At 42.2% G+C, this 262,621-nt stretch overlaps 13 protein-coding genes and 1 long non-coding RNA gene across 26 annotated transcripts; 7 read left to right on the forward strand and 7 right to left on the reverse strand.

Annotated features, from left to right (window-relative positions):
- Nucleotides 1–4,239: 4,239 nt before the first annotated feature.
- LOC112257683 (MICOS complex subunit MIC27) lies at nt 4,240–13,441 on the reverse strand. 2 transcript variants are annotated; one of them, XM_024431451.2, is made up of 10 exons: nt 12,903–13,441; nt 12,037–12,141; nt 11,794–11,913; nt 10,032–10,086; nt 9,847–9,945; nt 7,784–7,875; nt 7,187–7,267; nt 5,693–6,148; nt 5,460–5,573; nt 4,240–5,104 (listed from the first exon to the last, which is right to left on the reverse strand). In XM_024431451.2, exons 2-8 carry the CDS (start codon nt 12,109–12,111, stop codon nt 5,828–5,830), a joined length of 843 nt encoding a protein of 280 aa, XP_024287219.1. In that variant the 5' UTR covers nt 12,112–12,141; nt 12,903–13,441; the 3' UTR covers nt 4,240–5,104; nt 5,460–5,573; nt 5,693–5,827. The 2 variants fall into 2 exon arrangements, with proteins under 2 accessions (XP_024287219.1, XP_024287218.1); XM_024431450.2 differs by having other exon boundaries at nt 7,172–7,267.
- A 1,063-nt stretch (nt 13,442–14,504) lies between these two features.
- Nucleotides 14,505–80,724, reverse strand: LOC112257684 (connector enhancer of kinase suppressor of ras 2). 2 transcript variants are annotated; one of them, XM_024431453.2, is made up of 24 exons: nt 80,363–80,724; nt 76,685–76,848; nt 73,742–73,944; nt 65,180–65,267; nt 64,882–64,923; nt 62,395–62,514; nt 62,123–62,182; nt 59,778–59,846; nt 53,153–53,299; nt 42,554–42,687; nt 40,619–40,833; nt 39,405–39,491; nt 38,313–38,560; nt 37,865–37,899; nt 33,292–33,340; nt 33,128–33,176; nt 32,762–32,934; nt 30,644–30,717; nt 30,031–30,102; nt 21,295–21,365; nt 20,983–21,083; nt 19,053–19,593; nt 18,466–18,677; nt 14,505–16,913 (listed from the first exon to the last, which is right to left on the reverse strand). In XM_024431453.2, exons 1-24 carry the CDS (start codon nt 80,427–80,429, stop codon nt 16,692–16,694), a joined length of 3,243 nt encoding a protein of 1,080 aa, XP_024287221.1. In that variant the 5' UTR covers nt 80,430–80,724; the 3' UTR covers nt 14,505–16,691. The 2 variants fall into 2 exon arrangements, with proteins under 2 accessions (XP_024287221.1, XP_024287222.1); XM_024431454.2 differs by lacking the exon at nt 39,405–39,491 and having other exon boundaries at nt 80,363–80,723.
- Nucleotides 80,725–82,264: 1,540 nt separating this feature from the next.
- LOC112259340 (TLR adapter interacting with SLC15A4 on the lysosome) lies at nt 82,265–84,437 on the reverse strand. The gene is made up of 3 exons (XM_024434051.2): nt 84,112–84,437; nt 83,732–83,863; nt 82,265–83,576 (listed from the first exon to the last, which is right to left on the reverse strand). The coding sequence occupies exons 2-3, from the start codon at nt 83,853–83,855 to the stop codon at nt 82,885–82,887; spliced, it is 816 nt and encodes a 271-aa protein (XP_024289819.2). The 5' UTR covers nt 83,856–83,863; nt 84,112–84,437; the 3' UTR covers nt 82,265–82,884.
- Nucleotides 84,438–85,701: 1,264 nt separating this feature from the next.
- On the reverse strand, nt 85,702–96,042 carry LOC112257686 (SH3 domain-binding glutamic acid-rich-like protein). 3 transcript variants are annotated; one of them, XM_024431458.2, is made up of 4 exons: nt 95,886–96,042; nt 87,839–88,024; nt 87,454–87,581; nt 85,702–86,138 (listed from the first exon to the last, which is right to left on the reverse strand). In XM_024431458.2, exons 2-4 carry the CDS (start codon nt 87,998–88,000, stop codon nt 85,967–85,969), a joined length of 462 nt encoding a protein of 153 aa, XP_024287226.1. In that variant the 5' UTR covers nt 88,001–88,024; nt 95,886–96,042; the 3' UTR covers nt 85,702–85,966. The 3 variants fall into 3 exon arrangements, with proteins under 3 accessions (XP_024287226.1, XP_024287225.1, XP_024287227.1); XM_024431457.2 differs by lacking the exon at nt 95,886–96,042 and adding an exon at nt 89,418–89,630; XM_024431459.2 differs by lacking the exon at nt 95,886–96,042 and adding an exon at nt 89,418–89,583 and having other exon boundaries at nt 87,501–87,581.
- Nucleotides 90,185–93,387, forward strand: hmgn7 (high mobility group nucleosomal binding domain 7). The gene is made up of 6 exons (XM_024431460.2): nt 90,185–90,356; nt 91,210–91,236; nt 91,543–91,572; nt 92,128–92,175; nt 92,356–92,472; nt 92,669–93,387. The coding sequence occupies exons 1-6, from the start codon at nt 90,342–90,344 to the stop codon at nt 92,696–92,698; spliced, it is 267 nt and encodes an 88-aa protein (XP_024287228.1). The 5' UTR covers nt 90,185–90,341; the 3' UTR covers nt 92,699–93,387.
- On the forward strand, nt 95,557–116,841 carry LOC112257685 (bromodomain and WD repeat-containing protein 3). 3 transcript variants are annotated; one of them, XM_024431455.2, is made up of 40 exons: nt 95,557–95,719; nt 95,875–95,933; nt 96,023–96,052; nt 96,240–96,299; nt 102,133–102,283; nt 102,453–102,551; nt 102,679–102,839; nt 102,954–103,175; nt 103,468–103,568; nt 103,699–103,769; nt 103,954–104,054; nt 104,179–104,219; nt 104,306–104,410; nt 104,511–104,661; nt 104,802–104,936; nt 105,061–105,189; nt 105,293–105,518; nt 105,617–105,763; nt 105,942–106,122; nt 106,285–106,378; nt 106,503–106,667; nt 106,759–106,832; nt 106,955–107,153; nt 107,395–107,511; nt 107,883–107,990; nt 109,685–109,809; nt 109,895–109,977; nt 110,243–110,354; nt 110,547–110,608; nt 110,868–111,023; nt 111,158–111,278; nt 111,463–111,588; nt 111,706–111,778; nt 111,892–111,945; nt 112,092–112,235; nt 112,596–112,748; nt 112,931–113,103; nt 113,224–113,312; nt 113,410–113,562; nt 113,852–116,841. In XM_024431455.2, the coding sequence occupies exons 1-40, from the start codon at nt 95,686–95,688 to the stop codon at nt 114,577–114,579; spliced, it is 5,313 nt and encodes a 1,770-aa protein (XP_024287223.1). In that variant the 5' UTR covers nt 95,557–95,685; the 3' UTR covers nt 114,580–116,841. The 3 variants fall into 3 exon arrangements, with proteins under 3 accessions (XP_024287223.1, XP_024287224.1, XP_042182660.1); XM_024431456.2 differs by having other exon boundaries at nt 113,410–113,547; XM_042326726.1 differs by lacking the exon at nt 113,410–113,562.
- Nucleotides 116,842–120,378: 3,537 nt separating this feature from the next.
- LOC112259341 lies at nt 120,379–125,122 on the reverse strand. Its single transcript, XM_024434052.2, has 2 exons — nt 124,865–125,122; nt 120,379–123,323 (listed from the first exon to the last, which is right to left on the reverse strand). The coding sequence occupies exons 1-2, from the start codon at nt 125,094–125,096 to the stop codon at nt 121,024–121,026; spliced, it is 2,532 nt and encodes an 843-aa protein (XP_024289820.2). The 5' UTR covers nt 125,097–125,122; the 3' UTR covers nt 120,379–121,023.
- A 4,438-nt stretch (nt 125,123–129,560) lies between these two features.
- Nucleotides 129,561–134,249, forward strand: LOC112257689 (charged multivesicular body protein 1b). Its single transcript, XM_024431461.1, has 8 exons — nt 129,561–129,721; nt 130,217–130,314; nt 130,421–130,567; nt 130,846–130,914; nt 132,723–132,830; nt 133,022–133,065; nt 133,172–133,244; nt 133,518–134,249. Exons 1-8 carry the CDS (start codon nt 129,706–129,708, stop codon nt 133,560–133,562), a joined length of 600 nt encoding a protein of 199 aa, XP_024287229.1. The 5' UTR covers nt 129,561–129,705; the 3' UTR covers nt 133,563–134,249.
- Nucleotides 134,250–134,653: 404 nt separating this feature from the next.
- On the forward strand, nt 134,654–138,948 carry rraga (Ras-related GTP binding A). Of its 3 annotated transcripts, none has more exons than XM_024431463.2 (10): nt 134,654–134,803; nt 135,558–135,674; nt 135,834–135,933; nt 136,083–136,149; nt 136,248–136,470; nt 136,740–136,835; nt 136,911–137,033; nt 137,116–137,207; nt 137,314–137,429; nt 137,983–138,948. In XM_024431463.2, exons 2-10 carry the CDS (start codon nt 135,648–135,650, stop codon nt 138,084–138,086), a joined length of 948 nt encoding a protein of 315 aa, XP_024287231.1. In that variant the 5' UTR covers nt 134,654–134,803; nt 135,558–135,647; the 3' UTR covers nt 138,087–138,948. The 3 variants fall into 3 exon arrangements, with proteins under 3 accessions (XP_024287231.1, XP_024287230.1, XP_024287232.1); XM_024431462.2 differs by having other exon boundaries at nt 134,656–134,963; XM_024431464.2 differs by having other exon boundaries at nt 134,656–134,829.
- A 3,170-nt stretch (nt 138,949–142,118) lies between these two features.
- On the reverse strand, nt 142,119–151,571 carry LOC112257691 (nuclear pore glycoprotein p62). Of its 3 annotated transcripts, none has more exons than XM_024431468.2 (13): nt 151,415–151,571; nt 150,137–150,433; nt 149,375–149,784; nt 149,166–149,249; nt 148,880–148,993; nt 148,632–148,751; nt 148,362–148,479; nt 146,179–146,323; nt 145,981–146,030; nt 145,715–145,849; nt 145,496–145,607; nt 142,573–142,639; nt 142,119–142,459 (listed from the first exon to the last, which is right to left on the reverse strand). In XM_024431468.2, exons 2-13 carry the CDS (start codon nt 150,427–150,429, stop codon nt 142,368–142,370), a joined length of 1,740 nt encoding a protein of 579 aa, XP_024287236.1. In that variant the 5' UTR covers nt 150,430–150,433; nt 151,415–151,571; the 3' UTR covers nt 142,119–142,367. The 3 variants fall into 3 exon arrangements, with proteins under 3 accessions (XP_024287236.1, XP_024287234.1, XP_024287235.1); XM_024431466.2 differs by having other exon boundaries at nt 148,362–148,491; XM_024431467.2 differs by lacking the exon at nt 151,415–151,571 and adding an exon at nt 151,316–151,392 and having other exon boundaries at nt 148,362–148,491.
- Nucleotides 151,572–154,397: 2,826 nt separating this feature from the next.
- On the reverse strand, nt 154,398–182,710 carry LOC112257692 (plastin-3-like). Of its 2 annotated transcripts, XM_024431470.2 has the most exons (17): nt 182,522–182,710; nt 177,120–177,225; nt 176,717–176,862; nt 172,978–172,983; nt 170,577–170,706; nt 165,380–165,512; nt 165,130–165,211; nt 164,778–164,943; nt 164,403–164,545; nt 162,544–162,639; nt 162,234–162,429; nt 162,044–162,122; nt 161,768–161,885; nt 161,450–161,583; nt 160,690–160,813; nt 158,747–158,871; nt 154,398–155,402 (listed from the first exon to the last, which is right to left on the reverse strand). In XM_024431470.2, exons 2-17 carry the CDS (start codon nt 177,181–177,183, stop codon nt 155,270–155,272), a joined length of 1,875 nt encoding a protein of 624 aa, XP_024287238.1. In that variant the 5' UTR covers nt 177,184–177,225; nt 182,522–182,710; the 3' UTR covers nt 154,398–155,269. The 2 variants fall into 2 exon arrangements, with proteins under 2 accessions (XP_024287238.1, XP_024287237.1); XM_024431469.2 differs by lacking the exon at nt 172,978–172,983 and having other exon boundaries at nt 176,711–176,862; nt 182,522–182,709.
- A 15,530-nt stretch (nt 182,711–198,240) lies between these two features.
- LOC112259091 (transcriptional regulator ATRX-like) lies at nt 198,241–238,382 on the forward strand. Its single transcript, XM_042327844.1, is given in 36 exon segments — nt 198,241–198,474; nt 198,998–199,107; nt 199,206–199,261; nt 199,373–199,416; nt 199,538–199,668; nt 199,804–199,920; nt 200,007–200,116; nt 200,273–200,340; nt 200,459–202,296; nt 202,436–202,502; nt 207,367–207,518; nt 208,164–208,202; nt 208,338–208,444; nt 220,055–220,237; nt 220,391–220,535; nt 220,649–220,772; nt 221,978–222,098; nt 222,207–222,384; nt 222,495–222,632; nt 224,501–224,676; nt 224,829–224,946; nt 225,045–225,175; nt 225,290–225,326; nt 225,486–225,626; nt 225,789–225,945; nt 226,660–226,763; nt 226,874–226,982; nt 227,197–227,374; nt 229,725–229,760; nt 229,762–229,932; nt 230,026–230,071; nt 230,074–230,162; nt 233,224–233,352; nt 233,452–233,756; nt 234,725–234,821; nt 237,164–238,382. Coding segments are annotated over 34 exon segments (5,487 nt in total). The 5' UTR covers nt 198,241–198,454; the 3' UTR covers nt 233,569–233,756; nt 234,725–234,821; nt 237,164–238,382.
- Nucleotides 237,187–238,215, forward strand: LOC112259092 (cysteinyl leukotriene receptor 2). The gene has a single exon (XM_024433854.1). It carries the CDS (start codon nt 237,187–237,189, stop codon nt 238,213–238,215), a length of 1,029 nt encoding a protein of 342 aa, XP_024289622.1.
- A 2,852-nt stretch (nt 238,383–241,234) lies between the features above and the next one.
- LOC112259342 lies at nt 241,235–246,426 on the forward strand. 2 transcript variants are annotated; one of them, XR_002954826.2, is made up of 5 exons: nt 241,235–241,417; nt 241,851–242,334; nt 245,045–245,123; nt 245,236–245,307; nt 245,456–246,426. It is a non-coding gene; the product is annotated as an uncharacterized LOC112259342 (long non-coding RNA). The 2 variants fall into 2 exon arrangements; XR_002954825.2 differs by having other exon boundaries at nt 241,239–241,417; nt 241,851–242,021.
- The last annotated feature ends 16,195 nt before the right edge of the window (nt 246,427–262,621 follow it).

Raw genomic sequence — 262,621 nt, forward strand, 5'->3', positions numbered from 1 at the left:
GCAAAATGCAAATGACAGAAATCGTAATATTAAACATTCAAGAAAATACAAGTGTCATACATCATTTAAAAGCTTAACTTCTTGTTAATCCAGCCGCGTCGACAGATTTCAAGAAAGGCTTTACGGCGAAAGCACACCATGTGATTATCTGAAGCATTATCCCCGCACACAAAAGCATTACATACATTTTCCAACCAAGCAGAGGCGTCACGAAAGTCAGAAATAGCGATAAAATAAATAATTTACCTTTGAAGATCTTCATCTGGTTGCAATCACAAGGGTCCCAGCTACATAACAAATGGTCCTTCTTTATATTCCGAACAAAGTCAGTTTCATTGGCGCGCTAGACTCTGTAATTCACTGGTTTCCCTCATTCAAAATGCATACAAATGAATCCCGTAAGTTACCAATAACCTTCTTCCAAACATATCAAACAACGTTCCTAATCAATCCTCAGGTACCCTAATATGTAAATAAACGATCAAATTTAAGAAGGAGAATACCGGAGACCATTACCGGAGATAAATAACAAAGTACGCGCACTCACCGGAACGTGCTACAAACACTACAGCCAAAATGGCAGCCACTTAGAGAAACTACAAATTCTAGCTCATTTTTCAAAAAACGAGCCTGAAACTCTTTCTAAAGACTGTTGACATCTATTGGAAGCCCTAGGAACTGCAATCTGGGAGGTCTTCCTTTTATATTCCCATTGACAGCCATAGTAATCAAGGGTGAGCTGATTTTTTTTTCTGGATGGATTGTCCTCGGGTGTCGCCTGCCGTATCAGTTCTGTTATACTCACAGACATTATTTTAACAGTTCTGGAAACTATAGAGTGTTTTCTATCTAATTATCTGCATATCCTAGCTTCTGGGCCTGAGTTACAGGCAGTTTACTTTGGGCACCTCATTCATCCAAACCTCCGAACACTGCCCCCTAGCCCGAAGAAGTTAATGGGGTTGAACCACCTCTGACCTGACTTTCTGGTGAGGCCTGATCACACTCACTAGAAAGTCTAGAGTCATTGGGTGAGATTTAAATGTAATATGTAAATACTGATAATTAGGAAGAATTTTATCATTTATCAATAGTCCTATATATGTGATTCGGACCACAAGTGGTGTTTTTTTACACATCAATCACATTGTGAGTCATGTGTCAAAAGGGAAGAAGTGTATGTTGTTGTTGTTTTGTTTGTTTTGTGTGTATTGTTGCTGTTGTTTTGGTCTTGCTTCCATACAAATCTCACCAGGTTAGGTCTACTGGATGGTCGGGATTTCTCCCTAAGGATTAGCCCTCTAACTCCCTGACCCTGTTACTCTGGGGTGAGATCGGCAAGATGATAGGGGAGTATAAGCCAATTTGCAAAAATGGTTTCAACTGTGTGTTGTTATTCTCTTTGACATTTGTCTTAGACATTTGTATTAAGAATATTGGTAGAATTAATCATTTTTCATACAGTGAATAGTTTGTCTTGATTTCCTGAATTAGAAACAGAAACTGTTGTTCTGGTCAAACTTCTCTTATGTTGCTGGTGTACTGGTCGGAAAATGAACAAGACATAATGGACAGTAAAGGATGGTGGCGGCTCAGGTGAGAGATTCGTCTGCTTGGGAAAATCAGATTATTTCCCAGATATTGAAATCAGGACATTATCAAGTGCAATTCACTTTGAACGAACTGAAACACTATTTGAAGAAGAAAATGAAGAAACACCAGAAGAGTGAGTGCCGGGAGGGAGGGGGGGGTGGTCAACCGTGCACATAATTAATTTAGGCTTGTACAAAATTGTTTATTTGGAGTATCAGGCTGATTGTGGAGGTCTGCACACTCCAAAATGTATATTAATTTAGACAAAAAATTATTGAGATGCCGATCTGTCATTAACATGCCACAAGCGACAAAAGCTCCAGCTGAATGTCATTGCCAGAATCCATACATTAAATTGTGTAATGAAGCATATGTGTAACTGTATGAAGCAAAGGTCTTAAGTTAAAACATTCTACTGCAATGGTTTTATAGGTTTGAACCATGGAAACAATCTGAGTCTACAGATCTCGTGTGTATTTTAGATTGTACGACCCGGAGTGAAAGGTTTGAAAGGATGAAGTGTCTGGTTTAATGTGTTGATTTCCAGTGGTGGAAAAAGTTCTCAATTGTCATACTTGAGTAAAAGTAAAGATCCCATTATAGAAAATGACTGAAGTAAAAGTCACCCAGTAAAATCTACTTGAGTAAAAGTCTAAAAGTATGTGGTTTTAAATATACTTAATAATATATTCTTATATTATTATTAGTATAAGAAAGTAAATGTAATTGCTAATATATATTTAAGTATCAAAAATAAAAAGTATAAATCACTTCAAATTCCTTATATTAAGCAAACTAGACGGCAACTCCAACACTCAGACATAATTTACAAATGAAGCGTTGGTGTTTGGTGAGCCCACCGGATCAGTCTGTAGGGATGTACTCTTGATAAGTGTGTGAATTGGATTTTGGAGTTCTAGTCAAGATTCTAGCAGCCGTGTTTAGCACTAACTGAAGTTTATTTAGTGCTTTATCCATAAAGCTGTCCCAACAGCAGAGCTTTCTTTTCAGCACCATGGAGTGAATCCACCGCTAAACATGGCTAACAGCGGAGCCTTGTCTGGCAGCGAAACAGTTCATTCAGCCTCATTTACTGCCTTTGAAAAAAACCTAGCTGATATGGCTGACTTGCTTAAACAAATGTGGTTTCTAATGACAATTGAGATGTACAAACTATGGCATAAGGGAACGACGAGCAGATAAGAGTTCATCCGTAATTTCGATTAAGACATTAATGAGCGAACAATGATAACGTAGTCGATATAACTATTTGAAATGTACAATGACAGAATTCAGAACATTGGCCGTTCTTACAGTATTCTCCCTGTACACAAAGTCAGAACCGTAGGATAAATAAAAGGGAGCATATAAGCAGACAATGAAAGCTCTTACAATATTCGATGATTACAGTTCTCTATATATTTTTGTGTACATATTCGTATTCATTCCTTTACACTTGTGTGTATAAGGTAGTTGTGACATTGTTAGTTTATATTACTTGTTAGATTATACTGCATGGTCGGAACTAGAAGCACAAGCATTTTGCTACACTCGCATTAACATCTGCTAACCATGTGTATGTGACAAATAGATTTGATTTGATTCTAAAACAAGTTATAGGCTACATGTGCACCACCATGTCAGAACAGTAGGTTAAGTTATGGGGAAAGGGACCAAATTATTAAGGTGATGCACATGGGCTACTAACAGCTTACTACACAACATACACTTAGTATTACTTTCTTAGCTATGGCATACATAGCTCCATAGCATATTACATAATTTATGCAGCAGCATACAAGACATTTTTGGACTCACCTTGTGCTGTGCTCACTTAAACAGGAAAGCGGCGCGGCGGTCCTTCTTGAGGGCAAATTTTGTCAAACTTTGCAATCAAAGTCTAGCATTCTCTGGATTGATGGTGCTTTCAAGACAACTGGGAACTCTGAGGGAAAAAAACAAGGTTGAATCATGACATCAGTGATCTTCAAGTCGCAGCTCTAGAAAGAGGCCAGAGTTCCTGACTTAGAATTCCAGGTGAGATGACCTTTCCAGTCAGAGCTCAATTTTTTTCCAGAGTTCCCAGTTGTCTTGAACTCACTGAAGTCTGAGATTTCCCAGTTCCCAGTTTTGGATGCGGCAGAAGTCATGCTGGATTGACAGCATGGCCAATGTATTCAACCTTCTCTGGCCTATGATGTGTTGCAAGTGAATGTTAATCCTTTTAAGCTTGGAAAAGAGAGCCTTAAACCCAGACTTGGACCACACACACCCTCTCCACTGAATAGCAGGCTAGGGATTGCTTAGCAGAATTTACAGTTAGCCACTCATTCCCTCCAAACCACTCATTATTGGTTTAATATAAGCTTATCATTATCTGGGAACTCCTCTCTGAATTTGAAATAATCAAGTGTCCCTCATTCCAGTAAGTCCTTTTTGTAAACAACGTACTTCCTTCCCCTAAACATGGACTTGGTTCATACATATTCTGGTTTTGCCCGAAAGGCAGATATTAACACTATCGCCCTCTAGTGTTTGAAATCAAATACTCATATCATTCACAATTACTTTGCATGACTATCACAATACTTTATTTACCATTTGCACTTTTTCTCTGCTCCGATTAAAATTACAAAAAAAGGAGAATGAAGGAAAATGCCTTTATTCCCTATTTGGCAATTCTATTGCACCAAAGAACACACATCTGAAACATGATTATCATTATGAAGATCAGGGCTGGGGTGGTTTCAAATTGAAGGCAGTCGATTCGTGAAGTGATTTTCATTTATAAAAAAAGAAAAGAGGGAGTGATAAAACATGTAAAATATGTCCTCTTGGCTGTACTGTAAAATAGCCTAATATATATATTAAAAAAAGTTTCAATATGTTGACAGTTCTATTAAAATACAAAATATGTTTGAAACATTTCCTTTTGAAAATACTAACTGACATCAAGTACAAGGACATTATTCCAATGATCCAAACACTCATATCAAACTGGCCAGTTCATAATGTAACATGACTTCCAGGTTCCTCTGTGGGCTTATTTGTGAGTGTAACTTGTGCAAGAGCTGCACAAATACATAAACATTGGGGTTTTACAAAAAGGTTCAACTCAGTAGTTCTATAAAGTCTTACAAATGCTATAAAAACATGGATATGTGTTAAAACGGCTCACTCGTTTACGAAATGCCACATGGAAAATATTTGCATAGACTGACCGGACTAATAACAGGCATTCACCACGTGAATGTGGCTGACAAAAAAAGTGACAGCATAGCCGTGACCCAAGTAAAAATATATATATATATATATTTAGTGTAATGGTCCAGTCTGGTTAGTAACATAATTTGTGGACTCCACAAATTGAGGCTGTTCTGAAGGCAAAGGGTGTTCTTAATGTTTTGTACACCCCGTGTAAGTGCTGGGAAGTAAACCTTGTGTTGTGGTGGATGCAGATGATGGCCTGCACCCTGCTCTCTGTGGGTGTCTTTGTAAACTGCAAGCTCCTCTGCAAAGAAACACAAATGACACTAGAGTTCAAATACTATATGGGTGCGTCCTGATTCTCCATCCTTCTCCGTGTAATGAATTCAAATCGGATTGGTGAAAATTTTGTCCGGAGGCGAGAGTTTCCACCATTGGTAAATCCATGACAGGAAGTGTGCAAGTACACACTTGGGGAGAAGGGTGGAGAATCAGGACACACAGCCTGTGACTAACTGTTCCCAATCATTAAGGTAAAGAGAGAAATAGGCACCTGAAAAACTATAGTTGCTTTAACAAATCACATTATTTTCCCCATTTCTGTAGTTTTCCCTTATCCTTCCCGTCCCTCCCACGTCTTTCCACACACCCCCCTCCACCTTCTCCTTTTCATCCTGTCGTTCTTCATCCACGCATGTTGTACAGGTCTTCATCCTCAGGGCTGACCTGGCCCAGGTCAACTAGCTTGGGGTCGGGTGCAAATTTGGGTTTCCCTGGAAATACCCAAAATATGTGTTTATTTCTTTATAGTCGACGTCAATATCTGATATTAAAAGAAGATGAAGCCAACTGCCTAGACTAAAATATCTTCACATTGATTTGTGTGACTCACCAGCAGTTACTATTACAATCCTAGATGGCTCCTCTGCTGGAGCTGGAGGAGCAGCCTCCTCAACAGGTGTAGATGCCGTCTCTTCAAGCTGTAGGTGGGGCAGCAACCTCAACAGGGGCAGGTGGAGAAATCTCTTCAGCAGGAGGTGCAGGGGCAGGCCCCTTCGACAGGGGCCGTCTCAACGGAAGGCACAAGGGCCGTCTCAACAGACTCTTGCAACACCACTACCTCAGCTGCAGCAGGCTCAGTGTCAATATAACCCTCTGCAGGGGCCACCTCTGTGGTGGGCTGAGGGGCAGGTTCAGCCTCGGATGGAACACCCTCCTCTATGGGGACTGGAGCAGAGCCAGGTTCGTCAACAGCAGGCATGACTGGTTCAGATGATCCAGCTTCAGGGAGGGGCTTTGCCTCAGGTATTTCTGTCTCAGGGATAGGAGTTGGTGGGGCTTGCTGCTTCTAAACAGGAAAACATTGGTCAAGTTGTGTTTAATCCATAAAAATATGCTTTTCAAACTAAACTTTCCAACTCCCGAGAGAGCTTTAAAACGGCTTGTTAGATTTATTAATCATTGACCTAGCTACACTGAACAAAAATACTGTATAAAGGCAACATGTAAAGTGTTGTTCCCATGTTTCATGAGCTGAAGTAAAAGAGCCCAGAAATGTTCCATATGCACAAAAATCTTATTTCTTTCTAATTTTGTGCACAATTTTTTTTTACATCTCTGTTAGTGAGCATTTATCCTTTGCCAAAATAATCCATCCACATGACAGGAGTGGCATATCAAGAAGCTGATTAAACAGCACGATCATTACACAGGTGCACCTTGTGCTGGGGACAATGAAAGGCCACTAAAATGTGAAGTTTTGTCACACAATACAATACCACAGATGTCTCAAGTTGAGGGAGTGTACAATTAGCATGCTGACTCAAGGAATGTCCACCAGAGCTGTTCCCATATAACTGAATGTTCATTTCTCTACCACAAGTTGCATATATTTTAAAGAATTTGTTAGTACGTCCAAACGGCCTCACAACCGCAGACCACGTGTATGGCGTATTGTGGGCGAGCAGTTTGTTGATGTCAACGTTGTGAACAGAGTGCCATGGTGGCTGTGGGGTTATGGTATGGACAGGCATAAACTACAGACAACGAACACAACTGCATTTTATCGATGGCAATTTGAATACCAAGATGAGACCCTGAGGCCCAGTTTTGGTAAGGTATCTTTGACCAACAGATGCATATCTGTATTCCCAGTCATGTGAAATCCATAGATTAGGTCTAATTTATTTATTTAAATTGACAATTTCCTCATAACTCAGTAAAATCTTTTAAATTGCATGTTGCATTTATATTTTTGTTCAGTATAGAATACTGCTAAATGCATTTTTTTCCACAGCGAAATCAATTTGAGAACATAGAGTAGATGCTATTTCTCATCTATAATGTCAATAGTCTGTAACTCAAGACTGACAGTTGGGAGTGTTACTTCTTTGGGCTTTGATTTAAAGGTTGATGCCACATATGAGGTGGTGTACTGGTTGGCTGCATACATCTTCTGCCCAGTCATCTGCAGAAGAAAAGCCACACATTGTTACAGATGTAGGATCTTAATTTGATCACTCTTTTGTTGCCGAGAATGTGCAGGTAATGGAAACTTGTACTGTATTTTAGTTTTACAAAATTTCCACTTTGAAATATCAGACTTCAGTTGCCCTAACGAAAAAGGTATCAACCCCTATAAAAATGTCCACTAATTATAAGCAACATAATAACTCACATATCCTGTGCTGCTGAATTATTTTCCTGCTGTAGAAAACTGGCTCAAATTAAAGATCTTACATCTGAATATCCCTATTGCATATCACAATAAATCCAGTTTCTGCTTTTAATTTTTAGCTCATATGCACATGGATGTTACAAAACAAATTGACATACAAGAAAACTAGATATTGTGCCATAATACAAAATGTGTTTTAACAGTCCAAAGTATTGGATCTCATGACATTTACTAGTGTGTAAAAAGGCCTCAGTGACAGTCGAAAGGAAGCTGTGGAATTGTTTTCTTTTCCCCTTTAATATGTACCTTTACAACAGTCACTGTCTGAGTGGAGTAGCACACAGCCATCCCAACAGTGACCATACCCAGAGGAACCCCCAACATCATCAGATGTGGCCCTGCAGGGAAAAAAAAAAAAAAAAGTCAGCTACTCTACATAGTGGAACATGATACCAAAGAGACATTTGGCAACCTGCTTATTCAACCATTCTACTGCAAAGTGTACATTTTGGATTATCTACAGTGCCTATAGTTAGTCTACACCCCCTTGAACTTTGTGCACATTTTGTAGCATTACAATGTGGGATTAAAATAGATTTCATTGTCATGATCTACACAAAATACTCTGTCAAAGTGGAATAAAAATGTGACAATTTTTTAAAAGATTAATGAAAAATAAAACAATAATATACCTTGATTAGATAAGTATTCACACCCCACTGAGTCAATACATGTTATAAACACCCTTGGTAGCGATTACAGCTGTGTGACTTCTTGGGTACGTTTCATAAGAGCTTTGCACACCTGTATTGTGTGCATTTAAAAAAATATATATTTCACCTTTATTTAACAGGTAGGCTAGTTGAGAACAAGTTCTCATTTGCAACTGCGACCTGGCCAAGATAAAGCATAGCAACTCGACACATACAACACAGAGTTACACATGGAATAAAACAAAATAGTCAATAATACAGTAGAACAAAAGAAAACAAGAAGTCTATATACAAGTGAGTGCAAATGAGGTAAGATAAGGGAGTTAAGGCAATAAATAGGCCATGGTGTCAAAGTAATTACAATATAGCAATTAAACACTATATGGTAGATGTGCAGAAGATGAATGTGCAAGTAGAGATACTGGGGTGCAAAGGAACAAGATAAATAAATACAGTATGGTATTTGCCCATTATTTTTTTCAAAATTCTTCAAGCTCTGTCAAGGTGTTGGGGATCATGACAGCAATTTTTAAGTCTTGCCATAGATTCAAGCAGATTTATGTCAAAACTGTAAATTGGCCACTCAGGAACATTCACTGTCTTCTTGGTATGCAACTCCAGTGTAGATGCTGCTTTGTGTTTTAGGTTATTGCCCTGTTGAAAGTTGAATTCCTCTCCCAGTCTCTGGTGTAAAGCAGACTGAAGTAGGTTTTCCTCCAGGATTTTGCCTGTGCTTAACTCCATCCTGTTTCTTTTTATCCTAAGAAAATTCCCCAGTCTTTGCCAAAGTCAAACATACCCATACCCATATTCTGCAGCAACCACCATGCTTGAAAATAAGGAGGCAGTTCATCAGTGTTTTGTTGGATTTACCCCAAACATACAGCTTTGCACCTAGGCCAAAACGTTTATTCCTTTGCCATATTTTTCTGCAGTCTTACTTTAGTGACTTGTTGCAGACATACGCACATTTCAAAATAATTGTATTCTGTATATTGTTCTTTTTTCACTGTCATTATTGTGGAGTCATTGCAATGTTGTTGATCCATCCTCAGTTCTCCAATCACAGCCATTGAACTCTGTAGCGGTTTTTAAAAAAATCACTAATGGCCTCATGGTGACATCCCTAAGCAGTTTCCTCCCTGTCCTGCAGCTTAGTTCATAAATTCTACTGCATCTTTAAGGTGTCTGGGTAGTTTAATGAATCATACACAGCATAAGTATTAACTTCACCAAGCTTAAAAGTGATATTCAATGTCTGATTTGTTATTGCTACCCATCACTGCCATTATTTGAGGTCTTCGCAAAGCTCCCTGGTCTTTGTTCACTGAACAAACAAACGCAAGGAGGACCAACACTTTACAAGTTGCGTTTATGTTTGTTCAGTGAACAAAGACCAGGGAGCTTTGCGAAGACCTCAAAGAATGGCAGTGGTCTTCTTGAGCTGAAATAAATAATCCCATACATTTTTCATATGCACAAAAAGCTTATTTCTCTCAAATTTTGTGCACAAATGTGTTTACATCACCTATTTCAATCCTACTTCGTAGCTCAACAAAATTTGCAAAAAGTTCAAGGGGATGTAGACTTTGTATATGCACTATATAATAAACTGCTGGTCAATAATCTGGGGAGTATTCAGTAACTCATTATTACCTTTCCTTGCCAGGATCAGACCAGCTAACCCAGAGACTGTGATCACACTGACCCTCGGGAAGAAACCAGGAGGAGGGTCACTCAGGAACTCATATGTATCTAGGTAAAATAGACATGAAAAACAAAGTTGATTGAGATACTAGAACAGACCTACTGATATGTCAACAGAACACCCCACTCCTCACCGAGTCCAGCAGTATAGACTGTTACAGCTCCAACCTTGACAGAGCTATTAGCATTCTGGAAAAACAATGGTCAGAAATTAGTACAAAATAAAACCAACAGAGCTGAGATATTACAGAATCACAAAAGCTGCCATTTTCAGAAAGTCCCTCACCGTCTATTGATCTCATGGCATCTAACACAAAATGTGAGTTCTCATTAAAAGTAGACAATTACTATAACTGAACTAAAGAGCCACTCAAAAACTTCCAGCATGTCATTCTTAAAAACCCATACTGATGAATATTCAAATTAGCCAATACAAGCTCGAGACCCTGGGTCTCGACCCCGCCCTGTGCAACTGGGTACTGGACTTCCTGACGGGCCGCCCCCAGGTGGTGAGGGTAGGCAACAACATCTCCTCCCCGCTGATCCTCAACACTGGGGCCCCACAAGGGTGCGTTCTGAGCCCTCTCCTGTACTCCCTGTTCACCCACGACTGCGTGGCCACGCACGCCTCCAACTCAATCATCAAGTTTGCGGACGACACAACAGTGGTAGGCTTGATTACCAACAACGACGAGACGGCCTACAGGGAGGAGGTGAGGGCCCTCGGAGTGTGGTGTCAGGAAAATAACCTCACACTCAACGTCAACAAAACTAAGGAGATGATTGTGGACTTCAGGAAACAGCAGAGGGAACACCCCCCTATCCACATCGATGGAACAGTAGTGGAGAGGGTAGCAAGTTTTAAGTTCCTCGGCATACACATCACAGACAAACTGAATTGGTCCACTCACACAGACAGCATCGTGAAGAAGGCGCAGCAGCGCCTCTTCAACCTCAGGAGGCTGAAGAAATTCAGCTTGTCACCAAAAGCACACAAACTTCTACAGATGCACACTCGAGAGCATCCTGGCGGGCTGTATCACCGCCTGGTACGGCAACTGCTCCGCCCTCAACCGTAAGGCTCTCCAGAGGGTAGTGAGGTCTGCACAACGCATCACCGGGGGCAAACTACCTGCCTTCCAGGACACCTACACCACCCGATGTTACAGGAAGGCCATAAAGATCATCAAGGACATCAACCACCCGAGCCACTGCCTGTTCACCCCGCTATCATCCAGAAGGCGAGGTCAGTACAGGTGCATCAAAGCTGGGACCGAGAGACTGAAAAACAGCTTCTATCTCAAGGCCATCAGACTGTTAAACAGCCACCACTAACATTGAATGGCTGCTGCCAACACACTGACACTGACTCAACTCCAGCCACTTTAATAATGGGAATTGATGGGAAATGTAAATATATCACTAGCCACTTTAAACAATGCTACCTTATATAATGTTACTTACCCTACATTATTCATCTCATATGCATACGTATATACTGTACTCTATATCATCGACTGTATCCTTATGTAATACATGTATCACTAGCCACTTTAACTACGCCACTTTGTTTACATACTCATCTCATATGTATATACTGTACTCGATACCATCTGCTGTATCTTGCCTATGCTGCTCTGTACCATCACTCATTCATATATCCTTATGTACACATTCTTTATCCCCTTACACTGTGTATAAGACAGTAGTTTTGGAATTGTTAGTTAGATTACTTGTTGGTTATTACTGCATTGTCGGAACTAGAAGCACAAGCATTTCGCTACACTCGCATTAACATCTGCTAACCATGTGTATGTGACAAATAAAATTTGATTTGATTACAACCAACAGTCAGCAGTGATAAGAGGCCATCAGAGCCATATAGTGCAAGTATACCTTAACGGCTCTAACATATGGCCGCAGCCCCACTCGGACCACACCCAGCCCACTATGCAGATCTCCAGGCTGCTCATCCATGTAGTGTGTTGCTGTAGGGTCTGGAGCATAGATGGACAACTAAGAACAGAACAATAGATAATCATCAATTGATCGTCAAATGCATACAGTAAGAAGCATGCTGGTAATAGTCAAGTACATCCCGGTTCTTGAGTAAATTGAACATCTTGGTCATTTGATTACCTCTCTAGGGGAGAGCCGCACGGTTTCTGTTTTGTCCTCACTCATGGCATAAACTTGAAACGAGGTCATTCCCATTGCTGCGGAGATCCCCGCCAGCTTCACTACCTGCAGACACACAAACAGACTTTTGTCAAGATAGGCCTAAAGTAGTCCATAGTTTTCCTGTCTTATATTCACATCTCATCAGTTATTGAAGAGGCACAGTTTAATCTAATACAACACAGGCCTACACCCCGTTTTGTGCCATCTAGTGCTAAAACTATGGCCCTATAATTGGACAATATTCTACTGTAACTGATGAAAATGAGAGGCCTAATTATAATTATTCTAATGGCAATTATAATACTGTTACGAATATTATTACAATTATCAGAACAGTACTTTACTTCATGAAACCACGGTTGCAACATTTTTTTAAACTAAGAATGCAATATCAATGGGATACTGATCAAAGAGATAAGACATTGAACTTGTTGAGCAGGGCTCTTCTAGATTAAAATAATTAAATTGATACATTTAGGACAGGTTAAGAAGAGGTGATCTCTTTCACATTGAAAGAGTAGGCCATCTATGCTAATCCTGAAATATACGGATAAACACTTGGCTACATCCATTCTATATATACTCCACATTCGTAGCGAACGTTAACTAGATAGAATTTAGAGTCAGACCACCGCAATTTGCCTTTGGAGCTACAAGTTCTAAAAGATGCGTGTAGCAAACAATGTTGTATTCACGCAATTCTAATCGACATACACACATGTAAACGGATACATTATTCGACCTTTTAAAAACAACCTTCGAGTCCCAGTTCAAACTGAAGGAAAACATTGCTTAGGAAAGACTTGCAATGTACAAATACTTACTGGAGCCACTATGGTACCGCAAGTGTCCTACCGGTGGCGACCAGGGACCAACTTTATCATAAGAAAACGCGTTAAATCCTGTTCATCTGTAACCACTTTCGTGCCCTCAAAGGCACTGTGCTATCGTTACATCAAATATTTGTGTAACTATACCCAGATAGACCACAGCCCATCTTTTCCAAGGGAACAAATTAGTCATAGTGAGCAGAACAATCAAAGAGATGGACAGAGCCAAGCACGAGTTAGCGAGTTTCTATTGGCTCGTTCTAGTGTATCTACATATTTCCGTTAGTGAACGCCTACTCTGTGGAGTACGCGTGTGCAATAACTCAATTCGCCTTTGCACTCCTTCTAAACAACGCAATATTTTACAACTTTTGCAAAAGATAAAGTCTACAGAACTAGGTGCACTCTGTTCATAACAGAGTTTAGTCTTGAGAACAGAAAACTGTATTGGGATCAAATGTTTCAGCAATGACAAAATGTGCGGAATGTTGACCAAAATCCATCTCCTTTCATCTTCTCCCACTGCCAGCCAAGTTAAGTTGTGAGTGGAAACGCCAAGCGGATGTTTCACATTTATATATCCGGTGAAATACCTGACTCCTCGTTCTTCCATCATTGATTGGACTGAATCTTGGGTGCCGGTGTTGTGCCCAAAACCCCCCCCCCCTTTATAATTTCCTTAATTTTGTGGCTAGGGTCAAATACTTTCTGTGTGGCACACATGTCAGGGTCAAATACTTTCTATAGAACAAACTTCACGTGTTCCTTAGGCAACCGAAATTAATAATGATTGTATGTGTATATTATATTAAACATAAAGGGGGGAGTAAAATGTTGGCAAGCAGAAAACATTTCAGAACAACTATGGCGCAGTTATTATCCTTACACTTTCAAAAATACTAGTCGAATAAGGCATCGGAGAGATGATTAATTTTGGCAAAGAGATGTATTTATAGACTAATAAAAATCAGGAGCGGATTTAGGTACGGGTGACATGGGCAGCCGCCCAGGACTTTCTGCTACTAAGATTGCCGGGGTCGGCACCGGGCCATACAAGATAGAACTGCCACATACACTTGAAACAAATAGCCAAAACGAAAACTGCAGACAAATTTCTGCTACTAAGATCAGTGAAATGTAGGCTAAACTGACAACTGAGTGAAGAGCAGAAATCTCAACTTGCAAGCAAGTCGCAGCAATGAAGAATGCAAGGGGGGGGAGATTTTCGGCACAACACAGGTACTATTTACATTTGGATGCAAGAGCTCCACAATACTTTTGAGCTAATATTGGATAAGTAGAACAAGAGCTCAAGCAGTTGAACCTTTGTGGTGGCGGTATCAGCTCCAGTGAGCTTCTGCCCAAGTTAAGCACTGTTTATTGGGTCAGTGAATAATGACCTTCACTATAACAATGACATACACATAACAATGTTAATCAGTTTTCTTTATTTAGAGTATTGTTCTTCATTCCTGATCCTATCCTGGAAAAGCCTGCCCATTATGTGGATCCCTATGAGCAGGGTTGAAGATCTGCTTTAGTTCAGAGTACTGTTTTTGTTATCGAAATAAATAGACATGAATGCATTTATTTGTGCAGTAATTCAGTTTATTGGTTTTACAACTTCAGTTTTACAACCTCGTACTGTATATATTTCTGAGAAACAAAAAGGCTACTTTTGATTCATAGGAAGAATAAATGTATTTCTCTTTCTTGATAACACTTTTTTTAATCAGTTAATGTACAGATAAACAGATAATAATATACTTCCAAAAAAGAGCAATATGTTCCTTTTTTTAATGTCGCAGTGCAACTTACATCTTAGCTACACACCTGCGCAGTTGTACTATGAGGTGCACACCTCCAAAATAACACAGTGGAACCCTGGACAGATTGGGCAGATTTCATGTACAATGTTTTAAAACATTGTGAGAACAATTACATTCTGGTTAAATGAAATACATTCTACAATACATGTACTGCTATTCATAAAATTTGAAAGTTGCAAGCAACAACTTGAGAGTAACTGCTGACACGTTTTATAAATGTTAGTAGCCTAAATGTCTAATATGACATGTAGCCAAACAATGCAGGGCCTGTGTAATCATACTGTATAATTTGAAGTAGATTATACTGTATAACAAATGTACTGACACCTAAAGGCATTTTAAGTATCAGGACACAACACTGTGTGTCCTGATGATAACTGGAGGTGAATTGAAGAAATGTCAATATCCTGCCAGGAATAAGGGAGCATGTATTAAGCAGCACAAAAAAAACATTAGAATTGAAATTTGATAGAAATTACATATTCCATCACAGGTAAAAGAAAATCCAGAAAAAAGGCCTAAAAAGAATCAACCAAGTATGTCAAACTTTAAAAATGAAAAATGTGTTATGAGTTGTTGATCATGTATTTTAGGCAGAAGGAATGCAAACACATTGAAGTACTACTTCTTAACCTGTAGAAATAAACAACTTAAGCAAATACAATTCGACACAATTTCTGGGACCCTTTTGAAAATAAGCCAGTACATTCACATAAAATCAACAGAGACACAGAAAGAGAACAGAATACATGAGCAGAACTCAAGACCTGAATCAACCCTGAAGATCAGGAGGTAACTTCTGTGACAGGTGGAATGAAGCAAAAACAGTCATTCAGGAGACGCAATGCTTTTTGTCTTTTATATACTTTTTCTAAGAAAAATATAAGTAAAAAGATTCTGTCGTCACAGAATCTAAAGATTGCATTCACAAGTATATAGTTCACAGTTTTAAATAGAGGGTGCTGCTATGCAAACAATATAATATTTTTATTTAACACATTTCTCAACCTCAATGGCCACATGTACATGTTTACTACCATGCAGATGTTTGATTTCAAAAATAAATCTCACCAACAAATGCTATAATGATTGGAAAAATCAAAATAGCTACAAAGAGACATATCAATAAATGTAAAGTGTCATTCCGGTGAGCTGTGTTTGGCTAAACTACTTTGTTTAAATGTCAAACAAAATGTACATAATTATACATACATGTTAAACATGCAACATCCGTACATACAACAAAAATGTGTAATAAAACCCTACTGAGCTTCATACACTAAAAGCCCAAATACCTCCATCTCTTTCTCTCACTCTCTCTTCCTCACACACACCTGTCCTCTCCACACTTATACAAACATACAGTGTGCACACTTTTACACAGAATGAGGCTTTCTTTCTGGGGGCTCAGGGTCACACAGTAACATGTTGGCCCAGTAGGGGGGTGCATTGTTGTAATCAGAATGATGCCTGTAGCCCGTCGCTACATAGCTCTCTCTTCAAGCAGCATTAAAGGGGAAATAAAAAATGAAATAAAATCAAAGCTTGCTTCCTCTTAAGCAAGGAAATAAATAACAAAAATGAGAATCGAAGAAAAAAATGCACTGCATCAGCCAAAAACAGTTCTTGTCTTCTTTTTGTTGTTAAGTTCTCTTTCAATCTATCATCTGTTGCATTTTCTGTTTTGAAGATAATAATGAAGAAGGATAGTTTCTCCACACATGCAGAATGGCACCCCGTGGGAGCCTTATTTTATCCAATATACAGTATATACACCGCCCGTAACTCTCTTCTGTTTGATCTCAGTGCAGTATGTACACATATTACAGTGATTGGTTTGTCAGTTCATTTGCTGTGAATGGTGACGGTAGACCCTGGCTGCATCGACGATTGGGGGGGAAAGAGATGATTGCATCATTCCACAGTGTCTTCCTGTTACTCTGTATCTGAGCACTCAAACGTGAGTTTCGATGAAGGAGTGGGTGTGCATCATCAGAGGTGGAGACAGGGGTGAGAGGTCGGACCCCTCAGGGTGAGACTCTGTCGGGGCAGAGCTGAACTCACAGATGTCCACAAAAAGCTCATGGTGTTGCTGCTTCCACTCCTGGAACTTCTGGGAGTTTAGACCGGGGTCGTCCAGCACTTGGCTGATAATGGCCAGATCACCCTCTTTGGCCTGTGGGAACACATCAGTTAGTGTTTGGCTTACATACCACCTAAATGACCCCACTCATATGCCACCTCCCTCGCATCGCTATAGACAGCCACCTGCTGGACCTGTAACATCCTATACCATTAATATTTGCCCTTTCCAGTGTTTTCCCTAAGCGCTGGCCGTTGGCTAACCAGCCGATAACAGACTGATTATTGTCCGGCTACTTTTTCCACTTCATAAATTAACTAGGCTTCTTTTCATTTAAAAGTTTAAATTCGCTAGTCAGAAAAGTCAGTATAGCCCCTAGAATAAACAATATGCATCTTTTAGTGCCCTATTGGTAGGAAAGGCGCCTGTCAGTCATAAAGCGAGCGATGACAGGGAAATACTGCTGGTTTGTCAGTCTGCTGTCTGTCCCGACTCTCGGTACATGCTTCTTCATCGTCTCCTGTGAGTGAATTTACACGCCCCATGTAATGTAACTGGTAACGATGACTTGAAATCTATTTAATTATTGTTTTGTGGCACATTCAACTATTTTATTTCATGTATTTTATATAGCCAGCCACGGAGTCGGGGCACAGGCTATTTCCTGTGCTTTGATTGACGATCGAACAGCAAGTGTTGACTAGTTTATTAATAGTGTCAAACTGACTGAATAAGTCAGTCTCCTCCTTTGAACTTGCAACCACCGCTCTAACCACTAGGCTACCCTGCCGTCTCGATAAAATAAACAATAAACTAAATTGAAAGAGTAGACTCGACTAGTTTCTCTGACTATATTACTAAGCTACCGCCTTCCCTCTAAGTCCAACCCCCAGTGAATGATTGACAGGTCTGAAACCCCACCAACTCTGAAACATCCTGCCCCCTCCCCTGACAATCCCACCCACAGTGAATGATTGACAGGCCAAACTGTTAAAGGGATAGTTCCCCCAAATTACAAAATGACACATTGGTTTCCTTATCCTTAGTGTCCACAGCCACAGAGCCAATAAAATACATAATTTGAAGAACAAACATCATTGTGGCAATTCATATCTTGCAGCAAAACTGTAAATATTACTTTAATCTCAAGAGAAGACAGGTTAAAGGTTAAAAAAATAAGCTTATTTTACCTAGGTATAGATGATATCCAATGCAACAAACTGAATTCATACATTTTCAGTCATTTTAATTGCAAAGTCATGTCTTTCTACTCAGTACCACAACTCATTTAACCAATCTGGGATGTAAAGTTGTACAAGCATTTCGCTACACACGCAATAACATCTGCTAAATATGTGTTTGTGACCAATACAATTTGATTTGATTTGAACTATTCAATAATTTAGCTGTATATTTTGGATGGAATCAAGGCATTAGAATGTACCAGAGGCCACCAAAATAGAGCTTGTTCTGCAAAAACAAAATGTCTTTCCCCAGGAGGGAAAGCACCCCCGGAACCCCAAAGTCCGGAACTCCCTGGCTGGCTACTTTTCATATTTGGCTGGCTACTTCATATACTTGGGGAAAACACTGCCTATGACTGCCCCACAGCCTGCCCTGTGGCTGTGTCCCTTCCTCTCCGTACCTTGAGCGTGCTGCGCAGGGCACGAATGCGATGCAGCTTGTCATTGATGACAGGGTCATTGCAGCGCTTGACGAAGGAGCGTCTGAACTCCTGTTTGGTGGAGGGCCTCTGCTCCCCCAGGGCAGACAGGCTAGCCTGCTCTATGGAGCGATACAGCTCATGAAAGCCATCCACTCCCTCATGATCATGGCCTCGCTCTTTAGACCGAGAATCTGAGCGGGGAAATTAGGACAGGATTTCAAAGCTCTGTATTAAACCTTATTCAACCATTTTAACTTGGATAAAAGCTTTACAAAGTACCTTGTCTAGGGTTGCAAAATTCTGTGAACATTCAATAAATTCCCTGGTTTTCCAGAAATAGTGGTTGGAGGATCCAGGTTTTCTATGTACTCCTAATTCCAGAAATCGTCCAACTGGGATTTCGGGAAAACCAGGGAATTTATTGAAAGTTCACAGAATTTTGCAACCCTAACCAAGTCATCAAATGAATATATAATCAAGGCATAACCAGGTATATGTGTATTTTTTAAACAGTAACTTGAAATCTGAGGAGTCCTAAAGAGAAGCCTGGCGAGAGCAGGAAGTACCTTGTTTTTTTTTGGAGTTGTGCTTTCTGAATGGCACCTCATCATCCTCACTCCTCTCCTCTGAGGGTCCTGCTGGGCGCAGGCTGCCCTTGGTGCCCTGCACGTCCCTGTTCCGGGGCAGGCTCTGGCTGCGCTGCTTATGTGTACAGTGGTGGAGGCGCTGCTCACGCTCCTCTATGTCCACCAATGGGAAGGGCCCATCTCTGTCAGGTTGCCGGCGCCTCTGGGCGGGCAGCGTGGCCTGACGCCGGCGCTCGGGGGACATGAGCAGCTGACCCATTCCCATGTGGCCACTGCCGTAGCCTCCGTCGCCCCTGTCACCCTCCCCCGGCACCGTCTGCAGGAAGTGGAGGCCCGAGCTGGTGAGAGGCGTCTCGATCAGGTCCTGCCAGGAGCGGCGTTGGGTGTCACGGAGGGTGGGGCGGCAGCTGGAGGAGTGGGTGCTCCCGGGGACGTCCGGACGGGAATCTTCAGCAGAGGAGTGGGAGTACGTGGACTCACTGGAGAAGTGGCGCTCAGGGAACGGACTGGAGGAGTTCACCTGGAAGGGCACCAGTGGATAGAGGTATTTAATGATAGGGTCATTATGTATTGTATGAGCTTAAGCATAAGTGTGCGTATCAGCGGGGGCTCCTCAGAGGAGGAAGAGGAGGACAATCCTCCTCAGTGAATTTCATTAAAACAATGTTTTTAAACATTTAAAAAGTTATCCTTTTTAGATAAAACTGTACTAAATAAATTCATATGTCACCAAATAATTGATTAAAACACACAGTTTTGCAATGAAGGTCTACAGTAGTCTCAACAGCACTCTGTAGGGTAGCACCATGGTGTAGCCGGAGGACAGCAAGCTTCCGTCCTCCTCAGGGTACATTGACTTCAAATGGTTCTCACCCCCTTCCAGTAATCATGACAACTTCCAGAGGACAACCTCCAACCTATCAGAGCTCTTGCAGCATGAACTGACATGGTGTCCACCCAAGCAAAGGATCAGACAATTAATATATTACTGAAAGCATAAGCTACAGCTAGGAGAGACTCAAGGAGAGAGAGAAAGACTATATTAATTTCATTAAAAAATAAAAAAAACTTTCAGTTTCACAAATGCTGGCTATGACTATCCAACACACACTGGAACTCTTCCAAGTCAATGAAAGCTTTTGGTTTCACTCATTTATTGCCACCAGGACCCGCCGGTGTAACTGCTAAACTGCTTACTGACTATACACTAACGTTACTGCATGATTGTAGTTGGTTTACTAACGCATTAGTTCTATACGCGATGTTGTCTATGACGTTACTTTAGCTAATATGGTGACAATAATGTAGGTTGTGTGTAGCGGTTAGGATACGGTTTGGCTTGGAAAGGTTTTCTTGCCTGGTCACATACAGCTGATGTGTTGTGCATTGAAGTCCACATACGAAGGGAAAAGGTGAGAGAGGGAGAGCGCATAGATGCGAGAAAGAATACAACGTGGCCGCTATGAAAGTTAACTGTGTTTACGTGTGATCAGGGGTGCATTCATTTCGCTGATTCTGTCGAAAAACATTTCTTAAACAGAAGCAAACGGAACGAAAATGGGAATAAACTTATTTGAATTTGTCCAATAGAAACTCTCATTTGCAACTGTTTGACTAATGATTACACCCTAGATCAGCTAGATGCAGGCAAGAGTGTGCAAGGGGGTTTTGAATGTGTCACTATCTGTCCATGTGTCAGTGTCTTTTCTCTCTACCTGTAGCAAACTCATGATGGGTATAGGGAAAATTAGAGTATAGAATATGAATGACAGTCATGCAATATGCTATAATAGAAAAAAGGCCATGCTTGTGAAAAAAATAATTGCCCTCCCTCATCTTAAATAGCACCGACCGCCACTGGTGTGTATGTGTGTGTGTTCCAGAATGTGGACCAGATGCCTGCACTCACAGACGGGGTGCGGTGGTAGGTTTCACAGCGTGATGACATGCCCTCTTGTTTCAGGGTCATAGAACCATCAATCTCATCCTGGTCACTCTCACTCCAGTAATCTGAAACACACATCAAAGTTGAACATCAATAAGATAAACAGCTTGTGTGACCTCATCCATGCCAATACTGTCAGTATTGCACTACAGTACAATAGGTATTGATCTAACACACTTATGTAACATTTTACGTCAATGTCCTAAAATCACTCAATTTCCACATCACAACAGGATGTTGTCTGATGTCATTAAAAATCTAGTCAGATTGTCCTACCTTCATCAGGGCGAGAAACTTTATCGTCGGGTGTGTAGCCAATCGCTGCCAGCCCCAGCCGGTTCATCCATCTAAAATGGGTAAGAAGACAGGGTGGAGATACACAACATGGGATGGTTAATCGACTAACTGATACCATACTGGGAGTGCTAGGAAGTTTGAAATGTGTTGTGTTGCCAGACTCGCCGCCTGAACAAATCAATTGGAGGGGCCTTTGATTTCCACAGACGGACAATTTTTTTCATGCGACCGTTTTCATGCGACCTATGTGTGCACACACTTGCATACATTTTTTCAATGAGTGTAATAGTAAAGACCATAGGCAGCTCATGAATTTCAAGTTTGGGGAAGCTTACAATTCATCCTACCATTTCTACCGATCTGAGTGCCAGTTATGATTATTTTTAAATGCACATTTCATGGAAAAGTTTAATTAAAAAAATGGTTAATCATAAAAATCCGAAGTTGCCATAAATGATACAAATCTAAAACTATGGAGAGAGCACTAGCCTCTGTCATAGACACACTAATACACTGCGAACCATTAGTGACTAAAGAAATGAGAGCATAGAACTCAGAGATAGCCTACAGGCCAATGCAGCAGTGGGCTGCATTTAGTAAAGAATACAGTTGAAGTCAGAAGTTTACATACACCTTAGCCAAATACAATTAAACTCAGTTTTTCACAATTCCTGACATTTAATCAGAGTAAAAATTATTCTCTGTCTTAGGTCAGTTAGGATCACCACTTTATTTTAAGAATATGAAATGTCAGAATAATAGTGAGACAATTATTTATTTATTTCATCACATTCCCAGTGGGTCAGGAGTTTACAAACACTCAATTAGTATTTGGTAGCATTGCCTTTAAATTGTTTAACGTAGGTCAAACGTTTCAGGTAGCCTTCCACAAGCTCCCCACAATAAGTTGGGTGAATTTTGGCCCATTCCTCCTGACAGAGCTGGTGTAACTGAGTCAGGTTTGTAGGCCTCCCTGCTCGCACGTGCTTTTTCAGTTCTGCCCACATATTTTGAAAGGGATTGAGGTCAGGGCATTGTGATGGCCACTCCAATACCTCGACTTTGTTGTCCTTAAGCCATTTTTCCACAACTTTGGAAATATGCTTGGGGTCATTGTCCATTTGGAATACCCATTTGCGACCAAGCTTTAACTTCCTGACTGATGTCTTGAGATGTCACTTCAATATATCCACATAATTTTCCTGCCTCATGATGCCATCTATTTTGTGAAGTGCACCAGTCCCTCCTGCAGCAAAGCACCCCTCAACATGATGCTGCCACCCCCGTGCTTCACGGTTGGGATGGTGTTCTTCAGCTTGCAAGCTTCCCCTTTTTCTTCCAAACATAACGATGGTCATTATGGCATCATAATCATTGGCTGATTTCTTTTGATTTTCCCATGATGTCAAGCAAAGAGGCACTGAGTTTGAAGGTAGACCTTGAAATATATCCACAGGTATACCTCCAATTGACTCAAATGTTGTCAATTAATTAGCCTATGAGAAGCTTCTAAAGCCATGACATTTTCTGGAATTTTCCAAGCTGTTTAAAGGCACAGTCAACTTAGTGTATGTAAATTCTGACCCACTGGAATTGTGATACAGTGAATTATAAGTGAAATAATCTGTCTGTAAACAATTGCTGGAAAAATGACTTGTGTCATGCACAAAGTAGATGTCCTAACCGGCTTGACAAAACTACAGTTTGTTAGGAAATTTGAGGAGTGGTTGAAAAATGAGTTTTAATGACTCCAACCTAAGTGTATGTAAACTTGACCTGTTTACTGTGATTACTATTATCTGACCACGCTGGTCATTTATGAACATTTGAACATCTTTGCCATGTTCTGTTATACACAGCCAGAAGAGGACTGGCCACCCCTCATAGCCTGGTTCCTCTCTAGGTTTCTTCCTAGGTATTGGCCTTTCTAGGGAGTTTTTCCTAGTCACCGTGCTTCTACACCTGCATTGCTTGCTGTTTGGGGTTTTAGGCTGGGTTTCTGTACAGCACTTTGATATATCAGCTGATGCAAGAAGGGCTATATAAATACATTTTATTTTATTTAAACTTCTGACTTCAACTGTATATATATTTTTTTCTTCATGTTTTCAATTTATTTTGGCATTAATACGTGTCACATACCAATGTAATTTTTTGTTTGTTTAATGAGTTAATAAAGCCGCATACAAACATGTTCTCTGTTTTGCTTTCTTGAGTAAGACAGCTCCAAAATGCCGTTTTTTTTCAGCCTAGCTCAGCGCTTTCTGTGGTGGTGGGGCAGCCAGCGGAAAATACGGAGCGTAGGGGTTGGTAATGTTCTCTAGTTGCGCCGTGATTGGCTCAGTGTTCTGTCACTGATGGGGACACTACGTCACTACAAAATCTACAGGTAGAGCTTGGAAATTTAAGCCCCTTTGGGTGCTGCCGTAGACTTACATTGGAAATGCCCATCCAATAAGTCTCATGGTCATTGGCCAAAGATAAAATGATGTCAAATCACGTTATATCTACCGTAGCTTTGATTGTACCGATCATGTCAACATCATACTTTCAAAATCTTAGCAAGAAAGCTATCAGTCATCATCATGCATCAAGTCGGCAATCTGCTGGAAAATCGCTTTCAACCCTTGTCATATGAAGAGAAATTATAGATAAAAACGTATCGGTGCTCATCAGCCATAAACATAACACAACAAGTTGGAAATGACAAATTCAACAATGAGTGCTAAGGCGCCACTGCAGTCCCGGGTTCGATCCCAGGCTGTGTCACAGTCGGCTGTGACCGGGAAACCCATGAGGCGGTGCACAATTGGCCCAGCGTCGTTTGGGTTAGGGGAGGGTTTGGCAGGCCAGGATGCCCTCATCGTGTTCAAGCAACTCCTTGTGACGGGCCGGTCACCTGCAAGCTGACTCTGCCAGCAGCATACCACCCTGCATACTACTGCTGGCCTGCTTCTGAAGCTAAGCAGGGTTGGTCCTGGTCAGTTCCTGGATGGGAGACCAGATGCTGCTGGAAGTGGTGTTGGAGGGCCAGTAGGAGGCACTCTTCCCTCTGGTCTAAAAAAATATCCCAATGCCCCAGGGAAGTGATTGGGGACACTGCCCTGTGTAGGGTGCCGTCTTTCGGATGGGAAGTTAAACGGGTGTCCTGACTCTCTGAGGTGATTAAAGATCCCATGGCACTTATTGTAAGAGTAGGGGTGTTAACCCAGGTGTCCTGGCAAAATTCTCAATCTGGCCCTCAAACCATCACGGTCACCTAATAATCCCCAGTTTACTATTGGCTCATTCATCCCCCTCTCCCCTGTAACTATTCCCCAGGTCGTTGCAGCAAATGAGAATGTGTTCTCAGTCAACTTACCTGGTAAAATAACAGATAAATAAAATAAAATACATTTGGTTGTCAGTTCGACAGTGTTTCCTCTGACACAGTGTTGCGGCTGGCTTCTGGGTTAAGCGGGCAGTGTGTCAAGAAGCAGTGCGGCCTTGCTCTCGACCTTCACCGAGTCCGTAGGGGAGTTGCATCAATGAGACAAGATCGTAACTACCAATTGGATTTCACAAAAATGCGGGTAACGCCATGGGCCTTAAAGGTTTGAATACACTGGCCATGCTGTCAAACCAGCATGACTTCTGCCACGTTCAAAACAACTGGAAACTCGGAACTGAGAAATCTCAGAGTTCAAGACAACTGGGAACTCAGATAAAACTAGCTGCGACTCTGAAAATACGGAAAATAATTTTGAACGGTCATCCAACTCGGCATTCCAAGTCGGGATTTCGGGCCTCTTTCTAGAGCCCACAAGAAGGACCGCCGCGCTACCTTCCTGTTGAAGTGAGCACAGCACAACAAGGTGAGTCCAAATGTCTTGTATGCTGCTGCATAAATTATGTAATATGCCAGGGAGATATGTATACTGTAGCCAAGAAAGTAATACCAAGTGTATGTTGTGTAGTAAGCCGTTATGTACCTAACCCTAATAATTTGGTCCCTTTCCCCCTCATAACTTAGCCTACTGTTCTGACTTGATGGTGCACATGTAGCCTATAACTTGTTTTAGAGAACTGTAATCATCGAATATTGTAAGAGCTTTCATTGTCTGCTTATATGCTCCCTTTATTTATCCTACGATTCTGACTTGGTGTACAGGGAGAATACTGTAAGAATGGCCCATTTTCTGAATTCTGTCGCTGTACATTTCAAAAGTGCTGAACAAATAGTTATATTGACTACGTCAGTCCTAGCTCGCTCATTAAGGTCTTATTCGAAATTATGGATTGCCTCTTATCCGCTCATTGATCCCCTATGCCATAGTTTGTACATATCACTTGTCAGTAGAAACCACATTTGTTTAACAAGTCAGCCATATCAGCTATGTTTTTTAAAAAGCCTGTAAATGAGGCTGAATTAACTGTTTCGCTGCCAGACAAGGGTTCGCTGTTAGCCAAGTGTAGCTGTGGTAGGCCCTAACAAGGTTGTGGGCATGGTTTGTCACCGTTATAGTGCAATGAATGTATTGTTTAGTGTTGTGTTGTGTAGTGGCTTTACTGTTCTGTTTTTTTCAATCACATTCATCTCTCTTCTCTGCATGTCTGCCTCCCTTTCCATCTGTCTTGACTTGAGCTATTGCCAGTGAAGTTCAACATTGCATCAAATCATCAGAGGGTCCAGTCTGAAGCTGTCGTTAACAAACTTGCAACAGTGTATCAACTTGCCTATTCCAGGCCCTTAAAGTGTCCTGCTCCAGTAAGCCCGGGACAGAAAGCAGCTTTTTATGACGTTTCCACTGGATATATATATATTTTGCTCTTTTCACACAGAAGCCTCAAATACTGAGGAATTATCATGCGCAATGGATGTTAAAAAAAAACAGACTTTGTTGACTTGTGTGAGGCGAGGAAAAAATGAGTGGTGTACGTGGTCAGTTAAGACAAAAATAAATCAGACATCGGCAAATGGGCCCTTCTTACATATGCATGCATTCTGAAATGAGACACACCATATCTTCACCACACCTCTTCCCCTTCTTGATGCCATATTTTAAATTATACTAAAGACACATTATCTTCACACATATTTCAGATGCTTTTTACTGACAGACGCAACTCAATCAGCTAGACCTATTGCCACGCGCACTAATCAAATTGCAGGCTTCCCATACAATCCACAGCCATTTTTTAAAAGAAGCTAATGATCCTCTGTGGAAAAGTCATGCTCCCCGGTGAAGTACTTTGAATGATTTTATGTTGACAGGAGTAATTATATAATTTTGGCTAAACATCCATTTATTTTAGGGCAATCCAGCATCCTAACAGTGCACAGTTTATGGAATGTACGTATCATTAGGATCATAAGAAAAGCCATGCGTGAAACATGAAATGTAAGTGTTGCGATTACAGACAAACTTTTAGGCTTGAACAAATCTTGTGTTGCAATTCTGATGTACAACAATAACTTTCAGAGTTTTGGCAGTTTCATCTCACCAACAAAAAAAATGTATACCAAACGGCCTGTGAGGAGTGCTACACGAACAAGCATAACACAGTATAAAAACCACGGAAGTCAGGGAAACTGGAGAGCGGTATCCTGCACGTTTTCAAGTTAAAAGTCTCCATTCTCTATTACTCAGTTGAGTTTACTTCACATGTAGGTAGCGAATGTAATGGATTTGTTTGCCAGCGCAAGTCTAGATAGCACTAGCTGTATAATGCCTACAACAGTGAAGTTTCAGTCCACTAGGTGCATCTCTACAGAATGGGCATGTCTCTGGTGACATGGACATCCCCATGCATGCACCTTATCAAAATATGACTAATTCAATAATGCACCATCCCATTCTCTGTGTTCTGTCTGCAATCATAACCAGTAGTATCAACCAGGAATAATGAAACATAGAATAATGATAGATGTTTGGAGAATCTATGAATTATGTATGACCACTGGAGACTTTGCCACTCAAAATATATTTTCATGGAATATTTTGACATTTATTTATCACTCAAAATCATGCCAAAGCATATTATGTAGGAGGGGTTATTATTATTATTTTTTTAATCATTTGACATGATTTATATTCATCGGGTCACAAACATATGGACTTTGAAATTAACAAGGGAGACGTTAAATGTAGGCTAAGTCTGGCATAAGCTTATTCCCACACTTTACAATAACTCTGTTGCAGTGGTCTTAGGTAGTCTCCATATAGTCTATCCCCTCCATAGCGACACTGCTGCCCAGTTGAAGAGTGTGTGATCTCTATGCAGCACTACAGCACCATGCGCATTCGGAAAAGAACACCTCAGCCTCAGAATAATCCCTTCTGGGGGCATGCAGTCATAGAGTCATTATATCCTAATGTAGGCCTATTTGCCTACTAGCCAAATAAAATGCAGAGCATGCATGATGCGTGCAACTCGTCATTCCAACATATTTGAACATTTAATTCATCCTTCATTCAGTTGTCAGTAAGTATGTCATCCATTCTGTCATTTGTCTGAGTTACAATAGGAACTAAATCAAAGAGAATAGAACAGTCTTATCCAATTGTTTATTGAAATCCATGTGTGTATTCAAAATTATCTAAATTCTCCAAAGTTATTTAGCCTAACACTTGAATAATTCAATGTTTAACTTAGGCCTATCCAAAAACAAAAATAGGCCTTCAACTTGTATGCATTGCAATTTCGGCTATCATTTTGGGTACTGGTGTCTTGCAGAATAATTTTAGAACTCTGTGTTTTATAACTTTTTATTTTAGGCTTCACCTTAAAAAGAGACCCTAGCTCACAGGCTTCTAAATATATTTTAAACAAAATAATTGAAGAAGCCCATGCAGTGGCTGATAGGGAAAACAGATCTGGCAATAAGAATAAGCTATAGATAGTCTTGACCATTTGGGACCTCTTGGCTATTTTGCTCAGGGCCGGTTATAGCCAAGACTTAATCAATATTTTGTTATGTCTCATTTATTGATATGGATATAGCCTCTGCATGATGGGGTTGTGCAATGCAAATGGCTACAACAAGCCTACATACAAAGTGGGATTCACAATACAACAGTCAAAATGCCTAATATAAGGCCTACAGTCCGTGCTCCCAAATACTGGAAAAAGTGTAATTCATTAGGTTACATGATCACCACAGTAGCCCCACACGGCTATACAAATTAATTATGCAATTATATGGCCATTAAATAACACACAGCAGCATGGCATATTTAGATAGTGGAATAGGCCGAGCCTAAATCATATTTACTTTCTATTTTGCAGCTCAGGCGGTTATTCTGGACAAGGCTCTTCTGTATCTTTATAGTATCATTCTCACACAAGTCATTTGCTGAAGGCCCAAGCCTATACTACGCCATCTAGTTGTACTACGTTGTTATTGAATGCCGTTCTAAAACAAGCTCTTGACATTTATTTTGGAAATGAAACCGGAAGCTGCAAAGCAACTCTAACGTCTGGGCTAGAGTTGCTTGATTGACTAGCTACATTCAGTTCATGTCCTTTACAGATGCCACATTCCTGACAAAAGTTTGTATGTATAAAAAAGATCTGTAACCGAGTTAAGGGAGACAAAGTAAGAATTCAACGTGTAAATGTTCATTCATAGTCGTAACATTGGGTTTGTACGTTTACAGATCAAATTTAACAGTTCGTTTCATGTTTCACGCATGGCTTTTCTTACAATCCTAACAATTTACGTATGGATTTTCTTACGATCCTAACGATACATACATTCAGCCTTTTAGCAGCTATCTGGCTCCATAACTGTGCCCCCGCCATCTTTCCTTTCTAATTCGCAAGAGGCTGAAACTAGAGATCTGCATATAATGACGAGATGCTCATGTCTCAGCCCTAACAACGGGAGTCTTTGTCCCAAAGGCGGGAAGGCAGGCGACAAGTTCATTACAATATATATTTCCACACTATGAGGTTGGAATAATACTGTGAAATTATGAAAATTATGATAATGCCATTTTAGTGTAAGACCTGTTTGAAAAGTTCCTAAACCTCTCTGCCATGTAGTTCCATGTAGTTTTCAGTTTTCCCATTCCCACTCAGGCCACTCCCAGACAATCCTAGCAAAATTCTTGCTTAAGAAATTGCTATTCTCTAATTTGCTTTTTTGTTTATTCTTGACCATTTTAAGGTACTTAATTGTTACCCAGAAATGATTTGATATTGACATAAAAACGGCTGCATTGGACCTTTAACAGTCTGCATTGAAGAAAATAATGTATATCGATTGCATGATATGCAATCTCTGAATCCTCTCACATCCTTTCTTTTGTTAGTGCTACTCAATCAATAAAAGGGAATTTGTGATCAACACTGCCACATAATTGCAAAGCAAAGAGCCAGATATGATAACAAGTGAATCAATCACAACACAAAGGGAAAGATGAAACTGTTTCTGATGAACAAAGCAGTAGTTGATGACCCAGAGGGTGCCTTGAAACAAGATACTTCCTGCTCTTTTTCATCTCAGTAGAAAACAAAGAAAAATAACACTTCAGTAGAACACAACTACAGATATCTAAAGTATATTTTCATATTCCTCCTGTTTGAGAATGAACGGAGAACAATGCGCTGAAACAGATAATACGCCTTAGAAAATAAGATGTTCACCTACTGTACATTCTGTTGCAACCAAGAGAGCATTTTATGAAATAAGCACACTAAATAACCCTACCATCATAGCACTGGTCTTACCTGTTCATCTCCTCCAAACAGTCTGTGGCAAAGAAGAAACTCTTGATTTTGGGATGGCAGGCTTTGAAGGCACTGTAACGGAAGCAGAAAAAAGATCCATTTAGTCTGTGTAATGTTGTAGTTCATCTGACGATTAAACATCTCAATTTAGCATAATTCCATTCCATTAGCCTTAGATCCAGACCACGTGGTACAATGCGAGCTTCAGAGCATTTGGTAATGGCCAAATAAGTGTACTGTATATGCAATGTGCTTATCGCCGCTGTAGTCTCTGTAATAGGGACATGAGGCCTGGCTGGCACACGCCACACCTAGGCAGTTGACCCCTCTCTGATCCCTATGTGACCCAATCAGCTTCTCAGGTGGAAACAGACACCTATTACTTCTACTTTTGCCACGGCTATTTAAAGCTCTTATTATGAAAATAAAATAGTCATGCCACGCATCTGTTTCTGTGTTGTCCCCTTGAAGCCAAACAGAAGCACTCGTGCTGGCAATAATGTATGATGCATTTGTCTTTGTGTTTCATTTAGGCTTTGTGTTTTCTTTTAAATCCTCAGGTTCACTAAAAGTTTGAGAGACAAAATAAAACATGAATCCCAAAAACACGCACTGTTTCCTTCTGCATTCAATCGCTCGATCTATTCGGAATTCAGGTAGGCTGATGAAACCTTCAGCCTTCTCGTCCTAGGGAAGGAGAAGTAAGGGAAATAAGAAGCAATACATTGCCATATGCCTGTAGAGATGACACACCTCATTAAGTATACGAGACACACTGGAATATGCTGTACACTGCATGTCACTTCAACATACAGTGCCTTCAGAAAGTTATCACACCTCTTGACATTTCCCACATTTTGTTGTGTTACATCCTGAATTTATTATGGATTCAATTGAGATTTTGTGTCACTGGTGTACAATACCCCATAATGTCAAAGTGGGATTATGTTTTAAGAAATGTTAACAAATAAATTAAAAGCTGAAATGTTGAGTCAATAAGTATTCAACCCTTTTGTTATGGCCTCAATACGTTCAGGAGTAAAAATGTGCTTAATAAGTCACATAATAAGTTGCATGAACTCACTCTGTGCGCAATAATAGTGTTTAACATGATTTTTTCATCTCTGTACTCCACACATACAGATAATTGTAAGGTCGATCAGTCAAGCAATGAATTTCAAACACAGATTCAATTACAACGACCAGGGAGGTTCTCCAATGCCTCGCAAAGCAGGGCACCTATTGCTAAAAATACAAAAAAGCAGACATTGAATATCCCTTTCAGCATGATGAAGTTATTCATTAGACTTTGGATGGTGTATCAATACCACCAGTCACTACAAAGATACCAACGTCCTTCCTAACTCATGATTTCACCATGAGGCCAATAGTGACTTTAAAACAGTTACAGAGTTTAATGGCTATGATAGGAGAAAACTAAGGATGGCTCAACATTGTAGTTACTCCACAGTACTAACCTAAATTTACAGAGTGAAAAGAAGGAAGCCTGTACAGAATACAAATATTCCAAAACATGCTTTCTGTTTGCAATAAGGCACTAAAGTAAAAGTGCAGACAATGTGGCAAAGAAATTAACTTTATGCCCTGAATACAAAGCGTTATGTTGGGGACAAATCCAACACAACACATCACTGAGTACCACTCTTCATATGCTCAAGCATGGTGGTGGCTACATCATGTTATGGGTATGCTTTTCAAGGACTAGGGAGTTTTTATGATAAAAAGAAGCGGAATAGAGCTAAGCACAGGCAAAATCCTAGAGGAAAAACATGTTCACTCTGCTTTCCAACAGACACTGGGAGATAAATTCACCTTTCAGCAGAGCAATAACCTGTAGATAACAGGTAGAATCTACTGCACACCCAAAGATGATTTGAGAAGGTGCTGGAGGCAAAAGGCAAAACTGGAGAAACAGGAAAGAAATCTCTGCACACTTCCAGTCATATGCAAATGTATTTTAATTAAGCTGAGCTTTCGGTCAGTTGACCTTCATCAGAGCATATCTCAACAAACAATAGTGGGACAAATAAGGCCACACAGTGAGCCAGAGCCAGCGAGCAGGACAATAACCTTAAGCACAAGGCCAAATATACACTGGAGTTGCATACCAAGATGACATTGAATGTTCCTGAGTGGCATAGTTAGGGTTTTGACTTAAATCGGCTTGAAAATCTTTGGTAAGACTTGAAAATGGCTGTCTAGCATTGATCAACAACCAACTTGACAGAGCTTGAACAATTAAAAAAATAATAATGTGCAAATATTGTATAATCCAGGTGTGCAAAGCTCTTAGAGACTTGCCGAGAAGACTCACAGCTGTAATCGCTGCCAAAGGTGATTTTAACATGTATTGACTCAAGGGTTGTTGACTACTTATGTAAATTAGATATTTATGTATTTCATTTCCAATCAATTTGCTAACATTTTTAAAACAATGTTTTCACTTTGTCATTTTGGGGTATTGTGTGTAAATGGGTAAGGAAACATCCATTTTGAATTCAGGCTGTAACACATCAAAATGTGTAATAAGCCAAGGGGTATGAATATTTTCTGAAGGCACTGTAACTGGTTCAGTATCTGGAATATGGCCTATAGTGTTGCTATATATGACAAACCTGCAGATCGTGTTGGTAAACAGCAAGCCTGTTGTGGATAAGAGAAAATAAAGTAATGTTTGACGGCTGCATTGTACTGTCAAAGAGCAGCTTACATTCTGGTTGGTGTACCAGTAGAGCGAGGAGTCCTTGAGGATGAACCAGTACTTCTTCCACTTCTGGGTGAAGTAGCCCTTGGCATCCTTCTTCTTCCACAGCCAGCCCTCACAGTCTCCATGGCCCAGGTCCTTACAGGAGATACGCCTGCGGCTAGCGCTAGTCAGAGAACCTGGGTGGAGAGCAGGATATCACAGGAAATTCTTATAGACTCATGGACACACTAAACATTCCCTGGATGATACTGAATCCTTAATACTAACATCATTCCAACTGCATCACAAATCCTAATATAAAAGAAAACTATTGACAAAGGTTCACCAAAAGAAACCTTACAGTGAATGGGTTAATCCCTCATGTCTTACCTTTGGTTCTCTTTTTGGTCTTAGTCCTTAAAGACGCATAGTGAAATGACTGCAAGGAGAGGGAAGAAGAGAGGGTTTGATTAGAAGAGGTGTCTAAAGTACAGTACTGTACTCATATTAGGGGAGTAACAGTAGTACTAACTGTTTCATATAATTTGCTTTACCTTCCTCATGGATGAGCCTCCTTGTCTCTCGATGCCAAAACTAGCATACCTGGGGAAAGGGAAGATCAGGTGAGTAAGCATGCAACAAAATGGAGGCTAACCCTCTTTATCTGGGGATAAGCTGATCCTGTACTGCTATCAATGTAATGATACTATTCATAAATAAAGGGTAGAATTATAACTTGATATCTATGTGAGTAAAATACTAAAGCATATATGCCATTGACATGAGTGCATGAGTTACATACATGAAACATTGATTTGTTTGAGTGTATCTCTTGATAGAATTAGTCCAAAAGAACTTAAGTCCCCATTTCAGCATCTTTATCCTCCCCAGGGCTGGCCTGAATTCCCATCTGGACATGGCTCTACTGACAGATGGTACCATGCATGGTACTGGAACATGGACACTGACTGAAGAAATGGATATCACATATCATTCTCAATCTAAGTTTCACTACTTACTTTTGTGATATACTAGATGTAGATTTTCTACTGGATGTCAGTGTATTAAGTAAAGCAGTATGTGTAGCATGCAGTATGTGTCACGACTTCCGCCGAAGTTGGTGCCTCTCCTTGTTCGGGTGGCGTTCGGCGGTCGGGCAGGTCACAGCTCCACTACGTATGATAACGTAGGAGGGTTATGAGGAGAGAATTAGTCTCTTTCTGATCGATTCTCCTGCTTTCCCTGTGGTGTTGGAGCTTCCCTCATTGGCCTATCATGACCCCACTATTTCTTGGGAACAGGGGGCACTTAAGGGATGGTCACGTCAGTGCTCAGGGAAGTGTGTAGGTGTTTCCATAGGTGCAACTACGGTGGAGTCCAAACCAGGTCTCCACCATGGACATCCCCCCTGAATATGCCGATTTGGCTCTCGCCTTCTGTAAGAAGACTCAACTACCACCTCATTGACGGGGGGGATTGTGCTTAAAATCTCCTGGTAGACGCAGCACTTCTCAGGAGTCACATGTATCCTCTGTCACAGGAATAGACGGGGGCTATGGAAACATATGTCTCCGAATCTCTGGGACAGGGATACATTCGGCCTTCCACTTCACCTGCCTCTAGTTTATTTTTTGTGAAGAAGAAGAAGGATGGAGTTTTACGCCTGTGTATTGACTATTGAGGTATAAATCAGATCACAGTGAAGTACAGTTACCCGCTGCCTCTCAAAGCCAGTATGACAGAGTCATTGCACGGGGCGCGCTTCTTCACAAAATTGGATCTCAGGAGCGCTTACAACCTGGTGCGTATCCGGGAGGGGGAAGAGTGGAAGACGGCATTTAGTACCACCTCTGGGCACTATGAGTACCTCGTCATGCCGTATATGTTGATGAATGCTCCATCAGTCTTCCAATCCTTTGTAGATGAGATTTTCAGGGATCTGCAGGGTGTAGTGGTGTATATAGATGACATTCTAATATACTCCGCTACACGCGCCAAGCATGTGTCCCTGGTGCGCAAGGTGCTTGGTCGACTGTTGGAGCATGCCCTGTATGTCAAGGCTGAGAAATGTCTGTTCTTCCAGCAGTCCGTCTCCTTCCTAGGGTACCGCCTGTCCGCAACAGGGGTGGAGATGGAAAATGACCGCATTTCAGTTGTGCGTAATTGGCGACTCCAACCACGGTAAAGGAGGTGCAGCGGTTCTTAGGGTTTGCCAACTACTACCTGAGGTTTATCCAGGGCTTTGGTCAGGTAGCGGCTCCCATTACCTCCTTGCTAAAGGGTGGACCGGTGCGACTGCAGTGGTCAGCTGGGGAGGACAGGGCTTTATGTCACCTGAAGGCTCTGTTTATCTCGGCTCCCGTGCTGGCCCATCCAGATCCCTCTTTGGCATTTATAGTAGAGGTGGATGCATCCAAGGCTGGGATAGGAGCTGTGCTGTCTCAGCACTCGGGTACGCCACCAAAGCACCGCCCCTGTACTTTCTTTTCGAAGAAGCTCAGCCCGGCGGAGTGAAACGGATCGGGAGCTGTTGGCTGTTGTCAAGGCTCTGAAGGCGTGGAGGCATTGGCTTGATTTTCTAAGTCCTACCGTCTCCTTCCTTTGCCCGGTCTCCCTACGGCTCTACAGACTGTGGAGGCCCTGTTCACCCACGTCTTCCGGCACTACGGGGTGCCTGAGGATATAGTTTCTGATCTCGGTCAGCCTCACCTCAGGTTTTCACCCCGAGAGTAACGGGCAGGTGGAGAGTTAACCAGGATGTGGGTAGGTTTCTGCGGTCTAATTGCCAGGACCGGCCGGGGGAGTGGTTGGCTTTCATCCCCTGGGCAGAGATGGCCCAAAACTCCCTCTGCCACTCCTCCACTAACCGATCTTCTTTTCAGTGTGTACTAGGTTATCAGCTGGTTCTGGCACCGTGGCATCAGAGCCAGATCAAAGCACCTGCGGTGGACGTATGGTTTCTGCGCTCGGAGGAAACATGGGACGCTGCCCATGTGCATCTGCAAAGGGCCATCAGGTGGCAGAAGGCGAGCGCCGACCGCCACCTCAGTGAGGCCCCGGTGCACCGGGTCTGGCTCTCGACCCGAAACTTACCCCTTCGCCTGCCCTGCCGGAAGCTGAGTCCGAAGTTTGTGGGGCCATTTATAGTCCTGAGGAGACTGAACAAGGTTTATTATAGGTTACAGCTCCCCCTGATTACCGTATTAACCCCTCGTTCCATGTGTTCCTCCGCCCCCTCTGGACATCGAGGGGGCCCTGGCGTATACTGTGCAAGGCATCATGAACTCAAGGTGTCGGGCGAGGGGCCTTCAGTACCTCGGGGAGTGGGAGGGGTACGGTCCAGAGAAGAGATGCTGGGTGCCGGTGGAGGACATCCTGGACCCTTCCTTACTGCAGGAATTTCACCGTCTCCACCTGGATCGTCCTGCGCCTCGTCCTCCGGGTTGTCCCCGAGGCCGGTGTTGGTGCGCTGCTGGAGCTGCGCATCAAGGAGGGGGTACTGTCACGACTTCGCCGAAGTTGGTGCCTCTCCTTGTTTGGGCGGCGTTCTACGTCACCGGCTTTCTAGTCTCCACGGATCTACATTTCTTTTTCCTTTTGTTTGGTCTTGATTGTACACACCTGGTTTCCATTACGTTATAATTTATTCCCTAGTTAACCCTCTGGTTCAATCATGGTTTTGTGCATGTTTATTGTTGTCAAGTTGTCTCGTTTATGTGCTCTGGAATTTTGTTCTCCTTGATGGAAGATTGTTTTTTGAGTAAAGTTACGATTATTACGCATCTCTGTGTCCTGCGCCTGACTCCGCCTTACCCACATCACCTAGACTATTGACAGTATGTGTGTAGTGTATTTGATATGTATGATTATGGCGCTTTTCTTTGTTTGCTTTTGAGGAAACTAATAGGCTCTTTTTTTGGTGCATCGTTGAGTAGTATGAGTTTGCACATTTTTCCATCATACTGACACCTTGGTTTTAACATAATTACTCTAACACTGAGTAGGGCCTTCACCTATCCAGAAACTCTGTGTAAAACTGGGTGCTGCTGCATCCATTCTACCAATGAGAATGATCTAAAGCTTGATACATTTAGAAAAATAATGTATTGCCTCCAGCAAGTGAAAGAAGCAACCTAAACCACGGAGCAGGTGGCAGGAAATCAGGTTCAGCCAGTCTCTGTCTCAGTAGAACTCAGCACGACGCAACATAAACCACTTAGGAGATGCGCTACTCATGCTGGCTATCTATGATGACCTTATTAGCTCTCATCACTGTAACAATGGCTGAGAGGAATTCTCTACTGCCAGACCCCCATTTTATACCTACATGGTTGGAGCACCCACTGAACACTGACTATAGGTAAGGTGTTGAATTGTAGCATAAATTGAAACAAAGCAGTGTTTAAAAAAAATAGAACCAGGAAATAAGATTTAGGTCAATGAAAGGTAGAGGAAATATGTTCTGCTTGGCAACCCTCATGATTTATGTTAAAATCTCCTTCTCTTGAGGCCTATTGGCCAATTCCATAGCTTTTGTATAATTTCTGCCAGTAGTTTTGCAAGTAGTGCTCATGAGCCGTAACTGGTCCCCAAAAATGTTACACAATTATGTAGTACATCATCCGTTTCGTATGATATGTTTCATCCCAAAATTCTAAGCAATCCGTATGATATGTTACAAATTCTAATTCGTACAATATGTTAGGAATTTGTAAGTGCGTGAGTTCCCAAACTGCATCTTTAAGTTAATACATTGTAACAACACCTTGAAGGTAAAAAAGTCCTCTCTATTAGAATAATTAATATGATGGTATGCAGGATAATGGAAATGTACTTTACTCACAAGAAGCAGAAGTGGGTAACTAATACAAAGCATTCACAAGATAAATTATCTATCAATTACATTTTGATAGGTTCTGAAAAGCTCTCAATTTACTTCAGAGGAAATAATACCAATTCATTTCAAATTAGCACAATTTGCCTCCATAGCTTAAGCAAAAAAACTCCCACACATCAATTTCTGAATCTGCAAATAAATCCATGTTCCTCACAAAACCATGGCAATATTCTCTGGCCATTGAGTTGGCCTGTCCTGTTGATCCCCATGGAGAAGAAATGCTCACTCACCTGTCAGTGTCAGCTCTCAGTGTGTCTCCAGCTCTCTGTGGAAAGGTAAAGAGCAGATTAGCGAATCACAGAAAGAGAGAGAGAGAGAGAGAGATCACAGCGCGCTGTTATCTCAGAGCGTGGCTTTTGTTTCCTGTTGTGACCAGGCAGGCAGATCAGTAGATCTGGGGAAGGTAGAGTCCCTGGGCCCAGGCAGAAACCATGGGGTGTCTGGGGTTGTGGAAATAGAGGTGGTATGGGTGGCACTCTTCTGAGTCACTTTTTATTTAATATTGATTGTGACCTCAAAAAAGCTTAAACCACAGAAAAAAGGCACTGCTCTGTGACACAAATAGGTTGAATGTGTATTGTCAGACCATTATGCCACTATGTCTGAGTGTTAAGCTATAATATCCTTCTTGAACTGGTGCAGATGGATAAAATATAAATAGTAGCTGTGCAGACTCACGTGGTACATTGGCACAGTGTTGCTCTCAGGCAGTGAAAAGGGCAGGCCTTCTGGCGGTCCTGAGTCCAGTCTGACAGGCGGGGCCAGCAAGGATGGGCTGATGGGATAGCTGGGGCTGCTGGGGTTGTGGCTCTTCTTGCGGGTACGCCGCCCAGTGTCCCGCTTGCATTCCCTGGACACGTCCGGCTCCTCCTGGATTACTAGGATCTTATCGTCATTCAGGTAACGTAGCAGGGAGTTGTCTGAGTCTAGCAGAGGTCAGGGAGGGAGGGAAAGAGGGGAGCAAGGTTGTGTCATTTGGAAGCCTAGAGAGGTAATTATTTGTTCATTAGGAGGCCCAGAGTGCCTATCACATTAAATGCTTGATGGCAAAACAACCTCTTACCAAGGGTTTAGTGAAACAACATTTGGAATGGAAAAGAAAGTCAAAGTGAGAGCAGTATGAGGTCATGTTTCCCAGTCTCACAGACCAGCATGTTTCCACAGAAACCAACCTCTGTTACGTGACCTTCTATCAGTGAGGGCAAGCCCCAACAGTGTGTGGTTTCAGAGCAGAGAGAGGCAGATATGTTTTTGCACTCGCTATTTATAACACAAGTCATGGGAGTGAGATGCTATCACTACAGCCCACTCAACATAACTGCTGTAAATAGTCTCACGAAGCTAAACAACACTGAAATCAGCCAAGTGCAAAACAAAGATTAGGTTTTCAACTTAATTAATGCCTGACATGAAGATGTTGTCTATATTTAACTGATTGAATCTCCTTTTTTTTAAAATAGAATTGGTTGAGCTTCTTGTGATAGCTTCATCTTTATACAGTGCAGTTTGAAAAGAGTTCTAAATGCACAATCATGTTTCTGTCAAGATTCAGTGGTAATGTCAAAAGAAACCAGTGTATGTGTGGCAGTTCCAGTGAAATGAATGAAAGAAGCAGGTGATTTAGTTATGTGTTGTTGAAAGTGGGGACGGTGATTGGTCCTCATTAGGCGTCTGTACATTGCAGACGCAGTGAAGCCAAAACTATTTCCTTCTCTAAGTCAAAGCATTTAAGGCGGGGACTGGGGAGACTACCTGAACTGAAGGACCCACCTCTGCTACCTCTCTTGTACATATTTGGCTCCTTTGTCTCTGCCATCCAGTTGTAATCCGTTGGCATGGAAACTGGCCTGAGGTCACCTGGAAAGAAGTCCAAGTAGCATGTCAGCTAAGGTGTGAGTGGAGAGAGAGCTAGGAGTTGAGGGAAGACGGGGACGGGGGGGGGCTGTCTCACAGAGGGATTGGAGAGGGTTGTAGAGAGAGATGGTGAGAGAGGAGTGGCTGTGCGTGGGTGGATGTCTGCATGACAGAGGTTAAAGTTCAGGCAGGGCAGTAAGGGGTATAAGAGAAGTAGGTTATAGCATGGGAATCCAGTTGAAAATAATTCATCTTTAGAGTGAAGGGAAAACGGTAGGCTTGTTGCACGTGTGTGAATGTGTGAGCAAGAGAGACTGTGATGGAGCCATGTCATGGCACCTAGTGCCTCCACAGACTGGGATGAGCGGAGCGTACCCTGCCTGGAGCCATTATGAGCTTGGAAGCAATCCACCCTCACTTCCCTGGCAGGCTGTTAACATGAAAAACACTCCGTCTGGCAGAGCCAAAAGGATTTATCCCTGCACCACTACACACTGTACAATACACAACAAACTGAGCCTCAACAGAGCCTCAACAGATCCTCAACAGCCAGGAGGGGGCTGAAACAATGCATCGCCTTCTCTCTGTCAGATGGACGGATAGAATACTGTACATTATCAACGGCTTTCAAAGACCTCCTTTCCTTGTCTCAGTGTTGGCAGACAGTGTCACTCACTAAAGATTCCGGAGTCATGCCGTGCAGTAATGTGAATGAGCTCATTATGTGAAGTGCAGACAGAGGTGGCATGTAGAATATTCATCATGCTGCTGGCCATCCTACAGCTGCAGTGCTGCTGATGATGAAGGGGCAATGACAGGGGAAGGGGATGTCTGACTGTGGGGGTGGGGCTGGACTGTAAAAGGGAGAGGTTTATGGGAAGCATAAATACGCTGGGGTGCACAGTAATAATCTCTTCTATGCATAGCAATTGCCAATTACTGTACATTCTCCACGTGCCATTCACAGCTGGGTACACTGTATGATAATGCACTTAAATGAAGGCAGGAGAGGGGAGCTACCCACCTCGCCTGGCATTCCACCCTTCAATGCTCCTCTAACGTTAAACTACCGCCCAGATTGAAAATGCTGATTGGTTGGTAGTGCTACATATCTGGGCTGGTTAACTCACCATGGGTGGGTGTCCTGTCCCTCCGCCTGACCCCCGTGGAGCGGCCCCTGGTCTCGTACTCCTGCCCCAGGGCCAGACAGTCCTCCTCCACCAATGTGAAGTACTTGCCCCCATCATGGTCCAGGTAGAAGCTGGGAGACTCCGAGCCTTTCATACCCATCTTCTCCAGACTGTATTTGTTGATGTCATCACAGGACATGATACCTATCTCGTCTCTGTGATTGACAGGTATGGTTATGGAGAAGATCAGTCAGGTGCTAAAGGACTAAAAAATGAAGTGAACATAAGCTGTACAGTTGAAGTCGGAGGTTTACATACACCTTAGCCAAATACATTTAAACAAATACATTTACATTTTTCCACAATTCCTGACATTTAATCCTAGTAAAAATTCCCTGTCTTAGGTCAGTTAGGATCACCACTTTATTTTAAGAATGTGAAATGTCTGAATAATAGTAGAGAGAATGATTTATTTCAGCTTTTATTTCTTTCATCACATTCCCAGTGGGTCAATTAGTATTTGGTAACATTGCCTTTAAATTGTTTAACTTGGGTCAAAGGTTTTGGGTAGCCTTCCAGAAGCTTCCCACAATAAGTTGAGTGAATTTTGGCCCATTCCTCCTGACAGAGCTGATGTAACTGAGTCAGGTTTGTAGGCCTCCTTGCTTGCACACGCTTTTTCAGATCTGCCCACAAATTTTCTATGGGATTGAGGTCAGGGCTTTGTGATGGCCACTCCAATACCTTGACTTTGTTGTCCTTAAGCCATTTTCCCACAACTTTGGAAATATGCTTGGGGTCATTGTCCATTTGGAATACCCATTTGCGACCAAGCTTTAACTTCCTGACTGATGTCCTGAGATGTTGCTTCAATATATCCACATAATTTTCCTGCCTCATGATGCCATCTATTTTGTTAAGTGCACCAGTCCCTCCTGCAGTAAAGCACCCCCACAACATGATGCTGCCACCCCCATGCTTCACGGTTGGGATGGTGTTCTTCGGCTTTGCAAGCCTCCCCCTTTTTCCTCCAAACATAACGATGGTCATTATGGCCAAACAGTTATATTTTTGTTTCATCAGACCAGAGGACATTTCTACAAAAAGTACGATCTTTGACCCCATGTGCAGTTGCAAACCGTAGCCTGGCTTTTTTCTGGCGGTTTTGGAGCAATGGCTTCTTCCTAGCTGAGGGCCCTTTCAGGGTATGTCGATATAGGACTCGTTTTACTGTGGATATAGATACTTTTGTACCTGTTTCCTCCAGCATCTTCACAAGGTCCTTTGCTATAGTTCTGGAATTGATTTGCACTTTTCGCACCAAAGTACTTCATCTCTAGGAGACAGAACGCGTCTCCTTCCTAAGCGGTATGACGGCTGCATGGTCCCATGGTGTTTATACTTGTGTACTATTGTTTCTACAGATGAACGTGGTACTTTCAGGCATTTGGAAATTGCTCCCAAGGATGAACCAAAATTGTAGAGGTCTACTATTTTTTTTCTGAGGTCTTGGCTGATTTCTTTTGATTTTCCCATGATGTCAAGCAGAGGCATTGAGTTTGAAGGTAGGTCTTGAAATGCATCCACAGGTACACCTCCAATTGACTCAAATGATGTCAATTAGCCTATCAGAAGCTTCTGCAATGACATAATTTTCATAGAATTTTCCAAAGCTGTTTAAAGGCACAGTCAACTTAGAGTGAATGTAAACTTCTGGCCCACTGACATTGTGATACAGTGATAAGTTAAATAATCCGTCTGTAAACAATTGTTGGAAAAGTTACTTGTGTCATGCACAAAGTAGATGTCCTAACCGACTTGCCAAAACTATAGTTTGTTAACAAGAAATTTGTGGAGTGGTTGAAAAATGAATTTTAATGACTACAACCTAAGTGTATGTAAACTTCTGACTTCAACTGCATGTATGGGGCTCACCTGTGTCCATAAAGGCCAGAGACTGGGGACAAGATGAAGACGTCATGGCCACTGTCCAGCGTAGAGGACATCCCCATGGTCCCCATGCTGTTGGGCGGGGTGTTGGAGTCACTGTTGGGACTGGTGGGGATGGGCTGTAGGGACAAGGGTGGAGTCATGTAGACAGCAGGACTGTAGTAGTATGAGACAATTTCCTAAATGTAATAATTTTTCATTCATAGCATCGTATGTCAAGATTCATGAGTAAAATCCTATAGAGTTGCATACTCCATGTTTGAGCTAATAGAGGATTGTGGTGCAATGTCCCACAGTTCACTTAGTTTACTTAACACAGTGGCACATAATAAACACTATGCTAGTGAAAAGGATAGGATGCTTTGTTGAATGAAGTTATTGAGACAAGGAGAGGATGTGAAGTGGCTCTTATTAACAACAGCAATCTCATCCATAGCAACCAAGAAAAACTTGAGAGAGGTCTGTTGGAAACTATGGAGGGGATAGCAACAAGACCCCTAGCAACAAGGGATTATGTGATAACGACTATACATCATTAATGTCAAGATGTGTCAAGTGTGGTGAGCATGAGCCATCTCGCCCCAGGAGATGCACTATGAAGTGTAACCTACTGTGATGACTAAACCCTTTGACCAACAACATCTGATTGGTAAAGGTCCCGTGACCATCACCTTCCGATGTGAACAACTCCATTTTCATATATTTTCCTTTTCCTCTTTTGAGTCTACGTCTAAGATGAATCAAATCAATTGTAATGTGTCACATGCGCTGAATACAACAGTTGTAGAACTTACTGTGAAATTCTTAGTTACAAGCCCTTAACCAACAATACAGTTCAAGAGACATGCGCGGACAGCATGTCATGACACTTTTTGTTTTTTTGTGTAACAGATGTTTCTTTCCATTCACCACTGTTTGGAGGCTGTAAATACACTACATGGCCAAAAAGATGTGGACACCTGCTCATATGTCACGCCCTGGCCTTAGTTATCTTTGTTTTCTTTATTATTTCGGTTAGGTCAGGGTGTGACATGGGGGATTTATGTGTTTTGTCTGGTCTAGGGTTTTTTGTATGTTTATGGGGCTGTTCCTTTCTAGGTAGTTGGTATGTCTATGGTTGCCTAGATTGGTTCTCAATTAGAGGCAGCTGTCTATCATTGTCTCTGATTGGGAACCATATTTAGGTAGCCATATTCTGTGGGTACTTTGTGGGTGGTTGTCTTCTGTTTTTGTGTCATTGCACCAGATAGGACTGTTTCGGTTTTCACATTTGTTATTTTGTAGTGTTCTCGTGTATGGTCTTTATTGAACTCTAACCACGCTGCATTTTGGTCCTCCTCTCCTTCAGCGGAAGAAAACTATTACATCATAAAACATCTCAATCCAAAATCATGTGCATTAACATGGTCGGGCACTGATGTTGGGCGATTAGGCCTGGCTCGCAGTCGGTGTTCCAATTCATCCCTAAGGTGTTCGATGGGGTTGAGGTCTGGGTTCTGTGCAGACGAGTCAAGTTATTCCACACCGATCTCAACAAACCATTTGTGTATGGACCTGGCTTTGTCATGCTGAAACAGAAAAGGGCCATCCCCAAACTGTTGACACAAAGTTGGAAGCACAGAATAGTCTAGAATGTCATTGTATGCTGTAGCATTAAGATTTCCCTTCACTGGAACTAAGGGGCCTAGCCCGAACCATGAAAAACAGCCCCAGACCATTATTCCTCCTCAACCAAACTTTACAGTTGGCACTATGCATTCGGGCAGGTAGAGTTCTCCTGGCATCCGTCAAACCCTGGTTCGTCCATTGAACTGCCAGACGGTGATGCACGATCCATCACCCCAGAGAACGTGTTTCCACTGCTCCAGAGTCCAATGGCAGCGAGCTTTACACCACTCCAGTCTTTTGGTGCCGTCTGCTTTGCTTAATATAAAGAATGTGAAATGATTTAAACTTTTACTTTTGATACTTTAGTATATTTTAGCAATTAAATTTACTTTTGATACTTAAGTATATTTAAAACCAATTACTTTTAGACTTTTACTCAAGAAGTATTTTGCTGGGTGACTTTCACTTTTACTTGAGTCATTTTCTATTAAGGTATCTTTAGTTTTATAACAATTGGATACTTTTTCCACCACTGGTAGTGAGTGTTGCAACCGAGGACCGATGATATTTACGTGCTACGCACTTCAGCACTCGACGGTCCCGTTCTGTGAGCTTGTGTGGCCTACCACTTTGCAGCTGAGCCGTTGTTGCTTCTAGATGTTTCCACTTCACAATAACAGCACTGTTGACCGGGGCAGCTATAGCAGGACAGAAATTTGATGGACATGTTGGAAAGGTGGCATCCTATGACAGTGCCAGGTTGAAAGTCAATGAGCTCTTCAGTAAAGGCCATTTTACTGACAATGTTTGTCTATGGAAATTGCATGGCTGTGTGCTCGATTTTATATACATGTCAGCAACGGGTGTGGCTGAAATATTCAATCCACTAATTCCAAGGCGTGTCCACATACTTTTGGCCATGTAGTGTATGTTGCGAGTGAATTAACATGCACGGGTAGCCTAGTAAAGGAGCCCTTTGAAGTGATTTTTTTGACAATTAGATGAAAACTTATGCCACAATAAAAGATAATAGATTTTAAAAGTTAAATGACAAATCTTTATGACTAAGCCCATAAAATGGAGGCTTCAGAACATCTAGAGCTCACTCCTTCTACAGGACTTCTGTAATTAATAATAAATACCGTTCTACAAGAAAATCAAAATAGAATCCATTTTATGTTCTTCTTCATTATTAAAACATTTCTACAAGAAAAGTAAAAAAGATGGCAGAAATGTGTTGGCTCAGTGCTGTCAATAGAAAATACCCCAACTGTTAAGATTGTTCATGTCTCTCAGACCAAAGGAAGATAAAACAAAAATAATTTAATATGAAGCAGTGGGTTAGGAATGGGTCAAGAAACAAAACAAGAGATAAAAAGACACTACCGTACAAAATAATGATTAAAGCTGGTAGTCCTCTCACTATGTCTGTGTCCTACCAGTCTGACCACGGCAGCTGAGGGTTCTCCTGTATATTAGGGGTTCTCAAACTTTTTCACTCAGGCCCCCCTTCCAGCATTGGGGAACATCCCGCGCCCCTCCTGCATGTGTGCGCCATGTCTATTTCTATGGGCACAAGCATTGTTCACACCCCTCTTGTTGGTGGAGAAAATCTTGCATTCTATACATTTTGCCATGTCTAATGTGTACTTGTGTGATATTTTCATTTAAATTGTTATTTTAACCCTTATTTAACCAGGTAAGTTGACTGAGAACACATTTTTCATTTACAGCAACAACCTGAAGAATAGTTACAGGGGAGAGGAGGGGGGATGAATGAGCCAATTGGAAGCTTGACTCAAATATTTGAGTGACTAAAACATTAGAGCAAGTTCTATGTGCTAAAAAATCTAGCTAAAAAACATTAGCTGACATGGGTTAGGTGACCTGGACATTTCTGACAAGTTATAAATAGCTCTCTAAGGTATGCAATGGCTGACATGACAAGAGGAAAACTGATGATGCACTACCCAATTTCGAAATTGTACCTTGTGCATTCTACTACTACAACTTTCAAGAGTAAGTTGAAAGCCAGACTGAGTTCTGACCCCTCACGCCCCACAGTTTGGGAACCACTGCTGTATACTGGATGAACAGATGGCTAGGTTCAATCTTCATTGACTTATTCACTATGGGAAACACTGTGTGCTTGATAGGAGTTCACTGAAGACTCATTTCAAATTCATCTCACATTACATTTGTCCTCTACTACCTGGATTTTCCACATGCTTCTCTGTCATCATATGATTTGTAAAGAGTTGATTTAATAATAGAACATGCCTACCCTTTCTCCAAGCAGTGTTGAGCTGTCGTGGTTTGACTCTTTCTGACTGAAACATCCATCATAAACAGTCCTGGGAGACAAAGTCACCCTAACAGTGTTCGTACCACATGTCAATGGCTCCTACAGCCACCCGACATGCTGTCATTTAACTCTGAGGTGCTTCATTAACCAAACAGTGTTTGTGGCTGATTGGTAACCTTGTGTGTATTTGTTTGTGTTACCTGTAAGACAACAATGCCTGATTCCTCACGAAACTAGAACAAAAAAGGACCATGAATTGTGGGAATTTCCAGAAATGTTATCCATAGAAGGGTCCTTTGGAGGAAGGGTTGTTTCTTTAAGAATAATTGAGAAATAATTAATTGAAGTTGGATTAATTGAAGACTACATAATATTTCATCTGTAGATGCTGGGTCGTTCCACAAAATGAGTGCCTTTTGCTTCCTTTGATATTTTAAGTAGAAATTGTGCACCAATATTGAATTTTAAAAGCCAGTTATATTCAATTGAAGTGCCTTTTAATATAGACCACATGGAGACTTCAATAAATCTGAATTTTTATATGAATAAAGAAATGTCCCTCCATACACACTCTTCAGGAAGATTTTAACCCACTTAAAGGGGAAGTTTACCTAAAATAAAAACAATCCCAAGTGATTCCATACATTAGGGTTTGTCTTCTCCTCCTCTCTTTCCCTGCAGTCTAGAACTAGAAAGCTGAAAAAATGGGTCACGTGACTCGTGATGTGTCTTTGTGCACTGCTAGCTCTGCTCAATTATCAGTCAAAGAGTGATTGAGAAAACCTTGAATTGTGGACAAATTCTTTGTTTTATTGAAAGTGTACAGCCAAATGAGCAATTTTTTGAGTAAGGAAATTTTCCACCCAAAACAATTGCAAATATTTTATATAATTATGTTATGTGACTGCAACAACAGTGGAGATGGGTAAAAACCACGGAGATGGGTAACACCTGTGCATGTGCGCTCTCCTGGGGCAAACTCTGTGACGTATATGCCCTTATTTGGAGTTTGACATCACAGATCAAATCAAACCTTATTTGTCACATGCGCCCTGAATACAGCGTGTAGACCTTACCGTGAAATGCTTACTTACAAAGCCCTTAACCAACAGTGCAGTTCAAGAAAGAGTTAAGAAAATATTTACCAAATGAACTAAAGTAAAAAAATATATAAAAAGTAACACAATAAAATAACAGTAGCGAGGCTATATATAGGGGGTACCGGTACCGAGTAAATGTGTGGGTGTTCAGGTTAGTCGAGGTCATTTGTACATGTAGGTAGGGGTGAAGTGACGATGCATAGATAATAAACAGCGAGTAGCAGCAGTGTAAAAAACTAATGGGGAGGGGGGTGTCAATGTAAATAATCCGGTGACCATTTGGTTAATTATTCAGCAGTCTTATGGCTTGGGGGTAGAAGCTGTTAAGGAGCCTTTTGGTCCTAGACTTGGCGCTCCGCTACCACCTGCCATGCGGTAGCAGAGAAAACAGACTATGACTTTTTTTGAGGCTTTCCTCTGACACCGCCTAGTATATAGGTCCTGGATGGCAGGAAGCTTAGCCCCAGTGATGTACTGGGCCGTACTCACTACCCTTTGTAGCACCTTACTGAGCAGTTACCATAACAAGCGGTGATGCAACCGGTCAGGATGATCTCGATGATGCAGCTGTATAACTTTTTGAGGATCTGGGGACCCATACCTAATCTTTTCAGTCTCCTAAGGGGGAAAAGGTGTTGTCGTGCCCTCTTCACAACTGTCTTAGTGTGCTTGGATGATAGTTTGTTGGTGATGTGAACACCAAGGAACTTGAAACTAATGCTTACAAATCGGATCATAACTCTAAAAGTAGCAAAGATTCTACTCTGGAACTTTGATATGCTCATAAAGTATATTATGTTCAACAATATATTGAAAAATTAGCCAAATCAAAAATGCTATACTTTCAGTGCCTTCAGAAAGTATTCATACCTCTTGGCTTATTCCACATTTTGTTGTGTTACAGCCTAAATTCAAAGTGGATACAATTTATATTTTTTCTCACCCATCTACACTCAATACCCCAAAATGACAAAGTGAAAACATGTTTTTAGATTTTTTACAAATCTATTGAAAATGAAATACAGATTGACACCCCTGAGTCAATACATTTTAGAATCATCTTTGGCAGTGATTACAGCTGGGAGTCTTTCTGGTTAAGTCTCTAAGAGCTTTGCACATCTGGATTGTACAATATTTGCACATTATTCTTAAAATAATACTTCAAACTCTCTTAAGTTGATTGCTAGACAGCCATTATAACGTCTTTTCAAGATTTCCAAGCTGATTTAAGTCAAAACTGTAACTAGGCCACTCAGGAACATTCAATGTTGTCTTGGTAAGCAACTCCAGTGTATATTTGGCCTCTACTGGAAAGCAGACTGAACCAGGTTTTCCTCTAGGATTTTGCCTGTGCTTAGCTCTATTGCATTTCTTTTTATCCCAAAAAACTCCCTTGTCCAATGACAAGCATACCCATAACATGATACAGCCACCACCATGCTTGAAAATATGAAGAGTGGTACTCAGTGATATATTGTTTTGGATTTGCCTCAAACATTGGATTTGCCCCAAAGCTTTGTATTAAGGACATAACGTTAAGTTCTTTCATACATTTTTTGCACTTGTAATTTAGTTCCTTGTTGCAAACAGGATGCATGTTTTGGAATATTTGTATTGTGTGCACGCGTTCTTCTTTTCACTCTGTCAATTAGGTTAGGATTGTTTAGTAACTACAATGTTTTTGATCCATCCCAGTGGCAACACGTCATTCAGGGCAGGTGGGGCAGTACCACCTGTTTTGAGCCCCACATTTTTTGCGTGTTTTGCATGTTGTTTTGGCATTAATATGTGTCACATATCAGTTTGCAAACAATGTTAAAAAAAAAATATATCATTGAGTAAATAAAGCCGCATGCAAACATGGTCTCTTTTTTGTTTACTTGAGTAAGACAGCTGAAAATGCAGGTGTTTCAACCCAGCTCAGTGCTTTCTGTGGTGGTGGGGCAAGCCAGCAGAAAATACGTAGCGTTGCGCCGTGATTGGCTCAGTGTTCTGTCACTCATGGGGACACTATGTCACCGCCAAGTCTATGGTTAGACCTCGAAAATTCAAGCCCCTTTGGTGCTGCCATAGAGTTACATTAGAAGTGTCCATCCAAAAAGGCTCAAGTTCACAACAAGTTAGAAATCGCAAATTCAACAAAGAGTGGTTTAGAAGGAATCAGTGACAGTGGATTTGTGGTCCCAAATCTGGGATTAAGGAGCTCTTTTCCAAGTTTAAAATGATAAACATTCAACATTGGCCATGCTGTCAATGAAGCATGATTTGTGCGGTGCTCAAAACAACTGTTAACTCGGAACTGCAAAAACTTGACTTCAGTGAGTTCAAGACAACTGGGAAATCGGGAATAAACGAGCTCCGACTGGATTCGACCTTGGTTTTTTTCAGAGTTCCCAGTTGTTTTGAAAGCACCATAAATCCAGAGAATGGCAGACTCACAAAATGTTCCCACAAAGGGCCTCCGCGCCACCTTCCTGTTCAAGTGAGCACAGCACAACAAGGTGAGTTCAAAAATCTATTGTATGCTGCTGCATAAATTATGTAATATGCCAGGGAGATATGTCTACTGGAGCTAAGAAAGTCATACTAAGTGTATGTTGTGTAGTAAGATTTAGTAGCCCATGTGCCTCACCCAAATAATTTGGTCTATTTACCCCTCTAATTTCACCTACTGTTCTGACTTGGTGGTGCACATGTAGCCTATAAGCTGTTTATGAAATGTAATCATTGAATATTGTAAGAGCTTTCATTGTCTGCTTATATGCCCCCTTTATTTTTCCTACGGTTCTGACTTGGTGTACGGGGGGAACACTATAAGAATAGCCCATGTTCTGAATTCTGTCACCGTACATTTCAAAAGTGCTATTGACTACGTCCGTCCTAGCTCGCACATTAATGTCTTAATCGAAATTACAGATTGCCTCTTATCCACTTGTCGTCCCCTTATGCCATAGTTTGTACATCTCAATTGTCATTAGAAACCACATTTATTTAAGCAAGTCAGCCATATCAGCTACTGTATGTTTTTTTTAAAGGCAGTAAATGAAGCTGAACTAACTGTTTCACTGCCAGACAAGACTCTGCTGATATCCAGGTGTAGCAGTGGTAAAATGTTGTGACTTTTTTCAGGACAGCTTTATGTAGGCCCTAACAGTTTGTGGGTACCGTTTGTCACCGTTATGGTGCAATTAATGTATTGTTTAGTGTTGTGTAGTGGCTTTGCTGGCATGCATCACACTTTATTTATTTCTTCGCCACTGATCCATACTTAGTTTTCTCCTATCACAGCCATTAAACTCTGTAACTGTTTTAAAGTCACCATTGGCCTGGTGAAATTCCAGAGCAGATTCCTTCCTCTCCGCCAACTGAGTTAGGAGGAATGCCTGTATCTTTGTAGTGACTGGGTGTATTGATACACCATCCAAAGTGTAATTAATAACCTTCCCATGCTCAAAGGATATTCAATATGCTTTTTTTTACCCATCTACCAATACATGCCCTTCTTTGCGAGGCATTGGAAATCCTCCCTGGTCTTTGTGGTTGAATCTGTGTTTGAAATTCACTGCTCGACTGAGGGACCTTACAGATAATTGTATGTGTGGAGTACAGAGATGAGGTAGTCACTCAGAGTTAGTCCATGCAACTTATGTGATTTGTTAAGCACATTTTTACTCCTGAACTTATTTAGGCTTGCCCTGAAGGGGCTAAATACTTATTGACTCTAGACATTTCAGCGTTTAATTTTTAATTAATTTGTAAAAATGTCTAAAAACATAATTTCATTTTGACATTATGGGGTATTGTGTGTAGGCCAGTGACCCAAAAACATTTTTGAATCAGGCTGTAACACAACTATATGTGGAAAAAGTCAAGCGGTGTAAATACTTTCTGAAGGCATTGCACATGTTTATATTTTTCAATATCCATGTTTATATTTTTCAATATCCATTTTTATATTTTTCAATATTAATAAATGTAAATGTGTTGTAAAAATCAAAATACTACTCATATTACAGAGCAAGCAGTAAAGCTTCATATGACACCAACTTTTGCTTGTAGCACCTACAGATGAAACATTATGGAGTACTAAGGCCAAAATGTCTAAAATATTCCAACTTAAATGATTTATTCCTCAATTATGCTTTAATATACAAAGGTCAAAAATATGTCAACAATAGCTCCTTCAAAGGACCTTTCTATTGATAAAAGTTCATGAGAATCCCCAAAATTATGGCAAAAAAAAAAGAGAAGAGGAAGTACCCCAATATCCTCCATGGAGGGCAATCCAATACTCTTTTCTTTCTCCAATTCTTTTCAGCCACAATAATTAAGCATAACTCAAGCAGAACCCTGTTTATTTCAAACTGAAAAACATGCCACCGTGCCAAATAATCAATACATAATTATTTCCCTGACATGACTTCTGTCACGCCCTGATCTGTTTCACCTGTCCTTGTGATTGTCTCCACCCCTTCCAGGTGTCGCTTATTTTCACCAGTGTATTTATCCCTGTGTTTCCTGTCTCTCTGTGCCAGTTCGTATTGTATGTCTTTCCAAGTCATCCAGCGGTTTTCCCGTTCTCCTGCTTTTTGCAGTCTCCCTTTTCTAGTCCTCCCGGTTTTGAGCCTTGCCTGTTTCTGGACTTTGTACCCGCCTGCCTGATCATTCTGCCTGCCTTGACCACGAGCCTGTCTGCCACTCTGTACCTCATGGACTCTGATCTGGTTTTGACCTTTTGCCTGTCCACGACCATTCTCTTGCCTACCCCTTTCGATTAATAAACATTGTAAGACCCCAACCATCTGCCTCCTGTGTCTGCATTTGGGTCTCGCCTTGATACTTCAGTGCTTATCTACACACCCCATACAGAAGCAAACATTCTGGCTTCACATGTTGAGACATGAGGATAAGGTGCTGATTATCTGAACACATTAACTGATTTCACTGCAGATGCCAACGACACGTAACCACAGAAACGTTCCTGGGCGTCATCAAGGCAACCCATGCAGCATGAAAATGAGTGAGCTTAGTGCAGAGCTAAAAATAGCTCTCACGCAGTCCAGGGCTCCCGAAGAAAAAAACATCCAGGCAGTTATGATGTAAACCCCCAACCCCCCTCTAACCATCATCCTCCCCAGCTAGTGTTCTGTCTTTGTTCCTCCTCATCAGGCAGTCCCTGTTTCCCCCAGCCAGTCCCACATACTGTACTGTCTGCACTCCATCCACACTGAGCAGCACAATAGATTCACTAACTCCATTCACTGATGCTCCACATAATCCATTAGAATTCAATTAAAGGGTGGCCAGGTATGGAGTACAACTTGCAGATAATTACCCTTAAATTCATCATGTATCATAATCTCATCTATTCACAATGCAGCCCCCATAAGGAACTACTAAGCCAGTTGGTCATTATCAATAATGAGCGCTATGTTTCTTATCGCTCAAATTACACAGCTCCCAGGTGAATTGGTGAAAAAACGATATTCTTATCTACCAGAAGGAATCCTAAACAGATATCCAAACACATACAGGAACCTCATTCTCAATATCACATCATAACACAATTACCTGGAGTGCAAGGGGTTTCCACCGTACATTCTTGAGCAGGGCAGGGGCAGACGTGAGAGTGTTCTGAGGTCTCTTCTTCAGCGTGAGGATGACTCCGTTGGGGTCTTCTCTGAGGGCGTTCACCAGGTTCTTCAGCTGCCAACCCACCTGCACAAATATGCCACAGTGGAGAGAGACAATACAACACACTCAGTAAGGCTGATGAAATACTCAACCAATCATGAACTAGTAAATTGTTGTAGCTAGTTACTGTAGTTTTGAACATCTCCTCTACCAACCATGTCTGAGATAATGACGCCGGAGATAATGACAATGAAAACAACTGCACTATCATTCCAATAGCCTACAGTCCATTCCCACAAATTACAGTGCTTGGGAAATAATGGCGTCTGGCACAAAAACTGTTAGCTAAACAGTATGTGCTGGGAAGTGTTCGTACAATGCAGACAAAATATTGTTCCAATTATTTCCTTTCTTGACTGAACATAACAATTTTCAGAATTCTGTCCTATCTGTTGTTACAACGTTATACAACGTTATACAACATTTAACAGATAGTGTTGCACCTCGTGCCGACCTATAATGCGTCACAAAGCATCAGCACCATGCTCAACTGGGCTCTGTCCCGCAGCAGACAGACAGTGTGCAGCTGTGCTACAGTGAGCTTGGTTCTGCTGATGGCAGTGTGCTCCCAGGCAGGCTCCAGTAGAGGCAGGGGAGCAGAGAAAGCAGGTCACGTCCCCCTCCCTCCTTCTCTCCCTTCCTCCCTCGCTCTCTATGCTACGCTGAGCAGAGCACCTCTCTCTCTTCCTCTTTCCTTTGTTCAGTTCCCCTCAACTCCCCCGTGCACTGTAGAGTGCCAATGTTAATAATGTAACTTATCTGTAAACAGGTTACATTATTCAACTCAGGGACTGGCATGGCAACATAGTCAAACTATAAAAAGACCAACAGATCCCTCTACACACACACACACGCATTGCTGTTGGTCCGAGACACTGTCTCTGTGTTCACACCAGCTTCTGTGCTTACTGGAAACTGCAGTGGCAGATCACACTAGCATGTAATAAGCTAGCTAGTCTCTGGCCCCCTGGTGTGTCAGTTGCAACCTTCTATTGGAGGTTCACCCAGGCATATGACAGTTCATTGGCACATCCACTGTCTCATGTTTCTGAACACAGCATCATGTCATAAAATGTGTAATCTCTGTGATTGGTTGATTGGTAATCTAGTTGTTTTGTATTCTGCAGTAAGACAGACTACTGCAACCACACCTTGTTAGTATGTCTTTGTTTTGGCAGGAGGAACTATAGTGCCCTTTTTCTTTAAATATACATCCAAATGTGAAATTAGGCCTACTACAAATTGTCCCCTACCGAGCTAGGACACTGCCCCTGCTCAGTACGACAACATCACAAGTGACCTGATTAATGCATCCACCATGGTGACACAAACCTAAATCATTTACAGCAATAACCCCAGTCCTCCCAGTCCATTGATTATAGTAGCTGTTTTTAAATGATTGCAAATGTATTAAAAAATAAAAGAACTTTATCACATTTACATAATTATTCAGACCCATTACTCAGTACTTTGTTGAAGCACCTTTGCCAGCGATTACAGCGTTGAGTCTTCTTGGGTATGAAGCTACATGCTTTGCACACCTGTATTTGGAGAGTTTCTCCCATTCTTCTGCTCAAGCTCTGTCAGTTTGGATGGGGAGCGTCGCTGCACAGCTACAGTTGAAGTCAGAAGTTTACATACACTTAGGTTGGAGTCATTAAAACTCATTTTTCAATCCACAAATTTACTGTTAACAAACTATAGTTTTGGCAAGTCGGTTAGGACATCTACTTTGTGCATGACACAAATACTTTTTCCAACAATTGTTTACAGACAGATTATTTCACTTATAACTCACTGTATCACAATTCCAGTGGATCAGAAGTTTACATACACTAAGTTGACTGTGCCTTTAAACAGCTTGGAAAATTCCAGAAAATGATGTCATGGCTTTAGAAGCTTCTGAGAGGCTAATTTACATAATTTGAGTCAATTGGACTTGTACCTGTGGATGGACTTCGAGGCCTACCTTCAAACTCAGTACCTCTTTGCTTGATATCATGGGTAAATCAAAAGAAATCAGCCAAGCGCTAGCTGTGCCACCAGAGACTCTGGGTTCGCGCCCAGGCTCTGTCGCAGCCGGCCGAGACCGGGAGGTCCGTGGGGCGACGCACAACTGCCCTAGCGTCGTCCGGGTTAGGGAGGGTTTGGCCGGTAGGGATATCCTTGTCTCATCTCGCACTAGCGACTCCTGTGGCAGGCCGGGCACAGTGCACGCTAACCAGGTCGCCAGGTGCATGATGTTTCCGACACATTGGTGCGGCTAGCTTCCGGGTTGGATGCGAACTGTGTTTAGAAGCAGTGCAGCTTGGTTGGGTTGTGTTTCGGAGGATGCATGGCTTTCGACCTTTGTCTCTCCTGAGCCCGTACGGGAGTTGTAGCGATGAGACAAGATAGTAACTACTAACAAATGGATACCACGAAATTGGGGAGAAAAGGGGGTAAAATTTTAAAAAGAAATCAGCCAAGACATCAAAAAATAAATTGTAGACCTCCACAAGTCTGGTTCATCCTTGGGAGCATTTTCCAAGGTACCACATTCATCTGTACAAACAATGGTACGCAAGTATAAACACCATGGGACCACGCAGCCGTCATACCACTCAGGAAGGAGACGCGTTCTGTCTCCTAGAGATGAACGTACTATGGTGCGAAAAGTGCAAATCAATCACAGAACAACAGCAAAAGACCTAGTGAAAATGCTGGAGCAAACAGGTACAAAAGTACCTGTATCCACAGTAAAACGAGCCCTATGTCGACATAACCTGAAAGGCCACTCAGCAAGGAAGAAGCCACTGCTACAAAACCACCATAAAAAAAGCCAGACTACAGTTTGCAACTGCACATGTGGACAAAGATTGTACTTTTGGAGAAATATCCTCTGGCCTGATGAAACAAAAATATAACTGTTTGGTCAAAATGACCATCATTATGTTTGGAGGAAAAAGGGGGAGGCTTGCAAGCCGAAGAATACCATCCTAAACGTGAAGCACGGGGGTGGCAGCATCATGTGGTGGGGGTGCTTTGCTGCAGGAGGGACTGGTGCACTTCACAAAATAGATGGCATCATGAGGCAGGAAGATTATGTGGATATATTGAAGCAACATCTCAAGACATCAGTCAGGAAGTTAAAGCTTGGTCGCAAATGGGTATTCCAAATGGACAATGACCCCAAGCATATTTCAAAAGTTGTGGCAAAATGGCTTAAGGACAACAAAGTCAAGGTATTGAAGTGGCCATCACAAAGCCCTGACCTCAATCCCGTAGAAAATTTGTGGGCAGAACTGAAAAAGCACATGCGAGCAAGGAGGCCTACAAACCTGACTCAGTTACACCAGCTCTGTCAGGAGGAATGAGCCAAAATTCACCCAACTTATTGTGGGGAGCTTGTGGAAGGCAAAACCAAAACCGCCATAAAAAAGACAATTTAAAGGCAATGCTACCAAATACTAATTGAGTGTATGTAAACTTCTGACCCACTGGGAATGTGATGAAATAAATAAAAGCTGAAATGAAACATTCACTCTACTATTATTCTGACATTTCACATTCTTAAAATAAAGTGGTGATCCTAACTGACTTCAGACAGGGACCTTTTACTAGGATTAAATGTCAGGAATTGTGAAAAACTGAGTTGAAATGTATTTGGCTAAGGTGTATGTAAACTTCCAACTTCAATGTTATTTTCAGGTCTCTCCAGAGATGCTCGATCGGGGTCAAGTCCGGGCTCTGGCTGGGCCACTCAAGGACATTCAGAGTCTTGTCGCGAAGCCACTCCTGTGTTGTCTTGGCTGTGTACTTATGGTCATTGTCCCGTTGGAAGGTGAACCTTAGCCCTAGTCTGGGGTCCTGAGCACTCTGGAGCAGGTTTTCATCAAGGATCTCTCTGTACTTTGCTCAGTTCATCTTTCCCTGGATCCTGACTAGTCTCCCTGTCCCTGCCGATGAAAAACATCTCCACAGCATGAAGCTACCACCACCATGCTTCACCGTAGGGATGATACTGGCCCGGTGAGGAGAGTTGCCTGGTTTCCTCCAGACGTGACGCTTGACAAAGAGTACAAAGAGTACATTTTGGTTTCATCAGACCAGAGAATCTTGTTTCTCATAGTCTGAGAGCCCTTTAGGTGCCTTTTGGCAAACTCCAAGCGGGCTGTCATGTGCCTTTTACTGAGGAGTGGCTTCCATCTGGCCATAAAGGCCTGATTGGTAGAGTGCTGCAGAGATGGTTGTCCTTCTAGAAGGTTCTCCCATCTCCAAAGAGGAACTCTGGAGCTCTGTCAGTGACCATCGGGTTTTTGGTCACCTCCCTGACCTTAGTGGTTCAAAACTTTGATATAAGAATGATGGAGGTCTCTGGCCTCTCTACGGACAATTCCTTCCACCTCATGGCTTGGTTTTTGCTCTAACATGCACTGTTAACTGTGGGAACTTATATAGACAGGTCTGTGCCTTTCCAAATAATGTACAATCAATTGAATTTACCACAGGTTGACTCCAATCATGTTGTAGAAACACCTCAAGGATGATCAATGGAAACAGGATGCACCTAAGCTCAATTCCGAGTCTCATAACAAAGGGTCTGAATACTTATGTAAATAAGGTTTTGATGTTTTATTTTTCTATTAATTAGCAAAAAATTCTGAAAACCTGTTTTCGCTTTGTCATTATGGGTATTGTGTGGAGGAACAATTTTATTTCATCAATTTTAGAATAAGGCTGTAACGTAACAAAATGTAGAAAAAGTGAAGGGGTCTGAATACTTTCCGAATTCACTGTAGATGGGCCAAGGGAGCCTCTATAGCAACAACAAGTAGAAACAAACACAGACCTCACGCAATGCAAGGTGACACCTCTAAAGCGGCATTGTTGTCCATCTAAAGCTGCCAATGGATCAAATCAAATCAAATGTTATTTGTCACATGCCGAATACAACGGGTGCAGACTTTACTGTTAAATGCTTACTTACAAGCAAAATATATATTTTTAAATATTAATACAATAAAGTAACAATAACGAGGATATATACAAGGAGCCCCGGTACCGAGTCAATGTGTATGAGGTAGTTGAGATAATTGAGGTAATATGTACATGTAGGTAGGGGTAAAAATGACTAGGCAATCATGATAGATAATAAACAGAGTAGCAGCAGCGTATGTGAAGAGTGTGAAAGTGTGTCCATGTGTAATGTAATGTGTGTGTGTGTGTGTGTGTGTGTGTGTGTGTGTGTGTGTGTGTGTGTGTGTGTGTGTGTGTGTGTGTGTGTGTGTGTGTGTGTGTGTGTGTGTGTGCGTGTGTGCGTGTGTGCGTGTGTGCGTGCGTGTATGTGTGTGTGTGTTGGAGTGTCAGTATAGTATGTGTGGGTGGGGTCAAGTGAGTGTGTATAGAGCAAGTGCAAAAGAGTCCGTGCAAAAAGAAGGGGGTCAATGTAAATAGTCTGGGTAGCCATTTGATTAACTGTTCGGCAGTCTTATGGCTTGGGGGTAGGTACTGTACATGTGTGCTCAGAGTTAGCATGGTACAGGTGTACACAATGTTGGGAAAGCAAATAGGCCACAGTCCCAAACAAATATTACAATGAGGATAAACAAATGTGTACTTCTGGCAAAAATAGTATTGGAATGAATGCGGAGAAAACATTTATGTAGATAACATTGATGTAGAACAATGGTTTTCTCTCTGTCAACGAGTGGATTGTGAACAGTTTGTGTCATAAACAGTGCTTGTGCCCATAGAAATAGACGTGGGGCGCGGGATGTTCTCCAATGCTAGAAAGGGGGCTGAGTGAAAAAGTTTGGGAACCCCTGATGTAGAATAACCATAAATAGGGTATCTATTGGTGAATATAGAGGAGTGATTTGACTGTGTCCTCCACTGAACTTTGCTGTTTAAAGTGAGATCAGGACCCGTATCCACTAAGCGTCTCAGGGTTAGGGTTAAGGTTAGTGCTGATGTAGGATCAGGTCCCCATCTGTCCATATAATAGTATTCATTATGATCTCAAAGGCAAAACTAGATCCTAGATCAGCACTCCTACTCTGAGAGGCTTTGTGGATACCGGCCCAGATCAGAATAAATGGATTGCCCACTGCTGTCAACCCCCTGTGGGTTAATTGAACGAACTTGGTTACTTTGGGAACTAAAAGCTCATTATCAATGAATGACTAACCAGTCCCCTGTATTTTTACGAGTACAACTCCCCTAAACTACCAGATACTAAATGATTAATTGAGGACTAATTAGGTACTAGGCAGCACTAAATAAGCACCTTGTTCTTGGCTTCCAAAGACAAAGCGTTTTGTGCCCAGACAGGCTGGGCTGGAGGAGTACAGAGTCTAGGAAAGCACCCGTTTCTCATTCATGATGGCTGACCTTTCCTGACCCAGACTGAACAGAGTGTCTTTCCCCCAGACCCTGAGAGAGATCCTGTAGGACTAAATGACAGTGCAGTACTCAGAGCTGTACTCAGTGCTTTACAGTGGAACATTCAGTCTGGACTCACCACTGTCTGGTGGTTGACCTGAATAACCTCGTCTCCTGCATGGATCTTCTTGCACTGGTCAGCTGGAGACTGCAGAGACAGTGACAGACAGAGACATGCAGACATGCAGGTTGTCAATTATCAGCATTCAAGTAGGATAAGTAGAGGTTAGGACACATAGCCATCATAGCAATTACATTCAAATATAATGGTTATTAGAGACCTTTCTTTATGGTATAGGCTATATAGTGCTTTGGCCCAACTCCTCTGACTTCATTGTCTTGCCTAGGACAACATCTATGGCATGATAATGAACAGAACAAAGGAGTTGGCTAATTGACAAACAGGGCCTGCATCCACAAAGTACCTCAGAAAAGGTCCTAGGAATCCTGTTAAAAACCTGTTTTAAAACACACACAAAACTCCCAGGTCAAAATGGGGTTTAGATTTGATGTTAATTCACTGCCCAGACAAACTCTGAGCCAGGAGTAAAAATCAACTCATAAAAGTTTGTCTCAGATGGTAATCCCGACAGTTTGAGGTACCGCAAAGGAAAGATAGTGATGACGCGCATTGATATTGTTGCAAATAATGGGGAATAACCAATCATGATGAGGCTTCACCAACTGTGAACTCTATAGCACGCTTCAGATAACCACGGTGACTGTGACTGTACATCAAATGTTGCAATGGTAAAACATTTCATATCATTTTTGCCTGACACAATCACTTTGTCTACTCTTAATGATTGCCTAATATGTTGGCAACCATAACCTTTATTTTTTATAATAGCTGAATTTTGACAACATTACCGTTATATAAACACACTCGTCACTCCAGTAGGTATTAAGTCATTTGCCAATAATGTCGCAAACAACATTGCATACAACATTTGAAAGGTCTATCATTTTCATCAACACAATCAAAGGTAACATAAGCCAGCTAGATGCTTTCAACTGCCGAACTTATAGGCAAGCCCAATTTAGGCATCGTTTTTAACAACATGATGTTGCGCTCCAAAGAGATAACTTGAAATAACATGCTGTAGGTAATAAAATAATCGAAAGAAAAACCTGTTTTTTTTATTAGCCTAGTGGTTATACATATTTACAGAATTAGGATCTTATTTTGAGACAGTTTACTGCAGAAGGAAAATAATGATGTAGATTATAATTAATGGATTTTTTTGGTAAGGGTTGATACATTTTTCGTTAGGGAAAATCAAGAGTGTAATTTTAAAGTGTAAATAACACACTTTAGAATCATTTTTAAACCTTGAATACCCTACAGTTTGAAATGCAGGAAAATTCTCAGAAACAAAAGAGTGATTAAATTAAGATCCTACATTACAGGTATATCGTGAAATAGGCCCCATGTGAAACCATTGTTAATTAAAAGCACAAGAGATAGTGTTGCATGTAGAGATTATTTATGTGTTGATCAAGATCCAAACATCAAATCATTATTTTAACAACTCCAAAGAGAGTGTACATGGTGCAGGAACCATTGACACCTGCTGGTAACTCTTAACTGATTAGGAGCGCTCATGAGGTCTCCTAAATATCTGTCAACTAGGTGGGACTCTTATGACTAAAGAGGCTTCATGCATAGCTTTTATTTTTAGGAGTGAAATGTCTCTATTCTAAGCACTTAAGACCAATGTTCTACTCTGAGATGCTTTGTGGATATGGGCCCAGATCTGCAAGGACAGGCTTCCTTGGCACAGCTTTATAAGATAGATAAATTATGTTTTCCCCCAAAATGTCCAGTAAGTCTAAAGAGTGTTGATCTCAGCCACCATTTAGCAGCAATTGAAAGGAGTCACATCACTTGGCAGAGAATCAAACATCACCGGCCTCTATACCTCCTCCCTTCATACCATGGTAGTACGACTTCACACTTTGTACAATATCACTAATAGTAACTATTTTCCTTCTTCAGGGGCTCGGAAATGATTAATGAACTGTCAGTCACAGCACCCATTCCCTCTCCATCTCCTCCAGAGGATCCACAACATCCCAGTCATGCTTTGAACGTGTTGCTGAATGGAAGAGCTGTGGTTCTCTGTGCCATGCTGCCATCTGTAAGCCTGTGTCATCCCTCCTCAGTTGCCAACCCCAATTAAACACCCAGATGATAATTAGGGGTTCACTATTTGCTGCACTAATTGAACAGTTACCCCAGAGCCCCAACCAGAGAGGCGGGTCATTACAGGACTACAAGAGGCTCACGTGGAAAACGAGCAGGCCAATGGTAAAACAGAATAACAAAGTTATGGGTGCAAGAGTTGGTATGGTTAGCAGAGACTGTTTAAAGTAAAACAATTGTTTTACTACAGGGACACATGGTCCAGGAAGTAGACTTACGTTCTCAGTGGTCCCAGTGATGACATGAAGGCCGTCATATGTAGATTTGATGTACATTCCCTAAATGAGAGGAGAGAGGGTAGACTGTATTCAACTAAAAAGGAGAATAATGTAGTTATAATGATGAGACGTACACTTCATATCTTGGTATGACATTACAAACAAGTAAAGTTAGCCTGTTTGCTCTGTCACAGAACTATCCTGACAGGGTCCTGGTTCAGCTCCTGCGGAGGTATGATTGAAGGCGTCTATAGTGTAGTCTTAGTACTCACCAGGCCCTCGCTGGGCATGATGTTGGTCAGGTGCACAACCTCCAGATGGGCTGACTGGGACACCAGCGAATCAGAGGACAGCGAGATGATGTGGTCACAGATCCCAGACAGTGTTTTACACTGCAGACACAAGAAGACAGGATGGGATCATTCAATATGCTGCAGCTCACACTGTCAACTGATATGAATTACTGCCTGAATGTCTCTCATTCGTCAGATGACTGTATGGTGGAGAGAAACGACACAGTGTAAAGTGAGCTTCAGGATCGTGCATTATTTCCTGGAGTTCAAGAATACCACTTTGCTGGTGTAGGACAAAGAACCAACTGGGAATGTAGTGATGGGGAAAGTAGTGATGTGGAAAAACCAATACAGAACTTTACATACACTTAGGTTGGAGTCATTAAAACTCGTTTTTCAACCACTCCACAAATTTCTTGTTAACAAACTATAGTTTTGGAGGTGTACCTGTGGATATATTTCAAGGCCTGCCTTTAAACTCAGTGCCTCTTTGTTTGACATCATGGAAAAATCAAAATAAATCAGCCAAGACCTCAGAAAAATGATGAACATACTTTGGTGCGAAAAGTGCAAATCAATCCCAGAACAACAGCAAAGGACCTTGTGAAGATGCTGGAGGAAACAGGTACAAAAGTATCTATTTCCACAGTAGAACGAGTCCTATATCGATATAATCGAAAGGCCGCTCAGCAAGGAAGAAGCCACTGCTCCAAAACCGCCATAAAAAAAGACAGTTTAAAGGCAATGCTACCAAATACTAATTGAGTGTGTGTAAACTTCTGACCCACTGGGAATGTGATGAAAGAAATAAAAGCTGAAATAAATAATTCACTCTACTATTATTCTGACATTTCATATTCTTAAAATAAAGTGGTAATCCTAACTGACCTAAAACAGGGAATTTTTTACTAGGATTAAATGTCAGGAATTGTGAAAAACGGAGTTTAAATGTATTTGGCTAAGGTGTATGTAAACTTCCGACTTCAACTGTAAGTGTCATGATAATATCGTATTGTGAGGTCCCTCGCAATTCCTAGCCCTAATGACAGAGTGCATGGAGTCACTCTCTTCTCCTCCTGCCTGTGTTTTAGAGCAGAAAGAATAAAGCACTGCATGCAATTATCTGAGAATCTGACCCGCTTTTTAATGAGCGATTCTTTGGCTTATTCATCATCTGAGACACACATGGCATTCTTCAAAGGCAAGCTACGGCTTGTCATCCTGGGTTTAACAAGCTGAGGAGTAAAGGGGTCCTTATTGCTCTATGTAGCACTTTATTAGCAGCCTGTCATGTCCTTCAGATGTCATGTCGAATGTACTGTATGTTGGTTTCTATCACTGCCACAAGTAGCACAGCGACTTGAACTGGCTAGCTACAGTGACACAGCCATGACTCCATCGATTCCCTTAGTCTCCAATCGCTCTCTCTCTCTCACTCACTCTCTCTTTCAGACAGACACACACACAGACTGACAGACAGACAAACACACATCTGGCCTGTACATAGTTTGTCCTAGCTTCTCTCTCTCTCTCTCTGTCTAATTGCTGTAGGCAGGAATGCCCATGGGAGCAGCAGGGAGGTTCTGCATTATTCAACACAGACTGCCAACCAAAGGCCTTAAAACTGCGGCTTTAGAGAAATACACAGGCAGACTCACACTCTTATTAATAACCCAAACCCTCTTCTTCCATAGTGCTGCCTGCCTGGCGATGAGGAGGCTGCATGTGACTGCATTATCACATGTTCAAGTGTGGGCATGTGCCCTAAATGAAGTAGAGAGAGAGAGTGTGTGTGTGTGTGTGTGTGTGTGTGTGTGTGTGTGTGTGTGTGTGTGTGTGTGTGTGTGTGTGTGTGTGTGTGTGTGTGTGTGTGTGTGTGTGTGTGTGTGTGTGTGTGTGTGTGTGTGTGTGTGTGTGTGTACAAACAATGTGTAAAGATTCATTGGTGTTTCAAAATCATTGACCAACATATTGTTTGATGATTTATATGCCACTGTTATTTTGAAAACATTTGTTAATTTGTGTCATGTGTAACCTTTATCATGACTAATATTTTTTATCTTATGACTGTAAATAAGATGGTAACACTTTTTTGGGATAGTCCATCTGTAGATGCTCTACAGACTATCAATAACATGTCAACTAACTATCTACAAACCCTATCCTTACCCCTAACCTTAACCCTTATCCTAACCCTAACCCTTACCCTAACCATAAACTTAACCCTTACCCTAAGCCTAGGCCTAACCCTTACCCTAACATGTATTCTAAACCAAACCATAACCTTAGCAAACAGTTGCTAATCAACAGATAGCTTGTTGATAGTATGGACAATCTGGACTATCCAATTTATGTGTGACCAATAAGATTTGTGTCAGGTGCCAGTTAATGGTTGATAGGAAGATTTGTGGATCCTTGTGTGTCATTGTGAGCAGTAAACCACATTAAAAAAGACTCCTAACTCACCACATGAAGAATCTTGTTTTCTGTCTCATACACTGTGCAGTCCTGCAAGACAATTAAAGACCAGTTAGAGAAAAAAAACTGATCGCAAGTTTAGTGCAATGTATTTAGTTGGAAGACTGTCTATTGAGAGTGTTTAAAACAGGGAAGTTATTTTCAGTAGGCCATCTATTCCTGACAAAACTTTAAGAGAAGTATAACATTGAGGTATGTAGCTAGGTGTTCTGTGAGAGAAATATTGATGCAATAGTATCTAGTTAATAAAATTCCCTAACATTTTTCATACCCCTGGACAACTCACCTGTTGTACTATGGTGGTTAACTCCAAGCACAGTTGAACAATGTTGTTCTTTAGTAAGGAGTACTCTGTTACACTGACAAATGGAGATCTGGCAGGAGGGAAGAAAGTACAATATGTAGAGTTCAGAGATGTTAAAAAATATAATCTTTGCATAAGCCCTCTCCAACAACTTTACAATGAAAGAGAACCATTATATAAACTATAAGACACATGCAAATTAAGTTCCTCTGGGAATATTTTGTTTTTCTATAGTGCTATTTATAACCCATGGAGACGGACCCTACGGAGCATAGCGCAGTGTCGCAATATCGATTTTCGTCACAAAAGGGGTGGCTCCTTGTAGCACGCTTTATTATTCTACTTACTCCCGTGCCACATGAAAATGGTAACGTGCCATATCATTCCTTGCATAGCCATAGGAGAAGTGTTGTGTAGGCAATGAAGCTTGCTTGGTTCCTTGATCTGATCTATCGGGTATGCATCAAAGTAACCTTCACTGAACAAAAATGTTAATGCAACCTGCAACAGTTTAAAATGTTTTACTGAGTTAATATAAGGAAATCAGTCATTTTAAATGAATTTATTAGGCCCTAATCTATGGATCACACATGACTGGTAATACAGATATGCATCAGTTAGTCACAGATAAAAAGTAGGGGCATGGATCAGAAAACCAGTCAGTATCTGGTGTGACCACCACTTTCTTCATGCAGCGCAACACATCTCCACCATGGGGCAAGCTGTTCACAATGTTGACATCAGCAAACTCAGTGTGTCAGTCAAGCTGGAAAATGTAAAGAACTTTGAAAGTTTCTTCAAGTGCAGTTGCAAAAACCATCAAGAGCTATGATGAAACTGTCTCTCATTAAAGGACAGGAAAGGAAGACCCAGAGTTACCTCTACTGCAGAAGATAAATTCTTTAGAGTTAACTGCACCTCAGATTGCAGCCCAAATAAATGCCTCACAGGGTTCAAGTAACAGACACATCCCAACATCAACTGTTCCGAGGAGACTGCATAAATCAGGCCTTTGTGGTCGAATTGCAAAGAAACCACTACTAAAGGACACCAGTAAGAAGAAGAGACTTGCTTGGGTCAAAAAAACACAAGCAATGGACATTAGACCGATGGAAATCTGTCCTTTGATCTGATGAGTCCAAATTTGAGATTTTTAGTTCCAACCGCAGTTTCTTTGTGAGACGCAGAGTAGGTGAACGGATGATCTCCGCATGTGTGGTTCCCACCATGAAGCATGGAGGAGGTGGTGTGATGGTGTAGGGGTGCTTTGCTGTTGACACTGTCTGTGATTAATTTAGAATTCAAGGGACACTTAACCTCTCGGAGCACACACTGGACGCTCGGGCCGAGGAGTAGGGTTGATTTGAGCTTTCTGACCTTACAACGGCAGTCAAGCTAACGTTGGCTAGCTTGCTAGCTACTTCCAGACACAAATGAGACCACTGACCATTTTACTCACCCTAGCAGAGCTGGTTAGGCAGTTTTCATGTTATCCAGAGCAGTGTGACTGTAACTGTGCTGCGGGCAACAATTTAATTACGCATTTTTTGCTGCCATTTACTGACACCGGCCATATTCAATGGGTGTTGAGCTCTCGTAAATTCAATTTGCTGCATTCTGGTACACTCAGACGAGAGTGCTCTGAAATTGGAGTAACGTTAGATAGCAAGAGGGAATTTACGAAAGCACCCGAATGTCCATTGAGAACGCACAACGACTATACAAATTAGCTAAGCTAAGAATGAAGGGAATAATCAAGTCAATAAATGTTGGGTAGTTAGATAGCCTAAAGTTAATAACATGGCAATGTATATATATGATGTATAAGTAGCCAACTAACATTAGGTAGATAGCTAACATACTGGTACATAAAGCTGTAATGATATGCTATGTGGTTGGTAAGGACAGCGTAGCTAACAAATTGTCAGCCAACATAAATTGTAAGGTAACTTATTTGAAAAGTAATTACTTTATTACATTGTTCAACATTTTCTTAACATATGTCATAATTAGTTAAAGCAATGTATCCGCTCTCGTTGTACTTCAGCTGTATACTTTCCGCCATTTTGTTCAAATCTGAAAACAATGTGAAGCCACGCCCATTTCCTTATGAATTGCTTCATGGGTCCTAAAGTACAGAAAGAGTGTCCTCTGCGTGTATACTTCATGTTTTGGCTAATTTAGTACGACATCCGGGAACTTTTGGCATACTAACTATATCCATACTATGACCAATAAGCATACTATATACTCAATTCATATCACAAATAGTACAGTTAGTGTGGTTAGTATGAGTATTCAAACACAGCTCTAGTGTGTTGTATTGGGATTGTGCCCCAGAGCATTATGGGGGTTCTATGTGTTGAGAAGCTTGGTGACATTGTTGGATAGAGATTAAGAGTGACGAGTGATAGTTTATAATTTTGGGGATATTATTTAATTCAAATTAGTTTTTTCAAATTACAAGAGACGGAGGAGGTATATTCTAAATTGATTTCAGAACTTTATTTTTGTGTCCAGTTAGTGCAATTTATTTAGATTTGCCTTGCTAACTCCAGTAGCTAACGTTAGCTAGTTACCAGCGTGAGTATGTCGTTTTCTCTTCCAAAATGGTAGAATGGCCCACGCAGCTGAAAATGTTGTGGACTTCTTGTTGAAGAACCCCATTCATTCTCTGGGGTACGTGGAAAAAGTGCAAAATAAAAGTGGGGGGCCGACCTCTGGTCAGTTACATGAAGAAGGATGAAAAGGTGAGGGCGTTCAATACCAGCTGGTGTCAAAAGTATAAAACTCACCCCATTCTGTACAAATGTGCGTAACCGCAACATTCAAACAAGGCTACAAAGAAAACTAATGGGAGTGTAGCGACTGTGTTGACTTCAAAATCGGGGATGTGAACTAGGTTTCTATTCAAGATCAACATGGTAATGGCTCTATAGTATTGGAGAAAAGTAGTATTGAAAAAACAGACCCTCCGTTACATCGGGACATGTCATGTCGTATCGTACAGCACGCATAAAGCAACTATTTCTGTCTTACAATCTCTCTCCACCAGGTGTAGCACTTCTATCATCCTTTAAAAACAAGAAATGGACAGTGACGGTGGTAAGGTACCTAGTCATTTTTTTCATCATCATGCGATCATCATTCTCAGAGCTGCTGTTTACTTCTAAGATCACTTTAGCACCGCCCTAAAAACCAGATTCAAATTCGACACAAACCTTCAAATAGGTATGTAATGACACATTATATAAACTCTTTATAGTGTTGTTGTTTTATTTACATTTTAGAGGCGATAAGGTGATAAGTTGGACAGATCGACTGAAAAAAAGCCATTTTCCCACACATCTCTCCTTCTCACTATCACGCATTAGATTCGTTTCCCCACCCGCCATTTTTAAAAAGACCCTACGTGCTCATTTCCTGCTTGAATTATGCAGAAACGGGCAGCGTTTAGGTCATGTGATTGATTATGTTGGAAAGGGGAGAAATTGTGCTTTACAATGGTATTGACATTACAGTTGATCTGGAAGTATTACGTTTTGGGGGCGCTAAAATAAGGGCAATTGTACAGACCAAGGCGATGTACGAGTTTACTATAGCTTGTTAACAGGGAGCCTTTCATCGAGCCGCCTGTATTGCTGGCCTTGCCTGCATTTTGGAAAGTCTGAGCCTTGGTCGAAAGGTGGGTACAGTGACCTGGAAAACATTGATTGTTCAGCCAAACGGCAAAACAAAAGCAGGGAGCATATAAATGCCCACATCAGATTCAAGCTTCTGGGAAAAAGCTGCATCGATTATGATGAAGTTCTGCGTATTCAAACTGCACAACACAACGATAAAGTAAGAAGAAACAGGGATGTTTTCAAACTGCTTATTAACACCACTGCGTTTTTGGCCGTGTAATAATTTGCTTTTAGAGGACACGACGAGAGGGAAAGCTCTGCCAACAAGGGCAACTACAAGGAGTTTGAAGAGGTAATTGCACGTTACGATGCTTTACTTGCTGAACATATGGAACTTTTGACTGTCTTTGGGATGTTGAAAACAATTCCGAATGATTTGATAGCTTCCATCGCATCATCCATTAAAAATTAGATTGGAGAGAGGTTTACACAGCACATTTTTTCTTGTGCGCCCAAGTAGACTTTCCACTTTCCTCCGGTATTTATAAAGCAAAGATGATAACACATAATCATTCCGGACAGACACAAGCAAAAACTCATGATATAAATGTTGCAGCAGCCTAGGTTACACCTAAACATTAGAAATCTGACATGCTGTATGGGATGAAAATTTGACTATTTTTCAGTCTGATCAACTATAGGCTACTAATAAGAGCAGTTGCATACAGCCAATGCGCACTGTCCATCTGGTCAGGGTATTTATAGTCCATTTGTGTGTCAGGAGAAAATGTGAATATGATCTAATGTAGTTAATATTCAAAATAGGGCTGCCTATACATTTTTAATCCAAAATGATTAACTGGAATTAATCAATCAACTTAATAGTGATGATGTGAGTATTTTTTTTATAAGGCCTACAGTTGCATAGGCCTGCATATTATAAACATGCATAAAGCAAGCTCAGCCCTGTGAGTTCTATTGTCTATCAGTTGTTGTCTATCTGTCTGGGTAGAGGAAATCCCCTCCTAATCTAGTCTAAATATAATGCAGTTTGACAGAGTTTTCATTCACCCCAGGGCCAGGAGTTTTTTTCAGGAGTTTTTTAAAACCATGTGACCTGATTAGGACAAACTGGTCGCATCATAGCCCATATAAAACCTTTTGATGAACTGATGAATCACTGTCATACCTTATAAGGTCCAGAGTTTTCCTAGTTAGGTTAACATAAAAGGAAAAACTCCAGGCCCAAGGGGGTAAAAATTGCCCCATCGCTTTGGGACCTATGGTGCCACCAGCCTGCTTGCAGTTGTCAGTTATCGTCAGGTATGTGGATGATCAGGGCTTTATTCAGGAACGTTTCTTGGGCTACTTTGATGTGTCAAGTGGGCGAGATGTGCAGTCTGTGTTTGACTTTATGAATTTTGAGATGTCTGAGTTTTGAGATGTCTGAGTTTAACTTCATAGAGCAACTGAGTGCCCCTGTCAATTTTCTCTCATTACTGTATGTAGAGTCAATCACATACACAATCACATTATTACACATCAATGATTTTACTCCTAGCTTGGAATAACTCATTCTTGGCTCTTTTGTCTAACTATGTAGTGTGTTATTGTTTTTTGTCTTCTCAGTCAAATCCTGTCCTACACTGGTCAAGCCTCTGAACACCTCAACTCATGCCTCAGACCCTCATTCAATCACTGCTGTGATCCCTTTCCAACACTGTGTAAGTAGCCCTCTCATCCCATTCCCCATAATATTGTACTATAAATGTCTTTATTAAATATTTTAGGTTAAAATAATTAGTATTTGATGATTTTTGAAACACACTTGGTCTTATCCATGCACACTTTGTCTTCTCCCACCCTCCTCAATTATTCAAGTCACCAGCCTCCACTGCTACCACAGCATTCTGCAGCGATACGCCATTCTATCTGATTTACGCTTAGTGGGATTATCATTTGTTTTTCAACAGGACAATGACCCAACACACCCCCAGACTGTGTAAGGGCTATTTGACCAAGAATGAGAGTGATGGAGTGCTGCATCAGATGACCTGGCCTCCACAATCACCTGACCTAAACCCAATTGAGATGGTTTGGGATGAGTTGGACCGCAGAGTGAATGAAAAGCAGCCAACAAGTGCGCAGCATATTTGGAAACTCCTTCAAGACTGTTGGAAAAGCATTCCTTATATTCTTTCTAAAAACCTGTTTTTTGTTTTGTCATTATGGGGTATTGTGTGTAGAACTTTGTGGGGGGGGGGCAATTTAATAAATTTTAGAATAAGGCTGTAACGTAACAAAATGTGGAAAGAGTCAAGTGGTCTGAATACTTTCCAAATGCACTGTATGTGTATGTATGTGTGTCTTTTAGAGGGGTTGGTTTTAAAGGCCAAGTCAAATTTCAGTTGGACCTTGCGTGTTTCATTCAATAGCTAGAGGACTCCTGATATCTCCAGGAGTGATAAGTATCATTTTTGTCTTAATCTGTTATTGTCTAGTACTGTCTTTTTGCTAGCTAGGGCCATCTACTTTAAGTGCTGCCTCCCCCCAGTAGCCTACTTGGTGCGTGAACTGCTGACTGCTCATAACTTGCAGATGATTGTGGACACATCAACCAGGATTAAGGGGCAGGGAAATTTCTGACTGTTGTGGTTTTCATAAACAGTGGCTGTATTAGAGGGGGAGTGGTTTCTCCTCAGCAATCAGCAATTAGTACCGGGAGGGGTGCTCTACACCTCTGCAAAGCAATTATTGTTAGTACTTCAGTGTCCCCTGCTTTCTCAGCGGCGCAGACAAAGTCCATCGCCGACATAGCCTATCGCCGAAACAAAGACTTGTTGCCGAAACAAAGATGGTTCTGCCGAGTTTTTCGAGGAAAGATAGAAAGGAAGGTTCCACAACACTCTCGCACTTGATTATTTGACCTAGTATTTTCAGATCTCATTTTGCTCTTTTGTAGCTTTGCCAACTATGTGTGTGTGTTTTCTATCCCAGTTCGCTCCTCTCCTTGTAGGCTTTACAGGCGCTCCCCACCTCTTGGCTGCAACCCTTCTAATTCAGTGTGCCTTGCATGCACAACCCATGTGGAATTACTGGTCTTTGGCAGCGTGTGTAACTGCCGATCTGCGGTCAAGAACACATTTCATCTCAGCCTATTCAGTCCCTAGAATTTGACGGAGACATGGCTCAACCCAAGAAAACACTGCTACTCCAGCAGCTCCCTCATCATCTGACTACATGTTCTCTCATAGTCCGAGAGCATCTGGCCGTCGTGGTGGTGGCACAGGGCTGCTCATTTCTCCTAGGTCGATGTTCTATTTTTCCCTCACTCACCTATCCATCTCATTTGAATTCCATGCTGTCACTGTCACTTGTCCACTCAAGCTTAACATTATTTTCATCTATCGCCCACCAGGTACCCTTAGAGAGTTCCTTAATGAGCTTGACACCTTGATAAGCCTCACCTCTCTTCGTACTGGGTGACTTCAACCTCCTGACGTCTACCTTCGATTCATTTCTTTCCAACTCTTTCTTTCCACTCCTTGCCTCTTTTGACCTCACCCTTTCCCAGTTCCCTCCCACTCACAAGACCGGTAATACACTTGATCTCATCTTTACTAGATAGAGGCTGTTTGTCTACTAATCTCACTGCAACCCCCCTCCAGGTCTCTGATCACTACTTTGTTTCCTTTTCTGTCTCCCTTTCCTCCAACCCAAGCCACTCAGCTCCTACCCAGATGGTCATGCGCCATCACAATCTTCGCTCTCTCTCATCTATGCTATCATCGCTCCCGTCTGCTAAATCCTTCTCCTGATTCTGCCTCTTCCACCCTACTCTCCTCCCTTTCCGCATCCTATGACTCGCACTCTCCCCTTTCCTCCCAGCAGGCTTGTCCCTCCCCTCCTGCTCTGTGACTGAGTGACTCATTGCGAGCTTACAGAACAGAGCTGCGGGCAGCTGAGCAAAAATGTGGGAAAACAAAACTTCCGGAGGACCTATCATCCTTTCACTCCCTCCTCTCTACTTTCTCTTCCTCTGTATCTGCTGCTAAAGGCACTTTCTATCACTCTAAATTTCAATCTTCTGCCTCTAGCCCTAAGAAACTCTTTTCCACCTTCTCCCTGTTTAATCCTCCACCCTCTCCTCCTCCCTCTCTGCGGACGACTTTGTCATCCACTTTGAAAAGAAGGTTGACGACATTCGCTCCTCATTCAGTCTATTGAGCCCACTAGTCCCACTCACACAGAACCACCCTATGCCTTGACCCCTTTTTCAATCACTCTGACGTAAAAGAATAGACAGGTATCTCTTCTTTCTTTTCTTGTCATTTGACAAATAAAAATAATCTTGCTAGTTCATCCATAATAATCTCATCATGTAGTAGGCTAACTGCACTGTATCTGCGAGCTGTTGGCTAGAGCCCATGTACCAAGACCAGAGTGGGCACATTCGCTATATAACGCAACATTTTTGTGACAAAACCGTTAATAGAGTTGAAAATGCAATGGAAACCCATTTAACTTGTATTTTCTATTCGGTACATGGGAATTTAACCACAAACATTTTGTTTTATTTGCACTACGTCATCACGCACAGCCTTTTAGCCACAGCAAGTCAATTTGATGGAAACACGTCTCTGGTTGGAAAATGCGCATATTGTTTTTATGCAGATTTTAGAATATTCGCATGAAACCCTGTTGCCAATTGGATGGAAACCTAGCTAATAACCCTAAATACGAAAATAGCCCCCAAAAATAACCCTGCTCATATTGAGGGGTTTGGTATCACATTTTAAAATCGAAGTTGACGCAATTGTTGATACAACTACTTCAAATCATTTTAATTACAACAAACATGCTGAGGTTGCAAGAATAACCTCACATTATGACGTTTGCCCCCCGAGGTAACACCCACCTGTCCAGCCAGGCCAGCAGGTTCTTGGCTGCTCCGATAAGGTCCACCACAGAGGTGAGGAAGTCGTTGGGCAGCCTGCGGGAGGCCCTGCCGTCATAATGGCCGCCTCGACGCCTCCCTGTGATGAAGTTTTGTAGGTTCTTTGCTGAAGCATTAAGCTTGTGGGATAGGGTCCGCAGGTTCTCAGTCTCCAGTCCATAGTTCTGGAACAAAAAGTACAGTACCCTCATAGTTCAGTACGCTCCCAGAAGTGTTTAACTTTAAAGTTAAGATGTCATTCGTCAAGAAAATGTGGACACAGGGAGAAATAACAGTAACTTGCATGGACATTGTAGTGCCAGTCAACGTTGAATCAGCTGTTTCCACATCATTTCAAGGAAATTATGTTGAACCAACGCAGATTATAAATTGAATTGACGTCTGTGTCCAGTGGGGTCCTTGTATTTGAAAGCTCATACAAAACAGTGCTATAGCAAATCTATAGTGGATATAAGATCTAAATGACAGAGATAAATAGAGACAAAGTCCCTCCAGTAATATAATCTCATCTTTACCTCTTCATTTATCCACCAAACCAGGTTGACGGAGCTGTATCTTTTTGATCAAGTTATTCAAGTAAACATAAATGGATGATTTCCTCATCAGAGACACAATAAAGACCACTCTTCTGCTACACTTTGGTTAAAGTGTACAGAGCATCATGCCGTATTCCACTCTAACCGGAATGTAGGTTGTGTGTGTACGTAACTCGTCACAATGGTGTGTCTGTTGGAGATGTGTGCCTGTGTGTGAATAGCTGTCTCTCATTCTGTGGGTCTTGTTAGCAGTCATCGCTGTCACCATGGAGAAATGCCTCCTTCCTGTCTAACTCACGACTATGTAGCTTAGCCAGCCCGGTTGCCATGGTGACTCCTGGCTTTGTCACTCTTAATTACACCAAGCCCAGTGTTTCCATAGCTCCTTCTTCCCTTATTGATTTTCCTCTTGCTTCATTAAAAATATCAAAGTAATGCGCTGCTTTCTGATAGCCTTTATGGGGGCTTCTCCATCACTAGTCGGTTATATACGTCAATGCAGAGGATGACGAGACAAAAGGCGGGTGAGAATTAAATATACTTTACATTCATAAACATATGCTAAGCAACACTATAATAATGCCTTGTCTTGGCAGTCGACCCACTGTAGAGGAAACACACTATTATGCTGCTAGGTGGTGGTGAGTACTGACCAGCTCAGCCATTTCCCTGCTATCTCCTTCCAGTGAGCCATTCAGGCAGAGAGAGGCTTCACTGCATGGAGAGGACACTTTCCTCTGATTGCTGTAATGTAATGGGAGTAAAACCCCAGTTGCCTCAACAACTCAGCAGCAGAGCCCTGTCTCTGTCTGTCTGGTCACTGCCGACTGATGAACAATTATCTAACTCCCAGCAACAAGCAACCCTCAGTTTGATGTCAAAGTGAGTCAGCAGTCACACTGACACTAAGCCAGCATTTTCTTTCAATCCATCACACTCACATAATCAACCCACGAAGGAGAGATTCTTTCCTAAAATGTATCTGTTGAGAGGCTTGTCTTTCGCAAGCAGAGCAGAGAGACTGACATCTATTCAGTTGACATCCATTTTGGACGGGCCATGTGATAAGGCTGTGTGAGTGAGTGGGTGTGTGTGCGTGTCCTGTCCCTCCAGGCCCCTCCACCTGCAGCTGTCCCCCAGTGCAGTCATTACTCATGTCAGCCTCCTCTCAGCAGTGACGCAATGTTCAGCTCTAATGCACTCTGCCAGGATCAATGGGGACATGTCCCAGCAGCCAATGAGAATCACAGCACATCACCATGCTGGAGATGAGATGCAGAACACACACTATACTGTGTTAACGCATATGCACACACACACGTTCACGCACTCAAACACACACAGTCGCACACCTACATTATAGCCCCCTATGTGAACAATCCAGTCTTCTCAACATTCACACACACACAAATCAAATTCTGACACACACACACACCCAGGCAGCCCCCACCGGACCGTCTAACTAACAGACACAGATTACATGTGTGTGGGTGTGGAGATGTTGGCCAGACAGGGTTTCAGGCAGTCCAGGCACGTTTCCCAAGCCTCTAATGATGCTCTGCTGCGGGCCGCTCTGTCACAGCGAATCATACACTAACCTCAGCTAGCTCCACACACGCCGCACACACAGGCAGCCCCACACACACACTCCCTCCCAACTGCTGCTTTCTAGGCCTATGGATCCATTACCAGCCCATCAGCGAGGACGTGTGCTGTGTGGCCCCTCTCTGATTCAGTCAAATCAATACACAGCTCTTAGCTTGCTCTAACAGGGCTCTTCCCAGGCCCACGCCTAACTCTCTCTGTATGACTCATCATACACCAAGGCTAACGACACCCACTTCATGCCACCCTTAGTGATGTACACAGCACAGGCTCCTGCCGCTCCACCTCTATCTGCCCGTACAAGGATATATCACCAATGAATCTGAATTAGCCTTTAGCTCCAACGAACACAAATCATCACCGTAGCCTCTCGCCTTAGCCTTTTTAGCCCTGTTTACTGAGCACTGTACCTGACCCTCCCCTACTCAGCAAATAACATTGATGACGACTGTAGATGAAACACATGTTGTTTTTTATAATAAAGGGACACTTTTTACTGAACTTCAATCTTGTCTGTCATGCCTTGCCATACCTTTTCTGTCAAATGGTGCACAAACAGATCTGGCAACTAGCTGGACATCTCCTGCATGTCTGCTCTGTTCTTCCAGTTCGAGCACCTTGACTGCACTGGCTTGGTTGCACAGGAAGTCATCGATAGTAAAGTTGTTCCATCATGTCTGTGCACCAGACCTCGAACTCTACAGCCCTAACTCCTGACCATCCTTCCTGACTCCAACTCTTTATGTCTCGAACGACTCCTCACCAGAGCACAGAGTAGGTCCACGGCCTCCAGGATGAGCTCCTGGTGTCCGATGCGGGTGACCCCCAGCTCCTCCAGCTCCTGGTGAGTGATGTGGAGCAGCTGCTCCCCATTGATCTTCTCCCGCTCAAAGTTCTTAATGTACTGCTGCAGACAGTCATCCAGGCCTGCATGGGGGACAGGCAAGAGAGCATGAGGGGGGAAACTATGTTAATTAAGCACACCTTTGTTCTAATAGTATGTATTTGTCCCCTTTACCATCAACATCCAAGTCATTTGCTAGGTGTATAGGATGTGGGTTGTGATGGTTTATATACCTTTCAAAGGCATAAATATGACAGAGCTGTATAATATGCAGTGTGACTGGCAGATTCAGAGTAATTGCTGTAATAAAAAAGATGCATATCAAACTCCCGAGCTACGAAAAAAGTATTTTCCATTTCAGTCACTTTGTGTGTTAGTTCCTACATAATACCAGAAGCATGCTTCCAACCATAAACATGTTCCAAGTCCTGAGTGTGCTCTTACCCTCTAAGCAGAGAGAACAGACTTTTCTTTCAACTCCAGAGAACTGAGCAGATCCAGTCTACCATTTGACCTGCTCTTTGTGTAGAACAGAGCAGAGCAGAGCAGAGAGAAATGGGACTAGTCTAGGAGATCAACTGCTCTCACCACATCGTATTAAAGCCATCCTTATCAGAGCACAGCAGAGACACACAGACACACAGAGTCCTCTGCAGCATTCTGTGTTGGAGCCATGTACAGCGGTCCAGGCAGCACAGAGAGAGCGACAGAGAGAGAGAGGAGCCCAGATAGTAGCAGAGCAGACTAGCAGAGTCTCAGCTTTCAACCACAGCATCCATCCATGGCTCCCGGGAGATGAGTCCTCTCCGGCCGCGGAGCGGAGCGGGCCACAGCACAGAGCTGACCCACATTACACACACTGGCTGGGCCATGTCAACACCGCAGCACAGTACACACACATCCATGGACACAGGCATTCAACGGGACAAATTAGCCTAGGTAGATCAAAGGATGGCACATTCAAAGACATATGCTGTATCTAGATGGCTCTGCATAGTCTGCATAGTCAGGTGAATCATCTGAGTTCCCCATTTGTATGAGGAAAACACTTGTCTTGCCGTGTTGTGTGCTGCTGCCTAGTCCTCTGTTTCTCTGAGCACACAGACAGGTCCGTAGCATTGAGACAGGTCAGTGGCCTTGAGACAGGCCCATGACCTATGTTCGTGGGAGTGAAATTTATGAAAGCATGATTGCGTAAGTGTGTGTGTGGTGTTTCTTTGTGTGTGCATGTGTGTGCGCACAAGTTCATGTATCCATCTAATGATCATGAATGGCTGCCTTCATTTGAGAGCTTGCTGCTTGTGGGGTTTCCATTCTGTTGCTTTCCTCTAGCTATCAAGGCTCCATGGCAACAGTTGCCGGGTGACCAAGAGGTAAGCCCCCTTGAAGAAGTGAATTATCAGCAGTACTTCATTATTGCCCTCAGACCTATCACAAAATGAAATAAGACAAGTATCTAATATTCATACTAAATTACATTTTACCCAAGGGAATAATCCTGAGCCCTCAATGCCCTCAAAAACAGGTCAGTCCCTCCCTCTTACTCTCATGGGCATTGAACCTACTCTCATACACAGCAAATAGTTGTTATGAAATAGATGCAGTACAGTTCAACTAGCTTGAGAACTGCTCTACCTCGAGCCACAATGTTGGAACGTAGTATCAATGTAAGGCAGCATTACCAAGGCAGGTTCGCTGTCCATGGTGCTAGTTTTTCTTGAATGCCTCAATTGATGCATTGGTGTGTGTGCATACTTGTGTAGGTAACGCCTAATATTTAGATTTTGTTCTTTGTAACAAGAAGTGCAAACTCCTAATCATAAAATTACATTTTCACTATAGGATCTCTATTGCCCTAATGATCTTTCCTTTAGAAAAATCAGGTGAGAAGCAACAGTCTCTATTGAGTGGAGTTCCCCTTTCACTTTACGACTGTGTCCACTGACCACCTCTCAAGAACCCCTCAAGAAGAAGAGGGCCAAAGCAACCAATAGCATACCAATATCATCCTGTGTGAATATTCTGTACAGCTGTGACAGCACAAAGACATTTCTCAACTGTCCTATCAGCATCCTCTGTCTCAACTTTAATATGACAACAGATGACATAGATGTCACTTGTCTATGCACTTCCCATGGTGTTTGGTGTGGAGGATTTGAGACTGAACTGAAGTTCCTAGTTGTGTTGTGTATCAGCTGCACAGAAGTTGTGCCGTAGGCGAGCCCTGCCCTTGGTGCGAAGGCTGGAGACACATCTGTGACAGTGGCGCCAGAGGCAAGCACGGCTGTGCACTTCTGGACTGACACTTGGCTGGCATAAACTATTGTGTACAGTACGTGGGAAAACAAACCATGTCTGTTTTGACACATCATAGCTCCTTTAGTTGGATGATAGTAGACCTAAAATAAATCCCTGTGCCCTGGTGAGAGAGAAAGTTATTAAATCAAACCTGTGCTCGGATGTTACAGTAACTAGATCTTTATTTGGAACATTATTTAAACATTTAGATAAGCATTCAGCTCCTCATCCTCATTTTTTTCTAAATGGAGGCTGAAAATAAAGAATTTGTTGTCAGTCAGCGTCTCGCCTTCTGATTGACAGAAGTCTGCCACTACTAAAGTAACGGTGCCCACAATTTGTTTATGGCAGGTAATATAGCGCAACAATCATTTTGTCATCCATTTGGTCTTACCTAAGTGTTATTTCACCTCAGCTGTACTGTTGGCCAACACAATAAGAAAAACAACTATAGGTAAGTATGTTTTCTCTCATAAAAATCTTAATGTTATGGCAGATAGTGGAGAATTTGACTAATACTCTTGATCATAAGGCATCTTTAAAACATACTGAACAGCATAACGCCAACCATTTTGAATTCAGTATAACAGCATATCTAAAAGATCAAATTGACTACTTTGTTGCAAAAGCTGCTGTACAGTTAACTTGCAATTACCTTGCAACCTGCAATATGTTCCCTATCCATATCCACAATGCTGAATTGCAGTATCAATGTAGTAATGTGAATCATTGTCTAGGTCAACACAATATCAGATGTCCATGGTTCTAGTTTTGCGAATAACTCAATTGTTGCCAACACTTCTCCAACCTGTGTGTGTGTGTGTGTGTGTGTGTGTGTGTGTGTGTGTGTGTGTGTGTGTGTGTGTGTGTGTGTGTGTGTGTGTGTGTGTGTGTGTGTGTGTGTGTGTGTGTGTGTGTTTGAAAGAGAGAGTGTGTGAGAGAGACAGAGAGAGCACCTGTCTTTATGGTATGAGGTAATCTAAATGTGAACATTATATAGGTCAACTGATTGTTTTACACGTAATGCGTTGGTCTCAGTATCTGGTTGGTTGTCTAGAAATGCGTAGCCTATCAGGCCAGGGTGATAATTACACTAAATAGCGCTTCCATCAGGGTTGGATACACAAAATGGCACACGTTCAATGTTTCAATGCAAGGAATAGCACCGTTTTAGCTCATAACACCTCCATTGAACCAGTCATTTAGAAAAAATAGAAAAAATGTGCACATATCCATGTTAGTCGTTTCTAAATGTACTCTGTCAAGCAAATTAAAATAAACATGTTGTATAAGCATTACCTTTCATCCAATCCAGCACTTGCTTGGGTGTCCATTTGCTTATAGGTTCCATCACCAGAGCCATCATCGATGTCTTTAAATCCTTCAAACGAGGACTTGATCGAGCGTGAAAATCGTGTTAAAAATCAGAAATGTTGTATCGGTATACAAGAGAACACATAGCACAGGTGCACCTTACTGGGTAAAGGCATGGCTGGTGACAGTATCCTGGGTAAGGAATGCGATGGTGCAGTCCACGCGCTCACAGAAACGACTCCCCCGCCCATCTCTCTCTCTCTCTCTCTCTCTCTCTCTCTCTCTCTCTCTCTCTCTCTCACACACACACACGCACACACACACAAGTACCTGCCGACCACTGTGTGGAGAAGCGAGTCTCTCTCTGAGTGAGAAAGTCTTGCAACCCCTCCCTCCCCTGCACACCGCAGCATCACATGCTTCTTTCCAGAGACAGAAGGAATGGTGCAATAATACAGAATTACCTGACGCCTTTATAGAGAAGCAATGGCAGCTGAGCGTGATGCATTATATTTCGATTGGACATTTCTGTTAAATATAATATCTCCACTTATAATACCGTTATTATCAGAAATATGTTCACCTCCTTAACTGACGTCATTTCCAGCCCATTTGAGTTGGAACCGAAACGAATCTATTGTGTTTTAACCAATAGAAAACTAGTGATGCCTGCATCAAGCCTGTATGGATACAGTATGGGGGGAAACCATATGAAACTGGGTCACCCTGTAATTGAAGTAACGATTCTAAATTGAAATAATAAGTATTAAACAAAACATGAAAGACAATTGATTGTCCAAGTCGTTTTTTAAAGTTAGTTACAAGATACCTCAGTTACTGTAAAACCACATCACATCATGACAAATGGTGGGATGTGTGCTAATTAATCACTTCTTTCTGATGTCCCCATGCTTAATTATTAGGAAAATAAATGTAGTACATAATTATTAAGCTATAGTCAATAGTCACCATTACAACTATAATCAACTATTTATGGTGTGTGCACACTGTGTGAGCCTGTGTCCCACTATGATATCGTTAATAATTCAGTCCTTGCTATGCTGGGCAGCATGATGACACATCTTTACCTAATACTGTACCTGCTAAGCCTGTTACTGACTCTTTGAAGATCTGGCCATTTCTTGTATCTTTATTCAAGTCTCCCCATAGGTTTCACTTCATGGTGATAAATGGAATAAACCTCAACGTTTTCTTATGGAAAATGATCAGAGGTATGGGAATAGTCACACACACACTCTCACACACCCACACATACACACACAAACATGGCCACCACTAACCATTACCACCTAACCATTACACCCCGTCCTCTGCTGCTCCAACAGTGCCATGCTAATAGTCCTTGGCATGGCTGCTGTATGACCCAGTGGCTCCCGACAGGGTGTGAAGTGGTGGCATTGGCTCTCACTCCTGACATACACTGGTTTACTGTTAATCCTCTCAGTCTAGTTCCCAAGCAGCATGCCACTATGATCACTAGCAATGTCCAGATTGTCCATCATAGCCTACCCCTAGACTAAACATGTGCTTAATGTTGTTCAATACTGTTTTACACATTAGAAGCACCCAACTGAAAGAAAAATGCATGCATACCTAACACCTGCTATCACATAGTCACACTCACGTAAACCCTGACAGCCATACATCCCTGCTGAGAATTCTGAAATGAACCTACCCACAAGTCATGCCAGTGATCCAGATAGATATTTTACAAATTAAGATCAAGAGGCTCACTCAGGCAAAATATAAACCCACCATGGCTAAACCAGTAAGTGTATATTATAGTCAATTGCAACCCCCATTCCAATGGCCAATACAGTTTATTCTCCACAAGACATAACTGCAATAACTCAGTTCTTTAGCATATTAATATTTATTATTTATTCAGTCGCATTCAAGATTAAAACGCATTAGAAATGTGGCACAGCATGATATGTTTATCTGGCACAGATGTTGTGTAATATCTTTCTTGTCAAAATGCAATGTGACACTTGCAGTAAACATGCAATGCTTTTGTATAACAGCAGGTGGCAATATTTTTCTGCTTTGACAACCAAGTTAGGAAAATACTTTTTTTCTTTGGCGTTTCGTACATCTGTGTTTAAAACAATATAATTTCAAATCAGCAGTATCTGTGAGGAATTATTTCTCAGAAACAAAATTCTTTACAAGATCAGCTCACAGTTCTCTGTTTTTCTACTCTTTGTCTTTAAACTCGAAAGCTTGACATTGTCTTAGGCACCCAAGCATGACAATATAGCAACTGGTTGCATTTATGTAGTAAATATTTTGGACATTGTGGCATTTTCTAAAGATATTTCTTTCAACAATTCAACAAAATGAGGGGATCTCCTTCCGAATTATCAATTGAATTTTCCACTTGAATGCAATTACAACTGACCACCAAGTATAGATTCAGTGGAATGCTTTAGCATTGTCAAGTACGTTAGAGTTGGCAGACAAAGTATAAATACTGCTGGTTTCAGTCAGGTGGGCTTCTTCCTGGCCTCAGGGTTGGGGATGCGTAGGTTGGAGATGCGCAGGTCGGGAGAGCTGAAGTTGGAGCTGGCCACGGTGCAGGTGCTGAGGTAGTGGATGACGATGCTCTGGGCCGTACTGGAGTCTAGGCCGTGGTCCTGACAGAGATACTGGCTGAGCTGCTTCACTGGTTCTGGTACCAGGCCATGGGGAGGGGTCTGGACCAGGGGAGAGCTTCCCCGGGCCAGGCTGTCCTGCATATGCTGTCTGTACACCTCCAGCAGCTTACTCTCCAGGTAGCCGTTCAGCATGGAGTTGGACAGAGGTTCCCTGTTCAGGGTGATGATGCTGCTGTCTATGACCAGGTTACCCTCATCCTGCAGGGTCTGGGACTCCACCTGTACCCCAGGCTCCACAGGCCCTGTGGGTTCCAAGGACTCCAGCTCTCCCAGGTCCTGAGATTGAAGAAGTGGCCCTTGGAACACCTCACTCTCCAGCCGCAGGCTCATTGAACTCCTGTTTCCCACATGGTCCCCTCTGAGCTGCAGGTCAGGGTAGTCTTTGCAGAAGGTGGTGCAGCACCAGGAGCGATAGAGCTCCAGGTCACCATAGTCGTCACTGTGGCTATTGGGGATGGTGAGGGCATCACTGGGCCTGGTTGTCGCTCTAGGACCAGACTGCACCAGGCCATCCATGTTTCCTGTGCAGTGAAGTATTCAATCAAAAATGAATGAAATTATTAAACATTGTACACATGCCTGGATGCACTTAATCTCATATGAGCCTTCTAAAATGCAGCATAGCCAACTGATCCAGCGAGGCATGCAGTATTTCAGACAAATCCAAAATGCTTACCTAACATTGAACCTTGGTTCAGAACGATATTGGGAGCAGGGTGTGGTGGGCGTTCCTGAGCCTTTGTGGAATCACAATCCTCTTTCCTGTACCTGAAGACTCTGATGAAGGCTTCTCCCAACATGGCAACCACTACACAACAGTGCATATTATCTCAACACAACATAGCAGCAAACCACACCAACTAGCACTTTCAATTGTGTATTTCCACAGATTTTATTCCAGAACTATCATTAATCTGGTTCCACCCCAAAGTATTATGCTACCATGACATTAGCTTATCAGGCTCGAAATATACATAAATACTCAGATTCTCTTGCCAGGTCACATAAAACAATAAATAGTATAAAACACAGGACAGGTACTGAGAATATCCCTACCTTTGTTTTTACAATAGATTATGTTTTCTTCAGTCTGTCCACTAATACAAGGTTTACAAGTTAGCTACAGATGTCTCTGACTGGTAAGCAGCCACGGTATTGTGCTGTCCCTATTTGTATAGAGCATCTGAATAGCAAATGTTTAAAACAGGAAGTATGTCAGAAATAAAGTGAGAACACTCACTACCCCTGCTCTTCAGCTGCTGCCTTCTGTGATGTGACACATCAGTTTTAGAATGTAAGGAGAACTGAAACAATATGTGACGGGGTGGCGTGGCGGTCGGTGCCGTTTAAGGTGAGGGAGGACAAAATTTTTTTTATGAGCATGGCCTTATTTATTTTACAGCATATTGGATGACTGTCATTCATATTCCAATCACGCAGCTCAGTGTAACATCAATAGGTTTAGGCTACTACATGATGCTGGAATTAGCCAATAAATGAAAAGTTTACAATGTAGGTGCACAGGCCAAGAGAATTTCTTTTAGTAATAAAGGTGACAATGACACATTTAACAACACCTTGCACACTCTTGCCTGCATCTAGCTGATCTAGGGTGTAATCATTAGTCCAACAGTTACAAATGAGAGTTTCTGTTGGACAAATTCAGGTATGTTTAGCCCGTTTGGTTCCGTTTGCTTCCGTTTAAGAAACGTTTTTCAACAGAATCGACAGAATTAATACACCCCTGATCACATGGATAACACAGTTCACTTTCATAGCAGCCACATACAAACAGCATGACCACATAATTCTTTCTCGCATCAAGGCGCTCTCCTCCTCTCACCTTTTCCCTTCGTTTGTGGACTTCAGTGCACAACAAATCAGCTCTGTGACCAGGCTAAAAAACCTTTCCAAGTCAAACCTTAATATCATAACCACTTCACAGAGCCTACATCGCTGTCACCATATTAGCTAACGTCATAGTCAACATAGCTACTAGAACTAAGGTGTTAGTAAACCTGCTATGATAATGCAGTACAGTCAGAAAGCAATTTAGCAGTTACACCGGCAGGCCCCGGTGGTAATAAATAAAATAAAAGGCTTGGACTTGGAAGAGTTCCAGTGTTGGATAGCCATAGCCTGCTAGCTAACATAGCATTCCTGTTTGAGCCGAGTGTTTGAGTAGGCTAAACTAGCTAGCTGCATTAGCTGGCTAAGTGAAAGTTTTAAAAAAAATACTACAAAATATAGCTAGCTCTTGCTCTCTCTAGCTTCTCCTTCAATTTAAATAAATACATTTGTTCAAAACTGTTCAACTTTAGTCTTTCTCTCTTTGAATCATCTTCACACCACATTTTATGCACTGCAGTGCAAGCTAACTGTAGCTAATGCTTTCAGTACTAGATTCATTATCTGATCCTTTGATTGGGTGGACAACAAGAGCTCTGATAGGTTGGAGGATTTCTTCCGGGAAGTTGTCATAATTACTGTGTACGTCTATGGAAGAGGATGAGAACCATGAGCCTCTTAGGTTTTGTATTGAAGTCAATGTACTCAGAGGTGGACAGAAACTAGCTGTCTTCCGGCAACACCATTGTGCTACAAGAATAACAAGGAAACTGGTTAAGAATAAGATAGACTGAGTAGTGAAGTAACACTATTTTATTATCAAAGTTGAAAAATATCTCATTGAATTAAATATTCTCAAATGTGTAAAGTATGTCTATATGATCTACTAAATGCCTAGTATTTGGGAACTCATTCTGCCTTGATTTCAAAATCATATTGAACACTAGATACTGCCCAGCATTGGCTTGAACTATTGAAACATTACAAGGTTATCACATTAAATACATTGTCATACAACACAACATTTGGCCATGCTCCGTTGGTCAATTTGATACCAGACTGGTTACATTTTACAACAAAATAAAGCTCTATGATTGGTCTGAGAAGACGTGTTCCAGACGAGCACTGGCAGGCTGCTGTAGAGCTGACTGGAAAACGCCAGGAGAGGGCACTGTGGTCCGCTAACCAAAACCATATGGCTACTGTTGCTCCTGTCTGGCCAAGGCCTCTGCTTCCTGTGGGTGGTATGAAAACAGTGCTAAGAAAATGATACAAAACCAGGGTTGAGACCAACTGTAATTATGCTTCCACCAAAAGGTTCATGTCATTTTAAAAACACAATTGTGTGTAAGTGTTGTAATGATATAGTACAGTAGTCAACAGAATAGTCTCAACCTGCTGCTTAAAAGAAGGTCAGCATTCATTGCCTCTATATTGTGCAACAGAGCTGTGAAATACATGGTAAGAGGAAACACTGCCTGGGAATTGGAAGTAACATGGAGATCTTACAATGAACTACTCACAACTACTCTGTCCCTGTAGGATCAACAATGTTATTGTGAATCAATAACTACTTTGTTATTACGAATCAATTTGTATTGCATGCCTCTTTTGTGAGGTATTTATATTTTCCTGGACAAAAAGCAAAACAATCATTAAAGGGGCAATCTGCATTTGCTACATCCATTTTTGGACATATAAATTAATTATATGTACCTGTTGATTTTTGAAGATTATAATGTATAAATGAGCTTAGATCAATTGTTGTACCCCATCGGATCCCAAAATATAAGCTTGTTTTACTCCAATGTTTGTAAAGAAAGTAAACACTATATAGCCTCAAAACATGGTTAAAACTATCATTTTTATATCATGGATTGTCAGTCATTGCATCCATACCACTGTCTATGAAATTGAGGGTGGTTATATTTTTCTAGCTCCATCCCTCTGCTTTCTACCGAATCAGCGGAGGGGAGCACAATTTGTTAATGTTGCAACTGCTGATTGCCACTTTAAAACTCAGTCATTGCATAATGGCCATTTAAGATACATTCTGAGACCTCAGAGAGAAGTACAACAGGTAGAAATCTAAATATACAGCTAAAGCCAGTTGAACCAGATACTAAACACGTGTTCAACACATGGAGATGAATTGCATAATAACATGCCACAAAAACCTTCCTCCAGAACATGAATTTACATTTCATAATATATCATGAGTGTTAGTCACATGCTTTTGAGCTTATTTTTGGGCCAAATGTAACTTATACACTGATTGTGTTGTAGTCTAACTGTGTGGTTGAATATCATTGTCTTACGTCAGATGTCATCACTCTTACGTGATGCTCTTCCCTCAACCAGATAGAACAGTTAATTAGGCCACACATACCCATTGGCCAAAAATAGCATTCCAGTCATTTTATAATGGCTGTATACAGCTAGGGCCAGAGGGCAATTTAGGACCATCTTTTATTTTGTAAGCTACAATCAGCACTGTAAGGTTCACTTCAAAACAACAAGCAATCAATTAAAAGTAAACGGACTGGTCACCTGTGGTTTTGACAGACTGAGTATGTCCATAAGACCATTGTCTTTACCTTGGAGCCTAGAGGGGCTGTTAGGCCCAAAAAGGCATACACTGCATGCTCCTCACGGGCATCAAAGAAGGCCTCATAGTTCTGTAATGACAATACAAGGGAAGCGGTCTCACTAAGTACGTTTCATTTGGTTATCACACAAATTGTTATAGAAGGTACCGGGCTGTAATATTCTCACGGAGTATGTTGAGAATGTGTACTTTCAATTAGAACAGAATAAATATTAACCAAGCAATCACTATGCAGTTGCAAGCCTACTGTCCTTTGACCTCTCATCATCAGTTCCAGGCAGTAAGCTTCACTACACAGTGATGGGGTCAGTACAGTACAACACTCACCCCACAGTATTGTTCTTCATTAAATATCTGTGGAGGCAGGGGGACACCCGTCGTTGGTCTGAAGTCTTCAGGTACGTTCTCCCTCATCCACTTCCTGTTGTCTTCATTAGTGACGATGTCACACTCCTCAAAGTCAATCTTGTTGACAGTAAGGAAACCCATGATGTCTTGCTGCTGCTTCTTAATCTACAGGCAGAGAGGGGATATAGATATACTATGAGTTGTTGTAATAATGATACAATAATAATACGGTTTGGGTGGTGTATGGGGAGAAAAGCCTCTATTCACTTTGCAGAGCCTCTGCTGCCGGGCTGCATTCTACATAAGAGCCTGAGGACTAAGACAGACCCAATAAGGCCTCTCCACAACCAGGATCAGCTAAGAAGTCAGGCACAGACCAAATATGGCAGCAGGATGAGAGCCCAGTGTTCCCATGCTACCACTTATGTTCTGTCTAAACTGCGCTGCATGACTTTAGTTAAGAATTAGAGGAAGAATACTTTGGAATATGACATCAAATTATATAGATGAAACATGCTGTCAACTCTTGTACACAAAGAGGCCTGCCTTTACAATTAGGTATACATAACAATTTCTGTATGGTCATTGTTGTGACTTGCAAATTCACAGTAAGCAATAATATCTGTCTTTCAGACCAGATAATTCAGAAGTTGGCTGAGGCAGTCGTTCTGTAGCCATTGTGCTTTTTGACTGATTCTTTAGAGGGAGACTTACTGTAATTGGGTGAGGTATGAAGCTCAGATGCCCAAAGACTGATCCTGTCCAGCTATTCTGGCCCAGAACCCCCCTGGCAACAGTAGGAGTGTTGTTTTACAGTATGTAGGGAAGGAGTGGTGGGCCAGGAAAATGGAGGGAAGGTGGTGTGGGGGAGTCAACATCTGCTGGGAGTCTAATTAAGCCTGACCCCTCACCCTCACCACTTGGACTAAAACAGTTGCTTGAAAAAATCTGAGATGTTTCACCAAGTGCTTCACCTAAACATTCTTGTCTGCATGCTCACTCATAAAAATACTCAAACACAGATGGGTTTGAGCAGGAGTAAGTGACTGCTATTCCAACAGACGAATACGTGACTATGTATCCTCTTATATTATACTGTGTTGTACCTGCATTTTAGATACAATACAATCATAGCATTGTGCTAATACTATATTAACACTATGCAAATTAATACAATAATAGTGATAACAAATCAATATCTCCAAAATGGCAGGTCCTCCTTGTTGTAGGGCAATTACAATATGCATTGTCATGCATGAGAAGCCTATAGAATCTAGTGCATTTGTGCAGCTGTCCAGCTTCTACTCTATCGCTTGGGACATCCCATGCACAACTTGCAGAACTTTCAAAAGCAAGTTTATGTCGACGCTAATTCAATACTCGATAGAGCCGAATTCATATGATAGTATCTGCGTAGCTACAACAGAGCAATAGCACACTCGTATGAGCCCGCCACACCTACCTAATCATGCAAATACATGTCATTTGAATTCGCCAAGAAAATGAACATAAACAGTCAATAGGCTACAAAGCGTACTCAATACTCTAGGTTTCTTACCGCTGTCGATCCAGATGATGATGCTATAAAGACTTTTATCACCATGGCTGTTTGATTCACTCCCCAAAAGCAAGTGAACGGTGCACACTGCACCAACGTCTCCAAATGATCTCGTTCTCTCTCTCGCTCTCGCTCTCTCTCTCTCTCTGTAACAACCGATGGAAATCAGATATCTAAAAACAATTGGGAACACTATCCCAGTGCTTTCGAAACGTATTTCCAAAAGCGTTTGACTACGTTCATATTTCTTACGCCTATTTACATAGCCTAATAAACACACATCCCATATATTTAAAGTAAGACTTTTAATAAGTATACACTAAATAAATCAAATAGACATATGCTCTGACATAAGGAAAATACAGTAACAGGTTTACAACCTACTAGCTACCCAATGTAGGACTAAAGCTGTCTGATAAGAGAATATAGCCCTATCAAAAATCCGGGTGATTTATTTGGCGGCATTGTTTTTCTTTTTAAGAATAGTCTATTTTGTCTTCCAACATTTTAATGATTTCAGCTCATGGTGGCTGAACAACACTAAGCGCATGAATGCAAGCAGAATTGCAACATTAACGTCTGTGATTTCTTATATTTTCTTGTGCCAGTCCGTGAATAGGCCTAGCTGTTACAAATGATAAACACGTCATTCACTTTCACTAGGAATTTCGCGCGTAAATGAACTACATTGAAAATCTGTTTCTTTTGTGACACCTTGTGCCATCCTTTGATTGGCCAAGCATAACATCAGTCAACATTTAGCCGCACCTACCCCCACCCCCATCCAACCACTGGGTTTAATGTGCTGTATCTTTACTACAGTATTAATAAGAAGACGCCAGTCTCTGCAAACTGTGAACTCTGAATCACAAAATATAGCTATATCTTTAGTTTCTATTAAAGAAGAAAACCTACAAATCCAACATGCCCAAGAGAAAGGTATGTAGAGAGCCTAGATTACAGTATGCGGATATACTTTTTGCCCTGTATAAATCAGTCTTGATATTATGAAGCCTTCGAGACAAGGGAGATTAAATACAAATCTGACGTATGTATTTATGTTCACTCTTGCAAAAAAATCATTTGATATAATTATTAGATTTTTTTGGTTTGCAAAGAGCGTCTTATTTCGCCGAATTTAGAATGTTTCGAGGGATTTCTTGAGAGGCGCACACAATCTTCTGTCTGGTCTGAAGTCAAGCTGGATCTCCATGCTATTGAAACCACAAGCAGCCATGCTTTGCAGTTCCTACCCACATCGCGAACACAGCCAAACAAAACGGATGCCTTTTGATAGTTAGACCGTGTAAATCTGCATGTAAATGGTACAGAAAAATAAAGTAAAAACTCTTCTTTTCTTCCTCAATATAATTGAATTCTAAGACCGTCGCAAAAATGATCATTTTAATGTTTTCTTTGTTCGCGTTAAATGGGTGCTATTGCGCCTTCTTATCGCCAGGGGGCGGAACACAGTTGATTCTGCCCCTCCCCCTAAAATACATTTGGTGAAAACAGATGAGGACTAATGTCCCAATGAAAAAAAATAACCAGGTCCACTGCTTCTTCTACTCAACGCATAGAACATGAAGCGCAAATCTAGAATGAGTAGAGGCTGGCTGTATAGGCAAAGTGTAGGCTATTGCCAATGTTTGCAAGCGGCTAAGTTTCTGTGAACTTGCAGTTACACATTTTAGACAATATTTAAATATTCAGCAATATATATTATGTTTTAGATACGCATGCTATTGTTTCCAATCATTTTGAGTAATGTATTTTTTCATACATTTTGCAGGGAGCCGATGGAGATGTCAAGGAGGAGGTAAGTGATACACACACACACAAAGACTCACACATGAATATCACCCTTGTAGAATAAGCTACAGGTTGCAATCTTCACCATTATTGAAATCATCACTAGTGATTACTGGTGATTGATTTTATCACATTATTTGCTCGTAAAAACCTGAAAATATAAAATTTGTTGAAAAGTATAATGCATTCTTGAAATAGTGAAATATTCAATTGTCTGCATTATGAAGATGAAGCAAACATCCTCATTCAATTCCTTTTTAAATGTTTTCACACACCTTTGATTGAGTAATATTATTCTCTTTTCTTACATTAGCCTTCAAGGAGATCTGCACGGTTGTCATCGGTGAGTACATTTTGTTTCTTTAAAGCTACCTTTTGGAAATGGAATATGTATATAGGCATCAGCACTACAACTATTCAACCTAACTAAAAATATATTTTCTTCTTTTCAACTATCAAATCAAATCATATTTGTCACATGCGCCGAATACAACAGGTGTAGGTAGACCTTACAGTGAGAGGCTTTACATACAAGCCCTTAACCAACAATGCAGTTTTAAGAAAATACCCCAAAAAAGTAAGAGGTAAAATAACAAATAATTAAAGAGCAGCAGTAAAAGAACAATAGTGGGGCTATATACAGGGGATACCAGCACAGAGTCAATGTACGAGGGCACCAGTGTCAAGGTAATTGAGGTAATATGTACATGTAGGTAGAGTTATTAAAGTGACTATGCATAGATAATAACAGAGTAGCAGTAGCGTAGAAGGGGGGGCAATGCAAATAGTCTGGGTAGCCATTTGATAACTTATATATTTTTTTGTTCTGTTTCATGGTATGCAATGCATTGCTTTGAGAATCTATTCTGTCAACATACTCTTCCTTCTGTATTTTCAGAAACCAGCCCCTCCCAAACCAGCACCAAAACCAAAAAAGCCAGCTAAAGTAATACTTACCTGTCTTCAACATCTACTCATTCAATATAATTATGCATGTCAGGTGTTTAGCATGTCATGTTGTTTTTTCAGCACATTCACACCCATATTAAGTGTCTAGACAATTACATCATTCTGAGGTTCCAGGCAGAGAAGATTTGACAGATATGCATGTAAATTGTCCCCACAGAAAGAAAAAGAAGTAAATGACAAGAAGAAGGAAGACAAGAAGAAGGTGAAGGCAGCAGCAGCCGAGGAGCCTAAAGAGGAGACCCAGTCTGAAAATGGCGAGACCAAGACAGACGAAGTATGTCATGCCATATCACTGATTGTTAATATAAGACTATCATTTTTAATTGGAAGTATTATCTTGAGAATGTTGTTTTTAGTTAGTTGTATCTTACTATTTCTAGAGGTAAATCCATCTAAAAACGTGAATCATTCAGGATTCTCAGTGTCTCACAGTGAATGGCTCTCAAGGTCTTACTTTTGTCATCTTACAGGTAGAGACTCCAGAAGAGAAGACTGAGTAGCACCTATCCTGTTCGTCCAATCCCCTCCCTTGTATGGCCCCCCAAGTCTCATGTGTTTTCCCTAAAACCTCCATTACCTTATTAACAGAGGAATATTTTTATCAACAATTTTGTAATTATTGGTACAGGTTTTTAGCACAAAACAAAGCTAAATATGGAAGATTGTTCTGTTGTGCAGTGGTCATATCAAGTGTTTTTAAGCAAACATAATTACGGTTTCGTTTTTTTATTAGTGTTGGTACCTTGTTGGGAGCTCAAAAAATAATGCTGGCTGGCAGACTAATTGCAGGTGGTATAGTATCACATTGTAGGTTTGCCAACTCACAACATTTCACTTTTGTTGGTGGTTGTATTTTTACCCTTGATATGTGCAGTGTTTTTTCTTTATGTGGGGGTTTACTTATTTTCAACGTGAATGTCTGTAAGAGGAATTTAAATATTGAAAAAATATTGAAAACATTCCAGGCTTAATAATGATGTGGGCATAACTGCTTTTGAAATAATCTTGCTCTGAATTATTTTGATGACAAATTATTTTAACGGCAGAAGAGACTTGTTGGAAGTCGCTAATGCTTTTTGAAACAAATGTTGGGATTTTTTATTGAAATATGCCGCCATCTGTTGTGTTCCCACTGAAGTTCTGGATGTCTAATTGGAATTTAATAAAATAGTAATTGGAATTTTCCTCATGAGGTTGCACTCTGTCTCATTACTTTACGTGTCATTATTACTGTATCATTACCATATCATTTATAAACAAACAATAATCTTAAATTAATGACTGATGGAAAACTTTTGGTCAGAGCATTTTGCAACATACTTTCTGGATTTGTCTAAATGTCTTAGTCACTATTTGCTGACCAAAACTCAAAATGAGAGTAAATGGACCCTAGGTACAATACATGACCAAAAGTATGTGGACACCTGCTCGTCAAACATCTCATTCCAAAATCATGGGCATTAATTTTGCTTTTGCTGCTTTGCTGCTCTAACAGCCTCCACTCTTCTGGGAAGGCTTTCCACTAGATGTTAGAACATTGCTGGGGAGACTTGTTTCCATTCAGCCACAAGAACATTACTGAGGTTGGCCACTGATGTTGGGCGATTAGTCCTGGCTCGCAGTCAGCATTCCAAAGGTGTTCGATGGGGTTGAGGTCAGGGCTCTGTGCAGGCCAGTCAAGTTCTACCACACTGATCTTGAAAAAACATTTCTGTATCGACCTCGCTTTGTGCACAGGAGCATTGCCATGCTAAAACAGGAACGGGCCCTCAAACTTTTGCCACAAAGTTTGAAACACAGAATCGTCTAGAATGTCATTGTATGCTGTAGCGTTAAAATTTCTCTTCACTGGAACTAAGGGGCCTAGCCCGAACCATGAAAAACAGCCCCAGACCATTATTCCTCCTCCACCCAACTTTACGGTTGGCACTATGCATTGGGGAAAGTAGCGTTCTCCTGGCATCCGCCTAACCCAGATTCGCCTGTCGGACTGCCAGATGGTGAAGCGTGATTCATCACTCCAGAGAACGCGTTTCCAGAGTCCAATGACAGCAAGCTTTACACCACTCCAGCCGACCCTTGGCAAAGTGCATGGTGATCTTAGGTTTGTCTGCGACTGCTCTGCCATGGAAATCCATTTCATGAGGCTCCAGACAAACAGTTAATGTGCTTACGTTGCTTCCAGACGCAGTTTGGAACTCGGAGTTGCAACCTAGGACAGACCATTTTTTACGCGCTTCAGCACTCGGCGGTTCCGTTCTGTGAGCTTGTGTGGCCTACCACCTCGCGGCTGAGCCGTTGTTGCTCCTAGACGTTTCCACTTCACAATAACAGCACTTACAGTTGACCGGGGCAGCTCTGGTAGGGCAGAAATTTGACAAACTGACTTGTTGGAAAGGTGGCATCCTGTGACGGTGCCACGTTGAAAGTCACTGAGCTCGTCAGTAAGGCCATTCTACTGCCAATGTTTGTCTATGGAGATTGCATGGCTGTGTGCTCGATTCTATACACCTTTCAGCAACGGGTGTGGCTGAAATAGCCAAAGCCACACATTTTAAGGGGTGTCCACATTCTTTTTTATATATAATGTATCATGCCAGCTTACTTGTATAGAGCCTACAAATCACCACAAAGACATGATTTTGCATGTCTTGCAAAAGCATGCAATTTTTCAGCTCTTAACATTATAATTGTTTGACATGCAAATTGGTAACCTTGCTCTAACTAGGGCTAAGTAGTGTTTGGCAGTACCCATTAGCCGTAGCTTTTGTGGAGCGATGGGTAACGATGCTTCGAGGGTGACTGATGTGTGCAGAGCGTCCCTGGTTCGCGCCCAAGTCAGGGCGAGGGGACGGATGTAAAGTCTATATTGTTACATATAATAATATGGCGTTATTTTTGCCATATGGTAAGTTTTGTGCTTGTCTGAAAATAACCCTATAGTTGTAGTTGCAACTTAATTTAATATTTGGAAGTACATAGTCTAAAAGTGAAGGCAAGACATTAGATCAACATCCATGAAATCTTATCAGCAGAATATAATAGGCCTTACTTGTTTATTTATTTGAAATGACAATCTCAATACCCCAGAATATGCTCTACTCTCAAATTAATTGAGGTCGATAAAAACTTTATCTACAAATATGTCCTCAATAAAAGGTCTCTGTCCTGGCCTCGATTTCCCAAATGCATTTTAAGGATATATAAGTCTTTAGAACCATAACGATGAACTAAGCCTTCAGATGCTTTTGGGAAACCGGGCCTAGTACTATATGGTATGAACTCCTCACCAAAACCAGGTGGTATGGCCACCAGGTGGCTCGTGCTGGAATTGCAAATGTTCTGTCATTGGTCGCGGGAGGGCGCTAACAAAGCTGTGAGATAGCTTGAGAAAGGAAAAGGCCAAGCGCTGGGAAGCAATTCAAGTGGCTATTTTCCAAATACACCTAAACATTAGTGAATCAAATGTCGATGTTCTTATCAAGTGATGGCAGAAGAACAGTGTTCACAAATCGAAGCTGGTGAGTGTTACGTGTCTAGCTATTTCTCTCTTTAAAATATTAACGCAAACACAGTTTAGGTCTTGAGTCAGTTAGCCTAGCTATCTAGTAGTTAGCATAGCTGGCTAGCTTAGCAAGCTATTGAATGGCTTAATAATGCGCCTCTCTATTTTCAGAATTGTATTACCTCATTGCCAGATTTCTCCAGTCGGGACCGTGTAAAAAATCGGCACAGGTAGGAATGACAAGTTATATCAATAACTTTAAATTGCTATCTATCTAAATATCTCAATGGGTGCTAAAGACTAGCAACTCTCTCCATAGATCCTGGTTGAGGAACTGGAAGAGTATGAGGTAAGCTGCGCTCGCTCTCGTCTATATTAGCTTGTTCTCAGGTCTCGTTTCCGCGATATTGGGGCGCTTTCTACTTTTATTGGTATGGTGTGCTTTGTTATTGATAGGGGCATGAACAATACGGCAACTATATTATTGTATTTATTGAGTTTTGATGCATTTATCTAACCGCGTGTCTTCCGTTTAGTTGATCCCGAAACGATGGAGTTGGGACGGCAAACAATACAAACGAAACTTTCAAGACTGGGTGAGTGTTATTATAATAAGTTCATAACCGGCTATCCAATCAATCGTGTAACTTTTGATTGCGAGAATACATTTGTATATCAATATTTTGTCGGCTTTCAAATGTTTTTGTTCAGTTGATGGATGATAGTTATTTTTAAACCATCTGTGCGTTTGAGTAAAAGCCGGCATTTGATTACTTCAAATTAATATTTGGTCAGGAATTATAGCGGTGTTGTGTGTGGGCAAAGAGGAGGGGTAAACAGAATGAGGCTGTACAAAGGCTTAGGAAACGTCCATCTTACCAGACAGCCAATGAAATAGCAGTTAAGGCGTCCGCATGCTTCCCACCCGAAACAGTTCTTGCATATATTATGACGACATTTTGTGACGTTTTAGTATCGGCAAGGGTTTTTTCGGCTGTTCGTGCACAGGACATATTTTTTTATCGAGGGAAAACGAATGGTGCTTCGAGGACAAAGTAGGTAACATTATGACGTCAGGGATTTTTAGGTCGGGGCTCTAGAAAGATGCCATATTTCCTGACTTGGAATTCCGAGTTTGTTGACCGTACAAAACGATTTTCCCAGTCGGAGCTCGTTTTTTCCCGAGCTCCCAATTGTTTTGAACGCAGCAGAAGTTCGGTCAGAGAAATCTAGGCCCCTTTGTCAGAGATTGGTCAACATTGGGGATTATTCAATGAAGTGTTTGTCATTGAGTGAGAGAACTCGTTTTCATGTACGTTTTTTCACTTGAGAAGTACAGCACCAAACATCTTAGCTAGATGTAAAATTGCGCAACTAAGAGCTCTGCAAAAAACGTCAAGATGAAATACCGATTTCTTGAGTTATTTTTGATTAATTAAGCCTATACTGGCTAAGGCGTCTCATGATGGACAAACGGCACTATTGCAGTTTTTTTTTCAAAATTTTCAAGCGAATGTCTTTTAATATTTTAAGGGAGTATACACGGCACAAACCTTCACTTAGCACAGCCGAGTTCTGCTAGGCGCAAACCGAACCTAGTATGCAGAGTCTTTACTATTTGAGACAGCTGGGAGAAGGAAGGTGGTTCAGATGGCTAACTGCAGTGTGTGTGTTTCCCAAATCAAATTGTATTTATCACATGCGCCGAATACAACCGGGTTAGACCTTACAGTGAAATGCTTACTTACAAGCTCTTAACCAACAATGCAGTTTTACTAAACAAAAAGGAAGAGATGATAATAATAACACATAATTAAAGAGCACTAGTAAAATAACAATAGTGGGGCTATATACAGGGGGTACCGATGTTGAGGTAATATGTACATGTAGGTAGAGTTATTTAAGTGACTGCATAGATAATAATAGAGAGTGGGGGGGCAATGCAAATAGTCTGGGTAGCCATTTGATTATATGTTCAGGAGTCTTATGGCTTGGGGGTAGAAGCTGTTTAGAAGCCTCTTGGCGCTCTGGCACCGCTTGCTGTGTGGTAGCAGAGAGAACAGTCTATGACTAGGATGGCTGGAGTCTTTGATGCCTGTTACAGGGGTCCTGGATGGCAGGAAGCTTGGCCCTGGTGATGTACTGGGCCATACGCACTACCCTCTGTAGTGCCTTGCAGTCGGAGGCTGACCAATTTCCATACCAAGCAGTGATGCAACCCGTCAGGATGCTCTTAATGGTGCAGCTGTAGAACCTTTTGAGGATCTGAAGACCCATGCCAAATCTTTTCAGTCTCCTGAGGGGGAATAGGTTTTATTGTGCCTTCTTCACGACTGTTTTGGTGTGCTTAGTGTGTTAGTTTGTTGGTGATGTGGAAGCCAAGGAACTTGAAGCTCTCAACCTGCTCCACTACAGCCCCGTCGACTAGAATGGGGGCGTGCTCGGTCCTCCTTTTACTGTATTCCACAATCATCTCCTTTGTCTTGATCACATAGAGGGAGAGGTTGTTGTCCTTGCACCACACGGTCAGGTCTCTGACCTCCTCTCTATAGGCTGTCTCATCGTTGTCGGTGATCAGGCCTATCACTGTTGTCATCAGGAAACTTAATGATGGTGTTGGAGTCATGCCTGGCTGTGCAGTCATGAGTGAACAGGGAGTACAGGAGGGGACTGAGCAAACCACTAATTCCTATGATTAATAGTGTTAAACAGTGTAAAATCACACTGAAAACAATATTTTTTTGTGAAAATATTTCATTTTGTCATTATAACAAGATTGGTAGCAACATTTGAAAATTGTGTGGAAATCCGTGAAAATCATATTGTCATATGCTTCGTAAACAACAAGTGTTGACTAACTGCTTACTTATGGGCCCTTCCCAACAACACAGAGAAATAATAACACAAGGAATAAATACACAATGGGTAACGATAACTTTGCTATGTTTATGGGGTACCAGTACTGAGTCAATGTGCAGGGGTACGAGGTAATTGAGGTAGATACACTACTGTTCAGAAGTTTGGGGTCACTTAGAAATGTCCTTTTTTTTAAATAATTAAAATAACATAAAATTGATCAGAAATACATTGTAGACATTGTTAATGTTGTAAATGACTATTGTAGCTGGAAACAGATTTTTTTAAATGTATTTTTATGGAATATCTACATAGGTGTACTGAGGCCCATTATCAGCAACCATCACTCCTGTGTTCCAATGGTATGTTGTGTTAGCTCAAAATGGCCAGAAACAAATAACTTTCTTCTGAAAATCGTCAGTCTATTCTTGTTCTGAGAAATGAAGGCTATTCCATGCAAGAAATTGCCAAGAAACTGAAGATCTCGAACAACGCTGTGTACTACTCCCTTCACAGAACAGTGCAAACTGGCCCTAACCAGAATGGAAAGAGGAGTGCGAGGCCCCGGTGCACAACTGAGCAAGAGGACAAGTACATTAGTGTCTAGTTTGAGAAACGGACACCTCACAAGTCCTCAACTGGCAGCTTCAGTAAATAGTACCCGCAAAACACAAGTCTCAACAGTGAAGAGGTGACTCCGGGATGCTGGCCTTCTAGGCAGAGTTACTCTATCCAGTGTCTGTGTTCTTTTGCCCATCTTAATCTTTTCTTTTTATTGGCCAGTCTGAGATGTTTTTTTCTTTGCAACTGCCTAGAAGGCCAGCATCCTGGAGTCGCCTCTTCACTGTTGACATTGAGATGGGTGTTTTGCAGGGTACTATTTAATGAAGCTGCCAGTTGACGACTTGTGAGGCATCTGTTCAAACTAGACACTAATGTACTTGTCCTCTTGCTCAGTTGTGCAAATTCTAAACTTGGATTAGCTAACACAACGTGCCATTGGAACAGAGGAGTGATGGTTGCTGATAATGGGCCTCTGTACGCCTATGTAGATATTCCATAAAAAATCTGCCGTTTCCAGCTACAATAGTCATTTACAACATTAATAATGTCTACACTGTGTTTCTGATCAATTTTAATGGCCAAATTGTGCTTTTCTTTAAAAAACAAGGATATTTCTAAGTGACCCCAAACTTTTGAACGGATGTGTATGTACGTATAGGTAGGAATAAAGTGACTAGGCAACAGGATAGATAAATAGTTGCAGCAGCGTATGTGATGAGTCAAAATAGTTAGTGCAAAAAAGGGTAATTGCAGATAACCAATAGCTACCCGGACTAATTATTGAACTTGGGAGTATGAGCTGTTCAGGGTCTTGTTGGTATCGGACTTGGTGCATCTGTACACTTGCTGTGCGGTCGCAGATGGAACAGTCTATGACTAGGGTGGCTGACGTCTTTGACAATTTTTAGGGCCTTCTGACTGCCTGGTATAGAGCCACACAGTGGAGGTGTCGTATTACCTATAAAAACATAGTGGTCAAAAGTTTTTCCCCAAAGGGAATTTTATAAACACTTTTAAAATAAGGGCTATGTTTTGTGTAGGCTTACCCTTGCATGACATTTTGATAACCATGTAAATCTCTCAGACAAGGTGACTTTTATCAATATATTAATTTTATCAAATGCTAATTAGCATCAAATTAGACATCATGCAAGACTACAAATTCCTGCACGTGTCAATTTAAAACTTGCACAAGACAATGCACAGAATTGTCAATTTTAAATAATTTTTGCCAATTTATTATTACTACAGTTAGCTAACATTTGATAGTTAATCTAGAGATTCTTACCATTGCCTCGATTCTTCAGTCTAGTCCAGATCATCATGGCATTTGTAGTTCTTTGATAGCCACATTAGCAGCTAATTTTGGGGGGGTAAATACAAGCAAATATATTGATAAATGTCACCTTCTCTTAGAGAGATTTACGTGGTTATCAAAATGTCATGCCAGGGTAAGCCTACGCGAAACACAGGCATTATTTTAAGTGTTTCTAAAATCGCCTATGAGAAAAATGAATGGTGGAAAAACGATTGGAACCATTTTCTTGTTTCTTTGGTGGGGTTTTAACGGCAGTTAGCATCCAATATTAATGGTGCATTACCGCCACCAACTGGACGGGGTATTGAATAAGAAACAACAACAAAAAACACTGCGGGGAAGTGGGAAAAGGGCATCATACCAAAACACACGGCAACTTAGAAAACCCATCCCACTTCTTCATTCACAGTCCACTCTTCCAGAATACATCCCTACACAGGCTCAGGGGTCTGTGATGGTGGTACATTCACCAACAGGATTTCTTGCGCGGCCTTGGCTGTGAAATCACGAAGACCCAAAAAACGTTCAGCGGCATTCACTATGATTCCAATTTTCTTAGACGACTTCTCTGCTTGTGCTGTACAGTTTATGACCATTGCAATAAATAATACAAAGTCCAACTTTTTAACATGTAGCATTTCACTATCCCTCGGTTGATGAGAAACGTTCACTGGTCGGGGTGGCTCTACTACCATTTCTTCTTCCCTGCCACTCCAATCTTCTTACCGTCTCCAGATAGGAGACACGCTGGACACTTCTTACCCATGCCACCTCATTCTCCTCCACCCTAACAGGGCACTCTAGGAATTCAGGCGCATGTTCACCTCCACAGTTGCAGCATTTCCTTTCATCTGGCATACGATACTCTTCCCTTCTGCACACACTTGAACAACTCTTTTACATTTAGGACACTGAAGGGGCTTGTGCACAAAAGCTCTTACAGAGTATCTCATGAATCCTAACTTTATATGAGAAGGGAGAGACTCTTCATAAAAGAACAGTAGCATGGATGAAGTGAATTTCTTTCCTCCATCCACCATACAGGTCAGTCGACATGCACCAACCATTCCATCGATGTCTTCAGTTATATCCTCTGCTTTTATTTCTTGTGCCACCCCAGAAATAACCCCCATGATAGGTGCCCTGCTATGAAAATCCATACAGGAAACATTCCACTCCGATATCATTTTGAGTCTTAAAACACGCTTCTTGTGCTCTGCAGACACACATGAAAAATCTAAATAAGAACACTTCTTGAGACCCTCACCGACTCCACACTTTCCTCCAACACATTCCAGATTTTCCTGGAGACGTTAAATGGATTTCCTAAGTAGCACTGATCCAAAACCCTCACAAAAAAACATCTAGTGGTTTCCTATTTTCCAACACAGCTTTACTTCTCTTGTTTCCCTTTTTCTTCGCCACTGTAACCCACTCATTCTCACTTTCCACCATCTTCTCCTCAGAGCTTACACTCCAATTTCACCTCTGCCCAGTGTCCGTTTTGGGCAGAACATAAAATCTAACTAAAGATGTATTTTGACGTCTAGTTTGTAAATGTAAGGCATTTCATATATTAAAGTGTCTAGGGATACGGTTACATTTTCCCTAATGTTGCTTTGATGACATTTTCCTACTGATTCCACTCACACAGGTCTATATGATGACTGTTTTCTCTGATGTGTCCACAGGTGATCTTGAACCAGCACATCCCAGCAGACTACCTGCTGAGAGTATGCCAACAGATCGGTCCTCTCATAGACAAGGAGGCCCCACCTAGCGTCCCTGGAGTCCAGACCCTCCTGGGCTTGGGAAGGCAGTCTTTGCTTCGCACAGCTAAAAGTGAGACCCCCCCACCCCAATTCACTGTTTCTTTCTCTTGCCATCAAAGACCAAACAAAATAATGTCATCATCACTAATCAAGGTGCTTGATTACACAGATGCGGAATACATGCCCCAGACTCCCAGGTCATACAGTCTGTAATGCTTTAGAACCATGTGTTCTGTTAGGTTGTACCCACACAGAATGGAGCGGAACTGCTGTTGCTGCGCTGCACCGGGGTCGCCCCCCAGAACCACCAGTCGGCTTTGGGAAGCCCCCCAGCATCGGTAAGCTGTGCTGTAAAAAGAATATTCCTGAAACCTGTAAATTATTGGAAACACTACAGAGCAATACATATTTCATTGTAAATTCCTTTACCTCTACCCAACTGACCTCTACCCTCTCGCTGTCTAGTGTCCATCATGGGTGCTCGCCAGGCTACTGGCACTGCCCGCTTCGGCCATGCCCTGCCATCCTACACCTACCAGCATATGAAGATGCACAGGCGCATCCTGGGCCACCTGTCCTCTGTGTACTGTGTGGCCTTCGACCGCAGTGGCAGACGGATATTTACGGTAAGAGTCTGACAAAAGACGAGAAGATATACCAAAGACAGTGGTTGTTCGTTCCCTCTGAAGTGTGTCAGTCTCTATGCCGCCGGTGTCTCATCATGACCTCTCTCCTTCCAGGGTTCTGATGACTGTCTGGTGAAGATTTGGTCCACAGATGATGGCCGGCTGCTGTCCACCCTGCGTGGCCATGCGGCCGAGATCTCCGACATGGCAGTGAACTACGAGAACACGCTCATAGCCTCGGCCAGCTGTGACAAGGTCATCCGAGTGTGGTGCCTGCGCACCTGCGCCCCCATCACTGTGCTGCAGGGCCATGCAGCCTCCATCACCTCCATTCAGGTCAGGACAAGTAATAGGAACCTAGCTAGTTATACCCTTCATTATTCATTCGTGTTAGGTTCACCTAACACCTTTTTTTGCACTATTGGTTAGAGCCTGTAAGTAAGCATTTCACTAAGGTCTACACCTGTTGTATTTGGGGCACGTGACAAATAAACTTTGATTTGATTCATTTACCTTCTGTGATGTAAAATATTTTGCATGAGGCCTGTTTTTTTTTTTTTTTTTTCAATTTTGTGAACCTTTCGATTTGAGAAATATCAGTGTGTTTGACACCCCCTGTCCTCCTCAGTTTTGTCCGGCGGTAAAAGGACCGATGCGCTTCCTGGCCTCCACTGGCGCAGACGGCATGGTGTGTTTATGGCAATGGCACTCGCTCAGCATGAAGTTTGTGTAAGTGTTGGACAGCGGAGGTTGTCTGAGGCATCCAGGGTGGAATGACAAGGTGATGGTGTCTTTATTTTCAACAGATCCTTTTTGTGGCCTAGGTGACCCTAACCTGTGTTTTCTGTTTCCTCCTCAGTGACCGGCCAGTCAAGTTCATTGAGCGGTCAAGGCCTGGGGTCCAGATTTCCACCTCCTCCTTCAGCTGTGGTAGGTGGCCCCTAATAAACAACATGCTTTACATTACATTACAATTCCTCATCACATTTTCACTGATTTTATGGAGTTATTTGCAAATTACTATTTGAACAACATGAGTCAATGTAAAGTTTTCACGAAGCCACAGAACTAGATCAGTTTGTTTAATGTATTTACCTGTTGCTCTTTGAATCAGGTGGGATGTTCCTGGCCACGGGCGGTACTGATCATGTGATCAGGGTGTATTACCTCGGCTCTGAAACACCCATGAAGCTGTCTGAGTTGGATGCTCACATGGTAAGACAGCAGGGAAGAAGAGAAAAGAGAGCGGAGACAGAAGAATAAATAGCGCTAGAGAACTTGTACTGTTCAGTTTGTTTCTCACTACTCCTTTTGTTAACTCCTACCTCTCTTCTTCTAGGACAAAGTTGTGGTGGTCCAGTTTTGTAACAACAGTAACAGGTTAGTGTGCACACTTGTCTCTTTACTTTGATAAAACTATTTTGATTTGTTGCTGTGTGGGCTCTAACTGCTGTGTCTGTCCCCAGCCTAAGGTTTGTGAGTGGCAGCCGGGACGGCACGGCTAGGATCTGGCATTACCAACAGCAGGAGTGGAAGAGCATTACTCTGGATATAGCCACCAGATTACCAGGGTAAGACAATGCTGTCTATAATTGTCTGTGCTGCTGCAAATGGGTGTATGGGTTTGTTTGTCTCGTTAGTAAGTGTACTTAACGTATGACTGTGTCACAGGACTGCTGTTGTGAATGGCGAGGACAAGACCAAGCTGGTGCCGACGATGGTGGCCTGGGACCGCGGTGACCGCACGGTCGTCACAGCGGTCTCTAATTACCTGCTCAAAGTGTGGAGCTCTACCACGGGCCAGCTGCTGCATGTGCTGTCTGTGAGTAGATGTCTCTATCTCCCGTTGGTCTCCTCTGCAAACGGCTGGAGACCTCTGGCTCTGTAGAAAGGCATAAAACAGTCTGGTCTCTTCAGTGAGTGTGACCTGTTGGGACTGAATGTGTTGTGTTCCTCCTTCAGGGTCATGATGATGAGGTGTTTGTCTTGGAGGCCCACCCATTTGACCGCCGCATCATGCTGTCTGCTGGTCACGATGGCAACATCTACATGTGGGACCTCGCCAAGGGAGCGAAGATCCGCAACTTCTTCAACATGGTGAGAGCCTGACTGCCATTCCAGTTAGCAAAGGATCTTCATATGTACTACACGGTGACCGTGTTGGTGGTGTACCAGTGTTTTCACCCTGGCCGACATTCACACAAGCCTTCCTCTGTCTCAGATTGAGGGCCAAGGCCACGGTGCAGCGTTTGACTGTAAGTTCTCAGCTGATGGACAGCACTTTGCCTGCACTGACTCCCATGGCCACCTGCTCATCTTTGGCTTTGGCTGCAGCGGACCCTATGAGAAGGTGAGTGTCTGGCCTTTACACATGGCTCATTTGAACATAGATATGTTAATTCCATGTCATCTAATTGCTTGTAAAGAGAATAACAAATCCCCATCTTCTCCAGATTCCTGACCAGATGTTCTTCCACACTGACTTCCGGCCCCTGATCCGGGACGCCAATAACTTTGTCCTGGACGAGCAAACCCAGCAGGCGCCCCACCTCATGCCCCCTCCCTTCTTGGTGGACGTGGACGGTAACCCCCACCCCACCCACTACCAGCGCCTGGTGCCCGGCAGGGAGAGCTGCAAGGAGGAACATCTGGTGCCCCAGCTGGGCTACATGGCCAATGGTAAACCTCCTTATCAACGCTTTCAACAATGTTTCTTTACCTGGCTCTGGGATCAAAATGTGGGTAACGTTGGGAATTGTAACTTCTCTGTTGCTTAGGTGATGGTGAGGTGGTGGAGCAGGTGATTGGCCAGCTAACAGCAGATGAGGGTCCGGGAGAAAGCCCATTGGATGTCCTGATCAGACAGTTGCAAAACCAGCCAGATGAGAGGCGGGACCAAGAGAGAGAGCCTGAAGGAGAGGGGGGTACGTTCCACAGTTTCATATAACCATATTTGTATACTGGAATGAGCCTCATAAAGTGTGTGCATATTGGATTTCAGATGTTGTAGTCATTAATTAAATATTCGCTACACTCGCATTAACATCTGCTAACCATCAAATTTGATTTGATATGTGTAACTCTGTTTTTCCTCATTTGAAGCTGGTGAGAGACCAGAGGTAGTGGGATCGCCCCCTAACGTGGGCCTGAGGAGGAGTGGTCAGGTGGAGGGGGTGCGTCAGATGCACCACAACGCCCCTCGCAGTCAGATGGCCACGGAGAGGGACCTGCTGGCCTGGAGCAGAAGGGTTGTGGTCAACGAAGTCCAGCAAGGGGTCCTCCGGTGAGACTGACTGACCAGACAGAGCCTACCTTAGATGGCCTTGAACCTTGTGTTCTAACCAGTCCTGCCCATCTTCTTCATTTTGAGCCTTGGACCATTTGTAAGATTGGTGCTGAGGTAGATATCCCCCAGTGGCTGACTAAAGCTGTTTGCGTTGTGTAGGGTGATGGAGGAGACCAGACGGGCCAAAGGTGAGGTGGAGTGTTCCATCTACAACACAGAGAGGAGGAGGAAGCCTGTACCCAGTTCTCCTAAGGTGACTACACTACTGTCCCACAGCTCTCTATTTTTTTCAGGGGAAATGTGTGCCCCTTTGTTGAATTCTACCAATTGCTTTACTTTCTTTTCTATCATTCAACAATGACTTCTCCCCCCTGTAGACTGAGCAGCAGGCTCCCTGCAAGCGCTCCCTGCGGCGGACCCAGAGGAAGAAGAAGCAGACCAGACCTCCACCAGCGTACCAGACCCGCTCAGCCGGAGAACGTCGCCGTGTGAACAGGGGGAGGATCTCTGACAGCCAGATGGACTCGGACAGCGATGGAGAGGTGGGGGTGTTGTAGTCTGTTGTTCTTGAAGTAGCAGAGGACTCGCATTGTCATGTCAGTGGAGGTCTAATTATGTTTCTGTGTGGAGCAGGCAGAGGAGCAGGCAGAAGCCAGCGACGCTTCCTCTGATGGGGAAACACAGTGGCAGAGTGACAGCAGTTCCAGGTAAATGTCTGCCATCTCCTGAAAAGTCAGTATAGTGCAGGAACATAGGTATCCATTCATTACTCTACCTTATGTCTGTGATTACAAAATACACATTTTGATACCACTTTTCTCCCCCTCAGTGTCTCCTCTAGTGACTACTCTGATTGGACAGCTGATGCGGGGATCAACCTCCAGCCCCCCAAGCGGACCAGCAGAAGGCAGGTCCGACCGCCCGGTGGCTCCAGCAGTTCAGAGGAGCCCGAGGGCCAGGGAGAGGAGGCCGGAAGGAAGCAGGCGGAGGAGAAGAAGAAGAAGAAGCCCAAGCAGACCAAACAGAAGGTGTGCTCACGGAACGTACAGTAGAAACATGGGAATGTCAGGAAATGGCACAGCCAACTTGCTGCTTGGAAATGGCATTTTATTATTGATCTTGTCTATGTTCTCAGTTACTGTCTGTATGGAGTGTAGAGCCTTTGACTTTGTTTGACTTTGATGTGCTGAGGTCTCGTGACTGAGGGCAAGTTACCTTAAGAGTGTGTGTGTTATTTCAGACCGTTTAACCCCCTGTCTCTGTGTTCAGAAACCTAGCTCGTCTCTGTCTCTGGCTGGGTGTGATGCAGAGGAATGGCTGCCCCCCTCCTGGATCATGGAGACCATCCCCCGCCGCTCTCCTTTTGTGCCACAGATGGGTGACGAGGTAAGGAACCCTACTGCCTTACGGGCCTTAGGTCCAACAGAGTACACCAGAAACCTTGGGACTATAAGGTTCTATCAGCAAAAAAGATGATTCTGTTATAATTGGCTTGAAACTTCTAAACCCTCATTGCTTTGAATGTTGTCATAAATGTTTATATTGTATTCTTTTGAACTTAACAACATGAGTAGATAGAGAACATTGAACAGAACAAGGCTGTGTCAGTAACAGATTTTTGACAAAAAGTGCTGATAGTCACAAGCTCTCGAATTGAGCTAAATATGTACCTAATTGAATACGATAGTGCAAGGTTTGCGTCATAGTTAATAGACACGTGGCCTGCGTGGTGACCCTCTCCACCTGTTCCTCTTCAGCTGATGTACTTCAGGCAGGGCCACCAGGCCTACGTCAGGGCAGTGCACAGGGCCAAGGCCTACAGTATCAATCCTCAGAAACAGCCCTGGAACAAGCTCAACCTCAGGGTAAGACTAACTCTCAACACTTACTCACATTGCTTCCTTTATGTCTACCACATACAGTTGAAGTAAGAAGTTTACATACACTTAGGTTGGAGTCATAACTTGTTTTTCAACCACTCCACAAATTTCTTGTTAACAAACTATAGTTTTTGCAAGTCGGTTAGGACATTACTTTGCATGACACGAGTCATTTTTCCAGCAATTGTTTGCAGACAGATTATTTCACTTATAATTCACTTTATCACAATTCCAGTGGGTCAGACGTTTACATACATTAAGTTGACTGCCTTTTTAAACGGCTTGGAAAATTCCAGAAAATTATGTCATGGCTTTAGAAGCTTCTGAAAGGCTCATTTTACATAATTTGAGTCAATTGGGGGTGTACCTGTGGATGTATTTAAAGGCCTACCTTCAAACTAAATGGGGAAATCAGCCAAGACCTCCAAAAATCTGGTTCATCCTTGGGAGCAATTTCCAAATGCCTGAAGGTACCATGTTCATTAAACAATAGTACGCAAGTATAAACAGGCAGCCGTCATACCGCTCAGAAAGGAGACGCTTTCTGTCTCCTAGAAAATAACGTACTTTGGTGCGAAAAGTGCAAATCAATTCCAGAACAACAGCAAAGGACCATTTGAAGATGCTGCAGGAAATGGGTACAAAAGTATCTATATCCACAGTAAAACGAGTCCTATATTGACATTACCTGAAAGTCCGCTCAGCAAGGAAGAAGCCACTGCTCCAAAACTGCAATAAAAAAAACAGACTACGGCTTGCAACTGCACATGGGGACAAATATCGTACTTTTTGGAGAAATGTCCTCTGGTCTGATGAAACAAAAATAGAACTGTTTGGTCATAATGACCATTGTTATGTTTGGAGGAAAAAGGGGGAGGCTTGCAAGCTGAAGAACACCATCCCAACCGTGAAGCATGGGGGTGGCAGTATCTTGTTGTGGGGGTGCTTTGCTGCAGGAGGGACTGGTGCACTTCACAAAATAGATGGCATCATGAGGAAGGAAAATTATGTGGATATATTGAAGTGACATCTCAAGACATCAGTCAGGAAGTTAAAGCTTGGTCGCAAATGGGTCTTCCAAATGGACAATGACCCCAAGCATACTTCCAAAGTTGTGGCAAAATGGCTTAAGGACAACAAAGTCAAGATATTGGAGTAGCCATCACAAAGCCCTGACCTCAATCCCGTAGAAAATTTGTGGGAAGAACTGAAAAAGCGTGTGTGAGCAAGGAGGCCGACAAACCTGACTCAGATACACCAGCTCTGTCAGGAGGAATGGGCCAAAATTCATCCAACTTATTGTGGGGAGCTTGTGGAAGGCTACCTGAAACGTTTGACCTAAGTTAAACAATTTAAAGGCAATGCTACCAAATACTAATTGAGTATATGTAAACTTCTGACCCACTGGGGATGTGATGAAATAAATAAAAGCTGAAATAAATAATTCACTCCACTATTATTCTGACATTTCACATTCTTAAAATAAAGTGGTGATCCTAACTGACTTCAGACATGGAATTTTTTAAATGTCAGGAATTGTGAAAAACTGAGTTTAAATGTATTTGGTTAAGGTGCATGTGAACGTCCAACTTCAACTGTATGTTTTTTTATCTATTACATATCCTTTGTGAGGCCTCTCTCTTATTTCAATATATTTTGTTTGTTTTCTCGTCATTCAGGACCAGGAGTCTGTGAAGGTGGTTGGCATTAAGTATGAGGTGGGCCCTCCCACCCTCTGTTGCCTAAAACTGGCCTTCCTGCACCCCATCTCAGGCAAAATGACCAATGAGTCATTCTCCTTAAAGTGAGTCATCCATCTTATTCTCTTGTTTGAAAAGAATATGGTAATATCCAGCAATAAGTGGCAATGAGTTTCCTTGTTCTCTCAGGTACCATGACATGCCGGATGTCATTGATTTCCTGGTGCTCCAGCAGTTCTATGACGAAGCTAAAGAGCACAACTGGCAGACTGGTTAGTGTTGCTTCACTCTAACAGGCTTATGTACATGGTGGTTAGAGGCTAGCAGAGGATCGGTCCAGCTCCCTCGCTTACATGTTCCACCTCCTCTCTACTTTGTGCCATATAAGCAGTGTGGTGCGCTCTCCCACATACGTTTCTGTTCTGTGGGATGTACCTTTACAGTTCATACTCCCATACATCTGTGCTCTGTACGTATGATGATTCACAGACCAGCTGTTGTCATGTACTGAAACAAGCAATGTTTTATCCCGGCTAGGTGTGCGCTTCCGGAGCATCATCGATGACGCCTGGTGGTTTGGCTCGGTGGAGGACCAACAGCCACTCCAGCCAGAGTACCCAGACAGCCTGTTCCAGTGCTACGCTGTCAAGTGAGTCAATGTGTACCCCGCACTCAACAGGTCTGATTAACACGTCTGACACTAGATTTAAGCTTACAGTCTGCAGTGGTACATCCCAGTGTGACCCTCAAAAGTTCATACTGTAGCTTACACTCAATAGGAATGCATAAAATATAAATGTCTTATGTTACTGAATGCTGAGGTGTGGTTTCTCTTGACTAGGTGGGATAATAGCGAGAGGGAGAAGATGAGCCCTTGGGACATGGAGCCCATTTCTGATGAAGGTTAGTATAACTGCTTCTATCAATGGCTCCTCACCCATCTCAGGTCATCTACTGGAATAATGCTTTCAGTCAGTGTACACATTTAAGTGTCTTCCTTGCTAGCTCATTCAACATAACACATGCAGTCTCTATCTATATCAGGTTATTGATAGTGAGACTGAGCTGCCAGCCAATGAGCTGATGTTGTCTCTGACTGGTGTGTTTTAACTAATGAGCTGATTAATGGTTTCTGACTGGTGTGCTGCGTTCCCTCCCCCAGCGGAGTTGCCAGAAGAGGTTGGGGACGGGGTGGTGGTGACAGAGGAGGAGGTGAAGGCTCGCCTCTACAGCCCCCAGGAGGGGGAGTGGGGGGCTCACTCACGGGACGAGGACTGCCAGAGGGTCATCTTTGGCATCAACGATCTGCTTACACTGGGTAGGTCACTGCTACCACACAGGAACAGCTTTCATGCTAGGAATTTTGCGTTAAATAGATTGTAACTGGAAGTGAACTTTCATATGGATTGGTATTGCCTGATGAGTGTGATGGGCTGTATATTTTGTATGTAGACCTGGCCAAGGCGTTTGCTTCACCTGTGGACCTGCGGGACTACCCCCTCTACTGCACTGTGGTGGCCTACCCCACTGACCTCAGCACCATCCACAGACGGCTGGAGAACCGCTTCTACAGGTCAGCACTGACCTCTCCACACTAACACTGTAGTCATCCCTCAAAACAATTGTAATTGTCGCTAATATTCCATTTATCCTTGCTGCCCCGCTGTACCTCTGTGTTGGGACTTTGGTATGTGCCAGTTTGGGGAGATCAGTGATTCTCACTCAGTTTATCACCCCCGGGTGTTCCTCTCTCCTAGGAGGATCTCTGCTCTGATGTGGGAGGTGCGCTACATCGAGCACAACGCCCGCACTTTCAACGAGCCCCAGAGCCCCATCGTGGCAGCAGCCAAGGTGGTGACTGACGTGCTCCTCCGCTACATCGGGTAGGGCACCCCTGACATCATACTAAAATGAAGGGTGTAGATTTCCACAATGTGAAATCTACTTAAATAACTTGGTTTTGACTGCAAATATGACAAGTTGTTGTGTGGTTTTGTCAGGGACCAGAGCTGCACAGACATCTTAGATCTGTGCCACAAGGTGAAGACGGAGCTGAGCAGTGGCGAGGACGAGGTGAGACATGGAGAAGTACATGTACACCCCAAAGGAGTTCATAGTGATGTTTAAATGGTATTGGTGGTCTATTAAACTGTACTAAGAGTACTTGTCTCTCTGTTGGTGTGCAGACTGTTGAGGTGGACGTGGACTCTGACACTCCAGGGACATCCACAGGACAACAGGTAGGGGAGGGCTTAATCTCAAACATGGAATATGCATTGTTTTTGCTATGACTGTGATTCCTCCTCCCTGTTGTCTTTCTGCATCCTGTTTTTATTTATTTTATTTATTTACCTAATTGGAAACCTTCCCTTTCTCCCACTTTCAGCGGGCCAATCCCAGTCCTAAAAAGCGTGGGGTTGTGTTAGACGTGCGTGCGTGGCGGGGCCAATGTCGGGAGCTGTTGCGGCGTATGATGGACGGCCCTGACTCTGAGCCCTTCAGACAGCCTGTGGACCTCTTTACCTACCCAGTAAGGCTTGTTATTATAGTCACTGCCACTCCCACAGAGTCATGATAACATCCCCTTACAGGATAAGTGCCTTAGGATCTGAGTGCTTTACAATCTGGCTCATTTAGTCCCGTAACAAGATCAAACCTGCTCCTGGTCTAAAAAGCAATGGCGATTCTTCTTTGAAAACACTTTTTATTTTAGGATTAGGTTTAAACTGTTTCTGGGAAACCAGCCCACTGTGTCATTTCAATCAGAGAAGCTGATAGTCTTATTAGTCTGACTGTAGTGGTTCAGAAGTATTACAAACTATCTGTCCTCAATTCTCAGTTAAGTGGTTTCAGACGTCCTAAAAACTGCCCTCTCTCCCTCCTCTCCCAGGACTATCGAGACATCATAGACACTCCCATGGACCTGGGGACTGTTACAGAGGCGCTGGTCGTCGGAAACTACGAGAACCCCATGGAGTTTGCCAAAGATGTCCGTCTCATTTTCAGCAACTCCAAAGCATATACACCTAACAAGAAGTCACAGGTTACTCTACTCATTCTGACAATTTTTTGGGTTGCACCTCGACTCACGTTTTTTTGAGCACTCCCCACTTCTTTCCAAGATTCAGGGGGTGGGGAGGAGGGGGTGCAGTGGGTCTTATAACCCCTGACCCTTATGTGTTCTGTGAGAGAATGGGGTTTTGATCTTCATTGTTTTATCTTCAGATCTACACCATGACCCTGAGCCAATCAGCCTTCTTTGAGAGACAAATCATCTCCATCATCTCCGACTACAAGTCTGCAGTCCAGAACCAGCGGAGGAAGAGTCGCCAGAGTGTCAGCTACAGGAAGAGGCTGAACAGTGGAGGCAGCTCCCCTCCCACCAGCCGACCCTCCAGGTACTGGCCTGGCTGGAATGCCTCTCTACAACTTTAACCCTTACCACTGTAATAAACACACCTGTTATTTACCACTCCTTGTAGGATCTATTTAGATTTCACCTGGTGTCTTATCTCTAGTCCTAAAGGGAAGCACAAGTCGGGGAAGAAAGCAACACCCAAAAAATCCCAACCCTCATCTAAGAGCCAGTCTCGCAGGCCATCTCAGGGTAAGTCTTGTCGTGTATGTTTGTGTCTGTGGCTGTATGTGTGAAATGTTTGAGGCGATGGGAGGTTGGGTGGTAACCTGAGGTGCTGCTATTGCAGCGTCGGAGTCGAGCAGCGTGGTGGTGGAGGAGGACAGCCAGCCCTCGTCCTCCTCCAGCTCCGGGACAGGCAGCCACATTGGGGGCCCAGGGGCCGACCGTGTCACTCGCAGTCGGACCACACCCATCAAGAACTTGGGTATTACTACACAGGGTAACCAACACCAAAAGGCAGTGGATAAATAGTCCTTCATAGAGATGTTTTACCAAGCTATCAAGACAAATGTCTTTAGTTAGTTTCCCAACTATTTGAATGTTTGAAGTCAACCTGGTTAAAACGCAGCAGTTAATGGTGTTATTGCTATGTTTTTCAATGCTACCAAAATCACACAATCAGAAAGGGTTATCATGTAAGCCTACTTGGTAGCTGTTGCTGGAGGCTACTTTAGTCAATGTTGCTGTGATATGTTTAACAGGGAGACTATGTATGTTTGTCTCTCCAGAGCGTAACAGACCTCTCACCAATGGTGCCAGACAGAGCCACCGGCGAAGAGTGCTGCAGGAGGGGGAGGAGTCTGGAGGATCCAATAGCTCCTCCTCTTCAACATCGTCTTCCTCATCATTGTCCTCATCAGACAGTGATTCAGACAGTGAGTCGGAGGTTGGGAAGTTCGTGGAGGGAGGAGATCACGACTACAGCAAAGCTCCCTGCTTAAAGACCCGCCACAAAGCCAAGGGCAAGATGGACGTTTCTGGGAAGAGGAGGCGGAAAGAAGAACAGGAGGCGGAGGAGGCTCCAGAGAGAGCCAAGAGAGCACGAGTCCAAGCAGAGGATGATGAGGAGGAGGAGAAGGATGAAGAAGATGACGACGAACAAGATGAAGACAATGAGGAGGAGGAGCCACAGCCGCAACCGCAGAGAGAGGAGGAGGATGACGAGGAGGAGCCTGAGGAGGAAGAGGAGCCTGAGGAAAAGGAGGAATCGGAGGAGGACGACTCTGAGCAGGGTGAGGGTGGGACAGAGGGCGGTCAGAAAAGCAGTAGCCGCAGTAAGTCTGGTCAGGTGAACACCCGGAACCAGGGCCGCAGGACAGTGTTGTACAACGACGAGTCAGATGAAGAGTCGGGGACCACAGAGGACCCCCTCAACCTAGGCATGTCCCGCTCAGGACGGGTACGTCGCATGACCGAAAAGGCCCGTGTCAGCCACCTCATGGGCTGGAACCACTGACACACACAGCCCCCTCAAACCTCCTCAAACTGGGCTTTCTAACCCCAACCAACCACCATCTACCTTACCCACCAGGCGTGATACTGAGACTGGACTCTGTTCAATTGACTAAATTAATACTTCAGGGATTTCTTTTTTTAATGATTTTTGCATAATTTTGCTTTGTGTAGGAGACTGTTTACGACTCTACTGGCAGTGGTGCTCCTGATAATCTTGCCAAGGAACCTCCCTCCCTGGTCTTCAGGGTTACTCATCAACATGGACCTGGTTAAGCTCGCTTCCACCTAACTTACTGCTCTCCTGGGCCTTAGACTCCTTACTCTTCTTCTATCAACTCCTCTCATCTGCTTTTCCTCTGCCATCTTTCTACTTGCCCTTGCATTCTCCCTTCTTCCTGGTCGTACTACTACAAAGTTTCAGAAATGCCAAAAACCGGTGCTCATGTTATATCTCAAGGAGACTGTACGGTCTGTTTTTCTCTACCACCTGGGTGACAGAAAGTGATGTTCCCTCTACTCTCTCTGTTTGTGTCCTGTCTGAACAGTACATCTCTCCCTAAATTACCCTCTTCCACATGACCCCCTCTGTGTTGTGTTGTTTGATTTGACACTAACCCTGTCACTATTCTTCATCCTCCCAAATCCTCACCCTTCTCATTGAGAGGTCAACTCTGGTGTGCTTATTCACTGCATAAATGTCCCCTTTCAGGTGTCCAGGCTAGGTCATAGAGGCAAGGTGATTCTGTGGGTTTTAGTTCAAGACTATCTTCGCGTAGGAACTGATTGATTCTAATTAGTTGAGGTGGTGACTTCCAACATCATTAATTATGTCTCGTTATAAAATGCTGCATGCCTACAGTAGACTGTTCCGCCATTGAATCAGAGACAGATGTAGCTCCTTAGTTAACTCCTGGGCCACTGAATGTTTTTCATGTTATATTCCCCCTAGTCTCTATCTGTTCTGTAGAATTTGTATATTTGCACATACAATAGTTTTATAGAGGCTTGGCCATGTCCTCATCCTGTGGTATGTGGTTGTTAGGGTTGATTGATGTCTAGTGTGCTAGTGACATGAAAGAGTGTGGGTAATTGGAAAGGAGAAATGCAAAGCTGTTGTATAAGGATTGGAACCATTGTTCTATTTCTGTTAGTCGGAATATACTTTTATGGATCAAATGAACACATTAGTTTATAACTTCCAGGGCTCTGTCCTTCAAACCAATCATGGGTTCAAACACCAATGTGAATCATGGTACTTTTTGGGAGATGTTCGCCCATAACCACCACTCACTTCCACCTTGTGCTGAGACGGGCATTTTTTACTACAGAAATTTGTATTTTTTTCACTGTATTATACACTTTGCAATTCTTTCTTAGCTAATACTAATGATGGTGAAATATTTGCATATTTATCTATTGTGTGGCAGCTGAATTTGAGAAGGCTTTTGTTGGGCTGAGCATCCATTGCACCTCTGATTTCCTCTTAATTGGACAACCAGAAAAGCTACAAAGAGCGAAGGACTTTTTTTTCTCATGTGGTTTTAAAGAACAAAGGACTTTATTTGTGTGTACAAATCACAGATACATTTTGCCAGTAATATTCACATCTTTGTGTACAAATACATCTGATCAAGTTGTTGTGAGCATTACTGATCAGACGGTTGTGCTTGCTGTCTCGAAGGTCGGAGCGACGGGTCTGCCTTAGGAACAGACCGCATGGCTACAGACGGGCAGGTTCTCTTCTCCTTTCCTTCCACTTCCTAACATAAGGTGTGTGTGTGTGATACAGTTCCATGACTTCACCCAATGCTCCCAGGATCCCCCCAGCTCCTCTGCCCCATGATTCCCCTACTACACTCTGGTTTAGTGGCTCTGAACTCTCATGTGTCATGTGGTGGTCCATGCTACTGCTAGTCATGTTGCCACACAAGAGAAGGAGATGGGACTCTGGGAAGTCAATTCATTAAGCAAGGTTTTGGTTAGTCAATCGCCAGCCAGCAGTAACTCTGTCTGCAAACTCTTTGTGGGTGTAGAGTTTGAAAAGACCTCAATTGTGCCAATAGATAGGCTTAAATACCTACTCAATATTTTGGGAATGTGCTCTCTTCATATAATAGATGGTAACTGGACTGGCCTCCTAGTCGTTTCTGAGTTCAATGATGACATTCTAGGTGTAATAAGTGTTTTATTTTTTCCCCCTACAAAATGTTTTTTTTTTCTTTTTCTAAAAAATAAAGGAGCAACAGATTTTCTCCAAACTTGGCACCCCTGGTATTTCAGTTTAATTCAGTCACATTCTATAAACACAAACATGTTTTACCATGATTTACATGTTCTGTCACTTCTCATGGAAAGATGGGACTGTGAATTCTCATTTCCTCTAGCTAAGTGTTCCAGCCATTTTCTCCTGTACCTCCATATTTGTTTTCCCAAACCCCTTGCTGTCAACGTGCTATCATTTGAGTTATCACAACATGGTTTGCACATCCTGCCAGTCAACACACTTGGTACAAACTGAGCTGCAACTCTTCCCCAGGCCCTGTAAATTTGACTAGCCACTCCTGTCTGGCTGTTTCAAACCTATCCCGGGCTTGGTGAGTCATCTCTGGCTGCCCCTTCAAAGAGCCATGATGAGTCACAAAGATGCACCATATCTCTGCAGTGATGTCAATCCTACCTGTCCCTGACCACACCACTTTCCCCTCTGAGTGGCCTACTCTACCTTGGAGAAGTAGTAGCAACAGTCTAGGCATTGGATAGGGTATGGAATCTAGGAGGAGAGTGGAAAAATGTGGTGGTATGGTTGGTTTGTTTGCAGCCAGTTAGCCTTGTGATAGTGGTGACTCAGCTAGCTGGGCTATGGACAACCAATCTAGCTAATGCACTGGAGATTGGAAAGGTGAGTCAGATTGCCAGCTAGCAACCATACTTAGTGCTCCTCTGCTGCATGTTTCTCCAGCACTCCCAGAGAGACTGCACTGCAGTGATGTTGAGTTTCTGGATGGAAGCAGGCAAATTGTTCAATTTGGATTATAAAAACCAAGTGTGTTACTTCCCCTCGAATGTTGAAGTCACCTCCAGCTTTGCACGTGTCTGAAAACTGATAATTACGTTCAGCATCAACCAGCCACTTTTCTCCAGGGAAAATAGTATCAGCATCCCTGTTTGGAGGCTGAATGCAAGAAATCTGAGGAGGCTATTTAAGTGCGTAAGGTTTATTGTCAAAATGACCATACAAATTCAGCAAATTTTGAATATGAATACAGAGATCATGAAAATTCATGATGTTTCTCTAGTGGCTCCAGAACAAGTTCAGACACAAAATAATTCCACCTAAAGAATCCCAACACATTACTGTATTACAATTTACAATAAACGCTATGGTATATGAAAGTACCAGATTACTGCAGGTACATTTACATTAGACTTTCCTCAATATTGAATTGGTTAATCACAAATACATCCGCTACATCTATAGTTCACTAATCAACAACAAGGTTACGTACGTTTACGTTGTGCTTCAGTTTCATTTTCCTGTTAAAGTAACTCACTGCCATGACTGTGCTGAAAATACATGTTGTAGATCTTTTACAGTACCTCTTGTTTATCTTATACAATGAAATGCCACACGCTGGGAAATAACAATTGAGAGTGAATCTACATTTGCTGTGAGTGTCATTGTCACACATGGTCAACTTAACTATCTGTAAATACTACCACATAAGAGAAATTGAGGGGTGATAGTTTAAACCACTTTGGAATCTCTCATCTTAATGACCCTGATTTTTGCTCTGATAAATTACCTTTGTCATTCATTAGACACTAAAACATTCACCAAGGATGCAATCAGACATTGTTAACAACTGACGCTATATTGAGGTTCTCTAAAACACAGCAGGCTTGATCAGATACTGTCTCATTTGTACATTGTGTGTTGTGATTTTACTATATGGTATGTCTAATTTGAAGTGTTTCTACCTTTATCCACTGCAGCATACTTGACCCTCATCTACCTCACTATAGTATATTTAAGCAATATTGCCTGAGGTGTAGTATATGGCCAATATACCACGGTAAAGGGCTGTTCTTAGCCACGATGCAACACGGCCACAGCCCTTAGCCATGGTATATTGGCCATATATCACAAACCCCAGAGGTACCTTATTGCTATTATAGTGGGGCAAAAAAGTATTTAGTCAGCCACCAATTGTGCAAGTTCTCCCACTTAAAAAGATGAGAGGCCTGTAATTTTCATCATAGGTACACTTCAACTATGACAGACAAAATGAGAAAAAAAATCCAGAAAATCACATTAGGATTTTTAATGAATTTATTTGCAAATTATGGTGGAAAATAAGTATTTGGTCAATAACAAAAGTTTGTCAATATTTTGTCATTGCCAACAAAGGGTATATAACAGAGGTCAAACATTTTCTGTAAGTCTTCACAAGGTTTTCACACACTGTTTCTGGTATTTTGGCCCATTCCTCCATGCAGATCTCCTCTAGAGCAGTAATGTTTTGGGGCTGTTGCTGGGCAACACGGACTTTCAACTCCCTCCAAAGATTTGCTATGGGGTTGAGATCTGGAGACTGGCTAGGCCACTCCAGGAACTTGAAATGCTTCTTACGAAGCCACTCCTTTGTTGCCCGGGCGGTGTGTTTGGGATCATTGTCATGCTGAAAGACCCAGCCACGTTTCATCTTCAATGCCCTTGCTGATGGAAGGAGGTTTTCACTCAAAATCTCACGATACATGGCCCCATTCATTCTTTCCTTTACACGGATCAGTCGTCCTGGTCCATTTTGCAGAAAAACAGCCCCAAAGCATGATGTTTCCACCCCCATGCTTCACAGTAGGTATGGTGTTCTTTGGATGCAACTCAGCATTCTTTGTCCTCCAAACATGACGAGTTGAGTTTTTACCAAAAAGTTCTATTTTGGTTTCATCTGACCATATGACATTCTCCCAATCTTCTTCTGGATCATCCAAATGCTCTCTAGCAAACTTCAGGCGGGTCTGGACATGTCTGGCACTGCAGGATTTTAGTCCCTGGCGGCGTAGTGTGTTACTGATGGTAGGATTTGTTTCTTTGGTCCCAGCTCTCTGCAGGTCATTCACTAGGTCCCCCCCGTGTGGTTCTGGGATTTTTGCTCACCGTTCTTGTGATCATTTTGACCCCACGGGGTGAGATCTTGCATGGAGCCCCAGATCGAGGGAGATTATCAGTGGTCTTGTATGTCTTCCATTTCCTAATAATTGCTCCCACAGTTGATTTCTTCAAACCAAGCTGCTTACCTATTGCAGATTCAGTCTTCCCAGCCTGGTGCAGGTCTACAATTTTGTTTCTGGTGTCCTTTGACAGCTCTTTGGTCTTGGCCATAGTGGAGTTTGGAGTGTGACTGTTTGAGGTTGTGGACAGGTGTCTTTTTATACTGATAACAAGTTCAAACAGGTGCCATTAATACAGGTAATGAGTGGAGGACAGAGGAGCCTCTTAAAGAAGAAGTTACACGTCTGTGAGAGCCAGAAATCTTGCTTGTTTGTAGGTGACCAAATACTTATTTTCCACCATAATTTGCAAATAAATTCATTAAAAATCCTAATGTGATTTTCTGGATTTTTTTTCTCATTTTGTCTGTCATAGTTGAAGTGTACCTATGATGAAAATTGCAGGCCTTCTCTTTTTAAGTGGGAGAACTTGCACAATTGTTGGCTGACTAAAAACTTTTTTGCCCCACTGTATAAACTAGTTACAATGTAATTAGAGCAGTAAAAATATTTTTTTTGTCATACCTGTGGTATACAGTCTGATATACCATGGCTGTCAGCCAATCAGCATTCAGGACTCGAACCACCCAGTTAATAATATAAGAAAACGCTCGGTCTACACTTCATACAGTATTTCTGTGATGTTAAACAACTTTCTCATTAATTGACAATATAGGTTCCCCAGTCACAGGAAGGTGACAAAGGACTTGTTTGACATTGTAGCCGACAGTGCTGATGACTGATCTACAACTAATTTTGCATCATAAATACCTACTCAATATTATTTGTAAATCATTCAGTCAACATTTACCCACAATGCATCACAGATTTTATGCTCTTGAACACGGCCAAAGCCTGCCTGCCTGCCCTGCTGATGCAGCTAAAACAGCCATGTAAACGGTTCTTTCCCTATGACAGCTATTCTCTCTCCCATTCAAAACAACAACAAAAAATGTAACGGTGACGTGGTGGCCGGCCTTTATTTAAAGAACTCCAATACTCCCTATTCTGTGTCCACTGTCTCTCACGTCATAGGCAGTGTCTTTTCAAAGCATTGAACAAACTGTGCTCATGCAGCCGGTTTTCTTTTTTAAATATATTTTGTGTCTCTGGTTACAGAGTAGAACCATATAGAACACACCCCGCATGCTCTCCCCCACTCACATGCTGGGACCTACACCAGGCCGGTCTGCATGTGGACATGTAAAGGGTAGGGGTGGTAAAGGAGGGGGGGCTGTGCTGCCTGGGGAATGTAGTAGCTGCTGAATATGGGGTCAGCCATGTAAGGTGCAGGCTGGTAGAAGCAGGTGACGTTGGCAGTATTGGGAATGGCATTCTGTTCCCCCAGCACCCTCAGAGCCAGGACAGTGATCATATTGAGTGTCTGCCTCCGCTCATGTCCCATCAGACACACTGTACTATCATCTATCACCCGACGCAGGGTCATCAGAAAGTCATATTTGCCCGTCTCCTCATCACCAATAAAGTGGCAGCGCAGGTAGGCCTCGATTTTGCGCTGCTGCTCGCTGAGGTCAGGAAAGTCAATAAAGAAGCGGGAGCACATGTAACGCTCAAGGGACTTGATCTCTGTCTCACTGGCTGGCCTGAAGTTCCTCACGAGCAGGTCACTGTACTTCAGAAGTCCACCTCCTCTGATCTCCTCTGGGTTATGGGTGGAAATGAGTCGGAAGCGCAGGTGATCCATGGCTTGCTCAAAGTCACCGTACATGCACTCTGCTACCACAGTGATGCTGACCCTGTCTTTTAAGGCCGAGCTTGGCCCTGGAAAGACTGTGGTTGTCTCTGGTGACCCTGGTTCCTGAGCAGCAGCAGGCACAGACTCTAGGACTCTGTCCCCTGTGGTTTGAAGGGACACTGATTCCTGAGTAGCTTCTGAGTTGGGAGGTTTTTTTGAGTATTTCACCCTGACTATTTGTTCTATGTTGTGGGGTGATATGTTATTATCTTGGGATGAAACAGCTGGAGTAAGGTGATCTGTGAGTGTTTTAGTGCTCTCTGAGTTCCTCTGTCTGGACCCTGAGGAAGATGAATAATGGCCTTGATCAGTGTCTATTAAAGAGGGATTTGTTTGTATTTCTATAGGCTCAAACAGCTGTGTTGTCAGATCTGACAGATCTTTTAACAAATACCATTTTTCAGGGAGTGAAGTGCTGCTCATCTTTCGTGACATCTTCCTTGGAGATTTAGGTGAGGGACAAAAGTCAGGTACAACTTGCTGGGATGTGTCACAGGTTTTCTTGGCTGGGGGAAGGAATGAATGTTCAAGGTGTACGTTTTGTGTGACAGCAGGGCAGTCTTGGGATGTGGATTGAAGTATCACCTGAAGTTGAGCTTGCTCTTGTTGCAGTGCTGAGTTCTCTGTGAGCAACATGGGGGATGGATTGATGTCTTTTGACTCAGAAATCAATGACTCCTCTGTGTTACTTTGAGGGTCTACAGATGTATTTGGCACCAGAGGTTCCATCTCTTCTGTCATTGTTTTGGAGGATATAACTGAGAGGTAATCTGTATTCTGAACAAATTGTACTTTTACTGTATCAACTGTTAACACCACCACCTCTTCTACCTCTTCCTCATCCTCCAGAGATCCCAGGTCAAGCTCTGCTTTCTCTAACACTTCCTGTTCCTCTTGCTTTCCAGTTGCATGCACATCCATCGGATGTGATGATTCTTCCTTTTGAACGATAACCTCTTCACTGTGGCACAGACTGTCAGTGAAGTGTGTCATCATTGAGTCTTCTTTTAGATTCACAGAAGGGTACTGGGGATCCATTATGTTTTTCTCTGCCCCTCTATCCAGATATAACACATTGCCATTGTGTAACTCCAATCCCTCACACTGACCCTCTTGCCTCCTCTCAGTCTCCCAATATGCCTCCAGCATATGGTCCAATATAATCTGGAAGGAGTCCACACTGAATTCAAACTGTCGTCGCAGGGAATTTACGAACCTGAGCCCCACAGTCTTACCCCTGTTATTGGACAGTGAGATTAGGCTCCAGCGGTCGTGCTCATTGAAGACCTTGACCATCTTCTGTACGTAGGCCTCCTTCATGGTGAGGCAGGTGATCTTGCGTCTGTTGACCCCATGGGGAAGGAGGTCACGCAGGCTGCCCAGCACCACCTCCTTGATAACCTGGAAGTCCTCCTGTCTGGGCAGCTCCACTCCAAAGATGATGTCCAGGTCTCTGTAGCCTGTGCCGTTGTCCCTGACCATCACATAGCTGGCGGTGGAGCCATTGAGGCGGATGTCCCTGACCCTGATCTCCCTCTCCACCAGCCGGTCCTTCACTACGTGGATGATGTCCATGGGTCTCACCTCCAGGGTGGGGAAGTTCCCTCGGCCGTGGATGGGGATCACCTCTGTCAACACCTGGTCCAGAGTCTGGACTTGCTCCAGGGTCAAGTTGTGAAATCTTCTATCCATTTGGAGCTCCATTATCTTGGGTTTACCTGCAAAAGGACACAATATTGTATTTGGAAGAACCTGGGTAATTTCATGCCACAAAATGTGTGTTCACTGGGAAAGATTCTAATGCATTTTACAACAAGTGAAGAAATACTATCATTCATTCATTCACATTGAGTTCAGGGGATATCAATGTCAACACTGAAACACACGAGACACCAAAGGCACAGATTGCACCATTCCAAATTTAAAAAGCTGTGTTGGTACTACTAAGCATAAGATACTGCCTCAGCAGGATACAAGGCACCATCTATGGAATATGCTGTAGGATGCCTCCTCCAACTCACAAATCTTGCCAGTTACTGTCACACATGTGCATTAGCCCCCCCTTACACCCACATGAACACATGGGGGTGGAAGATGTAAAATGAAAAATTAATCAGGAAGGTACCCAGCTAGGAACTTCCTCTCAGAAGAGAAGTAATATGAGCAAACCTTGTCCTTGTTGTTCTAGTTTGCACAATATCCTTTGATCCAAAGGTAATAGTTTTATTTTCAACTGCTTAATTTGTGTATTTTAAACTTAGTGATAAATGAACTCATTGAAGAAATAATATTGGCTGTCTATAAACAAATACGTAAACATTTGGAAATGATATCCCACAAATAAGATTAGCCTGATGTCGCCTACTTTGACACAGATTTAACATGAACAGTGGTGGGAGGTCAACAGCTGGTCAACAGGTACTTTCCCACAAGAGCCAAAAGTTTGCATGGACAGTTCTTATGGAATCCATCATGTACTAGAATAATAGTCGCATGCTGCAGAATTTTAGTCTCATGTGCAACCCCTTCTCGCCCGTGCGCCTGCTCCCACTATTTAGATAAAACTGTATGAGTCATACAGTCACTGAATAAAGCACCCCTCGCCGCGTCTTCTGGATTTTCTGCATGCGTGTAAAAAACATCGCCACTTCTCACATATTCCCATTGTTTGAGACTTATGCTATACAAATATGGTATTTCAAGCAAAGAGTACAGTTATTGATAATCAGAATCGATCAAGTAAAATATTGCGTAGGCTATCAATCTGTTCTCTTGAGATTTTATTTTACAGTCCTTATTAGACTAAGTACTCAACGACGTGATGCCGCGTATGCACAGTCTATGCAATTTACCTAAATAATATTTACAAACCCTTTATTAGCCTAGTGAACACTCACAGGACACTGAATAGACCACGCACGTAGACTACATAAACATGCTTAACATATTTTATTGAAAAGAAACTAATAAAATATACAAAATAAAACATTTTGGTGAGTTTAGTCTACACCTCTTCTCCCACGTCTTCACCTGATGCAATATTGTTAGGTATAATTTACACACTGGCCAACATTGTTTGCTATTGTTTAATCCATCCATGGACAATGCAAATCATTAGCCTATCAAATGTACATATTTGTTTGATCCGTTTACATTGAAATTGTATAAGCACAAACCTAATGTATTTCGAAATTATTCCTGTATCAAATGTAACATGACAATGATCATGCAATTAAATAATTGACTTTAGCCTACTCACCTAACTGCTGAATGAAATGGTAGAACTTAGCCAAACTATAGTGATAAAAACAACAATAAGTGATATCCAACAGGTTTAATTGGATCTCCGAGTCGTAGACACAATTCGTTATTATCTTGCTAAGCTGTAGGTTCGTGCGTGATCGCTGTCCAACAAGACAGTGGTGCTGAAACAAACTGAAGTTCAACCACGCACTGTTTTCTCTCAACTGGGAGCGAAATGTAGTTTCCATGGCAATCTGGCGTCACGATGTTACGGTAACTGAACGATACTCTGTCTGTTCATTATGGGATTATCTATCAATCAATCTACATATACAAAAGTATGTGGACACCCCTTCAAATGAGTGGATTCGGCTATTTTCAGCCACACCAGTTGCTGACAGGTGTATAAAATCCATCATTGGATGCCACCTTTCCAAGAAGTTAGTTCTGCACTGCTAGATCTGCCTAGGTCAACTGTAAGTGCTGTTTTTGGGAAGTGGAAACATTTAGGAGCAACAACGGCTCAGCTGCGAAGTGGTAGGCCACACAGGCTCACAGAATGGGACCGCCAAGTGCCAAAGCATGTAGCGAGTAAAAATCATCTGTACCAAGTTCCAAACTGCCTCAGGAAGCAACATCAGCACACTGTCGGGAGCTTAATGAAATGGGTTTCCATGGCCGAGCAGCCAATGGTGGCAAGCCCAAGATCACCATGTGCAATGCCGAGCGTTGGCTGGAGTGGTGTATAGCTTGCCGCCATTGGACTCTGGAGCAGTGGAAACGCGTTCTCTGGAGTGATGTTTCCATCTGGCAGTCCGACAGACGAATCTGAGTTTGATGGACTCCAGGAGAATGCTACCTGCCCGAATGCGTAGTGCCAACTTTAAAGTTGGGTGGAGGAGGAATAATGGTCTGGAGCTGTTTTTTATGGTTTGGGCTAGGCCCCTTCCAGTGAAGGGAATTCTTAATGCTACAGCATGCAATTACATTCTAGACGATTCTGTGCTTCCAACTTTGTGGCCCTTTCCTGTTTCAGCATTACGATGCCCCCGTGCACAAAGCGAGGTCCATGGTTTGTCAAGATCAGTGTGGAAGAACTTGACTGGCCTGCACAGAGCCCGGATGTCAACCCCATCGAACACTTTTTGGGATGAATTGGAATGCCGACTGCGAGCCAGGTTAAATCGACCAAAATCAGTGCCCGACCTCACTAATGCTCTTGTGCATGAATGGAAGCAAGTCCCTGCAGCAATGTTCCAACATCTAGTGGAAAGCCTTCCTAGAAGAGTGGATATTGTTATTGCAGCAAAGGGGGGGACCAACTCCATATTAATGCCCATGATTTTGGAATGACATGTTTGAAGAGCAGGTGTTCACATACTTTTGGTTATGTAGTTTATCTGTCAATGTTTTCATACCCCTTGACTTATTCCACATTTTATTGTTACAGCCTGAATTCAAAATGGATTAAATATAGTTTTTTGACCCATCTACAGGTAATACCCCATAATCACAAAGGAAAAACAAGTTTTTAGAAATGTTATCAAATGTATAAATCAAATAAACTGATCACATTTACATAAGTATTCAGACCCTTTACTCAGTACTTTTTGAAGCATCTTTGGCAGCGATTACAGCCTCGAGTCTTCTTGGGCATGACGCTACAAGCTTGGCACACCTGTATTTGGGCAGTATTTCCCATTGTTTTCTGCAGATCCTCTCAAGCTCTGTCAGGTTGGATGAGGAGAGTTGCTGCACAGCTATTTTCAGGTCTCTCAATAGATGTTCGATTGGGTTCAAGTCCGGGCTCTGGCTGGGCAACTCAAGGACATTCAAAGACTTGTCTCCAAGCCACTCCTGCGTTTTCTTGGCTGTGTGCTTAAGGTCGTTGTCCTTTTGGAAGGTGAACCGTTGCCACAGTGGTTCTGAGCGCTCTGGAGCAGGTTTTCATCAAGGATCTCTCTGTACTTTGCTCCGTTCATCTTGATCTTGACTAGTCACCCAGTCCCTGCCACTGAAAAAACATCCCCACCACATGATGCTACCACCACCATGCTTCACCGTAAGGATGGTGCCCAGTTTCCTCCAGATGTGATGCTTGACATTTAGACCAGAGAATCTTGTTTCTCATGTTCTGAGAGTCTTTCGGTGCCTCTTGGCAAACTCCAAGTGGGCTGTCATGTGCCTTTTACTGAGGAGTGGCTTCTGTCAGGCCACTCCACCATAACGGCGGTGGATTGCTGCAGAGATGGTTGTCCTTCTGGAAGGTTCTCCACAGAAGAACTCTGGAGCTTTGTCAGAGTGACCATCGGGTTCTTGGTCACCTCCCTGACCAAGGCCCTTCTCCCCCGATTGCTCAGTTTGGCCGAGCGGCCAGCTCTAGGAAGAGTCTTGGTTGTTCCAAACTTCTTCCATTAAAGAATGATGGAGGCCACTGTGTTCTTGTGGACCTTCAGTGCTGGAGACATTTTTTGGTACCCTTCTGCAGATCTGTGCCTCGACACAATCCTTTCTTGGAGCTCTATGGACAATTCCTTCGACCCCATGGCTTTGTTTTTTTCTTGCTCTGACATGCCCTGTCAACTGTGGGACCTTATATAGACAGCTGCTTTGTCATTATGGGTTATTTTGTGTAGAATGATGAGGGGGAAAAATGTATTCATTAAATTTTAGAATAAGGCTGTAAAGTAACAATGTGGAAAAAGTCAAGGGGTCTGAATATTTGCTATATACAGCAATATGACATTGACTGGAATACAGTATGTAAACATTATTAAAGTGACTAGTGTCCCATTATTAAAGTGACCAGTAATTCCATGTATATGTACATAGGACAGCAACCTCTAAGGTGCAGGGTTGAGTAACCGGGTGGTAGCTGGCTAGTGATAGGGTGGAGGCCGGCTAGTGATGGCTATTTAACAGTTTGATGGCCTTGAGATATAAGCTGTTTTTCAGACTCTCGGTCCCAGCTTTGATGCACCTGTACTGACCTCGCCTTCTGGATGATAGTGGGGTGAACAGGCCGTGGCTTGGGTGGTTGATGCCCTTGGTTATCGTTTTGGCTTACCTGTGACATTGGGTGCTGTATGTGTCCTGCAGGGCAGGCAGTGTGCCCCTGGAGATGTGTTGGGCAGACCTCACCACCCTGTGGAGAGCCCTGCAGTTGCCATAGCAGGCAGTGATACAGCCCTACAGGATGATCTCAATGGTGCATCTTTAAATGTTTGTGAGGGTCTTAAGGGCCAAGCCAAATTTCTTCAGCCTCCTGAGGTTGAAGAGCTGCTGTTGCGCCTTCTTCACCACATTGTCTGTGGGTGGACCATTTCAGATTGTCAGTGATGTGTACGCCAAGAAACAAGAAGCTTTTCACCTTCTTTACTGCAGTCCCGTCGATGGGGATGGGTGCGTGCTCCCTCTGCTGTTTCCTGAAGTCCACGATCAGTTCCTTTGTTTTGTTGATGTTGAGGGAGAAGTTATTTTCTTGGCACCACTCCGCCAGGGCTCTCACCTGCTCCCTGTAGGCTATCTTGTTATTGTTGGTAATCAGGCCTACTACTGTTGTCTGCAAACGTAATGATTGAGTTGGAGGCCTGCGTAGCCATGCAGTTATGGGTGAACAGGGAGTATAGGAGAGGGCTGAGCACGCACCCCTTTGGGGTTCCTGTGTTGAGGATGTTGTTTCCTACCTTCACCATGTGGGGGCGGCCCGTCAGGAGGTCCATGACCCAGTTGCACAGGGCGGGGTTCAGACCCAGGGCCCCGAGCTTTATGATGAGCTTGGAGGGTACTATGGTGTTGAAGGCTGAGCTGTAGTCAATGAACAGTATTCTTACATAGGTATTCCTCTTGTCCAGATGGGATAGGGCAGCTTGCAGTGCAATGGCGATTGCGTCGTATGCATATCTATTGGGGCAGTATGCAAATTGAAGTGGGTCTATGGTGTCAGGTAAGGTGGAGGTGATGTGATCCTTAACTAGCCTCTCAAAGTACTTCATGATGACAGAAGGGAATGACAGTCATTTAGTTCAGTTGCCTTTGCTTTCTTGGGTACAGGAAAAATGGTGGACATCTTGAAGCGGGGACAGCAGACTGGGATAGGAAGAGATTGAATAACACTCCAGACAGCTGGTCTGCACATGCTTTGAGGATGTGGCTAGGATAGTGTTATGGGAGTTTGTGTTATTTGGAAATTGCACTCCTCCAGGATTGGTGAATAAATGCCTCAGTATCATTTAGGGGTGAATGAGCAGACATTCATAGAACAGAGCAGGAGGAGCTTGGGAGGAATGCACTGGCTGGCTCAAAGGGGGGGAATATTATATCAGACAGAGGGTGAGTCATCCCCTCACTCACCACCGTGATCCAGAGACGCAAACCTAAATCATCAATCAAGCTCGATTCCAGCCCACTCCCCAGTTATGCCACCACCAGCACAACTTGTCTTTGAGGAGAACCCCCAGCACTAACCTGATTGGATTGTCTCTGCACTGACATACCACCAGAGACAAGGGATAGAGGGAGGACTGTTATGTGCTGTGCACATAATAGATAGCAATATTGTGGCAAATGTAATAATCCTGAATAAATGTAATAATTCCAGAACTTTACACGTCCATTCAGACATCCACTGACAGAAATAAAATAGTTATTTTTTGGGGTTGTTAGTGACGTCAAATGCAACGCACTGAACGCACCCCTGAACATGTGATGGTGACGTCATATTTGGGTAGTGTGCCCGGAAGTATCAACGATAGTCAAATTAAAATAGGAAAAGCAAGTGCTGCATTACGTTTAAATCGAGAAGAATAAGAGCAATAACAAGATATTAATTATCGGATCATCAAGGACCCTACCAGCATGTCGAATATGGATAGTATCCTTTGGAAGAGTGTTAGCTAGGCGTGAAAATGGCACCAGGAAATATAGGTAGACAAGGAAGGCCTCTGTTAAGTTCATGATAAAGCCTCGTCTGAATAGGATTTTAAAATACATATATAGCTATCAGGTTTAGGTTTGCATTTAAGCATAAAGTTTATACTTGTATTGCTTGGTGACAAAGGTAAACGCTTGTTTGCTCTTATTGATATTGTAACGACATCTGCCAAAGTAGGCATAATCTATAAATACACAACCAGTTTAGTAAACAATTTTACTAGTCTGAAGACACCCAGTGCCTGGTAGCATGGCTGGCATTTTCAGTTTATTCACATGTCTACATCACAGGTATTTCATTTCGGTGGTGGAAGCACGTCACCATCGAGTAAAGTTTGTTTGTATAGAGGGTACGAAGAAAGTTTCAGTATTTGTGCCCCTTTGGGTTTAATTTATGTATGACAATTTTGACACAGTCTTTAACGTCACGTCACAGAGCATCTCTTCAATCTCAAGTTTTCAGCCAAAGAACTGCAACGAAACTCTAAGAAATGTGACAAAGAGGAAAAGGCAGAGAAGGCCAAAGTCAAAAAAGTAAGTAGGCTTTTTACATCATTAGTCAATCCCTGAATCACCTCACCTTAACTCTGAACATATCAACTGAGAATGTAGGGATACTGAACCTTTATCCTTGCCATAGGCTATCCAAAAAGGAAATGTGGAAGTGGCACGGATCCATGCGGAAAACGCCATCAGACAGAAGAACCAGTCGGTCAACTTCCTTAGGATGAGCGCTCGGATCGATGCAGTGGCCTCCAGGGTCCAAACAGCAGTCACAATGAACAAGGTGCAGTTGTTATACATACCTATGAGACTTCATACAGCAATGTTCTTATTTTGTAGATAAACATTTGTTCACACTTTACAACACATAAAACATTGGTTTGGATGTTCAAAATGGAGACACTAATTCTGCTTAAGAGATGGTTCCACACTTTTTTTACTTTGGAGGGAAAATTTGGTGCAATGTTGTGTGAAAGTGCAAGGTAACTATGGCAACAATGGCTGTGTCCAACCACACAGCAAGGTACCTTTCTATTTAAGTAATGTTGGTTAATTCTACAGGTCACTAAATCTATGGCTGGAGTGGTGAAAGGCATGGATGCCACACTGAAGAGTATGAACCTGGAGAAGGTAAAGTGTGTATTTTTTAATTTTATTTGGATCCCCATTAGCTGTTGCAAAACCAGCAGCTATTCTTCCACACAAAACATGAAACATGGCACAATACAGAACATTAATAGATAAGAACAGCTCAAGGACAGAACTACATACATTTTAAAATGTCACACACAGCCTCCACATCAGTACAGCCGTCTTCATCGACCTGGCCAAGGCTTTCGACTCTTGTCAATCACCGCATTCTTATCGGCAGACTCGATAGCCTTGGCTTCTCAAATGACTGCCTCACCTGGTTCACCAACTACTTTTCAGATAGAGTTCAGTGTGTCAAATCGGAGGGCCTGTTGTCCGGACCTCTGGCAGTCTCAATGGGGGTGTCACAGGGTTCAATTCTCGGGCCGACTCTTTTCTCTGTATAAATCAATAATGTCGCTCTTGCTGCTGGTGATTCTCTGATCCACCTCTACACAGACGACATCATTCTGTATATTTCTGGCCCTTCTTTGGACACTGTGCTAACAAACCTTCAAATGAGCTTCAACGCCATACAACACTACTTCCGTGGCCTCCAACTGCTTTTAAATGCTCTAAGTGCATGCTCTCCATCCGATTGCTGCCCGCACCCTCCCGCCCGACTAGCATCACTACTCTGGACGGTTCTGACCTAGAATATGTGGACAACTACAAATACCTAGGTGTCTGGTTAGACTTTAAACTCTCCTTCCAGACTCACATTAAGCATCTCAAATCCAAAATTAAATCTAGAATCAGCTTCCTATTTCTAGAATCGGCTTCCTATTTCGCAACAAAGCCCCCTTCACTCATGCTGCCAAACATACCCTCGTAAAACTGACTATCCTACCGATCCTTGACTTTGGCGATGACATTTACAAAATAGCCTCCATCACTACTCAGCAAACTGGATGTAGTCTATCACAGTGCCATCTGTTTTGTCATATTTGATGCCAAACCCACTGGCTCCAAGTCATCTAATAAGTCTTTGCTAGGTAAAGCCCCGCCTTATCTCAGCTCTCTGGTCACCATAGCAACACCCACCCATAGCACGCACTCCAGCAGGTATATTTCACTGGTCATCCCCAAAGCCAACACTTCCTTTGGCTGCCTTTCCTTTCAGTTCTCTGCTGCCAATGTCTGGAACGAATTGCAAAAATCACTGAAGTTGGAGTCTTATATCTCCCTCAATAACTTTAAGCATCAGCTGTGTACAGGTACAGTGAATCTGTAAATGACATACCCTACTACCTCATCCCCATATTATTACTTACTCTCTTGCTCTTTTGCACCCCAGTATCTCTACTTGCTCATCATCATCTGCATATCTATCACTCCAGTGTTCATGCTAAATTGTAATTATTTCACCTCTATGGCCTATTTATTACCTACCTCCCTACTCTTCTACATTTGCCCACACTGTACATAGATTTTTCTATTGTGTTATTGACTGTACGTTTGTTTGTGTAACTGTTGTTTTTGTCGCACTGCTTTGTTTTATCTTGGCCAGGTCGCAGTTGTAAATGATAACTTGTTCTCAACTGGCCGACTTGGTTAAATAAAGATAAAATAAAAACATGCACACAAAATATATAGGTCAAATAGGGGAGAGACTTTGCACCGTCTTTATCGTTTTTTTAATCCAGGTTTTGCTGTTTACTTGAGCAATCACAGATGGGAGTTCCGTGCAATCATGGCTGTGTGTGCACACTCATAATGCTGGTAGTCAAATACAGCTATTTGATAGGTGTCACTCTTCACAATCCCAATGAGAGGGAAATTGTGTAATGAATGTCTCATCTATCTAGATCTCAGGCCTCATGGACAAGTTTGAACATCAATTTGAGACATTGGATGTGCAGACAGCCCAAATGGAAGACACCATGAGTAGCACAACCACACTTACCACACCACAGGTAATGATGCTTTTCTGTGCTCCTGCTAGACAGACCTTTTGTCTTTGACCAGATGTGTGGCCTTTAATCTTGAAGTCTGTAACAGTAAATACACACCCAAGTGCAGATCATCACGAGATACATTTATTTTGATTAGTTTATTCTGCTCTGTTCACAAACAATGGAGATTAACAGTCAGTGACGTGTTTCAGAATCAAGTGGATTCACTGATGCACGAATTGGCTGATGAAGCAGGGTGAGTATTCCTCATTTTGTGGTTTTCTCTATTCTTGAAAAAACTTGTATATAAAGGATGGAAATGTAATGAATAGCAATTTGATCTTCTGTTTCTTTATGTTTAGTTTGGACCTGAACATGGAGCTCCCACAGGGGCAGACTGGATCAGTGGGCACCAGTGTAGCATCAGTAGAGCAGGTACAGAAACAGGCCCCGAACAAGAGCCATTATATACCCTACCACACTTTCAATTGTCTACTGAACAGGATATTTAAAACAAATGATTGGGATAATAGAGCAATGATAACATTGCTGATATTATTATTGTAGCTGTGCCTCAGGCTTGCAGAAATATTGCCCTCAGCCCCACCCCTCACCCTTCTTACACAATAAAAAAAAGTTATATTTTTTAGAGATGTCTGACTTACTGCATCTGCAACAACATAACACCTGTTTTTCTTTTGTTTTCAGGATGAACTGTCTTCAAGGCTTGCCAAACTCCGAGACCAAATGTAAAGGAAGAACTCAGTCTGAGACCTCAATGCATGGCCTGAACTGGCCTAAACTGGATAAAAATCCAAGACCTGCTGTTCTTTTCATAATGTCTTTGTCTCTCATTTAGTTTCTCTTTAAATGTATACCTTTAAGAGCCTTGTCCTTGAGTCCTTTATTGGTGTTCGAAATGTACTATTTTATATAGAGAGTATGAAGGTACAGGAATATAGTCCACCAGCCTACTAACACAGACTTATTGATTATGGAAAATTCATGATTTAAAAAATATAATAACTGGTATGGTTGCATCTCCAACTGATGCTTTTTGTATATCTTTTTTTATTGTGTTGTAGTTTGGCAGACCTCTCTTGTGTCTTTAAAATGAAACTACAATGTTATATGATGCGTTTCTTTCCGGTGTCCCTCCATTTACCCATTTCCTGACAAGCTATTTTATTCACGTGAATAATTGTGTTTAAAAAAAAATGATGTGTATATATTCTCCTATCCTGTATCAGAACGGCATGGTTTTATGAAAAGATTGGTTGGTTGATTCTTACATTTGATGACTTGAGTTTTGGGGTTGTTTTTTGTGTCTACACAGTTTAGGGTATTAGATAATACAATTTTATACAGTAGGCCGTCATTGTAAATAAGAATTTGTTCTTAACTGACTTGCCTAGTTAAATAAAGTTTAAATAAAAATAACACCTTTAGCCTCTTGTACCTTTTTCAGTCTAATTTCCATGTACATCTCACCCTATTTGCATGTATGTAAACAATGTTGAAAATAATAGGGTTTAATGCAGTGCTTGACTTGGACCGAAATAGGTGCCTGTACTCATTTGGGTTCTGGTACTGTTTATATTTAAGTGCAGGAGCGCAACAATACATTTGAGCTAATATATTTAGAGGAACAGGAGCTCAAGCAGTAAAACATGTGAGGTGCAGGTACTAATTCAAGCTCTGGCATAAAGATGAATGTTGTATGCACATGTCAAAAATGACATATAGTCTGATGAAATTAGCCACGTTACAACAAAAATATCCCCAAGATTTGACGCTTTGGAACGCACACACACTTACGCATTCTTGGGTCACGTGAATTGCCCCCTCCCAGCTAGTAATCACGTGAAATGTCTAAGACGCTGTATAGACAGTGGAGTTAGTTTCTGTACCTCTCTCGCTACTCAACTAACCAAATATTTATAAAAGTCGTTTTTTTCTGTTATTATTTTACAAGCCTCGACCGGCCTCTTCAGGTGATAACGCATCAGATGACCCGTCGGTAGTATAATCGTAACCGAATGATATTGCATGTTTTGTGGGCCTGCCAGTTAACGTTAGCTAGCATCAGCATGTTTGTGGAGGCTTAAACACAGCAAGCAATGGACCTGTCCGCTCGCTAGCTATCTAAATCAAGTAATGTATAAGCTATTTAAATCGAAAATATTGACATAACTATATAGTTACTGAATATTTTGTCAATAATTTAGCAATTTTTCATCGCAAGCGAGTATACTAAACCTTTTCTGAATGTTGTTTAACGTTATTAGCTTGCTAAGTTCGTTAGTTAGCTCACTTGTTGTACATAGCTAACGTTAGTTTTATGTAGTTAGTTATTTTCATAGTTGAGAACGTAGCAAACTACACCAACATTGTAGTACATCTCTGGCTACACTTCAATACCAAAGTTACACTTCCCTTTCTTCATTTCACTTTTTATGCTGTATCCCCTTTTGTAAATAATATTTGCTAATTTGTGCAATGTATAACACTGGTAGTGCAAATGCTTTAATTTACATTTTTCACATATCCTAACAATATCTGGCCCTCTAGTGTCATATAAGCTAGTAATCATATACTCTTGCAATCTAGATCATTTACCTATTATGTAGCTAACATTTTTTTTTTACCTTACCAACTGTTTAGTTTGAGTGATACTAGCTAGTAATTACATCACATTAGATAATGACATATCTGTATTTATTCTGCATGTTATGTCTTGTGCTGAAGCTGTAAGTGATACGAACCGAAAGCCTGCTGAAGAGGGCCAAAGTCAGACTGACTAGATTTCAACATTCTGCAGACTGAAAGATTAAGGGGATGTCAAGCACAGCCATGAAGAAAAAGGTAGATAAATAAAAAATGAACTCTACACTGGTATTTGTAAGAATTTAAACACAACATTTTCAGTGACAGTAGACACTGGGGGCTCAGAAGTGTTGTAGGAGTCTGTGGTTGTCCCCCTATAGAAATTCCCCTTATGCAATTGGTTGACGTTCTCTAAAGGTGTTGCTGATGGGCAAGAGTGGGTCTGGGAAGACGAGCATGAGATCGATCATCTTTGCCAACTACATAGCCCGAGACACACGCCGCCTTGGAGCCACGAGTAAGCACTAGCTGAAGTTTCTAAACAAATTTTTTAAGCCAGTTGAAAATGTAATAATTTCAATTGTTGTCAGATAGCTAAGTTGTTGCATTGATGCTCACCCTATTCTAATTATTGCATTTTTTTTCTCCTATCCTCTTGCGACTTAGTTGATGTGGAGCACTCCCATGTGCGATTCCTTGGCAATCTGGTTTTGAACTTGTGGGATTGTGGAGGGTAAGTCAACCAGTCTCTTTCAGCCTCATTTGACAAGCTGTAGGGTGTTTCTCTATGTGTATCACCACAATTAACACTCTGCTTCCTGTGTCTGTCAGACAAGACACTTTCATGGAGAACTACTTTACCAGCCAGAGAGACAACATATTCAGGAACGTGGAGGTACTGATCTATGTGTTCGACGTGGAGAGCCGTGAGCTAGAGAAGGACATGCATTACTACCAGTCCTGTCTGGAGGCGATCCTCCAGAACTCCCCCGACGCCAAGGTCTTCTGCCTGGTGCACAAAATGGATCTGGTTCAGGAGGACCAGAGAGACCTGGTGAGCTGGGGTTCACACAAAACACCATGCCGATCAGACACTTAATGTTTTAATGCATCAACTCATATTCACTTATTCATACACACATTGAATTTTAAGACATATTTCACTAGGAATCTGGCTTAACACTTTTGTGGCACTCAGACATTCCTTCAAATGGCCAGAGGGCCCCCCACTAACCAACCTGTTAGGAGGCTATTTATTTAGCATGGGGGTGTACTCAACTCTTAACACCTATGTGGAAGAGTGATTGTCCTCCCTTTCTCCAGATCTTTAAGGAGCGTGAGGAGGACCTGAGGCGTCTGTCCAGGCCATTGGCTTGCACCTGCTTCAGAACATCAATCTGGGATGAAACACTGTACAAGGTAGCTGCTCTGTCTGTATGACTGTTTATCGCTGTTCCCTCAGATAAGTCTCTAACATCTTGTTTCTCTCTTAAGGCATGGTCCAGTATTGTTTACCAGCTGATCCCCAATGTACAGCAGCTGGAGACAAATCTGCGTAACTTTGCCCAGATCATTGAGGCAGACGAAGTGCTTCTGTTTGAGAGAGCCACTTTTCTGGTGAGAGCTGCTAGCTATTGAAAACTGCTTTGTTTGGATGAGTAGGAAATTATGTAATTTCTGGTGGTAATGTTTGTTACAGGTAATCTCTCACTACCAGTGCAAAGAGCAGCGTGATGCTCACCGCTTTGAGAAGATCAGCAACATCATCAAACAGTTCAAGCTCAGTTGTAGGTGAGGTCATCCTCCAGAAGGAACATGTCTCTGTGGTGACCTTACTGCGTCTCGACCTGGTATCTCTCTTTGGTGTTTTCATGATGCAGTACTTTGGTGTTTGCAGTAAACTGGCAGCCTCCTTCCAGAGCATGGAGGTGAGGAACTCCAACTTTGCGGCCTTCATTGATGTCTTCACCTCTAATACATATGTTATGGTGATCATGTCGGACCCCTCCATACGTAAGTATAGCCATTATAATTATTATTTATTATTAAGGACTTGTTTGTACATGAGAAAATGTATCTACTGTAAGTCAATCAATCAAATACATTTATAAAGCCATTTTTATATCAGCAGATGTCAAAGTACAATACATACAGAAACCCAGCCTAAAAGCCCAAAGAGCAAGCGATACAGATGTAGAAGCATGGTGGCTAGGAAAAACTCCCTAGAAAGGCAGGACCCTAGGAAGAAACCTAGAGAGGAACCAGGCTCTTGAGGGGTGGCAAGTCATCTTCTGGCTGTGCCGGTTGGAGATTATAACAGGCCAGAATGTTCTCAAAGATATTAAAACATTCATAGATGACCAGCAGGGTTAAATAATAATCACAGTTGTTGTAGAGGGTGCAACAGGTTAGTACATCAGGAGTAAATGTCACTTGGCTTTTCATAGCTAGGCATTCAGAGGTCGAGACAGCAGATGCGATAGAAAGAGTTGAAAACAGCAGATCTAGGACAAGGTAGTACGTACGGTGAACATGACACTCTAAATAATGTTGTCTCTACTTATAGCCTCTGCAGCCACACTCATTAACATCCGTAACGCCAGGAAACACTTTGAGAAGCTGGAGCGTCTGGATGGACCAAAGCACAGCCTGACCATGCGCATGCGCTAAGCACTGCATCTGGACCAGGGGGTGCCAGCCAGCTGAACCAATCAGTCCACAGACAGCTAACTACAGGCTGTGGTCCAGCCTTGACCAACGCATATGAGCAGCCCTGCACTGTGCTACCCTGTCTCACTCAATCACATGTTTTTCCTACAGAAGATTCTGTTTTCCTTTAAGTCAAATCTTTGTTGATCTCATGTATCATGAACTGTGATGCTTTTCTCAGACATGTCAGATTAAAAAAAAAATCTATATAGAAAAATCTATTAAATGCTCATATTTTACTGTTAGGGGATACCAATGCTGTCTTGGTCTGTCACAGTCACTGTAAATGGTAAGCACAGTATGTTGATTAAAAAAGGAGCCTCAGAAATTATTTTCTGCTTTGCATAGTCAAGTGACTATCTTTACAATGATCTGCTGTTGTCAAGGCTAGTGTTACGTTACTATGTGGATGTGATGAGTGCTACCTCACCATGCCATTTCATGTAGTCAAGGCTTTGACGCTGAATTCTATGAATCAGGGCTCTAAAACCCTGTTCCTGGTGAGCTATGGTCCTGTAGGTTTTCACTCCAAACCCTAATATAGCACACCTGTTTCTAACAATTAGCTGGTTGATAATCTGAACCAGATTAGTAACAAATGGGGTTGGAGCAAAAACCTACAGAAGGGTAGTGCTCCAGGAACATGGTTTGAGACCTGTCATCAATGCTTTGAGGTGATGGAAACTGGTGGGGGGTGGGATATGGGTGTGAGCTCAACAAATACAGTATCTCACACACTGTTGAACACTGGAAAACACATTTTGTGTAGACTTTAAACCTGGAATAGTGCATTCATGCATAAATAAAACATATTTAGAAATAAGTCTGGTGTGTTCTGCAACATGTGACAAGGAATATAATATGGTGTAGGTTTTGTTGAATTTTTTGGTACTTTTTACACCCTTTTTTGTGATATTCAATTGGTAGTTAGTCTTGTCCCATCGCTGCAACTCCCATACGGACTCGGGAGGGGTGAAGGTCGAGAGCCATGTGGCAGGGTTGTCCTTCGAAACACGACCCTGCCAAGGCACACTGCTTCTTGACACACTGCTCGCTTAATAAGGATTAGACCCTTTTTTTCAATTTTTGCCTAAAATGACATACCCAAATCTAACTGCCTGTAGCTCAGGCCCTGAAGTAAGGATATGGATATTCTTGGTACCATTTGAAAGGAAACACTGAAGTTTATGGAAATGTGAAAGGAATGTAATAGAATATAACACAATAGATCTGGTAAAAGATAATACAAAAAAAAACTTGTGTATTTTTTTTGTACCATCTTTGAAATGCAAGAGAAAGGCCATAATGTATTATTCCAGACCAGGTGCAATTTAGATTTTGGCCACTAGATGGCATCAGTGGGGTGCAGCATTTTGGACTGATCCAATTAACCATTGCATTTCTGTAAATGTTTTATCAAGACTGCTCAAATGTGCCTAATTTGTTTAACTTTTCATGTTCAAAATTGTGCACTCAAACAACAGCATGGTATTTTTTCACTGTAATAGCTACTATAAATTGGACAGTGCAGTTATATTAACAAGAATTTAAGCTTTCTGTCAATATCAGATATGTCTATGTCCTAGGAAATTTTCTTATTACTTACAACCTCTTGCTAATCGCATTAGCTCAACCATCCTGTGGAAGGGACACCGATCCCGAAGAAATGATTAAATAGTTAGGACTCTTCAATCTGCATAACGGAAGTTTAACTTTACAGCGTGAATACAATTTAAAGGCAATGTTCCTGCTTTAGTGGAGACTCGCGTTCACGATAAACTCTGCATATATCGGCTAGATCGGAAATGGACCCCTTTTGCACAAACTTATCACATAAACAGTGTACAAAACATTAAGAACACCTCTTTCCATGACAAACTGACCAGGTGAAAGTTATTTGATGTCACTTGTTAAATACACTTCAAATCAGTGTAGAAGGGGAGACAGGTTAAAGAAGGATGTTTAGGCCTTGAGACATTGTGTATGTTTGCCATTCAGAGGATGAATGGGCAAGCTAAATTATATGTGCATTTGAACGGGGTATGGTAGTAGGTGCCAGGCACATCGGTTTGTGTCAAGAACTGCAACGCTGCTAGGTTTTTCCACACGGGATCCCGTGTATATCAAGAATGGTCCACCACCCAAAGGATATCCAGCCAACTTGACACAACTGTGGGAAGCAATGGTGTCAACATGGGCCAGCATACCTGTGGAACGCTGCCGGCACCTTGTAGAGTCCATGCCCCGACAAATTGAGACTGTTTTGAGGGCAAAAGGGGGTGGGGGTGCAACCAATGTCCCCTCTATTTCCGGCACTGGGCACATTTCAGGTCTGCTGAGCGCTAACTTTAACATCGTGAACACGGAGGCTGTACCTGCTTTAAGGTAACAGTTTTAACAGTGGCCAAGTAGGCTACTGGGGCTATTTCATCATAATGTAGGCCTAACAGAGTGGCCTACCATCAAAAACAATGGAGAAAATGCATCCCATAACGTTTTAACACGGAAATAGCTGTCAGCCTACAGTAGCAGCAAATGTGCGGTGTTCAATGTAGGCCTACATTCCTTGAGACGTTTGGAAAAAAAACATGCAGGACTTGACATCCATTTGTCCTTGTCCTTCAGACAAGGAGGTGACTAAATGTTGTTTCATTATTATTCCCATACCATTATTAGGGAATCAGACAAATTCTGCTACCCTCTGCCTATCGGCTACTTAGTTTATTCAAGACCATCTTAAAATATGCTGTCCCTGATAGACAAAAAAAAATGCTATTTACCTGAAATGCACACATTTTGTGCTCTTTTAGGAAGCAACTATTCCCCTATTGTTGATTAGAAATTAGCTGTAACTGGGCTAATAACTCACTAACTGGCAAAGAATATTAACAAATATGCACAGGTGGCTACATGTAGCTCCCGCTTTGATCTCAAAACAAGAAAATCTGCAGGTTTGATTGGCTATGGCGCACCAGTATTATGAGTATGGGGCTGAAAGGCGCTGGTCAATCTGCCGTCTGCATTGACTTTACAGGATTTACGGTGATATGGCCTCTGCAGAAGCCAAGGCACTCATGCTTCGCAGAGCTGTTATGAAGTAAAATGTCAAGGAAGCGAGTTTGTGTTTACACAAGACCTCCTGCCCTCCCCCACCGTCAACCAATCATGTCTATGCGGAGCTATACGGAGACCTCCGCGCTGTTACATTTGAGTGGCGCACAGCGATGCGGTAAACGGCTCCATTTGGGCTCTGCGTCCGTCAAAAGACTTCCCAATTGCGTCACACTGTCCATACGGAGCTCCAGACCAAATGTTCGTATCAAGCATAAATTGACATTGAGTCGTACATGTCAATGCAATTCTACTCCAAGGCGCTCTGCCAACAAGATAATTCCTTGCGGTTAGTTCATTTTGTTTCGGTATGTTACATTGAAAGCGGCTAGTATTGTGTTGATTCTAGAACAATTTCGACAGCAGCGCGAAACGTTGATCGTGTTAATGGGGAAAACTAGTTGACTTCAAATGTCGTGCTTCTCTGCGGAATATTTCATCTGCGCGGCATTTTAGAAAGAACATTGGGTGCAACTCAATTTTACGGTGTTCTTAATGTTTTTAATAGTCAGTGTACGCGGCTGCTGTTCATCGATCCTGTTGATTAGCCAGTCACTTTATCTCTACCTATATGTACATGCCAACATCAATTACCTAGTATCACTGCACACCGACTCGGTGGTGTTACCCGGTGTATGTAACCAAGTTGTCGTTACTGTGTATTTATTCCTCGTTAATTCAAATATTTATTTCATGAGAAGGGCCGTAGTAAGCAAGCATATCAGTGTTAGTCTACACCCGTTTACGAAGCATGTGACAAATAAACATGTATTTGATTGATTTGCATCGGTCAACGCTTCTTATGTCTTCTCAATTAGGAAGTACCTTCACATTTAAATTGTACTACAGCGCTGATCTTCAGTGTCATGGATTTAATCGATCCCATGGGTGCAACTCTTTATTTACTCAGAATTAATTATTTGCCCAGCACCAGTGTTGAAATTTGACAAGTGCATCTCACACACAACTTAGCTTGGAGTGTTTTTCTATAAATCACAATTGATGCTGCATTAAAAGCAAATCTTTAACATAACTCCTCTCAAAAATATCTTAATTGTATTAAAAAAAAGAAATAAACTTGCATAATGCACATATACATTCTCAATATCTTTCTGATAATTATTGCAATCTTCAATGAAATGTTATGCGAAAAGTCTTCTCCTGCTCTTTGCGTCGGTTGTCACAGAGTTTGGACACATCCTCCACCCTTCTCTGTAGAAGCACTGAGGATAGACATATTACAGAGTTAAAGTTGGCATCCTTCAATCCATATTATCAGAAGCAAGGGTCAAGTTAAAAAGTTGTTTACTCAAGACCACATGGGTTAAATACTGACCCGAGTTCTGGTCAATCCATTGAAGAGAGTCCATGTGGGCATTGAGAATTTTACAGATCTGCTGAAGCTAAGGAGAGAGAAAAAAAGTGTTGTGTAAATAGTTATTCTTTCCTCTTCCCAAAATAAAACAAACCAGGTAACCACAGTAAAGAACATGTGATATATTTGCTTTAGAATAACTGTAGAAATACATTTCATCTTTATTTAACCAGGTAAGCTAGTTGAGAACAAGTTCTCATTTACAACTGCGACCTGGCCAAGATAAAGCAAAGCAGTGCGACAAAAACAGAGTTACACATGGGATAAACAAATGTACAGTCAACACAATAGAAAAAAAAGAAAGTCTATATATAGTGTGTGCAAATGGCGTGAGGTAGGCAATAAATAGGCCATAGTAGCAAAGTAATTACAATTTAGCATATTAACACAAGTGATAAATGACAAGATGATGTGCAAGTAGAGATACTGGTGTGCAAAAGAGCAGAAAAGTAAATAAAAACAATATGGGGATGAGGTAGGTAGATAGGGTGGGCTATTTACAGATAGACTTTGTACAGCTGCAGCGATCGGTTAGCTGCTCAAATAGCTGATGTTTAAAGTTAGTTAGGGAAATATAAGTCTCCAGCGATTTTTGCAATTAGTTCCAGTCACTGGCAGCAGAGTACTGGAAGGAAAAGCAGCTAAAGTAGGTGTTGGCTTTGGTGATGACCAGTGAGATATACCGGATGGAGCGCGTGCAACAGGTGGGTGTTAGCATGACCATTGAGCTGAGATATGGCGGGACTTTACCTAGCAAAGACTTATAGATGACCTGGAGCCAGTGGGTCTGGCGACGAATATGTAGCGAGGTCCAGCCGACTAGAGCATACAGGTCGTAGTGGTGGGTGGTATAAGGGGCGTTGGTAACAAAACGGATGGCACAACGATAAACTGCATCCAATTTGCTGAGTAGAGTATTGGAAGCTATTTTGTAAATGACATGGCCGAAGTCGAGGATCAGTAGGATAGTCAGTTTTACAGGGTAAGTTTGGCGGCGTGAGCAAAGGAGGCTTTGTTGCGAATTACAAAGCCGATTCTAGATTTGATTTTGGATTGGAGATGTTTAATATGAGTCTGGAAGGAGAGTTTACAGTCTAGCCAGACACCCAGGAATTTGTAATTGTCCACATATTCTAGGTCAGAACCGTCCAGAGTAGTGAGGCTAGTCGGGCGGGTGCGGGAAGCGAACAGTTGAAAAGCATGTATTTGGTTTTACTTGCGTTTAAGAGCAGTTGGAGGCCACAGAAGGAGTGTTGTATGGCATTGAAGCTCGTTTGAAGGTTAGTTAACAGTGTTTAAAAAAAGGCCAGATGTATACAGAATGGTGTTGTCTGCGTAGAGGTGAATCAGGGAATCACCCGCAGCAAGAGCGACATCATCGATATATACAGAGAAAAGAGTTGGCCCGAGAATTGAACCCTGTGGTACCCCCATAGAGACTGCCAGAGGTCCGGACAACAGGCCCTCCGATTTGACACACTGAAGTCTGTTTGCGAAGTAGTTGGTGAACCAGGCATGGCATTCATTTGAGAAACCAAGGCTATTGAGTCTGCTGAAAAGAATGTGGTGATTGACAGAGTCGAAAGGAAGTTTTCTAGGGAGTTTTTCCTAGCCACCGTGCTTCTACACCTGCATTGCTTGCTGTTTGGGGTTTTAGGCTGGGTTTCTGTACAGCACTTTGAGATATCAGCTGATGTACGAAGGGCTATATAAATAAATTTGATTTGATTTGAAAGCCTTGGCCAGGTCAATGAAGACAGCTGTACAGCACTGTTTTTTATCGATGGCAGTTATGATATCGTTTAGTACCTTGAGCACGGCTGTGGTGTACCCGTGACCAGCACGGAAACCAGATTGCACAGCGGAGAAAGTACGGTGGGATTCAAAATGGTCCGTGATCTGTTTATTAACTTGGATTTCGAAGACTTTAGAGGCAGGGCAGGATGGATATAAGTCTATAACAGTTTGGGTCCAGAGCATCACCCGCTTTGAAGAGGGAGATGACCGTGGCAGCCAGCAATCTTTAGGGATCTCGGACGATACGAAAGAGGTTGAACAGACTGGTAATTGGGCTTGCAACAATGGCAGCGGAGTCTTAGAAAGAGGGCTTCAGATTGTATAGCCCCAGCTGACTTGTACGGGTCCAGGTTTTGCAGCTCTTTCAGAACATCTGCTATCTGGATTTGGGTGAAGGAGAAGCTGGGGAGGCTCGGGTAATGTAGTTGCGGGGGGGCTGTTGGCCAGTATAGCCAGGAGAAAAGCATGGCCAGCCGTAGAGAAATGCTTATTGAAATGTTCAATTATCATGAATTTATCGGTGGTGACCGTGTTACCTAGCCTCAGTGCAGCTGGGAGGAGGTGCTCTTGTTCTCCATGGACAGTGTCCCAAAACCTTTTGGAGTTAGAGCTACAGGATGCAAATTTCTGTTTGAAAAAGCTAGCCTTTGCTTTCCTGACTGACTGCGTCTATTGGTTCCTGACTTCCCTGAACAGTTGCATATCGGTGACTATTCGATGCTATTGCAGTCCGCCAGAGGATGTTTTGGTGCTGGTCAAGGGCAGTCAGGTCTGGAGTGAACCAAGGGCTATGTCTGTTCTTAGTTCTACATTTTTTTAAAGGGGCTTGCTTATTTAAGATGGTGAGGAAATTACTTTTAAAGAACGACCAGGCATCCTCGACTGACGGGATGAGATAATATCTTTCCAGGATACTCGGGCCAGGTCGATTAGAAAGGCCTGCTCACAGAAGTGTTTTAGGGAGCGTTTGACAGTGATGAGGGGTGGTCGTTTGACCGCGGACCCATAGCGGCTGCAGGCAATTTACATAAGTAAAAGCACTGGCAGAAAGGTATTCAAAAGACACCGGTCTGTTTTTCCTTCTCACCGGGTCACTGTTATCAGCTGGCCCGCTGGATGTATTCAGGTGTTCAATGATCTCCTTTAGATCTTGGGACATCCTCTTCAGCTGGGCGTCCACGTTCTCTGCAAGCTTGTACCTGCAGAAAGAGATGGAGATATTGCATAAAGATGAGATATCACTTAGTCATGATTCAGTTCACTGTGCATTGGTTTTCACTCAGAAAGTCTTTTGGTAAAACCTTACGTCCGCTCGCGTTCCTCGTCTGCGTTCTGCATGTAGATGGTTCCACTCTGTTCTTTGACAGACTCCTCCAGTGGGGACAGCAGGTCCTCCAGCTCCTTCTGTTGTGACAGGATGAAGTCCAGTTCCTGGTCCAGCCTGGGACGGGGTAGAGAGTAGAAACAAAGTCATACAATAAACATTGACAATTACCATAGATCTACTTACAGAATTCTGAATTATCTGATATATTCAAATACATTATAAGAAATAAAGCTGTTAACCGCTACCTTCTTTGGTCCAATTTCACTTTCTCCATCTCCCTGTGCAGTGATGTGATCTGTAACAACGAGATGAACATGCCCTTCAAACATCTGCCATGAAGAGACCCCAATGTTCAACTTCATATGAGATTAAAACAAAAAGCATTGCCTAGCTTCTAGTGGTGCAGTTACGAGAAGTGCCACTATAATGACATGTCTGTTTACCTTCTCTCCGTTCTCCACCAGCGTGCGGTCCCAGGCGTTGACCTGGGTGGCTTGCTGTAAGAAATGCCTCTCCTGGTCCTCCAGCTCAAGACTCCACTTGTTAATGAGACCCTCTAGTTGGATATATGACATCACTGGAGGAGCACTGCAGGGGGAGGAGTAAGGGACCAGTGACAAATCGGTCACATACAGAGCAGAAATTATTGGGGGTGTAGCGAAATGCTTGTGTTCCTAGCTCCAACATTGCAGAAATTTCTAACAATACACACAAATCTAAAAAAGTCAAAAGAACAGATTTAAGAAATATTAGGATGAGCAATGTGTGTACACAGGTTTTCCTTTCTGTTTTCTATGAGTTTGCCTACAACTCCAACACCTGCGGAAAGTACCTGGATGTGCGTATGTTCTTCAGCTTTTGTACACACACACACGTCGGAATGTATTCAGACCACTAGAACTTTTCCACATTTGGTTACTTTACATTTTATTCTAAAATGTATGAAATAAAACCAGGTTTAGAAATGTTTGCAAATTTATCAAAGAAACATAATTTCCTTATTTAAATAAATATTCAGACACTTTATGAAACTCAAAATTAAGCTCAGGTGTATCCTGTTTCCATTGATGATCCTTGAGATGTTTCTACAACTTCACACCCCATTATTTTTATTTCTACTTTGCACATTCTTCCATTGCAAATCTACCATTCCAGTGTTTTACTTGCTATATTGTATTTACTTCACCTTATCTCACCTCATTTGCTCACATCGTATATAGACTTGTTTATACTGTATTGACTGTATGTTTGTTTTACTCCATGTGTAACTCTGTGTCGTTGTATGTGTCGAACTGCTTTGCTTTATCTTGGCCAGGTCGCAATTGTAAATGAGAACTTGTTCTCAACTTGCCTACCTGGTTAAATAAAGGTGAAATTAAAAATTAAAAATTGGAGTCCACCTGTGGGACAGTCGACAATGCATGTCAGAACAAAAACCAAGCCACTAGGTCAAAGGAATTGTTCGTAGAGCTCTGAGACAGGATTGTGTCGAGGCACAGATCTGGGGAAGGGTACCAAAAAACATCTGCAGCATTGAAGGTCCAAGAAAACAATGGCCCCCATCACTCTTAAATGGAAGCTTGTTATCACAGACTTCCTAGAGCTGGTCAAAACTTAGCAATCGGGGGAGAAGGGCCTTGGTCAGGGAGGTGACCAAGAACTCGATAGTCACTGACAGAGCTCCCCTGTGAAGCTGGGAGAAACTTCCATAAGTACAACCATCTCCGCAGCACTCCATCAATAAGGCCTTTATGGTAGAGTGGCCAGACGGAAGCCACTCAGTAAAAATCAAATAAAAAAAATCAAATCAAAAGACACATGACAGCCCGCTTGGAGTTCGCCAAAAGGCACCTAAAGACTCAAGACCATGAGAAAGGAGACAAGCTCTGAACGTCCTTGAGTGGCCCAGCAAGAGCCCGATCGAACATATCTGTAGACTTGAAAATAGCTGTGCAGCAACACTCCCCATCCAACCTGAAGGAGCTTGAGAAAATCTGCAGAGAATGGGAGAAACTCCCCAAATACAGGTGTGCCAAGGTTGTAGAGTCATAACCAAGAAGAACCGAGGCTGGAATCACCACCAAACATGCTTCAACAAAGTACTGAGTAAAGGGTCTGAATACTTATGTTAATGTGATATTTGAAGTTTTTATACATTTGCAAAATATTTATAGAAACCTGTTTTCCTTTGTCATTATGGGGTATTGTGTGTAGATTGATGAGGGAAAAAAACAATTGAATACATTTTAGAATAAGGCTGTAACGTAACAAAATTTGGAAAAAGTCAAGGGGTCTGAGTACTTCCCGAAGGCACTGTATGTGATGGGATGTACAGACAATATGGATACATCTGTATTATACAGTATATGTCCAGCAATAGTTAAATAGGATAGGCCTTGACTAGAATACAGTAAATACATATGAAGTGGGTAAAACAGTATTTAAACATTGGTTACTTTAATAGTGTTCCATGACTACATACACGCATTTAAGTTTACTTCCAGAATTGAATTAATTGAAATTGAATTAACCCCAACCCTAAATACAATGGTTATGGATACAAATACAGTGAGAGATATTGCAGTGAGTGATTGTAATAAACTGGACAGGCTGAACCCTGCAGTACCTTGCTGTAACAGTAGCAATGGTTGTGGCTGCGCCAGTGATGGGGGCCGTTACACCAATACCAATGGCGCCCGCAGATTTCATAGCCAGTGAGAAACCTGTGGTTGTGGTAGGGGCAGCTAAAACAAACACTAGAGTGAGGAATTCACAAATATGACAAAAATACTTCATGAACAACCCCATATACACAATTTTGCATAAACAGGCAACAATATCAATCTCTAGTTATTCTAATAATCCTGCATGATAAAACAGTGAACCTGTATAGTACCTGTGCCAACTGGGGCAGTAGTTGTGGCAGTGACTGCTCCCAGGGGTTTGAGCATGAAGCCCAGGGTACTTCCCGCTGTTGAGGTGGCAGCCGGGGCAGCGGAGGTAGGGGCAGCGCCCACTAATCAGGAGAGAGTCAAGAAATTAAATTCCACCACAGAATGTTAGAAAGCCAATATAACCTTATTTTTGAGTTTTCCAACACTTGATATTTCAAGCAAGAGCTCTGTAGTAGGAAATAAAACTCACAAAATCCTGTGATTGCTGCTGTAGCAGGAGCTGCTGTTGATGCTGGTACAGCAAAAAGAGAAGAACCTAATGAGGCTTGGGTAGCCGGGGCAGTTGCAGTCGGGGCTGGAGTAGCTTGAGAGAAAAGAATCGATCATCTTAAACTCATAGCCGGTAATAGTTTAAAAACAGGCACACACCCCCTTAAAAAAAAAGCACATTTTCAGTTTAATTTTTTTTTTTTAAATCTACAATTTGTCAGATATTCTTTTCATATATGCCAAATGTCTTTGATTCCCCTATTTACCAGAAGGTTTGACACCAAAAGCGAATCCTCCAACCTGGGTTGTGGTTGGTACAGCTGTTGAGGCCACAGAGTTCAGAGTCAGACCTGAGTAAAGACAAAATACTATAATTCAGGATGAAAAAAAAACCTCTGATGTAAAGTAATAATGGCATTTATAGTACATTACCCATGATCTGATAAACAGATGATGAGGAGCTCAGAAAACTCACTTGTGGGCTGGGTCCCCAGGGAGAGGCTGGCAGGTGTGCTGTTTCCAAATGAGAAGCCCCCTCCTACAGTTACAGTAGGGGCTGGGGCTGTGGTTGCCTGGACCTTGGCTGCACCAAAACTAAACCCACCTCCCATAATTTGGGTGGCTTCAGCAGGAGTTCCTAAAGAGAGTCCACCAGCTGCAGCAGGTTGGGTCTGGGGCTGAGTTTGGGCAACAGGGGCTCCAAGCCCCCCTGCGGCCCCAAAGCTGAACCCCCCTCCTGCAGGGGCAGCAGTGGTTTGTGTGGCGAGACCCCCACCAAGTCCAAAGCCTGTCCCAGAGGAGGGGGTTGCCATCCCCATAGTTAGCCCAGTCAGTGCAGGTTGAGAGGCGACTGGTGTACCCAGATTGAGTTTAGCAATGGGAGTCCTAAAGACAAAAGCATGAGAAAATACAATTACAATCCTACTGTAAGCTACACAGGCAACAACCTACCAAGTTTATTTTATTTAACTAGGCAAGTAAGTAAAATATTTACAACAACTGCCTACCCCGGCCAAACCCGGACGACGCTGGGCCAATTGTGCGCCGCCCTACGGGACTCCCAATCACAGCCGGATGTGATACAGCCTGAATTCGAACCAGGGACCGTAGTAACGCCTCTTGCAGACATGCAGTGCCTTAAGCCACTCAGGAGTTTGTTCAGCTCACCATCAATGCTACCCTAAGATAATATAACTACCCAAACATCCATGCAATCTACATCATCCAACAGACCCACCCAAAAGAGAAGCCTCCTCCTGCAGGAGTACTGCTCTGTGCAGGGGTCCCAAAACTGAACCCTCCAGTTGGGTTTGTGCTACCCTGGATGGGCATAGCAAACAGCCCAGAGCTCTGGGGGGCAGCTACTGGGGCCTGGGGAGTGCTGGGGGTTCCGAAAGAGAAGCCACCACCTGGAGCTGCAGCACTAGGCATCCCAAAGCCTGTGGCTGGGGCAGTTGCAGCTGTGGTTTTGGGAGCTCCAAAGCTGAATCCAGTACTGGACGCTTGTCCAAAGTTGAATCCTCCACTCATTGTCCTATCCAGAAAGAGAACAACGGAGAGAATAATACAATGACATATCGTACCAATATCATTATAGTCCCTTCCAACATCTTCGTCCACCAACACAGCTTGGCTAGAAACAGAGAAGAGATTCAGCTGGACATGGGAATGACCTGTTCTGATAATAAAAACTTGCCAGAAGATACCGACCCTACCATCACGCTTGTTTACACGGACGTGCACTTGGGTCGAAACACAACCACGGTTACATTAAAACACATTGGCGGCTCATGCTAGTTTGCAGTGGCCACCACAGACATTTTGGAATGGCAGTGTCAGCCAATCAGCTCCTTACTTGTTCAACTCAACACCCCATTCCATTATGGGTGTTGGGGGCTACTGCTAACTAGCATGAGGCAGAACATTTCGAATTTCCGAGAAAACTAGCATTATTTCAATCTACTCGATGGAACCGTGTGGACAAAGGTCATATACAGTAGGATATCCCATCCCTGCATTGAGCGGTACATTTTCCGACCAGTATCTGGCGCCGGTTCCACGGCCTCTTAAAATATAACTATGATTTATCATGATTGCGTTCCGACCCCTGTGTAGTTCGGTGTGAACGGTAGGGTTGGTATCGAAACAGTAGGGCTGGTATCTTCTGGCAACATGCTAACAGACTAATTTAGCTAGCTAGCCAGCTAACTACCTTTTGAGTTAGCATTTTTTACACTGATGTATAAATAGCAAATGGGAGAACGGTATCAAGCCAGTTGACATTCAGCAAATAAATTGCCTATATGGCAGCTAGCTAGCTAGCTAGCTAGCGTTACCAAACTAGCAAATTTTAGTTGGCTAGCTAGTCAGCTATGGTTGGTTAGCTACAAAAATACGAACGAGTTAGCAAACTAACGTTAGATGGCTAACAAAACGCCATATATTAAACCTCCAGCCAAACAAATGTATACATGTTCGTTCACTGGCGTTGAACAAATGGATAACATAACCATACCTTTCGTTTTTTTCAGACAACAAATTAAATTGAAAAACGCACGTTATCTACGTGGAGTTTCAACGAGCGCTTTTATGGTTGCGAAAACGACAACACTGGCAGGTCCACAAACGCCCAGAATGTGAGAGCGCCATCTGCTGTGACGGAGTGTGGAGCTAGACCATGCTGCAACTCAGGACAAGTAGTAGAATTAGTATATATATATATTGTTTTTGGTAGTATTGCAGTGGTTTTTTTGTGTGTTTTTTTTTTTTTTTGGGGGGTCAAATAGGTATCTACTTATTTAACTTATTAAGTACAGAAAAATACATAGTGTATTTATCTAACTTCAAACTCACCAACTTCTAGAAAACCCCCCTTCAATGTAGACCTGTGCTTCTTGTGTGCTTCTTCCCAGGCCATATTACGACTGGACATGCCATTAATTAATTCAAAGGAATGCTCCATATTGTACCAAATTAATCACATTCCTCTGTACAGTGCATTCGGAAAGTATTCAGACCCCTTCCCCACACGTTGTTACATGACAGCCTTAATCTAAAATGGATTCAAGAGAAAAAAAATCTATCTACACTAAATACCCCATATAAAGGCAGGGGAAAAATTTATTTAAAATTAAAAACAGAAATACCTTATTTTCATAAGCATTCAGACACTTTGCTATGAGATTCGAAATTCAGCTTAAGTGCATCCTGTTTCCATTGATCATCCTTGAAATGTTTCTACAACTTGGAGTCCATCTGTGGTAAATTCAATTGACTGGACATGATTTGGAAAGGCACACACCGGTCTATATAAGGTCCCACAGTTCATGTCAGAGCAAAAACCAAGCCATGAGATCGAACGAATTGTGCCGAGGCAGGATTGTGTCGAGGCAAAGATCTGTGGAAGGGTATCAAAAGATGTCGGGAGCATTGAAGGTCCCCAAGAACATAATGGACGCCATCATTCTTAAATGGAAGAAGTTTGGAACCATCAAGACTTTTCAGAGATCTGGCCGCCCGGCCAAACTGAGCAATCGGAGAAGGGCCTTGGTCAGCGAGGTGACCAAGAACCCAATGGTCACTTTGACAGAGCTCCAGAGTGGAGATGGGAGAACCTTCCAGAAGTACAACCATCTCTGCAGCACTCCACCAATCAGGCCTATGATAAAGCAGCCAGATGGAAGCCACTCCTCAGTAAAAGGCATATGACAGCCTACTTTAGCAAAAGGCACCTAAAGGACTCAGACGATGAGAAACAAGATTTTCTGGTCTGATGAAACCAAGATTGAACTCTTTGGCCTGAATGCAAAGCGTCACATCAAGAGGAAACCTGGCTCCATCCCTACGGTGGTATTTGTCCTTTTGATTCAGTCACTAATGAATACTAACATAGACAAAGTAGACTCCTCAATGTAGCATTTAGTTCCTGCAAGTCCAGATAATGAAGCCCATGAGAGCCAAAGCTGTCTGAAATCCCCTCATCTCATCTTTCTCCCTCACAGAGCTCTCTGACAGACTGTGGCAGACAGTCTCCACTTAGTGAACACAGTCTGAGCGGAGTGCTTAGAAAGCCTGAGGGGCTTGTGGCTGAGAGCATTCTCAGAATCTAGGCTAGTGAACAGCATCCAATGATCTGCTATCTGGGTTCACCATGGATTAATCACTACTCCACCAAAACACCTCTGTATGGATGGAGAATACATCCATCCAACTAACACAGAAGTTAAATAGGCATTAGGTACCACAGTGATAGTTGCACTATCACTGTACAGCAGCCTATTGTTACTTTATGGATTGATACTTTTGAATGCAAGCAACTAGACCATGCTGGTATCTAGAGAAAAGTAAGCAAATGTATTTGGTAAATTGGTAAACCGCACTGTAGTAAAAATCCTAGGGTGGTGCGACCCCATCACTCTTTCCCTCCAGTGTAGAGAAATGCCCACAGGCAGACAGTCCACAGAGCATACGTCCCTTCAGACCTCCCACAGCACACAATGAACACAGGGAAACAAATCACCAATCACTATGCTAATGTTGTCTGCTTGTCAAGGGACAAATACTTTGACCATGAATGAAATAAGGTTCTACAATGTATACTAAACAAAAACACATAAGTGTTGGTCCCATAACCTGAAATAAGATCCCAGAAATTGTTTCACACCTTCAAAAAGCACAGGTGCACCTTGTGCTGGGGACAATAAAAGGACACTGCCGTTATCACACAGCATAATGCCACAGATATTTTAAGTTGAGGGAGCGTGCAATTGGAATGCTGGCTGTAGGAACATCTACCCGAGCTGTTGCCAGATAATTGAAAGTTTATGGTAGAGAAATTAACTGCCTGTGTTGTATTAGAGAATTTGGCAGTACGTCCAACCGGCCTCAACCCCAGACCACATGTATGGCATCATGTGGGCAAGTGGTTTGCTGATGGCAACATTGTGAATACTGTGCACCATGGTGGCGGTGGGGTTATGGTATGGACAGGTATACGCTAGACAATGAACACAATTGCATTTTATCTATGGCAATTTTGATTGCAGAGATACCGAGACGAGATCCTGAGGATCTGTACACGTCCCAGTTCTTCAATGGCATGCTTACGCAAACATGTCATCCATTGAGCATATTTGGGATACTCTGGATGAACCTGTATGACAGCGTGTTCCAGTTCCCGCCAATATCCAGCAACTTCACACAGCCATTGAAGAGTGGGACAACATTCCATAGGCCACAATCAACCTGATCAACTCAACACAAAGCAAATAGTGGTCACACCAGACACTGACTGGTTTTCTGAGCCACATCACTTTAAAAAAAATATATAAAAAGCTGTGACCAAGAGATGCCTATCTGTATTCAGTCATGTGAAATCCATAAATTAAGTCCAATTAATTTCTCAACTTATTTCCTTTGTACAGCGTTATATGAACTTTAAAATCATTGCATTTATATTTGTGCAATAAAGATATGCCTAAGTACAAATAAAAAGCAGATTTAAATGCATTGTTTGTTTTTATTTATTGTTCTCTTTATGTATAAAGCACTGCAGAGTAAACATTTATACAAAAGACAAAAACGCATTGGTATGGTAACGCCGCTATATGGAATGCAGAAATATGTCAGCTATATTTTTTGGTCATGGTGAATTCAAAAGATTAAGTGGAAACCTTACTGTGCAACAGAATATAGCATCAAGACAAAATGAAAAGGCACAACGAATGAAACTGAACTCAGTAAGCTCCCTCTCTTCCAGAGTAAGACATCTTTAGTGCAATACAAAAATGCTAGACAAGACACCCAGCTCCTTTCAGCTTACTAGCTAGCATAATTGAAAAAACAGAAACAGAATACCCTTCAGGCTTGGTCATTACTAAGGTTTGACCTTATGGCTTCTGTGTAGAGATATGCAGCTGTTGCCAAGACCAGCTATAAATATATGCATGCATTTCAATAGGGCAGAGGGGAAAGTTAATACTCCACAATTTCAGTTTAACCAAGTTAAAGCTTGTCATCCACTGTAAGGGATGTTATGAATATGTAGTGTGAACAGCAAGCATATAGTTGTAACAGTAAAAATGCACATACCATACAGCATTCTGAAACAAATAGTGTGTTACATATTGAGAAGTAACATACCAAGTTGTCCTCTAACAGGCCTAGTCTTCTTCAGAAACATGCTATGGGCTTCACTTAAATAAGAATACTACAAAATATTGTGTAAACACATTGCTGTTCAAAACAAGGTTGAAGTAACACTGGCACCTTTAGTAACATTTTCTTCCACGTCTTTCTAAATTCCCAGGTCGCCCTTCAAGCAAATGGCTTGTGGGTAGTTTGTCGATGCCAAAGTGACACAGCATCCTGGTTAAGGCCACTTCATCCCCCGGCCCATCAAGCATGCGAACACCGTCATTACCATTTTGGACTTGACCTCCACCAGGTCGTCTGGGAGAGCGTAGACACACACCCCGATCTTCCTCGCCATGGAAATGGCATATCTAAGAGTAGAAATAGGTTGTTTCATTTAATATTGATCAGCACTTTCTTGCATGACAAGACATTGACATTTCCATTTGTTGAATATTCATTTGCATGACTTAATATATTAGTGTGCCTTCAAAGTATTCATACACCTCGACTTACTCCAGTTACAGCCTGTATTCAAAATGAAGACCTCACCCGCCTATATACACCCCATAAATGACAAAGTGAAAACATGTATAGACATTGAAAATTAAATACAGAAATCTAATTTACATGATTTATACAGTATTCACAGTTCCAATGTCAAAAACACTTTGAAGGAACGTTTATAGCTCTGTAAGTCTTATTATCCAAGAAAATGAAACGGAAGATGTCTGTGGCTTCCTGCTCCCAGACAGACTAAAGTAAAAGTGCCCTCGCAACCAAAACATGCAGCTGCAGGCCCTGACAACATCCCCAGCCGCATCCTCAGAGCATGCGTAGACCAGCTGGCTGGTGTTCAGACAGACATACTCAATTCATCTTTATCCCAGTCTGCTGTTTCCACATTCTTCAAGAGGGCCACCATTGTTCCTGTTCCCAAGAAAGTTAAGGTAACGGAGCTAAACGACTACCTTCCCGTAGCACTCACTTCCGTCCTCATGAAGTGCTTTAAGACTGGTCAAGGACCATATCACCTCCACCCTACCTGACACCCACCCCAATAGGTCCACAGACGATGCAATAGCAACCACACTGCACTAACCCATCTGGACAAGAGGAATACATGTGAGAAAGCTGTTCATTGACTACAGCTCAGCATTTAACACCATAGTATCCCCCAAACTCGTCATCAAGCTCGAGACCCTGGGTCTCGACCCCGCCCTGTACAACTGGGTACTGGATTTCCTGACGGGCCGCCCCCAGGTGATGAGGGTAGGAAACATCGCCACCCCGCTGATCCTCAACACTGGGGCCCCACAAGGGGGGGGGGAGGCAGTGAGCCTTTTCCTGTACTCCCTGTTCACCCACAACTGCGTGTCCAACTCAGACGACACTACAGTGGTAGGCTTGATTACCAACAATGACGAGATGGCCTACGGGGAGGAGGTGAGGGCCCTCGGAGTGTGGTGTCAGGAAAATAACCTCACATTCAATGTCAACAAAACAAAGGAGATGATCGTTGACTTCAGGAAACAGAGGGAGCACCCCCCTATCCACATTAACGGGACAGTAGTAAGTTTTGTTCCTCGGCATACACATCATAGACAAACTGAAATGGTCCACCCACACAGACAGCGTGGTGAAGGCGCAGCAGCACCTCTTCAACCTCAGGAGGCTGAAGAAATTCAGCTCGTCACCAAAAGCACAAACTTCTACAGATGCACAATCGAGAGCATCCTTCAACAAAGTACTTAAAGGATCTGAATACTTATGCAAATGTGATGTTTATTTTGAATCAATTTGCACCAAGAAAAACCCTTTTTCTCACCAAGCAGTACTGCTTCTTGACACTGCTCACTTAACCAGGGATCCAACCGCAATGTGTCAGAGGAAGCACCGTCCAACTGGCGACAGTTTCAGCATGCATGCGTCCAGCCCGCCACAGGAGTCCCATCACGCTCTAGCGACAAGGACATCCCGGCAGGCCAAACCCTCCCCTAACCCGGGCCAATTGTACACCTCAGGTCTCCCGGTTGCGGCCGGCTGCAACACAGCCCAGATCTGTAGTGACGCCTCTAGCACTGCGATGCAGTGCCTTAGACCACTGCGCCATATCGGGAGGCAAAAAAAAAAAAGTTTTTGCTTTGTCATTATGGGTTATTGCGTGTAGATTGATGGGTGAAAAAAACAATTTAATACATTTTAGAATAAGGCTAAACAAAATGTAGAAAAAGTCAAGGGGTCTGAATACTCTGAACACACACCCTTCCTAAAAGCTGTTCTGCGAAGTGCAAGTAGTATGACTGCTCTGACTTCTACAGAGGCCGTATCACCGTAAATGTTGCATGGCCAATGCATATGTCAGATTGACCACGCAGTGCCTTAAGTCTCAAAGAGCTTTCCACACCTGGATTGTGCAACATTTGCCCACTCATTATTACATTTTTTATTCTTCAAGCTGTCAAATTGGTTGTTCATTGCTAGACAACTACTCAGAGCCATCTCAGCCACATTCAATGTTGTCTTGGGAAGCAATATTTGGCCTTGTGTTTCAGGTTATTGTTCTGCTGAAAGGTGACTTCATCTTCCAGTGTCTGGTGGAAAGCAGACTGAACCAGGGTTTCCTATAGGATTTTGCCTGTGCTGAGCTCCATCTCATTTCTACTTACTCTGAAAAACTCCAGTCCTTCACGATTACAAGCATGCCCATAACATGATGCTGCCACCACTATGCTTGAAATGGAGTGTGGTACTGAGTCAGTAATGTGTTGTATTTGCCGCAAACATGCATAACGCTTTGTTTTCAGGACAAAATGTTAACATATTTGCTACATTTTTTGCCGTATTACTTAACGCAAACAGGATGCTGTTTAAATATTTTATTCTGTACAGGATTACTTTTTGCTCTGTCAATTAGTATTGTGGAGTAACTACAAAGTTGTTGATCCATCCTCTGTTATATCACAGCCATTAAACTAACTGTTTTAAAGTCACCATTGGTCTCTGGTGAAATCTGAGTGGTTTCCTTCCTCTCCGGCAACTGAGTTAGGAAGGACACCTTCGTCTTTGTAGTGACTGGGTGTATTGATACACCATCCAACATGTAATTAATGACTTCAGCAACGCAAAGGGATAGTCAATGTCTTCTTTAAGGTGTCCTATGCAATACATTGGAAAATCTCCCTGGTCTTTGTGGTTGAATCGGTTTGAAATTCACTGCTCGACTGAGGGACCTTACAGATTATTCTGAGTTTGGGGTACAGAGATGAGGTAGTCATTCAAAAATCATGTTAGTCACTATTATTGCACAGAGTCTAACTTATAACTTGTTAATCAAGTATTTATTCCTGAACGCATTTAGTCTTGCCATAACAAAAAGGGGCTGAATAGTTGACTCAAGACATTTCAGCTTTCATTTTCAATTAGTTTGTAAACTTTTTGAAAAACAATATTTCACTTTGACATTATCGGGTATTGTGTGTAGGCCAGTGACAAAATCTCAATTTAAATCAATTTTAAATTCAGGCTGTAACAAAATATGGAAAAAGTCCAGGAGTGTGAATACTTTCAAAGGCACTGTACTTCATAACCCCCATATTTCAGGTTAACAGGAAGTATAGCAAAAACCAGTAAGTAATTGAAACTTGAATTCCTATTATAGGTCACTAACCCATATCAAAGTTTGTCTGGATAAGTTCATCAGTGGAAGTCTTACTTGGCATTCTCCAGCTTGTCCTCAGCTGCTAGGCTGCCAGTCTTGACCAGGTCATAGCTGATGCTGCCAGGTTGGATGGCATCAATCAAGTCCACCACTGGTAAACTGTTGCTGATCTCCTTGTCCTGACAATCAAGGGGAGAATACAATGTTAAATACCCGCTTCGGAAATCAGTTCAAGTACTGTGTCAGAATTTGTGGTATGTCACATTAGGTCTGCTGATTAGATGTATTAACTGAGTATCACTACAGTACAGATGCACACTAAAACTGTCAAATAACTAAGAAAAGTGTTTTTTTTAAATAGAACATACATATACACATACATAAAGTGGGGCAAAAAAGTATTTAGTCAGTCACCAATTGTGCAAGTTCTCCCACTTAAAAAGATGAGGCCTGTAATTTATCATAGGTACACTTCAACTATGACAGACAAAATGAGAAACAATCCAGAAATCACATTGTAGGATTTTTAATGAATTTATTTGCAAATTATGGTGGAAAATAAGTATTTGGTCAATAACAAAAGTTTCTCAATACTTTGTTATGCACCCTTTGTTGGCAATGACAGAGGTCAAACGTTTTCTGTAAGTTTTCACACACAGTTGCTGGTATTTCGGCCCATTCCTCCATGCAGATCTCCTCTAGAGCAGTGATGTTTTGGGGCTGTTGCTGGGCAACACGGACTTTCAACTCCCTCCAAAGATTTGCTATGGGGTTGAGATCTGGAGACTGGCTAGGCCACTCCAGGACCTTGAAATGCTTCTTACGAAGCCACTCCTTTGTTGCCCGGGCGGTGTGTTTGGGATCATTGTCATGCTGAAAGACCCAGCCACGTTTCATCTTCAATGCCCTTGCAGATGGGAGGTTTTCACTCAAAATCTCACGATACATGGCCCCATTCATTCTTTCCTTTACACGGATCAGTTGTCCTTGTCCCTTTGCCGAAAAACAGCCCCAAAGCATGATGTTTCCACCCCCATTCTTCACAGTAGGTATGGTGTTCTTTGGATGCAACTCAGCATTCTTTGTCCTCCAAACACGACGAGTTGAGTTTTTACCAAAAAGTTATATTTTAGTTTCATCTGACCATGACATTCTCCCAATCTTCTTCTGAATCATCCAAATGCTCTCTTGCAAACTTCAGATGGGCCTGGACATGTACTGGCTTAAGCAGGGGGACACGTCTGGCACTGCAGGATTTGAGTCCCTGGCGGCGTAGTGTGTTACTGATGGTAGGCTTTGTTACTTTGGTCCCAGCTCTCTGCAGGTCATTCACTAGGTCCCCCCGTGTGGTTCTGGGATTTTTGCTCACCTTTCTTGTGATCATTTTGACCCCACGGAGTGAGATCTTGCGTGGAGCCCCAGATCGAGGGAGATTGTCAGTGGTCTTGTATGTCTTCCATTTCCTAATAATTGCTCCCACAGTTGATTTCTTCAAAGCTGCTTACCTATTGCAGATTCAGTCTTCCCAGCCTGGTGCAGGTCTACAATTTTGTTTCTGGTGTCCTTTGACAGCTCTTTGGTCTTGGCCATAGTGTAGTTTGGAGTGTGACTGTTTGAGGTTGTTATCAGTATGAAAGACACCTGTCCACAAGTTCAAACAGGTGCCATTAATACAGGTAATGAGTGGAGGACAGAGGAGCCTCTTAAAGAATAAGTTACAGGTCTGTGAGAGCCAGAAATCTTGCTTGTTTGTAGGTGACCAAATACTTATTTTCCACCATAATTTGCAAATAAATTCATTAAAAATCCTAGTGATTTTCTGGATTGTTTCTCATTTTGTCTGTCATGGTTGAAGTGTACCTATGATGAAAATAACAGGCCTCTCATCTTTAAGTGGGAGAACTTGCACAATTGGTGGCTGACTAAATACTTTTTTGCCCCATTGTGTGTGTGAGATATATACACACACACACACACACACACAAAGCTTGACAAACCTTGAAGCTTGAGATCTTGGTTGGTTTCCCCGCCTCTGACAAGGTTGTATTGACCCATTTGACAATGTCATCATCATTAGCCATCTGGCCATCTCCCAAGTCCTCTAGTACATTCAGAGTATATCTAGGAGAGATGTCAAGTGTTAGCTAGTATATTGACCAGTTTCTGGTGCACTCAGCAGTGGTTAGCATGCAGTCACTGAAGATTAGACAAGAGTAAATGGAAAATCAACTTATTCATCAAGATCTGCTTAAGAACTAACAAGAACAATATTCCAGTGCTGTTGCCTGGGGGCCAGGTTTACAAAACATTTTGCCATATGCTGCCTTCTCTTATGACCCTGATTTACTGAAAAGCAACCGCATGTGAAAGCATGTCAAATATCGCTGACAGTACCACCACAGATCGTAGTATTGTAACAGAACTGGGATTTCTACGCACCACCTACTTCAGCCCATAACCATGCCTAGCTGGACAAATGATAAAATAACGACTTCTGGGTATTGAAGTACAATGCAAAGTTCAAATTGGAGCAGCATATTTTTGGTTTCAGGAAACAAATAACATTGTAAAATATTTTGGCAGTATATGACTGACGAAAAGACAATTGGGGTAAAATGTTCCTTTCAGCCCTCACCCTGGATCTTTATTTTACCTGTGCTCTGTTTTTCCATAAACAACCAGAAATAAGAACAACATTTTATCCCTGGCTATAAAACAGTATGTTACATATTGATCTAAGCAAGTGCCAAGACTCACCTCCTCATGAGCTGCCACAGCAGAGCCAGCGTCAGGGTGGCGTTGCCATCATTCAGGTCCTGCCCACCAATGCCAACCAGAGAAAACTTGGCCGTCATCTTTCCCAGATCAACTGCATAGTTGCAGTTCTCCAACTGCGAGCAGACAAAACACAGTAGGAATCAAGAGAAACAAAATTAGTCCCTCTCTAGAACTAGAATTGGAGCTGTGGTCTTTTGATCTATGAATAGTTGAAAACAGTCAGTTCTGCAGTATTATTTAGCATTCTTTCAAAGTAAAAATAAATGGAGGAAAAGAGATTTTATTTGACAAGTCAACCTTTTTCATGTTGGTCCCAATCTTGGGATATGGTGGCTTGTTGACTTTGTTGGTCCAGTCAACGGGTACTTTTATCTTTTCATAAAGCTGAAGGATGACCAAGGCATCTGCTAGGTCTCTATAGAGTAAAGCTAGTTATTTAGGTTACTCATTGATAATAAAGCCAAAGAAACCTTACCCTGTGTATGAACACCACTGGTAGGGAGCATGTTATGAGCAGTCGGTCATTGGCAGTTTAATTTTTCATGTAAGTCATTAGTTGAATTTGGTACATACCCATACAGATGATTGACATGTGGGTTCACGCCCAGGGAATTCATCCAGTTCCGGAATGTTCCCTCTTCTCGTGTCTCACCTAAATAGAAAATAGAGCTGTTGAGTGATTTTAAGGTCTAGGGGAGTACAATATATACTGAACAGAAATCACACAGCAACCTCATGACCGACAGACTAGCTCAACACCCACCTTCCAGCAGGCCCCAGTCAATGCCCTCTCCCTCAGGCTTGGTGAGAGACGGGTACTTGTTGAAGAGATTGGCCACAAAGGCCAAGTTGAGTTTGGGGTTGCCAGAGACTACGTCGGCTGGTGTGACAAACTGGCGACAGTCCAGCCTGTCAGCCTGCTGAAGCATGTTCTCTGCCCTCTTCAGGTCATCCTTCTCCTACAGGACAGACACCACAGGGTCATGCTAATGACATTTCATGTATCCCTTCTGAATCTTCTTAGCCATGTTCTCTGTGTATGGGATTTGTATATTCGCCGTAAAAGTGCTTACACTGAAGCCTGCCATGCTGATGTCTGTGTGTGGCTGGTCTTCCTCTGTGCATTTGGGGGAGATTTGGATGAGGAGGTGGAAATAGGCTCTGGAGTCCTGAAACAGAAATCTTGTTTCAATCTTAGCATTGAAAAAAAAAAAAAAGCACACTGAGATACAAGGCTGTGCAGGCCACATGGGAACACAAATGGACAAGTATGCAATGACCATGACAGGAAATATTACAGTACAATGACCATGACACATGAAGCTATTGTCAATTCCTATACAGTAAGGAAGTTGCTTATGCAGTAAATGTACATGTTGAAAGGTCTGTCCGCTAAAGAAGTGTCAGTCAGAAATCAAAGCACAGGCATAATATATAAAAAAATGTAACTTTACAAAGAACCTTCTATTCGTTCAAAGCGAACATTTAAGAGTCCAGATTTGGATAAAGCCTTGTTTGAGGAACATTCATCATTATTTTATTTAACTATTGTTCCAACACTTTTGTGAAGACGAGAATAGTATTACATGAACCATAAAGACAGTGCACTCAGTTCCCACCCCTTGACTTTACACATTTTGTGGCATTACAGCCTAAATTTAAAATGTATTAAATTGAAATTTGTCACTGGCATAACCTCCTAATATCAAAGTAATTGTTTTTTGACAGTTATACAAACTAAAAAAAAAAACTTAAGCCAATAACTATTCAACCCCTTTATTAAGGCAAGCCTAAATAAGTTCAGGATTAACAATTTGCTTAACAAGTCACAAGTTGCATAGACTCACTCTTTGTGCAATAGTGTGTAACATGAGTTGAATGATTACCTCATCTCGGTACCCCACACACACAGATAATTGTAAGGGCCCTCAGTCGAGCAATGAATGTCAAACACATATTCAAACACAAAAAGGTTTTCCAATGCCTCACAAAGGGCACCTATTGGTAGCAGACTGACTATGCCCTTTAGCACAGTCAACTTTTTACACTTTGGATGATGTATCAATACACCCAGGCAATACAAAGATACAGGCGTGCTTCGTAACTCGGTTGCCGGAGAGGAAGGAAACCGCTCAGGAATTTCACCATGAGGCCAATGGTGACAAAAACAGTTACAATTTAATGGTAGGAGAAAAGTGAGGCTGTATCAATATTGTAGTTACTCCACAATACTTAACAAATTAAGAGTGAAAAGGAAACTAACCTGCACAGAATAAAAAATTAATTTGTTTGCAACAGGGCACTAAAGTAATACTGCAGAAAATGTGACTAAGCAATTCACTTTTTGCCAAATAAAAAGTTATGGGGCAAATCCAATACATTATTGAGTACCACGCTCCATAATTTAAGCATAGTGGTGGTGGCATCATGTTATGGGTATGCTTGTAATTGTTAAGGACTGGAGTGTTTCAGGATTTTTTTAAAAGAGAGAAACATAATGGAGCTAAGCACCTGTCAAAATTCTAGAGGAAAATCTGCTTCAGTCTGCTTTCCACCAGACACTGGGAGATTAATATACCTTTCAGCGGGACAATAGCCTAACAGTTTTGACTGAAATCTGCTAGAAAATCTTTGTCTTGCAATGATCAACACCCAATTTGACTAAGGGTGAAGAATTTGCACAATCAGGTGTAGAAAGCTCAGAGACTAACCCAGAAGGACTCAGCTGCCAAAGGTGATTTTCACATGTACTGACTCAGGTGGTTGAATACTTATCTAGTCAAGATTATTTTCTTCCACTGAGAGAATCATGTAGGTCATTGACAAAAAAAACAATTAAATCCATTTTAAATTTAACTTTGTGATAACAAAATGTGGAAAAAGGGGTGAAAATACATTGAAGTCACTGTACATGGATTTTACACATCCATACCTTGATGTCCAAGCTGAAGTTACTGATTTTCTCCCAGCCTGCATTCTCCAGGTGGAAGTTAGCCCAGCGCAGCAGCAGCTCCTCTGGAGACAGCTTCATCAAGTCCTCCAGGGTCTCTCCATCCCTCAGCAGAGCAGCCAGGGCTGAAGGAGACAGGGTCACAGGACATAGTCAGCTACATCACCGCAACTCACTGACCAGAGGTCTTCAGCCAGAAAAAAAAAAAGGTACTTCAAAACTGAGGACAGACTACCAGACATAAAAAGACACCTTTGATCCTTGTAATAGGTCAATGTACCGTGATGAGGAATAAAATGGTTAAATACCAGGTTCATGAGTCACCAAAGATGTGATAGTGCTGTGAAAGCCCCTCACCTTCATTCCTGCTGAGCTCGATGTCAGCGAACAGGCCGATCTTGATGATTTGCCACAGCAGGCCCAGCACCAGGTGGGGCTTCCCCTCCCTAAGGTCCAGAGCCCCGATGTTCACCACGTGGCAGCCAATGGCAGAGGCAGAGTTCAGAGCAAGGTTCAGATTCTCCTGTAGGACGAACAGAAACAAAGACCGTTTTGAAGTACCGTTCACGAAAGAGAAACAAGGCCTCCCACATGTAAATTAAACAGATGACAGTAATTATCTTTACAATAGCATGGGGTGGAATGACTAAATCTAACAATCACTCAGTCAACTACAGTATATGACCAGTTTGGTTGAGTTTGTAAGGACCTGTATTGTGAACGGTGTCAGTTTGGTCTTGTTTATGGTCCTCTCGTCAATCGTGTCTGGCACCGACAAGTTGATCATTTTACTACAGGAGCACATAAACAGCTGGTTTACGAGGGGTCCAAATGTTGGAAGACACAGGTATGCCCCATTTCAAACCACCGCGTGTAAGGAAAAATAGCTGTAATAGGGGCTGTAAGGCTTGAAGGGCAGGAATTATACAGAACACAATTATATAAATATATGGTCTCGCCAAAGAACGATGCCGTCGCCCAGGGACTTGAAGAGGGAGTCTGAGTTGGGGTCCATGGGCAGGGCGTGCTTGCAGTCAGGGTCATTCTCCAGTGCTGTGTTTATCCAGTTGACAAACGCGTACCGTTCCTCCTCTGCATAGGGCAGCACAGAGAAACACCAGGTCAAAAACTAGCACCACATCAACAGTGGTGGTCAGTGCCGTTTAAAATGAGGGAGGACGATAAAACATTTTATCATTTCAAATACAGTATATTGGATGACTGTCATTCAGCCCCAGCCTGCTAGCTGTCTGAATCGCTGTGTCTCCAGCCAGCCCAACCACTCACTGGACCCCTATTGATCACCTGGCTACGCATGCCTCTCCCTAATATCAATATGCCTTGTCCATTACTGTCCTGGTTAGAGATCTTATTTCACTGTAGAGCCTCTAGCCCTGCTCAATATGCCTTAACCTACCATTTAGTTCCACCTCCCACATATGCGGTGACATCACCTGGTATAAACGTCGAGACAATCTCTCTCATCATTACTCAATGCCTAGGTTTACCTCCAAATAACTCACATCCTACCATACATCTGTCTGTACATTATGCCTTGAATCTAGTCTCTCATGCCCAGAAACCTACTCCTTTTACTCTCTGCTCTGAAAGCACTAAGCAACCAGTCCTGTTAGCCGTACCCTCATCCTTCTCTTTTCCTCTGGTGATGTAGAGGTGAATCCAGGCCCTGCAGTGCCTAGCTCCACTCCTACTCCACAGGTGCTCTCATTTGTTGACTTCTATAACCGTAAAAGCCTTGGTTTCATGCATGTTAACATTAGAAGCCTCCTCCCTAAGTATGTTTTATTCACTGCTTTAGCACACTCTGCCAACCTGGATGTCCTAGCCATGTCTGAATCCTGGCTTAGGAAGTCCACCAAAACCCCTGAAATTTCCATCCCTAACATTTTCTGACAAGATAGAACTGCCAAAGGGGGCGGTGTTGCAATCTACTGCAGAGATCGAACTCTGTCGTACTATCATTTCGAACTTCTACTTTTAAAAATCCATCTTTCCATCTTTCTTGCCACTTGCTATAGACCACCCTCTGCACCCAGCTGTGCCTTGGACACGATATGTGAATTGATTACCCTGCCCCCCCCTCCATATCTATCTTAAAAGCTTGTGCTGCTAGGTGACCTAAACTGTGACATGCTTAACACCTCAGCCATCCTACAATCTAAGCTAGATGCCCTCAATCTCACACAAATGATCAATGAACCAACCAGGTACAACCCCAAATCCGTAAACAAGGGCACCCTCAGATTTCATCCTAACCAACCTGCCCTCCAAATACACCTCCGCTGTCTTCAACCAAGATCTCAGCGATCACTGCCTGCATCCGTAATTAGTTTGTGGTCAAACAACCACCCCTCACTGTCAAACGCTCCCTAAAACACTTGAGCAGGCCATTCTAGTCGACCTGGCTCGGGTATCCTGGAAGGATATTGACCTCATTCCGTCAGTAGAGGATGACTGATTCTTTAAAAGTGCTTTCCTCAACATCTTAAATAAGCATGCACCATTCAAAAAAAATGTAGAACCAGGAACAGATATAGTCCTTGGTTCTCTCCAGACCCGACTGCCCTTGACCAGCGCAAAAACATCCTGTGGCGTTCTGCATTAGCGTCCAACAGCCCCCGTGATAAGCAACTTTTCAGGGAAGTTAGGAACAAATATACACAGGGAGTTTGAAAAAGCTAGCCTTTGCTTTCCTAATAGAAATTTGAATCCTGTAGCACAAACTACAAAAAGTTCTGGGACACTAAAGTCCATGGAGCATAAGAGCACCTCCTCCCAACTGCCCTGAGGCTAGGAAACACTTATCACCAATAAATCCACAATAGAGAATTTCAATAAGCATTTTTCTACAGCTGGCCATGCTGTCCACCTGGCTACCCCAGTCAACAGCCCTGCGCTCCACATAACGCACCCAAACCTCCCCCACCCAAATAGCTGATGTTCTGAAGGAGCTGCAAAATCTGAACCCCTACAAATCAGCAAGGCTAGGTAATCTGGACCCTCTATTTCTAAAATGATCTGCCGAAATGGTTGCAACCCCTATATTACTAACCTGTTCACCTCTTCCGTATCGTCTGAGATTCCCAAAGATTGGAAAGCTGCCACAGTCATCCCCCTCTTCAAAGGGGGAGACACTAGACCCAAACTGCTACAGACCTAAATCTATTCTACCTTGCTAAGGTCTTTGAAAGCCAAGTTAACAAACAGCTTACCAACCATTTTAAATCTCACCGTACCTTCTCCGCTATGCAATCTGGTTTCAGAGCTGGTCATGGGTGCACCTCAGCAAACTTCAAGGTCCTAAACGATATCATAACCACCATCGATATTCATCGACCTGGCTAAGGATTTCGACTCTGTCAATCATAACATTCTTATTGGCAGACTCAACAGCCTTGGTTTCTCAAATGATTGAGTTGCCTGGCTCACCAACTACTTCTCAGACAGAATTCAGTGTGTCAAATCGGAGGGCCTGTTGTCCAGACCTCTGGCAGTCTCTGGGGGTGCCACAGGGTTCAATTCTCGGGCCAACTCTTTTCTCTGTATACATCTGTCGCTCTTGCTGCTGGTGATTGTCTGATCCACCTCTACGCAGATGACACCATTCTGTATACATCTGGCCCTTCTTTGGACACTGTTAACTAACCTCCAGACGAGCTTCAATGCCATACAACTCTCCTTCCGTGGCCTCCAATTGCTTTTAAATACAAGTAAAACTAAATGCATGCGCTTCAACCGATCGCTGCCCGCACCTGCCCGCCCGTCCAGCATCACTACTCTAGACGGTTGTGACTTAGAAAATGGACACCTACAAATACCTAGGTGTCTGGTTAGACTAAACTCTCCTTCCAAACTCATATTAAACATGTCCAATCCAAAATTATATCTAGAATCTGCTTCCTATTTCGCAACAAAGCATCCTTCACTCATGCTGCCAAACAGTCTACCGTTTTACGACGGTATCCTACTGATCCTTGACTTCGATGTCACTTACAAAATAGCCTCCAACACTCTACTCAGCAAATTGGATGTAGTCTATCACAGTGCCATCTGTTTTGTCAAAGCCCCATATACTACCCACCACTGCAACTTGTATGCTCTCGTCGGCTGGCCCTCGCTTCATACTCGTCACCAAACCCACTGGCTCCAGGTATTCTACAAGTCTCTGCTAGGTAAAGTCCCGCCTTCCCTCAGCTCACTGGTCAGAGCAGCACCCACCTGTAGCACGCGCTCCAGCAGGTCTCACACTGGTCACCCCCAAAGCCAATCCTTCGGCCTCCTTTCCTTCCAGTTATCTGCTGCCAATGACTGGCACAAACTGCAAAAATCTGAAGCTGGAGACTGACCTCCATCACTAGCTTTAAGTGCCAGAGCAACTCAGATCACTGCACATAGCTCATCTGTAAATAGCCCATCCAATCTACCCCATACTGTATTTATTTTGCTCCTTTGCACCCCAGTATTTCTACTTGCACATTCTGCACAGCTTAATATTCCAGTGTTTAATTGCTATATTGTAATTACTCTGCCACCATGGCATATGTATTGCCTTAACTCTTATCCTACCCCATTTGCACATGCTATATTTAGATTTTCCTACTGTATTATTGATTGCATGTGTCGAACTGCTTTGCCTTATTTTGGCTAGGTCGCAGTTGCCAAAGAGTTCAACTAACCTACCTGTTTAAAGGTGAAATAAAATATCAAATTCCATTCACCCAGCTCAAGGTAACATCAATAGATATAACCTACTACATGATACTCGAATTTCCCTATACCCATCATGAGGTTGCTACAACCTAGCCTATGAATGAAAGTTAAAAATTCAACTTGTGAATGTAATGTTTAGTAATCAGGGTGACAGTGACACATTCAACACCGTCCTGCATCTAGCTGATCTAGGGCATAATCATTTAGTACAGTTGAAAATGAGTTTCTATTGGACAAATTCACGTATGTTTATCGCCATTCTGTTTAAGAAACTTTAACAGAAACTGCAAAATGAATACACCCATGATCACACAAATGCAGTTCACTTTCATAGCAGCAGCAAACAGCATGATCACTTTGCTTGTTGTAATTCCTCCTCACCTTTTCCCATCGCTTGTGGACCTCAGCTGTCTGACCTGTTGAAAACCTTTTTAATCCAAATATCATAACAGCTAGACAGAGCCCACAGTTGCCACCACATTATATAACGTCATAGTCAAAACATGCTAATATAACGCATTAGTAAACCCACTACAAATCATGCAGTACAGTCACCAAACACTTTAGCAGTCACACCGGTGGGCCCCGGTTGCAAAAAAAATATAAAAACAAATTCTTACCTTGGAAAAATGTCAGTGTTGAAGAACATAGCATGCTAGCTAACACAGGAGCCCTCCGAGTCAGGTGTTTGAGTAGGCTAAACTAGCTAGCTCTTCCATTTGAAGAAATGTATTCTTTTAAAACTGCTCAACTATTGTCTCAGACAACTTCTCACCACATGATATACACTGCCAACTGTAGCTTGTGCTTTTAGTACTAGATTCATTATCTGATCCTGATTGCAGCTTTAACTGACATTTTGTCCAGCCAAAAGCAATGATCGGAGGACATCCTGAAGTTGTCAATTGTGTAAGTCTATGGAAGGGGGTGAGACCCAAGAGGCTACTAGGTTTTGTATTGAAATGAATGTACTCAGAGGAGAACGGAAACCATCTATCCTCCAGCTACACCGTGGTGCTACCCTACAGAGTGCTGTTGAAGCTACTGTAGACCATTGCAAAACTGTTTATCAATTATTTGGTGATGAATATATTTTAAATAGTTATCCTCAAAGAAATAGCTGTAATATTACCTATTTTTATGAAATTCACCGAGAATTGACCTCCCCTTCCTCATCTGAGTAGCCTCCACTGCTTCATACACATGATTTGTCACTACACCGGAATAATCTTTTCTATGACATCCCAGAAACCCAGTTATTGTTTTTGATTGTCTAATCAATACACTACGAAAGAGACAAACAGGGCATCTACCTAAACTCATGAGTAAGGTTCCCCTAGATTAAAGCAAAGACCCTACATATATGCAATACAACATACTGTAACACAATGACAGAAGTGGTAGGAGATGCTGTGAGCAGCTCACCAGAGAAGGAGTGTTGCGTTCCCTCGCTGGACTGTGTAGATGTCCCACCTATGGCCAGGATCCCCTCCTTCCTGTTAATGGCCTTCCGAAAGCTTTTGGCAATGTCACTGCTCTTCAACTCCTGGAATATCTGCAGTAGAGAGGGCAAAGTGCATTTAAAATCACTTCTTAGACCAGCTGATTTCTCAAAGTGCTGTACAGAAACCCAGCCTAAAACCCCAAACAAGCAATGCAGAAGCATTAAGCTCCCACAAACCATGACATACCTCAAGAGCTTAATATAGTTACGATTACATTATGCTCAGTCATGAGGATTACTACAAGGGAAATCTGTATAAAAAGGAATTGTGTCATCTCGAATCAGTTGCACGAGTCAAAACAAATTCTGTAAGCTGCAATTCTGTTCAGTAAGGTTCTCACTGGGGAGAGGCCATATGGTAACAGAAACACCAGTGTTTAACAGGAAGCTAAGTGCCTCTGTGTACCAAACATTTCATCCTCCTTTGTAAGAAGTAAACATATTATGGGATACTGTGTGCTGAATGGCCAGGGGAAATGCTTTTGGAAATAAGGATGCGAGGGGGGTGTAGGTTGGGTTAGAAAGACATTTGTCAATGGCCTAAAATCTATACAGGAGCCAAAGTTTGAGCCAAGTAAATCAACACGTTTGTATTCACAGGCCCCAACGTCTCTAGTCGCTGACCTGACACCTGCTGGTCTCAGTAGTCACCAGCTACTCAGCCTGGAATTGAGTGACATTAAAAGGTGTACGCCACAAACATCGGATCATGTAGCGTTAGTTTGAAATCCTAAAGCTTAGTAAAATAGCAAATTTTCCATGAGAAGTTAAGCAAAATTCCTGGGTTTAAATTCAGAAAGAAAAAAAAGTTGGCTTACAGTGAACCTATTTTATGGGATAAACAAGCCAATTCTAGATCTTGCAGCATATTTTGGTTAAACTATCCCAAATTCAATGGAATTGCAACCCTATGCATTCTTCCATCACATGTACAGCTGATTCTCAAGATCTTGCACACTAATAGAGATGCTATTGAGCCCACACTACTATACTCTGCGCCAAGGACTACATGCTTTCTGGTAAATTAGAATTACAATACTGGGTGGGGTGAATATATTTTATATATGACATGATTTTTTTGGTTAACTAGTAAATAGCCTAAAGTGAAAAAATAAAATAAAAAATTCTGCTAGTTAGTTTGCCACCATGTGGGTTTTTAGCTTGCTTGAACCTGCTAACTGAAGTGTTATTTCACCCGTTTCCATACACGTTTAATTTTTAAACATTTATCTTACAAAGGAGTTCGTTAAACTGCTTCACCATTCATCTGTACATGGAATAGTATTTTTACACAAATTTTTCCCCCTAATCTTTACAGGAAAACGCCACGGACACCATCTGATGGAGACATTTCACTGCAGCTAATGTAGAACGAACAGCTGTGTACATTTGCAAATACTGTGCCAAATCATGTGAAGAATGCACCAATGCAGAATCATCTGGGCAAGTGCATAAAGTACTCTCAGCGCTCACAACAAGTCCCTCTACTTCTATTCGAGGTGAAAATGATGAATCAGACACCTTATCGATAGCAACAGCTCATGGTCCTCCTGGAATCAGATGTTTTTTTGACTCATTGGAGGAACGTTGTCAGAGAAATGCTGATGAAAGTTTTGCTCGAGCTGTGTATGCAACTGGCTCACCTCTGATGCACACAGGCAATGTGTATTGGAAGAGATTTCTGAATGTTCTTCGCCCAGCATACATCCCGCCAACCAAACATGCTTTATCTACTAATTTGCTGGATGCAGAGTTCAGAGTTCAAGTAAATCATAGAGAAGGCAGAATGTATTGCAGTCATCGCCGATGGGTGGTCGAATGTTCGTGGGCAAGAACTCATTAACTACATCTCCCCCTAAACCAGTATTCTACAAGAACACAGACAGTCTCTACATTGCAAATGAGCTGAAGGCAGTCAATGACCTTGGACCACAGAAGGCGGCTTGGTATAAAGTGGAGGAGTCCTAACCTCACACCCATTGGCTGTGCTGCTCATACATTGAATCTGTTCAAGGACATCATGGCACTGAAAACAATGGATGCTCTCTACAAGAGGGCCAAGGAAATGGTTAGGTATGTGAAGGGTCATCAGGTTATAGCAGCAAGCTACCTAACCAATCAAAGTGAAGAATAAGAGCACCACATTGAAAGCTGCCCAGCAACACCTGCTGGGGTGGTGTCTTCAACATGTTTGACAGTCTCCTGGCAGGGAAGGAGTCTCTCCAAGAAAATGGCCATATCACAGTCTGCTGATAGACAGCCCCATCAAGAGGATCCTCCTGGATGACGTATTTTGGGAGAGAGTGGTAAGCAGCCTGAAACCGACAGCTGTAGCCATTGCACAGATTGAGGGAGACAATGCCATCTTGTCTGATGTTCAGACTGCCTGTAGATGTAAGAAGAAATCCAGACTGCCCTGCCCACTTCACTGTTGCGCCAAGCAGAGGAAACTGCAGTTCTGAAATACATCAAAAAGCATGAAGACGTCAGCCTGAAGCCCATACACGCCGTAGCGTACATGTTGGCACCCAAGTATGCTGGCAAGACCATCCTGTTTAGTGCAGAGATCAACAAGGCCAATGGGGTCATCACCTTGGGCTGGATGAGGGCAAGATTCTTGGCAGTCTGGCGAAGAACACTTCCAAGCAAGGGCTTTGGGATGGAGATGAGATATGTTGGCACAACTGCCATATTGCATCAGTCACCTGGTGGAAGGGACTGTGGATCCGAGGCTCTTTCCCCCGTTGCCACCATCATCCTCCAAATCCCACCAACATCAGCCACCTCAGAGCACAAATGGTCCTTGTTTGGGAACACACAGGCTGACCAATACGAGTGTTGAAGAATTGGTGGGCATCCGGGAAAATGAGGCCTTTTGAGTCTGACAATGAGCCATCCTCAACAAGGTTGGAAAGTGACAGTGAAGATGAGGCCTCAGTCTGATGTTCAAGAGGTTGACATTGAGGTCCAAGGAAAAGACAGAAGCCTGAGAGGAAGACAACCAAAGCTTTAGTTTCGAGACTACCATTTTACAGATGCATGTTGAAGTCTTTTTTGGGAGAAGCGATGGATCATTGGGGATCATTCAATATTCCCTTTTGTTGTTCAGTGAAATCATCCCATGTGAAGAGTCACCTCATTTAATTAAAGTTCAATTTGTAACTAAAATGGGGGTTTTCTATTGGAAGGATTTAATCATTTGCAATTATGTCTACTTATGATAAGGTAAAAGGTTTATGTTTGGATATACTTATATGGAGACAATGTAAAAAAAAAATTAAAAAACTTAACTAAGCAAAAAAAAGAAACGTCCTTACTGTCAACTGCGTTTATTTTCAGCAAACTTAACGTGTAAATATTTGTATGAACATAAGATTCAGACAAACTGAACAAGTTCTAAAAGACATGACTAACATAACTGGAATAATGTGTCCCTGAACAAAAGGGGGGGGGGTTCAAAATCAAAAGTCAGTATCTGGTGTGGCCACCAGCTGCATTAAGTACTGCAGTGCATCTCATCCTCATGGACTGCACCAGATTTGCCAGTGTTGCTGTGAGATGTTACCCCACTCTTCCACCAAGACACATGCAAGTTCCCAGATTTTTTTTTTTTTTTTTGGGGGGGGCAACAGGTCCCAGACGTGCTCAATGGGAGATCCGGGCTCGTCGCTGGCCATGGCAGAATATTGACATTCCCGTCTTGCAGGAAATCAGCCATACTGCTCGTTCTGTGCGTGGTGGCATTGTCATGCTGGAGGATCATGTCAGGATGAGCCTGCAGGAAGGGTACCACATGAGGGAGGATGATGTCCTCCCTGTAACACAGAGAGCTAAGATAGTGTGTCATCATTGCAGGCACAGTCCGATGATGCGGTGACACGCCGCCCCAGACCATGACGGACCCTCCACATCGATCCCGCGCCAGAGTACAGGCCTCTGTGTAAACGCACATTCCGTCGAAGATAAACGCGAATCCGACCATCACCCCTGGTGAGACAAAACCGTGAGTCATAAGTGAGGAACTTTTTGCCTGTCCTGTCTGATCCAGCAATGGTGGGTTTGTGCCCATAGTTGTTGCCGGTGATGTAAGGCAGGTCCTCACCAGACAACAGGCCAACAAGCCCTCAGTCCAGCCCTTCTCAGCCTATTGCGGACAGTCTCAGCACTGATGGAGGGATTGTGCGTTCCTGGTGTAACTTGGGTAGTCGTTGCCATCCTGTACCTGTCCCGCAGGTGTGATGTTCAGATGTACCGATCCCGTGCAAGTGTTACACGTGGGGGACGTTTCTTTTTTGCTGAGTTTACATTTAACAATGGTATTAATATTTATTAGCATATATTCCTGAATATTCCCCAAAATGTGCAACCCTAGTTAGCTTACATTGCTTATGCCCTGTAGATAGAGGAAACCCATAGTAACCACAATAGTATGCATTTCCCTTTATAAATAATGCCTTTGTTGTGATTTAATTTGCTTTCAATTAAAGGATATTGTTCATGTCAACCTAAAAAAAATAAATGTAATCCATTATAGCAACCAAAAATAGCACAACCCCCTCTAACAAATATACTGTAATAGCCATAGGTATGTTAAACCATACAAAAAAGGCTGAATTCACTGGCTCCAGGTCATCTACAAGCCCATGCTAGGTAAAGCTCCGCCTTATCTCAGTTCACTGGTCACGATGGCAACACCCATCCGTAGCAAGCGCATCTCACTGATCATCCCTAAAGCCAACACCTCATTTGGCCGCCTTTCGTTCCAGTTCTCTGCTGCCTGTGACTGGAACGAATTGCAAAAATTGCTGAAGTTGGAGACTTATCTCCCTCACCAACTTCAAACATCTGCTATCTGAGCAGCTAACCGATTGCTGCAGCTGTACATAGTCTATCGGTAAATAGCCCACCCATTTTTACCTACCTCATCCCCATACTGTTTTTATTTATTTACTTTTCTGCTCTTTTGCACACCAATATCTCTACCTGTACATGACCATCTGATCATTTATCGCTCCAGTGTTAATCTGCAAAATTGTAATTATTCGCCTACCTCCTCATGCCTTTTGCACACAATGTATATAGACTCCCCTTTTTTTTCTACTGTGTTATTGACTTGTTAATTGTTTACTCCATGTGTAACTCTGTGTTGTCTGTTCACACTGCTATGCTTTATCTTGGCCAGATCGCAGTTGCAAATGAGAACTTGTTCAACTAGCCTACCTGGTTAAATAAAAGGTGAAATAAAAAAAATGAATGGTCACAGGCAAAACAAAGAGCACACTACTATTCTGACCTAATTTCTGTGTGTACGTACACACAGTTTACTATACTTCTGAGTACCAGAGGTCGTCAATTAAAATTGAGAAGTGAGGACATTTTGCCAGTCCTTACTTGTTAAGACCATTTTAGGTTTAGGAGTTCAAATTAATGTTAGAGAGAAATAAGACAGATAAATAGCTACATGGACTACCTGCATGGTCCACGGTCTCTTTGCACACTACACCAGGGCGATTCAAACCTTTTCCTGAAGAGCTACCTTCCTGAATGTTTTCACTCCAACCCCAGTTGAAACTAACCTGATTCAGTTAATCAAGCAGCTAATTATTAGAATCAGGTGTGCTAGATTAGGCAAAAACCTACAGAACAGTAGCTCTACAGGAACAGGGTTGGAGAGCTCTGCTCTACACACACCACCAGGGGTGTCAAACTTATTCCATGGAGTGGAGGGCCTAGTGTCTGCAGGTTTTCCCTTTCATTTAAGACCTACACAACCAGGTGAGAGGAGTTTACTAGTCATCAATTAAGTACAAGGGCAGAGCAAAAACCTGACTCAGCCCTCCCTGGAACTGCTACTGTTTCGCATACATCCTGATGCCAAGTCACCTTACAACACATGCACAACCCTACCATGCCAGTATCCCTGCCTTCACATTGCAAATATGGTATCGACACTGCATTTACCCTGTATATAGGTTCCTTACTCACACATGTTCTCATTTCTACTTCATGTGTTTTTGTTCTACTGCTTTTGCATACTCCCCCCCCCATGACTCACTGATACAAACTCATCAAAGCTGATCTTGTTGTCCTTGTTGCGATCCAGCTTCTGGATGATCTCCCTGACTTTGTAGCCAGGCAGGGGAAGGTTTGCCTCCTTGAACAACTCATGGAGCTCGTAGTCACAGATGGAGCCATTGCCATCGAGGTCTACAAATGCAGACAGGAGCTTAATCATATTATGATTTTTTTTTTACTAACAACATTCAGCCAACACAATCTTTGTTTCTAGGAACCCTGGCATGGTTCCCAAACAATACAAAAAAGCAGCTAATAGGACTAAAAAGTCAGGGACTGTACAATGTAGAAGCTGTTGACTATTAGCCTAGGTGTGTAATGTCACATTATGAAAACATTCATTAAATGACCAACTAACGCAGAAAATAAATCAAATGTAGCCTACTCACCAACTTTGCCAAACGCCTCTCTCAGTTCCTCCAGCTCATCTTTGGAGCTAATCTTTCCTGCCATCTTGATGAAAATGATCCGAGGTGGTCAGTCAAGAGGTGGGTTCTGTACAGACAAAACAGGGAACACTGTCAATGAGGTTTGTAAATTAGAGCGAGACATGGAACAGAAGTCCAGAACCAGTCAGCTCATTAGGCCCCACCCCAACTTCTGTGCACTTTGTCACCTAGGTCCACAGAGCAAATGGCCCAAGACAATGCTCACGGGCCAGTCAACCCTTCCCCAGTTAAGAGAAAATGCCTCCCACTCTTACAGTATCCAGCAGACTACAGAAACGTGTGTTGGAGTAATGCTATTGCATCAATTTTTGGCATCCATCTGTAACTTGTCCTCTGAGAACATCAATATGGACAAACTCAGCAAAAAAAGAAACGTCCCTTTTTCCAGGACCCTGTCTTTTCAAAGATATTTTGGATATTAACGTATTAACTTCACAGATCTTCATTGTAAAGGGTTTAAACACTGTTTCCCATGGATGTTCAATGAACCATAAACAATTAATGAACATGCACTTGTGTAACAGTCATTAAGACACTAACAGCTTACAGACGGTAGCCAATTAAGGTCACAGTTATGAAAACTTAGGACACTAACGAGGCCTTTCTACTGACTCTGAAAAACACCAAAAGAAGGATGCCCAGCGTCTCTGCGTGAACGTGCATTAGGCATGCTGCAAGGAGGCTTGAGGACTGCAGATGTGGTCAGGGCAATAAATTGCAATGTCCGTACTGTGAGACGCCTAAGACAGCGCTACAGAGAGACAGGACAGATAGCTGATCATCCTCGCAGTGGGAGAACATGTGTAACACCTGCACAGGATTGGTACATCCGAACATCACACCTGCGGGACAGGTACAGGATGGCAACAACTGCCTGAGTTACACCAGGAATGCACAATCCTTCCATCAGTGCTCAGACTGTCCGCAATAGGCTGAGATCCATCTGAAACTGGACTGAGGGCTTGTAGGCCTGATGTAAGACAGGCCCTCACCAGACATCACCGGTAACAACGTCGCCTATGGGTACAAACCCACCGTCGCTGGACCAGACAGGACTGGCAAAAAGTGATCTTCACTTACGAGTCACGGTTTTGCCTCACCAGGGGTGATGGTCAGATTCGCATTTATCGTCAAAGTGCAGACGGATACACTGCTGCCAAGGGATGCACCTGATTGGCAATGTTCACATATGGCATGCATACATTGCTCTACTTCGATCAAGGAGCCCAAAACATACCGTCACCAGCAAGCTTTGTTGAGAGGTGGTACACGCATCCATCATGCCGCGTGATACAGTAGGAACAGTGACTCAGACTTGGCAATGTTTTTGGTTCATCAGCCCACAGCAACTTATTTTTTTGCTGAAAGTCGTAACTAAGGTTAGCATACCCCATTTCGGTCAAGGTACAAGTTGTACAATCTTTTTAGGGGTCTTTAGTCATAGCCAAAGACTGCAGAGCAACAGTTTGGCTACAATTTGTTTCAGCCTTTTTTGTCCCCTTTAGTCAATCAACGACCCTTTTTTGCCCGATGGCTGGATGTATTTTGGGTGGCGGGCCCTTCTTGATACACACAAGAAACTGTTGAGCATGAAACACCCAGCAGCATCACTGTTCTTGACACACTCAAACCGGTGCGCCTGGCACCTACTACCATGGTGCGATTGTGGTAACGTACAAAAACTCAAGTCCTTCTGTTCTCCCGAACTGGAATACCGCTATCATATGCTGACCAGAATTATTTTTCGGTTACTGCCTTGTATGTTCCCCTCAAGCAGACTAGAGGTCGACCGATTATGATTTTGCAACACCGATACCGATTATAGGAGGACCAAAAAAGCCTATACCGATTAGTCGGCCAATTTTTTAAACATTTGTAATAATGACAATTACAACAATACTGAATGAACACTTATTTTAACTTAATATAATACATCAATACAATCAATTTAGCCTCAAATAATGAAACATGTTCAATTTGGTTTAAATAATGCAAAAACAAAGTCTTGGAGAAGTAAAAGTGCAATATGTGCCATGTAAGAACGCTAACATTTAAGTTCCTTGCTCAGAACATTTGAAAGCTGGTGGTTCCTTTTAACATGGGTCTTCAATATTCCCAGGTAAGAAGTTTTAGGTTATTGTAAGACTCTATACCATTTGTATTTCATATACCTTTGACTATTGGATGTTCTTATAGGCACTTTAGTATTGCCAGTGTAACAGTATAGCTTCCGTCCATCTCCTCGCTTCTACCTGGGCTCGAACCAGGAACACAATGACAACAGCCACCCTCCAAGCAGCGTTACCCATCGCTCCACAAAAGCCACAGCCCTTGCAGAGCAAGGGGAACAACCACTCCAAGTCTCAGAGCGAGTGACGTTTGAAACGATGTTAGCTCGCACCCCACTAACTAGCTAGCCATTTCACATCTGTTACAGCAGCCTAATCTCGGGAGTTGGTAGGCTTGAAGTCATAAACAGCTGCTGGCAAAATGCACGAAAGTGCTGTTTGAATGCTTACGAGCCTGCTGGTGCCTACCACCGCTCAGTCAGACTGCTCTATCATAGACTTAGTTATAACATAATAACACAGAAATATGAGCCTTTGGTCATTAATATGATCGAATCCGTAAACTATAATTTCGAAAACAAAACCTTTATTATTTCAGTGAAATACGGAACCATTCGTTATTTTATCTAACGGGTGGCATCCCTAAGTCTAAATATTGTTGTTACATTGCACAACCTTCAATGCATGTCATAATTACGTAAAATTATGGCAAAGTAGTTCACAATGAGCCAGGCAGCCCAAACTGTTGCATATAACCTGACTCTGCGAGCAATGAACGCAAGAGAAATGACAATTTCACCTAGTTAATATTGCCTGCTAAACTGGATTAGTAGTTAGAACTAGTGATTATGATTGTTTTTTATAAAGATAAGTTTAATGCTAGCTAGCAATTTACCTTGGCTTCTTTAACAGACTTGCCTAGTTAAATAGGTATAAAAAAAAATAGAATCGGAAATCGGTGCCCAAAAAAATACCGATTTCCAATTTCTGAAAACGGCCCTAATTAAAAATCGGCCATTCCGATTAATCGGTCGACCTCTAACGGTTCTAGAGTTCCTATGGAGATGGGAGAAGCTTTCAGAAGGACAACCATCTCTGCAGCACTCCAGCAATCAGGCCTTTAATGGTAGAGTGGCCAGACAGAAGCCCCTCCTCAGTAAAAGGCAAATGACAGCTTGCCAAAAGGCACCTAAAGGACTCAGACCATGAGAAACAAGATTCTCTGGTCTGAATGCCAAGCGTCACATCTGGAGGAAACCTGGCACCATCCCTTCAGTGAAGCATGGTGGTGGCAGCATCATGCCGTAGTAATGTTTGTATGTGGCAGGGAGACTAGTCAGAACCGTAGCAAAGATGAACAAAGCAAAGAGATCCTTGATGAAAAGCTGCTCTAGAGCGCTCAGGACCTCAGACTGAGGCAAATGTTCAGCTTCCATTTTGACGACCCTAAGCACACATCCAAGACATTGCAGGTGTGGCTTCAGGACAAGTTTCTGAATGGCCTTAAGCTCAGCCAGATCCTGGACTTGAACCCGCTCAAACATCTCTGGAGAGACCTGAAAAATAGCTGAGCAGTGACGCTCCCCAGCCAACCGGAGAGCTTGAGAGGATCTGCAGAGAAGAAACTCCCAATATACAGGTGTGTAAAACGTGTAGCTAAAAAACCAAAGACTCAAGGAAGTATTCACTGACAACGGTGGTTGAAAGTACTGAGTATGCAAATGATAGTACCCAAAGAGTGTTAAATTAAAATATATTTTATGGGAGAATCTTCAAAGTAGCCACCCTTTGCCTTGATGACAGCTTTGCACACCCTTGGCATTCTTTCAACCAGCTTCACCTGGAAAGCTTTTCCAACATTCTTGAAGGAGTTCCCACATATTCTGAGCACTTGTTGGATGCATTTCCTTCACTCTGCAGTCCAACTCATCCCAAACCATCTCAATTGGGTTGAGGTTGGATTATTGAGGAGGCCAGGTCATCTGATGCAGCACTCCATCACTCTCCTTCTTGGTCAAATAGCTCTTACACAGCCTGGAGTTGTGTTTTGGGTTATTGTCCTGTTGAAAAACAAATAATCGTCCCACTAAGCACAAACCAGATGGGATGGCTCATCACTACAGAATGCTGTGGTAGCCATACTGGTTAAGTGTGCCTTGAATTCTAAATAAATCACTGACAATTTCACCAGCAAAGTAACCCCACATCACACCTCCATGCTTCTTGGTGGGAACCACATGTGGAGATCTGTTCACCTACTCTGCATCTCACAAAGACAAGGCAGTTGGAACAAAAAATATAAAATGTGGACTCAGACCGAAGGACATATTTCCACCGGTCTAATGTCCATTGCTCGTGTTTCTTGGCCCAAGCAAATATTATTATTATTATTATTATTATTATTATTATTATTATTATTATTAGTGTACTTTAGTAGTTTATTTGCAGCAATTCAGGCTGTCACAACCAGCCGCCATTGGGAGTCCAATAGGGCAGCGCACAACTGGCCCAGCGTCGTCGGGGTTTGGCCGGTGTAGGCCATCACTGTAAATAAGAATTTGTTCTTAACTGACTTCACTAGTTAAATAAAGGTGAAATAAAAATATTATGTCAAGAATAGCTCAAATAAGCAAAGAGGGTCCAAGACATGGTCAGTCAATCTGGACAATTAAGAGATTTGAAAGTTTCTTCAAGTGCAGTTGCACAAACCTTCAAGCGCTATAGTGGAATTAGCTCTCAGATCCAGAATCAACTCTGCTGCGGAGGGTAAACCCATTAGTTACCGGCCTCAGATTGCGTCAGAGTTCAAGTAACAGACACATCTCAACATCAACTGTTTAGAGGAGACTGCGTGAATCAGGCCTTCGTGGTCGAATTTCTTTGTGTGTGATATATATCATCTTTAAATTTAACCAGGTAGGCTAGTTGAGAACAAGTTCTCATTTGCAACTGTGACCTGGCCAAGAAGCAAAGCAGTTCGACAGACTTACACATGGAATAAACAAACATACAATCAATCAATAATACAGTATGAAAAGAATCAAGGGGCATATTGAAATCCAATTTATCCTAATGCATTTACTCAACATCCAAAGTAATTTCCCCTGGTAAAGTTTGGGACGGTTAGCTGTCTAGTTAGGGTTAATAGCTGAATCGCTAACAGATGCTACTATAAAGCATACAAACGTATAATTAATGGATGAAAAGGGGAACGTTGACCAGTTTAAACAAACCATGATGTAACGTTAATTTGTATCCTTAAAAATAACTTACTTCAGATGCCCCCACAATTACGCACAACGTCCTGCTCGATCCCAGAGACTTCCTCCCTCATCCAGCAATGGAAATGCACTTACAACCTCGGCCTACTGACGAGCCAATAAGTGTTTAGAGCAAATTAATGACAGGCTGCGTTTGAGGCAACCCAAATCTGATCTTTTTCCACTTATTGGTCTTTAGACCAATCACAACAAAAATGTTGACATCAGCTATTTATCAGAGCTGAGCTGATTGGTCAAAAGAGTAGAATTGGGCTGCTTGTTTAAACGCAGCCACAGTGGGCCCAATTCGGATCTAATTTAGACTAATTGGTCTTTTGACCAATCAGATCAGCTCTGATGTGAAACGGTCTGATGTGACTGGTCAAAAGACCAATTAGTGGAAAAAAGATCAGGGGCATAATAATTTTTATATTTGATTCGACCTTTATTTAACTAGGCAAGTAAGTTAAGAACAAGTTCGTATTTACCCCGACTTTGGGCCAATTGTGCACCGCCCTATGGGACTCCCAATCACAGCTGGTTGTGATACAGCTTGGAATCGAACCAGGGTCTGTAGTAACGCCTCTAGCCCTGAGATGCAGTGCCTTAGACCGCTGCGCCACTCTGGAGCCCCAATCATTATTCTGATTCTGTTGCAAAACATTTTTTTTTAAGGAAGCAAATGGAACGAAACGTGGAGGGACACAATCCTTGCAACTTAGTGTTCAACTTGCATACACTGACACAACATTGAACAGAACTATAGAGACACTTTTATTTTTTTAATTTAACCTTTTATTTATCTAGTTAAGTAAGTTAAGAACAACAATTGTGTTTCTTTATGTAATATGTAAATGTCATAACTTAAAAAACAGTTGTCCTAAAGACAATTACACTCTTCTAAGATATTTACATCGACCAAGTATTTAAACTCCACCAACGAGGCTAGATCATCACATTTTAAAATGTTCAGGAGAGAATTCCAGGACCACGGAGCTGGGTAACTAAAACAATTTATACCATGACCTGTTCTAATTCTTGGTACTGTTAAAAGCAAATGAGAATGGGACTGTCATTGATATTTATTTACTGACCTGATTAAAAAAGAACCAAGGAAGTGACATTTTGGGGAGAACAAGTATTTGATACACTGCCGATTTTGCAGGTTTTCCTACTTGCAAAGCATGTAGAGGTCTGTAATTTTTATCATAGGTACACTTCAACTGTGAGAGACGGAATCTAAAACAAAAATCCAGAAAATCACATTGTATGATTTTTAAATAATTAATTAGCATTTTATTGCATGACATAAGTATTTGATCACCTACCAACCAGTAAGAATTCCGGCTCTCACAGACCTGTTAGTTTTTCTTTAAGAAGCCCTCCTGTTCTCCACTCATTACCTGTATTAACTGCACCTGTTTGAACTAGTTACCTGTATAAAAGACACCTGTCCACACACTCAATCAAACAGACTCCAACCTCTCCACAATGGCCAAGACCAGAGAGCTGTGTAAGGACATCAGGGGTAAAATTGTAGACCTGCACAAGGCTGGGATGGGCTACAGGACAATAGGCAAGCAGCTTGGTGAGAAGGCAACAACTGTTGGTGCAATTATTAGAAAATGGAAGAAGTTCAAGATGAAGGTCAATCACTCTCGGTCTGGGGCTCCATGCAAGATCTCACCTCGTGGGGCATCAATGATCTTGAGGGATCAGTGGGAGGTGCTTCATGAAGCACGGGGTATTTATTATCTCTTAAGATTACCTCAACAAATTGGCAACTAGAATGCCAAAGGTCTGCAAGGCTGTACTTGCAGCAAATTGAGGATTCTTTGATGAAAACAAAGTTTGAAGGACACTATTTCAACTAAAAATAATTATTTATAACCTTGTTAACATCTTAACTATATTTCCTATTTGTTTTTCAACTCATTTCATGTATGTTTTCATGGAAAACAAGGACATTTCTAAGTGACCCCAAAACTTATGTATGTATCCAGTCAAAAGTTTGGACACACCTACTCATGCCTGGGTTTTTCTTTATTTTTACTATTTTCTACATTGTAGAATAACAGTGAAGACCTTAAAACTATGAAATAACACATGGAATCATGTAGTAACCAAAAAAGTGTTAAACAAATCAAAATATATTTTAGATTCTTCAAAGTAGCCACCCTTTGCCTTGATGACAGCTCTGCACGCTCTTGACATTCTCTCAACCAGATTCACCTGGAATACATTTCCAACCGTCTTGAAGGAGTTCCCACATGCTGAGCACTTATTGGCTGCTTTTCCTGCACTCTGTGGTCCATTTCATCCCACACCATCTGAATTGGGTTGAGGTCGGGGGATTGTGTATGCCAGGTCAGCTGATGCAGCACTCCATGTAACATCACTCAAATTGAAAGCTGCCAGTAATGTACATCGTACCAGCTCCTTCCTGGCCTCCAGAGAAAAACAAGCCTAATGCTGGTAATAAAAACGTATTCTCAGCTTTAGATCCTTATCAAGTTCTCCACATGAACAGTGAAGCTCAGCTTGTCATCCACTTCAAATCATATAGATTCTGTTGTATGTTGTTAAATGCTCTTTGGGCATTTTCAAAAGCTAAAGCTAACTGCTACCACTTGAATAAAGAACAGTATTATCTGCATAAAAATTAACATCTGCTGTTTCAATATGATCCCCAAGGTTGTTGATATACAAAATTAACTACAGTGGGCCGACTTGACCTTTTTGATTGGTGCATAATTTCTACTTAACCTATGTGTAATTTTAAAAGCCTGTTCTATGTGCCCTTTAATATAGACTACATGCAGATTTTAATAAATCAGATTTTCAATATGAATAAAGCCTTTCTAATGTACCAAAATTCATCATTTTGACATGTCCCTCCATGCACCCTCTGTGACTTCTAGGAAGATTTTACCGCCAAGTTTTCACCATCATTGTAAAGACCTAGTTATTTTGTTGCTTTGACAAATGTATTTCTTTGAAGATGATTATGTATTTCATGTGATTAATTTACGTCTGTCCCTCATTTTAAGGTCAACCCTGTGACGTGAACTGAACTCTCATTTTAATATAGTAAATCTATTCCTTTTGAAATATTTATTTCAAAACCAACTTTGAACATCTAATAATCAAATCATAGTGTAAAAGCAGGTGAACTGGTTCTACTATTTTTGGCAATTTTGTGGTGGAAAAACTAGTAATTACCAGTTGGAGGGCCTTTTCAACTGTTTCTTTTCTCCCCAGATGTGGTAGATTCCAACTTCCCACTTGGTTATGAGAGCACCATAACATTGCCAACCATCCACTGAGGAGCCATATATCACTCATTGGAAGCACAAAACCAAGACCTACACATATTGACACATTGTGGCGTGTTGTATGATGTATAGTTTCTGTTAAAATCGATTTAAAAACACACAAAAACAGCCAATTTCTTTCATTATTTAATTCATGAATTACTGTGGGGGGGGTTTTCACGTCTTGAGATGGGGAAAACGTGTGTTTTATGAAGTTGAGTATGTGCTCTTTATGACAGAATGTAAATATTTGGTGAAATCAAAAGTTATTTTTACACATATTACAATTTCAATTATATCACTGGCAAAGTTTCAGCTTGGTGGCCAAAAGAATGATCTCCATTGATCAATACGTAAAGAGTTAGGAACAACTTTGACCACCCTGTAGACTAGATGTCATAGCCATGCATAACTGGAATATTGTCAGGCATTACATACATTTCAGCAAAGATGCAAATGTATTAACATGTATTTGAAGTATATTTTAATTATATATATTGAAATACATTTTCTCCTGTACAAGTTAAAATGGTTAAGATTAAGGGTAGGGATGTCCCAAGGATACATGGATAGCAATAGCTATTACACTACCCTCTCCATTCAGGATTCAGATTGTTTAATAGTCACATGTACAAGGTTGCAGGTGTGATTGCAGGGTACATTGAAAATCTTAGGCTTCAATCTCCAACATGCAGGACTGGTGAAATAAAATAATGAAATTAGTAATAAAAACAGTAGAAATAGCACTATATAAATAATAACAACTGTGGCAGTGATGAATAAATAAATGTCCATTGGGGTGGAGGCAGAGTAAAGACTGTTGAGGGGGTGGAGTGGAATGACCATAGGGGGAGCAGTAGCATGACCATGGCCGTACACGCCTTTCCAATGGCCTCGGGTGCCATCCTGCATCTCACACCAGTGTAGTGTGCATCGTCTCTTTTGAGTCTCAAACTTGGGTCTCCCAGACAACCTGCTAAGGCGAGATCGTAATGACGACCCAAGGGTTGTTACAATACCAATGTGGCTCAGAGGCTTTGCGTGATCATCTGTACAATGCGAGTAGCCTACAATAAAAACACGACCACCGTAACATTTTAACTCAAAGAGTGAGATTCTGGGGATGGCGGAAGCTGATGTGGAACTTGAATCAAACGAATTCATGGGAAAAGGAGTAAAATTCCTGTGGAAAATATCTCTAGTTCTCATCATACCCCATTGTATCTGGTAGGAGTGCGGTTTTTGGGAAAACAATGTATGCCAGACTTGGTGAATCCATTTGAAGCTTCTAAAACGGTGGGGAATGCTTTGGGTAAAGTGAAATTGGTGACATTTATGAAAAGTTGAGGAATGCTATGATTCCAACTGATGGATCCATGTCATATACCCTCATAAAATATTGTATCATGAAGGAGAGGCGATGCATATTTGAATTTTATCAAGTAGAAAGGGAAGTGGTAGAAAGAATGCTGTTGTCTCTTTCGGATGACAAGTCACCTGGTACAGATAATCTTGAGGCCAAATTGCTTTGAGTTACAGCTAACCAAATATCTACCCCAAACTCATATTTTTAATAAGTGCTTGATGTATGGGGTGTGCCCAGAAGTCTGGAAAGAGTCAAAGGTTATTTCACTACCTAAGGATAAAAAATTTGCTATCACTGGACCTAATATTTGGTATTTTATTTGGATCCCCATTAGCTGTTGCAAAAGCAGCAGCTACTCTTCCTGGGGTCCACACAACACATGAAACATAATACAGAATGACATAATACAGAACATCATGAAATGGAATTACATACATTTTTAAAAAGGCACACAAAGCCTACATATCAATGCATACACACAAACTATCTAGGTCAAATAAGGGAGAGGCGTTGTGCCTTAAGGTGTTGCTTTATCTGTTTTTTAAAACCAGGTTTGCTGTTTATTTGAGCAATATGAGATGGAAGGAAGTTCCATGCAATAAGGGCTCTATATAATACTGTATGTTTTCTTGAATTTGTTCTGGTTTTGGGGACTTTGAAAAGACCCCTTGTGGCATGTCTGGTGGGATAAGTGTGTGTGTAAGTTGACTATGCAAACAATTTGGGATTTTCAACACATTCATGTTTTTTATAAAAATAAGAAGTGATGCAGTCAGTCTCTCCTCAACTCTTAGCCAAGAGAGACTGGCATGCATAGTATTTATATTAGCCCTCTGATTACAATTAAGAGCTAAATGTGCCGCTCTGTTCTGGACCAGCTGCAGCTTAACTAGGTCTTTCCTTGCAGCACTGGACCACACGACTGGACAATAATCAAGATTAGACAAAACTAGAGCCTGCAGTACTTGCTTTTTGGAGTGTGGTGTCAAAAAAGCAGAGCATCTCTTTATTATGGCTAGACCTCTCCCCATCTTTGGAACCATTGAATCTATATGTTTGACCATGACAGTTTACAATCTAAGATAACGGCAAGTAATTTAGTCTCAACTTTTTCAACAGCCACACCATTCATTACCAGATTCAAGTCTAGCACTTATGGAATGATTTGTACCAAATACAATGCTCTTAGTTTTAGAGATGTTCAGGACCAGTTTTACTAGCCATCCATTCCAAAACAGACTGCAACTCTTTGTTAAGGGTTTCAGTGACTTTATTAGCTGTGGTTGCTGATGCAAATATGGTTGAATCATCAGCATACATGGTAGTACATGGACACACATGCTTTGTTTAATACCAGAGCAGGTCAATGGTAAAAAAAGAGTAGATGGCCTAGAGAGCTGCCCTGCAGTACACCACACTTTACATGTTTGACATAAGAGACGCTTCCATTAAAGAAAACCCTTTGAGTTCTATTAGATAGATTGCCATATCGTGGATTCAGAGCAGAGGTTGAAAAGCCATAGCACTTAAGTTTTTTCAACAACAGGTTATGGTCAATAATATCAAAGGCTGCACTGAAATCTAACAGTACAGCTCCCACAATCTTCTTCTTCATTTCTTTCAACCAATCATCAGTCATTTGTGTCAGTGCAGTACATGTTGAGTGCCCTTCTCTATAAGCATGCTGAAAGTCTGTTGTTAATTTGTTTACAGAGAAATAGCATTGTATTTGGTCAAACACAATTTTTTGCAACAGTTTGCTGAGAGCTGGCAGCAAGCTTATAGGTCTGCTGTTAGAACCAGTAAAGGCCGCTTTACCACTCCTGGGTAGCGGAATTACTTTGACTTCCCTCCAGGCCTGAGGACAAAGACTTTCCTCCAGGCTCAGATTAAAAATATGACTGATAGGAGTGACTATAGAGTCAGCCACCATCCTCAGTAGCTTTCCATCTAAGTTGTCAATGCCAGGAGGTTTGTCATTATTGATCGTTAACAATAATTGTTCCACCTCTCCCACACTAACTTTACAAAATTCAAACTTGCATTGCTTTTCTTTCATTATTAGTTTTTTTTTATACATGAATATAATTGCTCACTGATTGTCATGGGCATTTCCTGCCTAAGTTTTCCCACTTTGCCAATGAAATAATCATTAAAATAATTTGCAACATCAAATGGTTTTGTGATGAATAAGCCATCTGAATTTGAATTTGTCTTTCTGCCCATAATAAATATATCATTGATCTTGGTTTCATAATACATTTTCTTCTTTTTTGTTGAGTTTAGTCACATAATTTCTCAATTTGCAGTAAGTAAGCTAGTCAGATGTACAGCTAGACTTATTAGCCAGTCCTTTTGCCCCATCTATTTCAACCATACAGTTTTTTCAATTCCTCATCAATCCATGGTGCTTTAACAGTTCTAACAGTCAGTTTCTTAACAGGTGCATGTTTATCAACAATTGGAAGAAGCAATGTCATAAATTCATCAAGTGCAGCATCTGGATGCTCCTCATTAATCACATCAGACCAACAAATATTTTTAACATCATCCACATAAGAGTCACAGCAAAATATTTTGTACGATCTCTTATACACTATTTTAGGCCCAGCTGTTGGAACTTTGGCTTTCCTGGATATAGCCACTATATTGTGATCACTCCATCCACTGGTTACGGATATAGCTTTAGAACAAAGTTCTACAGTATTAGTAAAAATGTGATCGATACATGTGGATCATTTTGTTCCTATAGTGTTTGTAAACACCTTGGTAGGTTGATTAATAACCTGAACCAGATTACAGGCGCTGGTTACAGTAAGAAGCTTCCTCTTGAGCGGACAGCTTGATGAAAACCAGTCAATATTCAGGTCCCAAGGATGACGACCTCTCTGTTTACATCATAATAGTCGTCCTATAACTTGCTGCCTATCTGTACAAATCAAGGATTATTTCTCATGTAGTGGTCTGATAACAGGTTTCCAGCATGCATACAAAGAAGGGCATTCTACGAGTACGGCCTTAGCACAAATGACAGATGATTGGTTAAAGAGTATGGATGACAGGAAGATAGTTGGTGCAGTGTTACTAGATTTCAGTGCTTCTTTTAATGTAATTGATCATGAACTGTTACTAGGTAAACCCAAATGTTATGGTTTCAAGTCTGCAGCTCTATCCTGGATGGAAAGCTATCTGTCCAGGATAAGTGTTCTTAAATGGTAGCTTTTCAAACAGTAAAGATATACACTGTGGTGATCCTCAAGGAAGTTGCCTAAGCCCACTTCTCTACTCTATATTTACTAATGATTTACCTTCAGTAATGAACAAAGCAAGAGTGGTCATGTATGATGATGACTCTACAATGTATAGCAGCATCAGAATGTAATGAGCTAACAGATGTACTGCGCAGTGAACTAAGAATGGTGTCTGAGTGGGTTGATATGAACAAATTGGTGTTGAACATTTCTAAAACGAAATGTATTGTATTTGGTTCAAGATATATGCTTGCTGATGATCCCCAATTGAATTTGTCGATGAATAGAACGCAGTGGTGGGCCGTCAGGGCCAGCAAAGGCCTTCTCTGCTGGCCTAAACATCATCAGAATATATATATTTTTTAAATATATTTTCCCACAAATATGTATTAAATTATTCCCCAGAGTAAGAGTTACACTCTTCATTTCATAGCGTTCCTCTTGGTTGCACTGCTTCCAGCCCCAGGTTGAGATTTGGAGGGCTGGGCTTTATGTTAGATCTTTTATCCAATCATATTCAGCCATCATGTGTTGCCAGGGATCTAAAATCTGCCCTCAGGCCTTCAGAATCAACAGTGCGGACGCTTGTAGCTTAAAGTGAATGGAAATTTAAATTTAGTGTCAATCAATCAGCTTTAGAGTTGGCTATTGTACTTCTGCTATTGTACTTCTGCTGGCTGGCTCCAGTGTTACACAGGAGCCAGCTAGCAGGCGTAGTGCGTGCACGTCTTTTGATTGGATTACCAATATTGAGAGGCAGGTCCTATATGGGCAGGTCTCAGAACTAGGAAACTGAAATTGATCAATAAATTAATTTGCGTACTACTAAGCTGTTTTTTTAATTATTTGATTTGATTAGATTTTTTCAACCCACAATGGCAGAAGGAGAAGATATCGATTTGGTCGAGGATATAATTATAACGCCATTCTCAAGACAAACCTTTCAAGAAAAGTTAGACATTGTCAGGAGAGGTAGACGCCGACGCTACAAAGCCTGTCACAGGCGGGAAAGGGGTTTGTTCGCCACTTTCAACTATGGGCGCTATCAATGACTCACAGGCTCCGAGAAGCACTGCAAACTGTACTGCTGGGAATGCCTATTATTTGCAAGTGATCGATTTGGTGTTTGGAGCCACACTGGCTTTGCAAACCTGAGTTGTCTAACCAAGGCAGCAACGAGACACCAAAGTACAGCTGGGCACTTACAAGCAATGGTGCTTTTGAAAACTTTTGGGGACACCCGAGTGGATCTACAGCTCAACGAACAAGCGCGCAGGGCAACGAAGCTGCACAATGAAAAGGTATTGTACTCTTCCCCTGCAATTCTCTGAATAAAAATGTCAATTTCAAGGTGACGCAACGCCTGGTTATACTGCGTTTCTGTCTAAATGTATAGTGTCTAGAGCCATGGCATCATAATGATGGTAATAAGAGGTGGATTAATTTGGGTGGGACTGTGTAGGACTTCACTGAAGGCCCAGGCCCGAGAACCACGGCACGCTACTGATAGAACGCATGTAGAACAAGTGAAAAAAAAAACCCTACTAGGAGTCATGTTGGACGCAGCTTTATTATGGTCAGAACACATAGATAATATTGTTATTACGGGTAGGGGAATTGCTGTTACAAGAACATGTTCAGAGTATGTAACATCTAGCACACTGAATCAGGTGATTCAATCCCTGGTCCTATCACACTTAGAGTACTGTCCAGTTATATGGTCATCTGCAGCAAAAAAAATATATAGAAAAGCTCAAAAAATGCTCAATCAGAGACAACGATAAACAGCTGTCTCTGATTGGGAACCAATTCAGGCCACCATAGACCTACATATACCTAGACATACCAAAACCCCATAGAATTACAAAAAAAAACCTAGATAAGACAAAAATCATCGCCGGATGTTCTGGACTGGGGACCGTCGCTGGAGACCCCAGACATAGAGTGTCTATGTCTGAGGAGTTACATGAAGTACTTTCTCGAGCGACCCCAGGGAGTTATGGAGTTTTTTCAATGACTCAAGGAGTGGAACAATTTTTGTAAAGATTTATATATTAGTAGTGTGTGCGGATTAATAACTTTTTCCCCTTCTCTGTATTTTTTCCCCCCCACCAGTTGGTGGTGACAATACAACATTAGTTGTGGTACGCCATAAAACCTTAGAAAATAAGTTGTAGCTTTGTTTGAATACTCAGGTTGCAGTTCAAACTCATAAAAGACACACCCTTGTCCACTTACCCTCGCCTTATGCCCTTGGGGGAATCCCTGTCACCATCTTGGAGAGCGGTCTAAATGATTAGCCAACTAAGGGAAGTTTGCAATGTAAACCCCTCAGCCCTCGTTTTTAGTCGAGTTTGCGAGTGTACAATTATGTTCACTTCAGGGCCTGAAACTCCCCATAATTCAATTTGCAACGATTTTACATCCCCTAAGAAAATTCTGCCAAAAATTAAAACCTCAACGTCAATATATGGAGTCAACATACAAGTAAGTAAAAACTAATGTAAATAAGTTAGAAATTGTGCTACTAATGCACATGAGGGCACAAACACATCTCGTAAAAGTAAATATGTTTTTGTTTGGTTAGCTTTTGGAAATTGTAGAAATAAAACATTTTCCTTCTTCAGAAGTTCCAGCTAGGCAGGCTAACGTTATTTAGCTAATTAATTTGCTAGCTATCATACAGTAGGCGTATTTTAATAATTGTATATTTATGCAATCATAATTGACTGTAGCACATATAAAGCACCCACAAGCTGATAAAAACACAATCATCACAGGATGAACAAGTGACGAATTTCCGGGCATGAGCGGTCGGTTTAAAAATCATTCCTTATCGCTTATGTTCACTGCTCCTACGTTTTTGACTCATCCTACTACAGTTTATACTTTTATATAATTTTTGTTGGTTTGTCTTTGTCTATAGTTTCTCTTAATGCTAGGGGGTTACGAAACAATGTGAATTTTTATTTGCTAAACAATTTCAAACAGATCTTTGCTTTTTTCAAGAGTCTCACTCAATTTTGGCTGATGCCAACTTCTGGAGGTCACAGTGAGGCAACGATATTTGGCTTTCCCATGGATCTGAATGCTCCACTGGTGTCACTACAATGAAAAATACCTTTGGTGGTAATATTCTACACTCGGAATGTGACCACATTGGTCACTTTATTTGTCTTGTGATCCGTTACAATGACATTACGTTCATTACTGTAAACCTTTACGGGTACAACACCAAACATGAGAATGATGAGTTGCTTGAATTTATAGAGAAACATATACTTCATTGGTTATCTAAATTTCCGAATTCGTTATTATTGATAGACGGGGACTTTAACATTACTATAGATAATTCAACTGATAGATGACCCCAGGTAGGCCAACTTTTATTGAAAAGTTTGATTTTACTGATGTATGGAGAAACAAAACAGGTTCTATAGATTTTTGGCTTATATCCAAATGTATTGATAGTGAGTGTGTTACTACAAATATTTGTACTACTCCCCTCACATACCATAGGGCCATTTACATTGATATCAAAATATTTACCCCTGATACTAACCTTGGTAGAACATCCTACTGGAAGCTAAATAGCTTGTTATTAAATAACGATATAGTTCAGTTTGAGGTTAAAGATCTGCTTTCACACTTTTGGGAAAGGGCTTTTGAAGAAACATCTTATTGCAAAAACTGGGAGCTCTTTAAATTTGAAGTGTCCAAATACCTTAGAAAATATGGTAGTAATCTTGCTAAGACCAGAAGAGCTGAGGAGGAAAAGGTGATCATTAAGATAACTTCCCTTTCTCTGAAGTCCCCAGCCGGGCTCTCGGGGGAGGAGAAGATGGAAGTGATTGAGTAACAAAATAAACTGGATAATATATATAGATTAAAAGCAGAAAGAGACTTTAATTAGATCTAGGAAAAAAATGATTGAGGTGGGGGAACAGAATTACTCCTATTTCTTTAGACTTGAGAAATTTCACTCTACAAATAACACTGTCCATAAGTTAAACATTGATGGTGTTATTACAGATGACCAAAAATTAATCGCTATATATTGTAGCATTTTTTACAGAAAATTGTATAGCTCTACGTACTGTCAGGAATCCACAGATATGTTTTTTGACTCACTGAATAATGTTCACTCTCAGTGATATAGAATCTAAACAGTGTGATGAATCCATCAAAGTTGAAGAGATTATAGAATCTATCAAACATCTAAAGAACAATAAATCACCAGGTGTTGATGGAATTACATCAGAATTTTACAAATTATTTTCTGAACAAGTAGCTCCCTTCCTATTTTAAGTTTTTTTTTTAATAGAGAATGAAAAACAATGTTCTCCCTCCTACAATGAGTCAGGGGTTAATAACACTGATACCTAAGCCTAAAAAATAAGTGCTGCTCATCGATAACTGGCATCCAATTTGTCTTCTTGATAATGACTATAAAATATTAGCCTTACTACTTGCAAAAATAATTAAAGAAGTCCTGGATGCAATCATTGATGAAACACAGTCTGGCTTCATGAGGAACAGACATATTTCTAACAATGTCAGACTCGTATTAGACATACTTGACTACTCAGACCTAATAACCGAGGATAGCTTCATATTATTTTTAGATTTCTATAAAGCATTTTACCCAGTAGAGTATCAGTTCCTCTTCCACTCCCTTGAGAGACTTGGCTTTGGGGATTTTTTTCTGTAAGGCTATTAAGACTCTCTACAAATGGTAACAGCTCTATCAAATTGAAATATGGCACCTCACCTAGATTTGAGTTAAAGAGAGGACAACCTTGCCTAATTCCTATCTCTCCGTACCCGTTTTTATTAATCACCCAACTTCTTACAAAGTTTTTAAATAATAGTCCTGTTCAAGGTATTTCCATAGCTGGTAAAGAAATTATTATAAGCCAGCTGGCTGACGATACTAGACTTTTTCTGAAAGACGCTAACCAAATTCCCATATCAATTAATGTGATACAATCATTTTCCAAAGCGTCTGGTCTAATAAATGTGAACTCATAGCTGTCAAAGATTGTGTGACACCTTCATATCATGGTATTCCAGTAAAATACGAATTTACATATTTAGGCATAACCATTACAAAGGATCAGAAGTCTAGAGGCTTACTAAATTTTAACCCTATTATTAAACCCCCCCAGAAGTATCTAAATCAAATCAAATCAAATCAAAGTATCTAAATGCAGAGGGCCTTTTACTTAGTTATAAGGAATTCTTATCACTTTACAAGGTCCCTGTAACACCTAAAGATTTTGCAATTGTTTTAGATGCCATTCCCTCAGGTGTTGCTGCATTATTCATGAACGTGTCAAGACCTGACCCTCAGAGCCTACTTTCCATTGACCCTGTTGACTCATCAGTAGGAAAGATTTGTTTATCTTTCGGTCCATTCAACAACCTTGTTTCAGCAGGATGTTGTATCTATACCTTATGTCATGCCTTATTGGAATGGATTTATTGATAATATCTGTTGGAAAAAAAGTTTGGATGTTGCCACACGCATACCTACTTGTTAACAAAATTAAGGAAGTTTCCATTGAAATTATTCATAAATATTATCCTGCCAACCACTATATGAAGAAGTTTAAGGAAAACATCAACTCAAATTGTTCCTTTTGTAATGACCACCCAGAAACAGTGTTGCATCTCTTTTGGCATTGTATTCATGTAAGGAAACTGTGGCAAGACATCAGTAGATTTATAATTGAACACATTTATGAAGATCTTACACTATTGTGGAGAGATGGACTGCTTGGATTCTTTACCTACAATATAATTTTAAAAAATGTAATTAATTGCATTATTATTTTGGCCAAATTTCATATTCACGAATATAAATTTACAAACAAAACACCACATTTTCTTCCCTTACAAAAAGAAATTGATTTGCATTTCAAGACAATTAAATACTAACAAAAAATCTGTTAGAATAATAAGTGTATGTATGTCCCTTAGATCCTTGTGTAATGTGATATTGTACCCCCTAGCCCAATTGTCCTTTGTATATTATTTATATATACTTGTGTTCCCACATGTACTTCCTGTATTGATTTGTTGTTAATAAAACGTTTTTTATAATAAAACATTTAAACACTTCTTCCCTCGCCCTGCAAGTGTATACTCGTCAGAATTCATGAAGTGTATACTCGTCAGACGTCATGGCAGGTCACAGTTGTAAATGAGAACTTGTTCTCAACCAGCCTATCTGGTTAAATAAAGGTGAAATAAAAAAATTTAAAAATGAAACGTCATCAGAAGTGTTTGGACTGCTGCCTCATACTAACTGCACTATTTCTGATGTACATTGAGTATAAAGTATGCTTATAGGTCATAGTATGGATATAGTTAGTATGCCAAAAGTTCCCGGATGTCGTACTAAATTCGCCAAAATACGAAGTATACAAGCAGTGGATGTATTTCCATGCTTTTAGGTCCCATAATGCCATTCTTCAGAAAATGGGTGTGGCTTCACAACGTTTTCAGATGTGAAGAAAATGGCGGAAAATATACAGGCGAAGTTTGACGAGAGTGGATACTAATTAATTGCTTTAACTAACTATGACAAATGTTAAGAAAATGTTGAGCAATGTAATAAAGTAATGACTTTTCAAATAAGTTATGATGACTGACAATTTGTTAGCTACAATATCCTTACGAACCGCATAGCATTACAGCAGTATGTTACGATATGTTAGCTAGTTACCTAACGTTATTTGGCTAATACATCGAACTTGCCAGGTTAGTATATTAACTAACTACCCAACGTTAATTGACTTGATTATTCACATTCTTAGCTAAGTGCTATAGTCGTGCGTTTGTAACAGTATAACTTTAGACCATCCCCTCGCCCATACCCGGGACCCTCTGCACACATCAACAACAGTCACCCACGAAGCATCATTACCCATCACTCCACAAAAGCCACAGCCCTTGCAGAGCAAGGGGAACCACACTTGCACTTCAAGGTCTCAGTGCAAGTGACATCACCGATTGAAACGCTATTTAGCGTGCACTGCTAACTAAGCTAGCCGTTTCACATCCGTTACACGTTCTCAATGGGCATTGTTAATTCTGGCTATTTAGAGCACTCTCATCTGAGCGTGCCAGAGCACATATCTGATGAATGTAGGAATGCTCAACACTGTTGAATGTGGATGTTATCAGTGAACGTTGGCAAAAAAAAGCTTAATTAAATTGTTGCCAACAGCACAGTTACAGTCACCAACGCTCTGGATGAAATTAAAACAGCCTAACTAACCATCTCTGCTAGGGTGAGTAAAATGGTCAGAGTGAAGTGTTCTCTCATTTGTGTCTGGAAGTAGCTAGCCAACGTTAGCCAGTTAGCTTGGGTGCTTGACTGCCGTTGAACACTCGGTTCAACCCTATTCCTCAGCCAGAGTGTCCAGTGTGGGCTCTGGATGTACAAATGGACAATCAGACAATGCTCTGTATTTACGAACGCCCAAACACACTCCAGATTGAATTTACAAAACACCCGAAATCATAAAATGTCTAGCTAGTCATTTGTTACACTAACAAGCTAGCAAGATGTTGCATAGCAACATAATCAACTTCCGGTAGACAGGCGAAACTGTAGTAGGCTCAATTGAAATGCTACGTTTCGTTTACAGTATACTAAAATTAACTAATAGTAGGTAGTATACAGTTTGAGTATTCGAACACAGCTACAGTCTTTATACCGAGATACAGTACGCCCAAATATATATTTTTTATAACTAGCTCATTGTTCTTTCTGTTGTAGGCCTACAGACTGGAACGCGCCCATTTTCAAGTCTGCGCAGTCGCAATGACGAAGGCATCGGAGAAACAGCGCCATTTTTGCTTAGCTAGCGCCTCTGTCGGTGTCTGGCATTGTGTTAGAAATCTGAGTAAAAATTACTTGCAATAATGAGGGTAATTGTGAAATTTTGGGGGGAATAAGCCCATATAGTGCGCCGTTTGCACAAGGTGCATTTGACCAGCTCAAGATGTCCTCAGAGATGCTCAGGTAACGTTAATATAGCAAAGGTCTCCAGCTGCCTGAGCAAGCTAATCGGGCAAGCAATAGCTAACTAGCTAGTTTATTTGCTGCAGATAGTCCTAAAGTATCTAGTTAGTCAGTTCCCACATTGAAGCTGCTAGTCCTACTTGTAAGATTTACATTAAATTAGTACGTGCATCAAGATGGCCACATATCGTACCCAAACTTATGCATTTTGTTTGATATTTAAGTATGATAGCTACTAGCGAATATTAGCTAGCTAACGTTAGCTAACTAAATTGTTTTGTCAATGATCTGGAATGCATTACTAGCCAAGTATTGAATCATGATAATAACTGTGCCTGAAGGAAATGGACCGATGCGCACAAGGACAGATATGTCCACATCATAGCTATATCTTATCCACACACTTTTTGGTTAGGCATTTGAACGGAGGGGGGTTGAAAGAAAAGGGGGGGTTGAAAGAAAAGAAACTCGCATGATTGAGGACATATGTTTAGTTACTGGTCATTCTATTCGTTATTTTTAGCGTTCCTCCTGGCACGAGCAAGCTCGATGTGTTGGTGACCAAACTGCATGAATTCTTGGCTCATGCTCCAGAGGATGATGAGGACAGACTGGTGACAGAAAGTCCTGATGGTGAGAACTTTAATAAGTGAAACTTTAACTCGGGCATGGTGGTGTTTGTAGTAATATTAGTGGTGACACACAATTGCCTACTGATTTTTAATTCACAGGTATGACAAACAAGGACTGTGTGGAGCCACACTCAACAGACCGAACCCCTCTTGAGGTATTATGAGAAGTATCCGTTTATGCGGTTATAGACCAAAGAGTATTCAGTGTTGATGCAGATCTAGAAGATATATTTGTAAAATGTTCTTGTTGAATACATCCTCAACAGACCTCAACAGACACCTTGAAGCAGTCTGGATGTGGTTCCAGGAGGTGGGCTTCCTTCTGATATTTTGACCAATTTGATAGTTCATGTACATTGTTTATGGATGGGGAAACATAAAAACACAGTATTTTGATGTATGTGCATAGATGGATGTCACTTGTATTACAGAAAACCTTCAGTTGTGATTAAACACAGTGGACTGGATGAATCTGGTGCTTCAAATGAAAGTGATGATGATGATGATGACGGCTTGATCATCAATTCAAACGGTTATCCTGATGTAACAAGATTACCTAAAGGTTAGTTTTTCTACTACTGCTTGCAATTAAACTGTACGGAGATATTTACACTGAAAATGAATAATGTAATAATGCATTTATGAACTGAAAATGCTTTGGTCTTCATTCATGGGTTTTTACATGTCTTATGCACAGGCACTGTGCTGGTGAGGCCTGAGCCAGTGGAAAATGTCAGAGATGACTTCAGAGGTCCCGAATTCCGTTGTGGAAAATCTGGCAATCTGAAGAGAGCTTTTTCTAGGAGACGTGGAGGTGAGCTTTCGTTAATAAATGGGAAAAGAGATATCCTTTACCTTAAAATAGTGTGCCGCAGAATGACGATTGATGTGTGTTTGTAGGTGGTGAACACTTGGAGATTGTTAGCTGTACAGCCTGTGGCCAGCAAGTTAACCACTTCCAGAGGGACTCCTTCTATCAGCATCCAGTACTCAAAGTACTTATTTGCAAGGTGAGAGGATCCTGGGTCTGTCAAAGAATGGGTCAATGAAATAAATAGGCTTAATATCACATTGGTTATAATGGGCATTCTCCAACAATGTTGTTGAGCTCATCTACATTTTTAGGGGCTCCATTCCTAATTTTCTTGTCTTATTATTTTTCTCAGTCTTGTTTCAAGTATTACTCAAGTGATGACATCAGCAAGGATTGTGATGGCATGGATGAACAGTGCAGGTATGATGGGGTGGTTCTCTTATACAACAAGATGCTCCAAGCAAATCCTGAGATGTTAATAAACATACAGGTTGTTACGTTAATCATGACTTCAATCTATTATATTTGCTTTTTACAGATGGTGTGCAGAGGGGGGAAACCTGATATGCTGCGACTTTTGCCCCAATGCCTTCTGTAAGAAATGCATTTTGCGGAACCTGGGGCGAAAAGAGTTGTCTGGCATCCTGGATGAGGAGAGTAAGTGGTACTGCTACGTATGTAGCCCAGAGCCTCTTCTGGACCTGGTTGTCGCTTGTGACAACGTCCTTGACAACTTGGGGCATTTGTGGCCAGACCACCGCAAGAGGGGCAGGGGCGAGGGAAAATCTGGACATTATGACTCCCATCCAAGGCATTCTCAAAACATTCCCGTGGGTCATTGGAACCATAGTGGCATGGATGGTCACGTTGTGTTCAACTACAACACCCTTCAAATTCCAGAGGAGATGGCCAAAAAGGCTAAAAACCTGGTGGACTCTACAAACACTGTAAACACAACTTTTGTGAAGTTCATTCAAGGTGGCATGCAGCAGAAACAGACAACCGAGTTAAAGCTACAATACCTGAAGACTTTCCAGTCAGTACTGAAGGGTCTGAAGAAGTCTCAGACGGCTCTGGAGGAAGCCCTTTTGGAGGAGTTCAGAGAGATGGGTTTGCCAAATGGTGGCGAAAACCCCACGTTTGATGATACTGATGTACCTCAACAAGAACAAGAGGGTTGTGTGGAAATTGACATTTCTGATAAGAATGGCCTTCATTACTTAAAGAAAATTGCAGCTGAACATTTGGAAGAGAATGATTCAGACTCAAATGGCTTTATGGATGATGGAAGGCCTTCGTCCTCAATTGAAATGAAAGGTGTCCTTGGCACAGAGATAATTCCCAGACGAGGTAGAGGCAGGCCGCGGAAAAACTCAAAGCCTGGAGAAGATGCTTGCAACGTGACAAAACAACTGGTGGTGCAAATTTCACCTGCCCCTGTTGAACAAGAGCCACTCTCTGGCCCCCCAGAGTTGGAGGTGGAAGTGGAGTTGGAGGCAGAGGAGGAAGAGGAAGAGAGAAAAGAAAAAGTGGAGGAACGGGAGGGAGACTGTGAATCTATTGAACTTGTAACAGAGGGGGAGTATGAATCTGCTGAGGGAAGCGAATCTCTGGAACTGGAAGAGGAACCAGATAACAGACGCTCACCTCGGGTAAAGACCACACCCTTGCGCAGGCCAGGTGAGGGCAAGACCCAGCCGACCCCCTCGGGTGCAGACAGTGAGAGTGACTCGGACCCAGACACCAGCCCCAATGCTGAAGTGCCTCAAGGAGCTGATGAGGAAGGGCTTGGGAGAGGAACTGATGACTCTGACTCCGATGAGGTCCCAGCTGTCCTCCAGCGGGCTGCCATGACGCGTAGTTCAGACGAAGCCGAGAGTGACGATGGAGACCATCTGAGTGTGACCAAGAAATGCCTCTTCGGCCTGAAGAAGAACACGCCCCTCTCTCCAGAAAGAGTTGTCCGCAAACGCAAGGTGCCAGACCGCTCCTCTGACTCTGATTCCTCCAGTGACGATCCGGACCTGCAGAAGGAGATCAAGACTATGACCAGGCCCAGGGGGAGGCCTCGGAAGGTTAAGAGAGAGGATGAACCTACCCCCAGCAAGGATAGTCCTCAACATAGGCCCAGGGGCAGACCTCGGAAGGTCAAGAAAGAGGATGAATCTACATCCAGCAAGGAGGGTAATACCCAGGCAGCCAAGCCTCAAAGCACACCTCAATCCGAGCATAGAATGAAGCAGACGCCATCCTCTTCCAGTCAAGAAGAGGGGGACCTGGACTCTGAGTCTAGCGATGTCAGTGGTGACCAGAAGATCAAGCCTATCACTGAGGAGGTGGCCTTACTGGGGGTAGCAGCTTTCCACCAGTCGTCCGGTGAGCTGGTCTCTCACTTTCTCTGTACTTTTTAGACAATGCACTGCATTCATGAGCTGTATTGTAACCATTTTCAGCTTGCAGTGTAGATTTCCTGTGGCAAATGTTGAACTAACCTCCATTTTTTTGTACTCTGTAGGCGATGAAGAGCAGCCCCAGTCTGGGCCTTCTTGGGCAGCAGAAGATGATGACGATCCAGAAAATAGGTATGGTTCAGAACGAACGGACATAGCGTTTGTAACACACCCTAGGCGCAGGAGAAAGGCCATGCCACGGAACCCTAAGTTGAGTGCTAATAATGGGGACTCCTCTGTTGTCAAGACCTTGTCCCAATCGAACCGGTCTCGCCCAACTCGCAGCTGCAGTAAACCAGCAGCTATCCCATATCATTTCTAGTGTTAAGTTCAGAGGTACATGTCAAGTGCAGGGAGAAACCCCTCCTCATACCTCGCTTAGGCTGTGTTATAAATGATAGGCCACTTATGCCACACTGTTTTCGTTGATTACCTATTCTTTAATTCATTTTTGTCTTTAATTTGAAGTTAAATGTGACGTGTCTATTAGCAGAATGTGGCATCAGTTGAGTCCATGTCTCTGTGCATACCAAGGCGATTAAGAGGGGAAAATGCTGTTTAATGCATCAGTTTGCACAAAAGCATTATACACTTATTAAAACAGATTAAACAAATCATTTTTATCTCATAGTTTCTCATTGGTTAACAATTCTGTAAGTCCGTGGTGTCAAACTAATTTCCCCCCGGGGCCGCATTCAGTCTTAAATGAGGTCCAGAAGGCCGCACAGAATATTTTTGGTATTTCCTTGCCGTCAAAATGTGCTTTTTTCCCCCCTATCCGTCGTTTTTGGAATTTGCGATGGTCCTTGACTGTCTAGCTTTAATTTCTGGGATTTATTAATGAACTGGACTCAGTCAAGAAACTATGTATGTTGTTTGATTTATCATTTTTACAGTTTCGATTTGGTTCGAGTCAGTTTAAGGTATATTGCACGCCCCCCCAGCCCGCGTACCGTATGTTTGACACCCCTGCTGTAAGTCATCCTTATTTCTTCCACATACAGTATTCTTTTAATTTTTTACAAAAATAAATTACTGAATATTTAAACTTATTTTAAGCCATGTTAAGGATTTGATTGTATTATTTGTAAATAATGTATAATTTTATTTGCTCCAAATATGTTAAGTTGCACTCATTTGAATCTGGATTCGCTTCTTGATCTATAGTCTGATCGTAGTACAAGTTACATGCATGAAAACAAGCCAGCAAGGTGATGTTTTTGTAGAATTTTTGTTTTTCGCCAAGCATATCCTAAAATGGTTAACTAATAAACCACACCACCAATCCACACCAGTGTACACAATACAAACCTGAAAATGCCCTTAGACTTCACTTACAGATCTGGATATCATTATACTAGATGGGGTGAATTATGTTCCTCTAACGGGGAATTAGTCATCATGGAATTTGATGTCATTTCTGAAGTGACTGGGATTTAGATCCCAGACCCTGATGATATTATACATGCCCTAATGGTCAACTCATGATCAGGCATTCTTTAGGGTGGCAGTATTGTACATGACTGCACCCTTGCACAGTGGTGTAAAAGTAACTAAGTAAAAATACTTTGAAGTACTACTTCAGTTATTTTCTTGTGTATCTGTACTATTTATGTTTTAACTTTTTTACTTTTACTCCACAACATTCCTAAAGAAAATAGGTTATTTTTACATTTTCCTGGACACTAAAAAGTTCTTGGTACATTTCAAATGCTCAGGCAGAACCGCAAAATAGTTAAATTCACGCATCTATCAATATAACTGCCTCTGATCTGGCGAACTCACTAAAGACACAAATACTGCGTTTTATAAATTATTTCTGAGTGTTGCATTGTGCCCCTGGCTGTCCGTGAATAAAATAGTTTGCATAATATAAGGAATTTGATGAATAGCTTCTACATTTACTCAAGTATGACAATTAAGTGTTTTTTTTCCACCACTACTTAAGTCAATTTTAAACCACTTTAACTCAAGTACTGTTTTACTGGGTTACTTTACTTGAGTCATTTTCTGTTATGGCATCTTTACTTTTTACTCCAGTATGACAATTTAGTACTTCTTCCACCACTGCCCTTGTGGCTGCTGGATTTTGCTAATTTCTGTAAGTCATTGTAAAATCATAAAGTTTCTGCTAGTATTTGGTAATTCTGTTGGTATATGGTTACCATATGGAGATTTCTTTCTTTGATATATTGATAACATTCATGTGCAATATGCCAGTGGTGATGTGGCTGTTTTACGTGCTGCTTTTCTCACACTCGTACTAATACGATGGGTTGATGATCCTATTCTCTCTGAACAGACTGGCATTACAATCTATTCTGCTTGATTCCATTTTAAAATGGATGATTTATCGCTTCTGACAGGTTGAGGGCTTAGCAGAGAAGGAGGACTTGTGATGCTAAACAGCAGTATACCAAATACAATGATTATTAGGCCTACTGTACTGTATTTTGGAGCCTTTTTTTTTTTCTTACCACAGGCACCAAGCTGAATTTCTTGTATGCTTTGTTTATTGTACTCGATCCATAATCATATTTTCAGTATTTTCATGTCTGTTTTGCATGCAAGGCCACATTTATTGGCCATTTAGCTACATTTAAAATGCAATTGCATTTCACTTGAGGAGCTTGATGCCCTAAGCAACAGCCTTGAAAGCTGGTCCTGTGGAGTGGTTGTAATGCATTTTATTCAACCACAACTTTGTGACCTCTGAGGTCAGCCTTACAACATTGCTGTGAGACGAGTATGTAGTGAAGTGTCTTTTTTTTCTTCCACTTTTCTCTTCCCAGTTTAAACACTTGAGGTAAGGCCCAGGCCGAGGCTGTTGCCGGCCGCTGCTGTTTGTTACTGCCTCATATGGGGCCCTCATCATGTACACGTACTTCTCGCTGAGGCTTCATCAGAGGCTTCGTTCAACTATTACTATCTGCCAAAAGGATTCTTTCTGCAAAACATATTCATGTCTAAATGGATACGTACATGTATTTCAGAGTATCGAACTTGGAAAATGCCCTACAAAACCATTTGACCCTGTTTTGTTTTTTTTACCCTTTACAAACTTTCTTTCGTACCAACTAAAAAAACAGTGGTTAGAAAACGTATTTTCAAATTGAATTAATCATTTATGTTGTCTTTAGCTCTGAGGTGCTGTAGTGTTAGCCTTGTAGAGGCCTGTTACTTGTAGAGCATGCATTAAACAAGGATATGTTCTTACTTTTGTAATTGAATGAACTCTGTAAGAGAAACTATTCGTTGTAATAAATTAATACCCTTTATGATGTCTCGTATGTCTTCCTTATTCTACATAGGACTGGGTTTATTCATCTTGTTCTGAGTGATAAGTCTTAGATATTTGTTACGGAGGGGTTGTTTACAAGGTCATTAAGACACCTGACTTTTGACTCCTCAATGTGTTGCGTTAAGACAAAATTGTGAAATCGTCCTTGACAGTGTTTTAGCTCTATTTGCTCACAGCATACATTATATATGGGAAAGTATGTCTACACCCCTTAAAATTAGTTGATTTGGCTATTTTAGCCACACCTGTTGCTGACAGGTGTATTAAAATTAGCACACAGCCATGCAATCTCCATAGACAAAAAATGGCAGAATGGCCTTACGGAAGAGCTCAGTGACTTTCAATGTGACACTGTCATAGGGTGACACTTTTCCAAAAAGTCAATTTGTAAAATTTCTGCCCTGCTAGAGTGGCCCAGATCAACTGTAAGTGCTGTTATTGTGAAGTGGAAATGTCTAGGAGCAACAACGGCTCAGCTGTGAAGTGGTAGGCCATACAAGCTCATAGAACGGGACTGCCGATTGCTGTAGCAAGTTAAAATCGTCTGTCCTTGATTGCAGCATTCACCATTGAGTTCCAGACTGCCTCTGGAAGCAACGTCAGCACAATAACTGTTCGTCAGGAGTTAAATGGGTGTCTGGTTGAGCAGACTCACACCAGCCTAAGATCATGCGCAATGCAAAGTGTCGGCTGGACTGATGTAAAGCTCACCTCCATTGGACTCTGGAAACGCGTTCTCTGAAGTGATGAATCACGCTTCACCATCTGGCAGTCCGAATGATGAATCTGGTTTTGGAGGATGCCAGGTGAACGCTACCTTCCCGAATGCATAGTGCCAACTGTAAAGTTCAGTAGAGGAGGAATGATGGTCTGGGGATGTTTTTCATCGTTCTGGCTAGACCCCTTAGTTCCAGTGAAGATAAATCTTAGCGCTAAAGCATACAATGACATTCTAGACGATTCTGACTTTGTGGCAGCAGTTTGGGGAAGGCCCTTTCCTTTTTCAGCATGACAATGCCCCATGCACAAAGCGAGGTCAATACAGCATTGGTTTGTCAAAATTGTTTTGGAAGAACTTGACTGGCCTGGACAGAGCCCTGACCTCAACCCCATTGAACACCTTTGGGATGAATTGGAATGCCAACTGCGAGCCAGGCCTAATCGCCCAAACTCACTAATGCTCTTGGCCGAATGGAAGCAAGTCCCTGCAGCAATATTCCAACATCTAGTGGAAAGCCTTCCCAGAAGAGTGGAGGCTGTTATAACAGCAAAGGGGGACCAACTCCATATTAATGCCCATGATTTTGGAATAAAATGTTTGATGAGCAGGTGTCCACATACTCTTCGTCGTCTAGTGTATTCACATCAGTAAAGAAAACATTCAACTACTTAATGCAATGGCCTTTCCCCTCTCATAGTCACTTAAACTATATTGTTGGCTGTTTGCAGACGGGGGGATTGCAAAATGATACTAGAATAGCTAACATTACCTTGTTATTTTCATTAATTCTAGAATAAATGTATATCCTGGTAATATTAAGTTTAAGGTGAAATCCTGCATCTTGTTTGCTAATTCCTATATAAAGACAAGTTCCTTTAGAGAATGAACCTATTAAGCAGTGCTTGATGGATTTGATGTGATGATCATTAAAATGATCCCCCGGTCCCTTTCCCTCTCTCCCTTGCTTCTGAAAGAATCGCTAAGAAAATGCTCTTGGCCCAAATCAAAGCCAACTACTCATCGGGGGAGGATTTCTCTTCAAACGTGGAGTCATCACATGATGATGAGTCTGACAGGGAAGAGAAGGAGCAAGAAGATGGGAAAGATGAAAGCTCCGATGAGAATGGTGAGTGATCCCTCCATACCACCGCTACAATTTCAAGTTTATTTTGAGATGCAGCAATAAGCTCAATTTAGTGTTCCTTTGAATAAGGCACTTTTTTAGACATTAGGCTGAAATACTTATCTGACATCACCTGTTGCTTAGTAACTGAACATTTTAAAGTAGGCCCATTATTGTTGTGATGATCTAAGCCATCACCCTGTGTTACTGTGTGTTAGTGTACAGGTTGCATTGACATTAACTATAGGAATATGATGTCCTCCTGACAATATACCATGTTGTTTCTGCTGCAGGGGAGACCTCCAGTTTGACCTCTGAGTCCAGTAAAACACGTCACAGACATCGTCTGCTACGCCACAAGCTCAGCGTTGACAATGGAAATCCAAGTGATTAGAAAACCGCTGATGAAAATGGGATTGAGCAGAAAGTCAGGAAGTCTAGAAGAACCAACGGTTTGCATGGGATGGGTTCTGTGGTACGACTATGATTGGATACCATCAGTGCCCTAGTGGTGGAGTGGCTCTGTTACCCAGAGTAAACTCATTCTCTGCTTTCTTCCATTGCCTCAGGTGAGAAATTGGATAGTCAGAGTAGTGATGATGATAGCCAATCACAGCAGGAAGAGTCTGGTATGAGTGAAGAGCTGAGCCAATCGGAGAACGAGGGCAATGAACAGATGCTCAAAAGGTAAGACTCCTTATTGGTCAGCGCTGCTAACCAGGTAGGAAACCTAATTTTCTTTCATTACATGTGCATTTCTTTCATTACATGTGCATCACATGTGCATTAGTGAAATAACTTTCTGCTCTTTTGTCTCCTTAGCTCTACATCATCTACCTCTAGAGTCGAGAGGGAATCAGTCCGTAGTTATCTACAGAAGAAGCAGCAACCCTCATATAATTGTGCTGTCTGACTCCAGTGTCGATAAGGTAACCAATCACTTGTTGTCGCATCCCCAGCTGAATGAATGGTCAACTCTCAAACTGATGGTTCATGAAAGTTTAATGCGATACCATTTCCATAAACACCGTAAGAGCTGATGAAGAAACAAACCAAAAATGCTCTTACAATATGAACAATACAGTGCCCAAACAATACACTTTTACACAACTTTACATTGGCATGCTTCGTACATCAAATGCATCAATATGCATGAGAATTTCTACCCAAATAGTTGATTACGTGCTAATAGCTTGTTAATGTGGTGCAAGATTAACTAATATTAGCCAGCACCAACAGTGGAGCTAGGCTACAGCTAATAATGTTGTATTCCTAGCAGACTTCAGAAAATCAATTACAGTACAAATATCCGTAAAGAATTAGAAAGATTTCTGTAACAAGACCAATATTGAAAGACAGTAAATACCTTGTTCTCTTTCCAGCTAGGTGCTAAGTTTAACTTTGTTTCTAGGACGAGTGTACAAAAAAAGTAATTTTCCTTTTTCTCTCGCGCCCATTTCTCATGTACCCTTTGTGCGTAAAATAGGCAAAAAACATGCTGTCAAAATGTTTATTTTTAAAAATGTATTTAGGGATCGGAGTCCCGTCCACGGGACAGTTGAGCTAATGTGATTAGCATGAGGTTGTAAGTAACTAGAAAATTTCCAAGGACATGGACATATCTGATATTGGTAGAAAGCTTAAATTCTTCTTCATTTAACTGCACTGTCCAATTTACATTGTGGTCTGACACTTGTTTTTAGGGTTTCATTTACACTCCCACCAAACCATGAGTGATTTGGAGCAATTTACATGGTAAGCACAAATTATTTCTGTACTTTAAATGACTTATGACCATAAATAGGGTATCATAAAGTTATGGAATCATAGTACAAACCATTCAAAAGTACGAGATTATGGTTAGATACCAGTCTCCAGCAACAAGACCAGCTTCTGAACTGGGCGTTATAACACTGACATCTTGGTGAGATGCTTGCCTGTCCTGTCTAACACCCGATCACCAACACATATTTTGACTTTTTACTAGTCCATCTTTATCAACAGTAGTCTCTGAAACTCTACCCAAACACCACTCATTCCTAGGCAGATCATTGTCATTGTTATCATCATCACATCACACCGATTCGCAGGTTTCTCTTCTGGGTGTGCCAGCACTACCTGATGGCGATGTTGGCTAGATACTCTTTTCGCCAGCGACTCCAAGACTGTTCTGCTAGATAATGAACATGCCGCCACCTTTTCCGAGCGTATATGTCCTCCCTCATGAACATGCCTGGAGGAGGTAGAGCTGTGGTAGATTTCAGAGTAAGCAGATGATAGGGGTGAGTGGCTCAAGACTGTTTGGATCATTGAGGATGTCAACTGTGAGTGGGCGATTGTTTACAATTGCTATTGCTTCCTAGAAAAAGGTTTGTAGAGAAGAATCATCTAGTCTACCAGAAGAGAGTGTGGAGCTAAGGACACCTCTCACTTTCCTGATATGTCACTCCCAGACGCTGGCCACGTTACTTGAATGGGGGAGCATTCATGCTGAAGTCACACTGTTTCTCAGCGAGAAACACAGTCAGCCTGTCCATGTCAACTTCCTTGAGTGCTTCCTTCAGTTCATTTTTGGCTCCCACTAAGTTGCTTCCTTGGTCACATTTAATCTGACGAACTGCACCACATATGGCTTTGAAGCAGCGCAGACCATTAATGAAGGCATCTGTTGACATGTCATCCAACATTTTAATATGAACGGCACGAGAGCAAAAACGGGTGAAGAGAAGACCATAACTTTTGTGCACTCTTCGTCCTTGCTTAAAGATAAATGGGCCAAAACAATCCATACCGCAGTATGTAAAGGGAGGTTATGAGTCCATGTGCTCTGGAGGGAGATCAGCCATATTTTGCTCTTCTGTGGGTCTCCTGAGTTTTCTAAGTCACACTTTGGCGAAGATGAGGTGCTACGGCCCGATTAATACCTGGGATCCATTAGTTATTTGACCTGATCTCATTAATGGTGTGAGGCCTTTTACCCTGGTGTTTCACCTTTTCCATGGTAGTGAGCAATTATCATTTTCGTGATGTGGTGTTCCTTGGGAATGATTACAGGGTGTTTGACTGAGTTAGGAAGAGATGAGACAATCTTCCTGCCACCCTGAGCACAGAAATTTTGTCTAGGAAGGCATTGAGGCAGTACAACTAATTTTGGAGTGGCAGCTGAGTCCCTTTACTTAGTAACTAAAGCTCATCTTCATACAGTGCATTTGGAAAGTACTCAGACCCCATGACTTTTTCCACATTTTGTTACGTTACAGCCTTATTTTAAAATTGATTAAATAGTTTTTTATTATTATTTTTTAAATGATATCAAATTTACATAATTATTCAGACCCTTTACTCAGTACACCGTTGAATCACCTTTGGTAGGGTATGACCCTAGAAGCTTGGCACACCTGCATTTGGGGAGTTTCTCCCATTCCTCTCTGCAAATCCTCAAGCTCTGTCAGGTTGGATGGGGAGCGTTGCAGCGCAGCTTTTTTCAGGTCTCTCCAGAGATATTCGACCGGGTTCAAGTCCAGGCTCAGGCTGGGCCACCATTTGTCTTGATGATGGCTTTGCGCACTCTTGGCATTCTTTCAACCAGCTTCATGAGGTAGTCAACTGGAATGTATTTCAATTAACAGGTGTGCCTTGTTAAAGGTTCAGTTGCAGAATTTATTTCATTCTTAATACGTTTGAGCCAATCAGTAAGTGTTTTGACAAGGTAGGGGTGGTATAAAAAAGATAGCCCAATCTGTTGCAAAAACCATCAAGCGCTATGATGAAACTAGCTCTCATGAGGACCGCCACAGGAAAGGAAGCCCCAGAGTTACCTCTGCTGCAGAGGATAAGTTCATTAGAGTTACCAGCCTCAAAAATTGCTGCCCAAATAAATGCTTCACAGAGTTATTTCACCTTTATTTAACCAGGTAGGCTAGTTGAGATCAAGTTCTCATTTACAACTGCGACCTGGCCAAGATAAAGCAAAGCAGTGTTACACAAAGAACAACACAGAGTTACACATGGAATAAACAAACATACAGTCAATAACACAATAGAAAAAGTCTATATACAGTGTTTGCCAGTAAGGTAAGATAAGGAAGGTAAGGCAATAAATAACCCATAATGGCAAAATAATTACAATTGAGCAATTAAACAATGGAGTGATAGATGTGTAGAAGATGAATGTGCAAGTAGAGATACTGGGGTGCAAAGGAGCAAAAAATAAATAAATAACAGTATGGGGATGAGGTAGTTGAATGGGCTATTTACAGATGGGCTATGTGCAGGTGCAGCGATCTGTGAGCTGCTCTGACAGCTGGTGCTTAAAGTTAGTGAGGGAGATATGAGTCTCAAGCTTTAGTGATTTTTGCAGTTTGTTCCAGTCATTGGCCACAGAACTGTAAGGAAAGGCGGCCAAAGGACGAATTGGCTTTGGGGGTGACCAGTGAAATATACCTGCTGGAGAGCGTGCTACAGGTGGGTGCAGCTATGGTGACCAGTGAGCTGAGATAAGGCTGGGCTTTACCTAGCAAAGACTTATAGATGGAGCAATTGGGTTTGGCGACGAATATGAACTGAGGGCCAGCCAACGAGAGCATACAGGTCGCAGTGGTGGGTAGTATATGGGGCTTTGGTGAAAAAACAGATGGCACTGTGATAGACTGCATCCAATTTGCTGAGTAGAGTGTTGGAGGCTATTTTGTAAATGACTTCGCCGAAGTCAAGGATCGTTAGGATAGTCAGTTTTACAAGGGTATGTTTGGCAGCATGAGTTAAGGATGCTTTGTTGCGAAATAGGACGCCGATTCTAGATTTAATTTTGGATTGTAGATGCTTAATGTGAGTCTGGAAGGAGAGTTTACAGTCTAACCAGACACCTAGGTATTTGTAGTTGTCCACATATTCTAAGTCAGAACCGTCCAGAATAGTGATGCTGGACGGGCAGGCAGGTGCGGGCAGCGATCGTTGAAAAGCATGTATTTAGTTTTACTTGCATTTAAGGGCAGTTGGAGGCCACCGAAGGAGAGTTGTATGGCAGTGAAGCTTGTCTGGAGGTTAGTTAATACAGTGTCCAAAGAAGGGCCAGAGGTATACAGAATGGTGTCGTCAGCTTAGAGGTGCTAACTGTAACAGACACATCTCAACATCAACTGTTCAGAGGAGACTGCATGAATCAGGCCTTTATGGTCGAATTGCTGCAAAGAAACCACTACTAAAGGACACCAATAATAAGAAGAGACTTGCTTGGGCCAAGAAACACGAGCAATGGACATTATTTTTTTATTTTACCTTTTATTTAACTAGGCAAGTCAGTAAAGAGCAAATTCTTATTTTCAATGACAGTGGGTTAACTGCCTGTTCAGGGGCAGAATGACAGATTTGTACCTTGTCCGCTCGGGATTTCAACTTGCAACCTTTTGGTTACAACTCCAACGCTCGAACCACTAGGCTACCCTGCCGCCCCAGGCTACCCTGCCTCCCCAGTGGAAATCTGTCCTTTTGGTTTGATGAGTCCAAATTTGAGATTTTTGGTTCCAACTGCTGTGTCTTTGTGAGACGCCGAGTAGGTGAACGGTTGATCTCCCCATGTGTTGTTCCCACTGTGAAGCATGGAGGAGGAAGTGTGATTGTGTGTGGGTTGCTTTGCTGGTGACACTGTCAGTGATTTATTTAGAATTCAAGACACACTTAACCAGCATGGCTACCACAGCATTCTGCAGAGATACGCCATCCCATCTGGTTTGGGCTTAGTTGGACTATCATTTGTTTTTCAACAGGACAATGACCCAAAACACAACTCCAGGCTGTGTAAGGGCTATTTGACCAAGAAGGAGAGTGATGGAGTGCTGCATTAGATGACCTGGCCTCCACAACCACCTGACCTCAACCCAATTGAGATGGTTTGGGATGAGTTGGACCACAGAGTGAAGGAAAAGTTGGTCCAGAAGAACAAAATCAGAATTTCTAAGTTCCTCCTTGAGAACATTGCTTGCTTTTACTGAGACAAATGCAGCTGTGAGTTCTAGTCTGGGAATAGTTGTGACCTTTTGTCGGAGTGACACAAGATTTTCCCATGACTAGAGCACAATGAATTTGTCTCTCTTCATTCTTGAGTCTCAAATATGAACACTGACCATATCGGATCGTGCTTGCATCAGATAAATTATGTAGCTCTGTTTTGGTAACCCTTCCAAAGTCAGCAGGTGCATAACTACGGGGTGTGTTCACCTTCTCCAAATGAATAAGATCATTTTTCCAACATGCCCACATTGGTTGAAGTTCTTCAGTCAGAGGGTCATCCCAACCTGTGCAATGCCTACACATGTCCTTCAGTACTCTTTTTCCATTTTGCAAGAATGGAGCTATAAACCCTAAAGGATCATACAAGGAGTCAACCGTAGACAGTATACGTGTTGCAGGTTGAGATTGACATTGAACTTGAAGCAGTCAGACTCAATGTGCCACTGAATCCCTAGTGCTCTTTCTGATGGCAAGTCATCACATGCAAGGTTAAGGTCCTTAATGTTGGATGCACGTTCACATGGCGGTATGCTTTCTAGGACAGCTCTGTCACTGGATACAAACTTGTGCAGTCGAAGACCACCGATGGCACAAAGTTCTCGAGCCTCCTGTGCAAACTGAATAGCATATTCCGAACAGTCTATGCTTGTAACCCCATCATCGACGTAAAAGTCACTCTTGATGAATTGTGAGCAGTGAGGGTATAGGTCTCTGTTCTCCGTAGCTAGATGCTTCAGTCCATAGTTTGCACATCCAGGAGATGGTACAGTGCTTAACAGATGCACCTTCATGTGGAACTCTTGAGGCTGTACAGTAATGTCTCCCTTTTTCCACCAAAGGAAGCACAGATCATTTCGGTCAGTGTCGGGCACATGGAATTGGTGAAACATCTACTCATTGTCACACATCAATGCAATAGGGTGCTGCCGAAAACGCATGAGAACATTGTTCAGCTAGTTCATCAAATCAGGCCCTGGAAGCAGATGGACATTTAAACTGGTTCCCTTGTACTTGGCAGAGCAATCAAATACTACGCATAGCTTATCTGACTTCTTAGGATGGTAAACGCCATGATGAGCAATATACCATTTCTTGCCTTCATTTCCATCATCTTCAACTTCTCCGCGTCACCCTTTTCAATGACATCATCCATGAATTTGACATAACTTTCCTTTATATCTTTCATCCTTTAACAGATGTCTGAGCCGTACAATGACGATTGTTTGTTGTTGGGTAGATTGGGTCTCTCCTTAAAAGGCAAGGGCATTTCGTAGGGGCCATGACTATTTTTCCTTATACCATCATTCAGCTTGTTCAGGAAGAGGATGTCATCCTGAGACACTGTCTTGCTATCTTCACTGGCATCCTTGAAATCGCACTCCAGAATGCGAATAGCATCTGCAGGGATTACTGAGGGGACCTTTTTGACGATGACCCGGTGACACAGACTAGCGGCGCCTGGTGTATCAATGAATGGCGATGAGCCTCCCACAACGCTCTGTCCTAAGTCAGTTTGAACAGCGTAGGGCTCATCATTTTCACCTAAAATCACTTGTTTTGGTGCGATTGCCCTTGAGCAGTTCTAGCCTATCAGAAGTGTCTTGTCTGTGACGATCATTAAATGTGAAGATTTATTTATATAAAATCAGTTCCCTCTAGGTTGAATTATTACGTGATTAAACTAATCATGTAAACATTAATGAATTAGGAAGTCGGGGGACCACGGAAAATGTTGAGATTAAAGTTATAATTTTCCGAAAATAACTTCAGATATTTTAATATCTGATCAATTAGTCTTCTATTAATTAATGATTAATTGTTACCACATTAGTCTCATTCCAAACGTCGTAAAATTCTTGGTTATCTGCACAAACCCTAGTTTCCATAATGAGTCCGCAATATACAAATTGTCTTAATAATTTATTTACTAACTAACTAAATAATCACAGAAATACATTAAAAACAAACAGTAGAGATTGGTTACTAACTGATAGAAAAGTCCAGAGTGGGCTAAGCCGATATGACGGCTTGGTAGACAAAGGAAAGGGGTGGGGACTGAGAAAGTGCGGGAAAGAAAAGGGATTTACTACACACAGTCTATAATTGTATTAATTGAAATGCTAATCCTTTGCACGTGAACACATGGATACTTCAGAGTACCATTTGGAAATGTTCTCATAGATAGACGCTTCGGCGGTTGTCGGTATTCTCGTTCTAGGCTTATGTAATTTCTAGATGCAGACTAGTAATTATTCGTCTAAGATTTGTTTTTATTCTGTAGTGATCGATAGTCTCAGAGTTTAACCATTTCCGACCGTGTATCCAAACTACAGCTGTATGGTCTCCGGTGGCCTATAGAATTGTAGCCACTGACTAGTTCATCTTTATATGAAAATCCATACTCTCATTTAGAAGGTTAACATGACATTACATCTTTTCACAAATAGTTTCATGTTTAATCACATACGTTTCACAATATTTAGATGTAAACCTGACAGCTGGGACATGTACACTTTAAGAGATACAGTTATTTGTGTTTCCTGTCCTTCATGAGATCACCAAATGAAACACACTCGTCATAACCGTCTGTCATGACGCTGGCCTGGGGGTAGGTTTATGACAGTCATAAATACCTCTCACCCCCCTTTTTTCCTCTCTCTACCCTACTGATGTGACTATTGAAAATCCCTTGGTTAACATAGAGATTCTGGGAACATCAGAAGGTGGGGGAAATTAACCATATTTTGGTAATCCAACCAGTTGAACATATGCGTTGGTACTTAATGAATATGATGTCAGTTTGGTTGTCATGTGAGATATTCTCATCAATGATAGGATGACATAAATGGTACAGTGAAAAGTCTACACATTATAGTTATCAGATAAACATGGAATTGTTGTGCAATTTAAATGTTTGAATATGAAATTATTTGTGAGGGGATGAAATGTGATTTTCTAAAATGTGAGAATTGGGTTTTCATGAGTGAATTAGGCCCGACTCAGTGGCCCGCCCACGTGAAGAGACATTGGTTATAAACTATGAAACACGCCCTCCTCTCCCTTCCTATATAAAGTCTTGACGACAATATAACTTCCTGTTCCGGGTACATTAGGATGACGATCCGATGTCAGAAGGGTTCAGATAATAACTACAGAACGAAGCCAACCTCAGCGTGAGCTTTGGTTGCGAATGGTATGAACTTTGAACTTTTATTCGCTACAGAAGTGATACCTCCTAGCTGTTGAGTTAGCAACAGCAGCTGAAAACGTGGGCTAGAAGAGGACAGACAGACAGAGTATCCCGTCTACCACACAACGATGTTACTACAACGTATCCAATTTACCACCAGAGACATTCTTCCGAGGACAGGAAGATCTGTTGGCCAACACGACCAGCATCTACGACCAACCTACCGAAGCGCAGCTCAGAGTAAATATTTATTGCATTTTCCTTTTCCAAATGGGCGGTGATTTAGAATGCATAGGATTCTGTATTTACGATAGAGTAGCTGCCTACGGCTCGATAGAGACATCACTTCTCCCTTTGTTCTTCAGTCATCCCGCTCTTTCACTCAAACCCTGATTCAACTTGTTAGCCAGGGTTTGTGAAGATAACCAAGAATTTACAACTTTCAGATGAGACTGAAATAAGGTGACGATTAATATTGACTGCTATTGATGTAAAATATTACTAGGTCTTTAAGAGTTTATTCGGAAGATACAGCTCTATAAATATTATTTTGTGGTGCCCCGACTTTCTAGTTAATTACATTTACATGATTAGCTCAAACAGGTAATATTAATTACAGAGAAATTATTTTATAGAATAGCATGTCATATCACTTAATCCGGCATAGCCAAAGACACGACATGTCCCTTAAGTGTCCATGAATCATTCCCACTTTCTCAAAAATATAAATATTGTTTAGTTCTCCCATTTTGGGAATTTGGAGTTTTTAACAAAATATGTACTTTGTTCTCGTAGACTCTCTCAATACTGCATGGCAGTTTCTACCAGGTATTTATGACCTGTCGTAAAGTCATAATACTGTGGAGAGGGAGAGAGGAGGGCTATGATCCTCCTCCCAGGGCACGTCATGACAGAAGGCCAACCTGACAATCCTTCAGTGTTGGGATTTCATCTACTACCATGGAGTGATTCCAGTGCTTGGCCGTTTCACTGGTCGGAATGTGGGTGCGGTTTACAGGTATGCAATCCTTGGTGTAGGCAGGACGACGATCGATTTGGATGGTTTAGCTGTAACCTCTCACACGAAGTCCTGAGACTCTTTTGCTTTTCACAACTGTCACGTCCTATCATAGTAGTTTATTTCAGTTTCACTGGATACGTATCTGCTTGTAAAGAATCTCACTTCCTGGTCAATGAATTTAGTCTCACTCTTGATGTCAAGCAGGGCATAGGCAAGTTTTTCAGCACCTGACATGTTCCTTTGACACCCACACTGGTATGATCATGAAAGTGTTAGTAGATTGTCCTTCTCCAGCTACGTTGAGTGACAATGCAGTTGCTGCCTCATCTATATTATTTTGGTAAGACATTGGCAGAGGTGTAGGCTTTTCCCGTTTCACCTAACTGTCATCGTGGAGACACGTGGGATGCTTTCCTTTGCAGGTGTCAAAGGTGTGGTGATGACGACAGTCCTTTGCACTGTGACCAGATTTCAAGCACCCATAGCAAAGCTTATTTTCTGTCACATATTTCTGTCCTTTGGCTGACTTTTGATTCTCTATCTGTGAATGTTTGAGAACACTTGCCATGCTCCTCTTGGTCTCCATGACATTTAGTTTCTCAGTGGTACATTCGGATGAACGGAGAGCATTGAAAGAAGTTATCTGATTGCAAGCAATCTCTGCTTCCAACATCATCAAAGTAGCAAATTTCTGGAAGCTGGGGAATTCTTGACTATTGTTCAAGGTTTGTGTAACTTGTCTGTTCCAATAAGAAGCTGCCCAGTCAGGCAGTTTTTGAACTAGCTTCTGATTCTCTTTACAGTCATTTAATATCTGAAGACCTTTAACATAGGTATAGCATCCAGACAGGCATTTAAAAAATCTGGAATGTCTCTGAGTCCTACGGTGTCCTTAAGTTGAGTTTTTGTCCAGTTTGCAAGCCTTTCTCTAAATGCCCTCTGTATGACAAATGGCTGGCCATATCTATGGTTGAGTTTGTTCCACACGTCTTTGTAGGCCTTGTCATCATTTCTGTAGAAAGTACCATCCAGGGTCTTACGAGCTGGGCCACCCACGTACTTCTTAAGATAATAAAGCTTGTCAACTGACAAGACACTTCTTTGATCGATAAATGACACAAATGAGGCTTTCCACTCAAGGAATTGAATTGATTCACCATTGAATACAAATGGCTCTGGCATTGGAAGTCGATTAAGGGCTTTGCTATCTTGGAAGGCCTGAGCCAGAGAAGTCACATCCACATGAGGTGATGATGCTGGGGCATTGGAGAGTTATTGAATGGTAGTTGGAGTAATGTTGTTGACAGTTTAGAAGCTAGTTTTACAACCTGGCCCGAGCTGCCTTTACATCTCTCTTTGCCTGTAGTTGTTCCAACTCACATCCTTCCTTTACTGCTCTTCTGAGTGTTGTATCATTTCCTTTTGTTTCTTTTTCTCCAGCAACACTTCATACTCAACTTCCTTTGCTGCCAGCTCTGCTGCTGCATCTGCACATTTGGCTGCCATACATGAGGCCATGGAGGGATGGCTGGATTGAACACTGGACTTGTGACTGACTTGTGAGACTGTAGATTTGTAAATGGAGCGAGTGTAGTCGCGGTCAAGTAACTCACTGAGACACTGTTTTTCCTGTTCGGCATCAAACTCTTCATCAATGCCTGATATCTTTTCATAGGCAATTCTGATGATATCTGCTGTAACTGCCTCACCTGTGTCGACACGACGCCTTAACTCAGTTGACTGTGTGATGTGATCTTGAATTTCAAGATAGATGCTCATGACATCTGTTCCTTTCTTCAATGTGTCGATCAGAAATGCCAGCTGGCTCTCTGTTACGTCTGACTTTAGCTGCTCTCTTGTTTTGCGGGCTTGGATCTTCCATTGGTCATATATGGAGATAAGTATTTTTTCCTTTTACTGTGCCGCTTCTCTTTGCAATGCAAGAATTTTGTATGTAAGGGTTATTTGGTCAGACAGAGCATCGAAGGCCTTGAGGTTCCTCGAAGACATCTTGAAGTTGACCTTGGAGGTCATTCGGCGCTTGTTCTTTGGCTTGAATTTCTTCCTCTAGGCGATATCACCATCTCATTTTACATTTGCATTGTCAGTCACCCTTTTGTGTCCTTCTTACTAACTTCATTGATGTGTAACTATTGGATTTCTGAGATGTATGATGATAATTTTGTTATTCTTGTTTTATTGTTTGTGTACTATCAGGTGCTAAATGTATCATTGTTAAAATTTATGTTCTTTTTTACAGTGTGTTAAAGGGTTCTTTAACTGCTGGTGACTTACTGATCTATCTATCTATCTAAACAGAGTGACGATGAAGAGAAGGACGGTGAGGAAGGGAACAACAAAGGTACACCTAAGGGCCGCAAGAAGATCCGCAGGATCATCGTAGACGAGCACCTCCGATCGGAGACCCAGAGAGCCCTGAAAGAGGAGGAGGAGAGACGCAGACGCCTGGCAGAAAGAGAGCAGAGGGAGGACTTCAGAGAGGTACACTACACACAGCTGACCCTCTCCATGCACACTCACTGTAGAATCCATGCACTATCAGAAATGTCATACTACTACTCGATTTTATTTGATTCATTATATATTATACCATTTTATATGATCAGTTTTGGTCTAATAGTGGTTTCCTCGCAGGTGATTGCTTTTGAGGATGAGGCTTCTCATGTGGCCTGTCCCATCACCACTAAGCTGGTCCTGGATCAGGATGAGGGGACAAAGGAGCCACTCATCCAGGTGCACAGGAACCTGGTGACCAGGCTCAAGCCTCACCAGGTGGATGGTAAGTCTCGGTTTTTATTTCAGTTGTACAAACCCAATACAGACAGTAAGTTAAATACAGTGGCTATCAGCATTGCCCCTTCAATTTGCTGTATCTCTTCCTCCTTCTGATAGGTTTGCAGTTTATCTGGGACTGTTGTTGTGAGTCTGTGAAGAAGGCCAATTCAACTGGATCAGGCTGCTTACTGGCCCACTGCATGGGCCTAGGAAAGACACTGCAGATAAAAGGAAGCGAACAGTAGGAATGTTGTCATATGCATATGTCATTCATAGAACAGTATATTTTGTTAACAATACTAGAGATACTCCAATGACCTAAAATATAAATACAACATGTGAAGTGTTGTTCCCATGTTTCATGAGCTGAAATAAAATATCCCAGAAATGTTCCATATGCACAAAAAACGTATTTCTCTCAAATGTTGTGCATTAATTTGTTGCCAAGATAATCAATGCAGCTGACAGGTGTGGCATATCAACAAGCTGATTAAACAGCATGATCATTAGGGATGTGTGCTTAGTCCCCTCCTGTACTCTCTGTTCACCCACGACTGTGTGGTCAAGCATGACGCCAACACCATCATTAAGTTTGCTGACGACACAACAGTGGTAGGCCTGATCACCGACAACAATGAGACAGCCTATAGGGAGGAAGTCAGAGACCTGGCAGTGTGGTGCCGGGGACAACAACCTCTCCATCAATGTGAGCAAGACAAAGGAGCTGATCATGGACTATTGGAAAAGGAGGGTCGAACAGGCCCCCATTAACATCGATGGGACTGAAGTGGAGTGGGTTGAGAGTTTCAAGTTCCTTGGTGTCCACGTCACCAACACCTGTACCCCGCACATTGACTCAGTACTGGTACCCCCTGTATATAGCCTCGTTATTGTTATGTACATTTCTTGAGTTAAGTTTTGATTGATTAGATTTTTTTACTTTAGTTTATTTAGTAAATATTTTATTAACTACATTTATTGAACTGCATTGTTGGTTAAGGGCTTTTAAGAAGCATTTCACGGTACCTGTTGGATTCAGCGCATGTGACAAATACAATTAGATTTGATTATACAAGTGCACCTTGTACTGGGGACAATAAAAGGCAACTCTGAAATGTGCAGTTTTGTCACACAACACAATGCCACAGATGTCTCAAGTTTTGAGGAGTATTTATGTCTGTAATAAAGCCCTTTTGTGGGGGGAAATTCTTTCTGATTGGCTGGGCCTGTCTCCCTAGTGGGTGGGCCTATGCCTTCCTAGGCCCACTCATGGCTGCCCTAAATGAGGGCCTAATGAAATTATTTCAATTGACTGATTTATTTCTATGAGCTCAGTAAAATCTTTGAAATTGTTACATATTGCGTTTATATTTTTGTTTAGTATATAATACTAGAAGCTCTTGCTTCAATATTTTCTCATGTAGGTGGTGACATTTCTCCATACAGTGCTGCAGTCAAAGTCATGAACTTCAGGACTGCCCTGGTGGTGTGTCCACTCAACATCATCCTCAACTTGGTCAACGAGTTTGAGAAGTGGCAAGTTGACATGGGAGCTGACAAAGTCAAGGTAGCCAAGAATATTTTAGTTTTTGTTTTGTCAAATACATGCAGAGGTTATTGATATGCATTGTAGTATATTCAAGGTATTTTGTGTTTCTTTTTTTTCATCTCGTAGGTGACAGAATTGGCCACACTGAAGCGAGCACAGGAGTGTTATATTGCCCTGCAGAGATGGCAGATGGATGGTGGTGTTATGATCATGGGCTATGAGATGTACCGTAACCTCACACTAGGCCTCAAAGTCATCCACGGAAAGTTCAAAAAGACCTTTGACAGTACTCTGGTCGATCCAGGTACATCCTCTACCATTTATATGCATGTGAAGTGTTGAGAGGTATGTACAATTTTGAAGTTGTATAATTGATTGATGTTGAAACTCTAATATACATTTGTTGTACTCCAGGTCCAGACTTTGTGATCTGGGACGAGGGTCACATCCTGAAGAACGAGGCATCCAACATCTCTAAAGCTATGAGTGCCATTAAGACCAAAAGGAGGGTGGTGCTGACAGGCACACCACTGCAGAACAACCTCAATGAGTGTAAGGAGGCCTGCTTCAAATCAAATCAAATTTATTTATATAGCCCTTTGTACATCAGCTGATATCTCAAAGTGCTGTACAGAAACCCAGCCTAAAACCCCAAACAGCAAGCAATGCAGGTGTAGAAGCACGGTGGCTAGGAAAAACTCCCTAGAAAGGCCAAAACCTAGGAAGAAACCTAGAGAGGAACCAGGCTATGTGGGGTGGCCAGTCCTCTTCTGGCTGTGCCGGGTGGAGATTATAACAGAACATGGCCAAGATGTTCAAATGTTCATAAATGACCAGCATGGTCGAATAATAATAAGGCAGAACAGTTGAAACTGGAGCAGCAGCACAGTCAGGTGGAAGTTGAAACTGGAGCAGCAGCATGGCCAGGTGGACTGGGGACAGCAAGGAGTCATCATGTCAGGTAGTCCTGGGGCATGGTCCTAGGGCTCAGGTCCTCCGAGAGAGAGAAAGAAAGAGAGAAGGAGAGAATTAGAGAACGCACACTTAGATTCACACAGGACACCGAATAGGACAGGAGAAGTACTCCAGATATAACAAACTGACCCCAGCCCCCGACACATAAACTACTGCAGCATAAATACTGGAGGCTGAGACAGGAGGGGTCAGGAGACACTGTGGCCCCATCCGAGGACACCCCGGACAGGGCCAAACAGGAAGGATATAACCCCACCCACTTTGCCAAAGCACAGCCCCCACACCACTAGAGGGATATCTTCAACCACCAACTTACCATCCTGAGACAAGGCTGAGTATAGCCCACAAAGATCTCCGCCACGGCACAAGCCAAGGGGGGCGCCAACCCAGACAGGATGACCACAACAGTGAATCAACCCACTCAGGTGACGCACCCCCTCCAGGGACGGCATGAGAGAGCCCCAGTAAGCCAGTGACCCAGCCCCTGTAATAGGGTTAGAGGCAGAGAATCCCAGTGGAAAGAGGGGAACCGGCCAGGCAGAGACAGCAAGGGCGGTTCGTTGCTCCAGAGCCTTTCCGTTCACCTTCCCACTCCTGGGCTAGACTACACTCAATCATATGACCCACTGAAGAGATGAGTCTTCAGTAAAGACTTAAAGGTTGAGACCGAGTTTGCGTCTCTGACATGGGTAGGCAGACCGTTCCATAAAAATGGAGCTCTATAGGAGAAAGCCCTGCCTCCAGCTGTTTGCTTAGAAATTCTAGGGACAATTAGGAGGCCTGCGTCTTGTGACCGTAGCGTACGTGTAGGTATGTACGGCAGGACCAAATCAGAGAGATAGGTAGGAGCAAGTCCATGTAATGCTTTGTAGGTTAGCAGCAAAACCTTGAAATCAGCCCTTGCTTTGACAGGAAGCCAGTGTAGAGAGGCTAGCACTGGAGTAATATGATCAAATTTTTTGGTTCTAGTCAGGATTCTAGCAGCCGTATTTAGCACTAACTGAAGTTTATTTAGTGCTTTATCCGGGTAGCCGGAAAATAGAGCATTGCAGTAGTCTAACCTAGAAGTGACAAAAGCATGGATTAATTTTTCTGCATCATTTTTGGACAGAAAGTTTCTGATTTTTGCAATGTTACGTAGATGGAAAAAAGATGTCCTTGAAATGGTCTTGATATGTTCTTCAAAAGAGAGATCAGGGTCCAGAGTAACGCCGAGGTCCTTCACAGTTTTATTTGAGACGACTGTACAACCATTAAGATGAATTGTCAGATTCAACAGAAGATCTTCAGTTTGAACACAGCCTATGACAGCCTTTCCATTTAAGCTACTTCTCTGGGCAGTATGTCAACGTTTGGGTTAGTTTATTCATGTTTCAGTTTTATTATATAAAAAGATGATAGTAGTCAAAGGTGTAGCCGTGTCTTATATATTTTTGTTTTCTCAGACCACTGCATGGTCAACTTCATCAAGGAAAACCTTCTGGGCTCAATCAAGGAGTTCCGGAACCGCTTTATCAACCCCATTGAAAACGGCCAGTGTGCAGACTCCACCCCCAGAGACGTCCGCTTCATGAAGAATCGCGCCCATGTCCTTCATGCAATGTTGACAGGATGTGTACAGGTGAGACAGCTCAATTACTAGGAGTGTATGGCATATTTATTTGTAGTTTACCAGAACCACTGCTTACTTTTTTACAAGTATTTGTTGCTCTTTCTTTGTCAGTTCTTGTCAGTTTCCAGTGGATACACTTAGTGTGTTTTCCTCTTTGTCAGAGAAGAGACTACTCAGCCTTGACCAAGTTCCTGCCCCCTAAACATGAATATGTTATAGCGGTGAGGGTGACCCCTCTCCAGTACAGACTGTATTGCTACTACCTGGACAACTTCACTGGTAAGAACCTCCATCGTTAGCTCAGAAAGCTCTACATATCAATGAAATGTGCATGATTTAATAAACCTTTTGGAGAAAAAAGCTGCATATGTGTTTAGGAGCTAGGTCTGTGGTTGAGGGAGCCAGGGGCAAAGCCGGAACTAGCCTTTTCAAGGACTTCCAGATACTCAGCCGAATCTGGAACCATCCTTGGTGTCTGCAGCTCAACTATATCAGCAAAGAAAATAAGGTAAAGACCCATCAGATGTAGGTTTGAACAAAAACGACTATTTTCTCATCTGCAGACGGATCCGGAGGCATGTCAATCAAACCGTCATCAACATAGATGCTCTTTGTTTTCAAGGCCATTTTGATGGGAAGCACCAGGGGAAAACTGACAGGTGTGTAAGCATGAGTATTCAGTAGGCTACCCAAATCTTTTAACTCCTACCACTGTGTGATGCCTGAAGTAGTCCATTACCACCCAATGACAAATGAAATAATGCAAATAATAGATTGTTGCCTTTCATAACTTTTCCTTTATGTCCCACTCGGGAAAGAGAAGGAGAATAAGGGGAAAGTGGTGAATGCTGATGAAGACAGCAAGGATGTGGAGGTGATCCTGGTGTGGAACAGCACATCAAAGGGCGTCAATGTGGAAGGAGACCAGCGAGCAGGTCCACTGGTTTCAGTTGTAAAAGGTAGAGTTGTCTCTTCCAATCAGGAAATTACTTCACCGAGTCTATTACAATACCTTCTAGTGTTACTATTGAACATTTTGAATGATTTACCTTATGTTAATGACTTATTTGTTAGTCTCATTCATTTGAGGTCAGTGGTGATAATGTATGCTCTGTGTTCAGCGTTGAGATCGTCCACCAGTTTCAGGCCTGACAGTCCGGCTGCAGACTGGTACAAGTCAATGCTGAGTGACTCTGACGCCACCATCCTGGGACACTCAGGGAAGATGGTGCTGCTGTTTGAAATTCTCCAAATGGCAGAGGAACTGGAAGACAAAATGTAAGGCTGAATCCCAAATCATCCCTCTTCCCCTCGCCCCTCCATTTATGCGTTCACGCACTTTATGCGTTCACGCACGCCTCCGCCATATGCACTAGTGTCCCAAAGCTGAGGAATTGAAAATGATGGAGGGTGTAGGGGCTATTTAGACCCTCCGATAAACACTTTGACCGAGCAAGCTATGCTTCAGAGCGAAGTGGTATCCCAAAAACACACCACATTATTTTGAGTTTGTACAAATTCACACAAAAGAATGGAGAGGCGTGCCTAATTATAAGCCACCTGTATTTGTTTTTGTCTGATTTCAAAGCTTGACACATGTAACATATGAAATACATCCCAAATTAAACGTTTAACTGTTACTGATGTTTTTATCTTGTAAAACGACAGGGAATTTTCTCATTTGAATTTCATGCTAATTTTATTATTTAAATGTGGAACATGAATTGCATCATTCAAATCACGAGTGTGTCCCTGAAGTTGAAGGGTTTATTTGATCCCCCCCGCCACTCTTGAAGTCACCCTCAACAGAGGGCCCTCCGAGCGAGTTGGTAGGGGTGAGGGGCTGGTTTGGGATTCATCATATGTGTGCTTGGGAAATGGATTCAGGCACCAGGGGTGCATTTCAAAAAAGAAGGATCAAGTTAGCCAGTTTCACAGAGCAGATTTGTTGAATGAACCTTTTCTTCATCAGTTTTTGTTGTATATTCACAGGTTGGTGTTCAGTCAATGCTTGATCACATTAGACATGTTTGAAGATTTCTTGGACCTCACCAAAAACAAAGCCAAAAACAACAGGCAATCATCCCTCTACAAAGGTACCAGTCCCATTGGCTTTTCAAATGCTATAGTTTTACAACAACAAAAAATGCATCTTCAGAGTCTATTATTGTGTAATATTTTCTTTGTTTCCTTTTCTAAACTCTAGGTAATGGCAGCTGGATCAGAAACACTGACTATTACCGTATTGACGGGTCCACCAGTGCCACATCCAGGATGAAATGGGTGCAAGATTTCAATGATGCCACCAACGAGCGGTACATTTCTGTCTGACTGCTGTACTTTTCTACATCTCACATTTCGCTGTGGTGCCAAACCTCAACACAGTATGCAGCATAACACTTTACTTAGTGATGTATTATTATATGGCAAGGCATCAGTAATTGTAGACCTAATGTGAATTGTTGAGATGGTCTGTTTTTAAGATCACACTCACTCCTTTGATTTAATTTCACCCCCCTTTTCTTTCAGGGGTCGTCTGTTTCTCATCTCGACAAGAGCTGGGTCCCTTGGGATCAACCTGGTAGCAGCTAACAGGGTCGTAGTTTTTGATGCTTCGTGGAATCCCTCCTATGACATCCAGAGCATCTTCAGGGTGTACCGTTTTGGCCAGCTGAAGGCTGTGTTTGTCTACCGCTTCTTGGCTCAGGTAATCACATCTCGTATGACCCTATCTCCTGTAATGTGATTGTGAGACACATTGTATGATTACATATGAACTCAGCAAAAAAATAAACGTCCCTTTTTCAGGACCCTGTCTATCAAAGATAATTCGTAAAAATCCACAGATAACTTCACAGATCTTCAATATAAAGGGTTTAAACACTGTTTCCCATGCTTGTTCAATGAACCATAAACAATGAATGAACATGCACCTGTGGAACAGTCGTTAAGACACTAACAGCTTACAGACGGTAGGCAATTAAGGTCACAGTCATGAAAACGTAGGACACTAAAGAGGCCTTTCTACTGACTCTAAAAAACACCAAAGGAAAGATGCCCAGCGTCCCTGCTCATCTGCATGAATGTGCCTTAGGCATGCTGCAAGTAGGCATGAGGACTGCAGATGTGGCTAGGGCAATAAATTGCAATGTCCGTACTGTGAGACGCCTAAGACAGCGCTACAGGGAGACAGGACAGACAGCTGATCATCCTCGCAGTAGCAGATCTAGTGTAACAACACTTGCACAGGATTGGTACATCCGAACATCACACCTGCGGGACAGATACAGGATGGCAACAACAACTGCCCGAGTTGCACCAACGCACAATTCCTCCATCAGTGCTGAGACAGTCTGCAATAGGCTGAGAGAGGCTGGACTGAGGGCTTGTCGGCCTGTTGTAAGGCAGGTTCTCACCAGACATCACTGGCAACAACGTCACCTATGGGCACAAACCCACCGTCGTTGGACCAGACAGGACTGCCAAAAAGTGCTCTTCACTGACGAGTCGCGGTTTTGTCTGACCAGGGGTTATTGTCTGATTCGTGTTTATCCTCGAAGGAATGAGCGTTACACTGAGGCCTGTACTCTGGAGCGGGATCGATTTGGATGTGGAGGGTCCGTTATGGTCTGGGGCGGTGTTGTCACAGCATCATCGGACTGAGCTTGTTGTCATTGCAGGCAATCTCAATGCTGTGAGTTAGAGGGAAGACATCCTCCTCCCTCATGTGGTACCCTTCCTGCAGGCTCATCCTGACATGACCCTCCAGCATGGCAATACTGCTCGTTCTGTGCGTGATTTCCTGCAAGAAAGGAATGTCAGTGTTCTGCCATGGCCAGCGACGAGCCCGGATCTCAATCCCATTGACCACGTCTGGGACCTGTTGGATCAGAGGGTGAGGGCTAGGGCCATTCCCCCCAGAAATGTCCGGGAACTTGCAGGTGCCTTGGTGGAAGAGTGGGGTAACATCTTACAGCAAGACCTGGCAAATCTAGTGCAGTCCATGAGGAGGAGATGCACTGCAGTACTTAATGCAGGTGGTGGCCACACCAGATACTGACTGTTACTTTTGATTTTGACCCCCCCTTTGTTTAGGGACACATTAATCCATTTCTGTTAGTCACATGTCTGTGGAACTTGTTCAGTTTATGTCTCAGGTGTTGAATCTTATGTTCATACAAATATTTACACATGTTAAGTTTGCTGAAAATAAACACAGTTGACAGTGAGAGGACGTTTCTTTTTTTGCTGAGTTTATAAGGCCCTATAATATCTTTTTTTATTTTTTCCCAAATTCAGTTTTCTCCGTTTTTGTTTGGCCAGGTTTCGGTTTTCCTCAGTTTTTTTTCAGGTTTTCCATCTTAAATTAACTTTTTTTATAGGGAAAAAAAAATATTTGGATGTTCTAAGTACACAACAATGCTCAGGAGACCAATTTTGGGAAATGGTCTGGGAAAACTAGAAGAAGTTTGGTTATTTAGGTGTAGTAACCCTTTAATGCAAGTGTGCACCAGCAAGAGACCGTTGCTATGTTAGCTATGTTTCTGTAGAGTTCATGCATTGCAGTGTGCAAAACATATGGCCACTGGATTGATGCAAATAATCATGATATCATTCTGCCAGGTAGGCATAGGTTCCTTTGTAGTTAACATTTAATTGAGATGTTTTTTTTGGCATGCCTTTCCATCTCTACCAGAAGAAGGTTATCATTAGCATCATCGCAACGGTTACACAGTTTAGACATATGTGCACACTGCACACACACACACACACACACTCGGACAGGGACATTCCTGTGCCATTTTCAGAAAGTTGCAGGAAAATATGAATCACTGATGCATTTTGTTCATGTTTTGTGAACTTTGGCAAATTAATGAATTTTCTAAGAATACATTTAGTTGATTTTCTACTAAGTTCAATACATTTTTAAATATTGTTGAATTCCGTTTTAATGTCTGGATTCCGTGATTCCGTCAAGCGTTCTTCGCAATGCGGATTTTATAGGACCCTACATATAATTCTGTAATCACTGATATTGAATTGCTGATTCTTTCCAGGGCACTATGGAGGAGAAGATCTACGACCGGCAGGTGGCCAATCACAATCACTGGCCAATCACTGTCGTTCCGGGTGGTGGACCAGCAGCAGATACAGAGACACTTCACACTGTTTGAACTGACGGAGCTCTACATGTTTGAGCCAGACCTGCTGGATGACCCCAACTCTGAGAAGAAGAGCAAGAGGACCACACCCCTGGTGCCCAAGGTGACCAGAGCTTCAAATTAAACACACAAGACCAGTATAATCTCAATTATTAGAGTAGGGAGTTGAGTGACATTGTTTGTCTGTGTTTCCCAGGACATGGTGCTGGCAGAGCTGCTGCAGAGCTGTAAAGGGCAGATTGTCTGCTACACGAGTCCCTGCTGGACCACAAAGAGGAGGAGGAGCTCAGTGAGGCTGACCGCAAAACTGCCTGGGCTGAGTACGAGGCAGAGGTAAAGAGGAACTACTATACATTAGTTTTACAACACACATAAATACGTTTTCATGGACAGTGGTGAGCAATCGAATACAACGGGTGTAGACTAGAGTGAAGTGCTTGCTTACGATGCTCTTCCCAATGATGAAGAGTTTAAAAAAAAATAGTAACACAAGGAATAAAATACATAAGAATGAGTCTATATTCAGGGAGTGGTAGTACTTTATCACTGTGCAGCTGTACAAGGTATTTGAGGTAGATATGTACATAAAGGCAGGGTACTATCCATCAGGATAGATAATAATAAGAGTAAAATAAAGAACAGTACGTAGTGCAGATGTAGTATATGTGAATGTGCATGAGTGTCAGTGTAGTGTGTATGTAGGTATGATTGTATATATATACAGTGGGGCAAAAAAGTTTTTAGTCAGCCACCAATTGTGCAAGTTCTCTCACTTAAAAAGATGAGAGAGGCCTGTAATTTTCATCACAGGTACACTTCAACTATGACAGACAAAATGAGAAAAAAATCCAGAAAATCACATTGTAGGATTTTTAATGAATTTATTTGCAAATTATGGTGAAAAATAAGTATTTGGTCAATAACAAAAGTTTATCTCAATACTTTGTTATATACCCTTTGTTGGCAATGACAGAGGTCAAACGTTTTCTGTAAGTCTTCACAAGGTTTTCACACACTGTTGCTGGTATTTTGGCCCATTCCTCCATGCAGATCTCCTCTAGAGCAGTGATGTTTTGGGGCTGTTGCTGGGCAACACGGACTTTCAACTCCCTCCAAAGATTTTCTATGAGGTTGAGATCTGGAGACTGGCTAGGCCACTCCAGGACCTTGAAATGCTTCTTACGAAGCCACTCCTTCGTTGCCCGGGCGGTGTGTTTGGGATCATTGTCATGCTGAAAGACCCAGCCACGTTTCATCTTCAATGACCTTGCTGATGGAAGGAGGTTTTCACTCAAAATCTCACAGTACAAGGCCCCATTCATTCTTTCCTTTACATGGATCAGTCGTCCTGGTCCCTTTGCAGAAAAACAGCCCCATGCTTCACAGTAGGTATGGTGTTCTTTGGATGCAACTCAGCATTTTTTGTCCTCCAAACACGACGAGTAGAGTTTTTACCAAAAAGTTATATTTTGGTTTCATCTGACCATATGACATTCTCCCAATCTTCTTCTGGATCATCCAAATGCTCTCTAGCAAACTTCATACATGCCTGGACATGTACTGGCTTAAGCAGGGGGACACCTCTGGCACTGCAGGATTTGAGGCACTGCAGGATTTGAGTCCCTGGCGGTGTAGTGTGCTACTGATGGTAGGCTTTGTTACTTTGGTCCCAGCTCTCTGCAGGTCATTCACTAGGTCCCCCGTGTGGTTCTGGGATTTTTGCTCACCGTTCTTGTGATCATTTTGACCCCACGGGGTGAGATCTTGCGTGGAGCCCCAGATCGAGAGAGATTAACCAGTGGTCTTGTATGTCTTCCATTTCCTAATAATTGCTCCCACAGTTGATTTCTTCAAACCAAGCTGCTTACCTATTGCAGATTCAGATTGCAGAGTCTTCCCAGCCTGGTGCAGGTCTACAATTTTGTTTCTGGTGTCCTTTGACAGCTCTTTGGTCTTGGCCATAGTGGAGTTTGGAGTGTGACTGTTTGAGGTTGTGGACAGGTGTCTTTTATACTGATAACAAGTTCAAACAAGTGCCATTAATACAGGTAACGAGTGGAGGACAGAGGAGCCTCTTACAGAAGAAGTTACAGGTCTGTGAGAACCAGAAATCTTGCTTGTTTGTAGGTGACCAAATACTTATTGTCCACCATAATTTGCAAATAAATTCATTAAAAATCCTACAATGTGATTTTCTGGATTTTTTTTCTCATTTTGTCTGTCATAGTTGAAATGTACCTATGATGAAAATTACAGGCCTCTCTCGTCTTTTTAAGTGGGAGAACTTGCACCATTGGTGGCTGACCTAAATACTTTTTTGCCCCACTGTGTCAGAGCTTAAGAGGATCTGCAGAGAAGAATGGGAGAAACTCCCGAATGCAGGTGTGCCAAGCTTGTAGCGCAATACCCAATAAGACTTGAGGCTGTAATCGCTGCCAAAGGTGCTTCAACAAAGTACTGAGTAAAGGGTCTGAATACTTATGTAAATGTGATATTACATTGTTTTTTGTAGGTTTATTTGGGGCAAGAATTTCTAAAAACCTGTTTTTGCTTTGTCATGGGGTATTTTGTGTAGATTGATGAGGGGGGAAACTATTTGATTCATTTTAGAATAAGGCTGTAATGTAACAATGTGGAAAAAGTCAAGGGGTCTGAATACTTTCCGAATGCACTGTAATTAACTAATTAGCAGTCTTATGGCTTTCGTCTGTGAGCCGATGCTCTGGTACCATTTGCTGGACGTTATAGCAATTTTTCTGTCACCGCCTGATGGAGGTCCTGTATTGCTCTTGCCTGTAAACATAGAGTAATTGTGGTTTTGAGTCATTGCGACTTCCTTACTTGAACTCTTGTTCCTCAAAAATAAGTTAAGTGTGAATGATATATGTATGGTGTAAAAACAGCTGTATGTTTATCTCTCCACTATGAAGGGTGCTTTCTTCTTGAACAAGGCAGAACACAGCAACACCAACGTTCCCAGCCCCTCCACTACTATGGCTGTCAGTCTGTCATCCCTATACAAGAAAACTAATGGGCAGCTGAAGGTATCAGGCCTGTCTCACCACCACACTTGTGTGATAATCAGTTGCTTATCTCTAAAGTTTCTGTTTGGGATTATCTGTCAGTGGATAGATGCCTCCTCTCACATTTACATTTGAATGCGTCTCTCTCCTGAAAAACAGAACATGATTTATTCTAGCTGTGAGAAGGTCAATGAGGCCATCAAGTCCCTGCATTTCTTACTGAACCTCTCCCTGGATGACTATGTGTTGCGCTTGGTTAGTCCCTCATATTATCTTACATTCATATTATATTAGTATTTAATATTACACTGATGCCTCTAAGTATTGTGTGGAAAAAATGTAATGCGCATTACAATGACTTGTTTTTACAGTGGCAAGATAACCCAAGTCTAGATGAGAAGCAGGTGAGAGCCCTGGCCCAGACCTGGAAAACCAGCAATGACAAGGAGCGGGAGCGACGACAGGCCTTACATCACAACCTCCTCACAAAACAACAATCAGTGAGCCGCAATTCTCAACATTTAATTTTTTCTTTCTGGTTTTGATATCTTTAACTTTAACTGCTTAACCTTACATCTTTCCCTGATTTCCCTCGACAGCTTACAATGTGCATCCAGACCATTTTGGCCAGTAGAAAAAACGAAATTACCCATACTGCCACGGTCACCAATCACACACCAGCTCTAACAGATTCCGCCAATAAACCTACACAGTGAGGCAGGAGGGATGTCTCCAGTCTCAGTCCCCTGTTCCACTAGAGGACGCTCTAGTCTAACCACAGTAACTACAGAGGGTTCTTAGTGCTTATTCCCCCCAAAGGGGTGACAGATGGGTGACAAACAACATTTCCGTTAAGGATTTACTTTATTTTACATTGAAAATGAATGCATGTTCTATAGCAAAGGTATTGTTAAACGTATTGTTAAATACATATGTTTTGATATTTTTCTGCCTTAAAATTATTTGGAAAAGATTTTCCTATGTGATTAATTGTATATTTCTGTCTTTCTCTAAAGCTATGATAAAACCTTCGTTTTTACCATTGTATAAAACGTTATAGGTTTTATGGTTAATTTTTTTGCTTTGGTCGTTACACTTTATTTTATGGGTACAGTCAAATTACCAGGTAGTTGACCTCAAATAAGATGGTAATAATGATTGGTACTTAATTCAAAAATATTTAATAAGTAACATTTGGATGATATGTCACTGTTAGTGAGGTACTGAATCATTTCAATAATACATCCTGTTCAATACATCCTCGCTCAGCGAAAATTACACATTCAGGTCAAGAAAACCGTGGGTTACAAGGATTGGAGAGATTGTTCATCAGAAGAAGTGTTTATGCTCAGTAGTTTTGTTTTTACTTTGGTGTAGAGCGGATGCTAAACTGATCTTTATCTCTGATGCTCCAGAAAGGTTGAATCAAACAGAAGAAAACAGGTCAGAGCCTGTCATGGAATGAAAACACGAACATTGCATGTTACAGTAAAAACCGTAAAACTCACTATAACATTGCTTTTTATAGGACATTGTGAAACTACTTAAGTGGATCTAATTGCATGCACAGAGGTTTGTCAAAAATGGTGACAACTGTATATTCCATTATAAACTGTCTCAATCATATTTCAAATGTTATCTTAACTTACCCAAAGCTACAGCCTTGTCATAAAAACTTAATTGAACACACAGTTGCTTTGCATAGCAGTTGAATAGCCTCAGTGAACTGTTTACAATGGCAAATTAGGTAGAATTGGACTTGGAGAGCAGCAGAGTGGTATTGCAATACATTAGAGGAAGTCACACCCCGAGTAAACCCTGAAGGCATTGTAGAGAAAGAGATTGCACTCATTTCTGTTTGGCTTTCTCCAGATATAGTTCAGACACTACCACAGCCATCAGAAGACTGATTAAACAGGGTTCACTGGACTGATGACAAGTATGCAACAGAATTGGACCACAGAAAGAGGTACTGTCAACTTTCTCATGTTTATTTTTGTTATATTTGATATTAGACCTGTTGAAACGAGTGAATACTAAATCCACATATGAGAAACCAGATTCCCTGAAATAAATCAACAGCTGATCAGCTAGGTCTAATAGAGGGCTCTCCAACCCTGTTCTTGGAGTATTACAGTCCTGTAGGTTTTCCTTCCAACCCTAATCTAGCACACCTGTTCCTAATAATTATCTTGTTGATCATCTGAACCAGGTTAGTTACAACTGTGGTTGGAGCGAAAACCTACAGAAGGGTAGCTCTCCAGGAACAGGGTTGCTAGAGACCACTGGTCTAATATCATTAATTTACAAAATATTATAATTAGACATTGGACAACAATTCGGAAAGTATTCTGACCCCTTGACTTTTTCCACATTTTGTTATGTTACAGCCGTATTCTGAAGTGGATCCAATTGCCCCCCTCATCAATCAACACAATACCCCATAATGACAAAGCAAAAAGATTTGACATTTTTGCAAATTTAAAAAACAAAATAAACAAAAATATCACATTTACATAAATATTCAGACCCTTTACTCAGTACTTTGTCGAAAGACCTTTGGCCTCGAGTCTTCTTTGGTAGGGTAGCCTAGTGATTAGAGCGTTGGACTAGTAACCGGAAGGTTGCAAGTTCAAACCCCCGAGCTGACAAGGTACAAATCTGTCGTTCTGCCCCTGAACAGGCAGTTAACCCACTGTTCCTAGGCCGTCATTGAAAATAAGAATTTGTTCTTAACTGACTTGCCTGGTTAAATAAAGGTAAAATAAAAAATAAAAAAAACAAGCAAGTTACTCTGCAGATCCTCTCAAGCTCTGTCAGGTTGGATGGGGAGTGTCGCTGCACAGCTATTTTCAGGTCTCTCCAGAGATGTTCAATTGGGTTCAAGTTCAGGCTCTGGCTGGGCCACTCAAGGACATTCAGAGACTTGTCCCGAAGCAAGTCCTGCATTGTCTTGGCTGTGTGCTTAGGGTTGTTTTTCTGTTGGAAGTTGAACCTTTGCAGCAGTCTGAGCTCTCTGGAGCAAGTTTTCATCAAGGATCTCTCTTTGCTTTGCTTTGTTCATCTTTCCCTCTATCCTGACTAGTCTCCCAATCCCTGCCGCTGAAAAACATCCCCATATCATGATGCTGCCACCTCCATGCTTCACCGTAGGAATGGTGCCAGGTTACCTCCGAACGTGACGCTTGGCATTGAGGCCAAGAGTTCAATCTTGGTTTCATAAGACAAGAGAATCTTGTTTCTCATGGTCTGGGAGTCTTTCGGTGCCTTTTGGCAAACTTCAAGCGGGCAGCCATGTGCCTTTTACTGAGGAGTGGCTTCTTTCTGGCCACTCTACCATAAAGGCTTGATTGGTGGAGTGCTGCAGAGATGGATGTCCTTCTGGAAGGTTCTCCTATCTCCACAGAGGAACTCTGGAGTTCTGTCAGAGTGACCATCTAGTTATTGGTCATCTCCCGGCAGCCAGCTCTAGGAAGAGTGTTGGTGCATCCAATCTTCTTCCACTTAAGAATGATGGAAGCCACTGTGTTCTTGGGGATCTTTTTTGGTACCCTTCCCTAGATCCAATCTTGTCTCGGAACTCTACGGACAATTCCTTCGACCTCATGTCTTGGATTTTATTCTGACATGAACTGTCAACTGTGGGACCTTTATATAGACAGGTATATGCCTTTCCAAATCATGTCCAATCAATTGAGGTGGACTCCAATCAAGTTGTAGAAACGTCTCAAGGATGATCAATGGAAACAGGATGAACCTGAGCTCAATTTCGAGTCTCATAGCAAAGGGTCTGAATACTTATGTAAATAAGGTATTTCTGTTTTTATTAGTAATACATTGGCAAACACATTTGCAAAAGTTTTGGTTTGTCATTATGGGGTATTGTGTTTATTTTTTTATCCATTTTAGAATAAGGCTGTAACGTAACAAAATGTGGAAAAAGGGAAGGGTTCTGAAATTTTAACAAATGCACTGTATGTGAAAAATAGTAGTTCCTGTAAAGTGGCTCTGTCTATTTTTGTTAGAAAAACACAGGTTTAAAAATCTATCAGTCATTGTTGGCTAGTTTTATAAAGTAACCACAACATCTGATAGTAAAGCATATAATCAGATTCTGTCTTTATGCCCCTCATGTGGCTGTAAAAATGTATGGTAAATAGGTAGCATCGGAAGAGGAGAGGTCTGTAATTAAATGCCTCAACATAATGTACTGTTAGTATTCACCTTTTCAGTCTTTTGTTTGCTGTCTTTTTACCTTCCAGCACTTGCAGTACATTTTCCATACCGGTGTCTCCCTCCCTTTATTCACAGGTCTCACTGGAGGCACAGGTAATATGAGTTTGGAATCAGAGGTGAGGAATCTGACGTGCGATTGTCCCATTGACAGCTTCAAGCGCACCGTGTTTCCTGCTGCATACCTGCTCTTCTTCTTCTTGGGCCTGATAGCCAACAGTGCCTCCCTCTGGGTCTTTCTGAGCATGTACAGGAGGAAGAGGAGTATCACCACAGTCAACCTGTACATGTTGAACCTGCTGTTGTCAGACCTCATGCTGGTGTGCTCACTGCCACTCAGGGCAGCATACTACCTGCTGGACTCCCATTGGCCGTTTGGGGACATCACCTGCCGCCTGGTCTCCTACGTATTCTATATCAACATGTATGGCTCTGTCTACTTCCTGCTGGCCCTGAGTGTCCTCCGTTACCTGGCCGTATCGCGCCCCTATACGTTCATGAATCTGGAGGGGGGATCCTGTGGTTGGGGAGGGTGTCTACTCATCTGGATCTTTGTGTCCCTGGCCTCCGCACCCCTACTGAGTTCTGGGACTGTCCAGGAGGGGGAAGAGCGGACCCGCTGTCTGGAATTGGGCAGCAGCCTTGGCACCATCATCGTCCTGAACCGTGCTGCCCTGGTGGTTGGCTTCACCCTGCCCTTCACTGTCATCTCTGTCTGCTACGCGTGTGTTCTGCTCAGCTTGAGGCAGTGTAGGGCTGGGGTGGAGGGGATGAAGAGGCCCTCCAGGAGGAAGTCTTGTGCCCTCGTTATCCTCGGTCTCGGCATCTTCATGATCTGCTTCTTGCCCTATCATGTAGTACGAACCTTCTTCCTGGCAGCAGAGCGGAATGCTCAGCTAAATGGTTGTGTGGATTCTTGCAGCTATCTCCAAGGGATTCGGAAGGCCGCCGTGGTAACGCTCTGTCTTGCAGCAGGGAACAGCTGCCTGGACCCCTTCCTTTTCTTCTTTGTGGGAGAAAACTTCAGAGATTTCTGTATGAAAAATGGTAGGAGACAGAGGAGAGTTGTTAACAACACAGAGAGGCAGAGGCTTCAAGTGCTGCAGCCCATTGAATTAACAGTAAATTGATCAACTTTACACCTTTTTGGAAACATACCAACAATTTTGCATTCAATGTTTTTTTTTTACATTTGCTTATCTGGTATTACATTATGAACTTTTGTTATGGGTTGTGTCAGTCATTTATCTATCTGCTTTAAAATAAATACATTTCGATATGTAAAGAGTGATCTCAATCTGTCTCGACTTGAAATGTATGATTGGGCTACTTTTACATAGCACACATTGGTCCTGGAGGCCTGTGCCTGTCTCCCTGCTCTATGGATGGATGACTTGTAGTGCTGTAATTCGTGTAGAGCCAAATTGTTTGTGGTTTTAGATTTATGGGACCATTGAAAATAAGTTTATAATAATAATGACAATATTTAGTTTGTAGAGCCCATTTCCCATGCTCAATGCACATAATGTAGAAAACAAAACAGCATCAATACATCAATAAGTAGAAACATCAAAACATTAGCTACTAATGCAAAATATAGACTTTAAGAAAATCAAACATTAAAAGCTAGCTTGAATATGTATGTCTTAAGTTGTTTTTTAATGGTCTAAGCCCTTCAATCACAGTAAATACTAAGACTAAGCTAACACATGGAATTGTTTTTTATATGGTCATAAAGTGTATAGTTTAGTCATTTGATTTAGAATTTTAGGACCCATGTAGGTCTAAAAAGTACATATATAAAAATATATTTTATGAAATCTTGAATTTGGCCTTTACTGCTATAGCTCATAGAAACGCTTTGAATAACACATTCATAAATGGCAAAACGGAAAGTAAAAAAATAAATCATAAGGAACAAGGTTTTGAAGTGTCTGTCATATAGCTGTACAGCCTGGTTCTGGGTAACCTACAGATGACTCCCCTGAAGCTTGTCCACCAGAGCTGTTGCCAGAGAATGTAATGTTCATTACTCTACCATAAACTGCCTCATATGTTGTTTTGGAGAATCTGGCAATACGTCCAACTGGCCTCAACCGCAAACCTCTTGTAACCACGCCAGCACAGGACCTCCACTTCTTCACCTGCGGGATTGTCTGATACCAGCCAACTGGACAGCTAATGCAACTGTTGGTTTGCACAAACGAATAATTTCTACACAAACGGTCAGAAACCGTATCAGTGAAGCTCATCTGCACGAGGGCAGATAGCAGACAGCGTGTATGGTAAGCGGTTTTCTGGTGTCAACATTGTGAACAGAGTGCCCCGTGGTGGCAGTGGGGTTGTGGTATGGGCAGGCATAGGCTACGGACAACGAACACAATTGTATTTTGTCGATGGCAATTTAAATGCAGAGATATCATGACGAGATCCTGAGGCCCATTGTCGTGCCATTCATCCACCGCCATCACGTTTCAGCATGATATTGCACAGCCCCATCTCGCAAGGATCTGTACATAATTCCTGGATTCTGAAAATGTCCCAATTCTTACATGGCCTACATACTCACCAGATGTGTCACCCATTGAGGATGTTTGGGATGCTCTGGATTGACTTGTACGACAGCATTTTCCACTTCCCATCAATATCCAGAAAATCTGCATCTGACCAACAGATGCATATCTGTATTTCCAGTCATGTGAAATCCATAGATTAGGGCCTAATGAATGTATTTTAAATGACTAATTTCTTTATATGAACTGTAGCTCTAAAACAACATTTTAGGCAGCTGAGTTCCGACAGAGATGGCCGCCTCGCTTCGCGTTCCTAGGAAACTATGCAGTATTTCGTTTTTTTATGTATTATTTTGTTGCAGCAGCGCCTCTTCAACCTCAAGAGGCTGACGAAATTCGGCTTGTCACCAAAAACACTCACAAACTTCTACAGATGCACAATCGAGAGCATTCTGTCGGGCTGTATCCTGTCAGTTGCGCTCCGCCCACAACCGTAAGGCTCTCCAAAGGGTAGTGAGGTCTGCACAACGCATCACCGGGGGCAAACTACCTGCCCTCCAGGACACCTAAACCACCCGATGTCACAGGAAGGCCAAAAAGATCATCAAGGACAACAACCACCCGAGCCACTGCCTGTTCACCCCGCTATCATCCAGAAGGCGAGGTTAGTACAGGTGCATCAAAGCTGGGACCGAGAGACAGCTTCTATCTCAAGGACATCAGACTGTTAAACAGCCATCACTAACATTGAGTGGCTGCTGCCAACATTCTGACTCAAATCTCTAGCCACTTAATATTTAAATATTGAATGTAATAATGTATCACAAGCCACTTTATATAATGTTTACATACCCTACATTACTCATCTCATAAGTATATACTGTACTCTATACCATCTACTGCATCTCGCCTATGCCGTTTGGCCATCGCTCATCCATATATTTTTATGTACATATTCTTATTAATTCCTTTACACTTGTGTGTATAAGGTAGTTGTTGTGAAATTGTTCGATTACTTGTTAGATATTACTGCATGGTCGGAGCTAGAAGCACAAGCATTTCGCTACACTGGCATTAACATCTTCCAACCATGTGTATGTGACAAATACAATTTGATTTAAAATATGTTTAATTATTGCATGTTCTGTTTATATTCAGTGTACTAATGAACAGCAACTTGATTATAATATTTAGCCGTCAAATAGTCATTGCAACAGAATATTTTTATTTAATATTTTTTACTAGGCAAATCAGTTAAGAACAAATTCTTATTTTCAATGACGGCTTAGGAACAGTGGGTTAACTGTCTTGTTCAGGGGCAGAACGACAGATTTTTACCTTGTCAGCTCGAGGATTCGATCTCGCAACTTTTCGGTTACTAGTCCAACGCTCTAACCACTAGGCCACCTGCCGCTACCTGCAGTGTACACAGTGTACACATAAATTCCCAAACTGTAATCCTGTCAATCAATCACATATTTGGGGACCCAATTAATTTGTTTTATTCAATTGAGTCTGGTATGAGAACGGTAGCCCATATATGCAAAAGCACTTGGTCTGTGGAGTATCTTAGCTATTGATCGGTGCCTTAAAATCTTTGGTGTGATTTACTACCATATATGGGCATACAAAGTTATAAATGCAGACTTTGCCTATGACTTCTTTTCAAGATGGCCGCTACCTACGTTCCGGTTAGTGTTGTGAAGCATAGACGAAATAAAACTAGCAATATCAATATCGAACAGGAACCTAAAAAATAGGTTTTTGATTCTGCCGAGGAAGATTGCTTTCTGGAAGGATTGGATCCACGTTTAGATCTGTAAGTAAATTATTTTAATAACTTTATATAGTTATTTTACTATATTTAGATATCCTCTTTTTGTGCATTGGATTTAGTTTACATAGGCCTATGTAAGTTAGCAAGTAATTTCAATGTTATATAATTCCAAAGTAGCTATTCATTATGTTTCATATTAGTTCACTGTTTACTGTTCTAAGTTTCATCTTTCTAACTTTGGAGAAGCCACTAAACGTTAATGGCCATTGTTTATTTGTGCTTCTCACCTCTGCCTTTGTGTCCAAAGTGTTACTGCTTGCATTGGGTGTGTTTCATACCTTCTATGTGAATCACTGTACAGATAAAGTTTAGGCTTGGTGTTTTTAATTTACAGTAATGTCGTTTTGTAAATTTAGTCAACAGTAATTCTGTGTGTGTATTACAAAAATATATCCCTTTATTTTATTCACCACAGGGTGGAGGATGCAGAGGATTTGGATGATGCCACCCCTCCCCAGCAAGCACCCTCGCCTGTCATGGTCTAAACGGTTCTACATGGTTCTACATGCACTTTTCATAGACCTCTTGAAAAAGAGGGTCCTGTGGCACCATTTGTTTTAACAGAATCAGTTTCCCGAAGACCAAGGTAAATGACATGACAAAGACCAAGGTAAATGACATGACAAAGACAGAGAGGTGGACCATATGTTGGGACAGGACTAACAAGCTGCCTTTTGTGAAATGGATGGACACTTGGGAAGTAACCATGCTCACCACACAGCATCAAGTATTCAATAAAAAACATGTCTCAAGGAGGGTGAGAAATGCCAGTAGGGCATGGGTGAGGAAGAATGTCTCCATTCCTGTTTCTGTGAAGGACTACAATGCCAGCATGGGGGGCGATGTCGACCTATCTGATGCTCTGGCTACTACCAGGTCCTCCACAAGTCCAGGAAGTGGTATAATACTTTTTTTTAGCACTTTATGGACATTCAAGTGCTAAAAAATATATGTGAATTAATGGAAATATATGCAAATTAATATTAATACCATTTAAATGTAGATGTTTTTTGAATTGGACATATTGTATCTCCCAAAAAAGGTTAATGTTATAAGCTAACCTTTTTAAATGAATTTAAGCAACATTCCCTAAATTTCAGGGCTTAACTTCCCATGGAAAATTCTGTAAATTTACCGGATAGATTCTGACCTTTTGCAACCTTTCTCACTACAATCACAAGACCCCCCCCGCACACTCAAGGTGAGCGCCACTATCCAACACACATGACCAAAGGAAGAACTGCACAACTTCTGTTCGCTTCTTGTTTCCTGGCATAGGGGGACTGCTTCAAAGACTACCACGACATGCACAAGCTATGGTGAAAGTGAAATCTAATCATCTACACCTGGGATGTAAAACGAACACGAATGCCATTTGCTCTTTTCTAGTTGTTAGGTCTATCAATCCCATTTTTTTGCTTATATTGTTCGCATGTTGTGGAAGCCATCTAATGTGTTTCCAGATCTTGTCATCAATAATTCACTGATAGCTTGACAATGAAAAAAATGGGGGAAAAACGGTTTTGTGTGTGTTTGATCTTGTGTATTCTGAACTAGAGGTTGACCGATTATGATTTTTCAACGCCGATACCGATTATTGGAGGATCCCCAAAAAAGCCGATACCGATTATTCGGCGATAATGACAATTACAACAATACTGAATGAACACTTATTTTAGCTTAATATAATACATCAATAAAATCAATTTAGCCTCAAATAAATAATGAAACATGTTTAATTTGGTTTAAATAATGCAAAAACAAAGTGTTGAAGAAAGTAAAAGTGCAATATGTGCCATGTAAGAAAGCTAATGTTTAAGTTTCTTGCTCAGAACATTTTATTTTATCCATTATTTTACCAGGTAAGTTGACTGAGAACACGTTCTCATTTGCAGCAACGACCTGGGGAATAGTAACATGAGAACATATGAAAGCTGGTGGTTCCTTTTAACATGAGTCTTCAATATTCCCAGGTAAGACGTTTTAGGTTGTTATTATAGGAATTATAGGACTATTTCTCTCTATACCATTTGTATTTCATTAACCTTTGACTATTGGATGTTCTTATAGGCACTTTAGTATTGCCAGTGTAACAGTATAGCTTCCGTCCCTCTCCTCGCTCCTACCTGGGCTCGAACCAGGAACCCATCGAGAACAGCCACCCTCGATGCAGCATTACCCATGCAGAGCAAGGGAAACAACCACTCCAAGTCTCAGAGTGAGTGACGTTTGAAACACTATTAGCGCGCACCCCGCTAACTAGCTAGCCATTTCACATCAGTTACACCAGCCTAATCTCGGGAGTTGATAGGCTTGAAGCATTGCGAAGAGCTGCTGGCAAAACACACTAAAGTGCTGTTTGAATGAATGCTTACGAGCCTGCTGGTGCCTACCACCGCTCAGTCAGACTGCTCTATCAAATCATAGACTTAGTTATAACATAATAACACACAGAAATTAAAATGGTAGAATCCGGAAACTATCTCGAAAACAAGACGTTTATTCTTTCAGTGAAATACAGAACCGTTCCGTATTTTATGTAACGGGTGGCATCCATAAGTCTAAATATTCCTGTTACATTACACGACCTTCAATGTTATGTCATTATTACGTAAAATTCGGACAAATTAGGCGTCCCAAACTGTTGCATATACACTGACTCTGCGTGCAATGAACACAAGAGAAGTGACACAATTTCATCTGGTTAATATTGCCTGCTAACCTGGATTTCTTTTAGCGAAATATGCAGGTTTAAAAATATATACTTCTGTGTATTGATTTTAAGAAAGGCATTGATGTTTATGGTTAGGTACACATTGGAGCAACGACAGTCCTTTTTCACGAATACGCACCGCATCGATTATATGCAACGCAGGACACGCTAGATAAACTAGTAATATCATCAACCATGAGTAGTTAACTAGTGATTATGATTGTTTTTATAAGATAAGTTTAATGCTAGCTAGCAACTTACCTTGGCTTACTGCATTCGCGTAACAGGCAGGCTCCGCGTGGAGTCCAATGTAATCAGGTGGTTAGAGCGTTGGACTAGTTAACTGTAAGGTTGCAAGATTGAATGCCCGAGCTGACAAAGTAAAAATCTGTCGTTCTGCCCTTGAACAAGGCAGTTAACCTACCGTTCCTAGGCCGACATTGAAAATAAGAATGTGTTCTTAACTGACTTGCCTAGTTAAATAAAGATTAAATAAAGGTGTAAAAGAAACACACAAAAAAAAGGCCAAATCGGTATCCGAAAATCGGCCCTAATTAATCGGCCATTCCGATTAATCGATCAACCTCTATTCTGAACTATGCAAGTCCTGTCTTCTGATCATTTCCTCAACGTTTTTATGTCAGAATCATGTAATTACACATGAATAGAAGTTACTTTTGGTTATGTCTATTTTGGCAGAAATCAACATTTTGCCATTACATTTTAAGAGGTTAACGAAATTTCCAGAGAGAGTTAGTTTATCACCCATTGACTCCTGGTTTTGGGTGTGGGGTGTGGGGGATGGGTGGTGGGGTGAGCTGCTTGAGAGTGCTGTGTGATGGTGAAGTCACCAGCAGGGGACGTCCTAACACAGGCTTCCTTATGTATTGTTACAGATAGAGAATTGTCCAATGGAGGTCCGTGGACAACTCTGCTCGGGGGGCTTCAGAGATGTCTGGATTTCACCCACATTAAGTAAAATTATTAATGCTTACATGCTAAAACAGCATGTATTTTCTTTTCTGAATTCCTTAAATTAGATACCATGTGCTTAGTGTTCTCTGTATTTTTCCCCCTATATTTTAAGCATCAACCGGCACATGCATCTGTATCTGCTGTTCAGACTCCTCCATTGAGAACTGCATTGAACTTGTCAATGGTAAATATTACATTTTTTTTGTCACATTTTTCCTCAACTACTATGGCTCTGCTACCATGATATAACACATTCAGAAAATCCTTTTGACAGGTGACTTGGTTTCCTCCTCTGTTCATTGTGACCATTGTTTTTTTTCTCTCTTTTGCAGTTCAATAAGAAAAGATTTTGGGGGCTCTCATGTGTCTGCAGCAAGACCAGCCCTAAATTTGGCAAGGAAGCCTGCTCAGGTGAATCAAATACAGGCAAAACTGTGAAAAGCTTGGTTTGTGTTGATCTGTTTTTATAACAGTATACCTTAAATAATCTTAATGTAATTATACACTACTGTTCAAAAGTTTGGGGTCACTTAGAAATGTCCTTGTTTTCCATGAAAACATACATGAAATGAACTGCAAAATGAATAGGAAATATATTTAAGACGTTGATAAGGTTATAAATTATGATTTTTTTTTTACATTTAAATAATAATTATGTCCTTAAAACTTTGCTTTCGTCAAAGAATCCTCAATTTGCAGCAATTACAGCCTTGCAGACCTTTGGCATTCTAGTTGTTCATTTGTTGAGGTAATCTGAAGAGATTTCATCCCATGCTTCCTGAAGCACCTCACATAAATTGGTTGGCTTGATGGGCAATTCTTACTGCTGCTTCCACAACAGCTCAATAGGGTTGAGATCCGGTGACTGTGCTGGCCACTCCATCATAGACAGAATACCAGCTGGCTACTTCTTCCCTAAATAGTTATTGCGTAGTTTGGAGCTGTGCTTTGGGTCATTGTCCTGTTGTAGGAGGAAATTGGCTCCAATTCAGTGCTGCCCACAGGCTATGGCATAGCGTTGCAAAATGGAGTGATAGCCTTCCTTCTTCAAGATGCCTTTTACCCTGTACAAATCTCCCACTTTACCACCACCAAAGCACCCCCAGACCATCACATTGCCTCTACCATGCTTGACAGATGGCGTCAAGCACTCCTCCAGCAAGCACTCCTCTTACGAATGTTCTTATTTGTGATCCGAACATTCGTCTGTCCATAACACATTTTTCCAATCTTCCTCTGTCCAGTGTCTGTGTTCTTTTGCCCATCTTAATTTTTTATTTTTATTGGTCAGTCTGAGATACGGCTTTTTCTTTGCAACTCTGCCGAGAAGGCCAGCATCCCGGAGTCGCCTCTTCACTGTTGACGTTGAGACTGGTGTTTTGCGGGTACTATTTAATGAAGCTGCCAGTTGAGGACTTGTGAGGCATCTGTTTCTCAAACTAGACACTTTAATGTACTTGTCCTCTTGCTCAATTGTGCACCGGGGCCTCCCACTCCTCTTTCTATTCTGGTTAGCGCCAGTTTGCGCTGTTCTGTGAAGGGAGTAGTACACAGCGTTATATGAGATCTTCAGTTGGCAATTTCTCGCATGGAATAGCCTTCATTTCTCAGAACAAGAATAGACTGACAAGTTTCAGAAGAAAGTTCTTTGTTTCTGGCCATTTTGAGCCTGTAATCAAACCCACAAATGCTGATTCTTCAGATACTCAACTAGTCTAAAGAAGGCCAGTTTTATTGCTTCTTTAATTTGCACAACAGTTTTCAGCTGTGCTAACATGATTGCAAAAGGGTTTTCTAATGATCAATTAGCCTTTTAAAATTATAAACTTGGATTAGTTAACACAACGTGCCATTGGAACACAACCCGGGCTGACAAAACCCTGGATCGTTGTTATTCTAACTTCCGCGACGCATATAAAGCCCTCCCCCGCCCTCCTTTCGGAAAATCTGACCACGACTCCATTTTGTTGCTCCCAGCCTATAGACAGAAACTAAAACAGGAAGCGTCCGCGCTCAGGTCTGTTCAAAGCTGGTCCGACCAATCGGATTCGACGCTTCAAGATTGCTTCGATCACGTGGACTGGGATATGTTCTGCATAGCGTCGGACAATAACATTGATGAAAATGCCGATTCGGTGAGTGAGTTTATTAGCAAGTGCATCGGTAATGTTGTACCCACAGCGTCTATTAAAACATTCCCCAACCAGAAACCTTGGATTGATGTCAGCATTCGCGCAAAACAAAGTGCGAACCTCTGCTTTTAATCAGGGCAAGGTGACCAGAAACATGACCGAATACAAACAGTGTAGCTATTCCCTCCGCAAGGCAATCAAACAAGCTAAGCGTCAGTATAGAGACAAAGGAGAGTCGCAATTCAACGGCTCAGACACGAAAGGTATGTGGCAGGGTCTACAGTCAATCACGTACTTACAAAGGAAAACCAGCCCCGTCGAGGACCAGGATATCTTGCTCCCAGACAAACTAAACAACTTCTTTGCTCGCTTTGAGGACAATACAGTACCACTGACACGGCCTGCGGGCTCTCCTTCACTGCAGCACACGTGAGTAAAACATTTAAACGTGTTAACCCTCGCAAAGGCTGCCGGCTCAGACGGCATCCCCAGCCGCGTCCTTAGAGCATGCTCAGACCAGTTGGCTGGTGTGTTTACGGACATATTCAATCAATCCTCATCCCAGTCTGCTGTTCCCACATGCTTCAAGAGGGCCACCATTGTTCCTGTTCCCAAGAAAGCGCTTTGAGAGACTAGTCAAGGACCATATCACCTCCACCCTACCTGACACCCTAGACCCACTCCAATATGCTTACCGCCCCAATAGGTCCACAGACGACACAATCACACTGCACACTGCCCTAACCCATCTGGGCAAGAGGAATACCTATGCAAGAATGCTGTTCATCGACTACAGCTCAGCATTTAACACCATACCACCCCCCAAACTCGTCATTAAGCTCGAGACCCTGGGTCTCGACCCCACCCTGTGCAACTGGGTTCCTGGACTTCCTGACGGGCCGCCCCCAGGTGGTGAGGGTAGGAAACAACATCTCCACCCCGCTGATCCTCAACACTGGGCCCCCACAAGGGTGCGTTCTCAGCCCTCTCCTGTACTCCCTGTTCACCCATGACTGCGTGGCCATGCACGCCTCCAACTCAATCATCAAGTTTGCAGACGACACTACAGTGGTAGGCTTGATTACCAACAATGATGAGATGGCCTACGGGGAGGAGGTGAGGGCCCTCTGAGTGTGTTGTCAGGAAAATAACCTTTCACTCAAGGTCATCAAAACAAAGGAGATGATCATGGACTTCAGCAGAGGGAGCACCTCCCCCCTATCCACATCGACGGGACAGTAGTGGAAAAGGTGGAAAGTTTTAAGATCCTCTGTGTACACATCACGGACAAACTGAAGTGGTCCCCCCACACAGACAGCATGGTGAAGAAAGTGTAGTAGCGCCTCTTCAACCTCAGGAGGCTGAAGAAATTTGGCTTGTCACCAAAAACACTCACAAACTTTTACAGATGCACAATCGAGAGCATTCTGTCGGGCTGTATCCTGTCAGTTGCCTGGTACGGCAACTGCTCCGCCCACAACCGTAAGGCTCTCCAGAGGGTAGTGAGGTCTGCACAACGCATCACCGGGGGCAGACTACCTGCCCTCCAGGACACCTACACCACCCGATGTCACAGGAAGGCCAAAAAGATCATCAAGGACAACAACCACCTGAGCCACTGCCTGTTCACCCTGCTATCATCCAGAAGGCGAGGTTAGTACAGGTGCATCAAAGCGGGGACCGAGAGACAGAAAAACAGCTATCTCAAGGCCATCAGACTGTTAAACAACCAACACTAACATTGAGTGGCTGCTGCCAACATTCTGACTCATCTCAAGCCACTTTAATAATGAAAAAAATGTATGTAATATATGTATCACTAGCCACTTTAAACAATGCCACTTTATATAATGTTTACATACCCTACATTACTCATCTCATATGTATATACTGTACTCTATACCATTTACTGCATCTTGCCTATGCCGTTTGGCCATCGCTCATTCATATATTTTTATGTACATATTCTTATTAATTTCTTTACACTTGTGTGTGTATATGGTCGTTGTTGTGAAATTGTTAGGTTTGATTACTTGTCAGATATTACTGCATGGTCGGAGCTAGAAGCACAAGCATTTCACTACACTCGCATTAACATCTGCTAACCATTTGTATGTGACAAATACAATTTGATTTGATTTGTCATTAATGAACCTGTTTCTATATTTCAACCAATTCTTTGAATGAGTTTTTATTGTAGGTCAATAATTCTTCACTTTTAATGACATATGTGACTCTGAAAGTAAATTGTCATACATCCCACTGGGCACACATTGGTTGAATCAATGTTGTTTCTATGTCGTTTCAATCAAATTACGTTGAACCAACGTGGAATAGATGTTGTGCTCAGTGGGATGTGATGTATTTAAAGTTAGATCAACTTTTTCAGATGTTATGATTATGCTACCTTAATCATTCCATGAACTCAGGTGATCTTTAATTCACAAATGTGAAAAATAACACTTTTGGAGACTAGCGGTTGTTTAGAAATGTTATTTATAGCCGAGGCTGGATTCAAGCTAGCAACCTTCAGGTCCACTCTTCCCCTTCCTCAAACACAGAAAAAAAACTAAAGGTTTCTGGTTCGAATACCTGATTCGACAAGGTGAAAAATCTGTTTATGTGCCCTTAAGCAACTGCTCTAGAGTTGCTGTTGAAAATAGCAGACCCTGGCTGTGACCCCACTCTGAGGGCGTCTCAAGGACAGTTGGGATATGCATAAAACACATTTCCAATTCACACATGCATATTAATACACACTTGTGCATGTGAAATAGGACAAATATAAGCACCCACCAAAATATTATTATTATTATGGCATTTATCAATGTTATCCATAGTTATATACAGATTATAAAGCAAATGACTTTCATTGTGATGAACACTTGGAAGATAGTCATTAGGAGAAAGGGATAGAGAAGGAAGAAAAGGATGAAGAGACAGTTGCTCAGCTGAAGAAAGAGAGGAAGGTAAGATTCGTCCTCTGGTCATTTGTGTTCTTTGCTAGGTTTGAATTAATCTGTCTATGTTGGCAAAATTATTGGTTGCTTTGGCTTGATGTTACACATAATAACATGGGATTTGAAATCGTTTTCTTGAAGGCCAAACTGAAATCAAGTGCCAAGAAGACCTCTGCCGACCATGGTACTGAAGAAGGTTCAAGATTTTTCTATATTAAAATATTATTTTTCCCAGTACTACTGTTTGGTTAGCGTGCTCTTTGTTGTGCGGATTCGTAAAAACTAATTTATTTAGTTCTTCAGGTCTATCTGTGGCATTCTGTTCATCCAGAGCTCAGTCTCCAGATAAATACCAAAACAGAGTGGAAGAGGACATCTGCTTCCAAATCCTGATCAAAGAGGAATGTCACTGATCGGTATGCTGAAAATCTTACAGTAGCGCAAAATCTACAGTTGAAATCGTTTACATACACCTTAGCCAAATACATTTAAACTCAGTTTTTCACAATTCCTGACATTTAATCCTAGTAAAAATTCCCTGTTTTAGGTCAGATTTTATCACCAGTTTAATTTAAGAATTTGAAATGTCAGAATAATAGTAGAGATAATAATTTATTTCAGCTTTTATTTCTTTCATCACATTCCCAGTGGGTCAGAAGTTTACATACACTCAATTAGTATTTGGTAGCATTGCCTTTACATTGTTTAACTTGGGTCAAATGTTTCGGGTAGCCTTCCACAAGGTTCCCACAATAAATTGGGTGAATTCTGGCCCATTCCTCCTGACAGAGCTGGTGTAACTGAATCAGGTTTGTAGGCCTCCTTGCTCGCACACGCTTTTTCAGTTCTGCCCACATATTTTCTATAGGATTGGGGTAAGGGCTTTGTGATGGCCACTCCAATACCTTGACTTTGTTGTCCTTAAGCCAATTTGCCACAACTTTGGAAGTATGTTTGTGGTCATTGTCCATTTGGAAGACCCATTTGCGCCCAAGCTTTAACTTCCTGACTGATGTCTTGAGACGTTGCTTCAATATATCCACATAAATTCCTTCCCTCATGATGCCATCTATTTTGTGAAGTGCACCAGTCCATCCCGCAGCAAATCACCCCCACAACATGATGCTGCAACCTCCGTGCTTCTCGGTTGGGATGGTGTTCTTTGGCTTGCAAGCCTCCCCCTTTTTCCTCCAAACATAACAATGGTCATTATGACCAAACAGTTCTATTTTTGTTTCATCAGACCAGAGGACATTTCTCCAAAAAGTACGATCTTTGTCCCCATGTGCAGTTGCAAACCGTAGTCTGGATTTTTTATGGCGGTTGTGGAGCAGTGGATTCTTCCTTCTTGAGCGGCCTTTCAGGTTATGTCGTTTTACTGTGGATATAGATACTTTTGTACCTGTTTCCTCCAGCATCTGCACAAGGTCCTTTGCTTTTGTTTTGGGATATATTTGCACTTTTCGCGACAAAGTACATTCCTCTCTAGGAGACAGTGTCTCCTTCCTGAGCGGAATGACGGCTGCGTGGTCCCATGGTGTTCATACTTGCGTACTATTGTTTGTACAGATGAATGTGGTACCTTCAGGCGTTTGGAAATTGCTCCCAAGGGTGAACCAGACTTGTGGAGGTCTACAATTTGTTTGGCTGATTTCTTTTGATTTCCTGTGATGTCAAGCAAAGAGGCACTGAGTTTGAAGGTAGGCCTTGAAATACATCCACAGGTACACCTCCAATTGACTAAAATGATGTAAATTAGCCTATTTTCTGGTATTTTCCAAGCTGTTTAATGGCACAGTCAACTTAGTGTATGTAAACTTCTGATCCACTGGAATTGTGACACAGTGAATTACAAGTGAAATCATCTGTCTGTAAACGATTGAAATTGAAATTTGTGGAGTGGTGAAAAACGCGTTTTAATGACTCCAACCTAAGTGTATGTAAACTTCTGACTTCAACTGTATATACAACAAACCTGCCTGATCCACTACAAAACAACTGAAAATGTTCATTTGTGTTTTTATCAGAAAGTAGAAGGTTATTCAAGAGGGCATGTGACATAAGTTAATCTGTACATTTGATACATTTGATGTATGATTATTTAATAGAAAGTTGGACATAAAGTGTATCATATTGACTACTAAGCACTAACACCACAGCCTCTCAAAAATAAACACCATGCTCTTTTTTTTTATATTGAAACACGACCAAAGTACGTACACCTTGCCAAAATGTGCGGGAAGATAATGAAAGCTGTTTCCTACATAACGGATAGAGATCCTCATCCCGGCCCTTGCACACATACAAGAGCTTGATCCTGCTAGAGAAGCTAGCACCTCTCCCTCGCTGACTGGATCAGTATTTCTCCACCATTGCAAGCATTGAGGATCGCATGGTGAGGTTTAATAAAGAAGGTCTACCCAAGAGGCCTAGCAGTGGAAAGTCCCTGTGCACTCAACAGGTCAAGACTTCCCACTGCCATTGACATTGAACATAGGCTGGAGTTGATCCACGAACACAGTTACGTATGTTTACCAAACACACCTCAACTGTGTGCCTGACTAAAATAATATTTTCACTGTATACATTCCCAATTCAGGTTAACCTTTTCACACATTACACAACGTGAGATTTCTGAGAATACAAAGCAAAGATCTCACTGGGTAAAAAAATTGTTGAATCAACATTGTTTCAATGTGATTTGTCAACATATTGTGATGTGGAATCTAATTGGAAACTACATTGGATTTGCAAAAAGTAATCAACATAAACTGTTGTCTTGAGAGTGAAATTTCAACCACAGGATTATGTCATCATTGTAACCAATTTTCAATTTAGACAAATATGTTGCGTTTTTACCTTTGAAACAACCTTATATCCACTATCAGAAAAAAAAAACTGGGCAGCACCTCCTACTGGTAAGTAAATATACAGCTATCTCTTTGGCGTCCCATCCTTTGTTTTAAAGAAGCCCAGCTTAGCTTTGATATTTGTCTCTGACTACTACCAATGTGCTTGTTACAGTTTTCTTGTGTCGAAGGAGAGGCGGACCAAAATGCAGCGTGGTTATTTCGATACATGTTTAATAAAAGATAAACACAAACAATACAAAATGTGAAAACCTAAACAGCCTTATTTAAAAAAAAAAATTTACTAAAAAATAATTTATTATCTTCAATACCATTCATTCTTTACAATTAATAATTTTCATACATACTCCAATAATGATATTTTAATTTAACTAAACAAAAACCCCAAACAAAACCTCAGGGGAGCATCTTCCCTCCCCGTCACCCTACAAACTACCTTTCCCTATCTCCCCGTCCCTAATCTATCCCCTTACAAATCTAAATGACACCCAGCCCTAAACCCCCCTTCCACTTCTCCCGAGCAGCATGCTGCCCCCACTTCCTCTCCTCCCTCTTCATCCTCCCCTCAAATCTCCTTCCACCCTCCTCACTATCCCTTCCACCCCCCAATCTCTCCCTGTCTTCACCATGTTCTGCCTGGCTTCCCACAGCCCCCGTTTAAAGAGACTCATGAGAAGCCAGAGCAGAAACCTGTCCCTATCCGTCCCTCTCGCTCTCCCTACACCTCTCTCTAACCTGGCCCATGTCAATACAAAATCCCCGCTTACCAAACCTAACAACACCCGTGCCCTAGCCCATACTACTCCGGCACAGGCACAGTCCCAAAAGACATGGCGCACAGTCTCCTCCCTGCCACAAGATGATCTTGGACAGGTGGGGGATTGCACCAAACTATACCGGTACATGATGGAACGTACCGGCAAGCACTTATGGAGGCTCAACCAATTCAGGTCCTTGAGCCTGTTGTCCAGACCCCGCGCCTGCACTCCCTCCCAGACCACTTCCGAGATGCCCACTACAGGCGCCGGACTCCCTGCCTTTCTGACCTCCTCGTACAGGTGCCTGTGATCTAAACCTACTCGGGCAACTTCAACCTCAGGGTGCGCACGCAGCCACTTGGCCGCATGACCAAAGTGCCACGGCAGCTGTTCCGCCCGAGGACCCGTGTTAGACCACACCATTACGCTTCTCGCCTGATACGAGAAGAACACCCGCAGGAGGTAACCGGACGGGTGTATCACTGGATGAGCAAGCTCCGTAAACAAGAAAGAAACAAAAATTGTGTCCAGCTTGAGGGGGAAATGTGGTACCCCCCTACCTCCCTCCCCGATGGGACAGAGCATGTGTGCCCTGGCGACCCACTCGCACCTGCCACTCCACATGAACAGAACACAAGCCTCACTAGAGGCCTCCTCAGACAAGCCGGCAATGGGTAGATGTACGCCAAATACAAAAGAGACTGCATCCACCTTTAGGACCAGGACTTTGCCCATAAAAGACAAATACCTAGCCTTCCACATTGCTAGCTTCCTCTGTACCACTGCGATACGCATGTTCCAGTTTAGCGTCGCTGAGCCGGAGGTCTCAAAATGGACCCCGAGAATCCTCAGGGCCCCCTCACAGAGAGAGAACCCCCCAGGCACATCCGTTCTACCACGCCATCTTCCGAAAAACTTGACGGAAGACTTTGCATGGTTCAGAACCGCTCCCGACGCTCGGGTGAAATCCCCAAAGATGCCAAGGGACCTTGTCAGGCACGAGTCCTTGCACAGCAGCAAGGAAGTGTCTTCGGCGTACTGCGTCATCTTAACACGCAGCCCACCACTTCCAGGGATCAACAAGCCTTCCACCCCTGTGTCTGCCCTAATGGCAGCCCCCAGAGGCTCCATGTACAGAACGAAGAGGAGAGCCGAGAGTGGGCACCCCTGCCTGACCCCAGACGAGAGGTCAAAAACGTCACCCAAGTGACTATTTACACTAACTCGGCACCTCGCTCCGACATATAATGTACGAATCCATCCTATGAACTTCTCCCCAAATCCTAATCGACCTAACACTCTGAATAAAAAGGATCTATTCACGCGATCAAAGGCTTTCGCCTGATCTAGCACTGCTACCATTAAAGGCAGTCCTCTATCTTCAACCCAAGCGATGGAGTCCCTGATTAACTGTAGGTTCCATCTAATAGAGCAGCCCTCTACCCCGCACGTCTGATCCTCATGGACGACGTAGGGAAGGGCTGTGCGCAACCGGTCTGCTAAAACCTTTGCAAGTAGCTTGTAATCTACACACAGCATGGTCAACGGCCACCAGTTGCCAAGGTCTGTTACTTCCCCCTTCTTATATAAAAGTGACAGCACACCAACAGCCATTGATCCCCCCGGGACCCCCGTCTCAAGGATGGCCTTCAAGACTTCGAGGACCACTGGTCCAAGTATACCCCAAAACTTGAGATCAAACTCAGCCGGCAGCCCATCCATCCCAGGCGCCTTCCCTTTTCCCATCCTCCTAAGAGCGCTCTCAACCTCTTCTAGTGAGATCTGGGCCTCCAACACTTCTCTAATGTCCTCCGGCAACCGCCTGGACAAGTGTTCTAAAAACACATTTCCCTGCTCTACATCTATTTCCCTTTCCTTAAATAAACCTTGGAAATGATCAGTTGTCACCCTGACCATATCCTCTGGTTCTCTAACTATACTACCATTTTCGTCCCTAACGCCATGCATTACCTTCCTACTCTGTCTGGCCCTAACCGACTTAGAGAACATAGCAGAACAAGTCTCATTGTGTTCTAGAAAGCCACTATGCGCACGCTCCAGGAAAGCTCGAGCATTCCACTCCTGCAACTCCCTGAGCTGCGCCTTTAGGGTTGCGGATCTCTCCCAGTCAAACGACCCGCCGAGGTTGCCTGCCTCGTACTCGAGTTCAATTAACCTTTGGATACGATCCACCTCCCTCCTCTCCTCCCTTTTTTCCCTCTTGCAATACCCTATTATAAAAGCCCTAATCCTCACCTTAACTAATTCCCACCACTCTAACACCCCCTCGCACATGGACCGGAGGCCTTCAAGCCTCCAAAAGAAACCATAAAACCCGTCAACAAAAGCCTGCTCCTCCAGCACATCCCGATCTAACTTCCAGTACCCCCTACCAAAGAGGCAGACTGGCGACCCCACCTGCAGGAGCACCCCGTCGTGATCCGAAAAGAAAACAGGCAACAGCCGCCCAGACAACTTACCCAAAGACCTGGGTACAAAAATATAGTCGAGCCTCCGCTCAACCCCCCTGGAGTTGCGCCATGTAGGACCGGCCATTTTCGGAGTAGTGTGCAGACCACCATCAACCAGACCATGGCAAGCCATTAGCCCGGTAATGGCGCCTGCACTGCTATCCCCCTATTCCTAAATCTGTATTAGAATCCCCCTATCACTAATTTCCTATTTGTGACACACAGGGGCGTCAGACAGTCCACCATCTCCCTCCTGTCTGCCACCACCTGTGGCCCATACACCACCACTAATCTAAATTTACAATCCCTTATCGTGACATCCACCCCTATAACCCTCCCCTGCATTACCACAAAAGAATCCTCCACTTTTACCTCCCTGTGCCCACACAAAATCCCTACCCCCGATGAGTGCACCCCCCCAATACCCCAAACCGACTCCCCCTTGTCCCACTCCCTCTTAAACCTACTAACATCCCCTCCATCCCTCAGGTGAACCTCCTGTAAAAAACAAAAATCAAACCCCACACCCTCCAAATAACTAAAAACCGCCCTCCTCTTAACAAAATCCCTTAAACCCCTTACATTTAAACTAACAAAAGTAAAATTAGACCCCATGAAATAATAAAATAAAAACATGTAATACACTCAAATTCTAAACCCAGACAGAAAAAAACAAAAACAGGAGACTCACCCGAGTCTGCTCCCCTGCTCCATATCTACCGGTGAGAACACCATCTGTACTCCTGACATCCCCCCTCTTCCTCCATCTCACCAACCCAGGATGCAGGAATAGTGTTTGGCTCCGGGGTGCCCTGCACCCTGGGTCTACCCCCACACTCCTCCCCCTCCCCAGTGCTGCAGCTGGTTTGGAAAAAAATCAGGGAGGCTGAGTCCCCAAACAAAAAACTCCCCACCTCCTCCTGTACCCAGTCCTGAGTCTTGTTAGGTGTGTCCCCACCCAACAGAAGTTGAGGGCCTGGGGAAACCAGCAGCAACCCAGAGGTTTCTCCCACCCCCATCACTCTCTTGACCATCCCCTCCCTCTCACTGTCGGCCAATCGCACCCTCCTCTTCATTCTCTTCTTTGGTGATGGCGGCAGTGGAGAGATACCACCCTCCCCCCCGCCAGCTCCTCCACCATACCCCTCATCTCTTCCACCAGGGCACTTTCCCCCCACTCCACTTGCTCTTCCACCATCTCCTTCTCCACCACTCCTCCCTCGCTTTCTTCTCTCTCATGCTCCTCCACTCGGTTGCCTTCTTCCGCCGCTTTTCCTGGTTCTCCTACTCCCGTGCCTTCTGTTTCCTTCTCTCTTCCATCCGCCGCTTCTTGCTCCTCCTCCTTCCTTGCGGCCTTCCCCTCTGGACCTGTACTCTGGTCATGAGGCGTGCTTCCTTCCCCTCCTCTTCTTCCCCCATCCCCCGCTCCTGCTCCCCCCCCCAGCCGCAGACACATATGACCTCTGACGAGCCGGGCACCCCCGCCACAGGTGTGCTGACGAGCCACACCCGTGGCACGCCTTAGGCTTGTCACAATCCCTCGCCTCATGTTCCTCAGATCCACAAAATCTGCATTTTCTTGTGCTGCACGAGGCGAATATGTGGCCGTAGGCCATACAGCGCCTGCAAAATGGGGGCTGACGTGCATAAAACAACGTCCCCCTGTCAGCCCCTAGGGAGAACATAGCAGGAGGATGGAGGTAGCCACCATGTCCCTTTGGGTCCTCCCTGAGGAGGGCCTGGAAGCCTCTCCTCCCATTCCAAAACCCAAGGGAGTCTTTGAGGTGCCTTGCTGAGGAGACGTTATCCATGTATCTCCCCAGAAAGGCCCTCACCTTTTCGTCCTTAACGTATGGGTTGTAAATGTTGACAGTTACAACCCTAAAGTTGTTCTTCGCCAGGCTTGTTATTTCATAGTGGCTCATCGGCCTCTCGCCTCCCACTGCTCTTGCCCTTCTCAGGATATCATCGTGTTTCTCCTCTGTATATAGTGCCACGTCGTATGCTCACTCCAACGAGTTGCCTTGGAAACAAAACACGTCCTTCACCGTCAGCTTTAGAATCCCCATCAATATAGTCCTTCCAAAAGTTTCCCGTCCTAAAGGCTCCAACTCCTTTTCCTTCCAAGCAAACCGAATCGTGTTGGCCAGCCCAATCCCAGGGGCCGACCGTGTTGATGGATTTAGCACCATCTCCGCAAGGAGAATGGCGCACCCGACTCGCGTTCTCTTCTCTTCCAAAACAAGGAAAAAATAAAAACCAAAGTGACTGAGCCTATTTTGGTGACAACTAACACAGAGACAGGAACAATCACCCACGAAACACTCAAAGAATATGGCTGCCTAAATATGGTTCCCAATCAGAGACCACGATAAACACCTACCTCTGATTGAGAACCACTCCAGGCAACCATAGACTTTTCTAGACAACCCCACTAACCACAATCCCATAACCTATAAAAACCCCCTAGACAAAACACACCACAATAAATAACCCATGTCACACCCTGGCCTGACCAAAATAATAAAGAAAACACAAAATACTTAGACCAGGGTGTGACAGTGCTATCATGAGAATGATTATTAAGAGATCTCCACTTAATTACTAAATTGATTCACTGTTGTTATCAAAGTCATTCCAAAAGGCAGGTTTAATAGAGCAAATGAAATGTAACCAATGTATTCATATATTATCAATGATACTATTTAGGCCTATATAGCATTTATGAAGTCATCAACAGCAATGGTTTCAATATAGGCCTAGGGTGTGAAGCTTTGGTTGATTTCAAATGTAATCTTCAAATGAATAATTCATGTGTTTGATTAACGTTTCCATCTCAACGAAAAGTCAAAGTTAAAGAAAAGGACAATCAAATCAAACTTGATTTGAAGTGCATTTAAAGCTGGATTTGACTTGATTTTGTTCAATTCTTTAACTTGGATTTTTCGTTTAGATGGAGACGTTAATACACCAAATAAATTATTAATTTGTAGACAAACTAGAAATTGAATTGTGTTTGGTTGTTCACGCAACCAAATATCAACATTTGAAGGAGATGTATATTCTGCTAGGATAGTTCCATAATTGCCACTGACTTAGTCTGGCTTTAATTCCAGTTTGGCTACAAATGAATAATTGCTATGTCGGATTCACATCTCCATCTTACAAACTACTGTAACAGTATTTATTTTCGACCTTAAAATGAGTACCACAACCATGGCCACATTTTGAGGTTACTGTAACAGTATTTATTCAACCACATCCATGGCCACCTTTTGAGGTTACTAACTATAAATGTCTTTATACATAGTCAGCGTGCATGTTCAAGAGCATCCAAAGGTCACAAGAGATTGAATTGCTTTAATAATCTGTGCAGAATCTCTCAGTGAGGCCAATTAGGAGGAGTAGTGGCTTCAAAGGCCTTTATCTTCTTTATTTATGTACTGCAGCAAAAGCCTCAAGGTCTCAGTAATGTAAAAACACTCCTATACACCAAGGAACTCCAAGTTCAACTGAGTGGCTGGACAACTGCTTCCCTACCATTAGAAGCACATGTATTGATGCAAGGGATGATATTACGTCGATGGCCTCATTGAGTGAAAACATGAATGATGATGTGAGTATCATCATTGAAAATCTTGATCCTGAAGTGTTGCAGCAAATCGCTTCTCTAGACTGATCTAACATGGATGGAAGAACTTATCTCAAGGGAGAAGATTCAGTCATTGTGCCATAACCTTGTGGATCAACTTGATAGCCTCATTTGGGAGCAGAATAGCATCCCACTAAGCACATTGGTGGTTGTCGGGAAGTGCGGCTCTGACACAATTCTGCTTAAAGGGGAAGTTCACCCAAAAACACTTCTGGGCTCTTTATAACACTTGCCTAGCCATTTGTCGGTACCCCAGACAGTTTTTAGGTTCATTAGTTGAGTATTTAGATGTAGTTAATAAAATGATTATACCCCCGCCTTCCCCATAGAAACCCCATGCAAAGTCCAAGTCCATCATAAATACCTCCTAAAAACACTAATCTGGCCTCCCATGACCGCAATAGTGCTTGTAATGACTTTCTCTGCACAATTTTCAGATATTATTTCAGTAGGCAAATTTTAACCAATGTATTTTGTTTTTTTATATTGAAATCCAGGAAGTAGATTAATGCACGCCACGAGTTGAGACCTAGGTCGGGACTTCCAGAGGTGGGCGTGGTTGAAGGTGAAGATGTAAACAAGAATGTTCTGTTCCCACTCTGCCCTCACAGTAAAATACAGAAATCTAAATACTCAAACAATCGACTTAAACATTTTCTGGTCAACTGATAAACAGCCAGGCAATTTTTATAAAGGGCCCAGAAATGTTTTTGGGTAAACTTCCCTTTTAACTGTGAAAGGAGAGTTAAACAAGTTAGGAAGCCCTTCTCCGAACTCATCTACTTGTTCACTGAGGAGTCAGTGAAGCGTTTGCTGCTTCCCCACTGGGCACAGACATCAGACGTGATACCATGAACCTGTTCACAAGGGCAATCTGTCACCAAGTGATAGACAATGTGTCTGTGGCTATTAGTCCAACAGTGAATGACAACATCCATGATAGAGGCAATCTGTCATAGCCACTGGATCTGAGGAGCAAATCTGGAGTCTCTTCAGTGCTCCTCAGGTTGTCAAACAAGCCAAAGGGAGATTCAGATTCTTGCCAAAGATTGCCAACTTCAAAATAAACCTCAAGGTACACCAGAAATGGTCCTAGTTTAGATATTGTTTTTTGTATTTATATGGGTATCTTACAACAAAACATGAAAACCAATTATTGGTATTACTTGTCTTGTCTTTAATTAGTAACCCTGTGTAACTGTCGTCGTATGAAGGAGAAGAGGACCATGGTGCAGTGTGGGATGTGTCCATATTTATTAAATGAACACAGAAATAACAAAGAGAATGACCAAAAACAGTTCTTGCTGGTGCAGACACACAACAGAAAACAGAAAATAATCACCCACGAAACACAATAGAAAACAGGCTCCCTAAATATGGTTCTCAATCAGGGACAACGATTGACAGCTGCCTCTGATTGAGAACCATACCAGGTCAATCACAGAAATGGCAAATCATAGAAAAACTACCATAGACAACTCACCCAACTCACGCCCTGACCATACTAAAACAGACATAACAAAAGAACTAAGGTCAAAAAATTTCACCAACCACAAGAGCATTAGACTGTTCTGAATGTTAAAGCAGTAGGTCACTAATCAGAAGTTTAAGCTGTTTCTTTATCAGTTTGCATTTGGTTTAGCATTGTCAATATTGAATGAACACTGTAAATGGGGGCCCTGAAAATGTATTATTTCAGTTTATTGGAAAAACAATTGATATGATATGGACCTGTAAGGAACCTGTAACATCATGTATTTGAGAGATGTAGGATAAATACAAATGGAATATACAGGAAACCTTTACTTTTCACCGCAACATATTATGTACTGTAGCCTACATAAAAAATTGACAACAACTCTGAAATAGAATGCGCAATAACACACTAAAAGGACAAGTTGAGATAACTTTCTGAAAACATTGTATGGCCTACAGTACTACACACTGTCTTCAGAGATGAAGTCTCACTGGAGACACTTATTAGATGAGATAAGACACACTATTTTCAATATCATAGGATTTGGGGAAAATAACTTTGAATACTAGAGAGAGCTCAATCTGTGTTTAGCAGTAGTCTTAAAGCAATGAAGCCAAAACCCAAGATAGAGGGGCAGAGTGAATGAGATATGGACTCTGACGAGGAGGGGCATTTTGTAAGAGACACTATAGTAGAAGGACATAGCATAGTGCCTGCCTGGTGATCCAAATACAGTCCTACTCTGAAGGACTCGTTCTAGTTTGTGCTTGTATTACAGTATTAGTGAGGCAGGTGTTTTCAAACTACAGAAAATGGACAGACGCATACATGTGTGTGTGTGTGTTTGTCTGTTTATAGTAGCTCCAACATGTCGCATTGTTCCAGTATGGTCTGTGCGCGTATGTGTACCTCTCTCATAGAGTGTATCACAATGTTTAGCACCGTCCTGCCTTCTTTTCCTCCTTGCTCACACACACTAAATCCAGGAACACTCCTAGGTCAGGCAGTACTGCATACACCAGCTCAGCCCCTTTTCGGATCAACCAGGGGTGATGGGGGGCCAGGACCATGGTGTACACATCCCTAGGCAACAGGGGCAGGGTTTGTGTGTGTGTGACTGTGCTTGTCTGCATACATGTGTGTTGTTGCAATTAAATAATTCCTACTGACCAAGTGCC

Source organism: Oncorhynchus tshawytscha, linkage group LG09 (assembly GCF_018296145.1).
Source record: "Oncorhynchus tshawytscha isolate Ot180627B linkage group LG09, Otsh_v2.0, whole genome shotgun sequence".
Taxonomy (NCBI): domain Eukaryota; kingdom Metazoa; phylum Chordata; class Actinopteri; order Salmoniformes; family Salmonidae; genus Oncorhynchus; species Oncorhynchus tshawytscha.

Bases quoted from the DNA above. Each gene is read 5' to 3' on its own strand.
- LOC112257683 (XM_024431450.2), bottom strand. From the start codon at position 12,111: ATGGGAATGACCTCGTTTCAAGTTTATGCCATGAGTGAGGACAAAACA. The intron at 11,914-12,036 runs GTAATCAAATGA...TTCTGTTCTTAG, and splicing joins TGCGGCTCTCCCCTAGAGAG to TTGTCCATCTATGCTCCAGA. The intron at 6,149-7,171 runs GTCAGTCTTGAG...TTTCCTGTTTAG, and splicing joins AAGAAGTAACACTCCCAACT to AAGCAGCAAGCCCCACCAAC.
- LOC112257684 (XM_024431453.2), bottom strand. From the start codon at position 80,429: ATGATGGCTCTGGTGATGGAACCTATAAGCAAATGGACACCCAAGCAA. The intron at 76,849-80,362 runs GTAATGCTTATA...TCCCCCATGCAG, and splicing joins AGTGCTGGATTGGATGAAAG to GCCTGGATGACTGTCTGCAG. The intron at 21,366-30,030 runs GTAAGACCAGTG...TACCCATTTTAG, and splicing joins TGTTTGGAGGAGATGAACAG to ATGGATGAACCGGCTGGGGC.
- LOC112259340 (XM_024434051.2), bottom strand. From the start codon at position 83,855: ATGTTGGGAGAAGCCTTCATCAGAGTCTTCAGGTACAGGAAAGAGGAT. The intron at 83,577-83,731 runs GTAAGCATTTTG...TTCACTGCACAG, and splicing joins GAACCAAGGTTCAATGTTAG to GAAACATGGATGGCCTGGTG.
- LOC112257686 (XM_024431457.2), bottom strand. From the start codon at position 89,462: ATGGTGATAAAAGTCTTTATAGCATCATCATCTGGATCGACAGCG. The intron at 88,025-89,417 runs GTAAGAAACCTA...CTCTGCCTGTAG, and splicing joins CATCATCTGGATCGACAGCG to ATTAAGAAGCAGCAGCAAGA. The intron at 87,582-87,838 runs GTGAGTGTTGTA...TTGTCATTACAG, and splicing joins ATGAAGAACAATACTGTGGG to AACTATGAGGCCTTCTTTGA.
- hmgn7 (XM_024431460.2), top strand. The intron at 91,573-92,127 runs GTGAGTACATTT...CTGTATTTTCAG, and splicing joins GATCTGCACGGTTGTCATCG to AAACCAGCCCCTCCCAAACC. The intron at 92,473-92,668 runs GTATGTCATGCC...GTCATCTTACAG, and splicing joins GCGAGACCAAGACAGACGAA to GTAGAGACTCCAGAAGAGAA.
- LOC112257685 (XM_024431455.2), top strand. From the start codon at position 95,686: ATGGCAGAAGAACAGTGTTCACAAATCGAAGCTG. The intron at 107,991-109,684 runs GTAAGACTAACT...CTCGTCATTCAG, and splicing joins GGAACAAGCTCAACCTCAGG to GACCAGGAGTCTGTGAAGGT. The intron at 110,609-110,867 runs GTTAGTATAACT...TCCCTCCCCCAG, and splicing joins GGAGCCCATTTCTGATGAAG to CGGAGTTGCCAGAAGAGGTT.
- LOC112259341 (XM_024434052.2), bottom strand. From the start codon at position 125,096: ATGGAAACTACATTTCGCTCCCAGTTGAGAGAAAACAGTGCGTGGTTG. The intron at 123,324-124,864 runs GTGAGTAGGCTA...GTCCTTTTGCAG, and splicing joins CCATTTCATTCAGCAGTTAG to GTAAACCCAAGATAATGGAG.
- LOC112257689 (XM_024431461.1), top strand. The intron at 130,568-130,845 runs GTGCAGTTGTTA...TTAATTCTACAG, and splicing joins CAGCAGTCACAATGAACAAG to GTCACTAAATCTATGGCTGG. The intron at 130,915-132,722 runs GTAAAGTGTGTA...TCATCTATCTAG, and splicing joins AGAGTATGAACCTGGAGAAG to ATCTCAGGCCTCATGGACAA.
- rraga (XM_024431463.2), top strand. From the start codon at position 135,648: ATGTCAAGCACAGCCATGAAGAAAAAG. The intron at 137,208-137,313 runs GTGAGGTCATCC...TGGTGTTTGCAG, and splicing joins CAGTTCAAGCTCAGTTGTAG to TAAACTGGCAGCCTCCTTCC. The intron at 137,430-137,982 runs GTAAGTATAGCC...CTCTACTTATAG, and splicing joins CATGTCGGACCCCTCCATAC to CCTCTGCAGCCACACTCATT.
- LOC112257691 (XM_024431466.2), bottom strand. From the start codon at position 150,429: ATGAGTGGAGGATTCAACTTTGGACAAGCGTCCAGTACTGGATTCAGC. The intron at 148,994-149,165 runs GTAAATAGGGGA...TTTTCTCTCAAG, and splicing joins TTTTGGTGTCAAACCTTCTG to CTACTCCAGCCCCGACTGCA. The intron at 146,324-148,361 runs GTACTGCAGGGT...CTCCCCCTGCAG, and splicing joins ATTGCTACTGTTACAGCAAG to TGCTCCTCCAGTGATGTCAT.
- LOC112257692 (XM_024431470.2), bottom strand. From the start codon at position 177,183: ATGGCAGGAAAGATTAGCTCCAAAGATGAGCTGGAGGAACTGAGAGAG. The intron at 158,872-160,689 runs GTTTGTCAAGCT...CTTGATTGTCAG, and splicing joins CCAAGATCTCAAGCTTCAAG to GACAAGGAGATCAGCAACAG. The intron at 155,403-158,746 runs GTAAGACTTCCA...TTCTACTCTTAG, and splicing joins GACAAGCTGGAGAATGCCAA to ATATGCCATTTCCATGGCGA.
- LOC112259092 (XM_024433854.1), top strand. From the start codon at position 237,187: ATGAGTTTGGAATCAGAGGTGAGGAATCTGACGTGCGATTGTCCCATT.